The sequence below is a fragment of the Saccostrea cucullata genome, unplaced genomic scaffold (assembly GCF_032062105.1).
Source record: "Saccostrea cucullata isolate Sc308-1 unplaced genomic scaffold, CSIRO_AGI_Scuc_v1 ctg906, whole genome shotgun sequence".
Classification (NCBI taxonomy): Eukaryota; Metazoa; Mollusca; class Bivalvia; order Ostreida; family Ostreidae; genus Saccostrea; species Saccostrea cuccullata.
Window position 1 is genome coordinate 330565 of NW_026934443.1, and position 268454 is coordinate 599018.

The following is a 268454-nucleotide window of genomic DNA, read 5'->3' on the forward strand; positions in this document are numbered from 1 at the left end:
TTATCCAAAAATTAAACTGTTCAATTTACAAGATATTTGAATATTATATTTTTAAATTCGATGCTGAAGAATTTGAAAAAAAGCTCATCTTATTTATTTGAGAAATTGTCTTACCGTAATAAAGGAATTTGCGTACTGCAAGTATCTTCTTTGTATCTTCTTTTGTAGAGCAGCAAAAGCACGTCCGGTGTTTTTTTGTTTTGTTTTTTTTTTTTACTATTTCTAGTTCGTCAACTTTGCATAAGAAATCCTTCCAACATTATAAAACAACTAGATGTGTTACAGTGAGATTTAAATATTTTAATGTTAACTTATTCCTCATTTAATTGCAAATGTTTAACACGGTCTAGTGTTTTGAAGTTATATAAAGATTACCTCCAACGATCATATTTTATTATTTGTAATACGATACTACACCATATTAACGTAAAAAATGCCAAATTAATATGGGAATAAATTCCTGATATCAGTTTGTCGCTGTAGATAAATTTATGCACAAAATTTGATTGCATTTTTTTATGGGATGATCTTAAAAAATTGTCACAGTGCAAGTCTAGACTTTTCATTTGCTATAATGATTTCAGCATAATTTACATGAGCTTGTGAGGGTCCTATAAATATTTTGGATTGGTTTTAAGAATGTTTCAAAATTTATTTTTTCCTTTTTTGCACAGAAAAACTAAGAATGAGTAACGTCTTTGAGATGACTGGGAAACTTATTTCATCAGACGTATTGAAGGAGCACTTAAGTAGATTGCCACTTTTCCTGTGTATTAAGAATAAAAGGAAAATTTGTGAGAGTGCAAGGATGTGTCAATCAAACCCATAAAAAATTTAAAGTTTCAATAACAATGAAATTAAATTTTTAATATATTTTTGTGTGAAATGCTATTACAATATATGTGATATTATACAGAAAATATTAACCTCAAATCTGTGTCCATGCACCTTTGAAAATACATTGCTGATTGCCTAATATATTAGATAATCGCGATATACTTGTATGCAATATTCGAGTGAACGTAATTTGCGATTCATTTTCAAAAAAAGTGCATTGAAAATTAAAAAAAAATTGAGAAAAGATTATTTTATTTTTATTTATACAATTACAATGCATATCACAATAAATGAAAATAAAATAAAAAAGAAATAAGGAAAGTCATTTTCAATATGAAGTAACCAATACCTAGCCCTACTATTGCCATGTTTAATAATAATTTTAAGGTAAACATCGCTTAAAATTTTATTTTAATAATTTTCTTACACCCAGAAGTGGAAAAAAGAAAATGCCAGGCAGAGTAATAAATATATTAGATATATTGTTAATTAATACTAGGTGTACTGCTCTTCCATTAAAAGTGCCAACACTCATGAAGCAAAAGACATCAGCATGACTGGTGCTGCACAGTAATTATATTTCTGTAATGTCCTCATCTTTAGATTATCTGTTGATGTGTATGCAAATAGAATGTTTGCAATGATATCAAATGTCTAGTAAAAGATGGTCGGAAAAATTTATATCTTATTGTGTGGTTCCCTTATATTTATTTTGTGTTTATACTATTCATTAAGGAGTAGAGTTATTTATTCTAATTGAAGGATTTATTTCAAAAGCGTTATAAATTGTGCAACCACAATTAATTAAGAAAAGACGAACGTCACTCAGGATAATATGATTCAAGCTCCAGTTTATTAATTCAACAAAGATCCATAAATAAGGAAATTAACAAGGGATTACTCGTCGAAGGAAACAGAAAGAAGTTATAAAAAGATAAGGAAAAGGGAAATTTCACACCTGTTTATACCATTTGTCCAATTTTTTTTTCAAAAATATACAAATCATGAATGAGCATAACAATTAAAACTGTCCAAACTTGCTTATCATTTGTTCAAATTTTGTTCTTTTAATATACAAACATCAAAGAAAATTAAACTATGAATAAAAATAACAAAAATACAATAAACTGAATTGAAACATTGAAGAATTTGAAAAATATTATAACAATTTAATGTAACGGAAAAGGATCATTAAAATTGTGTGAAAATTTAAAGGAGGTTTAGGAATACAACGACATTCAACATAACAGACATGCTCCCTTGTGATCGATGGTCAACAAACTGTGCATGAAATATCACAAAAATGACTACATATCCACCACTAGGAATAATGACTGTATCCATGGTAGGAGGGTTCTTAAGGTTAAGTCCAGGGACATTCCCATTTTGCCAAGATGGATCACTCCAAGTAACGTCTTTACAGACGATATTTTCTTCGGAAATGTACACATTTTTTCTACATGCGATTTCGTTGTTCTGAGAAATGATATGTCCATTGGTCTTATCAGATACTGGAAATCCCATTTTCAAAAGCTCGAAAGAGTGCCCATGCAAATGTATTGGATGTGCCCATCCATTCCCAAAGCCAAGATTTGTTAGAACAAAGTGGATTGTATCGTTATGAAAAAGACTTAGAGAGTTGGTGCACTGACATATTTTTTTCTCATTGCAATGGGCTTTGGTGCAGAGATTTGATATACTATTTGGTTGCGTCAGAGCTGAGACTTGAGGGAACAGAAACTGCCTTCCATTTATAGAGGTTGATTTCCCAGAAAAGCCATAGTTAAAAAAGTATTCTTTGAAGTGACGTTTATTTATCAACTTTGGAAAAATGGACAGTTCTCTGGAAAATACCTGATCAGCTGTTATACACTTTGTGTTTCGATCTTCTAGATCATGTTCAAATGGGCAATTGAACACCGAACATGGTTCGGTTAATGTGCAAACCTTTTTGGATGTATTAGGATTTACAGCATCAGCCTTTTTATATCTTAATATAGTTCGTACCTCAACATTACTAACTTTTTCTAAAGTATTAGCTCTTATCCAGAAGTTTTTAACATCGGAGCTTATTCTTGATATAGTAAAATCAATCCTCTCTCCAGGGTAAAGGATAAAGGAATCGACAGATAGGGACTTGATGCTGTATCCATTTAATCCCAGTATTCTTATTGTGTGACCATCAATGGAAATTCGTGATGGTAAAACTGCTCCAACATTTATTGCACGGAATCGGTAAGTTGTCTCAGATTCATTGACTCCAAAAATATGAAATGGAATTGAATTTCCACCTCCTCTTCCATTCATAAGAGCATCATCAGGAGCGAACAGGCCATCAGTAGAACTTTTAGGTGAATTTAAATTATCGACATATATAGCGCTTGTCAAAGGTGAATCATCTGTTACATGCTGTCGATCGTACCAATCTTGAACTTGGAGAATATGTTCAGGATTATCTTCTGACTTAGAACGAACAATAAAAGCCCCAAACGCTCCATTGATTCTCTGAGATCCTACCGTGGAATAGTACCAAAATGTTCCTTTTGGATATGCCTGAAACTTGTATGTGAATGATTGTCCAGGTAGGATGGGGCATTGTGTTACAAAAGGTATCCCATCCATGAAAGGGGTGTTTCTTTGATGCATGCCATGCCAATGTATGCCAAGAATTTCCGACGGTAATTTATTTGTGACCGTGATAAAGAGTGTTTGTTCCTCATAAACTATTATATCAGGCCCTGGAAGAGTCCCGTTGAAAACTACCACAGGCCTTTGAATGCCATTTGCAATAATAACTTCATCTTTAGGAACAATGTCTTCTATAGTTGCTGTTTTCAAGTCAGTATTATGTGGATATAGGTTACCTCCATACAGGATAACTTTCCCTGCTTTTGGATGAAACATGGTCATCTTCTTTTCTACGATAAGTGAGGTTTTGCAAATGGACGCCAATTTGTTACACACGAAACACACTGTTAGAGGAAAGGCAAGAAAGTTGGCAAGTACAAATATCAAAATCACCTACAAGAATAAAACTTTTCTTGTACAAAAATGGAAGTCCTAGTAGTTAGTGTAAAATTATTTGCAAAACCACTCATTGTTTACATTTTATTTTCTAAAAATAAGTATCGGCTACAGGAGACATATAGAGATAAGGAACAGTATTCAAGATCGAAAGCCCATAAAACAAATAAATACAAAATAGGTACAGAGCAAACACGGACTTCTAAAACATCAGAGGTGGAATCAGATGCCATGGAGGAGTGAGCATCCCCTGTACTGGTCACACCCACCGTGCGCTCCTTGTCATGATCGGGAAATAACGGAAAATCCGTCGTCAAGTCAGTGTATAAATAAATAATGTACTAAAAATAAGTATGAAAAACGTCACTCAACATTTGACTCAATGATATTGAATTTGGTGAAAAAAAGGCATTGTATCGACCGTAGAACTTACAAAATGATGACTTTTAACGAAACTGCTGATATTCTTTTTCATAAACTTGTTTGTCAATAATTTTAATCTCTTTTTAGAAATTGTTCATAGGTAGAGTTGTTGCGTATCGAATCAACTGAGATATATAAACGTCGTTTGCGGGTGATGAAGGTATGCATGTATTGCTGCATAAGTTAAGGGGGGGGGTGACTATTTTAAAGTTAAAGTCATCACGTTTATCATAGAGCTTGATGTTAGACGTTACCATTAACGTCTTTTTCAAGTAAAATATCCTAATATATGTAATATACAATGTGTATGTAATTTAACATTGTTTAACATTGTTTCATATTCAGATAATGATAAATAATGACACTACATGCAGTGATAATGATAAATACTGACTACATACGGTGATAATGAGGGGAAATATTATCATAAATAATTTCATTTTAAATAAACAAATTAAATTAAGGCTCACATTATTATTGATTCATTATAATTTTTTCAATTAATAAAACTTATGCAACAGTAAAATGAAATCCTATCACTAAATGTAATGTGAATGTTGCGTGCTATTTTGATACTCCAAATTGAATATATGTAAATAAAATTTTATGAAATTTTGCCCTGGTTTATTTATATGAAATTCAACATCTCAACACACAAATATGACGTACAATGAACTTAATATATTTAACAAGTTATGACATGAAACATTGTGAAATTATGGAAATACAGTGCTTACCTTCATCGTTATTGTAGATAGTGTCATGCAGATAACGAGAATGATATTTAATATGGATATGACCTTTATAAATGCAAAACTATGAATTTTCAATGATTTAGTTCGTATCCATTCATGAATAAATTTACGTATTTAATGAGGTTTCGGGAGATTAAAATTTGACCAGTTAGGTAATCTTTTACTACTTAACAATTGAGACTGTATTTAATTGAGAGATCATTTTATATTTACAAACTACAGTTATTAATTCGTAAACATTAATGAACTAAAATTTAATAGACCTTTCTATACAACTAAATTCATTTGTATTCATGTAAGTCAAACCAAATTTAAAGAAAATTTATTATATATTTTTTTAATAAGTATTAATTTTAATCCCTATATAGATTTCATATACACATGTACATGTAGTAGATTACAATTATTCAAGACACCCTCCAAAAGAATGTTTTTAAAAATCTAAACATTTCTTTTTCGATTACAGTGGTTTGATTTTGATACTAATGCAATCATGAAAAAAATTAATGTATAATATCAGAAACCTGCAGTTTTGCATATTAATGATTAAGCAGAATTTGAGTAATAAAAGAATCAATTTTTACCTGTCAAATGGCTCATTTTCTTTTAGATTGAGAGATATTTTAGATGTCTGTATAATTCCAATTATCATTTTATGTATAATTCCTAACATTGTTTTGTTTTCACACTAATAAAAAAATGCAAAGCTTGATTTTAAGATCGTGAATATATAAGTAGATTAAGTAAAGCATGTATAAATTAACGAAAAAAAAAATCATTTCCATTTTTTTGTAGACTTACACAATGCAAGCTTTATTGCACGATGATTTTGTAGATGCAAACAGTGTCCTATAAAGTTTAACTTTGAATTGCAAATCTGATTACTTAATAAAACGGCTTTCCAAAATGCACTCTAGATGGTATGCACAAGAATCATAATAAGATTGGATGCCATCATGAACGTCGGTACAAAAGGATAAAAATATTAAATATCCCTTGTTTTAGACAAAGCAAAAAAGACCAATCACTTAGAATTAATGCTCATGATTTTTCAGAGAAACTTCCAGAATGGTCTCCCTAAACAGTTTAATTAACCTTACAGTAATTATAAGTAGGCACAGTATACAGGGCATTGGATATTGTGTTGTAAATAAGTTATTTCCTTTCCAGAGCATGTGTTAATATAAAAAACTTAAATCATAATTTACTTGGCGACGGATCATTACGTTGCCAAAAAAAAAAAAAAAAAATTAAGACAGAGAAAACACCTGATGTCAGATTGTCAACTTTTCCACGATTCAACGAACAAGGGCCTTGTACATACAAGCAATTAAACTTTTTTTTCCGAAAACAATCCGCCGATGAGTTATTGATGGAAAAAAAAAGATAAATTAATATTCGATGCGCATGATAAATTGTATTATATCAAGACTGGTTCAAAAGTAAAGTCATGAAACAGAATTTACATTCTTTTTATCTGTATTAATTCATTTCTTTTTTGCAACATTAATCAATTTGCTATTTGCAAAATAAACTTAGAATTTGTGGGCAGTTTTTTTTCATATTAGAAGGCCGAGGTATAAAAATTAAAATCCAGGGTAATCTATGAAAAAAAGTTAAAAACCCTATATAATGTTCATTGTTTTCGTGCAACGGTCTAGGTATAAAACTTGAAATCTACGGTAATCTATCAATGAAAAAAAGCTAAAAACGCTAAAAATGTTCATGGTTTTCGTGCTAAGGTCGGGATATAAAAATTAAATCTACAGTGATCTATAAAATAAAGTACGTGCGAAGGTCGAGGTATTAAGGTCAGACGATAAATTCCTCAAAGATATATAGTTTTCCCCAAGAACATGGCATTGGAGTTTGAGTACTTAAGCAAGTTTCCTCGCAAAAAATTAGGGTACCTTACCAGGTATTTGGACAAGATATCATGGATGATATTTCTTATATATCCCATCATTTTTATATACTTATAATTAAAACATATTGAAGACTATGTAGAAATCACAGGAGAATGTCAAATATGCATTTTTATAATACCCAAAAAAGATATATTTGAGAAACGTGTCATCTGACCTTAAAATTAAAAAAAAATATTAAAATTAAAAATGGTAATCGATAAAATGAATAAGTTAACAACACAAGAATGTTCACTGTTTTCGTGCCAGTATTATCGATCATCTACAAAATTAAGCATTTCAAAATACGTTTCAAATATTAGTGTCAGGTTATTTTTAGTATTCAATCGTGATCTACATATATTTAAGGGGGCCGACTTTGGTTTTCATTGCGCATTATTTCGCGCATCATAGTAAAAATGAAGCGTACTTAATGTTTTTCGTAACTTTTTTCATTTGATTAATAAAATTAAACAAACTTAAGAAATAACAGGTTTAAAGATGTAATTACAATTTTATATAAATGATTTTATAACCGCTTTCGCAAATGATAGGTAGGTTGACGTCGTTATAATGTGTTGTTGACGTTATGATAAACTGAAGCTCTTAAGAAATGGGTAATAAAAAATGTTATTCAAGAAAAAGTAATAAGCATATGCTCTTGAAATTTAAAACATAGAAATTTAAGAATATCTCTGATATTTTTATTATGTTTTCAAATTAATTTCTTATGCCTGTAATATTTTGTAGTACTCTGTAAAAACAGGAAAATTCGTTCTTTTTTTGCATTTTAAGATGCCCCCTCTGGTAACAAGAAGGTAGAATTTTGTATTTCTTACATATAATGTACAATATATATATAGTATTACTCATCATATACTATAGTTTTCAAAAAAAGTTTATTGTAGTATTTCTATAATATATTTAAAGTGCTAAAAAGTGATACTTTCCTATATAATCCTATAGTAAATGTACCTGTATTGTGATACGGTCCCTTAAGAATACCTGGACGGTAGATTTTCCCCGAACTTGGCATGTACGCTGAAGTTAATGTACGTTATATATGATATAAAAATGGAGAGTTTCGCTATTGTAGTTTTCATACAATAAAACCCCAGTCGCCCCTCTTAATTAATTCATGGAAAGGATCGGTAATGTTTAGTATAAATGCTGTATATAAATACCAGTCTCTGAGACATACATGTATGAGCATAACTGATGATCGTAAATAAAAATTCTGTATCGAAGTTCACGATGACACTCAATCTTTAATAAAAATTTTACATGTGTAAAATGTCTTTGATTTATTATTACATTAAACATCCCAAATTTTTAATTGTCTGAGTAAAAATGTACAATTTAAACGACCCTGTAAGCAAAAATCACCGCCACGACTTTCCAAGATAAGTCTCTCTAATAAACTGTTAAACTTAACAGTTTATGAAGTTTAACAGTTTTTGATATTGTTTGATACAACATGTACGTACACAGGACATTGGATAAGTTGAAAGATGTTGTAATGCAGTTTCACCTTCCTAGATGAGGTAAGAACATATAAACAGTACATTAGTCAAATCTTTAAACCTCAAATTATATTGTCTTCTACAAAAATTTCAAATTTTCAATTAAAATTTTATTGTAATAATTATACAAATTTTAATTGAAAAAATAAATTTCTTTAGAGGACAATACTCAAATTTGGTAGCTCTAGCACTGAATTCAAATACATTTAATTTAGTTTAAAGTTATCATTTTTATTTCAAACTTATTTTAAACTTGTAGAAGTTATAAATTTCGAAAATATTGGATCAGGGAGGCAGGTCCGTGATTCGTGCATGGTTGCGAAACATTTAGATTTTAAAACTAACTGAATCGAGTTTTATCAAATCAAATGGAATGAAACCTCCTACATCAACAAAATAAATATCTATACTTTTGATATGTGCTCCTTTTTACATTCCTTGAAATTAGTTTAACTTTGCAAACTATTATATGTCCCTTGTCAATTTTCAGGAAAAATTTTAAGTGACGATACAGAAGAGAAAATGAGAACCAACACTTATTTCAAGAAGAAGGAGGCGACTCAAGCAAAATGATAGATTTCCCTAGTCCTCGCCAAAAGACAAAAAAAAGTATCAAATACCTGGCGAGTGCGGGCCCAGTTCCCTCAAAATTATTATCATAAGAAAGAAAAGTAACAAATGGCATATGGTATCACTGAAATTAAAGAAAGCTAGCTGACACTAGAAAAGCAGACACAGCTTAATCCGATGGGACAACTTCAATGTACCAGTACAGAGCTCAAATACTGAAGCTTTTATTTTTTAAAAATTATTTTTCTTGCCCTAGCTATCTATTTATCTAAAACCTAGCTAATGCTAATAAATTTCTCTAAGGCCACGCAGTTCAAAACAACTTAAAGATAGAAATAGTTCAAATAGTAGATATGTTAACATAAGTTTGGTCTGTTAGTTGGATCTTTTATGAGAAGGATCCTGACTCTTCAACAACCATTTTCCACGAACGATAAAAGCCTCAGGTTGTCCTCAAAATCAAAAGCTCAGCAAAAACAGATGAACTACATACAAGTTTGGACAAATATATTCCTTATAGATCTATGCTTCCATTTATATAATAGTGTTGCATTATGCATGTACTATGCCTAAATAGTAGGCAGGGTTTGACACATGGTGCACGAGCCGGAGGCGAGTGCACTATGTGTCAAACCCTGCCTACTATTTAGGCATAGTACATGCATAATGCAACACTATTGTTATTATTATGCTGACTGTTGTAATTATTTATGCGGCAATCTGTTTGACTTTTTCCTGAAAATATCGGTGCTTACACATGCAGCGCACTTGCAAGAACTCATTCAAAATCTTCATGCTAAAATTGTTTGCATGCTTATTTATTTTGGTTACTAGTATTTTCTCTAAATAAGTCGGGATTTTCTGTCCCAAAGCAACTCATCTTTATTTTCTGTTTTGTTAGTACATGTAAGCCTTATTTGTTTGCAGACGTCGATTCTCCTTGATAATTTTCTTTTACATCCTTCAATCAAGCGTCATATAAAAAAGCGTTTTAATGACCCTATGAAATCAGTTCATCTAACGATCTGTATGCAATTAGTTTGAAAGTTTGTTGTACACATTAATCTAAAGTTCCTTAGAATAATATAACTGTTTTCAAATAATATTTGTCTATTTTCTCCTTCTTGTGTCAATTGTATAAATTAAGTTTATATATTTAATAAAATTCTACCAATCAGTGATCGTCTCTGTGGCGTAATCGATAAGGCATCGAACTGACAATCTCATAGTCGTCAGTTCGATCCCCGGCGTGTGCATGGAAGAATTTTATTCAGTAAATAAAGCCGTGCACTATTTCGGCATAGTATGCTTACGCTATATAAATCGTTAGACCACTATGCGACAATAGTAGGGTATGGGTTATATAGAGACAAACTGACAGGAAGCATAATAAATATAAATAGTAAACAATCAGAAGAGCAGGGACATGTGATTTTTAAAAATAAGTTCAAACTAGTAGGTTAATTGTATGTGAAATAACTATTCCGTATTCAAAGACATTCAATCAAAAAACACCAAGCACACCATGTATATCCCAACATGCGGGGTGTATGCTATGTTGTACGCGGGGTGTATGCTTCCGAAGCGAGAGAAAGGGGTCAATGTACGTTCTTTGTCCATTTTCTCAGTTTACGGATATTTTTCGCCAGAAAGCATATGCCTACGGAAGAAAGCATTATCTAAGGAGTATATGGATACCTATGAATCCACTGGACACCTTCTAGTTTCATCAAACACCTCAACACATTTCCGAGGATGGGAGCAAGATTGACGCTACACTGTGTTTATGATCGAATATCAGAACAAAGCTTTGCTTTATCGTCATTTTTATATTATTGTTAAATACATGTTTACAATATTAACGTTTGTACAAATTGTCTGTAAATAAAACAGTTCGTATATAAAGATATTGACGAAAAATCAATGTTGTGTCCGGGGTGTATGCAACATGTTGTGCGCGGGGTGTATACCCCTCTTTTTACTCTAAAGTATCATTGTCTGAAATGTCATTAAAAAATTCTTAACAACTGACTTTCTACTTTTTTTTTAATTATTCACCAGTTTTGTAATAGCACAACTTCAGGTTCATGAAATCGATTTACTGGAAATAATACGTTCATCGTACTTTTGGCTTTACATGCACATGGAAGTAAATGTACAGGGTACTTTGTTTAACTGTTTAATGTGATAACCAGCAATTCATCCCTTCTTTCGATTTAAAGGCACCTTATTCAGATCCTTCCTTAATAAATGCTTCACACATGCATCATTTTGAACATTTAACATTTCCTCATAATTTCTGTTTAACTTTTTTTTAATATTTTTTAAATGAGTTTTAAAATATTTAGATTTTTGTAATGTCATCAACAGCAAAAAAAAAAAATGTTCTCCTTCATGTAGTGTGCGTAATAGTAATACGTAATAGTTTACGTTGTGTACTTTGGACCCATAAGCCCATATTTGGCAGTAAACTATTTCTTTAATATTGAGGCATTGTATTGTACTGAGTACATATTTTCTAGGAATGGGCCCGAGGAGGGTGTGTTTGTGTCTTAGGTCATTTTTTTTTTTGGGGGGGGGGTATCTTTACTACGTGTATATACAATAATAAAATAAAGGAGGAGTGGACATTCATTGATATTAATAACAAGTCACGTGAAATTGTAATTGTACCAAAAACAGTTTTTTTTTTTCAATTATGCATGCCCTCAGAAAATTGTCGTCCCTTATTACAAATGTGCATTTTTATAGCCGGCTTTACGTGTTTATTGTAATTTGTAAAATACGAAATCTTATCAGATAAAGGAAAATGAGTCCAAATATTGCAAAAATTGAAAGGAAAATTAATATATCATACAGACACGTAATATCACCCCCCTTTTTGTTCCAGACACAACTTTTCACTACAGAAAATGTTCATCGAAAGGTTGTCCCCTATTTTTTGTTGCAGCATAACCATGCAATGGTTATGCTTTATGTTTAAGTAAAAAACAAAGAGAGAATTGGTACTGAAAAAAGACGGGACCTACAACCCCATCTGATCTATGAGTTTTGAGTTCGATAAGCCCTCCCCCCTTTTTTATAGCTAGTCCACTTATCTCAAGGTTTTTTTTTTCGGGTATCCCCCCTTCAAAAAAGATTCTACATCACTGTCATAAATGCTTAAAAATACATGTATTGATAACATAAATGTTGCAGAAACAAAAATAAAAAGATTTATTCATAATACACCAATCATGTAGTGTTTTTATTATTTTTAACAAGCCAGATTAAAACGAGCCGAAGAAAGGGCAAAGTGTCTTCAATGCAGGGATTGGGGAGGGGGGGGGGCTTTGAAGAAATTTTTTGGACCACTGCGCCATCTACAATGTAGATAACAATCGCTCCTTGTACATCTAGCGTCTTTTATGCTTGAATATGATAGTTTGTTTTTAATTTTTTTTTTAATTTAGTTAATTTGTTTTTTACTTCAGTACGTTTGTGGAAATTATTTTTGGTTCGGCATTAGTATTAAGATCTTTTATCAACACTATTTGTCGCTTTTAAACCTATGTAAATAAAACTTCCATTGATACTTCGCACAACAATCCTATGAAAAATATGAGGTGTATACACCCCGCGCACAACATGTTGCATACACCCCGGACACAACATTGATTTTACGTCAATATCTTTATATACGAACTGTTTTATTTACAGACAATTTGTACAAACGTTAATATTGTAAACATGTATTTAACAATAATATAAAAGTGACGATAAAGCAAAGCTTTGTTCTGATATTCGATCATAAACACAGTGTAGCGTCAATCTTGCTCACATCCTCGGAATTGTGTTGAGGTGTTTGATGAAACTAGAAGGTGTCCAGTGGATTCATAGGTATCCATATACTCCTTAGATAATGCTTTCTTCCGCAGGCATATGCTTTCTGGCGAAAAATATCCGTAAATTGAGAAAATGGACAAAGAGCGTACATTGACCCCCTTTCTCTCGCTTCGGAAGCATACACCCCGCGCACAACATAGCATACGCCCCGCATGTTGGGATATACATGGTGTGCTTGGTGTTTTTTGATTGAATGTCTTTGAATACGGAATAGTTATTTCACATACAATTAACCTACTAGTTTGAACTTATTTTTAAAAATCACATGTCCCTGCTCAGCATGTAAAGTGTACAATATTCAATTTAAAGAGACAAATATATACTAGTATCACGGACCTGCATAATATCACAGCATATTCTCTTTATGGAGGACGGACCATGAGGGTTCTTGAGCTACTCTATTTCTGATAGTAGCATGAAAATGTACAACACTGCATCTTAACGTTTAAATGCTCTTTGCAAGCTTTATTTTGGTGCAGAAGACTTGACTGGACATTACAATTAGTTCTTTGATTTCGTGTCCTGCCTATCTTATAAGCAATATTCTTCTAATTCATAAGGAATTAATATTTCATCAATGTTTGACCTTTTTATTATCCAGTGATTAAAAATTAAAAAAATATGCATATGGATTATTGGGTCTTCCATAGGTTAGCATGTCATTTGTCATGCCGAAAAATCCATCTTTTGTACCTATGGTGGCATATTTATGCCATCAACATAATTTTTTGTTAACATTGCATATCATGTCACGAGAGATCTATCTCGTCAAGTGATGATAACTTTCTGGTTTGTCGACAAACACCAAAATTTATATCTTGTTCAGTCGAGATAAGTTATCACATTTTGTTGCAATCGCTATTTTGACATGACGAGATACCTTTTAGTCGCGATACAAGATAAATTATCTCTTTTTGTCGAGATAGCTATTGCAAAAATTAATTCGATAGCATATCTTGACGGTACAAGATAAAAGTCGGTGTTTGACGACAAACCTAAAAGTTTTCATACCTTGACGAAATAGTTAACTTGACTTGACATTATATGCTATGTTGACAAAATATTATGTGGATGGCATAAATATGCCACCATAGGTACCATCTTAGAGTTAGACTTCTAAAAAATGCTTCCACATTTTGCCATGACAAAGAGACTCTGAATTTGAAAGATATTTTAGCTAAAGTAAAAGCATAACTCAACGTAGAAAAAGTGCCACATCTCTTAGTTATTAATTGCTGGGGTATCAATATAATCCAAGAGAGAGAGAGAGAGAGAGAGAGAGAGAGAGAGAGATGTACGTCAGCTGATATACTAAGAGATCCTGCTCTAGAGTCACGATTCCTTCGGATGAGCTAGACCGTATAAATCCACGTCCCGTGTCACAGGAGGTGCTGGCACGAAAAAGATCCCTCTCTGCTCAATGGCCCCAAGTGCCGAGTATAGGACAAAATTTGCAGTTTTCCAACGGCAAGTAGTAGCGTCTCCATATGAGTGAAAATTTAATTCTCGAGAGGGACGTTAAACAACATACAAAAAAACAAAAAACAAAGAGAATCTAATGTATTTTTTATGGTGGCATATTTATGCCATCAACATAATTTTTCATGACGAGATAACTTTTAATCGCGATACAAGATCTCGTTTTGTCGATATAGCTATCGCAAAAATACGATAGCTTATCTTGACTGTACAAGATAAAAGCCGGTGTTTGACGACAAACCAGAAAGTTATCATGCCTTGATACGATAGTTATCTTGACTTGACATGATATCTTATGTTTACAAAAAATTATGTCGATGGCATAAATATGCCACCATAATTTAAAAACCAAGAGGCCCATGGGCCTTATAGGTCACCTGAGTATCATGCGAAAACTTTCAACGATTGGATTTGATTCATGTTTTGATTAAACCAAAGGCCATGAAATTCACAATTTTGAAAGAGGCACCATTGCTTATCATAAATATACACTCAGCATGCTTATTTTGGTTACTTAATACTCAGAGGTAGATCAGAGTAACAAAGAGAAAATGCATTTCCACTTTTAATGAATTTCAGGGCCCCTGGTTCAGGGCTTCTTGTGTTAGGACGGGTACACAGTTGAGCTCCCCATCCCACAGGAACCACATTTTGGATTTTTTAAAAATGTTATTTCATCATACTGTTGATTAATACCAAAGTGCAGATTTCAAAGCATTAAATTATTTCAGACTATGTTACCCCCCCCCAAGTACCTCTGTCCCAGGGGCCAGGTAATTAACTATTTTTGAAAGAAGTAGGTTTTTTTGTCATAAATATATACTAAGATCATTGGCATTATATCAAACAACAAAGGAAAAGATTTTCAAAGAATTCATGCATTTTCACTATATAAACATAAGAGCCCCACCCTAACACAAGAAACCCTAATCCAGGGACCCTGAAATTCCAAAAATCTCAAAGAGGCATCCTTCCTCCTCATAACTATGTACATAATTCATTGGTTAGATACCCAGGTGCAGAAAAGAAGAGTTTTAAAGAATTTAGGCATTTTCACTACATAATCAATAAAAGTCCCGCCCTAACACCAGAACCCTCAACCCAGGGGCCATGAAATTCACGATTTTGGAAGAGGTAGCCTTATTTAACATAACTATGTACTTGGACTGTTTATTTAATTCTCAGGAGCAAAGAAGAAGATTTTCAAAGAAATAGTTCATTTTTTACTATATAATCTATATAGCTCCGCCCTAGCACTAGATCCCTTGATCCTGGGGCCATGAAATTCACAATTTTGGAGGAGGCAGGCTTATTAAACATAGCTATGCACTTGGTTAGTTTATTTAATGCCCATGAACAGAGAAGAAGAAATTCAAAGAATTGTTGCATTTTCACTATATAATCTATATAGCCCCACCCTACCACTAGAACCCCTGACCCTGGGGCTATTAAATTCACAATTTGAGAAGAGGCAGTCTTATTCAACACAACTATGCACTTGGTTAGTTTATTTAATGCCCACAAACAGAAAAGAAGAATTTCAAAGAATTTATGCATTTTCACTATATAATCTATATAGCACCGCCCTAGCACTAGAACCCCTGACACTGGGGCCATGAAATTCACAAGTTTGAAAAAGACGGTCATTTTCAACTTACCTATGCACTTAGTTAGTTTATTTAATGCCCAGGAACAGAAAAGAAGAATTTCAAAGAAATAATGCTTTTCACTATATAACCTGTTTAGCCCCGCTCTGTCTCTAGAACCCCTGACCCTGGGGCCATGAATTTCACAATTTTGGTAGACGACTCAATGCTGTTTACAATCATACCAACAGTTTGACTGCTTGATGTCCAGGGGTAAAGAGGAAGATTTTTAAAGATTGCACTAATTTTAGTGGTTTTGGCCCCACCCCCCAGGCCCCAGGGGGGCAGGGACCATGAAATTCGTAATTTTTGTTCCCCTTTACCCATAGATGCTATATGCCAAATTTGGTTGAAATTGGTTCAGTGGTTTCAGAGAAGAAGCTGAAAATGTTCAAATGTTAACGCACGACGCACGACGACGGACGAAAACAGATAGCAATAGGTCACCTGAGTTTACTCAGGTGACCTAAAAATGGTCGCAAAACTGCCAAGTCTTTCTCGGAAGTGGAAAAATTAGTTCGGATTTCGTACAAAACGCTGTCATCATAGTGTCATAAACTTACACCTCCATGAACTAGTAAGTTAGTATATGGTATAAAAATCATATTATTTTACAAATTAAAGTGAATATAAAAAGATAAAGAAAAAAAAATCCTATCAAAACATTTCCGGTCATTATCAAACCAAGTGTTATAATAAGGAATCGTTTTCAGTGTTAAAAATAGAAGCAATAAAGATAAGTGTAAACTATTTTTCAGAAAAAAGTTATCTATTGTGTCCTATCACTGTGAGATGGTACTTTAAAGTCACCCACCACAAGATATTTTAATAAAAATATTCATGTAAGTGTACCGTCGCTCATGTGTTATTTATTTGAATTGATATTTATTCTTAGATATTTGATGTTTTGGAGCTCCATGGTTGCTCTGTTTCAATTCTGTATTGTTTTATGGACATTTGATCGTGAATACTGTTTGTTACCTCCATATGTTTCATGGTATTTTTTCTTTCAGTCGTCATTTACGCAGTTTAAGACATTTAAACAATTGTTATATGTGTCAGTTTACAATATTGTTGTGGTTTTATGCTACAAAGATTGGGTTACCTTGCTTCGGTTCCCATGCGTATTGCAAATACCATACGAGAAGTTTACAAACAGTTTGAATTAAACTTCCTGGTTAAAAGAGATTTACGTCATAAAAGAACGACGACTGTTACAAGGTACATGTAAATACGTTAATTAATACTCTGATCTTTTAAACACAATGAAATAATATTGATTGCTATTTTCATTTGACTGTACTTTACTGAAGCATATTACTGCCAGTTAAATATTTCTCGCTAAATCGTAGATATCATAATTTTAATAAAAGTTTATAAGTATAAAAGCAAGCTGGAAAAAACAATAAAATTTAATGAATTCAAATCCAAGAATGCATCAACGAAAGTAAAGCCATAAGAATTGGCTTAAAATTTGTAAAAAAAAAAAAAATGTTGACTAATGCAGAGAAATGATGAGAAAATGAGGGAAAACTAGAGGGCTATTCGAGACTTCATTAAAAACTTCATGTGGACTTAGAAACAAACCCAAAACGTTAGACAGAAGGAAAATATACGAAAGATTTGAATTGATTTGAATTTTCTATATAATATCTAATAAAAACTTCACTGCAAACATCAACCCTTCCGTGTTCTGTAGTTTGAGGGTATAGTTTGATAACGTATGTAATAAAGCGGTCATTTAGATATATAATTCATAAAAGTAAATTTTCAGCGGTAAATTCTGTAAAACATTATCCATTTCAGCAACACGATATAAAATGCATATGATAAAAGTTAGAGTCTATGGTCATGAATACCGTGAATTTTTTTGATTAACACATATTTCTTTTATTTCTAGGGAATTCAGCATTATCAAAAGAAATGATCTTAATTTATAGATGCTAAATTGATTTAAAATGTGAAAATAAATTGTAATACAATTAAACAGATACATGAGAATTTTTTAAAAAAAAATTCTTATGATCTCATAAATTACGTTTACCCCCAAATTCCCCCCCCCCCCCTCAAAAAAAAAATGTTAAAAACATTAAAATTCAGCGGTTTAATTTCAATTAGAAGTTGATTAAATGGGAAATGAATGCAGTGCCAAACAATTTTTTTTAAAAATATGTATATTATATTTTATTACATACTTAGTCACAATAGCCGTATCAGCCCTGCAGGGTTGATATGGATTTGCGGGGCTGATATAGATTATCAGCCCTGCAGGGCTGATACGGATCAATATCACAGCCCTAGTAAATTAAACCTCAAAAAACAGTACCTGTGATCATGGGTTACATAATTCTCTTAATTTTAACTTTTTGAATGTAATGATAATCTGACTGATAAATAATAGATTATTTTAAAATTACGGATTGAGGACATATGAAATAGAAGTTCACGTAGAAACAAACCGAAACTGTATGAGACAATAGACTGTGTACAAGAAGTCCGTGCATGATTGTTTACTTATTTTTTTCTCAACTTAATGTGTTCTGTATTTTATTACTGAGTATGACTGTATTAAATATAATAAAACATACCCTTTTCCACATCACATCTTATATCAGCCCTCGGGCCTTCGGCCCTCTGGCTGATATTGGTGTCTCGGGCTGACACATGATGTGATATGGAAAAGGGTATGTGTCATTCTCTATATAACCTGTTTCTCACAATTTCTAAGGAAACACTCCCCTCCACAATATACAGTACTTCTGAGCTGTAGTAAGTCCAAACTTACCTTTATGATACATTATCCTTATTAGTTTATGAATGGTAAGGGAAATGTGTAGCATCTTAATTAAGGTCCATTGTGACCTTTATCTGAGATGAAGTTCTAAAAAACTACAATTCTAAGCTATACAATTTCAAAAGTTTTCAGTGTAGAATATATTGTAGAAATTCAATTAAAAAAAAAGCTTAAAAATGTACTTGTAAAAAAGAAGGCAATCTAATGATAAAATTAAGAAAAAATAATGTTAGAACATTTGCAGTCATTACAAAAAAATTTGCTTGATAATACATAATACACAAATTGCCAATCTGAGCATGAAAATAATAATAAAATATTTGAGGAGTAAATTGATGTGCTTTATCACTTTTAGATGGTATTATAAAATCTGATTTGGCCACCTCTTCATTTCTATTTATTTATTTATAAACCTTTACACTGGTAACGGTAACAGCTTTTTTTTTTAAATAATAATAAAATTTACATACGTAGTAGAGAATTTTTTTTTTATCTTTATAACTTATTCCTCGGTATTTAATTTCGTCCAACACACCTTTAAATCGATCCAACACACCTTTAAATCGATCCAAGTTTACAAAGTTTTTTGCTTCTGCACTACAATGTTAGAGTTTCCTTGCTTCGATGCCCATGCATAATGCAAATTTCATACAGGATGTGTAGAGTCGTTCCTGGTCAGAACAAATTTACGTCGTGATAGAACGAAAACGAAGACAGATTCAAGATAAGTACGTTAATCAATACTAACGTTATACTTTTAGACAAACATAACATTATATTGATTGTTATTTTGATTTGGGCTGTATTTTAGTACTTTACGGAAGCGTATTGTTATCAGTTAAATGTATTTTGAAATTTTTAAGCGTACACGATACATTTTAGATTCTAAGTCGTACAAAAGAGATATTAAGTCGTACAATCGTGAAACTAAGTTGTTCATACATGATGATAAGTCAGCTAATGAGAAAATTTGACGCACGTACGAAATACTGATTTTCATGCACGACATAGAATGTTTATTCTACGTCTAAAACTTCCGGGATTCTTTATTTTCGATTTGTTTACAGAATCATTCTGTATTATGTTTTTCTCTAACATGTCTAAGTTCAATCAATGTTGGTTACCCTCTGTACAGTGATGTATTACGAGATAATAAGTTGTACAAACTACAAACACGTACAAAGTCGTTTATATGAAGTAATAATTCAATATAAGTTGATGATTATATTATTATTTCTACATTTAACGAAATAATAAGTCGAACGTAAGACATACTTCGTAATAACGAGAAAACAAGTCATACAAATAACATATTACCTTCATGTCATCACTCACAATAATAAAACCCATCGCTCACAGTAATATAAGAAATAATTTTCTTTTTCTTTTGTTTAATAGGGCGTCTGGCTTTCTGTATGTCTGTCCGTAAGCTTTCTCATGTCCGACATTGAAGTCTAGAATTAGTACGCAGTGTCAGATGACACATCTTGGGTAAGTGTGTTCAAAGAAGGTGACTGTGAATTTTGTTTGAGAAAGAGGATATTGCCAAATATGTAAACATAACATGCCTGCTTCTTACTTGAAAACTGTGAAATTATTAAACTTACATCATTCAACTTAGTTAATTTATGTATCGCAGGAAGAAAATGAGTTGCATCTAACTCAGAGCATAGGCGTCGGAAGCAAATTGAAAGGGGGGGGGGGCTATACCACCAAAAAAGGTAAACCCCCATTTTAAATACCTTTACCATGTCTATCTTTGCCAAAAAAGTGGGGGAGGGCTTAGCCCCCTCCCGGTTCCGACGCCTACGCAGAGGTCAATATATGTCAGTTAAGGTCAGTCCGACACGTTCCTCAAAAATATATAATATTTCGTAAGAATTCGTCATTAAAGTAGAGGTACCAAATTAAGTTTTCTCACAAAAAATTAGGGTACCTTACCAGGCATTTGGACAAGATACTGCATGGTCATATTTCTTATATAACCCTTATGGGTAATCTTCCAAATGGCCTATATCACAATTTTTGGTGTACTTATATTAAAAACATTTTGAAAACAATGTAGAAATCAGAAGAGAATGAAAAATATGAATATTTTTTTATATAATACCAAGAGATACGAAACATATATTTGAGGAACGTGTCGTCTGATCTTAATTAAGGTGAAAGTAAGGGATATATTTTTGAAGTACAGAACAATGTTTATTCAAGAATTTTCATATTATTGTTTATAAAACATACAGAATCTATGTCAAATATAAATAATTTCTAATAGGTCAATTACTAGAGATGTTCTACTTGTCTCATGGGTGTAACTACCAAGCACTCATTTAGAAAAGGTATTTTGGTTTGGTAATAAGAGATTACACTATACATGTAATTAATGGGTTAATAATAATTATTAATTAATGAAAATTATTACATTTCTTGCAGAGCATCGCTGATCAAGCAGTTTTTTCAAGTTTCTTCAAGCCAAATGCCCATCAGGGTAATTATACATGATGATTGTAATAAGAAAAAAATCATACAGAGAGAGTGAGAGAGAGAGAGAGAGAGAGAGAGAGAGAAAGAGAGAGAGAGAGAGAGAGAGAACATAAAATTACATAAATTGTACAATAAAATAATCTTATACATATGTGCATCGATTTTATTTATTCTAAGCATTGTATCTTTTTTTTATCTGTTTGGTACTGGAAAGACTTATATGGCCGATTAATTGCAAATGATTTGATCTTTCAAATACATAAACTCCTGATTTTGCAGGTTCGAATCCTATTGTGTGAGGTAAATGTAGAGACCGGTCCTTTGGATGGGACCGTATAAACCGAGGTAAGCCCCGTCTTGCAGTAGATTGTATAAACAGAAAATAAATGTAACACAAAAACATTAATGATAACAAATGGTTGTTTAAACAATAGATAATGAAATTTTTATTATCATCGGATATATACTAGTAATACATTTCACCACTTGCCCATTTTTCAATATGAAGAAAAAAATCCATTTCCGATTCAAACCGTAGATTTAGGCATTTGCTTTACTGTGATAATCGTGATATAAAATTTGATATAAAATTTGTTCACATACGCAACTGAATGCATATTGTAACCGAACTATTTTCAATAGGGTGCGTTTTTCGAAATGTTGAAATTGTTGAAAACAGTACGACATTTATCGCCGGATACGACACAGTCCAGACTTTTTACTACCATTTCTCATTGTGATATCAAAATATTTTTAGGGCACTTGGTATGATTTCTTAGCAGTATCCCAGGGTCTTGCATTGAGCTCAAAATCATCTCAACTTCTTGAAGATATGGAGTCCTTAAACTCAGAACCCCATGGTAGAATGGTGAGATTTTCTATCCCACCAACTATCCCACCATTCTCCCATGGGAGAAAAAATGTCAGATGGGATATTTTCTCCCACAAATTAGTTCAAATAGGATAAATCCACGAATATTAACAATCAGACAATTTCTCCCAAACACTGCGAAACATAAAATATATCCCATACAGTATGACAAAGACAAACTTCTCATCATAATATATAGAAAATATACCAACTATAACAATGTATTGGAGAAAATAATTCATTGTCAATATTGGATTTATCCCATTTGAACAAATTTGTGAAGAAAAAAAATCTCCTAGGAGAAAATTTCCCATCTGACATATTTTTCTCCCATGGGAGAAATGTGGAATAGTTGGTGGGACTGAAAATCCAACCATTCTCCCATGGGAATCTGAGTTTTAGGACTTCATATCTTCAGAAGTGAAAATGTTTGTTAGTTCAACTTGAGACCCTGGAATACTGATAAGAAATCCCGCCATGTGATGTAAAAAAAATTTGGATATCATAATTAGAAATGGTAGTAAAAAGTCTGAACTATGTCGTGTCCAGAGTTAAATGTCGTACTGTTCGAGGAGTTTCTTGTTTCATATTTTCTTCATCAATGTTATGTTAGTGGTTATATTCTGTTTAGATTTTTAGCAAATTAATAGTAAAGTGAATTGGAAATTTAAGAATTAATATGCGTGAAGTTGCTTGACAATGTGCATGTATCAGTGTTTCTACTACTAGTTGGCGATAAAAGTACTGTTTGTTTAAAACTGACAGAATGTCTATAAAATACACATGTGCATTATTTTAACCATTCCAAGACTGATTTTTCAAATTGAGAAAAAATGCTTATTGAATAGAAAATATGTGAGAATTTCTTTGAAATATTATTTATTAGATATTAAAATCATAACATATAATGTTGTATGGACTGCTATTTTTATTACTGGTATATGGGATATTGTTTTAAATCATAATCATACAAACTATATCTATTTAAAATTAATTGCCAAAAGGAAAGCAAAATAAAATATACATGTACTATTTTCGGATCAGAAATTATACTCAAGCAATTAAAGCCCTGCTTTCAGTTCTTTTAATGCTTTGATTTATGCATGCACATACTCAGTGTTTACATTGTGTAACTTCCAATGCCATTGTTTTAATTGTTATTAGTTGTTTCCTCAGAATTAGCGGTTGAATTCCGCTTTAGGTTCTCTTTTTACAGCCGAAGATCAAATAATAATACTTTACCACTACTTCAAAGGTTCCAAGGAATATCAGAAGCGAATGACAGTGTCAAACTATAGAACATACATTTTCTCTTTTGATATTTGTCTTAATATATTAGAACAAATACAAAAGGTTTTCAAAAAGTTTGTGGACTGAGGCTACAAAATTAGTAGTCTGTGCTTTAGAAATTTATATGGAACATAAAACAACACAAAATAAAGAAATTTTGAAAATTTAAGCTTTATACGTTCATACGTTCATTATTTGCAAAATTATTATAAAATTAAAACGACATTATATGATTACCCGGCGCCGTCCCCGTTTAGCTTCAAGACGTCCGACAACGTCATTGTTTTTCAATGTCCGCGTCTTCTACCTTATGCACTTATTTTGATGAGGTTCCCTGGAGCTGAGTATTAGGTCTTAAACCCGTCTTGTTATATGAATTTACCATGTCATGAACAGCGGCGCGGCTTTCAATGCATATAATATTGCAAATGGATTAAGAGATCCTCGGTAGATTGATCCAGCATATTTTGCTTTTTGGAGTATAATACATGTAGCTACAACAAAACATCAACGCCATTTTTTGACGTGATTGATTTTTCACACCTTTACTTCAACTCGACATTAACTTTGGATCCCTCTTCTTCTGTTTGAATAGGTTTTGGCATTAAAAAACAAGTACTCTGAATGCATATTATTTCTCTATACCATTTTTTTTCAGGGGCAAAACTTCATAGAATGTTGGAAAATTAAAATCCTCCCCCTTTTTGACGTCATTTTCAAGCCTTAGTTGTTTGGACACTCCTTGTCAAATTCGTGATAAAATTCCATAGAACTTCCAGAACGGGACAAAAATTTTATATTTTATTGAACAATAGTGCCCCAACACATACCTAAATTAACGCGATTTTTAGATGTCACATGTACATATCAAACGAGTTTTTTCTCAGTTGCACTTAGATCGAAAAAAAAGTCGTGTTCGAGGTTGCACCGCCTGGACATATCACTGCTTCCAAAAACATTCCTTATTTATTAAAGAATAAAATTTATGACTTGTGGTTTTTTTGTATAGATAGGAAAGATGATGCTTAATGGATATTTTAAAATTCATTGATGTATCTAAAGCGGTTTTAATATTATGGCGCTAGTCTACGAACTTTTTGAGACGTACCCCCTCTTACATGTATATAATTATTTGGTCTTAATTCTATGTTATTTTTAACATAATCATTTTTCGTAATACGAGGGTCATTCAAAAAATACGTAGACAATGCTTCTCATCGTCATATAATTATTACAAGATTATAGATAAACACATTTTCGTAAACATAAACATTTATTTTGTCGAAGTGTTAAGTTTCATTCCATTTGATTAAATAGAACTCATGTTAGCCAAAATTTAAACCAACATGTTTTGTTAACACGGAGCTCGGTTAACCAACATTGTAACGTCAAAGACAACGTTGAGAAAGTTTGTCAAAATTACACTAATTTTCTTAATTTCAAACACGGTTTGTAGCGTCTTCTCCATTCAAAAACATATTCATAACACTTAACACCTAGTTTGCGAACAATTGTACAAATATAGCTTGAATAAGAATGTCATTGTTTTCAAATTCTTTAATTAACCATGTAACTCTATTAATTCTGCAACCGTGCAGCACACATCACGTTCAATGACGTTCCCAACTCTTTCGACAATATTTTTAATTTAACTTGTTTCTTTGCAGACAATCCATCGTCCGATTCAAACTCGCTACCACTCAAAAAATTGTATTTTCCATTTAATACAAATACACAGATTATTTTTTCATACAGATCCTGGTTTATACGGATTTTTTAAGCTTGTAGAAGAAGTTCTAGAATGTAGAGTACAATTTTATTGCTACTTGCTGCTCCGTGACGTCCTCCAAAGTCATGGTTTTTTGCTTTTTTTAATCAAGTCCATATGTATTTAGAAACTGATATCTTTTAAATGGAGCGAAATGTTACATAACCTGATTTCATTTTAATTAATACAGCAATACTTTATTTAAGCATGTAAATTTTATTTCGTTTCAGCTTGATTTATTAGAAGTATGGCTGTAAATACTATAAAGTGAAAATTAGTAAATTACTCAATTTTGACGGTGCTCCGTGACCCCATTTTTGCTGATCTAAATCCCTGGTAATTTTAACAAATATGAAGATACATTCCATTTTTTTTACTCAAATTATTTAAATCTGTTGTTAAAATATTTGTACCAAATTTGGATATAATATGACGTTAAATAAAAAAGTTAAAACAAAAGTCTACGAACTTTTTGAATGACCCTCGTAGACCCTTACCGACCCATTTAAAGATAAAATTTATTTTCAAAGCATTTTTGTTAAGTGTGTCTTTTGCATTAAAAAATCCATCATGAACAAAATAATAAAAAATTGTAATTTTTAATATTCAAGAAAAATAATATTTAATTTTTAATCTTTTTTTCAGATCTATGGGATCAAAGTGTTGCCGACATGGTCATCCCACTGATATTAACCTAGAAACTTTATGGGAAGCAAATTTAGAAAATCTATATATAAAGACACCCTCTCTGCTTTCATTTGTGAACGAATCGGACGATATGATGAAGGACGTCTTTTTAGGAGACGAGAATAGGTGTTTTATTTGTCTTGAAAATTACAATGATCAACAAAATCAACCAATTATAATGCCCTGTGGTCACATCGTGTGCAACAAGTGCCTCATTCAGTTAGCAAAGACATTCCAATACGAAGAACTAAAATGTCCACTAGATAATAAAATACATAAGGTTAAACGAAGCAAGAGAGGAGGTATATAAATACTGTACTTTTGAAAAAGGTCTTTAAAGAGAATTTTATGCATATTTGCACCAAATGTTTCTTATGAACAGCTATTGAAATGTGTATTTTTCCATCTCTAGGACACCAAGACCAAGCCAGTATCCTTTCTCAAGGAAGTTCAGTGGTACGAGAAGCAATTCCGGTTGAAGAAGTGGATATCCTTTCTCAAAGAAGTTCAGCGGTACGAGAAGCTATTCTGGTTGAAGAAGTGCCCAATTTCATGTCTGTTGGTTCATCTTCAAGCTTTAACGGAGAAGACGTGCCCCCTTCTAGACAAAACGTGACAGATGAAAGAAAGATATCTGTCACTCATGTGCCTCAGACTCAGCATGTGACAGCTGACGTCCACGATGACAATGGTTTATATGTTAATTCTATGAATCAATTATTTCCTAATATTCCTTTATCAACCTCGAGAGTTTTTGGTCGTGATGCTGCTAAGAATCAACACAGCAGAAATAGCTTTTCCATGTCAGGAATCCCAAAACATTCTTCACCCGGAAATATTCGTGTAAATATAAGCAATCAGAATCATGCAATTAATGTTTTAAATTCCTCTATGTGTTATAATGATGATTGGATACTAGAGCCTAAGCCAGACTATCCTAGTGATTCAAGTGAGGATGAAGATATGTCCCAGAGGTGATAGAGTAGAATTAACGTTTTTTCTACATCCTTAAGGACAGATGATACAAACATTTTCTTTCTTTAGAGGAGATATATATCATGTCAAAGGGTTAAAAAAGTGGATAATTCTTAAAAATTTTTCTCTTCAGAACTGGAAAACTGGAAAATGAGATAGACTTGGAAAATATTAGTAATATTTCAATAAAATTACAAATATGGACAAAACACACTCAGTAAAGGTTTACAGTTGAAAACATATTTCAGAATATGTAAGCTTGGTGCTAAGCGTGTAATATAAACTTTAGAAAAATATTTCAAGGCAGATCCTTTTATTAGGAAAAAAAAGGGAAAAATAAGCCTGTGTGATATTGCTGATTTTTTGTCATTTTGTTTTTCCTCCAAAGAAAAGAAAAAAAATTGTTTGATTCATCTGTCCTAAGAGGCAAAAGGTTAGTATAGACGTACCCACGTAAGCGAAAAAACGCATGTGAAGTATAAATTTTATACCAAAAGTATTTCTTTTAGAAAGGTATTCACGACATGAAATATCCCGTATATTTTATAACTTGATGTTATGACATCATTACATATTACATGCATCAAACAAGATAAGAAGACAGTTTGTTGTAAGTATTGCCCCTATTTTATTTCACATAAGTATTGTATCTCGCTATAAAAAAGTTTTTGTTATTGTAAATGAATTTCTGAAGAAGTCATACATTTTTTCATTAGATCGAATTTGGTAAAACTTAATCGTATTGTATACTTTCCTTATTTTTACTGAAAACAAATTATAGAAATTAATAAACAATTGAATTGTCGATGCTTGTTCAGTCTTACAATCACTAATTGAAATTTTATATCCCTGTTCTGTAAAATTTAATAGTAGTTGGTAGTAACACTTCCTCCTTACAAAATATTACACCATTGATGAATAATTTTCTGTCTTTGACTAAAAATCTTCTGGCCTCTTTACCATCACAAAGGATAACGCCCCTACTCTATCAGTATGTGTATATGAGTTTCAACCTGTTGGTTTGAGTTTAAGGACAAATGCACAAATAGGTATTTAGTTGTCTGTTGACATACGGCACTGGACAAGAAGACAAAATTATAATGTTCCTTCAAAGCCAATAAACTTTTAAATGAAAATTTTAAATTTATAATGTTAGAATCGTTACGTAGTTCTAAAGAGATTACACCTCAACGATTTTTTCCGTTATTTACCTATCATGACAAGGAGCACACGGCGGGTTTAACCGGTTGGCAGGGAATGCTCACTCCACCATGGTACCTTATCCAACATCTAATGTTTTTGAGGTCCGTGTTTGCTAAAGACGTAGGGGTAGGGAGCCGTACGGTTGAACAAAATCATCCAAGCATTAAATTAAACGTATGGAGATAATTATAACGAACAATATTCAAGGAAAAACAATTTCTGAAAATATACATATAGAAAACACGATGTGTTTGTGAAACACTATGCGCCCGGCGGCAACAAAGTTAAAAAGCATATTTTTTAGCATATAGGACTCAGTCAAGGTCACAAGGTCGTTGATCTTGGTGTCATTTAAAAGAACTTAATTAGTGGAGTATGCATACCAAATATGAAGTCTCCATCTTTCATTGGTCAAAAAGTTATGGTGAATGTTAAAAAAAACTATTTTTAGCATATAGGACTCAGTCAAGGTCACAAGGTCATTGATCTTGGTGTCACTTGAAAGAGTTTAATTAGTGAAGTATGCATATCAAATATAAAGTCTCTATCTTTCATTGTTCAAAAGTTATGGTGAATGTTAAAAAAACTATTTTTAGCATAAAGGTCACAGTAAAGGTCACAAGGTCATTGACCTTGATGTCATTTGAAAGAGCTTAATTAGTGGAGTATGCATACCAAATATTAAGTCTCTATCTTTTATGGTTCAGAAGTTATAGCAAAGGTTAAATTTTGCAGAAAAAAAACTATTTTTAGCATATAGGTCACAGTCAAGGGCACAAGGTCATTGACCTTGGTGTTCTTTGTAAGAGCTTACTTGGTGGAGTATGCATACCAAATATGAAGTCTCAATCATAAACGGTTGAAAAGTTATAGCGAAGGTTAAAGTTTGCAGACAAACAGACAAACAGATAAACAGACAAACAGAGAGACAGACAGGACAAAAACAATATACGCCTCGGATCTTTCGATGCGGGCGCATAATAAAGTGGAATTTAAATATATGCAGACTGCTTCGTTGAACAGCAAATAAAAAAAAATTGGGGTTAAAAAGCAACAGGAAAAGATTGTACCTCTGTTAAAACACTTGAACTTTAAAACTCAACCGTAGCAAGACCTATCACCATGCTTATTAATAAATTATTTGAACAAAGTGAATTTCCTGAAAAAAAAAAACTTTTAGAGACACAGGTTGTACCACTACATAAGAAAAATAGTCGGTTAAAAGTAGGTAACAATAGATTTGTCAGCATTCTACCAACAATTTCAAAGACTTTCGAGAGGGCAATATACAGGTATACAAGCATGCAAGTTGTTGAATGTCTTTGAATACATAGTCCATCCCTATATATCAGCATTTAGTCCAGATTATGCATGTGATACTGTTTTGATGAAAATCATCGCCATTGGTGATAACAAGTATACTGCTGCTGTTTTATAGATCTCCTAAAGGCCTTTGCTTACCACATGACCTGCTGCTATTGAAAATTAAAATTTATGGCACCTCAGATTCTGCTCTATCACTTGTTCAAAGTTTATAGGAGATGATGTGAAAGAGTAGGGAATATTTAAGTACATTTAAACACAGGGCAACTTAATGTATTAATTAAAACGCATAGGTTACATGTAATCAAACAGGGCAAACTGACCATCGATAATTCTTTTATTATGAGTAATTTTAATTACTGTCCTGTTGTTTGACATTCTTGGGAAAAAATAACAAAAGAAAAATGGAAAAATTAAAAAAAAGGGCTCTGACAGCTTTCTTTATTGTTATCAAAGCAGTGCACATGAGGAATTTTTACTTAGTCAGGTTTACCAACTTTAAAAATCAAAAGAATACGAACAATGGATTCAGAAGTTTCTAAAAAATAAATAAATAAATAAAAATACTGTTTATTTGTCTGATCTATTCACTTTTAAAGAAACCCAATATCATCTCAGGAAATGTTATACACTACAGGTACCTAGGGTAAAACTGCTAAACATGGGCTACACTCTTTTAGATATGCAGGAGACATACTTTGGGATGAACCCCCCAGAATATATCAGAAGAAGGATATGGAAATAACGAACAGTATTCAATCTCAACGTCCATTAAACAATATACAAAATAAGAGCAGAGCAAACACAGACCTCCGAAACATCAGAGGTGGGATCAGGTGCCATGGAGGAGTGAGCATCCCCTGCCGACCGGTCACACCCGCCGTGTGCTCGTTGTCATAATCAGGAAATAACGGAAAAAATCCGTCGTCAATTCAGTGTATAAATAATGGACTAACAATTGGTATGAAAAACGTCAGTCAGCATTTCATTCAATGATAAATTGTATTTGCTGACAAGGTCATTGTATCGACCATAGAATTTACGAAATGGTGACTTTAAACGAGACTGTTGATATTCTTGTTTCATCAACTTGCTTGTCAATAATTTACCTCGTTTAAGAAATGGTTCATACGTAGAGCATGCTCTTGCGTATCGAATCAATTGAGATATATTTACTCCGTATGCAGGTGATGAAGGTATATTGCTGCATAAGTAAGGGAAGTTGACGATAGAAAATTTAAAGTCATCACGTTTATCATATAGCTTGGCTGTTAGATTACCATTAGTGTCTTTTTCAAGTAAAATATCCAAGTATGAAGCAGAAGTGTCGGACTCTGTGGTATCTTTTATCTCAAGCTCACCAGGATATATCGTGTCGACGTAGGAATGGAAATTATCATTATTAATTGACAATACGTCGTCGATATATCTAAATGTCGAGTTGAAGGCCAGAGCAAGTGTTTTCTTCTTTTCACGCATAAGATTTTGCATAAATTCTGCTTCATATGAATATAAAAATAAGTCTGCTAATAACGGAGCGCAATTTGTACCCATGGGAATTCCAATAGATTGTTGGAATACCTGGTCTTCAAAAACCACATAGATATTGTCAATCAGAAACTCAAGCATCTTCTTGATGTCAACTTCAGAGTACTTATGTGTGCAATCAGAATATGTTTTAACAAAATAATTTTTCAGATGACCAATGACGAGGTAAGTAAATTTACGAGTTCCATTTTTGTTGAAGAAGCAGCTGTCAATGATATCAAAAAGCCTGGATTTTAATTTGTATCTTTAATGAATCAGTTTAAAAGTCTTATTAACAATAGGAAATTAAAGAAGAATCCTGTAAGTTTGGCTCTTGCAGATCTTAATCTTTAGTTTTGTTTTTATTCAATTTCTTTTTAGTTTTCAATAATTTTTCCTGTTTTAAGTTCAGTTTGCTCATTGACGTTTCAATAGCGAGTAAACCTGCCATAAATTTATAATATTACAAAGTATACCTTTTATTCAGCAAAATTGCTATATTTCATTTTGTAAAATTATAAATCGTAGACCATCTTTTTTAGAGTTTAAGTGCTATTTTGACGTTCATTTTTATTTATTCGTATGTTTAGTCATATTTATATGCATGATATATGTGCTGTTTTGTGTTGTGTGTGAGGGTGTGATTGAGGGAGAGGGTGTGTGCGTTTAAATTATGTATGTTGTGATACATGACATTGTAATTTTAACTGTGTTAAATGTTGATATTGTCATTTATGTATTGTACGTATGTCTTACTAATAATGTCGGTCAAAAGCTCTACATTGCTTATGTTACATGTACTTGTTTTAAAAATACCGACTCTAAATAAAATTTTATGATTCTGAAAGAAAGAAATCCTACTGCCAAAATTCAATAGATTTGATTGATAACTATTTAAAAAAATGCAGTGATTTAAGCATAAAAATCTTTTTAGGTTACAGCAAAATGTTTACAACTTGTAGTTTAATAGATAGGTGCATACAAAACGATCGTTCTTTTTAGTGGATGTGCGATATTTGTCGTACACCATACAAAATTGAAAAAAAGAATGCTTTTGAATTGGTCTATTTGAAGCTCATTTCAATAATCAGTATTGCAACATTTACCACATTTATGATCCGATTTACATGAATCTTTGAAATACCATAGACAAGATTTTTTTTTGGTTAGCCAGTCTTTAGTCTCCCTTTTTAAAACAGCTATAAGTTGGCTTCTGTTTGTTCAGAGTCAAATCGAGATAAAATTCTTTTGTTGATTAACTTATAATTAAAGGTAAAACGCTAATATATTCCTTTTTAAAAAAGAGATTGTTCATCCTTAATTATAGATATGTACATCTTTATGCCGATATGATATTAAAATTGATTTTTGAAACATGTAAAAAAGGATGTGTATAATACTAGCATATATTATTAACTTGGATAAAATATTAAGACCACATTATAGCGTAGATAAATACGGAAGCCGGTTGGTGACAAGTAGAAAAGACATATTATCTGACGGCCACCAGATAAGTTTCTGGTGGCCACCACATAAATAACTGTCAGCCGCCAGATATATAGATCCAGATAATTTTCTTGAGGCCGCTATATAAGTTATCTGGCGGCCACAATATCGTTATATCTGGCAGACGCAAGAAAATAAATTGGCGGCTTCCAAATATATTTCTGGCGGCCGCGGCGCCTGATAAATTTTTTTCTACCTGGTACCTACCGGCTTCCGTAAATAAATGTTTATTCTTTGAAAATTCGACAATTAAAAAAAATATTGAAGAGTGAAATAAGATATTTATTTGAATTCTGTATTTAAGTGATATAAATTGGAAAATAATGTTTAAAATAACACATTTTTGATAATAATTGAAATAATGAATGCCCAATTCCATTGTATATATATATTACAATAAAATATGTTCAATTCAAACGTGCATGGTAAATTGTTTAACTTGTTTCATTGTTCTGTATGGATGACTTGTAAAACATATAACTGTAAATAATATTGTACATTGAACGTAATTATATTGATAATCTTTACCTTAAAACCATTTTGAAAATAATTTTGTTTTAGGGCTGCTAGTTAATTCTTTCAGAAATGCGAGTATCTTACACAAATGAAAACCATGCATCTTTGCATAAAGTAATAACAATAATACCGCAGGTAAAACTATAACATGTTCATGTATCATCTTTTGAAATTATATGATGTATAAATATACATGGTAGTCTTTCTTTTTAGTTATACAGGTTATACCAGGCCAAGTATTTAGATCCACAGAAATATTTTTCGTTACGAATTGTTGCGACCAAAAATTACGTACATTCACTTTTACATATATTTTTCACTGGATATACATTTTTTTCTTCTTTAATGTTGTATCCATTCATCCATGAACGATTATAATTAAGATTTTTTTTTATCATTTGGTATATTGAGAAAAATGTTTTTTTTAAATCATATAGATTTAATTACACACTGCAAAAATTTATGCGTAAACGCTTGTGCGAGATACAAAAAATATTTATTAACTTGAAGATTTTCATTGCATATATTATTTAAATAACTGTTTTGGTGTTAAGTCCGTAAAGCAAATTCTGCATTTGTTTTGCGTCAGTGTGAAAGGTACACAATTAAACTAATCAGTTTAAAGATCGTTTAAATCTGTCTTGATCAAGTTATCATCTCAATGATTCAGTGCACATGAATATTTTTAAAATACAGTTATTAGAAAAATATTTTTGATATGTAAGGGTTTAAAGACTTCCTTGTTCAAAAGAGGTCACGAAAATGTATTTTCCGTTTAAACAGAAACGGAGTTCAATCAAGAGAGGTATGTTTTTATTTTCTTACCTGCAAAAAATATGTATGCTTGTCAAAGAATTCTTTGTAATTTATTTTTTAATATTTTTTTTAACAAACGATATTGATAAACTTTGATGAAATATTTGTCAATATTACTGAATTTGTCACATATAATGTTTGGAATTCGTAGTATATGCCTTTTCAGGTATATTAATGAAATATGATAAAAAAAAATACTATACAATAGCATCGTAAAAGGCTTGTGTTTTGTTGTGTTTTAAATAAAGAAATAAAATAGACAGTTATTATCACCTTGTCCTATAGCATGATACTGTTACATCTTCAATGATGAATGTAACGAAGAATGGTCTATCTAATATTCTGATATTAAACACTGTTCATTATTTTCTTTTCACATTTCATTAATGAAAGATTCTTCATTCATTCTGCTTTTAGATGGGTGCAAATTGTTGTAGAATTCAGAATCCTTGTCGTTCCTTTATGAAAACATTTGAGGAATCAATTCTTCGACAAAACAGGCAGCCTTTAGAAGAAAATGTTTTCTCAGCAGAAAATCGCCTTTACTGGGTAAAAATGAATGCACCAGTTTTACCTGAAAATACCCCTGTTTCCCCCGGGGAATTTAATTCTGTTTTGCCTGAGGCAATTGATTCTGTTTTCCCAGAAGAGATCGAGTCCGTTTTACACGACGAAAATGGCTCTGTTTTGAGCAATGGTACTGTTTTGCGTGAAGAAATTAATTCTTTTGTGCAAGAGGAAGGTGAATCTACTTTGCCTGATGAAAATAATTCCATTTTGTCTGATGAAATTAGTTCTATTTTGATTGATGAAAGTGATTCTTCTTCGTCTGAGGAAAGCGATTCTGCTTCATCCGTATCTTGGCTTTCTTTTGAAGACGAGTGCACGGGTCTTGGTCAAAACGTCTTTATGGACGATGAGAGGACATGCAGTGTTTGTACTGAAAATTACAATGAAGAAGACAATCAACCAAGAATAATTCCTTGCGGTCATATTATATGTAATATGTGCCTGAGCCGTATAGCAAAAACTCGTCGTTATAAAAAAATGAAATGTCCTCAAGACCGCCAAGTTTTTAAACTAAGAAGGAGAAAAATTTATGGTATTATTTTTTATTTTTATTTATATTGTATTTTTTCTTTTAATAAAGAGTTCGAAGTTTTTCTTACAATATAACCAACGTAATTATAACTTAATATAATTATCGATGACACATTTTTTCAACTTTTTATCGCAAAGACAAAAATCGAGGTTACGCTTTTGTATTAAAAAAAATAAATATTGAAAATTAATACGATATTATACACGGCTAATCTGGCATACCCTTAAATAGCGTATGCGAAATTGGTCGTGAGTTTCCGACGATGGTATAAATTCATAAATGGATAAATGATAAGATGATTTTCTATATCAAAAATTTTGTTTCCATGCAGATATTCAAAGCTCAGTGTCTCCTGATTTTGAGATTATTTCTAAAGAGGAAATTCGAGTTGCAAGTGTCCGAAGTATCTCTTCAACACAAACACATTCTTTGTCAAGATCACATAACTTAAATGATAATACCGAAAGTGAAACAACTGTGACCAAACTTCCTGCATTTGTTGAACATCTTTGGGGAGATGGAATTCCAAGTATAGCTGACCGAGATATTTCTTCAACCCAAACAGATTCTTTGTCAAATTCACAGAACTTTAATAATTATGACTCGATAGAAAATTTAAATTTTGAAAACAGATATAATCACATTGTTCCCAAAGTACAGTTCAGCGATTCGGGTGTATTTTTATCTCGCGAAAGATTTTTGGCAAATGTCGAACATGAAACCACGGACACCAAGATTCCTGCATTTGTCAAACATCTATGGGGCGAAGAAAATTTTTCCTCCCAAGAAAGGTGTCAATATCCAGAAATACATTGCCATATGTTGTCATCATGTGGAACACATTCAACCGCATGGTTCGGTGAGAATCGAATCTCAGAACCTCCACCTGACTATCCTATGGATGAAGACGATTTTCAAAATTATTCCTACGCATGACTAAATAAGCGTGAGACATTATTTATGTTGGGGGTTGGAGGGTTTTTGCAGCCCGGAGGACCGGCCTGCTCTATACATATAAGTTTAAGTGTTGGTGTATGGGGGTTGGGGTGGGAGTAGTTACATGTATTTAGAATTAAGATTTTTTAAACATTGAAAAGATTGTTAATCAGAATGTTCTTTCTGTTTATAAATTACGAGATACATAATATATTTATTTCCATAAAGTGAATCTGTAATAATATATGTTTTTCATATTTAATAATATATATAGATGCTTATCATTTACTATCGGAAAAACGACAGGTCCCTCTTTTTAGAGCATCGAATTCTACTTCTCGGATAAAAACGTATACTGCACAGTTCGTGTTTTATATTCTAAAATTGAAAATTAATACATTTTTAAATATAGGTGATGTGTGTGTCTAACTTTAATTTATATTTTATGCAGCCAACATTTAATTGAGGAATTGATCAAGTTTAAAATGGTATCGTTTTTTACGATCTCATCCAAAGGACCAGTCTCCACGTATCACAATGGGATTCGAACTCGCGACATGAGGATCAACTCCTTACTCCGCGATTCTAAAGCAGATGCTTTAACCACTGCGCTGCGCGTGCGACAGAAATAAGTTCGAATAATTCCATAACGTCACCTAAAAAATCATTCCAATGGCTTATTAACTTTATCTTGCCAATATTTTTACATTTTTTACATACATGTAGCCTATTGGGCAAAAGTGACGAAAATTCTAAATTTTACTGATTATGTTTGATTTTTACAGAATCTGTACTGTTCTTGCTGATCATCATTGATATTTAGTTGTATTATTTTTGATGTTGTTATTTATTTTCATTTTTATAAGAAATTCTGATAACTTATGTTTACTTTACTGTTGAATCTTTTACATTATAAAACCTGATCAATACTGCTGCTGTGCTGTCTATGCTGGAATTTATTGGGAACGATAAGTGAACGCTGAACGCAATTGGAACACAAAGTAAGTAAACGAACAGAGAGCGAACGCTGAACGCTTTATGAATGGTGAACACGAGCGAAAGGTGAAGAAGGAAGCAAAAATGTGAACGGAGAGCGAACTGTGAGCGAACAGAAAAGCACGAAAGTAGAACGTTTCAGGGACTGCAAATACTGATTTTACTGTTGCTGTGCTCTCGATGCTGGCGATTCTTGTGGTCATTGTTCGGAAGTGTTCGTAAGGATAGATCCTCAGGAAGGAAGGATAACTCTAAAAGAATGAATTGCTACAAAAAAGGAAATAAATTGCAGATTTTCTACATTTTTTTTTATCTCAATCTTTCCACCACACATTGTAGTTTAAAATAATTTCTATTTTAATTGTTACTCCCATCCACTGAATTTAGATATTTATCTGATTATTTATTAGCAGGGGTATATTGTTTACATCGATTTCTCATAGACTTGTAATTAAGGCCACACCCCCATCTTTCAGGCCCAATTATTATATGAACAAAGGGATGTTTCATGTTGTCGTAATTATGGTCAATGTAAGGAGTTGTACTTATCATGTACATTCATGAAAGAAATTGAAACAATCGTGCGCTCATTTGTTATTTTCCTAGTGTCCGCAAACTACTGATAGTCAAAATAATTTTCAAATGGGTAATTAAAATCCTGCATGGGAGAACTTTTTTTATGATAGAGATATATAGGGAACCTAGATATATCTATATGTGCGTTAATTAAGATTTTTGATTTATTAACAATTGTTATTAAATGCTATTTCAGTTCGACTTCTTTTTTTTTGGTATTTAATTATCAATTTATATTGGAGATATAATTATATTATCATTAACGATCTTTTTCAATGAAAATTGTCGTTTATAATTATAGATCGTTATTTGAGAAAAAAACAAAACAATTTATCATGTCTGTTTGATAAATTGTTTGCTAAAAGTGCAGAAATGCAGTCTTCCACAGCCCCAAAGGAAGTAATATTAGTTTGGGGAAGGGGGCAGCTACATTTGCAGTTGGGGGGGGGTATTAAAATAGGTAATCAGACTTTTTTATTAAAGGGGCACAGGCATATAAAGCTATGTTTTCTATAGTTTTCTATATATTGGCAGAATTATTACTCCCCTCCCTCCCCCAATACTACGGCCATGTTTCAAATAAAGAAACTTTAAGAGAAAGAAGTCGAAATTCGAAGCGCTAAAAGACGTGTACCAATGATGGAAGTTACTGAAAGAATACATTTGCACAAAATAAATGCACCCATAATTTGAATAAAGGGAAGCTTCAGTTTCTTTTCAAGACACTGCAAATGATAAAAGTTTTTATATTGGCATGGAGTCACACCATATATTTTTTTTTGCAGATCTTGTAAAAAAAAATTAAGTCCGGGTATGCAGGTATTTTAAAAGTATACTGTTTTAAAGCAGGGAAGTGCACTCGTATTGCCCGTTCACATGTCCGGTCAACGTATAATTAAATATTTATAAATTATTATCTTGAAAAAAAGTTTGTTGAAATCAAACAACGTACGAGTGGATTTCAACTATTAGGAAATTCCTAAATAAGGGGGATCATATTAACCTTTCTGCCATAAATAAACAGGATATTTTGAAGCAATGCAATTTGTACTATACACAATATGCCGATATGTATGTTTCTTTATCCATTTTTATCGATACGGGCCTTAAGGACAGACGAGACGTTCCTTAATAATAGATAATTTTTTCTAGGATTTTGTCATTGAAGTATTGCTACTTAAACATGTTTACTCACAAAAAATCGAGGTACCTTACCAGGCATTTCTACAAGATACCAGGGGTAGTTTTTCTTATATAATCCTTTGGGGAAGAAAAATAATTTTCCAATTTCAAATGTTTAAGTGTTTGGATTTTTTAAAAACGTTTAGAAACTGGTTTAGAAATCAGAATATTTTAAAATTTTGAATATTTTTCATACATTACGAAGATATACAAAACAGATTTTGAGGAATGTCTCGTCTGACCTTAAACTGACGTTTAATTGACATTTTGATTCTCACTATCTTAAAGTTCAATTATGTTTACACACAGAGTGTAATTTTATTTCATGTAACTCCTCATAATATCATAAACTGCCTACGTGTATTTGTTTTAGCTCTCAGATTCTGCAAAAAATATATACTTGTAAATGCCATGAAAAATAGTTATACATGAGAATGTAAGAAGCCTAAATGATTTAGTTATCTTTTTAAGAATATAGTTCTTTAAAGGTATGAAAAATCGTGTATCTTGGCTTCTGTTTACAGATTCGATTGTGCATTTAAAGGTACTTGGACACAGATTTGAAGTTATTATTTTCTCTATAAACTTACGACTTATATATTTCAATAGCATTTCACATAAAATTTAATTAAAAATCTTATTTCGTTTAAAAGATATTGAAATTTCAAATTTTTCGGCGGGTTTGATTGACATATCATTGCACTCTCACAAATTTTAATTTTATTCTTAATTAATCCTTAGGAAAAGTGGCAATCTCGTTTTGTATAAATGAAAAATATTAATACTATAATCCAGAAAATTCAGAGTAGACACGTTCGAAAGCAAAACAAACACACAATATATTGTCAGTTCGTGCAGTTGTGGTAAGCAGACTGTGACGATTGAACGCACCCGGTGAATTCTAAATGTAAACAATAACAGAACTCGAGCCCTGTTTACAAAAACTGTGTACATAACACGAGTGTGCTCGATTTGCTAAACTCTATACGCATCTCTTAGTTCGGAATGACGATACTTGTGAAGGTGTTTTGCTTTCTAACATTTCTACTCTGAATAAAATTATTTTTCTTGATAAAAGTTTTAATATTTCTCATTAAAACACAATAAAATTGACACTTTTCCTAAGGATTAAGAATAAAATTAAAATTTGTGAAAGTGCAAGGATGTGTCAATCAAACCCGCCAAAAAAATTTAAGTTTTAATAACTTTTAACTGAAATAAGATTTTTAAATTAATTTTTGTGTGAAATGCTATTAAAATATATAATTCGTGATATTATACAGAAAAAATGAGAAAATATTAACTTCAAATCTGTGTCCAAGTACCTTTAATGGTATAAAGTATTGATAATATACATGTAAGTTATTTTTTCTATTATAAATAATTTAAAGAATTTTTAGTTAATCATTTCACATATTACATGTTAAGCAGGAAAAACAACGCTTGCTAAATTAAAGATGTATATTTATATTTTGTCAGTCTCCAGCACAAAAAAGGTCTTTTTTGGTGTCACTTAATTATAAAACAAAGTAGGCCTATACATCTCGATTACGCGCTTCATACTATTTTCACGCTTGATAGACGCTCCGCCATCTAATTTAAATGATATAATGACCTTCATAGATTTAGTGGCGAAGTCGTGAATTCACAATGAAATATATAACTTTAATCGATATACAGTGGACCCTCATATATCCGGACGCTTTGGTTCCCAGTCCATTTGTCCGGATATGTGAAGCATCCGGATATCTGAATCACCACTTAAACAAGACAAAATAGCCTTTAAAAAATTCGTTCCGATGAAAAATCGTCCGGATACTGAAGCATCCGGATATCTGGCGTCCGGATATCTGAAGGTCCACTGTAATATTTATATTGCAAGTTTCTTCCCCAAAACTCTTTTAAGAGTATCAAAGAGTACAAATTCTGCACGAAGACTTTTGTTTTATCATAACAAAGTTCTGATTTGAAAAGATAAATTTATGTATTTAAGGTCAGACGACACGTTCCTAATATATATGTTGTGAATCTCGTGGTATTTAATGCAAAAAATAATTTAAATTTGTCATTCTCTCCTGATTTCTACATTGTTTTCAAAATATTTTAAATAAAAGTACACCCAAATTGTAATATAGGCAATTCAGAAGATTACCTTTCAGAGTTATATAAGAAATATGACCCTGTGGTATCTTGTCCAAATGTCTGGTAAAGTACCCTCATTTTTTGTAAAGAAACTTGTTAAAGTACCTAGATTTCAATGGCAAATTCTTAGGAAAAATTATTTATTTTTGAGGAACGTGTCGTCTGACCTTAAAAGGGGCGAGAAAACGGAGTTTTAAAGAATCATTCTTTATAATTTAATTTAAGAGGTCTAAAAATGAAAGATTGAAATCGAATCATTTTTATTCATTTTTTTTCCATTTTATGCGTCTATACGTGATCAAAGGTTCTTGAAGCTGTGAGAAATGGTCCTATAAAATTTGATACTTGATACTTGTGCCCCTTCCCCACCCCACTATTCTTTATAAAACACATATTAAAAAAAAATCTTATGTTGATACGATATATCCTGGTGATCTTGAGTTAAAAGATACCAAAGAGTTTGATACATCTGTTTCATATTTGGATGTTTGACTTGAAAAAGATATAAATAGTAATCTAACAACCAAACTCTACGATAAAATTTGATGACTTTAACTTTTCAATCGTTAACTTCCCTTACTTATGCAGTAGTACATGTATACCTCAACACCTGCATAAGGAAATCAACTCTCTCATTTGAATCGATACGCAAGAGCATGCTCTTCGTTTGAACAATTTCTAAATAGAGGTAAATAAACAGATTGATGTCGATACAATAAAATTGTCAGCAACTGCAAAATATCATTGAGTCAAATGCAGACAGACGTTTTTAATAATATTTGTCAGTCCATTATATATACTGAATTGACGACTGATTTTTTTGTTATTTCCCTATCATGACAAGTATCACACGGCGAGTTTGACAGGCTGGAAGGCATGCAGGTATGCTCACTCCTCCCTGGCACCTGATCCCACTTCTGAAGTTTCGGAGGTCCGTTTATGATTCAACTCCTGATTTTCAGAGCCTGCAGCTTACAATAAGCGTTAAAGATTCTAAAATACTTGATTATTAGTTTACTTTTTAAGAAATTAAATACGCGTATACAAGTTAGTCTTCGTCGATCATTGCAAAATTAAAAATCACAAAGAAATGTTTTCATACATCTTAAAATCGACTGCTTGTGACGAATTTATCTTAACTACCATACTTTTGGGAAACTTTAATTAATCAATTGAATCAATTCATCGGTGCATATGGCAACGTACTGTGAAATCATAACGCCCTTTGAAAAAAAACCCTAAGTGCGTTAGAATTTAGAAAAAAAAATCAATGCACTAAATTCAAATGATTAAAAAAAAAGACCCATTTTTCTTTTATAACGTTTATGATTACCGAAAAAAAATAATAAATCGTCTATTTCTCATATCATGAATTCACAGAAAAAATATACAAGCAGGTTCAATTATTTATCAAATAATATTTACTTAATGTTGACCAAGGCATACACGTGTTTTCAAAGTGTTGATAATTTGGTCTAAATTAACGCACTAGTACTTTCAAAATAAACAAGAGGCCCATGGGCCTTATAGGTCACCCAAGTATCATGCGACAACTTTTCAACAATTGAATTTGATTCGTTTTAAACTAGAGGCCATGAAATTAACAATTTTGAAAGAGGCACCATTGCTTATCATAATTATACACTCAGCATGCTTATTTTGGTTACTTAAAACCCAGAGGTAGATCAGAGTAACAAAGGGAAAATGCATTTCCACTTTTAGTGAAATTTCCCGGCCCCTGGGTCAGGCCTTCTTCTGTTAGGGCGGGTCCTTAGTTGAGCTTCCCATACCACACGAACCACTGACCAAAGTGCAAACTTTAAAGCATTAAATTATTTCAGACTTTGTAACCCCCCCCACCCCCAAGTAAAGTACCTCTGTCCCAGGGGACAGGAAATTAACCATTTTTGGAAGAAGCAGGTTTTTTGCAGGTTTTTTTTCATATATATATACATAGATCATTGGCATTATACCAAATAACAAAGGGAAATATTTTCAAAGAATTCAAGCATTTTCACTATATAAACATCAGAGCCCCCCCCCCCCCCACCCCCCACCCACACACAAGAATCTCTATACCAGGGACCCTGAAATTCAAAAATCTCAAAGAGGCATCCTTCCTCCTCATAACTATGTACATAGTTCATTGGTTAAATGCTCAGGTGCAGAAAGGAAGAGTTTTAAAGAATTTATGCATTTTCACTAATATATATTCAATAAAGCCCTGCCCAAACACTAGAACCCCCAACCCGGGGGCCATGAAATTCACAATTTAGGAAGAGGTAGCTTTATTCAACATAATTATGTACTTGGTTAGTTTATTTAATACTCATGATTAGGAGCAAAGAAGAAAATTTTCAAGAAATCATTTTTTACTATATAATCTATATAGCCCCGCCCTAGCACTAGAACCCCTGACCCTGGAGCCATGACATTCACAATTTTGGAAGAGACATTCTTGCTCATTTTTAGCCATGCACTTGGTTAGTTTATTTAATGCCCACGAACAGAGAAAAAGCATTTCAAAGAATTTTTGCATTTTCACTATATAATCTTTATAGCCCCACCCTACCACTAGAACCCCTGACCCTGGGGCCATTAAATTCACAATTTTGGAAAAGGCGGTCATTTTCAACTTACCTATGCACTTGGTTAGTTTATTAAATGCCCACAAACAGAAAAGAAGAATTTCAAAGAAATAATGCATTTTCACTATATAACCTGTTTAGCCCAGCCCTAGCACAAGAACCCCTGACCCTGGGGCCATGAATTTCACAATTTTGGTAGAGAACTCAATGCTGATTACAATTATACCAACAGTTTAACTGCTTGATGTTCCGGAGTAAAGAAGAAGATTTTTAAAGATTGCACTAATTTTAGTGGTTTTTGCCCCAACCCCTAGGCCCCGGGGGGGGGGGGGGCAGGGACCACAATTCACAATTTTTGTTTCCCTTCACCCATAGATACTATATGCCAAATTTGGTTGAAATTGGTTCAGTGGCTTCAGTGAAGAAGCTAAAAATGTTCAAATGTTAACGTACGACGAACGACGCACGACGACGGACGAAAACAGTAAACTCAGGTGACCTAAAAAGACATTTTTCAAAGTGTGTTTATACAAAGTTTAAAGACAATGTTTCTTAAAATTCTATTGTAAAATTAAGGTATGCCACTCGTGAAGTTTATATTATTAAGGATTTTTTTAGAAGTATATTTTAGATATGTACTCGTGTGTAGTATGACTATCAGCGTGCATCTTAATGAGCTACAGTACAAATAAGTTGAACTTAAATTAAAACTCTTTCGTTAATCACTTAAACTTTATTTCATTTTATCAAATGTATCCATGACAATAAATATAATCTTATTTAAGGTAAAATTATTTGAGTAAATTTATCATGGAACAACAAAAACGGACAAATAATGCGAAAAAATGATTGCGTGACCTTTTAGCACTGAAAAGGTTAAATATATGGGGTATAAAAAATCTGAATAGGCAATGAAATATTTCTAGTATCAAACTTTTCACTACGAAAGACGAATAGGGCCACATAAAAAATATTTTTATCTCGTAATTACGAGATCTTTTCTCGTAATTACGAGATAATTATCTCGTTATTACTAGAAAAGATCTCGTAATAACGAGAAAAGATTTCGTTATTACGAGATAATTATCTCGTTATTACGAGAAAAGATCTCGTTATTACGAGTTCATTATCTCGTAATTACGAGAAAAGATATCGTAATAACGAGAAAAGATCTCGTTATCACGAGTTAATTATCTCGTAATTACGAGTTAAATATCTCGTTATAACGAGAAAAGATCTCGTAAGTACGAGAAAAGATCTCGTTATTACGAGTTAATTATCTCGTAATATATAAATTTATAATTATCTCGTAATTACGAGATCTTTTTTCGTTATAACGAGATAAATAACTCGTAATTACGAGATCTTTTCTCGTTATAAAGAGAAAATTAACTCGTAAAAACGAGATCTTTTCTCGTAATTACGAGATCCTTTCTCGTAATAACGAGATCATTAACTCGTAATAACGAGATCTTTTCTCCTAATTACGAGATAATTAACTCGTAATAACGAGATCTTTTCTCGTTATAACGAGATCTTTTCTCGTAATTACGAGATAATAATATTTTTTTATGTGGCCCTATTCGTCTTTCGTATTTTACGACAAAAGTGCTGATCGGTCAAAAATATCGAGAAGTTAAAAATAATGAAAGAGAAAAAAAAATAGAAGTCATTGATGTAAATTTCGAAATATGGGTCAGAATATGCGATAAATTTCATTTAAATTACACGTTTTCTACTTCCTTTATCAAGTTTATCATGAATCAGATGTAAAGTATAACATCAAATTAATGTCATTGATGCTTTAAATCAGATAGTTGTGTCAGATAGTATGGGGAAGAAGATAGCTTCCACAACTCTTTCTTCACACCATTTACGTTTAACGCATGAAAGATAAAGATTAATGGTGTGTTTAATTTGTGGTGAAGGTGTGTTTCTTCTTCTGTTTTTTTTTAATTTGAAGAGGGATATGGGAAAATACAAACATAGAAAGTGGAACATGATAATGTTTTTAAAAAACAAAACCTTCGTTTTAAGTGAAACACCATCAGATGTCATTGCATGGCTGCAAATTTTGGAGCAAATATAAGCATATTTGAATTTTGTCTATCAAACTTAAATAGAAAAGTCAATTGCATTGTTTTTATTTGATAAAAGAAGATATGTCTTAAACATTTTAGCCGAAGATGTACATGTTATAAAAGTATTTCCACTTGTAGGCTAAACGGCCAGGGGCACTATGGACCTGAGCGCCCTCTCTGTCAGAAACGGTGGCTGTCAGGCATACATCAGACCCTCTAATCCTATTAAGATGATCAATAACAGATTGTGCAGACCAAGCATAATGAACCCCCCAAACTACAGTTTCAGTTCTAACATGGTTCATTTGCCCTTGGTAATGCCATACGTTTATCTTCTGTTTTTCTTTTGGAACGCTTGATGTTAAAACATTCCTTCCGTCTTTGTTAATATATTTATCCCCTCCACAGAGCTTAAAACCATGACCATTATTTCCTTTCCATGATTCAGCCATTTTGTTGTATACGATGACGACCCAATCCCTCCAGTAAAATTTTGTCGTGTAGAAATCGTACAATCGTTTTGCAAATTGAGCGTGATTATCATCTTTGTGCTGTGCAGAAAGCATTTTCAAATCTTCCGTCTTTTGAGTTTCCCACGCATTAGCAACTTTCTTATCCACACATTTTCCTTTCTGTAGGACTTTCTTGATGTTAGCCTCCCATATTGTTTTTTCCATTTTATAGGAGGCTTTCCTGTTTGTGAGCTCCAAATACGCTAAATTAATCTTCACGGCTGTCATGAGAAGCGCGGTACATCCAGCCATGACCGACTGCATCTTTTTACGATCGTAATTTGTATATGCCATTGCTTCATCTGGAATATTGTCTGTAAAAGATCGTTTTGTCATAATACCGTTATATATATTTTGAGCTGCACTGTGATAACTGACCTCGAATGCCTTAATAAAGCGCGACTTTTGTCCATTGACAGCATCTTTAGGAGCTGATATTAACATATGTAGGCGATGTGACAAAGCGTGAATATTTTGTTCAATTGCAGAAAACTGCGACTTGAGACCCTTTGATTTAATGAGGTTTGTTACTTCGGTAAAAAGCCTTTCCATATTTCTGAAATTTGAATCTACTTTCGAAAACTGTTCTTTTAAGTAGGTCAAGGTTGGATCCTCTTGTTTCGGGAGAAATATGGTTATGATATCCATAACTGGTCCAATAAGAGCCAAAAACGGAGCAACTTTACCCATTACTTTAGAGAATTTAGCAAACTTCTTGACGTCCGACACAATTTCAGTTATAGCATTGGTTGCCTCAATTCCAGCTTTCACAACCTCTGTTGCCTTTGCTGCATCATCCCCTACGTCAGCCTGAAGGTCAGCAATTAAGACCAGCAGCAACACAAACAGCAAAAGAAGAAAGATCTGCATGATTGCGACCAATAGTAAGGGGGTTCTATAATAATAAAAAATTACATTCAAGATATAGCATGAAAGAAAAGAAATATGTTTTTCAATTGCACTTATTTCTATAAATGGTTTCAATTATTTCAAAGAAGTAGAAAATATTTAGTTGGTATACGTATTATCAATTGAAAATATTTTCAAACATAAGGAGATCATTTAAGAAATTTCGTGATCAAATATTAAGGTTTTTTTATGACCAGATAGCATTGAATTGAGACAGAACGTTTGACATACTACATGTTTATAAACAGTTTAATATTTAAAATTAATACCATATCACTTATAATCTACTTTGTTTTACAAATTATGTATTTTAAAGGAATTCGAGTTTTATAGACGCAAATTTCTTTAATATAAAGCTATATGCTCAATAAATAAAAAAATGGATGAAAATTGAAAAAAAAAATTTTTTTATACATTTTAATGTCCTCTTAAAATTTGACCAAAGTCTTTTCATTTTTCAGTTCGTACGGATTATAAAGATAATGGTAACTCCTCATGCTAAAGTCAATCTAAACTAACAAATCAGGAGCAAACAAGGAGAACAAAACATCAGAGATGGGATCCGATGCTATGACAATGTAAGTATCCCATTTTTCTTAGCCGTTCCTAAATTTTTTGTGCTCTGAGTCATGATTAAAAAACGGGAAAAGGTCGCAGACAATTCAGTGTGAAATAATGGCTTAACGATTAGCAGGACGATCGTCCTTCGAATTAATAAAAGAATATAGAACTTCATTTGTAAAAGAATGACCTTAATCGAGATGGATGATATTCTTATTTCATCAACTTGTTTGTCAACATTACGTCATGTTTTACAAATTATTCTTATGAATTCATGCTCATCTCTTTCTAATCAACTCTGACACATAAACCCCAACTGCAGATGAAAAAGGGAATGTTATTTCATAAGTAAAGGAAGTCGATGATAAAAACATCACGTTACATTAAAATTTGCAAAAATTCTTTTTCTATAAAGAAATCCAAAATGAATCATATGTGTCAGAATCTGTGGCGCCTTTAATTTTAAGTTCACTGAGATATATATCAAAGTGCTATATTAATATTAGTGGACGTAGTGATATTGTTAATTGATAATACTTCGACGAATCATATTACTGTCACTTTGAACATTTAACAGGCGATTGAAAATTTAATTTAAGTTTAAGTCTAGTTGTTTCGTGATCCTGGGATGGGATGTCTGAAGACTACATTGATATCAATGAGGTATTCCGGTATCAGTCTAATATCAACTTCAAAGTAGGAAGGAGAGTGATCTTAAACAAAGAGTTTTGTTGATGACCAATTACTAGGCCTTTCAATTGCCGCTAGGGTTCGCTGTTATGAACGATAACTCGTTGATGAAACTTGTTTTGAGCATGTCCAAGGTATCTAACTGTTGATAGGCAAATCCGTTTTTAGCATTTTCTAAGTGTATTTTTTTTTTGGCTGTCAGCAGAATCCAGTGGTTTTAAAATTTAAAACTCATTTTAAACTTATTTACTATAGAAATGTGGACACGGTTTAATTGCATATAAGTAAAATTTTTAATGAGATAAAAAGTTAAATCTACATGTACCCTTCTTCTTAGTTCTGACCAGATAAATATTTATACTCGGTCGTTCTTCTTCGTGTTTATTAACACAAATAAGATGATTAATTGTTGCATTTACTTGCAAGAGTATTTATATTCATATTGGAAGCGCAAAAAATGACATTATTTTCCATCTCGCGAGCTTCTTAACAATCGTCAAAGAGACTTAAAAATATTGAATATAGTATGTTCTCCATTAATTTGACCCTGTTATTTCAGGTAGAGTGAAGATAGTTTCCTTCTTTTGGTCAACACTTTTTTGTACAAAACAATGTAAGGAACCCTTTTGTGTACATAATACCAATGCTGAAGCAGCCTATATGTCATTCCTATAAACGACAACTCATAAATCGGCACGTAGTTGGTCATTTTTCACACCAGAGTTACCTGTCCTTAAAACACAACATCGTACAAGTCAATTATAAATAATAAAACTGTTAAATGATTTAATGAGAGGTATGCATAAGTTATTTTCTATTTTGATAATTTCATGTACCTATATATCTAATCTATGAAATGTTATTTACCATATGTGCAACTTGAAAAATTAGTTGAATGGCCTACAATTACCTGATAGGAAAATATATTATTTATTTAAAAAGGAGGTTTTTTTATATTGAAAGACAAGGTTTTAATCTATAAGTAATGGATATATGAGGAATAGTTGTTTTAAGTGTAAAAAAAATATTACTTTCTGATTTAACCCAAAAAAGACAATTTTAAAATATAAGTATTAAAAGAAATCTCAAAGTTTAAGTTGAGTTCACTTTCTGATTACCATTACTTTAATAGATGAATACCACTAAATTTTTCCTGTTATACCACTAAATATTTTTGCGAGGAATAATGTAAGGAAATGCATTAAGCTGTTAAGTAGAGAATTAGTTTGACCCTTCAATGTTTATTGATTTGTGAGGATTTGTTGTATAGTTTATGAATGAACAGTATGCGTTTAACTTCAAGAAAAAGAAATTGCAGAAAGTTGATAAAAGGCCGAGTATTCTTAAGTAAAATATCTACACCAATTTAACCGAGAATATGCAGAGTACATTTTTTTTTGTTTTTTAAAGGATCACCGTGTCAAAGTAGTTTGAAAACACAACCAGCTTTTAAAATTGAGTGGCAATAAAATAAAATACGACTTGAAATGCTGCACATTTTTTTTTCAAAATGAAGGGGAAAATACACTTTCCCCATGCGGAATTTTTTTTTCAATTTATTTGAATATAATGCATAACTATTTAGAAAGAAGTTTGTAAGAATGAAGTTGTTAAATAATAATAATAACGATGAAGTAGAAATATTACCCTTTGATAGTCAGAATCCACCGTCCAGTTCAAATCCTTTTGTTTTGACATTTATAGATATTCATTTCAATTCGATCGAAAACACCTGCTAAACAATAAACACAAATAGTGATTAAAAATAATAACCTCACAAATAGCAAACGATATGTTAATTGAATTTTGAAAACATATGTCATTTAACCTTTTGTAACCTTTAGTATTTACAAACTTCTTTGTAATTCAAAGATGCATATGTTTCAGAATAAATAAAAAAGAAGATATTTGATGCATTTAAAAATACCCGAGGCAATAAATCAACAAAAACAGTCCAAGGACGTACAAATTCGGAATACTCAGTAAACAGAAACATAAAATGTTCCGGGGTTTAATAGCCACGATGGACTCAATTAATACCAGTTCAAACATAAGACAAACAATATTTTTATTCATACAAACTTGTTTACAAATCATTTAAGGTCTTACGAAAAAAATGGTCAGACAATTAAAATGAACTTAGTTAAATTAAATTAAATAAATTCCATTTATATATAGAGACACTTTCTTTAAATTTTTTTTCCATTTCCGGCATCTTGTTTTAGGCCTACAGTATCAAATTTGCACTCATGTACTAGGAATATCATATCTTAAGCAGAATTATCCCACTGAATTAAAGGAACTCTTTTTTCAGGTGCATATGATGCAACTTCCTGGATGGTGTGTAGGCTGTTTGTCAACATGTGACTCCCAGGTGTATTTTGAGGTAGGTATGTTTACAGTCAATTTTCTTTCTTAAAAGCCGCATATGGCATTATTTTGCTAATCTTAAAGAAAAACGTCCGTTATCTCTCGATTTCCGTCTACATTTTGCACCAATTTAATCAAATATAATGGCAATTTGGCCATAAAATCTTTGTTTAATTTTGCAATTTGGCCATAAAATCTTTGTTTAATACAAAGAACAGTTTAATGGTAATTGATGAATTGCCTTATTACCAGCGCTAAATAGTAAACTATCCATAATTCCAGTTCTTGAAAAGAAGGGGATAGACGATATTTTCCATTGAAATCGGACTTTTAAGCATCATCATATTTTGAAATTGTCTTGTATGGAACGCCATAGCTGCCTTATGTGGCTATTTTATATTATGCTGTGGTTATTTTATATTATGCTGTGGTTATTTTATATGAAGATGGTGCTCTTTTATATTATGCTGTGGTTATTTTATATGAAGATGGTGCTCTTTTATATTATGCTGTGCTTATTTTATATTATGCTGTGCTTATTTTATATTATGCTGTGCTTATTTTATATTATGCTGTGCTTATTTTATATGAAGATGGTGCTCTTTTATATTATGCTGTGCTTATTTTATATTATGCTGTGCTTATTTTATATGAAGATGTTGCTCTTTTATATTATGCTGTGCTTATTTTATACGAAGATGGTGCTCCATTATATTATGCTGTGGTTTTTTTATATGAAGATGGTGCTCTTTTATACTGTGCTTATTTTATACGAAGATGGTGCTCTATTATATTATGCTGTGGTTTTTTTAATATGGAGGTGGTGCTTTATTATATTGTGCTGTGGTTATTTCATGTGATGGTGGTTTTTTTCCAAATACATATATCATGTCAAGAAATTCCTCATATTTTAAAGATTAGATTTAATACTGAGTTTATCAGCTATTATCTCGAAATGTTGAAAGTAAAACAAATACTAGTACCAGTAATTGATGTAATTAAAATCATTCAAATACACTATGACTATCGCTAATTCCTCTTTTTTCCATAAGTTATGCACTTGGTTTCAGGTTGGTGTATTTTGTGTATTAATGTTTTCCTAGGTGCAGTGTCTAAGATTAGCACGTTTCAAAAATGTCGTTTTACTGTATATAGGTACGACATTTGCCATTTTCGGAAAATCTAGAGGGATTTGTTGTCTCTGTCATTCCGGGACGCCTCAACATTCTACATATTTAAAATCGTCACTTCCATTGCTATCACTTGCAGTGCTAAATATCAAGAAGTTTTTGTTTACTGCATATTTTATACGACAAATTCAATTTGGTAGACTATTGAAGGGCGTTATTTAAGGATTTTTAAATGTAGATTTCACCCGAAATTATGTCCGAAACTGGTAGAAAAAGTGTAGATATTGATTAAAATCAAGAGTGAACCGAGCCCGGCACCTAGTAAGGGCAAAATCTACTTTTGAAAATCCTATGTATTTAAAAAAAAACACCATCACATGAAATAACCACAGCACAATATAATAAAGCACCACCTCCATATTAAAAAACCACAGCATAATATAATAGAGCACCATCTTCGTATAAAATAAGAACAGCATAAAAGAGCACCACCTTCATATAAAATAAGCACAGCATAATATAAAAGAGCACCATCTTCATATAAAATAAGCACAGCATAATATAAAATAACCACAGCATAATATAAAAGAGCACCATCTTCATATAAAATAACCACAGCATAATATAAAAGAGCACCATCTTCATATAAAATAACCACAGCATAAAATAAAAGAGCACCATCTTCATATAAAATAAGCACAGCATAATATAAAATAACCACAGCATAATATAAAATAGCCACATAAGGCAGCTATGGCGTTCAATAGTCTTGGATATGATTAAATGTTCCTTATATATTTTCTTATGTTTTAGACAAATGCATAAAAAATATAAATATATTAATAAAATATAATGTTTCGGTTGGAAATAGCTTTGATATTGTAGGAAAACAAGTATTTTTTTCGTTTAAACACCCCCCCCCCTCCCCCCCCCGTAAAACACAAAACGCGTTGGTACGAATCTGTGAAATAACAGCCCATATTACCTGTGTATCTGTAAAAAGGAATTTTTGTGTGACGGGGGATGTTTTAAAAATACTTTCCGTTTTCCGTTGATTTCTATAGTGAAAAACACAAGTTTTACTAAAAGTTTAGTATTATTTCTCTTTGTTTTCCAAAATAAGTAAGGTTTTATGAAATTGATATAATTATCTATAAAGATTTTAAAAAAAAATATCGAATATGTTAACTTTTGAAAAATGACTTGGAGGTAAGCACGAGAACAATACTATCCTTCGCGGTTCTTTTTATTTTAGCTTTAAACTTAATTTTCTCTTTCATGAATTTTCTGCTGAAAGTATAATTAATTACATAATCTAATTCAAGCTATATAGTAATATAGAGTGAAATTATTTCCTTATGTGAGACCTAAAGAGGGAAAGGTAACTCTCATTTTCACTACAGTTTCTCTGATTTCAGTAATTGTCTCCCCTTTAAAAGATAAATAATGGCGAATAAACAATGCGGCATGCACTCTGGTCATCAACGGATAGTTTTGAAACCTGTATACCCGTATTTATACCATGCAATCACCTCTGTAACCTTTGTTGTGTTTATCACACAGGTAAGAAAAACAAGGTTTTTAATTTAAATAACTTTGATGAGCTAAATAATAAAAAACGTTACATTTTTACATGTACTGACTCTAGATCTCTTCTATAAGAAAATGTCACATTTTACACATACAATAATACATTATTTACATGTCCACAGTTTCTTCATTTATACAATTGAACAGTGCATAGTGAACCATAGAAACAATTATTGTATGTAAAATAGTTCATAGAATATATTTGAAATACAAATTTCATACATTTGAAATGTACATATCCCCCTCCCTTGTAACAGTCTTATAATTTCCTTTTTAATTTTAGATTTTGTTAATGATTTACTGTAAGCGTATTTAGATTTTTCCGTACAGCTGATATATTTTAGATCTGTATTATTTTCTTTGAATTTATATTTTAACAGTTTTTATTTTATTTAAAAGTAATTTTGTTTTTTTGTAGTTGTTTTAGATAATGGACCACTCTATTTCCTTTTACAACTGGTGCCCCAATAGATTCACAAAGTTCCAGTGTTGAGTTTCCATAACCCCTACTGTCCCTAGTAGCAGTTTATGAGGGAACCAACCCCAGTAGACACAGCACGCTTCATCAAAGGTAAGTCTACGCAGTAGTGTTTGTAGCAATTCTCGTACTCTGTCCTGCATCGAAGCTTCAGGTCCAACGCAAATCTTCTCTGCATTTATTCTCCTATGGCCTTGGTTCTTCCCGGAAACATGTGACTGCTGAATGGATCCTTGGCAGTCTGTTTTCGTTGAGAGTCAAAGAAGTGACGCAAGTCCTTAAGGTTTTCAATTTTTCAGTTGCTCCAGATGCAATGGCACTGTCTCCATCACTTGTGAAATGGAATATGACTAGTTGACCGTCATCACTTTGTAACTCATAAACACAATTTGCAGCTCATCTCGTCTCATCTCCAATGGTGGTCTCAAGAGGAATGGTTGCAGTGCAGTCGTCGTGTCCTGGGCAGGTAACTTCCTTTCTTTTGATTCGTAGGTGTGCGTCTTTCTTACATAGTTTATACCCACAGAAAACTGCCAAAACATTTTTCCTCTGAGTTACATTTTCACTTACGATATTAGTCATTAGAGTGAAAGCTTGGAATATGGTTTTAAAATGACACTGAAGGTGTACCGAGCATCTCTTTCCGCTCTGATGGGGGTATTTAGAAGTCCACATCTTTTTTAGTTCTTGAATGTTCTATTGAATTTTTCTTCATACTGTTTTACTTTAAATCCGGTAATAATTTTTTCAAAGTGTCAAATAATTTGCCAAATTTTTTTAAAGTGTCGAAGTTTTCGCCAAAGTTTTTGAAAGTGTTAAAGTATCCAAGTTTTCGATAAAGTTTTTAAAAGTGTCAAAGTTTTCGCCAAAGTTTTTCAAAGTGTCAAATAATTTGCAAAATTTTTTTAAAGTGTCAAAGTTTTCACCAAAGTTTTTCAAAGTGTTAAAGTATCCAAGTTTTCGATAAAGTTTTTCAAAGTGTCAAAGTTTTCGATAAGGTTTTTCGAAGTATCAAAGTTTTCGATAAAGTTTTTTTCAAAGTGTCTAAGTTTTCGCCAAAGTTTCTCAAAGTGTCAGAGTTTTCGTCAAAGTTTTTCAAAATGTCAAAGTTTTCGTCAAAGTGTTTCAAAGTGTCAAAGTTATCACTATATTAAACCAATTTTTTAAAGTGTCAAAGTCATAAATATAGTTAACTATAGTAAACTATAGTTAACTATAGTTAACTTTAGTATTTTTTTTGTTAGGGACTATAGCTCTCCGAAAAAAAAAATATTTTGACAGACCGGAGAACTGTAGTGCCATCCATTGTAAAAACCGTAAATTTTTTGCGCACAAAAAGTTGCGCTTAGTTCTTGATTAATTCTTCCAAATTCTTACCTGAATCGCGAAAAAGATAGATAAAAACCCCTTACTCCTCTATGAAGTACTCTCGTAGTTGAAATCTGCACGAAAGACGTTAGACCAAATTATCTTGCAAACCAAAATTACAGTACACATATAGACGAAATTTTCCATGATCTCAATTTCAGGGCAAGGAGGGCTATAAACAACAATTATTTGGAATATTTTGTGATGGAAACAGTAAAAGAATATGTAAGAAACACACGGTTAGTAATATTTTAATATGACAGTTTAAAAACATAAAAGAATAAATCGAGAAAGAGTGCCATTTTTTTGAGCAATAGATATACAGTTTGTTCAGTGGCTGGCACTGTAGCTCTCCAGTCCGTCTATATTTTTTCCGGAGAGCTACTGTTCTACAGGTATGTTGGCGGCTGACGCTGGCTCAATATTTGCAGCAAGAAGCATAAAAAGCATACCCTCTGTTGTAAGATTGGTACCCAGGTGACCGACAGCCATGGTCACATTCAGTTGTGCAGCTTTTCGTCCTCTGGCAAATCTTCTCACCTCGTCGTAAAGCTTTTCTAGGTGACTGGTATGCATGAAGTCGTACTTCTTACATCGAATAGAAAGGATCCATGCCAGGCCTTGTTTTTCCTCCCTATGCTAATTCCAGTACACTGGACCAATACACTCTGGAAACTTATGTGAGTGTTCTTTAAATGCATTGTTCCACAATTTGACAGTCTTTACTTGGTGAGGTACTTTGTATAAGAAATTGGTCATATGACACAGATTCTAAGTGGGTGTCTACTGGCTGGACCTCCCTGGCCCGATTTGTAGAAACTTCATCTCAATGCTTAGGCTTTTGACATCTATAAATGAAAACATTTCATTTTCTGTGGCCGTACAATGTCTTGAAACTCTTCTTTACTTAGTCTCCTGGGCCTTTGTTGTGAGGAATACTTCCTTTTTTTGTACTGATGCATCTATTTTGGTCCTTTTATTAGCATAATAAATATTTAACTGTATACTTGTAGATTTTTCTAAGAATATGCTATTGTATTTGGTGCACATTTTAAGTATTGTAAACTTTTTATTGTTTATTTATTTTAGAGCTGCCTGGTCTTCTAAGAGAAACTCAATTCTTCCATGACTGATGGAAAAGCCCCACTGCTTAAAAACCCCTTGACCTAATCACTAGCCATAAATCAGTGATCACTGTTATCAAAGCTCCAAGGTACTTTATAAAAGTCTCTTTTGACACCATTTTTTCCAATTTCTGGTTTTGTTTTAGAATTAAGATTTTCACTTTTTTGTTAATCAATTCCTAGCTGCAGATCTGTAGCGTTATGGTTTCATATTTTTGTCTTTGACAATAACACTACAGATCCCATAATGCAAAGAAGGTGCAATTAACGGCGCAATATTTTTTGCGCACTTTTGGGGAGAATTTCTCCACTTTCCAGCATCGATCAATTTACTAACCTTTCACTCCCTTATTTTAGGCACATTATTTAACTAATCTGTATATTTTATCCATCTCCAAACCCTTTATAGTCGTCACTACATGTGATATGTAAGGCATCATTACATTCGATTTCTTTTTCTCAATAATTTTGAAATTAATATACTTAAGATGAATTTTTACAGAAATTTAGTCTAAAATTCAATAAACTATTAAGAAGAGTTATCTTTTATTTTTTTTTCTCCCTTATGAACAAAAATGAATTTTGTTGTACTTGTATATGAAAAATAAATGTATAATAGCCATTTCATTTTCTGCAATTTTCATTTAATTTCATGAACTTTTAATTGTCTTAAAGGTCTTAGGCAAGGAAATAGGCAATCAAAAAGGTCTTACGCAAGGAAATAGTCAATCAAAATGCACTTAGTGAATTTAAATTTTCTATACATAGAGAGAGAGACAATATCATTTTCTGATCTCTAATTTTTTTTAAGCATTTTCTTTATTTTCATTTTTTGCATAAATTTTTTGAGAGCCTAATTTATTAAAATTTGACCCATGCACTAGGAATATAATGTCATTAGCAGAATTAAAGTTATTCAAATTAAAAAAATCATTTTTGCAATTTTTCCTAAATGGTGTGTAGGCTGTTTGTGAAGAAATATTGTTAATCTTTCAGGTGATATTTCCGCCCAAACCGGGGTGAGTAATGTTTACTGTCAATTTCTATCTTAAAAGCCGCATATGTATAAGGCATATTATTTCTGATCTCTAATTTTTGTTTAAGCATTAATCTTTATTTTCTCTTTCATGAATTTTCTGCTGAGAGTCTAATTTATTATTTATTTGATTCAAGCTATATAGTAATACAATGTAGATAATGAAATTATTTTATTTTGTGAGACCTAAAGTTATTCAAATTTAAAAAAATAAATATTTTGACAGATTTTTTTTAAAAGCATTTGTAAGACATAATATTTTAGATTATGAATAATTATTTAAGTAATTCTGCGACCTAAGAAAAGGGATTTCTTTCGTTCTATCAGAAGACGTACGTGTATGTGGGCCGTATATATGATTGAATTGGATTTCATGATATGCAAAAAGGGGGATACGATTAAAAAAAAAGGGGGCATCATGGAATGACTTAAATTACAAATTATATCCGTATGTTTCCATTGATTCAATGTTTGTAAATCTCTAAAAATAAACTTGCCACTTACTTAACTTTTTTTATTTGCAGAAATTTAAAAATTAACGAGAAGTAAGCTCCAGAGATAAACACAGATAATTAAAACCCCCCCAAAATTATGTCGTGTGCATGTATATTCGTCGACTAAATATTTATGTAAGCATTGAGAATCACTAACTTGATGTATTTGTAAAAAAATATTTATTTTTGAAGTTTTGATTTTAAAAATATCGTAACCACAATTCGCAGTAAACAAGAATGAAAATCAGATTCAAAAACCGTTAGAGATATAAGTTACTATATTGCTTGTTTTCGAACAATAATTAGTTCGTTCTGGATTCAATTATCAGTCATCCCCGTATAATTTATACAAAAGAAAAAACGCTATGTCGCCAATACATATTCAAATTATTCCTTGACCCTTTATGTTAACATATTTTGTCACACAAAAAACATTAGCTGTTATACTTTTTGATATTTTTTTCCTAATATTTACACAAAAGGAAGCCCGGAATTGTGTAAAAGTCGATGTCGCCATTGTATACCTTGCAGTTTGAATGTGCATCACCTGGTCGCATTTTATTCTCAACAAACAAAAATTGTTTTAATTAATGAAAAAACTTGTCAAAATCATATAAATGAAACTTTCATTGATAAATAAATAACAATTTTTTTTACAAACCTTTGATCATCACTGTCGCCAAATTTCATCTAACCTACCGTAACAGTGTTTGAATATTTTTTAAGATAATACAATATATCGTTAGTACAGCTAAAACTGAATTTTTGTGTCTAATATATATTAAAACTTTAGCATAGAATCTTTTTTAGGCAAATCAATAAAACCTTGTTCAACCTTACCTACGTGACAGTGATTGTGAAGAAACAGAGGCTATGTGAAGTACTATTTCAAGGCAGTTGATTGTCACCAATGGGTATGTCTAGTAAACAAAAAACAAATGTAAGGAATGTAAAACAACAATTTAGAAATAAAGAAATTATTAGTGGTTCTAACCTCCGTAACCTCTAACCAACATAACAGAAAATCAACAAAATCTGACGTGTGCAACATTTCAGGTGTTTAAATCTACTAGATAATCTGCTTAGGTCTCTTAGTGCCAGGTGGCACATAAGGCAGCCACACAGGCTCTCCACCCATTCCTACCCTTTGCTTTTCTTTCTACTTCTTTCCATGTCAGCCCTATTTCTCATAGCTCTTTCTCTGATGTTCTTCGCCATGTTGTTTTTGGCCTGCCCCTTTTTCTCTTGCCTTCGGCTGTCCAAAATATGCTCTCTCTTCTGATGTTATGCTGGTCTTTTCTGAGCACATGTCCGACCCATCTCCACTTTCTTCTTACAATCTCCACCACTTTGTCTTCCTGTCCTGACATCTCCGAGTTCGTTGTTGGAGACTATTTTTTGGCCACCTGATCTTAAATATGGTCCGTAGGAAGATACATTCTGATGTCACAAATCTCTGGACTGGGGACTGCCCCCATACTTGCTTCTATTATTTGTTTGTAATATTTCTCATCGAATTCAAAGTAAATGTTTTCCAAGACGTATTTCAGTAAGGAGTTAAGATCCTTAGGGTCAGGATGTGGAATGTCTAATTGCTTTTTATTGGCCTGTATGTTAGCCTCATTTACTGATTAGAGAAGTGCGCTGCATTCCATGTTTGTGTACAAGGGACCGAAATTTCAAAATCCTAACAAACTTGATATCAAGTCGTTTATCAAACCAACAAATAACTTTCAGTATCTACACAGACAGAGCACTCAGCTGTGTTTCAAGGATTCATTATGGGAGAAAGCATTAGACATGCAAGAAATACTACTGACCCTGAAATATTACATGCAACACTTAATGACTTCAAGACGCACTAATCAAAGCGAGGTTACCCTACTTCGGAAATTGATCCTATTATTAAGGAAACGGTCAACACAAACCTCGGGCCGATCAAAACTCATGACTAAAGAACAGTCATTACGTTATCCTACAGTACTGGTTATTAAATTTAACCCTTGCGTTAAGGGACATAAAAAACAAATTTTGAATTATTGGGATGCAAAACCCTATCAACCAATCATAGCTTACAGCAAACACCAAATGTAAATTTACCCTATTTATTGCTACATGTACTTGTGCAAATAAAATGCAAAAAATATCTACTGAAAAAACGAAAATAACCGAAAAATATTTAAATGGTTTATTTCTCATATCATGAATTGACTTTAGCACAGAAAAATTATACAAGCAGGTTCAATTATTTATCATACATAGAGTTTTCTTAACTATGACCAAGCCATACACGTGTTTTTTCAAAGTGTGATGATTTGGTCTAAATTAACGCACTAGTACTTTCAAAATAAAAAGGATATTTTTTTCAAAGTGCGTTAATACAAAATTTAAAGAAAACGTTTCTTAAAACTCTATTGTAAAATTAGGGTATGCCACTTGTGAAGTTTATATTATTAAGGATTTTTTAAGAAGTATATTTTAGATAGAGTATGACTATCAGCATGCATCTTACTGAATAACAGTACAAGTTGTCCTTTATGCACTTAAATTTTATTTCTTTTGTTAATCACTTTAACCTTTATTTTATTTTATCAGATGTAACCATGACAATAAATATAATCTTATTTCAGGTAAAATTGTTTGAGTAAATTTATCATGGAACAACATAATCAGACAAATTAATGCAAAAAAAAAAAATGATTGCGTGACCTTTTAGCACTGAAATGGTTACATATACATGTATTGGGGTATTAAAAATCTAAATAGGCAGTAAAATATTTCTTGTGTCAAACTTTTACAACTAAAGTGAAGATCGGTCAAAAACATCGAGAAGTTAAAAATAATGAAAGAAAAAAAATAGGGGTCATTGATGTAGATTTCGAGATATTGGTCAGAATTTGCGATACATTTTATTTAAATTACACGTTTTCTACTTCCTATATCAAGTTTATCATGAATCAGATGTAAAGTATAACATCAAATTAAAGTCACTGATGCTTTAAATCTGATAAAGTATAACATCAAATTAAAGTCACTGATGCTTTAAATCTGATAGTTGTTTCAGAGAGTAGGTGGAAGACCACACCATTTACGTTTAACGCATGAAAGATAAAGATTTAATGGTGTGTTTGTGGTGAGGGTGTGTTTGTGTAAAAGAGAAATTGTGAGTTTTTCTTGTTTATTTATTTGAATAGGAATATGGGAAACTAAAAATATGGAAAGTGGAACATGATAATGTTTTTTTTTTTTTTTTTTTTTTTTTTTTTTTAAATATTCCTCGTTTAAATTGAGACACTAGCAGATGTCATTGGATGGCTGCAAATTTTAGACAAAAGTTAAGCATATTTGATTTTTTTCTATCAAACTTAGGTATCAATAAAAAAAGTCAGTTGCATTGTTTTTATTTGATAAAAGAAGATATGTCTTAAACGTTTTAGCCGAAGATGTACATGTTATAAAAGTATTTCCACTTGTAGGCTAAACGGCCAGGGGCACTATGGACACGAGCTCCCTCTCTGTCAGAAATGGTGGCTGTCAGGCATACATCAGACCCTCTAATCCTATTAAGATGATCAATAACAGATTGTGCGGACCAAGCATAATGAACCCCCCAAACTACGGTTTCAGTTCTAACATGGTTCATTTGCCCTTGGTAATGCCAAACGTTTATCTTCTGTTTTTCTTTTGGTACGCTTGATGTTAAAACATTTCTTCCGTCTTTGTTAATATATTTATCCCCTCCACAGAGCTTAAAACCATGACCATTATTTCCTTTCCATGATTCAGCCATTTTGTTGTATACGATGACGACCCAATCTCTCCAGTAATATTTTTTCGTGTAGAAATCGTACAATCGTTTTGCAAATTGAGCGTGATTATCATCTTTGTGCTGTGCAGACAGCATTTTCAAATCTTCTGTCTTTTGAGTTTCCCACGCATTAGCAACTTTCTTATCCACACATTTTCCTTTCTGTAGGACTTTCTTGATGTTTGCCTCCCATACTTTTTCTTCCATTTTATAAGAGGCTTTCCTGTTTGTGAGCTTCAAATACGCTAAATTAATCCTCACAGCTGTCATGAGAAGCGCGGCACATCCAGCCATTACTGACTGCATCTTTTTACGATCGTAATTTGTATAGGCCATTGCTTCATCTGGAATATTGTCTGTAAAAGATCGTTTTGTCATAATACCACTGTATATTTTTTGAGCTGCACTCTGATAACTGACCTCGAATGCATTAATAAAGCGCGACTTTTGTCCATTGACAGCATCTTTTGGAGCTGATATCAACATGTGTAGGCGATGTGACAAAGCGTGAATATTTTGTTCAATTGCAGAAAACTGCGACTTGAGACCCTTTGATTTAATGAGGTTTGTTACTTCGGTAAAAAGCCTTTCCATATTTCTGAAATTTGAATCTACTTTCGAAAACTGTTCTTTTACGTAGGTCAAGGTTGGATCTTCTTGTTTCGGGAGAAATATGGTTATAATATCCATAGCTGCTCCAATAGCAGCCAAAACCAAACCAACTTTACCCATACCTTTAGAGAATTTAGCAAACTTCTTGACGTTCGACATAATTTCAGTTATAGCATTGGTTGCCTCAATTCCAGCTTTCACAACCTCTGTTGCCTTTGCTGCATCATCCCCTACGTCAGCCTGAAGGTCGGCAATTAAGACCAGCAGCAACATAAACAGCAATAGACGAAAGATCTGCATGATTGCGTTCAATAGTAGAGGTGGCTCTATAATAAAAAAAATACATTCAAGATGTAATATGAAAGAAGAGAAACATATTTGAAAGTTGCACCTATATCTATGAATGGTTTTAAATATTTCAAAGATATACAAAATATTTAGTTGATATGCATATTATCAATTGAAAATATTTTCAGACTAATTGTAGATCATTTGAGCATTTTCGTATTCAAAGACAAATGTTTTTTTTTCTAATGACCAGGTAGCATTCAGTTTATATGGAACGTTTGATATACTTTTGGTATGTAAACAATTTAATATTAAAAATCAATAACTTTAAGATAAACCAATTAGTTTTACAAATTATGTATTTTTATTGAATTCAAGTATGATACTAGTAGATCCAAATTTATTTAATGCATAATTTAATCTAATTTTCAACAATTTTGATATTTGTTATTGATTTACATTGAAAAAAATTATTAATACATTTAAATGTCCTGTTTAGACTTGACAAAAATCTTTTTATTTGTCAGTTTTTACGGAAAATATAAAAATAATGATAACTCATCATGCCTTAAATGTAATTTAAAAGTGTTGTAATCAGGAAATTTATAAATAAACTCAATAATTTATGAACTTTTAACAGGCTATTGAAAATTTGACTTAAGTTTAAGTCTGTTTCGTGATCCTGAGGTTGGATGTCTAAAAAATACATAAATATCAATAGGGTACTCTGGCATCCTTTTAATAAAGACTTCAAAGTGAGAAAAAAGATTGATCTGATACAAAGTAGTTATTTTGCTGACTTGTTGCCTGAAAGGAAATTATCTGACTAAATTTTTCATTAGAAATAGTTGTATGAAGTGTTAAAAAATCGTACTTTCTGATGTTACTACTAAACAAAAAATGGTTATTTTAAATACTAGTAAATAAAAAAATCTTTTATTTTAATTTAAATTCATTTCTGATTAAACTCACTGTAAAAAAAATATAAGTTAAAAGTTTTTCATAAATAAGATTAAATTGTAAGAAAATGGTTCTTTTAAGGAAAAATTCTCTTAAGAAAATGTACTAAGTAGAAAATCAGCTTGACCCTTCAATGTTTCTCAGTTTGTAAGGATTTTTACGAAGTATAGGAATCCAAATAGATGCATTAAATCTTGGTTTACTGGTATGTTTTTCAATACTGATATGGGAATTTGAAAAAAAAAATGTCATCTTTGGACAGTAAACTGTCAGTTGAAGATAAACTTCAAGAAAAAAGAATCCCAGAATGGTGATGAAAGCCGAGTATTCTTAAGTGAAGTACCTACACCTTTTGAAACAAGAATTAATATGCAGCGTTTATTCATTATGTTTTTGTTTTCTGACAGATCAACCTGTCAAAGTATTTTGAAAACACAACTACCTTATTTGAGTGGACACAAAAAAAATGACTTGAAATGCAGTATATACATATATATTTTTTTTAAAATGGAGGGGTAATATAAAGTTTTCCTGAGAGCTTTTAAAAAAAATATATTTCAATAATGCATAACTTTGCAGAAAAGAGTTTGTAAGAATGCAGTTTTTAAGAAATGATAATGATAATAAAAAAAGAAATATTACCCTTTGATAGTCAGGATCCACTGTCCGGCACAAATCTTTTTGTTTTAACTTTTATAGATATGTATTTCTATGCGATCGAACACACGTGCCAAACAATAAACTCAAATAATAATTAAAAATATTAACCTTACAAATAGCGAAGGATACATTAATTGAATGTCGAAAACATAGGTCATTAAACGTTCTGAAATTACAATTTTCTTGGTAATTTAAAGATACATATGTTTCAGAATAAATAAACAAAAGGTTAAATCGATGAAGGAAAAATACCAAATAAACAAACAAAAAGACACCAACCAATAGTACAAATTCAGAATGCTCAATAAACAGAAACATTTAATGTTCCACGCTTAATTATTCACGGGAGAATCAATTAATACTAGCGTATGTTCAAACAAGAGTCAAACAAAGTTCAAGCATGTAAAATAAGTAGTATTTGAAATATATTTTGTACATATATCGTTATCAATACTCATTTTAATGAAGAGGTTTTGTTTTTAAAGAAAATTTTAAGCACCTCATATAAAATAAAAAGAAGTTCAATTTCTTTTATGGATTCGGTTTAATTTTATAGACCGATATAAAAATCTGCCTATTAAATGTCTATTGAAATGAAATATTGTTTGTCATTTCTATTTGCATAAGACAGAAAAGCAAAAGATGGAATGAACATTAGACAAATTTTGACCAAATGTTTAGAGGTTTAATTTTTTTTTCTTTTGAAATAGATAATGCCACCAAAACAGCTCTTATAAACAACATCTTGGATGGCCAATTATCACAATTATCAGAGAACAACCCTTAATCATCAATAAGCAACACTCCTTCTCCTTTGTATGAAACACCTTCAACCAGTAATACATGCTCTACCGCAAAGGCAAAACCAAGGACACCTATATCAACCATTACCAAAAATGAGGAATGGCTTCTGATAGTTGAAAGGCATAGCAAATCTGCTGAATTTTTGAAACGTCATAATTTGTTGATGGAAGACATTGTCAAGAACTACGTCTTTTTTTCAGTTTTCAACACAAAGATTACTGGAAATCTAACAATCTAGTATAACTCTCTGACGAAAAAGTGGAAGGAAGCTATTGACGCACCTTCAGGCTCAGCGAAGAAATTCGTTTACAAGTCATTCAAGGTATTAAGATTTAAAAATTAATAGTTTGACAGACATATTTTAAAAGAACTGTCCTACTTCAAACTAAAATAAGCGAAGAAATATTTAAGTGGAACAGAGCAGAAATTTTCTTTAATTTAAGGATAATCTTTCGCCCCAATTCGAGGTCAAAATTTGGACCTAAGAAATTTGGGTAACGTTATCTAAATGCCAGAAAGGAAAAATCATGGACTTTAATTACATTATAAAACAGACAATAAAAAACAGCCAAAAATTATACATAAATACTTCCTATTGTTAGTCTTCAGTGCAGTATTTTACGATTATAAAGAAGACAACAATTGTTATTAGAAAACATTCCACACCTGTTCTAAACCTTATAATAGAAATGTTTGGAAAAAAGAAGCATATTTCCAAGCAATTAGTTTAATATTTTTCTTTAAATAAAATATCCGAAAAATTTATTGATCTCACCGGTTAAACTCCACGCACACAGGTAGTATGATAATCTACACTGAACCAAACTTCTAAGTGTTTACCTTACATTTTTTAAGTTATGAAGAACAAATCCATACAAGAAATAATTTCTTTAATTCATAGTAAATGATGCATATTTAAATTCGATGTTAGGTAAATTTCACATTAGTATCTCGTCAGAATTTTAAGAAAAGTGTCAAAGAAATGATGTACCTCAAAATAAAATTTCAAAATAAAATCTCTATGGAGTAAAACAACAGGTCGCTCTAATTACTACAAGACAATCTTTACTGTTAGATACTATGTACCCCTGAATAGGAGATTGACCCATCTGCTGCCACACTTACTGCATATATCTTTCCAAACCGTTGAAATTGTGTGAAAGGGGAGGCTTTGACATTCCTTATAAAATTCCCGAATGTGTTCAATGAGATTGATTGATTGTACAGTCAAACCTGTATTAAGAGACCTTCCAACGGAGAAGGTAGAAAAGGTCACATATGAAAGGTGGTCTCTTAATACAAGTTGCTTATTTTCACAGTGTTCAACATATACAATTCTGAAAATATCATATGTGCAGTATGTTGAATGTATTTTATAACACCTTATGTTTATTTACACTTTTTAATAGGTACTCCTTAACTCTAAAATGCTTTTACAATTGTCCTATTTAGAAATAAAATTTTCTTGATCCGCACGAGTCATTTGCATATTGGGAAATATTCTAAACATCTGAAAAAATTGATATATATATTTTTTTTTACCCCTAATAATATTTTTTTTTACATGATTATTATTTATATCTGCCTACATGTATATATAACCTCTTATGTTTTGCATATTACTAAAAATAAAAACTTATCATGATTTTTGTTATGCACTTGGTATCAAATTAAATTATATTTATGACTGAAATATTTATTTAACCTAATTAATTTTTGTTCATTACTGAACTACCGTGTCTTATTGCCTGTTTGAGATTTAAAACTTCAATTATCACATGGTGTGGGTGCTAGCTATTTGTGTTTACATACCCATTGGTGTCACAATGCACTTAAATAAACATCTACAATTTATTTGCACCTTTATTAAATTTAAACAGGCATGTTTTATAGCTGAATATCCATTTGTCCCTTATAGCATAAAATGACATCGGGATCGACCTCGATCGTTTATTTTCAAAATGGCGCTTGATCATTGGACAGAAAAACGTGATGTTTATGTTTTAGATTTTAATGTTTATTTAATATGTGACATATGTGACAGTGAGTCGCTTAATACAGTGGGTCGCTATGGCAGTTTTGACTGTATATTGTTTAACGTCCCTCTTAAGAATTTTTCACTCATTTGGAGACGACACGTTATGCCAGTGAAGGGCTTCAGATTTAGACATATACTCGGCACTCATTTGGCAGTGTATCATCACACAAATGCCTTTTGGTCAATATCCTAGGAAGTTCAGCACGTAATTGCACTGCTTTAAGGATGATTCAGACTTCTTGAGCTGATATTAGACTGTTAAGCAGTGAGGGTTGTTTATCGTGCCAGCGCCTACCGTCACACGGGACCTACGTTTTTAAGGTCATATCCGAAAGACCCGTGACTTTCACTTCTAGTGCCGAGCACTTGTCGAAGAAACAGTCACTACCTTTGTTCACGTTAAATGAATACATTTTTTAAAGTGAACATTTAGAACTTTTGTTAACTGTATATTAAGTTTAAGAATAATGTACGGGATTCAGGGTTGTCACAGACAGTGGTAAAAATGTTTAACGAGAGGCCCATGGGCTCACCTTAGAACTTTGCCAAGCTATAGGAAAAAGGAAAAAGTATTGAACATTAAAATATAAATTGCTTCGCGAATGTGTGGGTTTTAATTTTAAGAAAAAAATGCATCTACATTACTTAAGGATGCCTTTGAATAATTATGTTATATATGGCTTTGTTCTTAAGAAGAACATTTTAATTGATATATCCTTGACATTCCTTTATGTAACGACAATTCCATGTTCTTAAGGGTTTATCTTGATTTAAATGAAATAAATTTCCATTACCTTAAAATACTTTTTTATCCATTTTTTATGACAAATTATGCTTAACTGTTCTTGAGCATGTTGAGAAGAAGAATTTTAAAATATTTCTTTTGTATTTCTATGTTCAACATTGATTGTCCATTGTGGGATCCCCTACCCCGGACATTGACTCTACTATACATATAACTGAGAATGCTACCATAACAATTAAACTTGTCAGACCTCTGATGTTCTTGTGAAAAACTAGTATTTTTCTAGTTCATCCTATGTTTAACTTGAATTGCCCACTGGGATCCCACCCTACACACGGAGGTCATGATTTTAACAAACCTGAATCTTAACTATTTGAAGTTACTTCCATATAAGGAGGAAAGTACAGTTTGGGTTTTGTTTTGCCTTAAAAAGTTAATGATCTTAAAAAGTTATGAAATTGGCTTTAACAAGAGGTGGGTAGGTGAATATGATAAATCATTAAAGTATATGGCATAAAAGATGACCGTTCTGGAAATATGATGTCATATATATGTTACATTTCTAAGTTTAATGCAGAAAAGCCTCAGAATGACACATTTCTCTGCTTATTTTCCTATAGAAAGTAGTGTTTGCTACCGTCGCCCACTTCAATTTTTGGATATATTACGTAAAATGTTTGAAAAATCACATATCTCAATATCTTTGTGGGCGACGGTGGCAGAGTGTGTTTTCTGAAAGAAAATATCACTGAAAAGTGATGTCTTCTACAACTTTTGAATTAAACTACTTCAAGATGATTCAACATAGCTGTCATATTTTCTGTAGAACAGTGGTTCCACAGTGACTATACCTGTCTGATCCGGTTCTACTTTGACAGAATAAACATTGTTCCCTTTTGAAACAGGATTTTTTTTCAAGATATTAACAAACAATATACGCTCGTATCAGTATAATCAACAATAAGATGATCATCTAGTACATAAGTCATACGTTTCATAAATCATAGGCGTCGGGACCGTAAGGAAGGAGGGGGGCGTCTTTGCAAAGATGGACATAATATAAGCATTGAACATCGGGACGAGGATTGAGCCCTCTACCCCCACTTTTAACAGGAACGTTGTAGTTGAGGGAAAAAAGGGTAAATGGTATTATTTGGTAAAAAAAAATTGTACTGAAAGAAATTCGATCCTTTTTTCATGGAAATGGGGATTTTTTTGGAAATTTCATGGAAAGTTTTTGGAATTGGGATATGGAAAAATACAAACATGATAATTTGCTTTTTAAAATATTCTTTTGCTTTTATTGAGACACCACTGGATGTCATTGGATGGTTGCAAATTATAGACCAAAGTTACGCATAGTTGTTTGTTTTCTTTCAAAGTATTAAAAAAAGTCAATTGCATCGTTTTTTATTTGATAAAAAAGATTCGTCTTGAACATTTTAGCCGAAGATGTACATATTATAGAAGTATTTCCACTTGGAAGCTAAACGACCAGGGGCACTACGGACACGAGCGCTTTTTCTATCAGAAACAACGGCTGTCAGGCATACATCAGACCCTCTAATCCCATTAAGATGATCAATTACAGATTGTGCAGACCAAGGATAATGAACCCCCCAAACTACGGTCTCAGTTCTAACATGGCTCATTTGTCTTTTGTAATACCAAACGTTAATCTTGTGTTTTTCTTTTGGTACGCTTGATGTTAAAAGGTTTCTTCCGTCTTTTTCTATGTATTCATCCCCTCCACAAAGCTTAAAACCATGGCCATTGTTTCCTGTCCAAGATTTTTCGATTTTATCGTAAACGATGACGACCCAATCCCTCCAGTAATATTTGTTTGTGTAGAAGTCGTACAATCGTTCTGCAAATTGATCATGATTATCATTTCTGTGCTGTGCAGAAAGCATTTTCAAATCTTCCGTCTTTTGAGTTTTCCACGCATTGGCGACTTTCACATCCACTTCTTTTGCTTTTTTAAGAACTTTCTTGATGTTCGCCTCCCATATTGTTTTTTCCATTCTATAGGAGGCTTTTCTATTTGTGAGCTCCAAAAAGGCTAAATTAATCTTCACAGCTGTCATGAGAAGGCCGATACATCTAGCCATTACCGACTGCATTTTTTTACGATCGTAATTTGTATATGCCATAGCTTCTTCTGGAATATTGTCTGTAAAAGATCGTTTTGTCATAATACCATTATATATTTTTTGAGCTGCACTCTGATAACTGACCTCGAATGCCTTAATAAAGCGCGATTTTTGTCCATTTACAGCATCTTTAGGAGCTGATATTAACATATGTAGACGATATGACAAAGCGTGAATATTTTGTTCAATTCCAGAAAACTGCGACTTGAGACCCTTTGATTTAATGAGGTTTGTAACTTCAGTAAAAAGCCTTTCCATATTTCTGAAATTTGAATCTACTTTCGAAAACTGTTCTTTCAAGAAGGTTAAGGTCGGATCTTCTTGTTTCGGGAGAAATAGGGTTATGATATCCATTAATGGTCCGATAGCAGCCAAAAACGGAGAAATTTTACCCATTACTTTAGTGAATTTAGCCAGGACCTTTACCCCAGACACTATTTCAGTTATAGCATTGGTTGCTTCAATTCCAGCTTTCACAACCTCCGTTGCCTTTGCTGCATCATCCCCTGCGTCAGCCTGAAGGTCAGCGATTAAGACCAGCAGCAACACAAACAGTAACAGACGAAAAATCTGCATGATTGCGATCAATAGTAGAGAGGGCTGTATAATAAAAAAATACATTCAAGATGCGGCATGAAAGTATAGAAAAATATTTGTCAATTGCATCTATATCTATATGTGGTTTTAAATATTTAAATATATTTAAAATGTAAGAGAAAGTATTTAGTTGCTCTGCATATTATTAATTGAAAATAGTTTCAGACTAAATGTAGATTATTTGAGCATTTTCTAATTCAAAGATTAAGGTTTTTTACTTATGACCATGTAGCATTCAGTTTTGATGGAACGGTTGTACGTTATACAACATGTCTATAAACAATCTAACATTCAAAATCTTATAAAAATATGTTGTCGCCAGGGGATTTAAAAAAACAGCACCAATTTCAAAAGTCGAAAGTAATCATTGCTTGTTTACTAATAATAATTATGAAAGGAAAAGGTGACTAAATAAACCGCCTGTATCTAATATTTATAATGTCCTCTTCAAAAAATTTCTCTTCGCTTCTTCAGAAAATATATTTTTCAAGAAGTGTATAAGGTTTATAATGAAGAGAGGCGCAAGGTAAATGAATGTGAGTGAACATCACAATCTAATACATCACCCAACAATAGATAATGTGTACCATAGAATTGCTTGTCTATTTCTATGAAGTTATTTTTTAAATATAGAAAAAGAACTTTAGCTTAGATTTTACAAGCTGTAAAAAGTAACCTTTTCCCGAAATGAACACAGCGCACTCTATGAGTAGTATTTAAAGATTGAATGAACTGTCGCATGACAAAGTTTAACGTTTCTCTTACTCGTATTTTCCTGTGATTACAAAAAGGTTGACATGAGAAATTTTCAATTACAAAGTGTTTAAAACACCATCCATTCTATTTTGATCATATACTTATTTCTTTTTTGTCTTTTGTATGTAACATGGTTGTATGCCAACATGTTTTTTGAATCAATAAAAGAAATTGAATTGAATTTGTCGAGTTAAAATTTTTATATGGGTGCAATTACTGGTCCCGAGAAAACTATCGAGATACGGGAAGTTAAAGCGAATTACGTTTCTTCGTAAGATGTCGGTGTTTCTCTACTGAGATGCCACCCATTGCCGGTGGAGAGCTGCAAATTTTGTCATATACTCAGCACTCACGGCCATTAAGAAGGGAGGGATCTTTTTCGTGCCAGCACCTACTGCGACACGGGATCTTGGTTTAAAGGGTCTCATCCTCAGGACCGATCTTCATGTCCCACAGGTGGATTCGAACCCTCGACGTAAGGATCAACTCCTTACTTCGCAAGTCTAGAGCAGTTGCTCTAACCATTGAGGCCACGCGGGTGACAAGTCATAATTAGAAAAACGGAAAAAAAATGATTGATTTAAACATATTTTATTGAAACATAATCAATGGAATCACACACAAGTTATTCCAACTTAGATTGTCCTCTCCAACACAAACAAAGAAAACACAAATTTATATACATGGGAAGTGCAAGGAAAGATGAAAGAAGGAAGGGGTGTTAACGATACAGAATTGTTACGCTTGCTGTTCAAAAAATCTTTTCGAATTTTTAATATACTTATGTACGGCTTCAACAACATTAATATTATTTTGTTGACCCAAGTTTTGGTCCCCAACAAGAATTTTGTCAAGGTTTATTTCTCCTTTGTTATTTTTTATAGTATGATATAATTCTGTTCTTATTTTCAGTATTATTTTGACCATAGAGGAAGAAATGCTCAGTGTTTTCATTGATATATCAACAAGAACATTGGGTATTGTTTGAAAGTCTAAACTTAAACAGATCTGACTTAAGGAGGCTTACATCCTGTCTCATTCTGGTTAAAATTAAATTCTTTTTTTTATCGCAATAAAAAATGTTTTTTTGGGGGAGAATCACCTTTAGAGAGTGTCATTTTGAAAGCATTTACAGTGTCAATGTTTCTAATCTTAGTAGGCAATGCATTCCATGCTGATATTGTAGATAGACAAAATGAGTTTTTTTAATAAATTTGTTTTACATTTGGGAATAACAATATTATTACTATTTCGTAGATCATAAAGGGTAGTTTGAGAGACATCAGGGGATAACAGATTTAGTAAATATTCTAGTGCGAGGCCATGTTTTATTTCATACATTAAACATAATTTTCTCTCTTCCCGTCTACAAGCAAGAGTTTCCCATCCTGTTTCGAAATATAGAGATTTACGAAGAGCATAAATAGGAAGGCCTGTGACAATACGCGCAGCTTCTAATAGCCTATCACAGTCAGCTGCGGTGATATTATCCCATACTTCTGATGCGTATTCAAATAGGGGTCTAAGAAATGTAATATACATCTTATTTAAAAAGTCACGATTTAAAGATAATTTCAGTTTTCGAAGAACAGCAATTTGCTTTGAGGTTTTTTTTAATAATGTTGTCTATATGGTTTGTCCATTTCCCAGAATTTGAAAAGATAAGTCCAAGATGACCATTGTAAACGATGGGACTATTTCTTGATTGTCAAATTTATATCGTAGATTGGATACTTATCTTCTTTACAACCAAATATTAATATTTTGGTCTTATCAGGATTAAATTTTACAAGCCAGTTTTTTGACCATTCATTAATCTTTTCTAGATCATGATTAGAAAAATAAAAATTCAGACAATTCTGTGTGTAATTAATGGATTGGGGATTAGCATGACAATCATCCATCGACATTTTAATTTATGATAGAATATAGAACTTTATCTTTTAAATGATGACTTTAAACGATACTGTTGATATTATTCTAATTTCATCAACTTGTTTGTTAATTGTATGGCTTGTTTTTGAAATTGTTTTTATGAATACATACTCTTGTCTTTCTTATGAACTTGGAAACATAAACCCCACACGGAGAAGAAAATGGATTACTGCTTCATGAGTAAAGTATTTAACTATACTATAAAAACATCGATATTACGGAGCATAAAGGCCTGTTACCATTCTTTTTCTATCAAAAGAATATAATACATGTGTGTAAGAATCTGTGGTGCCTTTAATTTCAAGGTCACTGTGACATATATAAAAATGCTATATTGATACCAGTAGACGTAGAAATATTGTTAATTTATAAAACCTCGATGATATTTCTAAATGTCGATTTGAAGGCTATATCAATTGTTAAAAAGCTTTCTTTTTCTTATATAGAAAGCCTTTGAATTCATTCTGCCTCATATAAATATCAATCTGATCAAAATCAAGATTTCAACGTCCATCGTATTTTTGAAACGTAACAAAGATCTGATTTTAAGGAGGCTCATTACACCATTTTTTGATGACGTCTACACCAAAAAAATAAACCTTCATTGTGTCGACCGGTTTGCTCAGGGGACGAGTTGTATAGATACCTCTATAATATGACCCTGACATTTAAAACGCTTTAAAAATAGATGAAACATGCATTGTTGTAAACAGTGAAAACAAAGTAACGGATTCATTATGCATAAACCAAGAAGAATTGCTTTAAGACAGAAACAGAAGAAAGCAACAGTCAAATCTTCGCCAAACAAGTAATGTCAGTTTCATAGCCATGCATGCAGTGAACTCTGTCAATCACTGACATGTATGTATGGAGGAAATTCGAGTTAAAATCTACAACCTTGGTTACCTTGTTGAAATTAAAATTTTATGTAATTGCGCTATTTACTGTGTTGGTGTTAATTCATATATTTGTTTTATTGATTTAAATGTATACTCTGGCAATTTAAAGCTTTATTCTGAATTTTAGATGTAATGTCAAACGTTCCATAGTGTTTTGAGTCTTGGCTATTTAGGAAAGATAACTCTTGAAAGTGGACATTTTATACCAAATATTTTTTAAATTGGATTTTTCATTTCGTTTAAACTTTTTTCATTCAATTTGACACATGTAATTCATTAAAATACATTCCTTGTCTCTTCAGAACACATTTTTTAAATGTTTTGTGCATAGATTAAAAAGATAATGACATTGTTTTCTAGAAGAAAATTATTTTTTCTAATAAAATTATTATTAGGTATTATGAGGTATTTTCACTGTGTGTACTTGTCTTAAGAAGATGCCCATCATTTGGCACTGAAAGTTCTGAAATTCTGTGAATAATAAACCTGAAATAAAACATTTCACTAAAATAAAACAAAAACTAAATAATTCTGTAAAAAATATTTATGATATCAATACTCCCATCTGGATATTTGACATCTACATTATAAGTGGTGCTGTATTGAAATCTAAAATAAACTGTGGATTTAATGAGCCACCTTAAATACAAAAATCAACTAATAAAAAAGCGCAATTAGTGCACACCTGAATTCCAAATCTTTGTGATGTATTTATGCACCCCTAAATAAAAGTATTTCTCAACGTTGTTTTCCAAAAGGGTTGTTTTTTTTTCTCAAATTGATGAGAGATAAATCATTTATAAACATTTTACAGGCGATTGAAAATTTGACTGAAGTTAAAGTCTGTTTCATGATCCTGATGTCGGATGTTTGAAGACTTCATAAATATCAAAAAGGTACTCCAGCATCCTTTTAATATCAACTTCAAAGTGAGAAACAGAGTGATCATAAAGAATATAGTTTTGTTAATGACCAATTACCAAATTTGAAAATATCTTACTCCTATTTTTATTTAAGAAGGAGTTTTTATTATATAAGAAGACTAGTGTTTTGATTTATCATGAGGGATAGTTGTAAAAAGTTTTTAAAAATTCGTACTAACTGATGTAACTACTTAACCAAAAAAATCAATTTAAAACACTTAAGTCTGGTATTTAAAAAAAATATTTAAATTTTTAATTTGAATTCATTTCTGATTAACATTATTTTTTATTTGAATTTTTAATGAAGTTTAGGAGTCCCAAAAGATTGGTTAAATCTTGGTCGATTGGAATGCTACAGGTTTTCGTTACTGACATGGGATTTGGAAAGTATGACATCGTTGGACAGTAAACTATCAGTTTACGTTTATAACTTCTAGAAAAAGGAATTACAGAATGGAGATAAAAGCCGAGTATTCATGTAAAATACCTAAACCATTTTAATCAGGGATATGCAGAGTTTATTTATTTTGTTTTTCTAAAGGGCCAGCTTGTCAAAGTATACTAAAAAACACAACTAGCTTATTTGAGTATTTATCAAAAAAATGAATTGAAATGAAGTAATATTTTTTTCAAAATTAAGGGGAAAATACAATTTTCCTTTTAAAAAAAAATATATTTGAATAGTGCATTCCTATTTAGAAAGGAGTTTGTAAGAATGCAGTTTTTAATAATAATAATAATGACAATAATAATAATAATAATAATAATAATAATAAAGAACTATTACCCTTTGATAGTCAGGATCCACCGTCCGGTACAAATCTTTTTGTTCTTACTTATATAGATATGTATTTCAACGCGATCGAAAAAACCTGTCAAACATTTAACTCAAAAAGTACTTAAAAATATCAACCTAACAATTAGCAGAAAATACTTTAATTGAATATCGAAAACATATGTCATTTAACGTGATGTAATTTCATACTCCGTTGTAATTCAAAGATACACTGTACATATGTTTCAGAATAAATAAAGAAGGTTAAATATTGCACGGAAATTTACTCAATACACTTCCACAACAAAAAATGTCTACCAATCGTGAAAACTTGGAAAGCCCGGTTAACCGAAACGTTTAAAGTTCCATGACTTAATATTCACGGAGGACTCCATTAATACAAGCGTATGTTCAAACATGAGAAAAACAATGCTCATAAAAAAGTAGTATTTGAAATATATATGATGTATATTGTAAATATTATCATATACTAAGTAGTGAATACTTTGCTGAGAAGGTCATTGTATCGACCATCGAAGTTACGAAATTATGACTTTAAACGAGTCTGCTGATATTCTTGTTTCATCAACTTGCTTGTCAATAATTTACCTCGTTTTGATTGTTCATATGTAGAGTACACTCTTGCGAATCAAATCAACTGAGATATATATACTCCGTATGCAGGTGATGAAGGTATATTGCTGCATAAGTAAGGGGAGTTGACGATAGAAAAGTTAAAGTTACCACGTTTATCATTAAGCCTAGTTGTTAGATTGCCATTAACGTCTTCTTCAAGTAAAATATCCAATTAAGAGATGAAAGAGATGTGTCAGACTCTGTGGTATTTTTTATCTTAAGCTCATTGAACATTTTTGGAATCACGTACACCTGACAACGCACTATGGACTGTGGACTTTACAGGTGAGGGAACATGTCAAAAGCGTAATTTAACTAATATACCTCTACGTATTGCATTTCTTAATTAAATTGATAATTGCAATTCTTCTGTTCGAGTAGAATACTATTATTCATCATTTTTATGAAAATACAATTAACCTCTTGCAAACCTACAAAATTTTAGAGTATTTAAGCCTTCTTAACAATATTTCTTAGATAAACATGCATACTGCTAATTGTTTACTGTATACAGGGTTATTTCCACCCGTGTTATTTTCGCCCTTTCACATTCGGAAACAAGTTTGCCCCGTTTTAAATTCGCCAAGAAATATAGTTGTTCTACATATTATACTGTTTACTTTGAATTCGCCCCGTTTTAAATTCGCTCAATTCCGCCGGACTAGGGCTAAAGGGGCGAAATTTAAAAAGGGACAAACATTTCCCTGTATACAGTTTCTAGTCCAAAATATCTTGTTTATTTTCCAAACTTCTCAATAATTAAAAAAATATAATTAACATGACAAATTAATGATGAAATATTTAACTAAATTCTATTTTCAATTGATGGGTATATAACTAATAAGTGATTTTACTCATTACGTGCATTAAGGTAGACTGTGAATATCTATCACCTGAATATGGTGTGTGTGGACGTGTGTGAGTGGGGGGGGGGGGGTTAGACCAAGATCAATTTATAGATGTTTATTTACAGAAAAAATGCACCCTCTTTTATCCAACCAGTTGGACTAAAATGAATAGAAAGAAGCATTAATTAGAAAACGATTCGTATTAATTCAAAACTAACCAAGGGATCTTGTTATTATAAAAACGTTTTATTTCTGTGTGCGTGTTAGAGTACTATGAAATATCTCCAAATCATTTTCATTCAATTTTATGCTTTTAATTTTAACAAAAGTTTTAAAATTTGCGTACAGAAGTTGATATAAAGTGTTTTTAACCCCCCCAATAATGTTTAGTGCTTGAAATACTTACATTAGACCTTAGAGTTACGGGCCTTTTTATTCAATCAGTAATTGAATTCGGCTACATTTGGAAAAATACTAAAATTATTCAGTAGTTTACAGGGTTTGTGAAATACTGGACGGCGATTCTAGACTTTCATTTTTTCCTTTTCCATAGAAAGGATTTCAATTTTTTCCTTTTCCATATATATATATATATATATATATATATATATATATATATATATATATATATATATATATATATATATATATATATATATATATATATATATATATATATATATATATATATACTTATATATATACTTATATATATATATATATATAGAAGAGGATTTCGAAAAAAAACAATAATTGTTTTATTATATGATTCTGATAAAATGATACAGCTCATTACTTGTTTGCTAAATACAAGAGAGGAATTAAAATGTGAATAAACCTTACCAGTCATATATATATATATTGCCATGAAAAACATAAATTAGTCTTTTTTATAGTCATTTAAATAGCTTTCTAAAACAATTTGTATCAATTTGGAATTTCCCAATCTATTTTTAGATCAATGTAGAGGAAATAAATCCTTGTATTGACCTGGAATCACGTGCAGGTCAATGTAATAACTTTCAGAGAGAGCATATAATAAATAATATATATATATATATATATATATATATATATATATATATATATATATATATATATATATATATATATATATATATATATATATATATATATATATATATATATATATATATATATATATATATTCCAAAAACAAATTATAGTAATTTATAGATTTATTTAAATAAATTTAATGTTTTCTGCTATGTATTATTAATTAATTATGGGAATGGGAAATGTTGCTCAAAAATCTATTGAGGCCGTTGCCTCATTGCCACAATGGTAGCTACGCGGACTACGCCCCTGAAGATTCCAACACAATTTTTGATTTATTCACATTACTAAAATGTATTGCAGATACTTGTACAATACCTACACGTTTGTTCATATAATCAAAATACTGTATACAGTTTCTATAATCAAAATGCATATAGACACATTTTAATTACTCATTAAAGACAAATCACGCTTGTAATTATGTTGATTCTTTTATCTGTTTCCATGTTTAAATTATGTCACATGCATGGAAAAAATCCCAGAATAGTGAAATAGGTACACTAAAGTTAAGAAAAACCGAAAACGTTTTTCTATACGTTCCCTGAAAGCGGTCTTTTGTTCGAAAGTCGGCAGTCCGTAGTACGGCGTCAGGTGTATGAGATTCCGAAAATGTTCACTAGGATATATCGTATCGACATAGGAATGAAAATTACCATTGTTAATTGACAATACGTCGTAGATATATCTAAAAGTCCATTTCTTCCACACATGCATATTAACAAAATTCTTAATTGCCTTACGGATCTAAAGTTGTTTTGTTTTCATACGAACTAACTTATGATTAATTTTATCGATATCAAGACAGTTCTTACATATTCAAATTTTGCAGCGAATAATGTATGCCTCCTTTGAGAAATATCAACCTGATAGTTCATAAAAAAGTAACACAGATAAACTCGATTATGTCATTTAATTGAATGAGACACAAAAAGAGTGGGTTGTGGTTTTCTTTCATCGCTTTAACAGGCTAAAAAAGGGCTATTCAGAAACAAAGATTTTGATCGATTTAAAAAATCTGTAACTATCCGACGTTGTCAAATTTAAAAGAATTATCAAAGCGGCATAAATTATCTGTGATAATATTGTTTTATTCCTCATTTGGTTGATAATGTTATTCTATAAAATGACAGAAAGTAAAATGAATAACAAACCAATAAGGGGCATCACCTAATATTAAAGAATACAGGATACAATGTAAAACATGAACTAAGATGAAAAAAACATTAAACTCTCAGTTATTCAAATGTGGAGCAAGGGAAAAACAAAATTACTGCAAAGAATGTTTATAATATATGTAAAATGTTTAAAGGACATTATCTCAGTTCAAGTTAATGCATGTGAATTTTAACACACAATATAATTGAGCAGCCATCAGCTGAACTCATGCATTTTAACTCAAAAATGCAGGCAGATTTAAACAAACATTGTATAATATAAATGAGCTGCCAATTGCTAAACTCATGCATCTTAACTTGAGTCAATGCAGGGAGATATAAACATACAATTTAAATGAGCTGTTATCCACTTAACGCAAGCATCTTAACTCAAGTCGATGCAGGCAGATTTAAACATAAAATTTAAATGAACAGCCATCCGCTGAACTCATGCATCTTGACTCAAGCCAATTCAGATAGATTTTAACATGCAGTTTAAATGAGCTGTTATCTTCTAAACTCATGCATCTTAACTCAAGTCAATGCAGGCAGATTTAACATACAATTTAAATGAGCTGTTATCTGCTGAACTCATTTATCTTTCATGAAGTTAACAATTACTAAGAGACTAAGTAGGCAAATATCAATATAAAATTCACATAAACAATCATTAGTTAGCCTCATGTTAATTAGAACGGGATAATTATTGGACTACATTAATAGTGACTATCTTAGCAATGAAATAAAACTTATCATATGTCATTATTTTTACCCTTGAAATTCAATGGATACGTATACGTGATACGAAAAGTTAATACATTTGGAAGACTATTAATTGATATTTTTAGAGCTTCAAATAATTGCATTATAAATGATCGACATCAATCAGATTCAAGTGTTTTTTTTATAGTAGCATATTGTGTGCGACAATTTGTCCAAAATCCATGCATATTTGACAAAAACCAATTCATTCTCAGTTAAAGAAGTCGTATATTACAAGAATAAGGCTTTCTTTCCATAACTTAAGAATAGAAACGGATATTAGAAATTTGAAAGAAGTAATTATAGAATTTGTTGGAATATGTCAATTGTATATTGATCACTGTATAGAAGATTGTATATAATTATTTTGCTTGGATGGACCATTTTTTTATATCTAAGAAAATAAAAATCAAGTACAAGCTTACTAAGTTACTCAGCTCTCATGATGTCAGTGTTTAAATTGGTAAAGGAAAATTTATTTTCTATGCAATGGATTCATGAAATAGTCTATGATTTTATTTATATGTAAACATACATTATGTATTATTAGAGTTACTTTTCATGCAATTATTCGGAATCTGAATAAATTCTGTAATTGATATTAAAAATTATTAATATATATCAATGAATATGATTATGATATATATTACTCTTAAAGGACTTTTACGAGGAGCGCTGACTTTTACAGTTGACGCTTACTTTTACACTTAGGGCTATGTACGGTAGCTCTTTTATGATATAAATATTTAGCTCAAAGTTTAATTAAATGAAATAACGGGTTATTTTAATGCAAATATAAATTGTCCTTGAAGAAAACGACAATCAACCTACCCTCAACTCCCGCTCCTCACATGTAAGTGCCCCTTACACTATACCTATGACCACTAGAAAGATTTTCTTATGCATTATCAATTCTGTACCTCCATAGTTTGATACAAGTTTAAATGTCCAAGTAAACCGTCAACTGTAGAAGTCAGTGCTTCTCGTAAAAGTCCAATAAGAGATATAAAAAAAAAAACAAACAGATTTCATTAGGAATTGTATTTATATCAGTCTGGGATGATTAATTCACTTTTAAACTAAATGCAGTAAGTCTTGTGAAGAATAAACAAATCATTTTTAATATCCATATCCTTTCTTTATCGTATTATTATACCCCCGCTTGAAAAGCGGGAGGGTATATAGTAATCGTTAATTCCGTCCGTCCGTCCGTCTGTTACGCTTTGGGGAACCCATCTCCTATCCGCAACTCCTCTCATACCACGGAATGAAAGTTGATGAAACTTTCACAGAATCTTTATTACATATTGCCATTGTGCACCTCCTATTTTACTTTTTGATCCGACACATATTTTGGGTTTCCCGACCACGGCAAAACATGGACTTTGCCATTGTAACTATATGGAGGCGGGAGTATCATTTAGTGAGCTCATCGCTCACAGTACCTCTAGCTGACAATAAGCATGATGAGACTGTTTATTTGAATGACTTAAGTTCGACTTTCACTTTGTAATTCCTAAACATTTTCATGCCATTACTGTGCTAAAGATAGTATAGTTTTAATCAAAGTCTTTTTAGATTGGTCAAACTTCTGTAAAATTAAAACTGAATTGTATATTATCATTAAATTTTTTATCAAACACTGGCATGATTAAGTAAATATTAATCTTATTACAGAAAGTATTGATTGATTGATTGTAAATTGTTTTACGTCCTTCTTGGGAATTTTCCACTCATATGGAGACGTCACTGTATGCCGGTGAAGGGCTTCAAATTTAGACCTATACTCGGCACTCAGGGCCATTGAGCAGTGAGAGTTTTTTATCGTGCCAGCGCCTACCGTGACACGGGACCTACGATTTTAAGGTCATATCCGAAAGACCCGTGACTTTCACTTCTGATATCGAGCGCTTGGCGAAGGAATAGTCGCTACCTATTTTTACGTCTTAGGTTTGACGCGTCGCCGAGAACGAGAATCGAACCCGGGCCTCCCGATCACGAAACGAATATTACAGAAAGTAAATAAACACATTCATACAAGATTTTGGCATTCACAGTTATAAGAAGATTCTCTACTACATTCCCTGACCTAGATCTAGACAAACACAAGAATGCCGTGTCACTATACATGGTATGTCGCATGGCTTTTTATGACACGGCTTCCAAACATTGGTGTCTCTATGTACAATGAAGCGCATTGAAGTGGTAAAATTTTCCGTTCAATGGAACGTTTTGAGCTATCTTTAGAAAGTTCATTGCAGCTTATGACACACCCATTTCTTTAGAAATTGATAAAACGGTCAATTTGTTTATTCGAATACCTGTAGAACAGGTTTTCCATAAATATAATAGCCAATCAAATTGACGGTCTAAATACACACCGAGTAAACGCGTGTTCGACCGAAAATGTGTTGTGGTAACTTCAATAGACATGATAAGTATAAAATATGTTCATATTCGTTGCAATTTGAGTTTTACGGAAGCTGGGAGTCTCTAATTCTTTCTTCTAATTTTTTAAAGCTCCATTTCAGTGTAACTCATGTTGTTTGTCGCGAAGAGTGGGGTGTCCTAAAACATTACGACGAATATTTCTTTCTCGTTTCAAAATATATGGGCGTGTCATTATGTTATAATTGACGTTCAAAACATGCATGACTCAGAAAATTTTAACACTCCAATGCGCTTTATTGTATGTTAAATGACACTGTTCTCGGACACATGAGGAAACTAGCATTTATTTCCGGCACGGGAATTCTAGGACTGCGACACCCATTTATAATTCGTCGTGCCCGACCACAATAATTAATATTTAAAAATGTAAATTAGATAATTGTTTTACATAACAGTTGGAATTGCAATTTTTTAATATTCTGTTAATTTACCTCCCATCTACTGTTTCCTTACCAAAGTTCTCAGGTGAGTCTTAGGCCTCTTGTTAATGATTTTTACAACTTTTTGGGACAACCAATGAAATTGATATATATTTTCAAAGTACGCAGTTTACCTGTTGGTCGATACAATTTCAGATATTTTATCTAAAGAACAATATATAAAAAATAATTGCTCCGCAATATGTTCCTGTTTACGAAAGGTTTTTATTTCAAGGTTTAGAACAGGTGTGAAATGTGTTCTAATAATAATTGTTGTCTTCTTTCTGACCGAAATTAACTATTTTCTGGACTAAAATTAGGAAGCATTTATTCCTAAATTTTGGCTGTTTTTTAATAGCTGGGGAGGTGGTAATTTTAAAAAATATGCATATACACCAGTGTTTGAAATAATTGTGCGCCTGACCGCCCATAGAACCACAAATTCTGGCTCCCAAGAAGACGTGTAAAAAATAATCGTGAATTAAAATCATCTATATGAAAAAAGAAATTTTCAAATCAACTAATATTACTGGTTGCAAAGTGTTAAAAGCAATCGAGTAGAAATCATCACGAAGCCTATAGGTCCAGAATCGAATACATGTATATAGTGAGCTGGTCCCATTCAAATTATTGCTACAATGAACTTCAAGATCAAGACAATTATTATTGTTTTCGACGTATTACATTTTTAGACAGGGCAGACAACTTTAACTAGAAAATCAGGTCTGCATGTTTCGCGAATTTTACAGTGAATTTCAAACACAGATTTACACTACTTAAGGATGCTTTTGAATAATCATGTAAAATAATGACTTGACTGTTCTTAAGACATGCATTTCAATTGATATATCTTTTTTATTCCTTCAAATAACTACTATACCTTGATCTAACCAAAAGTACATGTACATCGCAGCACAGTTAAGGCTTACTATGAGAAATCAAAAGGAAAATAGAAGTGAAAAAACGGGAGTTGTTTTTAAAACTGAACATATTTTTATTCAGCTGTTTCATTATTATAGAACTTACCGTTCACGGTAGCTCAGTCGGTAGATCATTCGCTCCGTGATTAGGAGGTCGTGAGTTCGTATCTCGGCTGCGACTGACCTGGTCGATAAAATGGGAAGCAACTGTTCCTTCGCCATGCCTCGGCACTTTGAAGTGAAAGTTTCAGGTCCTTCGGATGAGACCTTAAAAACCGAGGTCACGTACATGTTGGCGACAAGCGTTGGCACGATAAAGATCCCTCACTGCTCAATGCCCCTGAGTGCCGAGTAAAGGTCAAGATTTGAAGCCCTTCATACGTCTCCATATGAGTGAAAAATTCTCAAGAGGATCGACGTTTAACAATATACAATCAATCAATCAATCAATTAATCAATATCAATAGAATTTAAATACAATGGTAAAAGCATAGAATAAGCTACTCTGTACTGCATGAAGTTTGGTCCTATCTGTGGAGAGTCACGTGATGAATGCATAGTACGTGTACTGAATGTATGTCATAAACAAATTTCAATATCGCAAGGGCATAGCTAAAAATTCAAACTATTATAATTAATTGTTTGTGTATACTTTGTTCTTTCTAAAGAGTGTTGCTGTTTTGAATAGAATTCGCTTTTTAATAGTTAAAATTTCAAGTAAATAGGTCCATGTCGAAATATGTTTGACTTTTACCAAATGTTTTGTGTACGTATCAAGTCACCTTCTCGATTTTAAGAAAGCAGCAGCACTTTTCAAGTTAAGGGAATTATCGTTTATTGATATTCAAAAAAATAGTTAAGACTTATTTAGTGTATGCCCTTACTAGAGAACGATTTAATGAGGCACCTCGATGTAAAATAAACCTAACTTGAACATAAAAACACGACAAAATCATCTCAATACATTCTCTCGATAGTTTATTTAATAATCGCACTAAACAAGGATATGGAGATAACGAGCAGTATTCAATCTCAAAGTCCACAAAACAATACACGAGCTCTGAAACATCAGAGGTGGGATCAGGTGCCATGGAGGAGTGAGCATCCCCTTCAGACCGGTCACACCAGCCGTGTGCTCATTGTCATGATCGTGAAATAACAGAAAAACAAAGGATATATATTGGTATTAATACCCTATTTAAAACCTGTAAATAACATTCTGTTTTATAATAAACGCATTTTTCTTTGTTAAAAAATTCCTCAATCTGCCCCTCACAGCACATGAAGTACGTCTTTTTTACCAAAATGACTTCACGATTGACTTCACGATTGACAAGTTCATCGAGATCAGTGATTTGTTTATTACCAGCTTTATGGAATTTAACTAGCAACTTTTCATAATGCATTGATAAGTTTTATTATGCTCCTGTAAACGAAGTCTGGGGTATATAGGTTTTGTCGAGTCTGCCTGTCTGTCTGTCTGTCTGTCTTTCTATCTCTCTGTTTGTGTGTTTGTCCGCAAAACCTCTAACCTTGTCCATAACTTTTGATTGAGTGGAGCTGTGATTTTCATATTTCACATGTGTATTCCTTGTGACAAGACCTTTCTTTGGGTACCACCAAATTTGACCTTTTGACCTTGGAATTCGACAAAAAATTCAAATTTTTACTTTGGCCATAACTTTTGAACAGTAGAACCAGGACATTTATACTTCAAATATATATTCTTTGTGGCAAGACCTTTTACTGGATACCACCAACCTTGATCTTTTGACCTTGACCTTGGAGATTAACGTACGAATGAAAAAATTTAACCTTGACAATAACTTTTGGACGATAAGTTCTAGAGCTTTCATACTTCACATATGTAATTCTTGAAAGTAGATGCTTCATTAGTTACCAATAGCTTTCACACTTTAATCTTGACCTTGGAGTTTGACCTACTTTTAAAAAGTAAACCTAGACCATATATTTCAAAGGGTAAGAGCAAGTACTTTCATACGTTACATATTTAATTCTTCTGCCAAACCTTTCATTTGATATCAAAACTTTTGACCCTTTGACCTTGACCTTAGAGCTTGATCTTCTTTTTAAAAAATCTTAACCTTGGCCATAGCTTTTGAACGGTTAGTGCTAGAGCTTCCATTCTTCACATATATATTTTTTGTAGCAAGAGCAATTATTGGATACCACCAACCTTGAACTTTTAACGTTGAACTTGGAGATTTCCGGACTTCTGAAAAAACATTAACCTTGACAATAACTTTTGAACGGTAAGGTCTAGAGCTTTCATACTTCACATATGTAATTATTGTGAAATACCTTTTATTCAATACCAATTACCTTGACCTTGTGATCTTGATCCTGGAGTTTAAAGTACTATTAAAAATTTTTTTAACTTTGCCATAACTTATAATTGGTTAGGGCTAGGGCTTCCATACTTCAAAGATGTGATCTTTGTGGGAAGATCTTTCATTGGATACTAATAACCTTGACCTTCTGATCTTGATCATAAAGATTTTTGTACTTATAAAAAAACTTTAGCCTGGCCATAACTTGGTAACAGATGGTGACAGGGCTTTCATGTTTTATACAGGTGACTCTCAATCTCTAAAAGTTCAAGAAAAGTTCGAGAGATGGAGGGGTTCGAGAGATAGTAAATAAAATCTGAAATTTTCTGTTCCGATCGTCGAAGTTCTACTTTTATAGGTACCGAAAGTATATGTATCTTGTAAGTAAAGTTATTGCACGTTTTCAATTGTAATTTACAGTTAATTTACTTGATATCAACAACAATGAACGTATTGCGAATAAATAAAACGCATTCATAAAGTCTCAATAATTATTTGTTCTTATTTCATGATTACATGAAACCCAAATAGGAATTGTCGGTTTGGCTATTCCACGGCTTGATCAGGTCCTTCACCCGTGTTCACTAGATTTTTCTAAGTCGGTATTCACTCCTTAAGAAAGGAACTCTCGTGCAATATTTTCCAAACTGGGATTATGTGGAAACTATATAATCTTAATGAAAGTTTATAGTCTATGGGAACGAACATCTATAAATTAATTTCAAAAAATTATTGTCTCGGTTTAAATTCAGAATAAGCTGTGAATTTGTTTAAAATTTATCCTGTGACTAATAACCAATTTATTATATCAGCACACGGTCAACCTACAGATGTAGTGTCATCTATGTTAACACCCAATTAACACCTCCATGCCAACCCAAGGCGATCACTGTTTCCAGGTAAGTCCAGGCTGCATCAATTTAACGCTTGATTTGCTTATGTAAACACGCGCAATCAAAACTTCGAGAGATAGAGAGTAAAATTCAATGAAATATGTGTAACAGGACCTAGGTTTGGTTCGAGAGATAGAGAACTTCGAGAGATAGAAGTTCGAGAGATCAGGAGTAAATTTGCTTAGTTATATAGAGGTAAAAAAACGGGACCGCAGGTTCACTTGGAGAGATCGAGAACTTCGAGAGATCGGAGTTCGAGCCATCGAGAGTCACCAGTAATTGTATTTCCAGCCAGGAGACCCTCCATTGGGTACCAAATTTATTAAATTTGCTTCTAAGAAAAATCTTATCTTTACTATGTTGCCATACGGGAGCATCGGTGTTTCACAAACAGATTTTGTTGTTGTTTATTATGCTAATGCAGTTTAAAGTTGTTATTTCTTTTTCTGGTATTATGAGGAATACATGAAAGTCATATTTTAGTGCTACGTCACAGTAAACTTTTCCCGCATAAATTAGGCACTGCCTCCTCATTTAAGCCTTAACAATGCTGCGATATGCATAAAATATAACATAAATTAGTTAATATTTGGAGATGACCAAATAATTACGCCAATCCAAGAAACGTATGACAAGGTATTAGAAGAATACAATTTTTGACTAAGGTGCAAAATCCTACGAAACAAAACCCTCAAAAAGCTTGGGTGGTGGTTTTTTTTCTCATCGCTCTATTAGGCTAACAAAAAAGGCGCAACAAAAACAAAGATTTTGATTGGTTTAAAAAATCAGTAACTATCCGACGTTGTCAAAATTAATTTAAAATAATAATGATAGCGGCATAAATTGTGTTATCTGTTATAATATTGTTTTATTCCTCCCTTGAAGAATATCAGCCTGATAGTGCATCAAAAACTAACCAAACACAGATATGCATTTTTGTCGATAACATCTCATATGTTTTGGAGGTCCGAGTTTTCTATGTTCGTATTTGTATTGATTTATGGACTTTGATATTGGATATTGTTTGTTTTCTCCATATCCTTCATTATATGTGACCTGAATAAATTCTTGGATTACTCATCTATTGATTTTACCTTACAAATACATAGTCTTGTTGCAACATCATCATCAACGAATGTTTTTTTTCAAATTCTATCACAATCACCTGTCAGGACGTTCGATTAGATGGAAAGGAAATTTCCGTGAAAGTTTGAGATTTCATTTGATGAATCAGCTTGTCGAACTTTATTCATAAAGAGCAACAACAATACAGCTTCTAATACACAGTCGATATTTTTGTACAAGGAAAGACTGATGGATATCTACTTTCTAGTTTGCAGTATTTTTTTTAATTCAACAAAGTGTTTTTGTAGAAGCACGTTGTATGCGACAATCAGCACAATATCTTTCATATTTGACAAAACCAATTCATTCTAAGTTAAATTAGTCGTATATTACAAGAAGAAGTCTTTCTTTAGTATTTATGAACTTAAGTATAGAAACAGAAATTTACAAGAAAATTAAAAGAAGTAATAATAGAATATGTTGGAATATGTCAGTTTTGTAGTGAACACTGTTTAGAAGATATATGTAATTTATTTTGCTTGAATGTATTGTTTCTGAATCTCTAAGAAAAAAATCAAACCTTATTATTTCAGATCTCCAAATATGTACAAGCTTACTCAGTTACTCATCTCTCATGATGTCAGTGTTTATATTGGTTTAAGACAATTCATTTTCTATGCAATGGATTTATGAAAAAATAACTACCGGGTACATGTAATTTTATAAGTATGTATACATAAATTATGTATTAGAGTTTTTTTTTACATGTAATAATGGGGAATTTGAATAAATTCTGTAATTGTTTGTGGTGGAGAGTCTAACGGATGGACACTAGAGTTCCACCCCCATCCCCACCCCACCTCCTCTTCATAACAATGTGAGAAGTCGGGAGTCGGATAGATGGACACTAGCCCCCCCCCCTCCCCCTTCCACCATCTCCATTAAGACTCTCGCCATGTGCTCATCATAACTTGTTTTTATTTAATATACTGATGATCCGTATGGCTTTAAGTTATTCAATAAATAATTATTAATTTATTTCAATTAATTTGATTATGATATATATTACTCTATATTGGGAATAGTATTTATATTAGTATGGGATGATTACATCACCTTTTAATTAAATGCAGTAAGTATTAACAAGTCATTCTTAATATTCATGTTCTTTCTTTATCGCATTGTTAACAATAAACATGATAAAAAAAGTCTTTGTTTATGACTTTCAAGTTGTAATACCTAAGTATTTTCGTGCCACCACTGTGCTAAAGAAAGTTTAATTTTAATCAAAGTTTTTTTTTTTTAATTTGTACAAATTTCGCTAAAATTTCAGTTTAAATTACAACTGAATTGTATAATCATTAAATTTTTTATTAAAGACTGGTATGAAATGGAAATGACAAACTACATATTAATCTTATAATTTACAGAAAGTAAATGAACACATTCATATATCGCAATCACAGTAATAAGGAGATTCTTTACTCCATTCCCTGACCTAGATCTAGAACTCTAGACAAATGCACGGATGCCGTGTCACCATATATAGTATTTCACACGGCTTTTTTGACACGGGTTCCAAACATCGGTGTCTCCATTTATGGAAAATGACGTGGCTTTCGGACACGGATTTACAGAATCTGTGAGTCCACAAGAGGAAACTTGCATTGATTTCCGACAAGGACAAAAGACCTTGATACCCCATTTAAATAATTCGGCCAATAAACCCTGCCATCTCCACACCCCGACTGCAAAAAGGAACGATTTTTCATGCATATTTTACATGGAATCAGGAATGCTATATGCGCTGTTTCGTACTAGATTTTTTGAAATTATTAACTTATTATTAAAAGTCATGATTTTCAAAATAGTTGCTTGAATTAATCTTTTATCTCATAAGTAGTAGTAAATCCCAAATTTGATGTAGGTTAATCCTGATTGTATATTACATGTAAGTACTATGATCATGTCCTTGCTAATGATATTCCAGGTTTACGTTTTTTGTGATCGGCATCCGGCGATTACAGTGGATTTAAAGAGAAATCCGCCTATTGTCTATTTTAAAATGTATAAATTGGATAATTGTTTTACATAAAAGGAGGAATTTCACATTGATAATTGTCTGTTTATTTACCTCCCTTGTCCTATTTTAAAACCATTTGTTCTTTTAATTAAATTGAAGATCTTTGTTTGCTGTTTGTTTATTTATTCCTTAAGTCATATGACTTATCAGATAACATAATTACAAGATACAGGATGTAAAGCACACAATTAATATACATAAATGAAATTTTTACATATACTTCTTTTAAGTTAATACTGCTTGTTGCATACAATATTTCCAACAAAACATGGAAAAACTCAGTTTACAGATGTAAATCTCTAAGTGCCTCTGCTTTTTGGAGGAATTTCCCTATATTACAAAGTTCACTCACATTTTCAGTTGATAATAATTGTAATAGTTTATACATGCTAGGTCTATACCAATAATACTTTTTAATATACAATTTTCTGTACTCAAGATAAAGTGGACATTTTAAAATAAAATGATACTCATCTTCAACCTCCATCTGACAATAAAAACAAAATCTATTCTCCCTAGGAATATGAGTAAATCTTCCCTTCTCAATCATTAATAAATGTGCACTTAATCTATATTTTGTAATCAATTGAATATACTTGGATGGAATTGGTTTCATTAAATAGGATTGCATGCACAGTTTATTTGTTAAATATCTATACACAAAAACACTTTGAAGACGAAGAAAAAAAAGCATCACATTCTTGTTGAAAACAGTCAGTTAATCTTTGTTTGAAAATTTTTAAAAATACATTTTTGTTTGTAATATTTTGACAATACCAAACGTCTCCATCCTACTGAAAATAATAAGTATTTTACATTTAGTAATCAATTATATCTTGTACAAGAATTTGTCTAAATTCTTTCAAGCATATCTTGATAAATACTTTTCAATATACAGTTTTCTGACTCCAATAGTTTTAGCCAAAACTTTATAATACGAACTTTTCTTTGAATAAAAAGAGGTAAGCGACCAAGTTCATTATAAATCATCAATGACGATGTATTTTTTCTCACTTTCAACATAATTTTGAGATATTCTAAATGTATTTTCTCTATAGCATCACCCCTATGGAATACCCATATTTCACTTGCATAATTCAAAATTCTACTTACATAAGTATCAAACAAAGACAGACGAGTAACATAATTAAAATGCACATTTTTCATAGACTTCAAAAGTTTAAACATACATTTCCTCCCCTGAGTAGCCAATTTTAACCGAGATTTATGAAAATTACCTGTGTATGTCAGAGTGAGACCAAGATAAGTAAACTGATTAAAAGCTTCAACTTCTTCATCATTATAAAACCATTTAATATTTGGATTCAATCGACCAGACTTTGAAATGACGAAAATGACGAATAGCATTGATTTACTGCGTTTAAACTTAAAACTAGTCATCAGAAGATATCTGCTTCAATTGCAAAACCACTTTTGAAAATTAGAATAAAAAACGAAAATTGTTGTTGGCATTTACACTAGATGATTACTCGTAGAAAAAATGAGCTTAAATTCTCTTTCTGGTAGAAAAACGTTTTTATAGTATGGCTAGAAAAAGAAATTCTATTCCAGGTGTGTTTACAAGTAAAATGTTTAGAAATATATGTGAAAAAAGGCTCACAATGTGTATCACATAAAACTGTCTTTCCGTATTAACACTTATTTATAACAAGAAAAAAAAAGAAAAAAGAAAATTATTGAGTACTAAGAATGTTTTTCTCTTTTAATTTTTCTGACATAATTTAATTTTAATAGCAGTATTAAAAACAGACAAAATTTAGGTATAAATACGTTCTATTTTTTAGCCCTGAAACTAGTTCATTCCGGTCAGAAAGAAGACAACAATTGTTATTAGAACACCTTTCACACCTGTTCTTTACCTTAAAATGTTTCGTAAACAGGAACATATTGCAGAGCAATTATTTTTATATTGTTCCTTAAATAAAATATCTGAAATTGTATCGACCAACGAGTAAACGGCTCGTATCGTGATAATCTATACAAATTTCAATGGTTGTCCAATGAATTCGTAAAAAAATATTAAATAAGAGGCCCATGGACTCACTTGAGAACTTGGACAAGAACAGAAGAAGAGAGTATTGACAAATTGAAATGTAAAATGATTTGTGGGAATGGGGAGATGATAATTTTAACAGATAGGCATTTACACTACTTTTGGATGCTTTCAAATAATTATGTGAAATCATGACTTTGCTTTTCTTCTTCAGAACATTTCAACTGAAATATCTTTTACCTTCCTTATTTATGTACATTGTATAAAAACTATCCCTTGTTCTGACCCCTCCATACTGCCAGCGAGGGTTTAATTAACTTGATTTGAATAAAATGAATTTACATAATTTACCTTAAAATGCTTGATTATTATTACAACTAATTATGGCTTAGCTGACCTTGAGAAAAGGAACTTTAGGATATTTCTTTTGTATTTCCATGTTCAACATAGATTGATTACTGTGGTCTCACCCTACCCCGGGGTTATAATTTGAATATTTGATTTTATTCTAACTGAGAATGCTTTCATTACAAATACTCATCATGGCTTTGCTACTCCTATGTGGAAATTGAATCACTCACAGGGACCCCAACATAAAATAGTGGTCATGATTTGAACAAACCCGAATCTGAACTACTGTGGTTTCATCAATATTCGTTGAGCACCAATTTTCGAGGATTTCGTTTGTGAGCAGATCCACGAATTTGAATGTTCTTTGAATTAAGAAAATGATATTCATTTGTATAGGCAAATTTCTGGGATTTGAATTTTTTTTGACTTAGGTGGAACCCCCCCCCCCCCCCCCCCCCCCGGAAAAAAAATTTCTCCAAGGGAAAGTTTCGAGATTAGTTGGTCGCCACTCCCTGAAGTTCTTATCATAATATATTGCTGCCTCATCCCCTACCTGATTCCCTAATTTTTGCACCATATCCCCATATTTCATTAATGCTGACGCTTCCTGTGGGAACTTTTCTGTATAAATACCCACGAAAACAAAGAAAGCCTGGACCCATTGGGTAATTGCTCTAATTTCTAACCCTAGTTAATATTCAATGATTTAGTACAATTATAGGGTATATCTTTTATCTTAATTTTTTTGATTTTCTCAAGTTAAATAATCAAGAAAAACGTTTATATGCATTCGAAGTGTTTTTTTATTATTGTCAGTAACAATAAATATTGCTAAACTAGGTATTATTTTATTAAATGTTTAATTATTTATTTATTAAGATAATATAATGGTTTATATATACTAGACTTGATTTCTTTGTAAAGATTACTCACGCATGAATTGAAAACTACTTAATATGCTCATCTATTTGATATGGTGTATGTCGACCTTATTTGAATTGGTATTGATAACAAAATTTGAATTCATCTCATTTTTAAGCGTTAAAAATGTAATTTTATGTAGCCGTCAATTGCGAGAGATATGAAAACGCCTTGATTTTCCAAGTCTCTCCTATTATTACTGGTAATTTCATTTTCTGGATAAATAAAACATTTATCTAATATTTTGCTATAATAACTTATTTTAAATGCGTGGTATTTGTTTTTTTAACAATCAAAACCACAGTCATAATTACCACATATTTTTATGACATGAACGCAGCAACGGGGGGGGGGGGGGGGGGGGGGGGGGTCGTTTACAACAGTAAATAACGCGACCTTTCCTGAATTGAGAGAAAATAGATTGTAAATTTTGCGAAAATTTAAATACATCGTACATACATGTATTACATACATGTATTAACCATTTAAAAGTGTTGAAGAGAAATTTATACATTCAACAAATTAATTCCAAACAAATACACTGTATACTTGATATAATATAAAGGTAATTTATTATAAATCTACATGTACTAAGTCTCGTGTTCTCCTTTTTTTCTTTTCTTCTTTTTAGTTTTTTTTTTTTCGGTTTTCTTCTTTTTTTGGTAACATGTTAATTACAGTGTTATGAATATTGCAGTAAATGGATAATTATATTTAGGAAGATTTGTATAGAAAACGGAAAGATTTCAACTGTCATATCAACAAAACGGTAACATATGCAAAGAAATTATTGCATCTCAGATCAGAAAACAATGATTTTTACATATGATCTGACTAAAAAGAACTCTAGTTTCTTACTTAATCGAAATCAGAGTTAAACATTAAATACATATACATGGTTACGAATTGAATACTTAAATAAATTTGACATTTGGCACTAATTATAAATCAGGCTAAGGATTATTTCCTCATGAACGATAAAATTAAATTTCGTTTCTTAAAACTATTAAAAGATTAAATGTCTAAATAATAAGTATGCAAAACATTTTAAAATTGACTTAAAAGCAGAGAATCCATGCATAACATCAGGTTAACATTAAGTTTAGTTTTAAAACAGGATCATGGCTGCTTAATGTAAAAGAAAAATAATTAATGAATATAGAAACATGAAACTAGAAAAGCTAAATTTTATCATTAATACCAAGTCATACGTATAACTCGTTTATTATAAAGAGAATTATTAACCAGCAGAAACACGTATGTGATTAAAATAAGAAAATGAAATTTTAATGTATTTAAATCGTTTGCATTGAAACAAAATTTAATCCTTTTCTGCTTAGTTAAGCAATGAAAGATCGTGCTTCTCGATGATGGACAAAAAAAGATAATCTGAGAACAAGCGCATAGTAGACTTAAGTACATATATAATCAAACAACTGTATAATTAATTAACTATATAACTCTTTCATTAGTTTTTCAGCTCTCTTTAATTAAAGTTGTTTTTGATATTTATATGACAAAATATATTGCAAAACTAAATTACAATTTTACTACACCTTATATTCAGGTGCATGATAATGTAACAATACCCATCCCCATTCTCTATCCAGAGTTGTCGTTCCCGCTACGCTCCCACATACACCTCTGTGAACGCTAGTTTTACAAGATTCTTGGAAAAATTGTAAATGATTAAAAATTGTATTAATAGTCGTTTAATATAATTATATTTTTTTATCGGAAAACAATATTTATTTTAATTTGTTACACTTTAAAAGGATTTTTTCATGAAGATTTTAATTTTACTCCGCACAAATAGTTCCCTTAAAACTATGAAAATAAGTCGTTTTCAGTAATAGTAAGGAAAATTCAATGCGTGTTTTTATTTGAAAGGTCTAGTCCAACAGGATGTTCAACAGTTGCGGTACATGTTCGATGCAGAAATACTTTTAATATATAGCCTCAATTCGATAATTTTCGAAAATACTGGAGTGTGACGCCTTAACATCTATTCATTTTAATAAGCAAATACATATTCTGACAATCCATTTATATTTGGTGTTCGTATTGCAAACGTGTATCTTCAAAAGCTGATACACATGTATGCATTACAGTCTTAATATGGGGAAAAAACGTCATGGATTGAATAGTGTGAGAGCTGGTACTATGACAGGAATATTGTGAAAAGGATTAGTTCTCAAGCTAAAATTTTCATAGAAATGAATATTTATTGCAACATAATTCTGGACCGCTAAACATCAAAGACGTTATCAAGTACCATGGAGGAGTAAGTTTCCCGTATTGTCCTTCACACCCGGCGTGATCTCCATATCAAGGATTTTTCAATTTGTTTGAAAAACTTCAGCAACACCAGTTCACTTAGAATCGACATTAAACTTTGAAATGTCTTTTTTTTATCTGTTGTTAATAGACACAGAGACTTGTTTAAAGATCAGTTCGAGGCGAAAAAATATTCACCATGACGAGGCTCTCGTGGAAATTTTTTGCATGCGAAATAAAAGTTGGTTTGCAGTATTATAGTCTAAATACCGATATAATGCAAACATTGTATTCAATTGAAATATTGTTGAGATTCAGGCACTTTATACATATATTTATCATCAATCTTTAAAATCTCCTTTTCTTGAATCGTAAACACATTGAAATATCGATATTCATCTTAAGTTTTTAAGAAATTAAAACATCTTATTCACGTCATGTTTGTTCAAAAGGTTCTTGAAGTTCATAAAAAGATTTTTCTGCATCTGGAATGTCCACTGCCATACACACGTCATAATTCACAGGTTGTTTTGCTGCATTCTGTGTGAAATTAACAGGATCATAGTTGGTTTCTAAGATGACATCTGTTTCACCTTTCTCATTAAGGTGGCTGTAGCTGGTTTGATCGAAATCGGAATGATTCCGTTGACTTTCTCTGCGGAGTGATTCCGGGTTAAGAATTCCTTTTGGAAATTCCTCCCATTTGCGGTTCTTGAATCATATAAAATTTCATTTAATCGAGGTAAACAAAAAACTGAATCATACGTTGATTACACAAGCAAAGGACGTATATAAAATGTTAGTAGTTAAATTTAAAATTTCTTACCGAATCGATACATTCAACTGGATCACAGTAAACGGCGTCAGAATAATTCCTGTGTCTTTCATTGGACGGTTGATTAGAATTTCTTTTGATAGGAAATATAACAATGTATCTCTTTTGGCATTTTTTATGCACAGGGACATATGATTTACATAAGAAGGTTGTATATAGTGATGACAAAATGGAACGTTTCATCCTACATTTATTTTCTTAAAAAGGGAATATATTTGGTGAATATTTTCAATCAACAACAGTTGGAAGAAAATGAAGGAATACAAAAACCTGACATGACTAGAAAAGAAGTGTTTACAAAATAATGCATCATTTACCAGGCGTATACGTTTACATCTTCTAAGAATAAAAAACGAATTATGTTCTAATTTTTCAAGCAAATAACAATAGTTAACTTACTCTCGATTAACATTTGGCCTCCCTCTCTTGTTATAAACAGCAAATAAAATTGTAGTAAGTGTTGCTCCGACAAATAGGCCGCTGATTCCTGATCCAAACACTTAGATACCGTAATGAAAAAAATAAAAATAAATGAAAAAGGATTAAACCTCCTTAACGCTGAATCTTTACATTAATACAGATTTGGCTCTATTATTTGTTTATATTTTGTATATATAGAAATTATCATTTTTTTGTCAAAAAATAAGATAATGAGTAGTTTGTCTTCTTGGTGTAAAAAGCAGAAATTAAAAAATACACTATTGGGTACCGCAAACATCAACAATTCACCCGATAATGTAGTAGCTGTATTTCATTTCCGGAAATATGCATAGCATTTCCGACATTTTTTAATTTCATTTCCGACATAATTTTGTTTTCATTTCCGGAATTTACCTGTGCGGTAATTCAATATTTTCTAAGTAAGTGAAAATGGAATTTTAAGAGTATTTAGTACAAAATATTCATAATCTTTTTTTAAATCTACACATTATGCATACATGTAGCACTAAGTCTAGGTTAAAGAATTCAATGAGCATAAACTTTTTCACCACTAAAGTGCACTAAATTAAATGTCAATGACAGTACCACACCTATGTCCAAGTCATTGATGGATTAAAAAAACTCAAATTATAGATTTCAATTAATATTTATTTATGAATTTTTTCTTTATAAAATTGTCATAACTAAAGTATTCAGATCTGTTACTAAAAGTTCTACATACGTATTTGAAAAATGTCGGAAATGAAAACCAAAAAATGTCGGAAATGAAAATTAAAAAATGTCGGAAATGAAAAGTTGATAATTTCCAAAATTTCCGGAAATGAAATGCAGCCAATGTAGCCTGCCGGGTTGACACAGTCGTGCTATCGACACAATTAGTAAACAATTATGTTAATTGCACTACCTCCAGTATCGGGTTTTAACGACAGAGTACTTTATTTTTATAAATCTACGAACGATGAAGTGACCTTAATAAAGTTGGATTGAATTGTATTACAAATCTTCACAATTACAATGCCTGTACCCTGTGATGGTTTATTTTAATTTTTTTTCAAAACAGTTAATATACTTATATGGATTAAATATGCATAATTCTGCTTTTCAGATGTCATGCTTGTCATAGATCTTGAAAAAATAATTGCGAAATTGTCAGCAATTCTTCATAGTAAACAATTATTTTACTGGCACTATCACCAGTATCAGATCTAAAAGAATATAACGTTTTGGCAGCGAACTATTTAAGCGTAATGAAAGAAACGACGATGGTGACCTTATTACTAAAAATGGATCTTATTACAGTGTATATAAGAAGTTTTAACAATTACAATGCTTGTACCCAGTGATAAATTAGATCCTTCTGTACTGACTTTGTCGAAGCTACATTTGTTTCCAGGGGCTGGTGTGGTCTCTACAGGGATTTCATGCATTCCACGAACAGATTCTGTTGATTCAGCTATAACTGTAAAAACATCAAGGTTGCCTTCTTCTAAACATGGTTTAGGCACTGTCGTCTTTTCTTGTTGACCCCTGTCGACGGATGTCATAATTGCTTAAAATGGAAAGAAATCTTTTATAGTTATTTTCAATTTATTTTAAATTTACAACCATGATACTAGTCATGTCAACGTTTACGTATAGACCTAAATCTTTATTTTCAAAACAAATTTAAATACTTTACAAACAAACTATCACTTTATCTTACATAAATAAAATTGCTTTCTTATTTTATTTCTTTTTAAAATATTGAGGGAGTGTCTTTTAGGTTTATTAGTCAGATGATGGTTTTTATTAGATTTGCATCCTCAAAGAATGGGTTTATTTAAATAAAAAAAGGTTATATCATGAATGAATTCATGATAAATCAAATAAAATATTTTTGTAGAAAGATATACCCCATTTTTTATCGTTGATATCAAACCATTTGAAATTTAAATTTTGAAAAAAAGATCACAATCAATTATCAAACCAAGGGAAGCTGCGATGAATAAGTTATGTAAAATAACTTCAATAAATCATTAAAGTTGATTAATCATGTCACAAGTCTACTCTGGGGCAATACGTAATATTGCGACTACCAATGAGTACCTCGCAGTTATCTAACTTACTACCGCTCTTTCGCGGGGGAGTCGAGAAAAGTCTAAATTTCTGGGGGCAAATGACACTGTTTACAGTAGTGACAATCGAATGATTCGAACAATTTAATGCCGAAATCACGATGTTTTGCCAGATATTGAACTCCAAATAGTAGATTGTCAAATAAGGAAAGTTTAGAATATTTTATCTGCTTAAAAATATGACGATTATCAATGAAAATTTAACGAAAAGAGTCAGCTTAATTAAAAATATCGTTAAAAATGTGACAAATTAGGATTGGCTCCTCTCAAAAATATATTAGGCTGGTTCAGCGATTGTTTAGCGATGTATTCCACCAGGATTTTTTACTTATCTGTCCTTATAAATGCTACAATGATCGATCTTGCATTGTATTGAATAACACATTGCCCCCACCCAACAGACGATTTCTACCTCCTTCGCCAAAGAGTTCCGCTAAGTTAAGTAATCGCGATATCAAGTATTCCTTTCTACTTTATCTGAATTTAAACTATAAGTACATGTAAAACACTTAGATTGTCTACACGGGGCATCTTTTCATCAGTTATATCCATTTTTATATTTCCTACTGAGAAGAAAATCCTTATATACAGGCTAATTCAAAGAATATGTGACCAATGCTTAAGGAAAAAAAAAAGAATACCATACAAGGAACTAGGAATATGAGAGGGTGCACTTTAAGAAGGGTCTATGGGGCAACAGGGAGTTATGGTTTGAAAATTATAAACACACCTTTGATCTTTTGACTTCAAAATCAGTAGGGTTCTTTCTTGGGTCATAGAGAGAAGTAGTGGAAAATTTCACTGCAAAAGCTCAGAGTCTTCTCAAGTTATCGCGCAGAAACGCAAGTTTTAAAACAGATATATATTATTTGAGACCTTGACATTTGACCTTTTGACCTCAAAATTAAAAGCGATCGCTCTTATCCCCATGGGGAATTGTAAAGTAATATTTCATTGCAAAAGAGATATCTCGCGGAATCGAAAATACTCGAATAACAGACAGACAGAATAAATTATTATTCCCTACTTTCAGTTTAAACGGGGAACAAAATGCAATGTAACAAATTAAATATTAACTACATTCAAACATGTGTACTGTGTATTGTAATTGATTGATTGATTGATTGTATATTGTTTAACGTCCCTCTCGAGAATTTTTCACGCATATGGAGACGTCACCGTATGCCGGTGAAGGGCTTCAAATTTTGACCTTTACTCGGCACTCAGAGCCATTGAGCAGTGAGGGATCTTTATCGTGCCAACGCCTGCCGCTGACACGGGGCCTCGGTTTTTAAGGTCTCATCCGAAGGACCCGCAACTTTCACTTCAAAGTGACGAGCGCATGGCGAAGGAACATTTGCTACCAATTTTAACGACTAGGTCAGTCGCGGCCGAGATACGAACTCACGACCTCCCGATCACGGAGCGAGCGCTCTACCGACTGAGCTACCGTGAACGGTACTGTGTATTGTAAGTAATTATATTCAAATGTATTTTTAGAGAGATTTATAATTATAATCTTTGAAATTAATTAATGATAAATCAAGTTAAATAATTGTATATGTATAGAAAAATAAACCCCGACATTTATTTTCTGATGTCATTGTTGAAATTTAAATTCTGAAAAAAAGATCACAATCAATTATCAAACCAAGGGAAGCTTGATGAAAAAGTTACTGTAGATCACTTAATTTTTAACACTTTATTTTCGCATGTTAAAAAGTCATTGACTCTTGATTAACCAAAATTTTCACGAATTGAGGTTATTGCTCTATATAATCTTAAGGACTTCTTTTTTACGCGAGAATTAAATTTTCGCGAGCACACTGTCTCGCGTAATTACGCGAAAATAAAGTTCTCGCGAATAAAAAGTGATTTACAGTATGTAAAAGCAATTTCAATAATTTACTATAGTTGGTCTTGCATGTCCGAATAAAAATTACTCTTACAGCAATTCTTTCATACTTTATTTGAATTTAATCTATAAATACATACACAACACATAGATTTTCTACTTTAAAAAAAATTTTTATCAGTCTTATCCATTTTTATGTTTTGTTTAAAAGAAAATTCTTATTTACAGGCTAATTCAAAGAATATGTGTCCAATACTAATGGGAAACAAGAAGAACATTCAAGGCAGTAGGGGTGAGAGGGTGCACTTAAAGGGGAGGGATTTAAACAGAACAGTATTCGTTTTACTGTTTTCCATCAAAACTAACAGGTTTCTTTCTTAGGGCATAGAGAGATGTGGTAAAAATAATTTACTGCAAGTGATAAACGTCATCTTATTAAGTTATCGTACGGAAACAAAAGTTTTAAAACAGACATATATTATTTATGACATTTGACATTTGACCTCTTGACCACAAAATCTACAGAATTCATCATTATTCATTATCCCGTGGAAAATTGTTAAGAAAAAAATTCCTTACAAAGATCAAAATTTTCTCGAGATATCTTGCGGAAACAAATATATTACAGACAGACGGACAGACAGCCTTTAATACATGTATTATTCCTTTTTTTTAGTTTATACGGGGACAATTAAAAGCAATTTAACAAACTACATATTTACTACATGTGTACTGTGTGCGATAGTTATAATCATATTCAAATGTTAATTTCTATGAATTTATCTTAAATGTAACTCATACATATGCAAGAATAATTTTTCTCGACGAATTTCATATTGCAGCTACACCAATGATGAGTGGAATTTCCGAGACATAGATTTGCGTGAGGTGTTTTAGTGCATTGTTGGTGGTATTGACAGGCTGATCCAAGTGCTTTTCTTGCTATTAATAAGAAAAAAACCCATATAATTTGATACCTGTAAATCATGGTGTAAAAATTATCATATTAATGCATTCAACGAGTATCATGGTCTACAAATTAAAGCCAACATTAGATGAAACGAGATGCTTTCTTGTTATTTTTTGATTTGATTAAATTTGAATCTAATATCAGTATAGTCTTTTGAATACTTTCTGAGTATTACACGTACCTTCTATACAGACGTTTTCAATTTGAACATATCCTGCTTGACAGGAACATGTTTTGTTGTAACACGTCTGATTTTGTCCACATTCCATGTCAACAGAACAAACTTCACCGGGATTTAGTGTTCCTGTTTATAAGAAAAAGTTGTAAAAATAAATCATGCGTGCTGGGGTTATTATATATATATATATATATATATATATATATATATATATATATATATATATATATATATATATATATATATATATATATATATATATATATATAACATATGTTGTTTTTTGAGACTTCATCTTTCAAAGTACTTTTGGAATTCTAATTTTTTTTTGAATTTTTTTTACAGATTTTTTCTGTTTGTTTTTTTTGATTTCTTAAAAAAAGTCATTTGTAATTATATGGCTGTTGATTTGCATGAAGCAGATTTACTTTAAAGCAAAACTATCTCTCTATTAAGAAGAATATCTGTATATATCGAAGCATTCTAGAACTAAATAAATATATTACAGAAAATTAAAAAATATATCCATGTCAGTTTCTAGATATCATATCATAGGGGAATACTTGTCAAAATCTAGGTAAAATAGAATTGCACTTAATAAACATAAGCAGCACCTTTCATGCAAAATCCATACGATTCAGAAAATCCAATAGCACATGTGCATCGATTACTAAGGCACTGTGTGTTCATTTGACCGCAGTTCTCACTATTCTCACATTGTCCCCCAAGAAAAACATTTACTACAAGAAATGTAAAACTATATGAATAACATTTCATCGTTTTTGGTAATATAATCCACTTTTCAAAATTGAATTTTACTTAGTATTTTTTTGTTCGGAAGTTTATACCTTTGGTGCATTTTCGTCGACTATTGTCAACACGGTGACCTTCTTTACACACGCAGCGTCCATAAGCTTTCTCGATACTACAGACAGCATTTTCTGTGTCGCAGTTGTCATCAGCTAGGCAAAGTCTGCCCCAGGAAGCTAAAGCAAATTTGTTCATTAAAACTTTTAATATTAAGAGAAATTCAGCACAAGGTAGTTAAGGTTTTATTGATTCCTAATTTAATTACAGTAACTGTTCATGGCATCCTTTATACATTAAACAAAATTAAATAAAATTCATGTTACATAACTGATTATAATTAAAATATTTTTTAATGATTAAATTGTACCTGTAGCAGATATATTGCATTCCAGATATATATTCAGCTGATTCTCCTTCGAGGAACAATACTGAATGACACGTCGTAATGTTGAGGACGACATCTGCCTGTATATATGGAGTGTAAGAATCGGCTGTTCTCTTCTTATTTCCGTGCTTTTTGTCTCACTTACTTTGCATTCATCATTTCTATTTTCTGGTGCTTTTTATAGCAACAATATCATCTTATTAATAGTCTTGTTTTTTCAAAAAATATTATATTAACCAATACGGTTTAAAATGTACATTTAAAAGCAACTTATTTTGTAAATTACTTCTTTTGTATAAATCACTTAATTGATCATGATATATAGACAAAGTAATAAACCTGTAATAGACTGTTGAAGATCAGCCATTTTGTTATCCTTACATTGGATATTATCCCAAATACGTACAGCATCTGTCTGGGAGATGGATCTGAAGATAAAAATTATTTTGAAACAAAAAATCAAAATAATGCCAATGTTAAGTATATTATTGTTATTATCATCTTTATTCAGGCAGAGAATCACACATTTTTTAAATCAGTCTTTGCCTACGACAACCCATGAAAGCAATATATTAAACTTGATTATTTCCAATGGGGTCTCAAATACTTTTATTATACCTCTACTGATTTTCTCCTATATAAAATTAAGTGATTAGATCCGAACAATTCCCTAGAAATCCCTGTGAATCGACTAATCGCCGTGTGTTAGTTTTTTGAGCTAATCCTTCGAAAGCTAGTCATGCTAATTCGCGGTTATAGAATTTCATTGTGACGTCATAATTGAGCGACGCATAAACATAATGCCTGGTGACGTATTGCATATAACAAAACGCAACAAAATAAGACGTAAACAACAAAATGCAATGATTGCATTAGAATAAGGGAATAACTGTCTTCTTATTTGGTATTTGCGACAAATTATGATTAGTTAATCTGTAAATGAACATTTTTTTTTAAAAAAAGGTGATCTCTACAATTTAGATTTGTATCGGTATAATAAAACAGTTAAAATATATCATTGAGGGAGTTAGCAAGATTCCAGTTCCACAAGATCAGGACTATTTCCCGAGGCGCAGCGCGTATAGTATCCAAAAATTACATATACATTTAAAAAAAAATTATTTGAATAAATAAAACAATATGCTATTTACAGATTCAAAAAAAAGGTTTGTAATGATTTGTGACAAATGATATCGTTGCCTCTAAATAATCTTAAAAATGAGTTGCTTAGAAAATGTGCAATCAAAACAATAACAATCACAGTTTAATCAGAGAAAAGTAGATCTGTAGCTGAATACGAAAATTATCATAATTCACGCTCAATTCACGTATTATTCACGCGAAAATACTGGATTACTTTCAAGAAAATATATTAATAATTGATTATTCCATTTCAAAAATATCATAAGGTACTGTTAAATGCATTTTCTTAAAAAGAATAAAACAAAATGCAAACAAAAACACAATACATAGAAATCTTTGAGAAAATTGCAGGAATGAGAAAATTGCAAATGTATCATTCAAAGAAATTTTATTTTAAAATTCAATTATTAATTGAAAAAAAGATATAGTCATCAAATTTCCATGATTTTGCATCATGATTAGAAGTATTAAAGAAGAAAATCAAAAGAGTAAGCGAACATAAATTGTGATTTTTTATTTTTGTTATAGTTACCTGTTTAAATAGGCCATGGTTGTGTATATGTCCATCGAAAAAGTTATAATAAACGTCAGAACAAATGGAAGAACATTCGCTGAAATCAAATCTCAATTGAAAACAGAATGTCAATCCTATCATAAGTAAATTTAACATTAGGAGATACAATATATACACATTAATTTAAAATTTACCTGGATTTTTAAAATAAAAAATGTATATGTTTGTCGTGTGATATATAATGAAAATTATAGTTTTATCTTCGGCACACAATGTAAATGGAGTAGTCATTCTCCAATACATAGGTACATAATGAATAATATTTTTATTCGTTAATATTTGAACAGATTCAAGTTTATTTGCATTTAAGAAACTTCTCAATTAGAGAAATTTTCTCAATTTCGCACACATCGGTAAATCTTCAAAAACTTCGCCATTGATTTGACCTATATAAGTTTTGAATTATTAGATTTCATTAGTGTGCAAATTTCGTGGAATTTGTGTGAAACACATTCATGAATTCAGTCACCTTGAATTAATGAATAGCGGTATTAGAGAATGCACAAAGTTCATTCCCACGAATCTGTAAATTTTCTGTTATCCGCTACAATTAACCCAAACGAATTTGAATGATTCTTAAGTTAGATATTCGAGATATTTCAAAAATACTTTCCTGAGTCATGCAACATCTCATATTATCAGAATTGCAAAAATACGATGGGAAGTGAAACAAATTTTGCGGACTTTTGATTGATTGAGTGTATACTGTTTAACATCCCTCTCCAGAATATATCACTGATATAGAGACGTCACCTTTGCCGATGAAGGGCTGCAAATTTAATATAGGCCTATGTTCGGCACTTACGGCCTTTGAGCAGGGAGGGATCTTTATCGTGCAACACCTGCTGTGACACGGGACCTCGATTTATACGGTCTCATCCGAAGGACCGCCCCATTTAGTCGCCTTTTACGACAAGCAAGGGGGTTCTGAGGACCTTTTCTAACCCGGATCCCAACGGGAAGCGTATTTTTGAATGTTACAGAATAATTTTAATTTAATTTGTGATTATCAAAATTCAGTTCATTCGAAAATTGACCTCAAACCCCTCTACCACCCCCTAAAATATGATGCATATACAGCTTAGTACTACAAATGTGTTTCATTTTCTAAATATTTACATTTATTAATTCATTTTATTAAAATGTTTGGAAAAATCATTATAAAATGTACTTACACAAAACTATTTTAGAAATCATCTTCTCATTTGATAAAAAAGTATCATCTGTAGAGCGTGAAAGCTAAACCATCATGATATAAATAAAAATTACACTTAGATCAGGAAGTGCAATTCTTTCTGCATGTACTTATTCTTTTCCCCTATCTACTTAGCTTAATTCCTGTTTAACTAAGATACAAATGATCATAAATTGACATTCATGAGACATGGATCTGAATCTGTTAAATAATTAAACCTTACAAAAATTAACTTTTGCAAAATAAGCAAGTTATGAAAAAGTGTATTAGTGTAACAGTTCAAAATTTTAAACGATTTAATAGTTGAAAAACATTCATTTTTTAAATATTTATATTCTTTTATTCAGGTGTTTAAATGCAAGCCATGGGGCATCAAGTGGATGAATAATCTTTGATCATTTTATCAAGAAACACAACGTGTAGTTTTATTAAATTTAATTTAGTCAAGGGCTTTCTATATACATAAAAAATGTATAAATGAGGCAGGTGAATGTGTTATAATGTAAAACAAATATTATTTTATATTGTAAAATCACAGAGAAGTTTGCTGAAACTTTGATTCTATAAAATTGATATAAATTCATTTCAGAAAAAAGTAAAGATATACGTATGCATTAAAAGAACACATTTCTATGAAAGATCACAAGATAAATTCATGTAAAAAGAACTACACAACAGATAATGATCAAAGAGCAATATACTCAATGTATTATTAATATCAGTCAAATATATATCTAAAACAAAATATAATTATATTCCCGTATTTTCAGTTTATATCATTTACAATTTTGCCCTTGAATAAATTTTATCTTCCGCCTTGCAATTGAAAAGTGTTTGATAAAACATAAAAATAACTTTTCCATTATGAAAAGGAAGATACAGACTGGTACTAAATACAGTCTTATCATAAGTACATATCGCATTACTTCCTCATTTTAATGAGTTGCTAAGTAAAGTTAAATAATGCATTATTACTTTAAAGTTTATTTTTTACAGTGAAAATTCGTGAAGTATCAAATAAAAAATGTTAATTGTGTATTTAAATTTCGTTGTTTCTTCTGGTTGTTCAGCTATTACACTTTCACACATTGTATATGTTTTGTCAGTTATTCTTAAGGTCGAATGTCCATTTAGACAAAAAACTATATAAAGGTTATTAGGAGAGCACAGGCTGATTTCTTTTTTAAAAAAAGCATATATAGTTTCTTGTTCCATTAAATATTCCGTGCTGACCTGTCGAATCCGCTGTGTGCTCCTTGTCATTTAACACAGAGAAATCCGATAAAAATATGACTTAACAATTTCTATGACCATTAGCTGACAATGTCATTGTACATGTGTAGATCAAAGACTTCTAACAAGACTTTTGGTATTTTTGTTTCATCAGTTCTTTGTCAGTGTCTTGTCTCTTTTTCAAAATCGTACGTAGAGTAATGTATCTTATGTATTCAGTCAAAAAGAGACTTGAAACTACTTAATGCAGGTGATAAGGGTATATTGTTAAATAAGCAAGGAAAGTTGACGAAGAAAAAGTACATTTATCATAAAACTTAGTTGTTAAATGAAAATAAAAAGTAAATAAAAAACCAAGGGTTACCAAAAATGCGTTGATTGAAGAGACAACATTTATAATGTGTCGTCGTTTCTTACAAAATTTGTGAAGATCATAAAACTACAATTTTTCAGAAATCGGAAATTTTAGTATCATCTTGCTACGTTGATGTTCTGCATGATGATTTTAAGATAAAAAAAAACAACTCTATAATAATAATCTACCAGTGCTGATATCGAATAGTTTTATGACGCCAGTTCATATACTTTCTATGGCATTAACAGCTGTTTTAATGCATATAATAATATTGAAATTAAATGGATATCTATTTGTGTTAATCACTTCCCCGAATCAACGAAATTTTTCTCTGTTATATTCAGAGTACATGAAACAGTTTTAAATTTAGGCCAGAAGTCTTTGGAAATCATTCGTACAAAAAAGGTCTGGCTATGAAATAATAGATATGTTAATAACGGCACAAAGTTTAATTATCCCTGAGAATTTTGACAGAATGTTGAAAGACAAGTGCTTAGATTTACTGAAGATCGTAAATTTTTACGTTAACGTTAATGTAGTCTTTACGACTGAATTTCATGCTACATCTTAAGGTAAAGTCAAAATATTTATGCTGTATTAAAATATTGTCTAAGTCAGGCAAACACAAATTGAATATCTTTCAATATTGCAAGCGTGTGGTATACTGCAAATTTAGAAGAGTGATTAAATATTTGATATGCATGTGACAGCTGATTGAAAGTCCGACCTAAGTTTAAATCTGTTTCATGATCAAAGGGCCTAGTCTCTAAAAAGAACATAGATTGTCAATCAGATACAAGTACTCTAGCATCTGCATATTTACAATATCACATTCGGCATACTTGGAATTACAATTAGAATTTGTTGTTGTTGTTGTTGTTTTTTAAAAATGTTGCAAGTGACAACAATTGTAAGAAAAGTAAAATTTAATAAACAAATTTCATTTGTTTTTCTTTTTAAAACTTGCGTCTTTTTTAAATCTAGAAGAGGTGTGTAATTCAAAAAGAAATTTGATTGTAGTGAATGTTAAATATTTGAAATTGTAACAGGATTTTGAAGTATTTTCCCTTTGTAAAGATTGATCGATTGTTTTTATATTATTTTACGCCGAGTCGACAATATTTCAACCATATTTGGTGGGCAAGTTTGTTTCTTGACCGGTTAAAGAAGCTGTGGATAAATTTTAATAAAAAAGAGTAAGGATACATTGTAAGACGAAGCATGATAAATTACACCAATAGGATTGCATGAAGAATATCAATCTGTACTAAAACATTATCTCCAATGTGTTCTTATCGTGACTGGTATAGTATTGTCGCTTCTCAATGGATCTAATCCAACCTCTGATTTTTTGGTGGTCCTTGTCATCTTCACCCCTTTTATGTAATATTTAATGGACTTTAGAGCTCGGATACTATTCGTTATCTCCTCAAAAATATTCTTTATTATTGTTAGAAACATTGCTCTTCATGGATAAAAAGTAAATATCATATACATTTAATATATATTGTAGAAAGAAACACATATGTAATCCATTTTAACACACTTCTTATAAAACACATAAACACAAAACAATTTCAATGTCAATGATCTTTAATAAAAAAATCTAACTAGCAAATACATTACTTATATGCATGTAATTATGTATTGACATACTTTTAAATTCAAATTGTGCTAATACATATTTTTGACATTTAGTAATAGAATAGACAATTGAAAATTGAATAGAAAATTTAAGAACTGTGAGCACTGAGTCCACTAAATGGTACCCTGCCTCCAATTCCTTTATAAAGACAAAGTCGATGTTTTGCTCTGGAATATCCGAAAAAATCGTCATAGCAAACAGTTAAATATGAGGTGCACAATGGCATTATGTAATAATGGCATTATGTAATTTTATTCAGTGGTATCCCACAGTAATTCTAGATTTCCAGATAAGAGATTGGTACCCTTCAATATTATAGAAAGAATGGCAGGTCAATGTTTGGGAAGCCCAAAATATGTGTCCGATCCAAAAAGGAGGTGCACAATTGCACTTTGTAACAAACATTCTGTGAAAGTTTCATTAAATTTCATTCAGTGGTGCAGGAGGTGCGGATTAGAGCGTTATAAGTGGACAGAGAGAAGGACGGATAGACAACTTGATCGCTATGTACCCTACCACTTTTCAAGCCGGATGTATAAACATTTTGAAGACAATGATGTGTTAAAGATAAAAGAAGCAAGATGATTTCTTTAAAAAAATCTTTTATAAACATACATGTGTATACACACAGAAATTTCATAAACACTTGTTTTTACTTCGTGTTCATTTTGCAAAATCTTCAGAAGTTAACTTGTTCGGTTCTATTTTCGTTAAAGTACTGCTGATTTTGAGTGTTTTTTTTTAAATCTATAAAGTAAATCAAGATGAAACGCAATGTTTCGAAAACATGAAAGTGTTTTTTAATAGCTAATTTTGTATTAATTGATGCTACTTTTATATACACAGGGAAACAATTGACAAAATTGATGCACAATGTGAATATAAATTTGAATAAAGTATAAATATTGAAGAAAAAGTTCTGAAAATAATAACACAATTAATAAAATAAATGAATAAAAAATGGGTCTTTAAGCAATACAAATATTAAGTCAATAAAACTATATTTCTCTAAAAATAAATTTAATAAGAACAAAATGAAATGAACATTTAAATTTACAAAAAATGGTCTTCATAATCTGTTCTTATAGTTTCTTCAGAAATATTTTAATGTATAAACATTTCTTTAAGGTACATGTAGTACAAAACATCCATGAAAATTAGTCTTTATCACTACAAAGTCAATAGAAACATTTTAATTTAGAAAGATATAACCCCCCCCCCCCCAAAAAATGCAAATTTTTTGCTTCAGATTTGACTTTGATTTTCAAGGACAAAATAGTTGTCGTTATTGGCCGCATCCGTGTGAGCATACACATCGTCTTCAGGTAAGACAACCCCCTCATTACTTCGTCCTGCATTTAAATGGCCGTAATCGTCTTCCGTAGTCTGACCAGAGGAACAAGAAGCATGGTTGTATACGTTCTCCGTTTTCTCATCCTCTTTTTCGTGAAGATGGTTGTAGACATCTTCTTCTTTCATCTTTGATGTTTTAGCCTCTTTAACGTTACTGTACGTAGGGGATTCCATAGACGGAGAGTAGGGTGGAACATTAACGACCTTTCGCTACAAAATAAATGACTATTTTGCATGCATCAGTAAATTATGAGGACATGCATTTACAAAATGTTGGAAAACTGGCAATAAACTTAAAATAATCATAAATATCAGTTTAAAAAAATCTAATTTGAATGACTATTCTTGAAACTTTTGATGAACAATAATTCTACGCAGCCACTTGACAACTTGTGATAAATTGTAGAGAAGAAAAGCAAATGAATCAAGATTCCAAACGTTATTGCAATTAAAGTGTACAAGATTTTTTTAACATCTGAATAAGCAGCAAAAACTTCATCAAACCACAGCATTGTTTAAAGCATAATTTTTTAAGTCGGATCTCTCAAAATATTTTGCTATTGTACCTAAATTTTCTTTTAGATACAAGATTCTTTTAGAACAGCTGATCTTAAATTTGCTAACACAAGCTTTGGTAGTTCATGAATAGTAGCATGCTAATGAAAGGGATAAATACTAAAATAAAACCCCTACTATGTTACGGACATGAATACAAAAAATAAAATGACTAAGGTTTTTGGACTTTCCAGTCCTAAGAAACATTAACAGTTCATTTCAATATTTTGATTAAATGAAGTCTTCATAGACATTATTTTCATTGATCACAAACTATTACATTAGAATCTTCAAAATGTATTTCATATAATACGATAAATATCACATTTTAAATAAATTATAAATTTCTTCTGCTCAAGTTTTCCCCCTGCAAGTAATCCTGAAATAACAGAATTGTTCATGTAAATTACAATTTCCTATGAAATTCAATATACATTGTGAATACCTGATACGTCTGTTCCGTAACTTTTGCTGATTGACTCGGGTTGTTTTCAGATATTGGTGCAATGTGGGCACTATGTCTGTCAAATTTTATACTTATCTCGTCACTATTTGATATAATAGAAGAAAAAAAAAACTTTTGAAAAATTAAAAATTATTATAATAGAATAAAAAAAATATATAAGACTGTGATGATTTAAAGATATTTAAACTCTTAGCCTAAGTGTACATTTGAGGACCAATCTTGAAACAAATGTTGCCTTGCAAAACGAACAGAACTGTGTTGCTTGTGAAGTAATTGATGTCTAATATTTCTACTCTGCATTTACTGTATTATAGTAACTGTTTCAATATTTTCATTAATACACAACACAGTTTCTTCCTTTTTTTTAGTATTGAGCGTAAAGTTTGGTTGAGGATATATACCACAAACAATTTTTCTTATCTTTCTCATAAAAGAGTTACACTACATATTTTCCTGAATTTGCGTGTTTGGTTCTAATTTCATTAAATCGGAAATTGTAGTTATTGTAAACATGTACCATGTGCACAGAACAAAGTCCGGGAAATTTTCTAGAAAGTCCAAATCTAAGCGTTAACGAGAGGTGTTTGATGGGGAAACAGACGCAGCGCAGTGTTCATGCAGACATTAGAGGAGACAACTCTTTCCTGACCTGGTTAAATTAATGTCATTTTCTGTGTATTTTTTTTATAGTTTTATTAGTGTCGAAAGGATTCCTAATTACTTGTTTGTTCTCAAATACCGTATAAGTGGAAATTTTAGCGAGTCGCAAATTTAGCGATTTGTCCTTAAAAACTGCTAATTTATTTTTAGCGAGATGTTATTTTAGCGATTTTAAAATGCACATTAAAGAAACTATAGCAAAAGAAATGCAATTAATTTTTAGCGATATTCAATTTTAGCGATCTCGTCAACCTCGCTAATAATGCCAAAATTAAATCCTCGCTAAAATTTCTACTTATACGGTATTACCATTCTAAAGACTCCATAAAAATATTAACATATTGCAGGATTGTTTGTAAACTTTTTACATCAATTTTTATCATTTCTTTCGAAATTGACTTCATTTGAAAGACAATAAGAAAAAAAAGTTTGTCTTCCATAAAATATTTGACCCATGATAATGACCTGCATACCTTTATAAAGACAAGCTCATAAAGATTGTAGAAAATAAATTGGAAACTTTTTAAGAAAATATGGTCAATACAATGACTCTGTCAACAAATACAATTGATCATTAAGTCAAATACAGACTGACGTTTTTCATACTTATTGTTAGTCCATCTTTTAACCCTGAACTGACTGACAACGGATTTTTTTGTTATTTTCTGATCATGACAAGGAGCACACGTAAGGTGTGACCGGTCAGCAGGGGATGCTTACTCCTCCATAGCACCTGAGCCCACTTCTGATGTTTTGGAGGCCTGTATTGCTCTGCCTCTTTTTTGTATTGTTTTATGGACTTTGAGATTGAATACAGTTTGTTATCTCCATATCCTTCAGTATTCAGATTTTTATAAAACGAGATTTAAAACGGGTAAGAATTGAAGAATTAACAGAGGAAATTAGGACTGGAATAATTAAAACGTTTATTATATTGTTTATTAATATTCAGGGAAATTATTCCATTTATATAAGATTTATTTTTTCAAAAGTCTCGCACGTTATATCTTGATTATAACAAAAATATCAGTAGAATATAAAAATTTTTATACTAGTATAATCCGGGAAATACTCAGGGGCCATAAGCATGAAAAGAATGTCGTTGTCTTTGTTACTGAAAATTAAATAAAACTCCACAATTTTAGATGTACAATGTGAAGTTATCAAAAAAAATTTAACGTCTGCGTATACGCTATTTAAATAACCGATATTAATAATCAATGTAACTTAATGTAAAAAAGGAGCAAAATTACCGTTTATGTATGCTGGCCATATATCTTCTGGATATTAAGTATGTAATGAGGGCACTTAATACTACTCCTATAAAGAAGCCTCCGAAAACAGCTCCTATTGTAGCTCCCAAACCATTTGCTACAAATTTGAAAATATAAACCGTCAATTATTTTAGAAGCCCTATCCCTTCCTCGGGGGGAAGAAAAAATGTGAAGAAGTCATAAACAAAGGAAACAGAGAAACAAACAAAAACAAAACAAAACATAACAAAACAAAGAAAAAAGAACTTCTATTAAACTACCAAACACTACATACACGTATGTAGAATTTTACATGTTCAGTTTGAAGTTTATTATCAGTTTTTAAGAGAACAATCTGGACCGCTTTGAAATATGTCTGATCTCTCGGTGTCTACTACAAGGTTAACAATTGATTTCTATATTATAGATATAGCGTTTAAGTTACCATTAGTAATTAAAATCACGATACATAGGAATTGTAAAATTTTGGGTTCTCCGGATCCGATCCCCGTACCTACATTAACTCAATTGAAAAACGTTAAGAAATTATAAAAACAAGGGCAAAATAAATTTAAGAACTACAACTAATTAAACAACCAAACAATATTAGTTACGACTGTAAATGTGTAATGTTTAAAAATTGAGTCATTCATGTACCTTGAATTATAAATTTTCGTTTAAATTAAGCAGCAGCTGTTGACCAACGTTGGAAGACGGAAAGGATCTAAATCATCTTTTTTTTTAATTTTAGCATATACACATGAGGATAAAAGCTTGTTAAACATTCTATTGATTTTGAAGTTTTTTCTTCAGGATTTCGTACATTCTATTTTGTATTTTCTCTAAAGCAAAAGTAGGTTACAAAACTCACAGATAATTCCTGTACGTGAATAAAAGCTGTTTAACGTTTTCTTTTTTATTTAATCTAGATCTCTTTCTCCCCCTTAGCTTTATGAACATCAAATTATTGTACCATCAATTTTTATGCAATTGATAGATTGTCCAATGTACAGTTTGTGTGAGTGTTATTTTAATATTTTAAGGGCTAGATATCAAAACAAAAGAAACATAAAAGAAAATCTAATTATCGTTAGAAAATAATTTACAGTAAACCATTCTTATAGTTACATCCTACACAAACTAATTCCCGTGTAAGGATACAACGATATTTTGTATTAACCATAGAAATATTCAAATTATAATAGTGTTTAAATATTTATGAAGTGAAGTGAAAGTACTAACCTTGTTCTTGATTTAAAAACATTTTGGCTACGTCATTTTCATTTATTTCCACTGAAATTATGATTAAGAAGTTATAATTAATATATAATTTTAAATTGGATAGTTTATGTGAATAGAAAACTCAAATGTGGAGCATGTATCTAAGTCTTTTTACAAACGAATTATGAAAGAAATATCCAATATTAATATTTTTTTATAATTATGCTATACTTACCTGGTTTACAGTAAGTCTCATTAACAGGTACGTGCCCATCTCGACATATACATGTTCCATTCTGACATTCCAAGTCTTGTACAGCAGTGCACTGTTCATATCGCTCACAGGTCTGGTTAATTTTAAGGTTTCCTAATTGTATTCATAAAAAACCCTCTCATTTATGTAATCCTTCATTGCCATTAATTATTGAAACAACATACCATATTTGGAAAAAAAACAATAAAATATTATTGGAAGAGTTACAAACCTTCTAAGCATTTTTCTCCAAACCCTAAATATTCTGATTTGCAAACGCATATCCCAACGTCTTGATTGCTGACAATACTACACTTTCTTGTTAAGTCTTTGCACGTTTGATTCCAGTAAAAACATACATTATCAAAATTCGATTCTACAAGTTAGAGTAACAAATAAATACAGTCATTTTTTCATAATTTGAAAAATATCACATTTAAGTTGAAAAAAGATTTTTAAAAAAGCAAACATTATTGCTGTCATTGTGTACCAGTTAAAACCTTTGAAATGCCGTACGATGCACGTGTAAATTAAATGCTCATCGATTCTTTGGATATATAGATGAAAGGATATATTAAGAATAATAAAAGATTTGAAAAAAGAAAAATATCCTGAAAAAAAAAACACATTTTAAAATAAATGTTCGTTAGTTGTTTTATCGTAGCTTTGTCTTAATTATTCAAATTTGCATTCTGAACCATAAATTAATTATCTGAAACACTGTAGAATAATTCTCGAAAGTTGTCCGTTTAAGTACCAATGTTGCGTAAATTTTGGCATAGAGGTCATTCAATGCAGACCTGACTCAAATCAAATTATGAAATATTGAGAGCTTTTGATCGAAGAAATGATTTAAAACAAGATTTTTAATGCATTTTCTCTATTTTATACAAGAAATATATGGAAATGCAGATAATTTATTCTTTTAAAGGCTATCACCAAAACTACACCTCAGTGTAAGTTAAGGTTGTTTGAGGACACAAATCATTGACTTCATGTTCATTGATACGGGTATTACAAAAATAAATCATGCTAAACAATGGCGTTTGCCCTATTTAGAACATTTCCAGAAAACAGTAATGTTGTGAGCAAGATATTGCTAAGTAGATGCAATGTGAAGGAAAGACCAAAAACTATTTAATCGTTCGTTTACATGAAATTCCATCAAACTTAAATACTTAAAACAGAACAAGGTCCCCGCTAAGCTACGAGAAGGACGTAATGAATATATAAATTTTATCAAATAAAATTTGTAAACTTTGAACTCAATCACTAGGTTTTTGAGCTGTAGGGCATACCGACAATATTATACATTTATTGACGGAGTTCGAGGGCAACATGCATATGTGTTTGTCGAACCCAAAAATCAAACTATCTTCCTGAGGTCGTTAGGCGCCAAATGTCACAGGTGGTGAAAAGTCATGTCTTAACCGGGACTCGAACCCAGGGACTCTGGCGTTCCGTGCTAGCGCTCTAAGTAAGGGATAACGGTTTATGGTCCCGGTGCGTTGCGTTCTACTACGGTCTGACACGGCGCACGCGGTCTGAGAGGAAGCATATAAAAGCCGGGCACTGCAGAGAAGTTTCATTATGGATCCATATGGATCTCCGCCTTCTCATCCGTCTTATTCGTCTCATTCCTAGTTGCTGCACGCCTGCCTTCCCTCTCTGTAACTGCTGCTGGTTCTCTTCATTTTGACGAAGTGATTTTAGGTATGCACCCAGCAAACACGCGAAAATAAAATCTTCGTCTTGGGAATTCATGATGTTTTATCTTCGAAGGGTCATGATACAATGATTGTTTCTGGTTAGGAGACCTTCTCTGGTACAAACGTGATCCATAGTTTCCCGGCGTCCATATTTCATACGTAGAAAGACTTGACAGAACGTGAGAAACGTATAAGAACTTCATAAGAACGCGAGAAACGAGAGGGGACCTATCAGAACGTAAGAGACCTGGGGGGGGGGACGTGCTGGCATACGTGGCAGAACCGTAGTGCGCCGTGGAGCCTCCAGCACACCACGGCAACTTCTTCCTACGGCCCATCACGGATTCCGTAGAAGACCGTAGAAGACCGCAAAAGAACTTGTCAAGACTTTGATATAGAGGGGAAAAATAACCAAAATCTCACGGCGCACTACGTTTCGGGCAAACGGGGCTGCCGGGAACATAGTGTAAACGTAGCATAACTGCTTCTGGTTCACTTCATTTTGACGAAGTGATTTTAGGTATGCACCCAGCAAACACGCGAAAATAAAATCTTCGTCTTGGGAATTCATGATGTTTTATCTTCGAAGGGTCATGATACAATGATTGTTTCTGGTTAGGAGACCTTCTCTGGTACAAACGTGATCCATAGTTTCCCGGCGTCCATATTTCATACGTTGAAAGACTTGACAGAACGTGAGAAACGTATAAGAACTTCATAAGAACGCGAGAAACGAGAGGGGACCTATCAGAACGTAAGAGACCTGGGGGGGGGGAACATGCTGGCATACGTGGCAGAACAGTGGTGCGCCGTGGAGCCTCCAGCACACCACGGCAACTTCTTCCTACGGCCCATCACGGATTACGTAGAAGACCGTAGAAGACCGCAAAAGAACTTGTTAAGACTTTGATATAGAGGGGGAAAATAACCAAAATCTCACGGCGCACTACGTTTCGGGCAAACGGGGCTGCCGTGGCTGCCGGGAACATAGTGTAAACGTAGCATTACAGAGAGGGAAGGCAGGAGTGCAGCAACTAGGAATGAGACGAATAAGACGGATGAGAAGGCGGAGATCCATATGGATCCATAATGAAACTTCTCTGCAGTGCCCGGCTTTTATATGCTTCCTCCCAGACCGCGTGCGCCGTGTCAGACCGTAGTAGAACGCAACGCACCGGGACCATAAACCGTAACATGCATTGACGAACCGCGATTGAACGCGAGGAAACGGCTACCATACACCCTAGTTTGCGGTGAAGACCGTGATGAAACGTGGCAGAACGTGATAAAACGGACAACAACCGTGAACTAGCCGTGACAGAACGCGGACTAAACTCAGCAAAACGTCTCAAAACGTGAATGGACCGTGAGATGAATGGAAATATACATTTTCCCGTCCCACTGCGGTTCCGTTACGGTCTATTACGTGCTGTCGCGTTTTGTTGCGTTTATTCGGTTTTACTACGACCTACTAAGTTTCACATCTGCAACAAATTAACGTGGCCGCCGTGGCAAATTTTTTGACAGTTTAAAAATCTGGCACGGCATCCACGGCAATCGCGATGAGTTACGTTTGCCCATCCCGTTGCCCCAAGTTTTCTCACACCCGCCCCGTTTTTTTCCACGGTGGCCTGAAACGTGATTGCCGCGGCTGCCGGGAACATAGTGTAAACGTAGCATAAATAAGGAGATGGTGTTGAATAGTTTAGAGAAAGCATTCTCTCCGAGGGCCGATGGCCCGAGGAGGAGATGTTTTCTTTAAACTATTCAACACTATCGAGTTATTCATCTTACTTAAAAAAATTCCCTACTTTGGGTCCCAAAGAAACATTCACCCATTCAAATATCCTACTTGCTGTAATACAATAGGATGTAGCCCATTCAAATATCCAACCGTGACACAAAACAATGTCCTAATCGATCACCCCTTTTATTCATTGACTAGTGAGCATGAAACTACATGTTGCTGATTTCATTTTAAGCCTTTTCATTGTACTGAACAGTCATGAAATCAGATGAAGACTATTTTAAATCCAAATGAACATGATGAATATAAATTACAGAGGTTCAGATAGTCTTATGGATACGTTTGACCTGAAAGCTGAAGAAAACTGCAGGATTTTTATAAAAGATTTGGATTTTGTCATTACAAATCATAAGATGATGGTTTGTTGAGGAAAAATGTTGAATTCTTATGGAGTACCATTCGGAAAATACTTGTAATAGTGCTTTAAAACAGATAAAAAGATTGGCGGTGTTAAACTGTTATGCTGAACCTGCTGTAAAAAAATCCATATCAAGATCTTCAATCAAAATGGTGTCGAAAAGTAGATGGGCTGTCAATTATTCAAGTTCTTCTCGGAAGTACGCCGGAAAAGAATGAAACAGGGGTGAATATCGGATAAATTGAAGGGATTTACGGATGACTGACCCTGAAATAATATTAAGCAATATGAGGTGATGCAGTTTAAGATTCAAGGTGAAAATGTGTTTATGTGTTTAAAGGTGATGGTTTCAAGATTTAAGACCGAAAACATTCCTAAAAGTGTGAAAAATTCGAAGGAATTGTTATTTCTGTGAGCATTGGAAGTGCATTTGAAACACAATAAATTTGAAGTTATTACGGTAATTCCGTGTGCACTGGAAATTAATTCTAATAGTGTGGCAAATTTGGAGTAATTATTTTTCATATGCATAGGAAATACATTTTAAAAATTGTTTTATCTCTTTTGTTCATTGTTTTATGTTTTCTGCACCTCAGTTGGGTATTTAAATATCCATCCAATGGGCAGTTGGATATTTTGAATATCCAATTGCCTGTCGGTTGGATATTTTGAATATCCAACTGATGGTCACTTGGATCTTTAAATTTTTTTTACTTACCTGAAAAAGTTGAGAAGCCAAAAAAAAAAAAAAAAGAAAAAGTTGCCCAAAGTCGAAAATCATATTTCGTGGGGTGGGGGGGGGGGGGGGATGCGGTAGGGGTAGAGGCTTACGTTTTTTCAGTGTTAACTACTTTCAGTACCAATTCTAATGCTTCATTTTCGGTACATCACTAAAGTTGGGGGGCCAACCAGGTTTTCAATTAACATTTCCTACAGTATAAGTAAGGTTGGGAAAAAAAGTGGGCGGGCCAGGCCCCCCCTGGCCCCCCTGTTGCTACGCCCCTGACATAATAACTCTTACACTGGCTTTTACAAGTTCTCATTCCAGTTTTACTAAAGGTCGTAACTCAAAATGTAACTCAAAGTGTAAACGTAAATGCAACTTACGCCAATTTTGCGTTTGATTTGTAACAATATAAAATATTTATTGTCCAAGGATAGGGCTAATCTGCGCATCACCCAGTTACACAGATATTCAGAAATAATGAGATTTATTTTTTCCCCAGACTTAAGGTCAAGATCAAGTAAATGACTTTAGACTAATTCTTTGGTGCTATATCCATTATGACGTCATAATCTATTTCGACTTTCATTTTCCTGTACTTTGTGCTATAATAGAATTATGTAGAAAATATAGTATTTTGATGAAATTCAAATTGAAATAACACGAAAATTAGTTCTGATACCTATATTGAATTTGACATTATTTTATAGAAGAGGCCCAGAGCTTACACATTACCTTTTACTGTAAGACTGTAGGCAATCTGGATACATTTTCTATGTCTGATATTAAAAAAACTCCCATATTCATGACTTTTTCCCCTAATTTTTCATTGGAAATGACAAAAAATGTCCCGAAACACCTTATTTGACCAGGCTTTACTTCTGAAGCATCATTTCAGGAATTGATTTCTTAAATTGGATATACGAGGGTTGTCCAAAAAGTTCGTGGACAATGACGTTTTTGCCAAAATAAATGGCTCTATATGCATCTATTATATATCAAAATATTTCTTATGAAAAACCAAGTCAGAATGGTTTAATTTTTATTGATGGAACTTAATATTTATGGAAAAATCGGGGTCTTTAAACATCGCAGATAGCGCGTACGGATCAGTCTGACGTTAAGCTAATTTCATTATAACGTCAAACATTTGGATTTTGACTTAACACATGTTTATGGACACACGCTAAATTTCTATTTTAAGCCCAATGCACATCCAAGTGCTAGCAATAATCATTATGTATAGATTATAATTCATTTAATTTTTAAAATTCAAAATAATACACAAAAAATTACGAGCGTCATCTAAATAAACAGTTTGTATACACAAACTGCACAGCCCAGTCCGACGCTGCGCTAGTTTTATAACAACGTCATAAATAGAAATCTCCATTTTCAGTAAATTTCATGTGTTTTTAAATTCTTGTAGAGTAATCGCATTTGCACACACTGTTGAAAAATCGTACATACCGATCTGAAATTGATACACTAAGTATATTTCAATAATTTTAGTTGTTTTAACAAATATTTTGTCTTAAGCGTCATTTCAACCGTAGGAAAACTTATTTTTTTAATCAGATGCTGCCCCGTGCGAACGGCTGACGTCATTTTTTTGTCGAGTTTTGACACGTATTTGTTAGAGTTTTTGTTTAGTTTATGTACTGTCTATATAGTAAGCGTTACTTAAGATATAATAAAATGATTATAGCCTCTTTTTTGTGTTGCATAAAATTTTTATTAATTTTTGATTTGTCTTATATACAAAAAAATAATTTTAATCCGAACACTTTATATCAGAGTTTATGTCATTTTAACCTTGGTCCGTGCGCTCTATCCACGACCTTTAAAGACCCCGATTTTTACAAAAATATTGAGTTCCATCAATAAAAATTGAATCATTTTGAGTTGTTTTTTCATAAGAAATGTTTTGATATACAACAGATTTATATAGAACCATTTATTTTCACAAAAACGTCATTGTCCACGAACTTTTTGGACAACCCTCGTATCTGTAGGTACCTTTCGTTTACTTGATTTTGACCTTAACTTTTCATCTTTTTGTTGAAGTCGTAACAGCTATCGTGGTAGACAGTCCTTAGTTGATCGTTTTACAATTGATTGCATATAAGTACATGTATGTATAATATGTTTCGGTATCACTTTTATTTTTTTTTTCAATTTTCTCTTTTTTTTTAAATAGATCATTAAAACAAGTCCCCCTGCCTAAAAAACAAGAAAATTTCTTTTTAAAAGTCCCCATATAATCATTACAACTAAGTTTATCAACTTCTAACAAATATGTACTTCTATATATTACCTCTTTTTTTACGAATCGATAAGTCAGATAGTTTTTTCAACTGGCAAACTTCGCAGCACTGCTAAGACCTACTATGAGAAATCAACGGAAAATAAACGAGTAAAAAGGGAGATCTTTTTAAAATTGAATTCATTTTAATTTATCTGTTTTATTATCACAGAACCTTAAACACGCATTCTCTGTAAGCACCAACGGATTTACTATAGGGCTTGGAAACGACATGTCTCGGATTTTGATGAAATTTTTACCATAGGTGTGTCTTGGTACAAAACTAGTTAATATGGTGTTGGAAGTTCCACACGTGCACTTGGTTGCCATGGAGACGGATCCATTGAATTGGTTGCCATGGAGACGGATCCATTTAAGGTACACAGAGCATATAATCATTTATTCTAGAAATATTCTTCCTGTAAGAAAAAGGTCATGCAAACTGACATGGTTTCTAAAAATTTAAAAAAATGGGGAAATTGGAATTTTTAAAGATCTTTGAGGCTAAATAAGTAAAATTGTCCGCGGAAATTTCCCAAATCTTACATGGGTTATCATACTTGGGAATAAGTAGTATCATTTCATGAAAAAAACATAAGTGGGCTTTTGCTCCTATTTTTAGTAACATGTACCTATAAATAAATATATTTGCATAATTAGGAAGTATATTGTAAGATTTGAGATGTTAATGACAGTAGCTGGCCACAACTAGCTAGTATGGAAAAAAGGTTGAGGGGGTTCCTATGACTATTTTTAGTATCACGTGGCGAAATATAGATATTTATGCCCTTTTTAGGAAAACTTTAAAAACCTTTTCAATTGTTCTGTAAAATAATTCCTGATTGTCCTAATTCTAGTCTTTGACAATGTACCTGTATTTTCATCTACAAGTTTATTTTGTCCAAAGACTTTTAATTTTTTTAGATGAAGACTCAAAGAACGTATTCTATATGGCAGTTTCTGTGGTCTGCATTTTTTTTGATAGTCACCATATTTCCAGAACCTCTTGTCATTTTTTGTCAAAATTGTCACAGAGTATCTAAGGACTTTTGTTAATACGTGTACCAACCATAGGGATTTTCTCATTAAACATATTATGGCATATTTCTGCCCCTTGTGTGCAAGTTATTTTTCTATCGAATATGTCGACATGCTAGATAGATATGTTGACATGCAAGATAGATATGTCAACATGCAGCATAAATATGTTGACATGCAAGAAAATTGCAATCAAATAAAAATTATAAAAAAATCTTCAAAAATCTCAAATATGGCCCACATGTGATATCAAACATGCTAGATACTACTTATTTATGTTAACATGCAAGATAAATATGTTGACATGCAACTTAGATATATTAACATGCAACTTATTTATGTTGACATGCAACTTAGTTATGTCGACATGCAACTTACTTATGTCGACATGTAACTTACTTATGTTGACATGCAACTTATTTATGTTGACATGCAAGTTATTCATGTCGACATGCAACTTAGTTATGTTGACATGCAAGATAAATATGTTGACATGCAACTTATAAGTTGCATGTCGACATAAATATGTCGCATGTTTACATAAATAAGTTGCATGTCAACATATTCATCTTGCCTGTTAACATAAATAAGTTGCATGTCAACATAAATAAGTTGCATGTCGACATATTAATCTCGTATGTCAACATAACTAAGTTGCATGTCAATATAACTAAGTTGCATGTCAACATAAATAAGTTGCATGTCAACATATTTATCTTGCATGTTAACATAAATAAGTAGCATGTTTGATGTCACATGTGGGCAATATTTGAGATTTTTGAAGATTTTTTATAATATTTATTTGATTGCAATTTTCTTGCATGTCAACATAGTTATGTTGCATGTTGACATAACTATCTTGCATGTCGACATATTTGATAGAAAAATAACTTGCACACAAGGGGCAGAAATATGCCACCATAAAGAGGAGAAACTAGGGAATCTAATCTCTAATAACAAGACCTTGTTAAAATGCCATTTCACTGATCTGTTACCGGGTTACTCTCATGACTGTTGATGCCCTCTGGTCTCTTTTATTAGAAGGTACGGTTTGAGCTTTATTGTGCCCTAAAAATTTAATGTTCTTAAAAAGTTGTGAAATTGGCTTTTTTGCAACTTTTTAAGAAAATACGGGAAAATACACAAGTTAATGACGTTACATTTAGCATTTAGGAGGTCATATAAGAAAAACGATTTGTGTATTTTTACTGCAGGGAATTCTTATGATTCAAAAAGAGTGAATTTTGATTTCCTATATCACTTTCATATATTAGAAAAATACAGAGCTTTAAATATTTTGTATTGAAACTGTACCTTGTTCTTTGTTTCTATAAATAGAACTGGAAGTCCTCATTGATTTCGCATATTTCAAATATAAGTAGAACTGAATATCATCATTGTTTTTATGCTTGTTAGTTAACGGTAACTACCGATATTACATATAGTTTATACTTATCAGTCACATAATTATTTTACTAGGAAAACTTTATTATACTCATGACATATTGAACATGTTGAATACAGCAGTATATTTCGTAAATATGTTATCAATGAAGCTCCTTTAACACCCTTCCCCGCAGTCACGCATTTTAACGCATATACCATTTCCTATTTTTAACGCAAAATCACGCATTTACCGTTTCCCCGCAATTTTCACGCACTTTAAAAAGTTCATTTAATCTTCAATTTATTGCCAAATTCCTACTATTTTATACTTGCTTGAATCTCATAAAATAAGAAAAGTTATTTTCTAAGTAAAATATTATTTCAGAATATTATTTACGCTAAACTTTAGAGAAATTTTTACCCCGCTATAAAGTGCTTGCAGGGAAATTGTAAAGTAATATTTCTGTGATGCGAGGATTCAATGTACGTTGCATAGCAATTCTGTAAGTTGTAAAGAGTTAATCCTTTGTCATTTTTCTTCTTCTGCTGAGAAGTTGCTATACATAAGTGGATGTGCTATAAATAGAAAAGAGAGCCCCACGTTCAGATAGTGTGCATTTCACTAAATGGATTGGAATTATTTTTCGGTTACACAACGCCTACTGTAAATCTGGAATTTTTTACGTCGATTTTATTTTGCCAATTCAGGTCAAAATGGTGCTTATCAATTTTTACGTATCAAAACTTTGCGAATAACCACTGATTTGTTAACATTTTCTTATTTGGAATTTATTTTTTAGAAAAATATTTTTGCGAATGCAATGAACTCGCAAATTTGCTAAAAATTTATTTACAGCAAAAATTTCCCGACTAACGGTATAACATTGATTTTTCTTTCCAACATTGCCTGAAAAGGTACAATAACCCATATTTTCTCGATTATTCCAGGAATCTTTTTAGACCATTGTTGCTATAAAAAAGGGTCAGTCCTAATATTGTAGCAATTCCTGTACAAACAAGTGTTCATTTCGAAGGCATATTGTAGAAAGCTTTATATTTAAGACATTTTCTAGGAAGATTCGAATTAGCAAAAATCTGCCCTATTTTCCTAGTATTTAGAGACAAATCTATATTTTGCCATTTGATACTAAAAATAGAATTGGGAAACCCCCTCAACCATTGTCCACACCGATTAATGGTGTCCAGCTTGTGTCATTAACATCCCAAATTTTACGCTTTACTTCCTAATTAAGCAGCAATGGCATCTATAAAATGCCTAAAAAAGGCGCAACAATCTACATTTTCTCAATTATTCGAGTAATCTATGTTTAGACCATTGTTGCTTTAAAATGAAGCAAGAACCCATCCTCAATATTGTAGCATTATTGTATAAACACATGTACATTCTGTAAACATATTATAGAAAGCTTTATATTTGTTAAGACTTTTTATATGAAGCTTCCTATTAGAACAAAAATGCCATTTTTCCTAATACTCAAAGACATTTCTATATTTAGCCACCTGATACTAAAAATAGAAATGGGAATTCCCCTCATCATTTATCCATACCTGCTAGTGGTATCCAGCTCTTGTTATTTACACCTAAAATTTTACAAAATATTTCCTAATTATGCAGCAACTACATCTAAAAATTGCCTGAAAAGGTGCAATAATCTATATTTTCTTAATTATTCGAGTAATCTATTTTTTACGGAAGCCCAATAGTGCAAATCAAAAATAAAATTAATAAAGAAAAAAACGAAATTATTAAATAAAGTGAAACGAAATTATTAAATAAAGAAAAACGAAATTTATATAAAAAGAAAAACGAAATTATTAAATAAAGGAAAACGAAATTATTAAATAAAGAAAAAACGAAATTAATATATAAAGAGAAACGAAATTAATATATAGAGAAAAACGAAATTATTAAATAAAGAGAAACGAAATTATTAAATAAAGAAAAACGAAATTAATATATAAAGAAAAACGAAATTAATATATAAAGAAAAAAAGAAATTATTAAATGAAGATAAACGAAATTATTAAAAAACAAAAACGAAATTAATATATAAAGAAAAATTAAATCAATATGTAAAGAAAAATGAAATTATTGATAAATCATTTTGTTTTTCTTTATTTAATAATTTCGTTTTTCTTTATTTAATAATTTCGGTTTCTACTTGTTGATATGCCTATCAGGGCTAATCATTAATGAAACATGACTTCTTAGATGAACACGTTTATTCAAGTATGGCGTGTAAACATAACAACAAATTGCAAGCATCCCGAGCCCGATCATAATACATCAACATCCCCCCTTCTGAGAAAGATGTACATTGTATAAACAATTAAACTGAACATTTCCAAAACAAATGATCATTAACTGTTAATTAACTTTCTGACAAAATAATCAAATAGAATTAAACAGTATCTCAATCAATTTTGGACATAGTCTTTCAAGTATGCTGGTTTCCTACGGATCCTTGATGACGGTTCACGCGATACTGGCATTGCACGAGTATCTGGTGTAATATCCTTATGAGGCTTGTTGACGACAGTTTCTGAAATCGAGTCTGGTACGCAATGTTGTTCATTCGAGCCTGTAATCACCGGTATCTGTTTGCTAGATATAGACTCGTTTGGTCCACTAAACGGTTTTGGAAATTCACAGAGTTCACGTTTCTTGATTGGTTCATCACGAACTGGAGATTGATCACGAATATGGGTCTGTATTTTAGTTGGTCTAATATGAATTCGGTTCCTTCGATATTCGACTCCTTGTTGGTCCGCAATAACGTATGTTCTCTGTCCAAGTATTTGAATCACTTTTCCAAGCTTCCAATTTTGTCCTTCCCGGTGTTGGAAATAAACTGACTGTCCAATATCGACTTCAGGTAAGTTTCGTGCTTTTTTGTCGTAAGATTTCTTCACGGCAATCTGTCTGGATCTGTGTTTGGACTTCATTATTCCAAAATCATTGCTCACTCGAGATCTCATAGGGAGTGTAGCACGTATCTCTCTGTTGAACATCATCTGTGCTGGGCTTAAACCGGTATCCTGTCTTGGAGTACAACGTTGTTCAAGTAACGCTTCATACGGGTCTGTTCCATCCTCCTGTGCTTTTATCATCAGTGTTTTGATGATCTTCACTGCAGATTCAGCTTTTCCGTTTGCTTGCTGATGCATTGGAGATGAGAATTTGTGATCGATCTTCCAGGTCTTCACAAAATCCTGAAATTCTTGACATCTAAATTGTGGTCCACCATCCGATATTATAACATTTGGTATGCCAAATCTAGAGAACTGTTTCTTAAGCAATGAAATCACTCTTGCACTTGTCGTTGTTGGTAGATAATCTACCTCAATAAAACTGGAAAAGTAGTCTACCGAGACCATGTAGTGTTTTCCTTGTATCTCGAATAAATCCAGTCCTATTTGTTGCCAGGGAAATTCACATGTTGAGTGCTGAAGTAGAGGTTCCTTACCGTTTCTCGGTTTTCTTTCCTGACAAATTCCACAATAATCTGCAATCTGTTTAATGTCGGCTTTCATCCCAGGCCAAAAAATAACACCACGAGCTCTCCTAATCATACTGTCATATCCTAGATGTGCTTTGTGTAATCGCATCTTCATTTCTGATCTAAGTGTCTTTGGAATGACGACTGCTTCACCTTTCAAGATGAGTCCATCTTCAAAGCTAAGAGTGTCACGAAAATCAAAGTAATGACGCACGCTCGTTGGAAGATCTTGTTTACTGTCAGGCCATCCATTGGCTATGGTGTCGGCCAATGTTTGCATCTCTGAATCTTTAGCAGTCATGTCCTTAATTTCTTGAATCCTGATATCTGGAACGTCGTTTTCTTGTAACGTCGAGACAGATAGAATCCTGTGACGCTCATCTACACTTCCTTCCGTTGTCATGAGAAAAGCTCGGCTTAGCGTATCCGCTATAACAAGGTTTACTCCTTTCTCAAATATGAATTCTACATCATATCTGAAGTAACGCATCATAATGTCTTGCAGCCTTTTAGGTGCTAATCCTAATGGTTTGCGCAATATAGCAGATAATGGTTTGTGATCATTATGGATAAAAACTTTCCTTCCATAAGTGTACTGATCAAAGCGTTCAAGTCCATAGAGAACTGATAAAGCTTCCTTTTCTATCTGAGCCCATTTTCTCTCTGCTTGTGTAAGAGCTCTTGATGCGTACTCGACCGGCTTTCCATCTTGGAGTAGTACGGCACCAATTCCTTCTTTGCTGCTGTCAACTTGCAGTGTAACATCTTTTGAAGGATCAAAATAAGCCAGAACTGGAGTTTCTGTCAACTTATGCTTTAAAGTCTGAAATGCTGACTCACATTTGCTGTCCCAGTTCCACTTTTGGTCTTTACGGGTAAGTAGTCGTAGTGGTTCCAATACCTTCGACAAGTCTGGTAGGAATTTTGACATGTATTGAACCATTCCACATAAGCGTTTGATTCCCGAGACATCAGTCGGTGCTGGCATTTCAAGGATAGCTTTCACTTTACTTTCATCAACCTTGACACCATCCTTAGAAATTTTGTGTCCATGAAATGAAATTTCACGAAGTCCGGATTCTTCCTTATCCTTGTTTAATGTAATATGTCTCTCTTCACATCTCTGGAAAACTTTCTGCATCTTGAGTTCATTGTCCCGTTTTGCTGCTTCTTCACTATCACCACATCCTGCAATAATAATGTCATCGACAATGCTAAACACACCTTCCAGTCCTGATAATGCTTCGTCTAACCGTCGCTGGAAGATTTCACTAGACACTTTCAATCCGAAAGGTAAACGAGCCCACCTGTATCTCCCGAATGGCGTTATCATAGTTGTAAGTTTGCTCGATTCCTCATCAAGGCGAACGTGCCAAAATGCTTCTTTAACGTCAAGTTTACTAAATACCTTAGCATTCGTTAGCTTTGGAAGTACGTCATCTAATACAGGTAATCTGTAGTATTCTCGTATCAGAGCTGTGTTCAGAGGTTGTGGATCTATACAAACTCGCAACTTTCCGTCTGACTTGTGAGCCACGGCCATCTGACTAACCCACAATGTTGGTTCTGAAATTGGTATCAAAACACCTCGATCAACAAGTCTGTCGATTTCCTGCTTCACTGAGTCCTGGATAGCAATTGGTATTTTCCTGCACGGAAGTACTTTGGGTTGAATAGTGGGGTCAACTTTCAGAGTTGCAATGCCCAAGTCACCAAGAGGCTGTTCTAATCCAACTTTAGATATGAACTTTTCACTGTTCACAGTCACAAGTCCCATGTCTTGAATTGCATCCTTGCCAAGTAGACAGGTAAGATTGTTTTGCACTACTACAAATCTGAGTTTCTGGACAACGTTGGAACGCACATTGATTACATTAAGATCAGCTTCACCGAGGGGTTTCATATGAGTGTTGTTCCACATGTTAAGACGAATGTTTGACGGACGACACTGTTCCTTCTTCACATATTTCTGACAAATGGTATTTACATCAGCTGCACTGTCCAACTGAAAATGTACGTCGCAATCATTTACGTTCATTATCGCAGTGATGTCTTTGCTCTGTCTGTCTTTGCTTTTCAATGCGAGGAGCCAACTGTCTTCTAACTCTGGACTGTCTTCACTGTCTTCGCCCACGGCATGTATTTTCTTACATTTGGACTTAAAATGATTTCTCCCGTTGCACTTGTCACATCTTTTGCCCCATGCCGGACAATTTGATTTGCCATGTTCATGTTTATAACCACAGAAATTACACTCTTTCTTCTCCTTGCTCGAAGGCTGTGAATCACTTTTCTGTTTGTGTGTCACTTTCTGCTTTGTGAAGTTTTTCTGTCGTTTGTTTGTAGATAGTTTATTCACTTTGTTAGGTGAAGTGATGTTTTCTCGCAGCTCTTTCACATGTATGTTTGACTGTTCAAAAGCCCTACATATCTGAATTGCTCTGTTCAAAGTCAATTTGTCTTCTCGTAACAGTAGTTCTTGTAGCTTACCAGTAGCTGTAAATACAATCTTGTCACGCATCATCCTCTCCTGTTCCTGGAAATTACACGACGCTGCACGTGTTCTTAATTCTGTAAGGAATTTATCAAAGGGTTCCTGATAAGGTAACTTCCAGAATCTGTGAGACTCTAACACTTCGTTGGAACGAGGATTACAATAGGCTTGTAGCTTCTCATATAACTTAGCAGGGTCATTCTTATGAGATTCGTCTTCCCACTGAAACTGGTCATATATCTCGACTACGTGAGGTCCACCACAACTCAAAATAATTGCTACTTGTACCTCTTTACTTTTGTCGATTCCTCCTGACGCAGACATGTAGACTTCAACTTGTCTTTTCCACTTTTTGTAGTTCTCGGATACATTTCCAGAGGATAAATCAAGTTGAGGAGGTAATCTGAACGGACAATTGTACACCTGTACAGGTCCTGCGGCTTGTTCTTGCTCACCCATTCCGAATAAAAATTTCAGGCTACTGAGAATGGAGTCTGGATCCAATATGGCGGTTGTGTACTGAGCACGTGTTGAAAAATAAATTCAAAGTTTGTCACTATAAACTTACAATAGTTCACGGAGCATCTCTTTCGGGGACGACCGGTAACACTAACAACAAGTCTGCACCGCTGCCACCATGTTGATATGCCTATCAGGGCTAATCATTAATGAAACATGACTTCTTAGATGAACACGTTTATTCAAGTATGGCGTCTAAACATAACAACAAATTGCAAGCATCCCGAGCCCGATCATAATACATCAACACTACTTTTAATAATTTCGTTTTTCTTTATATATTAATTTCGTTTTTCAAGTAGAAAACTGAAACTAAAATACGGAATTTAGAGATGTGCATGGTAAGGGCCTGAACCCATAAATCATTAGCGCACGAGTCTGTTAGATTTGATTTTGTTTCGACAATGTTTGCCTTTGCACTCACCGACTCCCAAATCGAATACATAACCATTACAATATTTGAATGAGGGAGAATGTAACCTTTGGTATCTTATAGTAATATGCTTGGATTTATATTTTTAGGCCAGTCTTAGGCCAGTCTCATAATTTGGCCAGTGATTAATTCGGTGAGAAGTTGTTTACAATTGGTTAACATTAGCTTTCTTAAACCCTCCGCTCGAAAGGTCTAATGATCAGCAAGTAATGAATCTGGACACGCAAATAATCACTTTGGACATGAAACATTAAAGAGATTATCCTAATAATTTGCACAAATATTTAAGATAAACATAAAGGTTAAATTCCGTTGTTTACAACATGTACTGTTGTGCATTAGAAAATACCGTAAAACAACGGACTTTGTGGGTTTGTTTGACATAGTAAAAAATGTTTAAAGAGAACAAATGCAAAACTTAAAACAAGTCAAAGTGGTTACAATAAGTAGATTTTAATGAGTGCTTACTATATTAGAAATAAAGCAGAACACTTCTGATTTTTTGGTCTTAATGAATGTCAAACTCACAATCTGTACTATTCGTGTCAGTGGTACTACATGACTACTATAGTACTTGATTCACATATTCTAAATGACAAACTCTCAATCTGTATTTTTAAATCATCTATAGTTGTGAACAAACAATGCACACACTTACACAAAAAAATTCCACAAAATAATCACATCATTTTTCTCTTTATAGTTTCAACAACCTATGATTTATGGATACACAGATAGGACGCTAGGTTAAGTTCGAGGGAATTCAGCAATACGATACGCAAGGACTTACTGTAAACCAACTTTTATTCGCGTGCGAGAAATTTTCGCGAGATTCGCGAGAGCCTCGTCATCGCGAATATTTCTCGCCGCGAATGGGTCCTTACCGTCTCTTTTTCTATTAAAAACAGTTCCAAAAAGGCTTGGTCGCGAAAATTAATCGTCGCGAACTACTTTACTCCCGGTAAATCGCGAAATAAAGTCGTCGCGAATAAAAGTTGGTTTACAGTAACCTTCTCGCGATTCATGAGCTTTATTGGAATGTCATTAATTATATGCAAACAGAAAGAGCCATCCTCGCTACGTCCAGGCTTACAGATTCCAACAATGATGCAGGAATATGACACAACACATAAACAAAATTGAATAGTTTATGAATAGTTTACGAAAATGGGAATTTTCGGCCGTGTGTACAAATTTTTTCTACGTTTGTTAATTTGACTTTATATCAACTTTAATTTTCATTTCCACTAAACATTTGTAATGTCGATATAAGGCGTTAGGAGTTACGAGGTGATGCTTTATAGCACGTGCGCTTTATGGAATGATTCGTGGTTTCAGGTTGCACAACAATATTACATCCTGCTGTATATTCTTACCAAAAATGCGCAAGTTTGAGCAGGTGTAATTAATTCAAAACAAACTTCAAAGAAGTTTTCTTTTCAGATCTTGTAAACCATTCTGTTTTTAGATTTTAGTACAAAAAAATACATAGCTATCCAGCAATGTAAGGCAAACAAGTTTGTTTCGGTCGAAGTCGAGCAGGTGCTCTAAAATCTAGTCCAGGACCTAATCACTCCCCACTCTTGACAGTATATAGAAAAATCAGCACGCCCTAAATTTTAATAAATCTGGTAAATACAGGAAGTTTACATGTTGTTTTTCATCTCATAAAAAAAATTCAGCTCCAGTCTCGTACAAAAATGCCTGAGTCTGAAGGGAAGATTCCGGGATTATTTTGCGTCCGCCATGATTTACTGTTACGACACCTGCAGGCCCTTAATTACCATGCACATATATAAATTCCGTATTTTAGTTTCAGTTTTCTTTTTAAAAAACGAAATTAATATATAAAGAAAAACGGAATAAATATATAAGAAAAACGAAATTATTAAAAGTAGAAAACGGAATTATTAAATAAAGAAAAACGAAATTATTATATAAAGAGAAACGAAATTAATATATAAAGAAAAAAACGAAATTAATATATAAATATAAACGAGATTATTAAATAAAGAAAAACGGAATGATTTATTTAATAATTTCGTTTTTCTTTATTTAATAATTTCGTCTTTCGTTATATATTAATTTCGTTTTTCTTTTTTTAATAATTTCGTTGATCTTTATATACTTATTTCGTTGATCTTTATATATTAATTTTGTTTTCTTTATTTATTTTTGGTTTGCACTATTGGGCTTCCGTAATTTTTAGACCATTGTTGCCATTAAAATGAGACAAGAGTCCATCCTCAATATTGAAGCAATTTTTGAACAAACACATGTACATTCTGAAGGCATATTGTAGAAAGCTTTATTTTCGTTAGGACTTTTTATATGAAGCTTCCAATTAGAACAAAAATGCCATTTTTCCTAATATTCAGAGACACCTGCTACTAAAAAAAGAAATGGGAAATCCCCTCAACCGTTGTCCATACCAGCTATTTCAAATTTTTCAACATACGTTCTAATTATGCATTAATGACAATTAAAACTTTGCCAAGATTTGATTTTTCACATTTTTCTAAAATATATCTATTTATAGATACATGTTACTAAAAATAGGAGCAAAAACCCACTTATGTTTTTTCATGAAATGATACTACTTATTCCCAAGTATAATAACACTTATAAGATTTGGGAAATTTCCGCGGAAAATTTTTCTTTTTTAGCCTCAAAGATCTCAAAAAATTCCAATTTCCCCATTTTTCAAATTTGACCTTTTTCTTACAGGAGGAATATTTCTAGAATAAACGTTTATAAGCCCTGTGTACCTTAAAATGTCATGTTATCATATGATCCAATGATTTTTGTTAGAGTGCATTAGATACCAATAAATACTCATTTATATTTCCTCAATTTTAACGTTTTCGTTTAGTCAAATTGGGCCAAAAATGGCCGAATTCATTGGATCCGTCTCCATGGCAACTTGTGGAACTTCCGACACCATATTTACTAGTTTTGTACCAAGACACACCTATGTTGAAAATTTCATCAAAATCCGAGACATGTCGTTTCCAAGATTTTTTGGTGCTTACAGAGAATGCGTGTTAATACTTATGGAAATAGCATAGTATAACCCACTCTGTACTGTATGAAGTTTAGTCCCATCGATGGGCAGTCACGTGATGAATGCATAGTTCGTGTACTGAATGTAGGCCATTAACAAATTTCAATATCGCAAGGGTATATTCTAGTTGAAATTAAAAATTCAAGCTGTTAATTGTTTCTGCATACTTTGTAGTTTCTGAAAAGTGCTGCTGCTTTTAATAGTTAAATTTTATAATAAACAGGCCAAAGTCGAAATATGTTCGACTTTACCAAATAGTTTGTGTACTTGTAAAATCACGCCCTCGATTTAAAGAAAGCAGCAGCATTTTTCAAGTTAAGGAAAATATCCTTTATCTTTATTTAAAAAAAAATTAGTTCAGATCTATGCAGTGTATGCCCTTGCGAAAGTACGATTTTATGAGGCATCTCTATTTGAAATATACGTAACCTGTACATAAAAACACGACATAATTAATAAAATACATTCTCTTTGTCGTTAATTAATCTCACTAAAAAAAAGGATATACATTGGTATTAATCGACTATTTAAAACCTGTAAATAATATTCCATTTAATAATAAAATGAATTTTTCATTGATAAAAAATCCCTCAATCTGCCTCTCACAGTACATGAAAAAACGTCATTTTTACCAATATGACGTCATGTTTACAAGTTCATCGCGACGAGTGCTTTGTTTATAACCAACTACATGGGATTTAAATAGCAACTATTTTTAATGCATCAATAAGTGATATTTTTGTTTATAATGCTAATACAGTTACAATATGCAATTTTTTTTCATTTTCATGTATTATGAGAAATACATGAAAGTCATATTTGTGTGTGACGTCACAGTAAACTTTTCCCGTAAAATTAGACCCCGCCTCCTTTTTCAAGTCTTAACAATGCTGCGTTACATTTTTTAACCGAATGACGTTATGAACCTCTATGAAACTCATATTTGTTGATTAAGATAAATTTCCTTGCAAAATAGCTTTGCAAATTAAATATACGAAGTTTACACAATATTTTGTGTATAAAAACGCCTATGAATTCTCTTGAATTTCCCTTTCTTCTCTTTCAATTTAAAGGGTCGCCCGCGTGGTGCAGTGCCTAGAGCGTCTGCTCTAGAGTCGCGAGGTAAGGATTTGATCCTAACGTCGAGATTTTGAATTCAAGTGTGGGACGTGTAGAAGGTCTCTTCGGATGAGACCGTATAAATCGAGGTCCCTGACGATAAAAATCCTTATCTGCTCAAAGACCCTAAGTGCCGCGTATAGAACAAAGTTTGCAGCTCTCCACTGGCAAGTGGATGCGTGTACAAATGACTGAAAAATTTTCGAGAGGGGCGTTAACAATATACTATCAATCAATTAATTTGATGGTTAACGCCGAGAGACCCTTTTGCCGAAAAACGAATATAACATGACAACTCGAGAATTCCACCAAGGAAAGACAATTTGATATGTTTCGATTTGAGGGGTCACCTATACTGGTGGACGAGAAGGAGGGACGTCGACATTGTTATGTTAATAAACGATTAAATTTTCGCCTGTGGCAAAGATATTAGTAAACAAAACCAATATGCGTTGGTTTCCCTAAAAACATGATCTCTTTTCGTAATTTATAAACTGACTGATATATTTTTTTTTTATTTTTGGCTTAATGTTAGGAATTCATAATGTGGGCAAAGTAACATACGATCAATATGTTATGTACCTTTGAAAACAACATTTAAATGGTGTTGAATATACTAAGAGTTGCAGGGCAATTTCGTGACATCAAAAAATAGAAAATTGACAGAGGTTTTATTACCTTTTTACAAGTTGATACGAGTTTTACGTGTGAAACAAAATCATTGATATACTAGTATATGTAAAATACGTATGTGTTTTAAAAAACTATACTCTTAAATCATGAATGACAAAAATATGATCCAGAAGAACAAACACTATATGATTGATTTTCTAAAACACTGCTACATCTGGCGACATAATAGTGCTTTAAATTATCACTCAGTACTGGGTAGAACAGGGAATGGCTTCTTATCATACGAGATCTTCAGAACGACACATGTTTCGAACACCGGTTTTTACATGTATTGTGTTAAAGAGATCCTCGATGGATTGCAGCTGGTTAACCGAAGGAAAAAGAGTAGTTATTTGTAGATCAACAAGAAATGTAGACAAACTGAAAAGTCTAAAGGCGAACGACAAACTTGTAGATGGGAACCGCCAATAAATACACGAACAGATCGATTTGAAATTAATTTTGGGAAATGTTATATTAAAGAATTATTTTGCTAATTTATTTTAACCATGTTACGTTAGAAATATATAGCTTGATGACAATGAGAAAGCCTACAGCATTGCGTTAATTCATTGTTGATGCTTCCAAAAATGTACATCTGAACAAGTTTAAAAACTACACGAGTTACGTTTTGATATTGTCGGTGTAGCGACGAAAGTGATTTTGACTGATTTTTTTTTATCAGAAAGTATAATATTATCAATAGACATTTTTTAAATAAAAAGTCTGTAAAGTATGTAAAAAAATATAGCAATTATAGTGCATAACATTTTTTTCTAACTCTTTATTAATTAACCATGTTGAAAGTATTATTATTACCATGAAAACATCTTTGATTGTGTGATATAAAACCAATCTTGCAGGTACATCTATTATCCTTGCACACGTCTGCATGAGAAGTACCAGTGCATTGCCATTTCGAAATACAAAACCCACCCAAAGTCACTTTTCCTGAAATGATGTTTATTGAAACGCATTGTGCATTAAGTTCACTGGAGAATTGTCAAAGAAAACCGCGATCATTTTTAATTTTTCGTAAAATAATCGACCAAAATTAATCATTTTTTTTATATAATACATAATAAATAAAATGATAATGTCGTTTTTACACAATATTATGAGGTTGTTATGAAATATATGGAAAATGTATATGCTTCATTTCAAAGATAATCTCATAATTATATGTGCTAAAGTTTGAAAAAATAATTATCTTTTAGATCAAATTATCTTCTTTATACACAGTAACTTGAAGATGGCCTTAAAAGTACTGCTTTGAGACTCTAAGCATTATATTGAATTTGTATTCTTAAAGTGGCTTATTTATACGTTTCTTTTAAAAAAGTTCATTTGATATTTTCACAATATTTTATTGAATGATAAAAGAGTATATAATTTATAAGCATTAGAATAAAAAACTATTTCGATTTCAACATAAAAGCACGCTAGCTCCAATTTGCAATAATTTCTCATATTATGAGAAAGCATGAGCTCATCTCTCATTTATATCTAACTTTAGTCTAGATTTCATTTTATTTGTCTAGTTGAAAAAGAAATCAAAAGTAAAAACAGTATGTTCTCAGACTTGTTCTGGGTATAAATAAGAAATAAATCACACGTTGCTTTCAATATCATCCATATATTCTTAGAAAAAATGGCAAAATTAGGCGTTTCAAAATTTGTATTTCAAAGCAAAAAAAATTTCATTGCAAAAATTCTTCTTTCAATCATTTACCTGCATACATGTAACAACGGTTTTGTCTTGCAGTATATCCCACTCTACAGGTACATTTCGAATTCAAGCAAACACCAGAGTAGTTTGTGTCTCTACACTGAATATGTGATACACATAGACCACCAATAGGAACATAAGCTAAAGATGTAAAATTAAATTCAACATTGCGATACCCCTGCGAAATGATCAAGAATAATTCTTGAACTTTGAAGAAAAGTTCATGAATTATATTCTTGAATCAGCTCATGAATTGTTCATGAAGATCCCATGAAGTTAAAATTGGACACTCATGATTTCATGGATTTTATTCATGAAAACCAAGTTCAAGAATATTCAAGAATTATTTGTTGTTCATGAACAAACTTGGATTTTAAAATTGCCTGCAAAATGATCAAGAATAATTCTTGAACTTTCAAGAAAACTTCATGAATTATATTCTTGAACTTTCAAGAAAACTTCATGAATGATATTAATAGGGTCAATGCATTTTCATGAACTAATCATGAATAATTTGTAAATGTTATTTAGGAATGTTATTGAACTATTCATGAATGTTCTTGCTTTTTGTAAACAAAAATGTCATAAAATATGCAAAATGAAAAACTGTAAAAGAAAATATTTTAATAGCATCTTGAAAGATTTCACAGAATTTTTGTTTTCCAATCATGGTAACAAAATCTTTGTTAAAGTAAACAACTCTGATAAATGATATCGATAATAAATAAATTATGTAGTTCATTCCCAATAAAATTATGGAAAATTTTTAATTCAAACGAGACTCTTTGCAGAATCCTTAACCTTACTTGGTCAAGAGGAGTGTGGGTTCCTTATTCAGCATACTTCAAAGTGTATGCTTAAAATGGAATGGTTTTTAATCCAAGTCACACTGTCTGGCAGAAAAGTGTGTTCAGCAATTAGGGCATCAGCTAAAAGGCTTTTCAAGGATTTTGAGAAGAGGTGGTCAAATAAAAAAATCTTATTGGCTTTCCCTGTGGAATTTTCAGAATTTCATCACTTGGATACTTTGATCGATTACGATTCATATTTTCATTAAGATCCTGGATTTTTTTTTTTGGCAGCCAGAGTTTTTTTAATCTTCTGATCTCAACTCATTAACATTATCTGTGAACTGCTTCTCTTTTCCCTACAAGAACAAAGATTTTCTGAAAATGCTCATAAATGTGAAAACTTAAGACTTAATTTTTTTTTTTTTGCAAAATTGTTTCATTTAATTCTGCATCATAGGCACTGCCGTATTTTAAAGCATTCCGAGCGGGAGTTTAGCCTGTTTCCCTTGCCCGCCATGTTCAAGATGTTATGGGTGAACAGGATGGATTTTTCAATCTTTAATTATTAAATGTAACGTAATTTGGTTGGATCCTTACTCATAACACAGTTTGACAAAATTTTCATTAAAAAGACATAACTGAGCTCCTACAAATAGACAGTAACATCTTGACAAATATCTCAGATTCAGCGATTGCCTCCATTTTTTTGTAACTCACCATTAATATCTGCAGTTATTAAGTAAATTGATCCTCTGGATATTCCTTCTTCATATTCTGTTATTTACTTCAAAGGTTGACAAAAAATGACTAGATCTACGCTAATAATCCTCCCACTCTACCGATTCACTTTCCAACGTCTCGCGCGTTTCAAAGTTTGCGCCTTTTAAAAAGTGTCATGCAGAGCTAATTAAGAAATAGTTTCGAATTGCCAAGATTGTTGTTAAACAAAAAATAACAAACACTATCTAAATGCTTTTTCACTGAAATTAATTTTTTAAAATTAATATAAGTTAAATCATTTATTGAATTGGATTTTTTATATTATACCTCAAGAGCCACAGTTTCGTATTTTCAAGTATGGCCGCCTCCATATCATAAGGCAACAAATAAATCTTGGGAACCACTTGCCCTCAAACAGAGTACCCTGAGCTATGTATAGGTATATAGTGTATAGGGGAATAGACTACAAAATACGAATGTAGGTCATGTCATAGATACTTCACAACCATGCAGCCTTTGCTGTATCATTTACACGATGGTCAGAAAAATGTGACTTGATAACTGCATCAAAATATAAAGCGTTTGACCCAAGAATAGTACGGACAAGAGATATGATTTTTTAGCTGTAAATAAATCTAAGATACGTTTTTACGAAGATCATGAAATTTTTCCTAGACTATAAGTCTGTTTCATTTTCTCACAACCTGTTAAAAGTTTGACAAATAGAGAAAATTCGGTCGAACAAAGTTGTGTCGTGAAAAATGAGATAATTTAAAGCACAATATTAATATAGCTGGCCATTTTAAATGATGAAGGAAGATTAGTAATTCAATATGAGAAAAAAATGCTGTCAATATTGATGCAGTGTTTTTTAAATTACGATCATAATTTAATTACAATCTCCCTTCTAGACAGTACATAACAGAGTTTTATTATCCTGAAGAATCTAAGTTACCGATTCGGAGAGTAGAAAATAGTGATTTTAATCTCTTATGTTCTCCTACTTGTCTCTGATCCAATACTTTCAAAATCAAAACAAAAGCATGTCATTAATTAAATCAGGGGTTTGTTAAACAATTGCATCTGCATACAAAAATTGTATTATGGGAGTAATGAGTGTTTTCTGGAGATCGTTTGTGACAATTATTCTTACATTTTTAGTTTTCATGAAAATTCATGAATATTCATTACCTTGAACTATTAAGTTTTTTTCTTTAAACTGAAAATTAACAATATTCATATTTGTTCATCATTTGTTCATGAACTATGAATTATGAATGTTTCATGAATTTTATTCATGAACAACTTTTATGAACCTGTTAAGAATCCTTTAAGAACCATTCATGAACAATTATGAACAACTCATAAAGGTTCTTAAAATCATGAATATCATTTCACAGGGGTAGGAACATAAGCTAAAGATGTAAAATTAAATTCAACATTGCCTTAGAAAAAATTACATTATTGAAACATTGGCATAGACATAATTTTCTTCAGTTTAGCAATAGAAGATACCTTGCTAAATACGATATATTTTTTCTTAGTTTTTATATAATTGAATTGGCCCGTGGGGATTCAGGTTAGAATAGGTCCTCAGTACCCTCTTGCTTGTCGTAAAAAGCGACAAAATGGGGCGGTCCTTCGGATGAGACCGTATAAATCGAGGCCCCGTGTCACAGCAGTGTGGCACGATAAAGATCCCTCCCTGCTCAAAAGCCGTAAGTGCCGAGCATAGGCCTAAAGAACTTTATTCGGTAATAACCAATATTTGCCCCCCAAATCAAACTTTGATGGAAATACATTTAATTAAGTTCTCAAACAGGGAAGTATATGGTGACTTCAAAGCACTGAAAATTTCCATAAGTAATGACGCCATATATACGTAATGACGTCACAAACATGATGTAAATTTCAGTTTTTTATGAATTTTACCGAAAAATGTACAATCATATTTCGTCGATATTTTGAGGAAAAGTAACCTAGCGCATGTGTGTTCAGGATCAATATTTTGATATAATGTGTAGAATGATAATATCAATGAAATATGTCAATATTGTTCCTAAACAAACTTGCGCTCTTTAAATTTCAAAGCTAAAATTGTTGAAATTTTGTCCATTGTGTCCTCTTTCTGAAAAAGGATATAAAATTGGACTAGTTTGTGACGTCATAAAAACAAAAATTGCGAATACACTGCTTTGACACTATAATATTTTCTGTTAATTTATATTTCTCATACAATTTATTGAATTCAGCACATTTCAGGAAGTTTTCAAAATTTGACTTAATTGGGGGCAAATATATGCAATATACCGCATATAGTTCTTTGCAGCCCTTTACTGGTGTAACGTGGAATATTGACCCCAGTTGAAAATTGACCCGGGACTCATTTTTCAACGTTGAATATTGAACCAGGGGTGTTTTTTCAACGTTGAAAATTGAGACCAAAATTCGTTGAATTTATACCCGGGGTCATTTTTCAACAGCTTGATTTTTTTTTTTATCCCCGATGACTTCAACGAGTTGAAAATAGACCCTGTTGAATATTGACCCCACCTAAGAGTTTGATCATTTTTTGAACTTGGAAGTTGTTTTACGAGATGTATCAGTATCTCTATATTTATATTTCGGTTTCAATTTTTAACCTTTCAAGAAAAATAGAAGTAAACCTATCATCCCGTTTATATATATACATTTTGATACACGATTTCAGTTATCTTCAAGCATGACAACTTTATTTTTGACAATATTTTCTAAAATCCACATCCATAAATAACTACATGGCATTGTACAAAACCATGAAAAGGGCATAAAACAAAAATCCTGGAAATCTTGTTTCTAAAAATTGAGCCGTATATACTATTGAAGTGATCAGGTGGGCAGAACATCCCTTCTAGTCAAATTCAGTTTAAAAATTAACAAAATTAAAAGCCTAAAATTAGAAAACACATCGGTAAAAATGAATCCAATGATAGGTTATATTTGTGAAAAGATCAATATAGTGACCATAGCATGTAAGTAATGCTGACTTTTAACAAGGTTGGTTAAAAACTTATCTGTCAGTAGCTTGCCTCGACCTAAAAACCGATCGTTTTCGGAGCATAACCTTGAAAATGAGAATTAGATTTAGAATCTGAGATGGACTAGAAGCTGCACTTCCCACCATTTTTGATATCAACAATTTAAAAAACGCCGTTCCTGCAACTTCTTTTGATCTAAACAACTAAAAAGCACATTCCTCTTTGAGAGAGAGAGAGAGAGAGAGAAAGAGAGAGAGAAAAAGAGAAAGAGAGAGAGAAAGAGAGAGAGAGATCCTAACGTTTTCTCGGAAGCGGGGATATGGTGTCGAAACCCTCTGAAATATTGTGACAAAAAACATAAACAAAATAAATAAAAGAAACTCAATAAACAAACAAGCAAACAAAAAAATGGAAAGGGAAATTAGCCACTGTTGAAAACTAAATCATGTTTCTCTAGTTGGATTGAAGGGCCGTATTAATTGTGAAGTTCGTTCTTGAACTGTTTGAAACTATGCAAAAAATATCACATAACCTTTCATTTTGAAAAATTTCAAGTTGTACATTATAGGTTATTAATGTTGTGCATAACTAAATAAGCACGTGCATCATGCGTAAAACTCACCATTTTCCAAATATTAATATCAAAAATTTTAAAATTAAAATAAATGAAGTGTTGTTAGTAAAAAAAAATAAACAAATTTATGAACTAAATTCTATATTGTTTAACTATGTTTACTAATATTCTGGATTTACATATACAAATGTACATCTTTTTAAAAAAATATTACACGAAATATTGCAATATTAAGCTACATGAAACTTTGAAATCTATCATATTTTTAAAAATATTTCAATCTAAGAATATAACTGAATAACATTGGTGTCGGAAGCAAATTGAAAGTGCGGGGGGGGGGGGGGGGGGCTTGTAATTGAAAAAGAAAGAAAAATTCAAATCTGAAAAAAAATATAACTAGAAAAAAAATTCCATTGTCCAAACTAGTAGTCCAAACCCGAAAATCCTATTGAAGGGGGGGGGGGGGCAAAAAAAGGGGTAAGCATCCCTATCCCCCCCCCCTCCCCCGTTACCAACGCCTATGAATTAAATCACATTTGTGAAAACCAAGTCATAAATATGTGTTTTTATGCTGTTGAATTTTGAACCGGTTTCATAATCAAAATTCCACGACCCGGCTCAGTTTTCAACGCACTACGGTCAAAATTCAACACTTTTGGTATAACTATTCAACGTTGAAAAATAACCCCAGGGTCAATTTTCAACCCGGGCCAAAATTCAACATAACACCGACAATGGTGACGTCTCCGTATCAGTGAAATATTCTGGAGAGGGAAGTTAAACAGTATACAATCAATCAATCAATGAATAATTGAATTGATGATTGTTACTTCAACATGTTTGTACCCTACGAAGCGTGTTTGTAAGGTACAAAGTGATGGTGTTTAAAAATTCAATCATAAATCTTTTGGTAGTAAATTAAAATGTTACAATATTCTTGTAGCTATTTGACAAACCCTAATAACAAGCATTTGTGGACGAAGCTGCTATAGAGGGGATAGATTAGGGTGGTCAGCTGACCCTTTAACGACTAGTCGTGCATTTTCAATAGTAAATGGTAATGTTTGAAACAAAAGATAGAACCCTCTGGAATTGCTGCCACGTGTTTTTTTTCCAGAAATTTCTCGGCGGCAATATGATTTTATGTACTGTAATGTTACGGCTAGGTAATGTACCAATCACCTTTTTAAGCCATCATTACGGTGAACTTAAAACGATTTCTCTAGCAGAAGTTCTAGCGAGATTTGGTGAGACTATAACGAGAAAGGATAAATTATTCAAGGAAATGTGGCTAGGAAGTGACAAGCACTTGGAGACACGTTTAACAAAAAAAGTTCCGTTGCGTTTCATTTTTTACCACCCTATAATATCACCACATATACGAGCTTGTCTTGGATAGTGAGTTTATGGAAGTGAACATATCAATTTTATCATTCCGGAGAAATTAAGTCCACATAGAATCATAAATGTCAGTCTTTCCGGATAATCATAGTCCATTTGGGTAAAGTCTAATATTACGTACCGTAATTCAACTTCCTCTCTAGAAGATTCGAGAAAAGTGTAAGGTCACAAATTTGCTGTAGGAAAAATCGCTCTTGATATTATTTGATTTTGCCTTTATTTGGCAATTCAAAATGCCTAAAGCAAAATTCAAGTCAGCCATCCCGACATGGAGGAGTGCAAAAAGGCACGGATGGCAATGCCGCAGCCCGAGGTTCAACCTCAGCAGGTTCTAACCTCGGCTTCAGCATCGACGGTACAAACACCCCAAACAGCTTATGCGCCCGTAACATCACAGGTGGTAGAACTTCCACGCTTGGATTGTCCACAACATCCTAAAACAGCACTACCCAACAACGCAGTAACACAACCACAGGCAGTCATGGTACCGGATGTGAATGCCAGTACTTCACAAGCGGAAATGCTTTGTGCTAAAGGTATTGTTTAGAGTGGTATTGGCATGAAAACAGTGTTGCAAGCTCAGTTCAATCTTCTATGACAAATTCAACACAATTTTCATTAGGATATCATGTTGATAACCCAACCAAACAAAAAATAGCTAACGGGGAGTATGTTAACTTTGCTAATTTACTGGTTAGGAACCCTACTAAGTTACAGCTATCAGCATTAACTATGGACGTGCAGGGCCAAATAATTTCTCAATCAAAGCAAGCTAACAAAATCACCTCAATTGAAAAGTGGACGTATACCTTTTTCATTTTTTCTAGTATTTATCCCACAGCGCATCCCAATAAAACGCAGTAAATGCTCAAGTACTAGCATAATGTCAGATAAGGGGTGAGAAATCCTAGGGTTGGGTTACATACGACGAGAAGTTCAGACTACGCATGGCGTGAAATCCAAATGGCATTTGGGGGGGGGGTAATTGATAACGAATTGTGGCTTGTTTACATGTCAACTTCTGTACCAGTCAATAGTCAAAGGACATCCACGAATTACAAATACTTTGATTACAATGACAAGGGTAAGTGCATCAGATTACAGTGCCCATATGAGCAGTGAAATGCACCCTGCATTACTTTGCGTAAATGCACAAGCAACTCCGGCTCAAAATTTCCCAAATATCAATTGTACCTTTCGGTCAAACACATCAGCAGGTCAGAAACCACAGTTTCAAACCCTATACCAATTTCACGCTAGAGGGCAACCAGGGCCACAAGCAAAACATTTGGGACCTGGGCGTTTCCCCAATAAGAATTAATTCAGTGAGCAAATATTTGGATTACTACCCGGTTAAGTCGGCGGCCATTTTTTAAGGGAGGGTCTGATCAAGGGCTTCAAATTACAATAAACAGGCCCACCAGTCCAGTGTTTAGCAAAAACTTAGTATCCGCAATTCAACATGCTGATATTTTACAAGAAAAATAGATAATGAAGTTAAGGAGGGGCGGGTGGAAGGCCCATTTGAAGGTCAACCAATACATAATTTGCACATATCCCCCGTAGGAGTGGTTATGCTGATGGCGGTCGGCGAATGATGATGCATCTTTCATACCCACCGTCAATCAGCATAAATCATAATATCGATCTTGATTTCACTTTCCAGCTTTCACTGGTGTTAAGTATACATCCTTCGACACAGTGGTACAAACAATAAGTAAAATGGGAAAGGGGGAAGTCATTGCAAAATGTGATATTCAAAGTGCATTTCGGCTTCTTAGGGTCTATCGAGGTGATTTCGAATAACTGGGAATGTATATTTATGGAAATTACTTTATCGACAAATGTTTACCTTTTGGGTGTGCCATTTCATGCAAAATTTTTGAAGCATTTTCAACATTCTTAGAATGGGTAGTGAGGGATAAAACTGGGATGGAAACACTTCACCACTATTTGGATGATTTCTTTTTTATTGGAAGGGCCAACACTGAAGATTTTAAAAGGCTTATGCAAACTTTCCAGGAGGTTTGCATAGATATTGGGGTTCGCCAATAGGAATAAGACAGTAGAAACTACCACTTGCTTAGTGTTCTTGGCCTACTCATTGACACTATTAAAATGCAAATTAAAATACCCCATGATAAAGTTGAGGAACTTACTCAACTAGTTCAATTTTGGGTAGGCAAATAAAAAAATTTAAACTGCCAGAACTACAAACTTTGGTGGGCAAGTTGAATTTTTTAGAGATCAATACCTGGAAGTAGAGCATTTGATAGGCGTTTCTACAATGCAATGGGTGGACTAGGCAAACCATATCTACACTTAAGAATAACTAGGCCAATGCGGGAGGATTTGAAAACAAGGCTTTATTTTGTAAAAGACTTTAATGGGGTGGTTTATTTTCCGAATAATGAATGGAGTTCTTCAGAGGCACTTGAACTTTTTACAGACAGTGCAAGGTCAGTAGAGTTAGGCTGTGGGTGTTATTTTAAGGTAGAGTGTGTCTTTTTTCAGTGGCCTGCAGAATGGGCTAATTCAGCAATTTTGAGAGATATTACGCTTTTGGAATTGCTACCCATCGTATTATCAGTGCTTGTATGGGGAAAAAGATTGCAAAATAAAAAAAAATATTTTTTTCATAGACAATATAGCTTTAGTTCACATATCAAATAAGCAATAATCACAGTCGGAGAGAATTATGTCATAAGTCAGTCCACTAATGTTAGCATTGTTAAGATATAATATACACTTCAAAGCTCATCACATACCAGGTAAAAGTAATTATATTGCTCATTCAATATCCAGCAAAAAGTGGGAGATTTTCAGGCACCTTGCACCAGAAGCAGACCCGGAGCCGCAGACCAGACCAGAGCAATTCAAGATATTACTCTCTCAGGTGAAGTAGAGCGTTCGTTCAATACATCTATGTCAATGAATACATGGCAAGCATACAGAATAGGGATTCAAACTTTTGAACATTTTCGCAAAACACAAGGATTGTTCCCCACTTGGCCGCCACCAGATACGCACATACATATGTTTATTGCATGCCCAACTCTCGATAAGGGGTTACAAACACTCAACAGCCAAATCATGACAGCAATCAGCTTTAGTTGTAAAAGTAAAGGCTTAGATGACCCATCAAAGTCCTTTGAAGTGAAAAAGTTTTGCAGGGCATGAAGCGATCAAATCCTGGGGGGAATAGTCGTTTGCCAATTACATTAGATATGCATGGTGTCTTAATGCCCAAACTTCAGGTAGTTTGTAGCAGTGCATACGAAACCGCGTTATATAAGGCAATTTCTTGCTCGCATTTCATGCCTTCCTTAGAATAGGTGAAATTGCAATATCTAAGGGCAATACAGTTAAATAAATTTTGCAAGATATTTCATTATTCGCCAGTAAAGTGATCATTAATATTAGACAGTCGAAAAGAGATCAGATGGGTAAATGGGTGAAATTAAGCGTTCACGCATCATATGGGGTAATGTGTCCGGTTAGAGCGATGCAGGTGTACTTGCAAGAATATCCAACAGGTATGGCCCCCCTCTGTTCTGTCATTATTCAGGGAAACGGATAACTCGCTTCCAGTTCAGTTCAATATTGGAGAAACTTCTAAATATGTCGGGAATTGATAGTAAAAATTATAAGTCACACTCATTTCGCATAGGGGCAGCAACAACACTAGCGCAGCAAGGGGCAACACGGGAGATTATTCAACATTCGCGGAAATGGCGTTCTAATGCATATGCTTATTGTTCATACATTCGTTAATCATTTTCAAATCTTAACATGCATCTAGTTTTTAATTCAGGCAATTTTAAAAATTTGATTGTGAGATCATCAATTGTGAAGAGAGCCTTTTTAACAGCAAGAGAAAGAACAGGGGTCACAATCTAAATATACCAAAAACACACATAAGGTGGCAGGGCTATGAGGGTATGATATTGAGTCAACTAGTACCTAAACTCAAGCTCCTGCAGAGATAAGAAGACCAACCCAATCTTGCTATAGTTTATTGCGGGGCGAACAATATTGGTTTTCTAAAGTTGACGGACTTATTGCTACAACTCAAAGAAACATTATCACAGGTATTTAAATAAACTCTAATTGAAAAATAGTTTGGTTAAGTATGCTCCCAAGGTATGTATGACGTTGTTCTAGCAATATCAAGGCGATGGAAAAGGCCAGGACTAGAGTTAACAGGAAAGCAATTAGGCTGGTTACATCACAGGGTGTGGCCTACATAAAGCATCAACAATTTGAAAGTAAGCATAGAGGGTTATTTCACGAAGATGGGGTACATTTATCGCAACTGGGGCAGGACTTGTTGTTAAATAATTTGTAAGGGACAATCGAGCAATTTATGTTTGGGAAGGGTAATGCATACCCAGTTTAGGTATTGAACAGGCCCTGGTCGTGGTGACCAATGGTGTTGGGGTACTGCCGCCGCCACCATGGTTCTTGGCACCCCATTTGTGGCGGTTGCAGTGCCATAACCTTTGTGATTGGCTTAGGCCGGCATACAATGGTTATGACCCTTGCAAAAGGCGTATGCCCTCGCACCTCAACGCAATTGGAGGAGTGCAACACATCAAGCTCACTACATTGGTTGATTGTTATATTGAAGTTGAACTGTTGAATTTGTACATTGAATTGAAATTGAATATGCAATATTGATTTACATTGATTACTGAGCTTTGGATAATACTTTCACTGTTTAAGGGTAATTGACTATGGATAATTTTATTGTACATGTTTTCGTGACGTCCACGCACTTGTGACATTCTTAGTGTTGGATCCGCCCAATTTTGAGCCGACACATATTTTGTATTGTTTGTTTATTGTTTTGAGTGGCAGCCCTACGGTAACCCCTGCAATGAATCACCGCGGCCAGATGTGCCATAATTAACAATAAAATACATATTTTGTTGTCTATAGGGAATCTGAGATAACTAATCTCTCTTGAACTCATTCACATTTTAAAAAGAATTCTTTCTAACATTATTTTCTGTAGGTATGTATTAACAAATATTTTTTTAAATACTTGCAAAGGACCAATATTTACTCGGTCGGATTATCAAATGAGATACCAACTTGGCTTCAACTGACAGATCAGCTGAATGAATATAAGAATTGCATTTTGCGTTACTACGGATTTTACACAAATTTTCGCTTGGAAAAAAATTCCACTATAGTTATAAGGCACAAAGAATATTTTTCCATGCATTGCATAATAAACGGCAATCTTTATTTTTTAAAATTTTATTTTCAATTTGCTCACAATTAAAAATTCATTTGTTAAATACATTTGGAATTCTATTTTACTCAAAGCTTCTAAGCTATACTGGGAGGCGATTTGCGTTCACTTTCTTGTAATATCAATAAATACTTATATTAGGTGGAATCACTGGCCGAAAAACATTTGATCAAGGTCATGTCCTGATATTTTATTACTATAAACACCTTTACAAGCATTGAAAATGCACAGAATGTCTTTCTTTCTCTGTGCCTTCTTTCCAATAAGAATTAAACTATACATACAGTATAATTTAGACCATGTTATCTTAGAGGTATTTTATATCTTCAATACAATATTCATTTCTAATTACATTATCCGCTGATTAATGTAACATTGTCCAAAACTTAAACGTCTCTCTTTAGGTCATTGGCAAGGCAAGATTTCCGGAGAAAAAAGTTTAATACATATTTTTTTCATTAAAAAACTCTTTATAAATAAAAGTTATAATAAATCCATGCTAATAAATTTATGACAATTCGTTTCCAATAACGTTGTAAATTACATGATAGAAACTCGTAATCATTATGAATAATAATAAGATGTTAAGGGAAGTAACTCAAAATAAAAGAACAGTGCCTGAATTTCTATGTCTTGTTTCTGTATTTGCATTTCAGCCAAAAAATAAACATGACATCGATAATACGGATACAGTAATGGTTTTTACTTAAAATGTCTATGAAATAAATGGATTTTAGGGAAATCGTATGGTTAAATATAATGTAGGTCCTTTTTGTCAACATTTTACATACTATAGGAATTGCATTGAGAATTGTGAAAACATTGATTCGAAAAACGGAAGGCTGGCTTGGTAGGTTACGCGAACAAGAATTAAGCATAATTGGTACCACTAAACCTGTTCAAAAGTTCTTGGAAATTTCTTTACTAATTCCAGGAACCTTGCCAATGTCCTTAAGAAAACCAGCCAGTGAAAGTTTTAAAACAAGACAAATAATATGCATGTACATTGTTCCTTACTCAGGAAAACTACATACCCCTGTAGCAATAACCATTGATTCTGATATGGTACGGCTTGCAGTAACAGATACCTATTGCCCCTTGTGCGATACATGCAGCATTCTGCCCACAATCACCTTCATTTTTGCAGAGAAATCTAGAATAAGCTACAAAATGTGGAAATTGTATACTTCACAAGAAAGATGAGTTAAATATGACGTCTTATATGATAAACTTACAAAAATCTCTACATTCTTGTTATTAAACAATTAACATATGAAGAACATATGAACATTTAGTGAGTTGAAATAGTCAATAAGGAAATACAAAAACCTTCACGCAATGATGATTTTCTATTAAGTTGACATAAAATTTAATAATTTTTAAACGCTGTGTTTTTAGATCTGTATCTACTTACCATATTTCCAATCTTTACATTTTACAGACATATTCCTATAGTGTATATTGTCGTCATCATATGTATCTGAACAAAAATCTGTCAAAGGTAAATGCGTCCTTTTGGTCCCGTAGTTCAATACTAGACCAGATAATCTATATCGATGCCCTTTCCAGATGTAAGGAATAGATACATTACATGGATCAAGGCAGTATCCTTAAAAATATGAGCATACTTTTAGATACAAAACAGTACATTGTTTTCATGCGTGCACATTTCCAATGATTAATCTAGATATAACGATATATGATAATGAAAAGATAAAGATTATGAAGAAAAATGTCATGAATGTTATAAAATAACTGGTCCTTCTTATCAACATATGGTCGAATACTTGCCGTCTCGAAGGTTAATTTTTGCTTCGTCTAAAGAAAAACTGCAGCTTCTTTTCGACGCTATAAACTTTATTGGAATGTCCATGCAGAGTCTCCTAAAATTAATGACACGCCTTGTATGACAAGTCATTGATTTTACAAAATAAAAATGTGAAATACACAACGTGTGTGATACACTTTCTTTACACCTACACCTACCTACATACATGGACACACACTAGTACTTAAAGAACCACCCCCTGTCACAAATGCACACACATACGTACACACACATGTGCATTTTAAGTAACTTAGATACAAAAGTACTATAATAGTTTCATTAAAAAGGAATAGAATCAATTTTATATCAGTTCAGTTCAGTTCAGTTTATTGAAGTCGAAAAATATACCTGTACAACTCACAGAAAATATTTACAATCACATATTTTAACACATGTAACAATGAAATAAACATACGACGTACATGAATATAACATATAATATTTATTACAATGCAATCACTGAATCCAATAAATTATAGAATACATGAAATTCTGAAGAAAAAATAACCACTCACCATTATCTTACCTAAACATATTTTAAATTCATTTTTAACTAGTGCTTATTGTAACGGGGACCATTACAGATGTTCCCCAAACGCTCCCCAACTCCCTTTTAGTGCCATATTACCTGTAAGCTTCATTAAATAAGACAAAAACTTATGCATTTGAGACTTTAACAACGCCAAGTTCATTCAAATTTTAGCATTGCACGTATGCGCATTTGAATTCATGTGCATAATGACCATATCATCTTGACTTCACAATCTATATATTTTTTATATACAAAATATTTAAATATTTAATCCAGAGGTATTAAAAAATAAGCTCATTCCAGTATATTTTTGAATTAACCCATTTCAACTGCACGCACGTGCATATATGAGCATGGTGACCATATCTTCTTGTAGAAGTCCATTACATCTATCTATGTTCTAAATCCCACCCCGTTTGGTTGAAAACCAAGGGAGTTATAGCTGTTTAAAGTTTCAGCCAATCAGATTACAGCGCACGTACACGCACGTGTATGCATGTGCATGGTCACCATACCTTCTTGTAGAAGTTCATTATGTCTATCTATGTTCCAAATCCCATCCTGTTTGGTTGAAAACCAAGGGAGTTATAGCTATTTAAGGTTTAAGCCAATCAGATTGCATCGCACTTGCATGCACGTGTTTTTATGATAATTGCTATATATCGTGTTGTAAGACATCTTAATGCATGGCTATGTTCAAAATTTCATAGGATTTCGTCGAAAAACAAGAAAGATATAGAGACTTTAGTTTCAGCCAATCAGAGCGAAGCGCACGTGCATGCGCGTGAGATCTTGCTATTTTGACCATGTCATATTGTTTATGCCACTAAAATATTCTTATATTATGAGTTTCAACGCATTTCATCAAAAATGTAAAAAGTTATTTTACGTGTTGCAAGCTCTTGCAAGCACGTGCGCGTAAAATGACCTTTGTTTGGCAAATCTACATAACATGTCTACTGACCCTAAAAACATTTTACCTTAATCGGATGTGTAGTTTACAGGAACACTCAAGTACAAAATTTTCCCAGGAAGAAAAATAATAATTATAATAATAATAAGAAACAGAGTAAAAACAACATGTTCCCCAACTTCGTTTGGGGAACATAATAAGACAGAATTGAAACAAATCATACAATTAAAATGAGAAATTTAAAGTTGTAAGGATATCATTTAAAATGCGTCACTGAATTGTACATCATTAACATGCATTCCTTGTCTATTTATAATTAAAATTTCAAACTTTGCATGCACAGATTGAGATTTAGATGGAAATCAATTTAATGTTTGGAGTTAAAAATATAGAGATGACAAACAGTATACAATCTCAAAGGTCTATTTAAACAATTCAAATTAGAAGCATCTAGCAAAAACAGACCAGTCTAGTACATCAGATTGGGATTATGTGGAGGAGTGAGAATCCAAGAAAATTACACCCCCCCCCCCCAAAAAAAAAAACCAAATGTTTGAAACCTTCCCAGAATTCCTTTGCTAACAAGATTCCAAACGATAATGGTGAATAAACAAACAACATAAAAATGGTTTTCGGTTTGTAGAAATCTTAAAAGCAACAAGGAAATACTCAACAATGTCTTTTGTAAAAATAAATGCACTAAGTCTTAGTTTCAACCAGACGCTCAGCTGTATCCGTAAACCCTGACAAACTTACTTACGTCGTGTGACGTCACAACTAGTCGAGATGCCTCGTGTAACTTGATTTTTGAGGTGGCTGATCAATGTTTCGTGCTTTTGATGGTACACCGAAACGATCACAGCGTAAAACATATCAATTAAATTTAAATCATCAGAAATTTCTACTATTATTTATTCAAACGTGTTTCCAATATACAATCCTTTAAAAAGACTTCTACAGTCTGTTTTTCTTTCAGTCCACAATGTGCAATCCTCAGTTGACTCCGCAACGCTCCATATTCAAACAGTGTGGGAGAAACCCCGAGTCATTCTATATTTAGAGGTCGTGTCATCAAGCTAACACAAACGTTGATGCGCGGATCACGTGACCTGGTGTACACATTTGCCCCGAGTTGACAGTTAACTTTGATCTATTCTTGAATATCAATCCCCTTGTATTTTCCTAATATTGAAATATCACTTTTTATAGTAATCGAAATGATACAATTTCAAGTACTGTATTATTATTGCGTGGACCCTGAAGTCCACGAAGTAAATATTTAAACGAGGTTAAACCGGATGCCATGGGCAAACAACAGGCTATGCATGCGCGAGAATGCTGGAGAGTTTGCAGCTTAGTTAACTTGCCCGTAGAATAATTCGCCCTATTCGAATTAGAATATTTCATTCATTGCCAAATCGCGCTTTTAAATTCGCATATCGCATTTACATATTCATTGGAGGATCCAAATTTCCTTCTTATACGTATACTTTTATATTCAAATTAAACTTTCATTCTATGGTACAAGCATTTTGAAAAGTAGGAAGAACTTTCAGTATATAGATAACTAAGTAACTTAACAACTTGAATAATCAACGCCATAAAAGTTCTAGCTTTTAAAAGATAGAACAAGCTTGCACCGGCATTAGTTTTATGCATCAAGGCTCGCAATTTTTTTTTTCAGCAATCCTAATGATAATAATAACTAGATGAGATCTCGTTGCGAGCAACGAGTAGGTCTTCCGTTGAATTTCTCGATAAGATGAGATGTGATTTGTTTAAAGAGAATGACATTGAGTTTTCCCTAGTTAAAGTTTCTCATTTTTATCACGATATTCTGAACATCTTTTCTTTGATAAGGCTTATGAAAATACTACCCCTTTTTGAGACATAAAGCATAAAAAATATAGCATTTTTGTCCCTTGTGACCCCATATTTCGTAACATATGATAAAAATATTATCATATATTGTTGCAAATCGTTAAGATGAATACTTTTGCCACAGTAATGTATAATATAATATTGATCATTAGAGAGTTATAGATAAAAGTATATTGGCCCCTCTGAGCCCTTTATTTGAGGGGCAGCCCTTTTTTCTTGGTATTAAATGAAAGGTCTTTGATTTTGAAGATTTTTTGTTCAACACTTATTCAGAGATTTCTATTCGTTGTGGAGATATGCTCAATGAAAATATTTAGGGGCCACTCCTACAAGTCCTTAATGGGGCCGTTTTACAAAAATTGAAAGTATGCATATTGTTTAGAACATTATTCTGACCATCTTTTGTTCTATGTTGCTTATCGAAATATTCCCCCTTTTCGAGATATAAAGCGTCAAAGATGTGACATTCTGGCCCCTTGTGACCCCTAATTACGCAAGATATGCTTAAAAGTTTATAATATATTGTTCCAAATGGTTTAACATTTAAAAATATCGAAAAATGGAGCAGAAAAAATGATAAAATTTTTTAGTCACATGGGGGATCGAACCCGGGTCGCCCGCGTGATAATCCAACGCGCTAACCATCGAACCATTGAGATCGCCACTTTGCGTTTTCAAATGCATATATCTCGAGATTGGCTTTTTCGATTTTCAAACAAATTACATATTTCGCTTCTGCAAAAGCGTCTCTATTCAATTCAAAAACAAAATTTAAAAAAAACAAAAGTAGAAAAATTGTGTTTTTTAAATTCGCTTCTGGTAGCGACCGGAAGCATAGACGACGCACGAAAAGGCGATTCTGCAACGCTATGAATGATGAACTATCATCTCCGATTAGTCTTAATTTCATATCTTAAGCAGTTTTTGCTACTAAGTTAAGACAAAATTGCATTTTAAAATCAGAAAATTGTCTATATCTCGCGACCGGAAATGATGTCACAAAAACGTTGAAGAACCTATCAAGATCAATTGATGATCTATCAAAATTTCATGTAAATCGACCGAGCCATTTCTGAGAAATCGCGTGCACAAAATCGGTTGGAATAATAATAATATCTAGATGCGTTTATTGTTGCTGGTGCAACAAGCAGGTCTTCCGACCGACTTCTCTTTTGCAATCTTGTCTGCGCCATCCCATGAAATAGATTTCATAATGTATTTTTTCGTTTACGTTCATTTACAGCAGTTTCTCAATACAGATCGCGATTGTTCCAGGTATTTCATAAAATATCTCCAAATATAGCTTTTAAAAATCGGCAAAATCTTCCACACATGTTATAAAAGAGTGAAAAGTAATTTGCAACTGAAAAAAGACAAAAACAAAGAAAAAATTTGAGGAACGCCCCGAGCTGGATTTGAACCCCCGACAGTAAGACACAGTTTGGTTCGGTCATATCTTTGCAATCAACGCCCGCATGAAAAAAATGAAAACATATATAGATATCTTTGAAGACGCTCTATAAACCCTGTAAATCCGAAAGAAAAATATTGAAAAACAAAAAAGTTGAAAAATTAGACTTTTTGAATTCACTTCCGTTTGCGACCGGAAGTAGGAACGACAAAAAATGAAGGACGTTCGGTTCATCTACATGTGATGGTCTTTCATGTCCATGAGTTTCAATTTCATATCTTTGTCCGTTTTTGAGAAAAATAGTGTACAAAAATCCATTTATAAAATACAAATTTCCCCCAAAATCGCGAATTGAAGCAAATTTTGAAAAAATGAAAAACACGTCTGGAGATATTTACGTGATGCATCTTTCCTGTAAAAATCTTTGAAATCCGTACAGTCACAGCTGAGATATCGCCACAAATATGAAAAAAGAATAATAATAATAATAGGAAACCGACGGAAAACAATAAGGTCTTCCGAAGGAAGTCGGAAGACCTTAATAATAGGGAAAAAGAAACCGAACAAAAACAATAATATCTTCCGTTGGAAACGGAAGACCTTAATAATAATGATTGGATTTATATAGCGCTTTTCTAGCATAAATGCTACTCAAAGCGCTTTACAATCATTATTACCCCCAGCAGACCTTAACAATACAGAACCTTTCTCAGTGCTAGCTGTCGTAATCAGCGCTAGAACACTAACATTCTGACAATATCTTTCACTGTCTATACCCTTTTACTAATTTTATTAGATAGAAGTCTATAGCAACGGTTTTAAATGTGGCGGAGGGGGGGGGGGGCTTCGACATATAAAAAACTGCGTGCTGCAGAGCTGTACTACGCGTAAACCGTCAAATCCTCTTTTTTCCCCTGATAGATTTCTTCCGCATAAATCCAGAACAGGTGTCAGGTCCCAGCCATTATGGGTAACATATATCAAAATAACCCGATTTTAGAAACTGACAAAACTAAAGGTCGCTAATCGGAACTAAAATTTCAGTCATAAGTAGGCAGATCATTGTAGAAAATGTGAACAAACCTACATGAATATTCAATACACAAAGACATCTCATTCAGTGAATTTTGGTTAGAAACACATGCATATGGTCCACGTATTGCAGTCCTTTTTTAAAGGACAGCAACTTGTATATATAGCTAAATGCGTTTCTAACAATCTTCTTGAAGGGCCAAATGTCAGTCTTTCTTTACTGCAATTGAAATTCTATACGATTCATTGTGAAACATTGATTATGATGCACTTTCAAAGTACATAAATATAAATTTGTGTGGTAACTGTATTAATATTTTGCAATTTCAAAGTACAGAAGCAAGAATTCATAAACATGTTTATATGATAATAATCAAAATCTTACCTCCTAAAATTCAGTCAATAAGTTAATTTTAACTGTCCGGAGGTATATTTTGCAAAGTAGGTCAAAGGTCAAAGTCAAGTGGTTTATAATGCTAATTTTCATAAAATATCTTAAAGATATGCTGTATATCGGCACCATAAACTATATTTTAAAAAGTAGGTAAAAGGTCAATTTCAAGGATCACGCTTTCAGTAACTATACTTATTTAAAAAGCCATAGTGTCAGGTAATATTTGTGAAAAATATTAAATGCATAACTTTTACGGTTCTAGAGATATAGGGAGTGACAGACGGGTGGATACACAGACGCCGGGTAAAGTGATCATAAATGTGTCGCTCTTGCTCTGCAGGCATTACGAAAATATTGATGACTTCAGTGATTTGGTTTAAAAACTTTACTTCACGTACTTTGTTTGATCCCCTTGCATGCACTTTTATTTCTGTCCCCTGATATTCGATAAAATTTAATATGGAACATAATTATGCCTAAATTCAAGATAAATATGCCTACATGCAAGTACCCAATCTTAACAAAGAATCTGATTTTGATCGTGTTCCTGATTAAAATTTAGTCAGCCCTCATTACCACAAGTCAAATATAAGGCAAAGTTCCTGTGTTTAAAAAAGAGAGTCTCAGCATAAAATTCCCTATCAATTTTTCATCCTATAAATTACATTTTAATTTATTTTCCTGTTTTGAATGTAAATTATTTCTTTTAAAACGATAAAGATGATATGAAATAAATAAATCAAGGTAACTTAAACAAAAGATTTTTCATTGCCTTCTTATTTGATAACCCATTTGTGGATATAAACATGATTTGAGAGGAATTCACTTATCCGGACGATTCATTCATCTGGAGGATTCCTTTATCCAAACGATTTCTTTGGCATCCGGATTAGCGAGGCACCACTGTACATATAAATATCTTGCATATTGACTATCTTTTCCTGCATTTTGATATTATTTTTCTCAAATTAGGGAGCAGAAATAAACCTCACTATGTTTCCTTTAAAAAATAAATTATTTTTAAATACATGTACGAAGTTCAAAGTGATCCATAGTTAGTTTATAAATTTCATAGAACATAGAAAGACGTAAAAATACAGTTAGAATATTTACAAACCTTTGTATGCTACCTGATCGAACGTAATGAAGGGTGACATGGACAAAGCACACTTGAAATATAAAAAGAATATGAAAATCGTGTAGCAGTAGATCTAGAATACATTTTCTAAAAACAAATATGTAGATAAACTAAAAAAAGATGTAAAAAAGGTTTTTCGGAAGATGTTTTTTTTTCAAAATTGTTAGATGAGGTTACATGTAAGTATAAATGATCAAGTGTCTGTTTTATGTCCTTTTTGGTATAACTAATCTATGTGTATAAACAAAAAAGTATTTGTTATAAGTCATGGTGGAGAAAAGGCACACAATTTATTTTTGATTTCTATGATACAAATGGAACTTTGTTGGGTTACCAAGAATTTTTAAAATTGTATTTTAAAAATTCCCTTCACTCTGTTCTTAGAAAACTATTGAGTAATATAAGAAAAAATTACAGTTGAATTATGATCATAAGGCAATTTAAAGAAACCAGCTTTCCCCCAAAAATTATTTCAAGTAATTATAAAAAGCAAACAATGTGCAATAGATTTGTACGATATTCTTAGAATTCGTCAGAAATACAAAAAAAAAAAAAAAAAAAAAAAAAAAAAAAAACAAATAAACAAAAACAAAACAAAAAAAAAAAACAAAACAAAAAAAAAAGAAAAAAAAAAGGGAAATTAATTGGGAGAACATTTTTGATTTAAATGTTGATGATTTTTGCTTGAAAAAAATACATTTTGTTTTTTTTTTATTTATGTAACAAATAATACATAGCTAAGACGGTTCCAATATAGTATTTTTGCCACAAATACATTTCTATACAAAATTGGTGCTACTGACTCGCACTTATGTAGTTTTTTAAAACCCATCAAGAGACACTTAGCCACTTTTTTGGAAATGTGAGTTTGTTGCAGAAATTTGGAAAATGTATTGAATTGGATTTTAGAACAGTTTGGACTTGACACAACTCTATATAAAGTTGATTTTCTTTTGGAAAATATTACTAATATACATTGTAATTACACACATGTATTCAATTGAAAATGTAAATATAATAAAAAAAAGAATATCTATTGAAGCAAACTAAAGAAAACTGTATTATCTTTTGAGAGGGACAAACAAGAAATACCATAACTGTTAGAAATATATTTTTTTTAAAAATTGAGATTTTTCAAAAAGCGATGGAATGTGAAAATAATTTAATACGAAAATTAGGTATGTATATTAAGTTATATAAATGCTATTTACAACAGAATTGCAGTTTCAGATGTGTATTTTTCAATGATGACAATATTAACATATCTTTTATTAGCTTCTTATATAAACATATGCATGATATGTTTAGTGAATGTGTTTAAAAAAGGCCCTTTCATATAATAAGCAGTATATTTATTTTGTCATATTGTAAGCTTTGTGAACCAAGGGCCCCAATCCTGGCACTAACGCTCGTACTAAGACATGTGATGGGATTAAAAAAAATCATGTTTCGTATGATTACAGGAGAGGAGAGAGAGAGAGAGAGAGAGAGAGAGAGAGAGAGAGAGAGAGAGAGAGAGAGAGAGAGAAACTCACGCCATTTGAAAATATCCATGTTTTTATCTAGTTTTATTTATTCTTTTTTTTAAAACAATTGTACTTCCGTGTTTTTAATGTTTCCTCATAATGTATGTATATATGGCAACAATGTGTTATAAAAGAATAAACCTCTCCAGCTATAGTTCGTCTATTATGCGGGAATTAAAACAAACAAAAAAGACGGTTTTATTTTTATATTTTGACACTTACTATTACTTCCTGTTACCTTTTCTTGCTTATCATTATTTCTTCTTCCCTGTTCCTGTTCGTGTCTCTACAGCATTGATTTTAGAGTAGTAATACATTTTTAAAGTACTAGTGTTGACATGTATTAGGCTATTTGTACCGTTTAAACTTCTATGGATGCCACCATGCATCCATGTCTGCATGAATATCAGGATTGAATGTAGGAAACGTTGGAGTGAAGAAATTGTTAACTGTTCAATTGATATTCATATGATATTAATATTGTCGAATTGATCGGAAATGTTTAATCAAAAAATATGCTAGCCATAATTATGTTCATTAAACTTGCGTTTAAACGGTCAAATTGATGATTCAACATTTCTTAAAATCTCTTGATAATTGTCAAATAAGAGAATGAATGTATCAACTTTTAATTCGACTGTTTTTTAATAATTTTTTTTTTTTTTACAATTTATTGTTTGTATATTATTTTAATTAATGCTTTTGTCCAAAATGTCCAAAAACTACCTATCAGATTGATAATATGTTTTATTCAAACTTTAATATTTAAAATGACAGTTATCGATGAAATATGTTGAAATGATGAACAGCATTCAAGCTCAAGAGTTCATTACACATTACAAAAGAGCAAACATGGACCTTTAAACATCAAAGCTTGGATCAGGTGCCAAAAGGAGTGAGTATCCCCTGCCAAACGGTCACACCCATCGCGTACTCCTTGTTATGATTGGGAAATAATTGGAAAAATTAGTCGACAATTTAGTGTGTAAAGATTGGCCTAAGAATTTATATGAAAAATCTCTGTCTGCATTGGACTAAATGATAGATTTTTCCTTTAAGTTTTTGGAACAACTGCAAATTATAAAAAAGTAGGAAAATTCTCTACCATGGTCATGTATTTACAATAAACTATGTGAACATCCATCAAATCTCGTTTGACTTGATTATGTGCGCCTTCCAAAATTTGCTCATCTTTATCCAAGTGTGTCTTGTACCAGTTGCGCCCCATTATTAGCAAACGTACTGTACCGGTATGTGTACTTAAAATAGTGGGCTTCATATTTTAGCGGTTTTGGCGCAGACAATGATTAATGATGCGCTGATTCATGAATACCGCGGTAAGAAATAATTTATAAGTAGATTATACGGCACAGACATGTGTAGCTCTAATTCATGATTAGAGCTACAAACCTATAACTATTGATTGAGATAGATTTTGAATAAGCTAATTTAAAACTATGTACATGTACAGTATTTTTGGCAGGCACGTAGCAACAGGGGGGAGGGGGCTGGCCCCCCACTTTTTTTCCTGATATTAACTTTACTGTAGAAAAAGTCCATTGAAAAGATGGTTGGCCCTCAACTTTTTAGCACAGCATAATTATAGCAAGGAAATATAGGAAAAAAATGGAAGTGAAAGGAAGTTGGCCTTGAAAAAAGTTGGCCAATCACACCCCCCCCCCTCCCTCACGAAATAGGATTTTCGAGTTTGGGCAATTTTTAATTTTCCGTTTTTTTTTCTTTTTTCTTTTTGCTTGTCAACTTTTTTTGAAGGTAAGTAAAAAAAAAAAATTTCTCAGGTTGCCCCCCTCCCCCCACTTTCAAAGACGATGCTACGTACCTGTTTCGAATTTATATGAAGCAAAATATGTTCAAATTCTTATACGTGAAAAGAAAAAAAAAACACTTGATGTGTCCTACTACTCGAAATTTACCCAGCAGGCACACAACGTTGTTTAAACGTTGAATATTAGTTGAAGTTGGGTTTAGACGTTGATAAATCTAGATACAATATTGATTCAACGTTAACTTTTCAACGTTGAAAATTTAACGTTGAATCAACATTGAGTTGAGTTGAATTGCCAACATCGATTCAACGTCGGATCTTCGCTGAGCAGGCCAATCCTATTTTACGCTGATAGATAATTTGGACTATGATAGTGTCGGACTATAACACTGTCGGACCATGAGGTCGGACTTGATAAAGTCGCACTACCGTATATTATTACTAACTATTATAACTAACATGTATGGTAAATATAGAAATTTTACACATTTAATGATAAATATGAATTCAGTACGAATTGGCCAAAGTACGAATTTAGAGAATACGCAGTAGAACATCCGGAAAATATTTAAAAAAAAAAAACAGCATAACACAACCCTCATTTAAATGGATTTAAATGTTTTATTGTTAAATATAATAAAACAATTACTAAGAAATTTGCAAAAGAAATAGAAAGTAATGTTTCCATACTATGTTTGATCTCATCAAATTGACTACTCAGAGGTCTCAGGAAACTGATTAAAAAAACTGTGAGTAGTATTACTATTTTGTAATTTGAAAGTTATTTGTCTTATCAGAGGGTCGCTTTCCCTTCAACAATTACGAAAGCATCTTAGCAACCGTGCAATAAAACGGTTGAAAATTTAAGTATTTTATTACTATATGACACCCCCCCCCCCCCCCCCCCCCTTATGTTTTGTACCTGTAATTGTTATGTTAAAATAGTTTTGCACTATTTTTAATGTAATCAATAAGAAGCATTCAAAACTTTTAAAAGTTAAACAAAAATATGGGTAAGCATTAATTAAGCCTTAAAGCCTCAACTAAACAATTTGTCCTAGCAATTCCTTTGACCATTTACTTACAATGTCATTGTAGATGTATAGACCAAAGACTTCTTTTAGACATTTTTCTTAGCATTTTTTTTTTCATCAATTATTTGTCATATCTTGTCTCTTTTTCTCAAAAGAGTACGTATATCTAAAAACTTTGTTGTTAGACGAATGCAAGGGGTTACCGAAAATTCGTTGACTGATGAGATGTCATTAATAATGTGTCGTTTTTTTTTAAAACAAAGTTTATGAAGATCATACAACAACAAATTTTCAGAAATGCTGAATTTAAGTATTATCTTGATACGTTGATGGTTTACAAGATAATTTCAAAATTAAAAAAATTCTTAATATGAACGACCGGTGCTGACATTAAATAGTTTTATGTCGTTCGACATTGTCGTCATCCCCATCTACATGTACCGAATACATTTATTTTAATGAGATTCGTTGGAGTTAGGTAAGTACCTAATCCATCCAGTTCATACGACTTTCAATGGCATTAACAGCTGTTTTAATGCATATCATATTGAAAAGGGATCTATTTGTGTTAATCACATTCCTTAATTAAGGCTTTTTTCTCTGTTACACTTAGATAGTAAGAATCTGCTTCATAAGAGGTTGCTCAACCTGGCACCGAGATTATGAAGCATCTTAAGCTTAGGTCAAAATCCTTCTGTTGTGCAAAAATGTTCTAGAAGTCAAACAGTCCAAAATCAAATTATTTTTCAATACTACTCTACAAAAGTGTTGCTATCTGTAAAATTAGAGATTAATTCAATAAATAATAAATAATTATCTTGCACAATTAAAAGTTTACTTAAGTTTCAGTTTAAAATATTGTCGAAGTCAGGTACACACAAATTAAAACATTTTTCAATATTGCAAGCGAGTGGTTAACTGCAAATTTAGAGACTGATAAATAATAAATTAACATTTGAGAGCTGATTGAAAATCAGACTTAAGTTTAAATCTATTTCATAATACATATACCAAGGCCTTTTCTCCAAAAAGTACATAGATTGTACTCTAGCATCTGCATCTTTTTAATATCACCTTCAGCATACTTGGAATTACAATCAGAATTTTTGTTTTGTTTATTTTTTTTTAAATAAATGTTGCAATTGACCACAATTAGAAGATAAGTAAATTTACAAAATTCATTTTTTTTTCTTTTTTAAGTAGTTGTTAAGAAATTCAGAAGAGGTATTTAATTCAAAAAGAAATTTGAGTGTAGTGAATGTTACATGTAAGTATTTGAAACTGTAACATGATTTTGAAGTATTTTCCCTTTGTAACGGAAGCTGTGGGTAAAATTTAGCAAACAAGTAAAAGAGTAAATATTGCATTTGTAAAGACGAGGCATAAAAAATTACACCGATGGGATTGCATAAAGAATATCAACCCGTACTAAAACACTAATGAGTTCTTATTGTTACTGATAGGGACCCTTGCTTCTCATTGACATCTGATCCCACATCTGATGTTTTCGTGGTCCTTGTTTTCTACAGTATATCCCTATTATGTAATGTTAAATGACTTTACAGCTCGAATACTGTTTGTTATCTCCACATACTTTATAAAATCAAAAAAAGTATTTATGTTTCCTCATGCTGCACAATCTTACCGCAGCTCTGTTTTTGCTGTGATAAATTCAAATAAAATCAACACCATTTTTGAGATGAAATATGTCATTTATTAAAATGACGAAATAAGAAAAAATATATACATAACATGATAGGGGATCAGATCAAAAGGTAATCGCACAAATACATATCAATATCTATTATGATCCCCTAAATTTACAGATGAACAATATTTGCAAAAAAGATATAAAAAAACAGTAGGTATACGGTAAAAAGATGGCACTACAAAAATAAATATGATGAAATATGTCATTTATTAAAATGACGAAATAAGAAAAAATATATACATCACATGATAGGGGATCAGAACAAAAGGTAATCGCACAAATACATATTAATATACTGATCCCCTAAATTTACAGATAAACAATATTTGCAAAAAATATAAAAACAGTAGGTATACAGCAAAAAGATGGCACTACAAAAATAAATATGCCAATATGTCAAATGTAAACTGTATATCAATTTAAAACATATAAATGCCAGTTAGGAAAAGCTGGGGTGGTGGTGGGTGTGCCAAATTTTTTGCTGTTATTGATAGCGTCAACAAAGCGAGAATGACCCAGCGCTGACTGGTCAGTTACAGACAGCATCAAAACACGTGATTATAATGGACATCTCTGATTGGCTGATTGTCCGCGAATGGGTCTGGTTTGACCATGGAAAATTTTGGAGTTGCGTAACAAGCAGCCGAAAAAGAAAAACGGGGGAAAATTACATAACATGGAATCCAACACTTGAAAGGCCTGGGAGAATTCCAGCAAATGGAGAAAAATCAAAACATTGAGTATGAACAATAAAATAGAACATCTAATTACTTTCATTTAGACAAAAGAAAATAAACAGCATTCAACACATAAATGAAATTATTTACATAATTGTTGTTTTATGTTTCCTCATGCTGCACAATCTTACCACAGCTCTGTTTTTGCTGTGATAAATTCAAATAAAATCAACACCATTGTTGAGATGAAATATGTCATTTATTAAAATGACGAAATAAGAAAAAATATATACATCACATGATAGGGGATCAGAACAAAAGGTAGTCGCACAAATACATATCAATATACTGATCCCCTAAATTTACAGATAAACAATATTTGCAAAAAATATAAAAACAGTAGGTATACAGCAAAAAGATGGCACTACAAAAATAAATATGCCACCAAATGTGATTGACGAACATAGTTTGGCAAGCTGTGCCAAATTTTTTGCTGTTATTGATAGCGTCAACAAAGCGAGAATGACCCAGCGCTGACTGGTCAGTTACAGACAGCATCAAAACACGTGATTATAATGGACATCTCTGATTGGCTGATTGTCCGCGAATGGGTCTGGTTTGACCATGGAAAATTTTGGAGTTGCGTAACAAGCAGCCGAAAAAGAAAAACGGGGGAAAATTACATAACATGGAATCCAACACTTGAAAGGCCTGGGAGAATTCCAGCAATGGAGAAAAATCAAAACATTGAGTTTGAACAATAAAATAGAATATCTACTTAATTACATTTTGACAAAAGAAAATAAACAGCATTCAACACATAAATGAAATTATTTACATAATTGTTGTTTTATTATTGATAGAAACTTTGCAATTTCATGAACAAAAATTTAAATGACATCTAGATTTGATACAATTGCAGTACGAAATACATAATCTATGTTAATGCATTTCTTTTAAAACACATAAAAACAAAACAAGCAATTTTAATGTCAATGATCTTTAAAAAATCCAAACTAGCAAAATACATTTACTTACAAGCATGTAATTATGACATATTTTTAAATTTAAATTGTGCTAATGCATATTATTGACATTTAGTATCAAAATTAAAATTGAGCTACTGTGAGCACTGAGCTTACTAAATGATACCCTGCATCCCATACCTATATAATGGCAAAGTCTATGTTTTGCTCTGAAAAATCTTAAATAAGTTTCATATCAAACTGTAAAAAAGGAGGTACAAATTGGCATTATGTAACAAAAAAATTGCGAAAGTACCATTGAATTTTATTCAGAGATATTCCAGAGTTATTCAGGACTTCCAGATAAGAGATTGGTACCCTTCATTATTATAGAAAAAATGGCAGGTCAATGTTTCGCTTTTTGAAACCCGAAATATGTGTCCCATCCAAAAAGGAGGTGCACAGTTGCACTTTGTAACAAAAATATTTTGAAAGTTTCAGTAATTTTCATTCAGTGGTACAGGAGTTGCGGATAAGAGCGTAACAAACAGATGAACATAGAGACAGAGAGAAGGACGGACAGACACCCCGATCACTATGTACCCTCCCACTTTAAAAGCCGGATGTATACACATTTTGAAGACAATGACGTGTTAAAGATAATAGATGCAAGGGTTTTTTTTAAATTCCTGTATCAACATACATGTGTATACTTTCAGAAATTTAGTAAAAATTTTTTACTTTGTGTTCCTTTTGCAAAACTTCAATTGTCAAAATTTTCGTTTCTATTTTCGTTTAAGTACCTCTGATTTTGAGTGTTTTTTTATTGTTATAACGGAAAAGATGGAAAGCAGTGATTCGAAAACCTAAACATGTCTTTAAATAGCTTATTTCGAATAAATTGAAACGGCTTTTATATACAAACAGATACAATTGACAAAATTGATGTACAATATGAACAGAAATTTGAATAAAGTATAAATATTTATGGAAAACTACTGAAAATAATAACACTATTCAATAAAATTAATAAATTAAAAAATAGGTCTTAAAGCAATACAAATATTTAGTCACTAAAACTATATTTTTTCTCTTAAAAATAAATTGAACAAAATGAAATTCATAATATGATCTTATATTTTCTTGAGAAATGTTTAAGTGTAATAAACATTTCTTTAAGGTAGTACAAAACATCCATGAAGTCTGCTTTAAATCATTACAAAGTCAAAAGAAACATTTTAATTCTCAAAGAAAATTAGAAAAATGCATATCTTTGCTTCAGATTTCACTTTTACTTTCAAGAATGAAATAGTTGTTACTTGCCGCTTCCGTCTGAGCATACACATCGTCCTCAGGTAAGACAACTCTTTCATTACATCGTCCTGCGTTTAAATGGCTGTAATCGTCTTCCATAGTCTGACTAGAGGAACAAGAAGCATGGTTGTATACGTTCTCCGTTTCCTCATCCTCTTTTTCGTGGAGATGGTTGTAGACATCATCGTTTTCCATCTGTGATGTTTTAGCCTCTTTTACGTTACTGTTCGTTGGGGATTCCATTGACGGAGAGTAGGGTGGAACATTAACGACCTTTCGCTACAAAATAAAGGATTATTTGGCATGCATCATTATGAGGACATGAATTTACAAGTTAGAAAATTGGCAATAACCTTGCATTTAAAATGCTTATCAGTCTTTCAGATTTCCTTTGTCAAATTGATATCGCGTGGTCAGTTCAAAAGAAAATCTAATTAGAATTCATACATTTGTGAAGTACAATAAACAATTAAATTTTTCAGTTAAAAGTTTCTCGTAAAAATATACATTTTGCTAAATATCTCTAAAAAGTACCGATGGGCTTCTTTATAATGGAACTTTTTTCTTGAAATGTCGATTTATTTTGGCATAAAAATTAAATTTAACACATGCTATTTTGGTCAAATATGAACTCCCTGTCATGAAGCATTTAATGGATACCTGAAAAGGTGCCTTGATTGACACAAATAAAAACGAGAGGTATGAATTAAAGTGATCACCAAAGTTATAACTTTTGAAGATTATGTCTAATATAAAAGTAAAAGTAAAAGGGTAAAAAAGCTTGCTCAGAAACATCTTTAAAAGGTATTTTTTTTCTAAAATAAAGAAAGATAACCCGTTTGAAAAGTAGGTCAAATTTCAAGGTCAATGTCACGGGGTAAGAATTCATAGTATATTTGTAAGGTACAAATAATCAGATAATTGAGAAGTTCGACAGAAAAGTTCCAACTTTTCTCTTTTAAAAGTTATGAACAATTTAAATTAACATTTATTAACAGAGTAGATCAAACTTTAAGGTCAAAATCACAGGGTCAAAAACATAGTATATTCGGAAACATCTAGTCTCCAGTAATGTAAATGTGAAAAATGAACGATCTATCTTTTCTCATTAAAATATAATGAGCAAGAATAGTTTTTATATGACAGACTGACAAACTGGTGGACGGATAGACAAATTTGATATCATGTCCCCTCACTTTCGGGAGAGCAGGATGCAATACATGTGTAATTAAATTCTAGTGACGTCTTCAGGGCTTTATTTTCAGTAATTACAAACAATTACATTATATAATATAGAATCATCAAAATGTATTTCATACCATAAATATCCTTTCAAATTAGTTTTACGATTTGCATGTGCTTAATAAGCTTTCCCTTTGCAAGTAATCCTGAAATGACGGAATTTTTCATGTAATTTACAATTTCCTATAAAAATGGATACAAATACCTGAGAAGTCTGTTCCATGACATTTGCTGATTGAGTCCGGCTGCTTTCAGATATTGGTGTAATGTGAGTACTATGTCCGTCAAATTTTATAATTGTCTCATCACTGTTTGATATAATAGCAGAAAAAAACTTTTAAAAGGTTACATGTTAATTAATAGAATTAAAAAATTATAACATTTTCTTACTGTATGATATAAAGATATTTAAACTCCTAATGTAAAATTGAGGACTAACATTAATACAAATGTCTTACAAAACGAACAGAAAAAGTTGCTTGTGAAGTACATTCAAGTTTGTGTCTTACATTTCTACTCTGCATTAACTTGATTATAGTTTGGATATTTTCGTTAATACTCAAACGCAGTTTGTCCTTTTTTAGAATTTAGCTTAAAGTTACCTTGGTTAAAGTAAGTATAAAGCTTTACATGTACATAAAAAAAATCCTCTAAATGCAAGAAATGACAATGCTATAACTCAATAACATTTTTTTTTTATTTTGATGTTTTCCTACTTTAAGTAACTCAATATGCAAGAAAAACAGAAATAAAATCATGATTAAGCAAGGGAAATTCTAAAAATATAATTATTTTCTTTTTGTAAAAAACGTTTCATAGCAATATTGTTCATATGACTTTTAACAACATATTATATAGTTAAAGGTCAAATCTGATGTAAAATGTTGAATTTAATTGAATTTGCAAGAAAAAAAAGAAAATATATGCAAAATCCATTGCGGACAACTTATCTTAAAATTTTTATCACTGGCAAAAAAAAAAAAAAAAAAAAAAAATTGCAATACCATCATAATTAGGGAAACAAAAGTAAAATGAGGCTATGAATAAGAGGGTTGTTCAAAAAGATCGTGGACAATGACGTTTTTGTTTTAAAAAATGGTTCTATATAAATCTATTGTGTATCAAAATATTTTTAATGAAAAACCAAGTCAAAATGATTTAATTTTTATTGATCAACTTGATATTTTTGTAAAAAAAAAAATCCGAGTGTTTAAAGGTCGCAGATAGTATGCACGGACACGTCTGACGTTAAGCTAATTTTGTTATAGCGTCAAACATTTAGATTTGAATTGTAACACATGTTCATGGACACACGCTACATTTTTTTATGGCGCCACACTTCCAAGTGCTAGCAATAATATTTAAGTATAGATTATAAATTATTAAATTTTTATAATTCAAATCAATGCACAATTTTTTTTTCGAGCGTCATCAACATAAACAGTTTCTATACACAAACTGTACAGCCAATTCCGACGCTGCGCTAGATTTATAACAACGTCATGAATAGAAATCTCCATTTTTGCAAATTACACGTTTTTTAAAATTCTTTTTGTGTATTCAAATTTGTGCACTCCATTGAAAAACTGTATAAAAGTATAAAATCAATCTCAAAGCAATAAACGAAATATATTTCAATAGTTTTGAGTTCTACTTACTTCATTTTAACAGTATTAAAACTTTTTTTTGGTTGGACGCTAAAATGATTATAGCCTCTTTATTTGTGTTACATATCATTTATATTAAGTTTTGACATGTATGTTTGAAACAATCATTTCAATCCGAACACTTTTTATCAGAGTTAATGGCATTTTAACCTTAGTCCGTGCGCATTATCTGCGACCTTTAAAGACCCCGATTTCTTCAAAAATATTAAGTTCCATCGATAAAAATTAAATCATTCTGACTTGGTTTTTCATAAGAAATATTTTGACTTACATTAGATTTATATAGAACCAATTATTTGAACAAAAATGTATTTGTCCACGATCTTTTTGGACAACCCTCGTACACTGTAATAATTTAATGTTCTTATTGTTCCGATTTTTATAAAAGGAGATTTAAAAAAGGTAAGAATTGGAAAATTGACAGAGGAAATAAGGATCAGAATCATTAAAAAAGTTTATGGCTCAAGCCTATATTTTTTATTGATATTGTTTATTGATGTTCAGGGAAACTATTCCATTTATATAAAATTTCATTATTTAAAGAGTTATATAGCATGTTATATCTTGATTATAAAAATTATCAGTTAAATATAAAAATCGTTGTGGTATATTCCGAGAATTACTCAGGGGCCGCATGCATGAACTGAATGTCGTGGTCTTTGTTATTTAACATTGAATAAAAACTCCACAATTTTAGATGAACAATGTGAATTATTTAAAGATTGTTTATCGTCTGCGTATACGTCATCTAAAACAAACGATAATAAGGATCAATGCAATTTTATATAAAAAAGGAGCATACTTACCGTTTATGCATGTTGGCCATATATCTTTTAGATATTAAGTATGTAATGAGGGCACTTAATACTACTCCAAGAAAGAAACCCCCGAAAACAGCTCCTATTGCAGCTCCTAAACCATTTGCTATAAATTCGAAAATATAAACTTCCAAATTTTTGGAAACCCTTTCCCTTCCTCTGGACGTAAAAAAAACGAAAGAAGTGATAAAACAAATGAAACTGTGAAACCAAACCAAAAAAAAAAAAAAAAATAATAAATAAAAAAAAAAATTAAAAAAAAACCTAGAAAAACTGTTAAACTACCAAACATTACATATCTAGAATTTTAAATGCTCAATTTGAAGTTTATAATCAATTTTAAGGAAAGAGATCTGGACGGTTTGTAATATGAATGTCTAGTCTATTGATTAACTCTAGATCTGAGTCGGTTCAACTACAAGGTTAACAATTGATATCTATATACATTTATAAGCACCTCAAATAACTAAAATCACGATAAATAAGATTTGTCAAATCTTGGGTTCTCTGGATCCGATCCCCGGCCCAAATAAACACAAATGAAAAACGTTCAGAAGTTACAACAACGAAAACAAAATTTTAGCACCATCACTTATCAAACTTACTGAACAATATAAGTTAGAACACTGTAAATATGTAGTGTTTGAAAGTTGAGACATTTTTTTTACCTTGTAATTAGATATATTCGTTTATAAAATACAGCTATCGACATAATTTGGAAGGCGAAAAGGATCTGAATTTTTTTTAGATTTAGCATATCAACATGATGATAAAAACTTTTAAAACTTTCTATTGACTTTGAAGAAGTCTTTTTTTTCAGAATTTTGTACTTGCGTCTTTGTATTACTTCAAGCATCAATTCATTAAAAGCAAGAAATCTTCATGCAGCTAAGCTAGGTGTAGTATTGTATATTCTCTGCTAATGATTCTGCATTTTTATTAAAACTAATATAAATATTATGTATTTTTTTACTGCTTTGTTTTTGTTATTTTTTCTGTCAAAAGATCATGAGCAGTTTTTTGTTTTTAAGCCAAATGAATAAAAGTACGAAATTGTAACATGTAGAAAAGGCATTGAGATAATTCCGGGTAGCACTTTCTATTTTCCCTTTTATTTCTTAACATTCATCGCTTCATTGCCTGAAATATTTTCTAACACTTTATGAAAAAATTCTTTCCAGGGCTTTCAAAAATAGACAATGTTATTTAGTACTGTTGATTGTGAGTATATAATTTTTCAAATCTAACCATATATTTTATGCAATTGATAAATAGCCCAATATTAAATTGAGGTGAGTATAACTTTAAATAAATTATGCGTTTTGTATTTTCAGAGCTAAAATATCAGAACAAAACAATTACAATAGAAAAATTAAATTAACGTTCAAGTTATTATTTACAGTAAAGCAGTCTTATAATTGCGTCCTACACAAAAAATTCCGCTGTTAGGATAGAACGATAAAGTTCTTTATCTACAATAAAAATATTCAAATAATGATATTATGTTTATCTATTACTGAAGTGAAAGTAATAACCTTGTTCCTCATTTAAAAACATTTTTTCTGCTGTCTTTCCATTTTTTTCCACTGAAATAAGGAAATAAATTACTTTAAATATACAATTTTACATTGCAAATCGGATAGTTTATACATATTTATATGTGTCATTACTTTCTTTAACAGTATATTATCAGAAAAAAATGTGAAGCATACGAGGGTTGTCCCAAAATTCCGTAGACAAGCGTTGTTTTGTAGGAACCCTACGTCATACATTAATGAAATTTCGTATATAGATTAAACTAATAATATCTAATAAATCTATGGATAAATGTGAAGTAAATACACAAATTATTCCAATTTAAAAGACATATTTCATTGTCTGGTGTAGGTAGGCGGCGCAATACCCAAAAGTTGCAATTTAAATTTGGTATGTCATATTCAAAATCCCATGGAAAATTAATTACTACGCCGTATTTTCTAATGGAAATGAAAATTCTTAATACTGTGTCATTAACTTTATTTCCTCAAATTTGGTGTTTATGCTTTCATAAATACGAATTTTATTACGATTTATATACATGGGGTTGAAATCCGACTTTTTACAAAAATTGCGCCTGCGTTGGCACAGGCGGCGCAGTGGAGTATGATCAAGTGTTTTGATCCTGAATTAACGCTTACAGAAATGTACCAGTCATAAATGTTTGGTAGACTAGGAAACTTTTTCTCGTCCTTAGCATTTAAAATGACTAAAACGGGTTCTCCATGTATATGTGAATAATAGTAACTTAAATAAAAGACAGGATTAAGAAATTGGCAAGAGTTACATTGTGCAACTCCATTACAGAAACAGACGAAAAGGCCATAGAAATACAGCGTTTTCAAATTATTATTATTTCGAAACTGCACATCCATATACTTTGTTTATATATTTTAAAGTTTGATCATACATAGTAATGAAGATATTTCAAATTTATAGTTGTAACCATTTCGTTTAATTTAAGAATTTGATTCTGGAAATTGAAATATTTTCGCCAAATATTTGACCCGTTGACATATTTATATTTTTTGACGTTGCAGATTGCTCCGGGTATTAGAGAACGATATCACTTTAAATGTCATTACTCGAAAAGTTTTCAAGTAAACATGATAAAACTTCGTAATTTATCTGCCAAGAATACGCTTAATCCACTCTGAAAATTTTACAAAGATACATTAATTTCTTTGAAAGATATGAGCTCAGTCTACGAAATTTTGGGACAACCCTGGTATATCTAAGTCTTTTACAATAGAATTATCATGGAAAAATTCAAAATAATAATTTTGTTATGAGCATACAATACTTACTTGGTTTACAGTCAGTCTCATTTACAAGTACGTGGCCATCTCGACATATACATGTTTCATTCTGACATTCCAAGTTTTGTGCTGCAGTACATTGTTCACTTCTCGCACAGGTCTGATTAATTTTTAGGTTCCCTGATTGCATTTATAAAAAAAACCCTATGATTCATGTCTATCTTAATCGCAAAAAATTATTTGAAATAATATTTTTAAAAAAATGAAAAAGAAACACAACCTTCTAAGCATTTTTCTCCAAATCCTAAATATTCTGTTTTGCAGACACATATGCCAAAGTCTTTTACAAGTCTACACTCTTTCGTTAGGTCTTTGCATGATGTGTTCCAGGAAAAGCACATATCATCAAAATTTGTTTCTACAAATGCAAAAAAAACGATAATTCAATAAAAAAAAAAAGTTGTTGAAAAAACATAAAATAAAAGGTATTAGTGTTGTCAACGAGTGCCTGTTTAAAACCTATTCATTGCCGAATGATACAAAACAAATATCTGTTAGTAAAGTTGCTACTTAATTCCTCGAACATACGAGCATACATAAATAACTGTAATAAAAAACTGTTTTATGCCCCCGTAAATTTAGTTTTGGGGATATTTAATTATTTTTTACCCTGTCCTGTCCGTTTTTTTACTGTCTTGTTTGTCCTGAAAAAAATTAACCTTGCTCATAACTTTTGAATGGGTGAGACTGTGGCTTTCATATTTCATACGTGTATTTTTTGTAACAGGGCCTTTCTTTGGGTACCACAAATTTAACCTCTTGACCCGAACCTTGAGGTTTGACACACTTTTGCACAAACACTTTTTTTTCCTCGACCATAACTTTAAAATGGTTGGAACTACGAATTTCATTCTTCATATATATATTGTTTGTGACAAGACCCTCCGTTGGATATAAACAACAATGACCTTTTGACCTTGACATTGGAGATTGACCTTCTTCAAAGAAATTAAACCCTGGCCATAACTTTTGTATGGTTGGGGTTAGGGATTTCATACTTCACAAATGTAATTCTTGTGACAAGACCTTTCATTTAATGTCAACAACTTTGAACCATTGACCTTGACCTTGGACTTTGTTCTACACTTTCAAAAATAAACCTTATTATAACTTTTGAACGGTTGGAGCTTGGGCTTTCATATGTAATTTTTGTGACAAGGCCTTTCTTTAGAAACTAACAATTTAGAATTTTTGACCTTGACCGCAGAGTTTGACATATTTAAACACGTATATTCGGCCATAGCTTTTGAATTACTGGTGCTAGAGTTTTCTAATTCACATTTGTATTTCTTCTGTGAAGGCTTTACTTTGGGTATCAACATGTTTGATTTGCATTTGAGAAAATTTAACCATCGCTATGTTGCCATACGGGGGCATCAGTATTTGATGAACTTTTGAACAGGCACCGGTGGAGCTAAGTTTTTGTATTTCACATTTTAATTTCTTGTGAGAAGGCCTTATCTGAGTATCAACATGTTTGAATTGCATTTGAGATAATTAAACCTGAAGGACATACGCAAGGTACCTTACCTACTGATAATTTTTCAAGATATTCTATATTTAAACTTATAATACCATTACATGTTCTTAGACAAAAAAATCAGCATGCGTTACCAGGGATTGAAAAGACATGAAATTATGAAAATTTTTGCATTGTTCAAAGAAAAATGCACAAAAATTATAAAACAAATTCCAGAATTTTTTTTATCAAAATTTGTGTTAGAAGAGGTTTACAAATCCATATATAGACATTAAAAGTATTGCTCACATGCCCTTCATTTAGTGGAACTGACTTCAACTACAAGGAAGAACCCAATAAAGTTCAAACTACGTTGCGTATGACCTTAAGTTTGCTACAAAGCCATGATAAGGGAGCATCAGAGTTTCACAAACACATCTTGTTTTTAAAATAAAAACCTGATAAATTGTCTTCTATATATTTACATTCAACCTTTAAATTCGGATACTTTTTCACATTCAAGTTCGTTCGATTGGTTTCGTTTACGTCAATTTTTTTCACAGTTTATATAAAAGAAAGCGTTGAACGCCAAGGTGTGTAAAAATTTTAAGACATGAATTGATAATAAATTTATATATTAAGTAATTGATATCCTTTGAATGATGTCTCCTTAATTTCTAAAAAAAAAACTCTCTGCTGTTTATCAGTTCATTCAAAACACTAAGCATATCACATACACATATATCTTGGTCAATGGTTGTTTCATCAATGATACGTACTTAAGGTACACATCAATAATACAATAATTAATTATATTAATACTTCTTTAAATATTATCTCTACAGATACAAATAATTACATAATTCGCAAACATGGGTCATATCATTTTTCAGCAACAGGTGTGATATTCATTTCTGTACTAGCAACCAAAGAACGCATTTAATTATCTTTACTTCAAACTGTAGAACATGATTTTATAGTAAACTCACAAAACAAAACATATCAAAAACATATATTGCAAAATATTTTAAATCGGTATAAATTAGGGATGGCAATCGAATGCAGAATTCTTAATCGTTTAACCGCAAAACGTTCCGATCGATTAACCGGTTAGTCGTATCAAGATATACATTTTGACAATCCCTTTGTTGTAACATCAAAACAATAGAATATGTTCAAACCATTTTCTTTTCATTTACACAAAAGGCGAAAAAGACGTTAGAAGTTTAATTCTGTTAATTATTTTGATCGGGGAATTTTATGTACATAAGAGTATATTTTATTTCAATTGACAAGACAAAATAAAGAAAACCACGAATTTTGCTTGAGAAATCAGACAGGGATAATTTTCCAACGCAGATGTTAAAGAAGTTAATTTTGTGTTGTCACAATAATCAGAAATAGGCTATGTCGGAACTCGCACTTTATTTACAATTCACGGCGTTCTGTATAAAAATATAATTCAATAGCTACAGATAACGGCAAAATATAGACATACTATTATTTAAAGTGCTTAACGGGGATGTTTTTAATATCATTAAAATAAAGCACTAGACCATTTTGGTAACGGTATGATGTTATAAAACAGTAATTATACTTTACGAATTGACCGATTACCCTGCAATCTCAATCTGAAGAGTTTCAATAACCTCCAAATAATGTTATTATAAGATAAGTAAAACACTAAATATATGCAGCGCTTTCCTTTCTTAAAAAAAACAGAAGGGATTTTATGGAAACTGTGCTCAGATGTATATTTTATTTTTCCGACTAACCGATTATGCTACGTTCCCACTGTCGTGCGGTCCGTTACGCACGTCACGATAGATCAATCGTAGCTGATCGCGGAGTTTTTATTGAATTTTATGCCAAGATACGAAGAGATGCGTATAGGTGCGTTTTCATACGTTTCGTTGAGCTTTTATGCGCTATGCCCGCGATGGATAAATTTCATATGATGCGATCTCTGACGATCTGACTACCGTTCGGATAAGATGAATTACGTTTCAATAGGATTATCAAGATTTAGTCGAAAAAGGACCTCGATCTGTCACAAATATCACGATTCGAGTTCTCGATTTGAAAGGATCTCCTACGTTTTAATAAGTACTCATACGATATAATACGTTCATTGCGCACTCTTGCGCTAATGTACGATAGAATAACACGTTCATTGCAATGTCTTTCACGATCAGAATCAAGATAGAACACGCTTTGAGCTACGATTGTACCCCGACAGACATATAAAAATTTGGCTATACCGAGTCCATTATATTTTATCTCTTGAAATTAAACAAAAGATAAACATACAATCATTAATAATGGCAGAAGTAAAGGTTGATGACAACTTCATAAACGCGGTGTTTGTAGTGTAACTATGGACATATGTTATTGCTGTCCAAGTAGAGTAAAAGAGCAGAATAAATATTTCTTATCTTTTTTTCACTGATGTTGCCTCTGATCGAACGGGTTCAAGTTCAGAATAAGATGGAAACTCCCCTCTTTCTATTTTGTACCTGTTTTATGTGGCATCTTTAAAATATTTTTCCAAAACTCAGACATATTTTTTTTCAATCGGGAAAGAAACGCGTTCAATTTTCCCGTTATTTTTGCAAGCTTAAGTACTCGTAATATAGCGTGATTGTCCGCAACAAAGCGTTAAGGCCCTTTCACAATTGGCGCACGAGCACTTTACAACACTTTGCGATCGGAAAATTTTAGCTTCGCACGAGCTCTCGCATACGTTGAACGATGTCTCGCACTCATTGCCTGTGTTTTAGAGGTCGCATCAAGTCTCCTCAAAATAGTCAACATGCACACTATTCAGACGCGACCAAATGCGATCAAAATTATCGCAATTCATTGCACGAATATTAGTACGATCGAACGTCTTACAACGTTTTATGTACTCGTAAGAATGATGTATGATTTTTAAAGATCGTGAGATGAATCGCAGCTGTCTCATGTAATCTTGCAACGTTTTACTATCATTGCTAGATTAATCACCTTTAATTGCCATGCTTTGCAACAGGTATTTATATACCGTGTATAATTATAAACATCTTAATTTTGTCAACTGAAGAACGTCGGAAACGGGTAGTATACATACTAGGCCCTCTGACTCGCACGAACTTTCGTACTATGGACTGCATGAGCGCACGAGCACCGCACGTCCAATCGTATTGTCGCACGTTCAATCGTCCGATTAGCTGATCACTCGTGCAATCCTATCGCATTATCTTACAACACTCGCTTTCATTCTACAACAGTCGCATATAGACGCAAGATATATCGCAGGATTTAATGCACAACAGTCGCTGTAGATCGCGCGAATTCCGTACGAACACTTTTTTCATATGCGATTATTTTGGCAACAGTTTACGATCCTAAACAAAATTCCTCGGTCGCACGAATATTTTGTCGCTTCTGCTCGTGCGCCAATTGTGAAAGGGGCTTTAACACTCGTGTCTAATGGCGTTTACTCTCATACGTCCGTATCAAATCGTCTTTGAGCGGGAAAGAACCATGTCAGCACGTGAGCAGATGGCCACGCAAAGCGTCACAGATGGTGACAGAACGTGAGATATCGCAACGAATCGCCATTCAGCGGGATGTCTGTCCTTTCCGAGATCGATCCCGATGATCACGATATACAAGCCAGATTAGTTACGTTTACTTACGATGCAGCTGAGGTTAGTTACGATGTAATGCAATTTGCTGCGATGTTAACGATTAAAATCTAATCGTGTTAATCGTAGAAAAATTTTTGTCAGTCAAAAAAAAATTCACGATCAACACGATAGTCACGAGTGAACACAAGATTTGTTTCGGTTTGATACGAGAACTACGATTTGTCCACGTTCGAGTCCCCGATCTCAATCGTGGCGCCAATCGTAATAATGGGAACATAGCATTACGGATTTTCTAACCGAATAGCATCGTTCCGACCGTTTAATCGATTAACCGGTTACAAATTGCCACCCAATTGTATGAATATAAAAGAATTTCATGAAGTTACGCAACAGTGCAATATTAAGCTTCTAGATATGAAATTGTACGTACGTTACAGGTGTGTATACCACTATATTAGATACGACATGCAAGGATATTTAAAAAAATATCATTAGTACATGTTTCAAAGCTCGAACTAAGGATTTTGCTGCTACCAAATCACTTGGTACACCCCAAGCCCAAGCTTCATGGTTGGGCGACTCTGCGATTGTGTGCATAATTATTGAGCAAATCATTACCAATGATAGGTAATTACAATCGTGGACACAGGGCAAAGTCACCAGACAATGAATAATGGACCTGATGTGATACATAGTCCAAAAAATCTACTGTAACATAGTTACATAAATTAGTACAGGAAGAAAAATCTCTTTCTCATCCCCTGTCTTTCTTCCTGAATTATTCAACTTTAGCCAAAATAAAAAAAATTAAAAAATTTATTTAAAATCAAAAGTAAAAGAGAAATTTAAGAAATGTATAGTAATTTTGATTGAATATTTAGGATTTACCATTTATATTGTTACTTTAATCAGAATTATTGCACTGAGAAGTGAGAACAATGAAATTATTACTTACTATTTAATTTATTCTTTGATTCCAATTAAACAGACATAGATTGATTGGGAAACAGCAAAAGGTCTAAATATGATCTTTTTTAAGAAGTTCAAATACGTTGGAACCGTCCTATATTACTCAAGTAGTGTACATGTATATCCAAGCGTAAAGCGTTCTTTTCCTGCTTTTCATTTTCAGTGCAATTCTTTGCTTTCAGGAGAAATTGATCAATTTTACCACCAAAAACAAATATTTAATAATGTCCACAAAAATAAAATGCTCCCGACTTAAATCCATCAAAATGACATTACTATCTTCATACAGAGATTTTTGAATCTATAGAAATGAACCTGTATTGAAAACTACTCACTGTAAAACTGATATGACAGGTAGATATTACCCCGAGGGTAAAATTATCACATCTGGGCCTGTACAAAATTGCAACAGTTAGGGTCAAACTATCCTTATCTTGATTGAATAATAAGAACCCACAAGGGTTTGTAATTAAATAGACAGAGACACAAAGGGCCTAATCTCTCGTGTGAAGCATGTACTAAGTATGTTGTTAAACTTTTCCCTCGCCATCCGATTTGGTCCCTCGCTTCGCTCGGCACCAAATCTCATGGTATTCGGGAAAAGTTTACCAACAGATACTTTGAACCCTGATGCTCAGTCGAAAATCAAGTTGGAAGAATTAAATTTATATTTACTTGATCTCATCTGATTTGATACCGAAATTTTCCCGAGATTAACTACATGTAAAACAGTTCTACAATGTTCTACATATGTAACTGTTTGAGAAATGCAATGTATTTAGATAACAAACAGTGTTAAAACTCAAAAGTCCATCAAACAATACAAAATTAGTACAGAGTAAACACGGACATCGAAAACATTAGCGGATCAAGTGTCATGGAGGAGTGAGTATTCCGTACCGACCCGTAATACATCCTTGTGCATTCTATGGCACGCCAAATTCACAAATATGAGCTTAACATAGTTTTACAGTCGATTATCTAGGTTTATTAGTTTAAACTTTACAACCTTAATCTATATTTTGCATCTGTATACCATAGTTTACGCTATAATGTTTTAGAACTGTAAACTATACTTAACACTGAACACATACATTTTCGATTGAAAAACATAGATTATCTGATAAATATAATTTCACGATTTGTAAACTATGGTTGACAACTCTTAACTATAGTTAACGATCTGATAAATTCAGTTTAACGATTTGTGAAACTACGATTAACAACTCTTAACTAAAGTTCACGATTGTAAACTATAGATTACAGACGTTAATCTATGTTTATCAATAAAATCTATTGTAACTGTTAACGTTTTATTACTGAAAGATAATCTTAGATTCGCATCCGTTAACTATAGTTAACAACCACTAAATATAGTTTTACTGATGAAAACCATAGTAAACGATTTGTTAACTATAGTTTACAGTTTGTAAACTATAGTTTACAGTCGATAAACCTAGTTTATGAATTGTGAAACTATGTTGAGCTCATTTTTGTGAATTTGGGCGTGCCATAGCTTTCTGTCATTTCCCAAAATAACTGGAAAATCCGTCTACAAATCTGTGTATTTATATTGAAAAACATTATTCAGCTTTTGACTTACGGTCATTTTACGATAATATGCCAATAAAGGGTATAAACATTAACAAGAAATTAAGCAAAAATAATAAAATTATTATCAAAAAAATCTATCAGGGAACTAGAAAAAGAATTTCCACAAATCTAGTATAGTAATTGTTACAAAAATTATATTTTTCATTGATCATGAATCAACCTTATGTTACGGAAAATAATGTTTAACTTTTATCATTATTTACATTAAACTGAATTCAATCGTCTTTTCTTCTGTTTCTGATCTTCAGTAAAGAATGACCGATGAGATGCCGAATGGAACCGAAATTAAAATCAAAGTTTGTTTTTGGTGTTAAACTTTAAGTTAATAATAAAGCTATTACGATGGTAAATTTGTAGGCGACAGAAATTGTTAATTGGACATATTTTGTTAAACGACTGTTAATGATGAAACAAATGGAGATAACGAACTGTAATCAAAACAAAAAGTCTACAATCAATACAAAATAGGAATAGAGCAAAACGGATCTCCAAATCATCAGAGGTTGGATCAGGTGCTATGAAGGAATGAGCATCCCCTGCCGAACGGTCACACCATCCGTACGCGTGCTCCTTGTCATGATCGGAAATTTAATGAAATAATAAGTATGAAAAACATCAGTCAGCATTTTACTCAATGATAAATTGTATTTGCTGAAAAGGTCATCGTATCGACCATAAAACTAGCGAAATGGTGACTTTAAACGAGACTGCTGTTCATCTTGTTTTAGCAGCTTGATAAGTGTTTATCATAAATTCTACTTATAACGGCGTAGTAAATCGCACGCATGCATCTTCACAACATTATTGGCACATACTCACAGAGAGAGAGAAAGATAGAGAGATAGCATTTGATAAAATATGATCTCCTGTTAACTGTACCAAATTGAATAGATTTAATTTACCTCGATAACATGTTTGGTTATATGATACATAACCACTCTTGCAGACACATCTTTCATCCTTGCAGACTTCCGCATGAATACTGCCCGTACACTGTTCACTCAAAAGGCAATATCCACCAAGAGCCACATTCTCTGAATGTTTTTTTACAATATTTTTTTGAAATTTACTTTAGTTGATATAAAAAAACGAAAGCTTGTATACACCTGGCTATTACATACATGGAGAAATGAAAAAAAAAATGATTCTTTGTGCCAATTTAAACAAAATGAAATGATTGAGTGTACATACAAATATATTATATCAGAATTTGATTTTAATTGAAGTTTTAATTTACCGGCAAGGCATTTATTTCCCCGAGAAGAATATCCCTCTCTACAAGTACATTTCGAATTCACACAAACTCCAGTGTAAGTTCCATCCGAACACTGAGAATCTTCTATGCACTCACCACCAATAGAAACATTAGCTACAAAGTAATATGCTGTTTAATTTGTGTTAAATTTTGGGAGTTATACCGCTATTGAGGCTGGGAAAAAAGACGTTTGGGTAAAAGACGGTACATATAAAAAATCCCCTTCCAACATCGTTAGTTATGTAAAAAAACCTTCTTCATCAAGGTATATAGTTACATGTACAAATCCTTCTTTGTCATTTTCAAAATTAATAGTTGCCCAAATAACAAATTTAACTTTGCATATTCAGATAAAATTATTTAATGCCTTAGTTAGTTGTTAGCACAATATTTTTGACCAAAAGTAGAAGTATCTATTCATGAAGTTTGCATAAGTCATATGTTCAGAAAACTTACAGATTTATTCACGATAGATACAAATATCCAACGTGCTTTATGCTATTTGAAAACGGACTACTTGTGATAAAAGACAGGCGTATGCTTCATATCGATAAAAAAAAATCTAAATGCAAATCTATATCACTGGTGGGTCAACTAAATAAATATGTAAACATCCCTGGATAAAGACAAACAGAGATTATCATTTGGGAATTTCGCCTCGCTTTTCCAATAATACAATATACATGTATATAAGCAATAAAAATGTACCAGATGTCTCTAAAAGGAAAGAAAACAGTTATATTTTGTATATCATTGTTTCAATGATCAATCGAAAGCATTTGCTTAGAAATCAAAACTTAGGTTGTGTTAAAAACGATTTAAACTTCGGAACAGTTTCTTTGTTTCAGGGATGACAGGACACATGTCACATGACTGAGTTTACTGAGTCACATTCACTGTTAATGTAGATGCTAAACAATGTTAAAATCATCTTTGTTCGGGTAAATTTTGTTCAACTTCTTAAGCTCTTAATGTTATAAACAATTAATATTTTTAATCGATCGTGTAAATATTTAAGAACCATTCTCTGTAATGACTTCAACATTTATATAGGATCCCTGGAGCAGTGGCACGCATAGTTTAAGAATTTTACTAACCTCTTTTTGATAAAAGTCTTTGATACCCTAAACTAATTTAGCGCAAAATTTGGTTGCTATGTGATAAAGTTACCAACACGTCTTAAAGTTTGAAAAACGGCATATTTAACATGTTTATGGCCCCATAGTTAATTTACATTTGTGGCAAAGCGAATGGTTAGAAATGACTGTTTCCTAAAGCTTAAAGTTTGATGTCTGAAATGCATGATAAACATGTTTGGTAAATCAAATATTGCATACGTTACTATCGTAACAAAGTATTAAAAAATATTCAATGAATTGTAGAACGTCATACACGTAAAAATGAAAAAGAAAAAAAAAACTGGAATAAATGTGACTAAATAATAGAGAAAAGAGCCTTGAAACATATACCTAGAACAAATTATGATATTTTATTTTGGTTGTCCAATGGTTATCAAAGTTTTTAACCATAGAAACCCTTAAAATATACCCTCTGTATGTTTAAATGAGATCCTATCTTTAAAGAAAAAAAACATTTCTTTCTAATTGATGATTAATTTTTAAAGCTGTTGGTGTGGTCCCAATTTTCCCATTAAAAAATCTAAATCAGATTCTTTAAATTGAGCGTTGCTTTGGACATAAGCAGAAAAAAGAGCTTCAAAATATTTTGTTTCCTTTGATACGTACCCATCAATGTAGATTCACAAAACTTAAATAATTGATGGTTATTAAGGACTAACCTGGCTTTTAATTTTGACTATCATCCAATCTCTAACTGGATGCAAAATGCTCGCACACAGGATTTAAAACTGAATCAAATATTACAAATGTGAACATATTCCTTTTTCGTTACCATAGCAACAGCGTTGTTTTCTTCATAAAATTTTATTAATATATGATATTCAACTTTAGTTCAACCAGATTAGTACTATTCAAGGTGAGTAATATAATATGTTTCTTGAATTAATGGAAAATAAATTCTTAAAGAAGCCAAGAAAATGCACTTTTAGCAATTAGGTGCATCTTTTCCTTGGTGACACTGCAAAGTAGCAATAAATCCCATTTTTTTATGGTGTTGTTGATGCAAGGTTCAAAGGATGCATATCTGGCAGTCTTGAGTTTCATGTTTTTCCTCAAAAAGTGGTATTAACCCAAGTAACTGGGTCCTAGTAACTGATTTTACTTGGTTACACTGTGTTACCATGGCAATCATAAAATTTATTTGTAGAATAATATTACTTATACCTGTATACTGAAGTACAAACATTTGCCTTGTTTTTCTTAAGTTGTTGATTGAGTTCAAACATGTAATACCTACCATCAGTGAATGCTGAGCATTTTTAGCATATTTCAGTTTTTTTTTAAAAATGTATACAAACTGTTACCCTGGTTACCACTTACATTGTTCTTAGAGATATATTCTAGAAGTGTCATGTTTTTGTGAGAATGGTTTGTTTGATTTTCCTTGTTTTTATTAAGGTGCAGTAAAGATTTAAAGTATCTGAAAATCTCAATTTTTCACATTTTTGTTACTGTTACCAAGGCAATCAAGAAACATAGCAACCAAAAAATTATTCGATATATGTTTCTGGTGTCAAGTACTAAGAATGGGTGAAGTTTCATCAAAATCGATGACCATGCGTTGCAACGTAGTTTAAGTGGTTTCAGAGAAGTGCTCTTAAAATTGTGAAATTGAGCTATCCATCCTTCTTGGTTTTTGTTAAACGCTACAGTCTATTATGTCAGTGACGCCATATACATGTTTACCTGGTTGGACCTGATAAGGTAAATAACATAGAACATATTAGAATAAGTGCATCGTAATACATATCTATTTTTAAAATAGGAATTAAAATAAATTTTACATTTTTAGGAGCAGAGATTCTCTTAATTGTAAGATATTTCATTTCGCAGGATTTTGTGTTATCAACCCAGAAAATCATATAAAGATACATAAATTTCTTTTAGAGATATTAGCCTCGTGTATAAAATTCTGGGACAATCCTCGATTTCTGAATATTTGTTGTATGCACTTCAACATTTCTGATATAGACTCAGAAATGGATCCGTAAACACAAAGAATCAAAACAATATATAGACAATATATATTGACGATATTTGTATGGTGATATCAAGAAATCTGAAGAAAAAATTGCTTTGAAATGTGTAGGACATACTAAATAAAAATGTAGAGAATATAAGAAAAATACAAAGAATAGATTTTTTAACCTCAAGGCCTGTTACCCCTTAGATAAAGGTTTCCATTTTCATGATCCTTTACCTGCAAGGCATTTGTTGTCTCGTGAAATAAATCCCTCTCCACATCGGCATCTCGAATCCAAACAAACACCAGAAAAGAGTCTGTCTTTGCACTGGATGTATGGCACAAATATTCCATTAACAGGATGATCAGCTAAAATTAAATTTCCTTAATTAATCATTTCGTTTATGAATGGTACATGCATTATCTTCCTTTTTTCATAGAATACCATTGTACTGAAAATCTATTTAAAAATGCCAAAGAAAATAAAATGTATGCATTTTCACTTAGATTTTTTCAATTATAGTCTTCCCATACAAATTTGGTCTATTGTATTAATATTAATTTCTATTTTATATTGCCTATGCTTATATTAATGACTCAGAATAGTTTACCTAAAACATTTATATTCAGCTCCTTTAAATTCTTATTTATTAAGCAACGCGTCGTAATATTTTCTTATGTGAATTAGATAAGTACATATATGAGAGTATTCTTCACACCATGATTTGAAATAAAACTTATTTCTGGAAATAGTAAACAACGCTTCATACTTCAATCTATTTTCCATTTTAATCAAGTGCTATTCTTGTTGATAAAAATCAAAATTTGGAATTAACGAGGCCCAATCTACTTGAACTACGCATACGTTTTAACGCAGCGTCGACTCAGGCACGTCACAGTACCCTAGACTGCCGTCACAATTGAACACAGTAACGTCACAATTAAAATGACGTCAATTTGCGCTAAAATGTTTCGCTGATCTTGGATACCTGGTAGCTCTATAGGATATACATGTTGAAAGCTGGTATTTCTATTATTTACATGTTTTTTTTTAAATATTTGTTTAATTAATGAACAACTTTGGAGCATGATTTATTTTGAGGTATCAATTTCTTGGTACATATTCATCAATTTTTCCTTGTTTTATTTCAATTTGTGAGTTAAAAAAACAAGTTGCAACCAAAAGTAAACGATTTTAGTCTTTCTTGTTCGAACATGTTGAAGTGTTTATACACACCCTTTTTATATTGAGGACTTAAATATGCATAGATCAGTTTGAGTTAAAAAAAAAAAATCAGTCTATGAACAGTTTAAATGCAACCCCGAAATATTATTTTCATTTTCCTATATATTACATGATATTAGTAAAATTCGTCATTTGTCGCCTTTTTGTCCCCCCCCCCCTTTTTCACGAATAACAACGTCGCTTGTTAAGAAAAAAAAATAATGCACGGAGAGAAAATTATTTCAAAATGTAAGAATTATTTATTTTTTAGAAACCAATACAGTATTGCAATCGTTTATTGATGTTATGTAAACCCATGGCGACTTATTTCATATCTAGTTGGATAAGATAAATCCTAATTTTGTGTTCTGATATGCCCCCTTTTCACTGCAATAAAGGCTACCTCCAATTTTCTTTTCATTTTTTATAAGAAGAATAAAAATTGCATGATATATGTGAAAAACAAAACATTTCACCATGTATTTTTTTTTAATTTTCAATTTCTTTGTTTATTGGAGAATTTTATTATGTAATTGTGTATTAAAACATGAAAAATGGTCCATATCTTGACAGTGCCCCCATTTTACTACAATAAAGGTAAGGTAACAAAATTTCGTTCTAATTTTTCTAAGCATAATACATACAAAAATATTTCCAAAAATTAAAATCTGTTAGCATTCCGTTTTAGTAATTTTCAACTAGATCGGGCCTCGTTAAAAAAATAGGGCAGCATAAAGAGCAATCATATTTTATCTACAAGGATCGCTTATTACTCTGAAATGTTTATTATGTGAACCTGACATTGCAATTATGTATTAATACCTATCCAATTATGTTATTTAAACATTGTAATCTACTTATCTTTTCGAGAGCAATACAATAATGCCTAAAATTTCAAAACACGTTTCATTTTAACGATATGAGTTGTTACGGACTGAGTATTTCAGCAGGAACAGTAAAACGTATAAGTTTATCTGCATCGGCAGTAATGATAAAATCAGCAAATGTCATTGTTGTTAGATAGATACCGTACATAAGCAGTAATTGTCTATAACTGTAAGTTGGAAATTGAAATGAACTTGTAAGCCCCTTTTTGAACTAGTACAGAGAAATAACGACTAAAGTAGGAGTAAATTCTATATTTACCAAGACTATATTTACCCAGACTTTTCTTTGAAAGCATAATAATATTCGTCCAATCACTCTTTGATTATAGAAAAAACAATAGTTTCAAAAACCGTAAACTCATGGCATTCAGTATATCTTATTTTAATTGATTTAAAAAAAGAATCTTGGTTAGAATAGCTACCTGCAACACAACTGTTCTCGCTTGCATTGTACACATATCCCTCTCCACACGTACAAGTTGAATGTAAGCAAATACCAGAGTATGTTTTGTCTCTGCAGTGGATATCTGACACACATGCTCCACCAATAGGAACATCAGCTAAAGAAAAAAAAAACACCTTGAAATCAGTATTTTACACAGAACATACAGGTTATTTTGTCGAAAGTTTTGTAATTTCATATTTGGACATGTTCTAAGTTCTAAGCAAAAAAAAAAAATAAATAAAAAAAAAAAAAACAATAAATAAATAAATGAATGAATAAAGAAAAAGAAAATCACACTTCAAAAAATAGTCTGTAATGTTTAATTGCATTGAATATGTTTTAGACATATAACTAGGCTTTGTCTAAAATTGTTTGTTCGTTTGGTCGTTGGCGAAGGTCTGATCTTAGCACACACGAATGGCTACGTTTAAGACAAAGTGAATTGCCTCATTATAATTATTAGATTCAAATTTCAAGGAACTTTTGGAAAATTTTAAATCACAAGATTTAACCAAAATCAAGAACATAAAAACTTACGACTTTTCAACTTTAAACACGTCTATTACCCACAATAATTTAAAGTTAATTTTTTAAAATTTCATTGCATTTTCGTAAAATTACTTACCTTGTCATTTGTCATTTGCAAAATTATTTTGTTAAAAATATTCTGATTGTACACACAAGTACTATGATATTGACATCAAAAAGATGCTTCTGTTTCTGATTACCAATGTCTTTATTGTTCTTTGGAGACCAGAGACCAGGATCATGAAACATCTTAAGCTTAAGTCAAAATATTCATGCTGTACTAGAATTTTGATTACGTCAAGTAGACAACAATTAAAATATATTTTTATATTGATTTACAAAAATGTTGTGAACAGCAAAAGTAGAGATTCGTTCAGTTATTCATAAACATCTTTCAGGCAATTACAATTTTGACTTAAGTCTCAGTCTGTTTCAAGATCCTGCGACCAGGACTTTCAAAAATCTATTGGAATTCCAATAGAATATATAATTTATATTATAGAAACAATTAAAGAAATGAAGCTTATTTCAACATACGATATAACATAACTTGGGACAGTTTACGCTTTTTTATAAACCACTTTGCAATTTATAAAGCGTAAACAGTCCCAAGTTACATGTATGTTACATCGTATACAAAAGTTGAAATAAGCTTCATTCCTTAATTGTTTTTTTATAATATACGAGTACATTGACACAGTTCTTATATTCTTGTATTTATTTTAGAATATTTATTTTCCGCCACATGGCTTGCGAGATCTCTGCATGGAAAATAAATAACATTCATGTTTCTCAAGATTGGTTTTTTCGTTGGTGGAAAGAAAACATTAAAATTAAAAATTAAAAGTAGATAGTAGTGTTTTTTTTAAATTGTACTTTTCTATTGGATATGGACAGTACTGGAGTTAAATATGAGAAAGAAAGGAAATAATTCTGTAGGACATTTATGGAAACTTAAACTTAGTAGTTATCTAAGTTAGGTCTTGTCTCTTATGGACGTCTCCCTTTAGGAGAGCTCTTTATTCTTGTATTATCACTAAACTAGCTGCAATAATGTAGCCCTCTCCCTTTTTTTTTTTTTTTTTTTTTTTTTTTTTTTTTTTTTGGGAGAGGGCTACAACTCCTTAGGATCTCTATAATGGTGCAGCTGCGGGAGTGATTTGCTCCCGCACGGATTTCGGCTCAAATTAACAGTAAATGGCTATTTTATTAAAATTTCTTACCTTGACTCCAAATAAGTAGTCATCCAAGACGTAAACCAATGCAAAAATATACAGAACGATCCCTATATCGCTAATTTTTCGTGTATGTCAACATCACAACTCGAAATTATCCGCCATGTTTACTGACCTTGATAGATTGTATTTTGGGACAGCCAATGAGAATTTAGGTTCTATAGGAGCGGATCTTTTTGGAATTCCCTTATTTTAAACATAAATATCGCTGCTTGCATAAAAATAACACTTAAAATGGTTTTATATGGGTCATTCTCAAAAAATGTCCAGATTTCAGTGATACAAGTTTTCTGGTAAATATTTTAATAAAATAAAAACTTTTTTGTGCTCATGAACTTAACAATGATCTAAAATTAAGAGAACCTATTTAAAGTATGATTAAAAATTGATATAAATACTGAAAAAATCCTTCAGTATGAGTTAAATTTAAGAAAATTGCTTGTGATTTCGCCGAGGGTGTATTTTCAACCCTCCTTATTGAGACAGTAAATATAATTTGGGAGTATAAAATACCTTTAATGTATTGTAAATACTTAACATTGTTTAAAAAAATGCTAAAAGGTGACTGAAAAAAGTAAGAATATAATTTTTTAAGCAATAAACGTTAAAAAAACTTTGTGATTTTCGCCGTGTCCTTGGAGTAACCAAGACATAAAAGTTATCTGTAACAGTTATTTTTCTTGAAGGAACTCTTCAGCATCAGCCGCCTTCTAAAGATATTGATCCCGCCAAAATATAAAAAGACACAAAACATGTGTGTTTCACCCCGTAGACACAATATTTGGTTTCAGTTGAGGTTGGTTGAAAGAGTAATTTATTTTCAGGTCCTTGGAGTTACTTAAATAATGTGAAGATAAATTAATATATAATGTTTGTGATGCATTGAGCGACTTTGAAGTGAAATACACATGATGTAGGAGCTGTGCTATATCTTTTTAATGCAGCCATTGCTTTTTTACTTGTAACTTTTGATGTAGTAATTCCCTGGCGTTACTGTCCATTTTGTTACTGTAGGAAAAGTTACTCGACGGACGTATTTAATTACTCTATGGACAATCTGTACAGAAACTTCATTATTTACAATTTAAAAATAAAAGATAATGTGTAAAGTTTATCGAAAATAGTATATCAATAATATTTGTATCATCTGATCATATGTTTTACATATAATATTTTATACACGCTACAAATTCATTCAATAAATGATATGACTGTAACACAAAGGACAAATTTGGTAACTCTATGGACGTCAAAATGATGAAACATTTTCATTATTAATATACTCTTGTAGTTATTCTTGCTTCAGCGGTAGAGTAGAGAGAATTATTTATTTTGAGTAAATTGAAATATCAAAATTTCTTATGAAATACATCTTTACCCCTTTTTAACCCTATAATACTTAACTATGGTAACATTATAGACAAATTCAGTTACACAAGGGACACGACAAGCATTTAAGATAGAAAAATGAAATAAAAATACCATGTATGAAGTCGTAATTGTGTTCAATATATAAAAGAAAACAATTGTGGGGAGATGGTACAATTTGAGTTACATTAAATATAATGAAGTCCTTAAAAACGAGATGGTTAAAGTGGTAACTCCAGGGAAGTATAGGAACACAAGGGAATAAAATAAAAATCCAGGATTTCATGATATATGACATTTTTTTTACTCTGAAACCTGTTGATTCTATGTTATGTTCTCTCGATGAAGATATTGGAAGGACGAAACATTTCAAAAGTTGCAAAAAAGAGACAGACAGACAAGTGAAAGATCAAAGAAACCAGACACCTTCAAAGTAACGTCAGATATAGAACATTTGACTATTCTAGCATGGAATGTGTATGTCCGACGATGAAATAGTTACGAATTTTTCATCACTATCAAAAGCGATATCAAGGATTATATTTCAGAGGAACAATGCATCTGTCACCAATCATGAATTTTTGTTTGAATGTAGATGAAGATACTCTTCATACAGATTTGTCTAATTGATTTTCCCCGTAAAGGTTGGAAATATAATGTTTGTAAACCTTACACTATAGAAGTATATTAAAACTTCTGGAATGAAGTCAGAGCGCTGAAGTAAGAGTTGACATTATAGTAGAGGCAGTACTTAATATGGATCTCTATCTTTCCCAGCATATCTTGAAATTTATTTCAAACAACAAATAGGCATTTGGCAAAGGTATATTCTTTATGCAGCTGATCAACACTTAATATAAAATTAAATAATTTATAAAAAAAGGAAGGGCAGACAAAAGAGTACATATGAAGAGAAACTAGAGAAACCAGAGTTCCCAGAAAAAAAAATGAATAAAAATACTGGAAACATTGAGATCCTGGAAAAGAAACCAGATAAAAATGCTGAAACACTGGATAAGAGACAATCAGAGCTTCATGTATGATCAAAGCTGTAATGAAAATAAAAAAAACTAAATTTGACCAAGAACTTTAAAAGATGAATATTAGTACAACATAGGTGACGTCGTTTTGGTTATAATTCGTCCTCCACATACCGTAGGTAGGAAGTATCAAATAGATAGCCCAGTGTGGAAGGAGGCTGTATGTAAAAACAACAAACAGAATGAGATGTCCTTTATGTTATCTTTTGTCTTTGGTGTTACAACTTGTTTTTGGACATACAAATACTTGTACATGCACCGATCAATGATTCTAGGTCCCATGATAGTAATCCTGCATTATTCATGCATAACTTATTTTTATTTTTTGTTGATGTTTGCGTATCTTTATAATTGGACAATTATGTCTATGTTGTTACTTTTTAATCATTGGTGTTACTAGTCGGACTCCAAATGTAGAAAGAAATGAAATCTCAAGCAATTTTTTTCTTAAAATCATATACTTTCATTAACATCTATTAGATAATGCCATTGCTGTGCTTTTTTCGGGGGAAGGGGAACACATTTATTATTTATTCTTTAGATTTGAACAAAACGTCTTTTGTGTTACTTTTATGTCCTTTGTGTTATGAATATGTCCTTGGTGTAACTCAACCATTTTTCCTGAATTTATTTTCTAAATCTTTCTACAATTTTATCAAAACTTGCTACATAATCCTGTTGTCTTCTAATACAAAGTATATCCACAAAGCCGGTGTTTCATGCTGAGGTAAAATGACATATGCTCAAGATATATATGTAAGAATAATCAAATTTTATAATTTTAACAACTTTCAGCTTCATGTCATCTGAAATTTCTTTCTTAAGAACCCTCAGTTTGTTTTGATAGAATATTTTTGATCCAGATGTTGAGATTATGATTTTAGAAAACTTAAATTTTTGTTAGTTATTATTTTATTGCGATTTCTAAGTAAGTAACACCATGGACGTTTATTGCTGGATGTACCTACTTAAAATGGATTTTATAGTAAATGTTGATAGAATTCTTAGTGTTTCAACATTTTTTACGCATCTCTGATGTTTCATTACTAACATAAAACTTTAAAGTATTTAGTTCTCAGGATTTATTTTCTCTAAATTCTCTTGATGGAATCTGGACAAAATTTGAGAATGACCCATATACCTATGTTTTTGTGATGAAATTCAGCACATACATTTATAAACACCGATAATTGCTTTATTCAGTTGTTCTAAATTTCAAGCGAAAGTCTCATTACGTCACGCGTGAACTGTCATGGCTGCTGAAGTAAACTACCAGGAAACATGCAGAGTTATTTTACAAGTTTTTTGCATTTAACGGGGCCTACTGTTGACATTGAATAAAAAATTCGACTTATTAGAAGTAAGTTGTATGTAAAAATAATTTATTTTGCCTGCAGTCGCTCCTATTAAAAAAAAAATATTTGCACCATTACGGAGATGCGATGGAATTGTAGCCCTCTCCAGAAAATATCAGATTAAAAAAAATCGGAGAGGGCTACATTATTGCAGCTATCACTAAACATGCATGCCTGTAAGAGAGCCTTTTTGATTACTGTGAGTATTTGAACTCCACAACGTAAGTATTCATTTGTGTAAGAGACAGAGAGAGAGAGAGAGAGAGAGAGAGAGAGAGAGAAGGAATAAGGAATAAGTGGAAAAGGATTGTGGGCGACAAATAAATAAAGGAGGTAGTAAAGATTATTAAAGACAGGGTTCATCATCTTATTCTGAAAGAATGGTGTGCCATTTTGCCAGTTGTTGTTATACTCATTTTAGTGTATTCTCTGGCTGTGTATTTCAATGACTTAAAAAAGAATTTTGAAATCAATATTCAGGTCAGCGTTTTTCATCGACATGTAGTAATTCAGTTTCACCTTCGCAACTCCCGAACGAAGTAAAGCAAAAAATAGACAAAGAAATTGCATTATGGCGAGTCGCAGGTCCAGTTTATCAAGTACCCTTGCAAAATTTTAGAATATCACTATAGGTATCGTTCCTATAAAAGACGGAGATTGACGCTTAATACATCATCTATCATTTCCCAAAGGAAATAGTGTAAACGATTTTATCGATCCTGATTATTGTACGGTTCACTACACACCTTTCGATGAAGTCTTAGAAATGATTGCAGCATTAGGTAAATCTCCTTCTTGCAAAAAAGACCATGGGTGTCAAATCAGCATTTCGGTTACTACCAGTACACCCTTCAGATCATGAATTATTTGGTTTTAAATTCAATAAAAAGTTTATTACGATATTTATTTAACTATAGGCTGTTCGGCACAAGTTGTGCCCTTTGGGAAAAATTTGCTCATTTTTTACAGTGGGTAACTGTCACAAAAGCAGGCATAGAAACGTTAAACCATTATCTTGACGATTTTATTTTTGCTGCCAGAGATTTCAAAGTATGTAAATTATTAATGTCAAACTTTCAGAATACTTGTCTTGAATTCGGAATTCCACTAGCAGAGGAAAACACTATTGGTCCTACGCATTCATTCATTTGGTTCTTTTCGGTATAGAAATTGACACAGAAAAAATGGTTCTAGGTATACCAGAAGAAAAAAACCATTGGACTTAAGAAAACGATCGAGACAATCTTGAGAAGAACTAAACTAAGATTAAAAGAGCTACAGTCCTTAATAGGGTCTCTTAATTTCGGCGCTAAAGCCATTCCAGCAGTTCGTCCCTTTAATGGGATTTAACCAATCAAGGTTAAAGCCATTTATCAAAGTGAAATACATGTACCTTATTTTTTATATTTTTATTTTGATCGGGTTCGGTTGACAGTTTATGTTAGCCAACCCGTATAGAATTATTCCTCTCTTTCCTGGGGTTATTAGTGTTACCCAAATAGTACATTTGACGTCACACCAAGTCGTGTCATCAGTCGACGCTGAAACTTTCAAAGGTAAGGATGTGTTTTTGAATCAGCAAATCATTTTCATTGTTTTAGCTGGTCTGTCTTATAAAAAAAATATTTATCTTATTTTTATAAGTTTTGGAAAAGGTTCTTAGCACATTTTTACGCTTCGATGCATAGATATTTGTTATAGTTACGACGGATTGGTTCAAACAAAAAAAAAAAAAATCTAGGCAAAACATGCCGCCATGCGGCCATGCGGAGCAGCACGTGTTTATATAATTTCTTAATAGCCTAATAATAACATTCTTGATCCTAAACAGAATTATAATTACGGATGATTTGAGCTTTTGCTGTTTTTGTAAAAGATATTTTCTATATTTTTAATGCGAGACGACTACAGATAGACAGAATGCCGAAGCGCAAAGCAAACAGTAATAGTCAGCCCACGCCAAGGAAAGGTCAAAGGAGAGGACGGGGTCCTCGATCGGCGAATGCTGTCGCTGCAGCATCGGCTGTCCCCTCATTGCTGTTGGATCCTTCAGCACATGACCATTCTCAGCTACCAGTTAGCAATCTTCCAGCATCTCCGCAACCAGCGGTGTTGACAGCAGACCAACTGAGACAGGTCACTGAAAGCGTAGCAGATTTGATAAAGGAATCACAGGGGGGTGTAGTAGAACCAGCATCCTCCCCTATTTTGGATGAAACGTCAGGTGATACAATTATTTCTAGTGCATGTAGGGCAGCTGTGCCCAGCTACGACAATGAGTTAGGACATAACGTCCCAAACAATGTAAAAATAAAGATTGCCAATGGGGAGTACATAAATTTAGGTATACTGCTTAATAATATCCCAGAAACTGACCCCAATGATGACACCAAATATTTTTCTCTAAAAGACGGGAAACTTGCAGTCACTAATAAGCCTAAAGCAAAACCCATTACGGACATACAAGTATGGACTGACGCTTTCCTTATCTTTTCAACGATTTATGCATCCGCTCATCCCCATGCAGCAGTATCTTTGTTAAAATATATGCACACAATACGGTTAGGCGCCAGTCGTATTATGGGGTTGGGCTGGCGGGACTATGACATCCAGTTCCGTCTTAAAAAAGAGCGTAATCCTGTTTTATCATTTGCAGTAGTTGACCAAGAGTTGTGGTTGCTCTATATGTATAACAGACCTATGACGGTGCAGACTGTGCAGGGATCAGAACCCAAACCCCCATCACTCAAGTGTTATGATTTTAATTATAAAGGTACATGTCCAAGACAACAATGTCAGTACAGTCACACTTGTATCCTTTGCTCACAGCCACACCCACACAATAAGCACAAAGATATAACTCGCTCTCCATCAAATCTTGTGTCGGCAAACACGCAGTCAGCATGGTGCTCCTTGCCCTCAGAAACTCAAGCAGCCCCAAATACCTATAACAGACCCGCATCGAGTTCATCCCAGTCTTTTAGACATCAATAGTAAACCCCCCCCCCCCCCCCCTTAAAATTGCGAGCCTTGCAAAATGCTCAACAAATTATCCTCTCGACACATTTTGCACCTGAATTTCTTGGAATGTTTTCATTTTGGTTTTTAAGCTCAGTTACAACTTACAAGGGCTCTAGACAGTAGACAAGCATACGATTGTGAGAATCCTGAGTCTTTAAGGTATATTTTATTGACGAAGCCGAAGAGTTACATGTAATAAAGAAATAACCCTGGGAAGAGTGACTGTCCCTATTTGACACCCCCCCCCCTGCTTAACCTAAAATTTGTCCCCTCACATACCTGTTTCTGGAAGGGGTAAGTTGGTAGATTTAAGGTTAAAAGTTGAGTAATATTTTGTAAAGTTTTAGAATTTAGATATAAGGGTGGGTTACTCAAATTTTGCGGAAACTGGTCAAGTGACTATTATAGTATGTTCTCAATTCTTACCTCGGCGACATGGGGGGGGGGGGGGCATTAATCAGCAAGGTGTGATGTAGTTAAAGGTTACAGCAAGGGTTCCAAGTTTTCATTTCATACCTGGAATGAAAGGTTTTTATCAGCACAGGGAGAGTTTGGGCCATGGCTGCGCTATGACTAGTTATGGGGTCATAGTGCTAGTCATTTACTTACATGTAATTTGGCGCCTTGCATTTGCTTGTGACTAGTCCTTTAGTTGGCGATACATTTTCGCTTACTCAGTATTTGGGCAGTGATTTTGCCGCTCTGCATTGCATTGCTGACAACAACTTTGCTTATTTGGGCAATACTTTGCCCCCAAGTTATTTGCATATTAATGGTATTTTAGGACCAGTAATGAATTTATTTTAGACATATCGCAGTTCAAAGTAAGTTTTTCTTAGGAAGGGGGTGGTTTACTAAAGTTCTGTCACGCTTTCCCTACTGGTGGCGCAGACCATGTTTGACATGGTCTCGTGGCGGCTATTAGGCTCACCAGTAGGCTTTCGGAACTTATTGTCATTTAATTGAATATATTGTGTGCATTTTGGACTAGTCACGAAAGGTGAACATCTGTTCCCAGGGTTCCCTTTGCATTTTTAGGGATGCCATTACAAGGCAGAATATTGATGCCTCGGCTCCCTCATTTCAGCGGCCGTGGCCCATTCAGCCAAATAAAATAGTTTCTGAATTTTCCTTTGCTTGTTTTGTCATTGAATGCTACAAGGTATGTGCGCATTGGGCAATCCCTGTTATTTTCAAGTGTTTTTCATCTTTGATAATCGTCGTTTTTGTGATGCCATGTGTGGTATTAAACATTCGTCTCATTTCATAAGGGTTAATACCGGTATGAAGAGCGACTTACAAGTGTGGCTAAGTTTCATTGAACAATTCAACGGCACTTTTATTTTTTAAAGAAATTAATTGACTTTCAAATTTCGAGCTACACTTATTTACGGACAGCGAAGGAAATTCGCAACTTGGCTGCGGTGTTTATCTACAAGGTCACTGGACGAAATTTTTCCTGTCCCACTAAATGGCAGGGTTCAGACACGATGTCGGATATACATGTAACTTTCTTGGAATTAATTCCAATAGTTTTGGCAGTTGCATTATTCAAAAATCATCACCAAAATAAAAAAAAATGTTTCATACAGACAACATCGCTTTATAGTATCTTTTCTAAATAGGAAGTCATCTAAATCTAAAAGAGTAATGGAATTAGTGCATCCTCTAATTCTCCATTCAATGTTTAACAATATGTATTTTAGAGCTAATGATATTTGTGGTTGCAATAATTCTATCGCTGATTCTATTTCCCGTAAACAGTGGGGAAGATTCCGGGCTCTCGCACCAGAAGCGAACAAAGATCCTGTACACATCCCAGAAGATTTCATGAAGATGATATTAGAGCTGAAATAGAACATTTAACGCTCAAGTCAGTTGCCCTAACACGAAACTATAGTATACAAATAGTTTAAAGATATTTTCTACTTTCAGGAATGACTATGTTTAGAAGGTATTTGGGGTCCTCCCCTATCGCACTTGTGTATTTTAATTGCTCACTTGTCCCTTCGCGATTTAGCATACAGCACAATATTATCGTACTTATCGGGTATAAGTTTTAAATGCAAGTTGACAGGTTCCACGGATTATACTTAAAGCTTTCTAGTTAGAAAATTATAAGAGGGTATAAAACGTTCCCGTAAATCAGTTGATCTTCGGTTACCAATTACGAAAAAAAAAATTGGAAAAACTAATACCAAGCTCAAGTTTAGTATGCTCCTCCAATTTTGAAACATACCTATTTTGCTTTGCATTCTCAATAGCGTATCATGCCTTTTTGGGAGTCGGTGACTTGCAATAAAACAAATGACAATCATCATGTTGTCAGCATCAAAGATATACAAATTTTATACTATCAATCAGCAAAAAAGAAAATATTATTGTTAACAGTCCCTTTTTCAAAGACTGGCCAATCAGGAAATGGTTCAAGAATTCAATTGAGCGAGTCACCTATGCCAGTTATATGCCCCCTATTTCATTTACAAAGATATTTGTCTGTCAGACCAAAAACTAATGGTCCCCTTTTTGTTCACATAGACGGCAGTCCACTTACCCGTTATCAATTTACGTCAGTCCTTAATAAAGCTATAAATCTTTTAGGCCTTTCAAATTCACATTACACTTCCCAATCCTTCCAAACTGGGGCTGCCTCGGACACTTTTTCTAAAAGCCATTCTTAATCCGAGATAATAAAAAAAAAGGTTAGATGGTATTGAAATGCTTATAAACTTTATATTAGAAATCAGTGAAATATATTTTATCACAATAGGGCAAAAAAAAAAAGAGTTTGGATAGTCGGCTCATCCATTATCAAGTAGGCTTTTGAACGAGCAAGCCTTTCAACCGAAAAATCTCATTTGAGTCTTAGACGTCTTAATTATCACATCCTTTGGCAGGTCAAGGGTAGTGTAACTTGTAGAAAATTGTTTCCCCACATTCAGCTACTACTAAGGTATATACCATCACCTGATGTTTTAATTGTTCACTGTGGGGGTAGTGATATAGGTAATGTGCCTTTACTTGAGCTGCGCGTATTGATGAAAGGAACAATTCAAATGATTCGGTCTAAACTTTCAAATACTATCATGGGGTGGTCTCATATTCTTCCCAGATCTTCATGGCGCTACAGTAAGAATGTTAAATCTCAAAGTATGGCAGTCAAAAGATTAACAGTTTTCTTAGCAAATTGTTTGTCGTGAATAATGGTTTTTATATCAGTTATCCCGAGATATTTTTGGATTATTTGTTAAAGATGGTGTTCATCTTTCCGACCTTGGCAATAACATATTTCTATATAACTTACAATGTAAATTGCAACAGGTCTGCTCTCCAGTTGGCGAACGTATAGTTGCCGGCAAATTTAGGCGTCGCTCATCCTCCAAACTTAAGCGGTTGTTGTTCTCCCTTTGCTTGAACAACCATGTAGCGATATTTCGCGACGCTTTTGTTTTTTATTGATTTGATAGCATTATAATACCGAGTATCTTTTCCCAGTACCATTATAATTTAGTCTATTTTTCTCAATCATAAATCCAATAATGTATAATGTTAATATCATAATGTATAATGATGAAATACATAATGTATGCATAATAATTAATGAATAATGTTAAATGATAAAATACATAATGTATACATTATGAATAATGTATATTCATTAATGGTTAAAACTATAAGCCCTCAAATTGTTAATGTAGCATAATGTTTAATGTAATGTATGTAATGTAATGTTTAATGTATATGTATAATGATTTGAGGGCTTGCCAATCTTTCATCCGGCAGCCCTAAGGCCGTGGCCGCGTTCGCCAACTAAAAAAATAAATCTTATATAACTTTACAATCGCCTTCATTGTCTGAAATAATAAATTGACAATTTTTAACAAAACCATCTACCTGATCAATTAATTGATTGTATATTATTTAACGTCCCTCTCGAGGATTTTTCACTCATATGGAGATGCAACCACTTGCTGGTGGAGAGCTGCGAATTTTTTGTTCTATACTCGACACTTTGAGCCATTGAACAGGGAGGGATCTTTTCCGTGCTTGCACCTACTGCAACAAGGGACCTCGGTTTATACGGTCTCCGTGAAGACCGAGTTCCCCATCAAACACTAGGATTCGAACCAGAATCAACTCCTTACTTCGCGACTCTAGAACAGACGCTCTAACCACTGCGCCATTGCAGGCGACACAAAACAATCTAGAAATCTGTAGAGTTGGATATTGCCAAATTAAACATCTAATTTATTCTTCCTCTGTTTCAAAAATTTACAAAATGTAGAGTCTCTTTTACGTATTTCAAACATTAATCTATTGGTTGTCAAAATATAATGAATGATTTTGAATTGATTCAATAGTTGTTTGGGTTGTTAGAAAAGGCAGACAATAAATGTTTTCCGGTTTTTATCTAGATCTGTCAAGCTGAAGACTTTTGCCTACTTTCCTATACAGAAAGGTTTTTCATTTACTATAAATTATATACATAGACTTTTATCTTTTTTGGTTGTCACAAATACCTTGATATTGCATGGAAGTTCTGGTTTTTAAATAAATTCAGTTCTTCAATAAGTTATTTTGTTGAATGCTGTCCAAAGAAAGGAGAATACTTAAATTCTCATCTTAAAGATCAGATACAATGTACATATTATATTCCCTTTACATAACAGGACTTGTATAACATTGTTTGTCTTGAAAATTTGATATTGTTGTTATATCATCAGAGTTGATAGACATATTCTTGCTAATGTTTTTATCGCTATCTTCATTTGAATTTTCTGGAAAGCTTTAAGAAAACTTTCAAAAGCTATTATGCACATTATCTGTACGATAATTCTAGTTACATCTTTATATTTTCGAAAAGTTTTGAAACGGCCTTAAATATTAGTAAAGTAAATGTCTGTAGTAGATCAGGAAAGAATTTGGCATAAGGGAGTATCATTCAGGAAATATGACGTCATTAACTTGATGTATTTTATCTCCTTTAAACAGAAAATCCGCAAAATATCCGATTTGAAGGGTAATTTTCCTTCAGAAATAATGTCCACAGCCATCGCCCACTTTTTTTTTTGGATATGTTGTGTAAAATTCAGCAAAAAATCTCGTATCTTTTAAAAATCTTTGTGGGCGATATTTGTGAACAATATTTTCTTAAGAAGGATTCCATGAAAAAAGTGGGTTACTATTTTATTGTGTTACAACTTTTCATATTAAAAAAAAAAACGCAGGACAATATTTGTATTGAAACCGAAGCTTGTTCTTATTCAGATTCCAACGTTGCATTTTCATTTGTGTCAAACAAAACACTGAACATAATGAGTCATTAAATATTAATTTTATTTTTTCTTTTTCAAATTCTACTTTAACTTTTACTGAATTGTACATGTTGAACTTGCCCAAAAAAGAGTTTTTTTCACTTTAATAACTAGCGTTTTGAATTTGCGTTACGGAAAAACTGAAACTGATATTAAAAATCGTGTCAGTTAATTAATATTCAACCTGGTCTATCTTTATGAAGAAAAAAATGATGCTTTTGCAAAATATTATGGAGAAAAATCTAAATAAATAAATATTGAAGCTATATAAATCTTACTTTTATATTTGATGGGTATTGTAATGTTTGGAAAAAAACATAAATGATATACCATCGTAGCACTCTCCATTGATCCTGATATGCTCTGATTTGCGGAAACACACACCTATCCCACCATTTAAGATTAGGTTGCAGTCAGCATTATTTCCACAATCACTGTTAATGTCGCAGAGAGCATGGATATAATCTAAAATACATATATTTGTATTTGAATCTTCTTCTGTAATATTATTGCAAAAGATCATTATCTGTACCCTATCCCTAGAAGTTATTGTTGAATTGAATACAACTATCCCTTAAGGTCAGACGAGACGCTCCTCAGAATCTGTTTTGTTTATCTTCGTAATGTTTGAAAAATATTCAAAATTTTAATAACATTCTGATTTCTAAACCAGTTTCTAACCGTTTTTTTTAAAAAATCCAAACACTCAAACATTTGAATTTAGAAAATTATTTTTCTTCCCCAAAGGATTATATAAGAAAAACTACCCGTGGTATCTTGCAGAAATGCCTGGTAAGGTACCTCAATTTTTTGTGAGTAAACATGTTTAAGTAGCAACACTTCAATGACAAACTCTTAGAAAAATTTATCTATTATTAAGGAACGTCGCGTCTGTCCTTAATTGCTAATCTGATATAATGTAATATACAATTGAACAGGTACATGATGTCAAAGTTATATTCAATTCAAAATTCTGTGCAGTTATTTTCCTGCATTGTCAAATGCATACATTTAAATTTATAATGCTAAAATTAAACTTATATCGGTTATTATGTGACATGAAACATTACCATTTGAAGAAAAAAAATCTCCAATCGTATAAAAGTACATTACGGAATGTAAAACCTGTACAAATTTACCCCCTCCCCTTTTCTCCAAATGTCCAACATGCGAAAAAAGAAGAAACCTAATATACAGTTTCATCTAGGAATGTGCATCTCTACGGAAATGTAAACCTGAATGAAATCTTTTAAAATATACATGTAGCACTAATATTTTATTTTAATAACAAAGGTTTGCATAAAAGAATACAGTATTTTGCCACACTTCCGATGTTCTTTAATAGTTAAACTATAGCAAAAATTGCATAAAAATTCTTTCATAGGATAACAAAATATAACTTATATCAATAAATGAATTTGAGTATTCCAATGTGTAAAACTTCCAAGATATCCTTTATTAACAATAATGGCATAAATGAAACAAAATTTTTCAAATTCAACTCAAATGTAAAAAAAAATTGCAAATATTTATTAATGATTACACTGAATTAATTTATTAATATTTCTTAATAGCGTAGATGAAATATAAATAAATCCTTTACTCGTAAATGTACACATCTTTTAAAAAATATTTTGACAACTTGGCTTTTTATCATTTAAACAGTATTTGATGAATATTTTCTTACCAAGTCTCTGATTGCTACAATCCACAGACAGTCTTACAACTTCCAATGTACGCCGATATCCGAAAAAATTGTAATAATCATCTGGACAAAATTCTTTCAAAGAAATCTGCCTTTCTTGATGTCCATATTTAAAAACTAATTCTGACAGTTTGTGGCGCCTGTTGGTCCAAAGGTTTGAAATAGATACATCGCATGGATTCAAGCAATATCCTAAAATGCGTCCAATAAATATTAGTTTACATCAATATGTAATGATGTTAACTTTAAGTGATAGGTATAGATTTACTAAAAACAACAGACCCATGGTCCTTTAACTATGATCCCTGCCATATGTTATGACTTAATGTTTACTTTAATTTACAAATTTGATCACATAGTGTGGTCCACTCCTTTCCCATGGGTCGTAATTTTAATGAAGCACATTTTCAGTACCTGACAATATTTCTGCCACCATTTGCCAGGTGTCAGATTTTTAAGTGAACTTATCAGATAATTATGGCGTCTTAAAAAATATTTTAATATGTCAGACATATTAAAGTCACGGTATGACATGTATTTGTCATGATGATACATGTATCTGACAAATCAACATTATTTTTTTTTACCAGTCGTCATTATTTTTTGACAGGTCGATATTATTTTCTGTCACGCCGTTTTGTCAGATGTTTTTTTTTTTTCAGATAATGATGTTGATATGTAGAAATTTTGTAGGCTTCTTAGAATTTACAATATTTTGTTAAGCTCTTGCATAAGTTTGTATATCATGAAAACAAACAATTTCTTAAATGAGATATGTTATTGAATAACATGATGACGAACATGTTTTAATGTACCCGTAACATTTTGATTATGTAGGATATGCTTCACTGTTGTGAATGCTATACGAACGAAAAATTTCTAAAACGAGGAAAGCTATTGACAAACAAGTAGATGAACAGGTAGCAATATATCCGCATTATCTGCATACAGGGTATCTGTATCAGAGTTGATTAGAAATGTTCGAACATGCTCTGGGTACAAACAATTTTCTGATTGAAACAAGATATTAAGAAACCAGTCGATGAACAAGAACTGAACTGCATTGTTTAAAGTACTCTTTTCGCAATTTATGGTTGATACAGTGCCATTCATGGCAAATAAAATCTATCAATATCAATACGAAGTCAAATGCTTACTGACGTTTTTTGTACAAATTGTTATGCTATTTTAACACACTAGACTGTATTCAATTTTCAGTTGTTTATTTTTTTGCATTCGCACACTTCCTGACAATATGTACACTGCGCTTGTGACCTGTCAACAGGGAATGTTCATCCCTCCACGTGGCATTTCAGGTGAACATCAGGATTTATTTTCTCTACATTAAGATGGACAAGGATTGACACATGTGACCTTTACTTTCCGTTGAAGTTCCATCCTGGCAGGTATAATATACTGTACAATAGATAAAGTTGCTAACGCCCCACCATATGAAAGTAATATTTTACTTTTCTAAACTTGATTTAATGTTTTTATACATTATAATGCTGATTACGCAAAAAAGGAAACATTTCATTGTCTACATTGATATATAATTACGATGTTAACTGTAGCAAAACCTTTTCATAGAAAAAAATGAAAAAAGTCTATGGTTTCTTTGGAAGAATACGTTTTTATTCTTTTCTTTGCTTTTTTCCGTAAGACAGGATTATTCTCATGTTTCTTGTATCTAAAAATTAATGAAATTTTCACAGAATCAAGAAGACAATATCACTGAGTGATGGTATCAGTGAAATTCAATTTGACCGTTTTATATTAGAAGCAAGATCAGATCAAGGTCGTTATCTTTTTTTCTGGACATAAAGAATATAAAAAAACTGTTACCAATCTTTCGATGCCAACTTCTATGTCTAAACATTCAATGTTTTTCTTTTTGCATAAAAAGATCATACCATGAGAAGCCTATAAGGTGATATAACCAAATTGACATAAATAATTTAAGGTAGGATTCTTCTAACACAAAAACTGTATTTCTTGTATTTAAGAATTAATGAAATTTTCAAGGAATCGAGAAGAAATAGTACTAAGTGATGGTAACAGTTCGATTAGTTTTGATCGTTTTATATTAGAATCAAGATCAGGTCAAGGTCATTACGTTTTCCCTGGTCATTTAGAATAAAAATAACTGCATCCAATCATGCGAATGGGTCTTTTACTTCCAAAGAAAAATGTTTTTTTGTGCATAAAAAGATATTACCATATAGGCTAGATATAAAATGATGTTACCAAATTGACAAAAATAGTTTAACAAAAATGGATTTTGGCTCATCCGAATTTCCTCTATTTTCTCATCTTTTTTTTGGACATTAAAGTTATTTTGATATGCGCCCTATATTTAAATTTTTCTTATTTTCACATATGGTTAAGAAGAAGTATAGAGAGACATAAAGATACAAAAACAAAAAAAAATTGACGGTTTAATAAGAGAGTAAAACACTTTATATGGATTTTTGGCTCATATCTGTACTAAGATTGAAAGCTCTTAAAAAACTAACATAATTGTAGTGTGTTTGGAAATTCATATTTATTTGATATATTTTAAAACTTAGGTTCCTTGTTAATAAAGCTTACATTTGAAAATTTTTTTCTATTCTTTAATTGTGTAAACATTTAACTAAATTTGTTTTACCTTTAGAAATTTGTTCCTATACAATTCTATACGAAAAAAAGTCTAACATTTTTAATGTTTTGCTGAGCGGGCATAAAAAAATCGATGTTGGACCGCTGAGTGAGATGTTAGACCGCTCGGAGAGATGTTGGACCGCTTACGTCACAGAGTGGGCGGAGCTTAATCTCATTTTCATTCGCTGGTGTTAAACAGTGATAGATCTGGTGTTACATCACGGAATAAAGTACAAAATACATGTAAATAAAAAAATAAATAAAATAAAATGAAAGGTATAACAAAACATTTATTGACAGAGTTCTCGGGCAAAATGCTTTTTGTCGAACCCTCGAACCAAACTGTCTGCCTTCGGCCTAACGGCCTCAGGCAGACAGTTTGGTTCTTGGGTCCGACAAAACGCATGTTGCCCTCGAACTCAGTCAATAAATGTATATTATTGTTCTATGATAATTCTGAGAGACAGAAAAGAAAATATTTTCATACGCCACCATTCCGCCAAAAATATAGTCCCTGCTAGTTTTCAAATACAGTTTACCATTTCTATTTAAAGTTGTATAATTGTGATGAAGAAAGAAATATATGTTGAGTGTATAAGCAAATATACTTTGAATAGTTCATCTAGTCAGAAAGCAGAGAAGAATCCTACCTTAATGTATGTACTAATAAAAATCAGAAAAAACAACACCGTATGCGGCATTTGATCATATCAGAATGCGCTGAAACAGACAAAATGGTGCCTGCATGGTTTTCCTTTGGAAGGATTTGTTAACAAGAGGCCCAGGGGCCACATGGCTCACTTGAGCAATTGGCTAGGAAAAAAGCATACATCAGATCAGCACTGAAACTTTACTGAACGGGGGGCTTGAATTTTAACCCCCCAGGGGGTCATGATTTGAACAAAGCTTGAATCCACACTACCTAAGGATGATTCCCTATAAATATCACTAAGCATGGCTTTTAAGTACTAGAAAAGAAGATTTTAAAAGGTTTCCCTAGAAATTCCTATGTAAAACTTTTATCGGCCATTTGGCCCCACCCTACCGCCGGGGTCATGATTTGAATACATTTGAATCTACACTACCTGGGGATGATCCATAGGAGTTTCATCTTTCCTGTCTCAAAGGTTCTTGAGAGGAAGATTTTTCCTATATATTCCTAATTTCCTATGTTAAATTTAATCGGCCATTTTGGCCCCACCCTACCCCCAGGGGTCATGATTTGAACAAATTTGAATCTACACTACCTGAGGATAATTCCACATGAGTTTCATCTTTCCTGGTCCAGTGGTTCTTAAGAAGATTATTATAGATTTTTGCTATATATTCCTATGTAAAACTTTGATCGGCCATTTTTGCCCCACTCTACCCCCAGGGGTCATGATTTGAAAAAACTTGAATCTACATTACCTGAGGATGATTTCAAATAAGTTTCATCTTCCCTGGCCCAGTGGTTCTTGAGAAGAAAATTTTTAAAGATTTTTCCTATATATTCCTATGTTAAACTTTGATCGGCGATTTTGGCCCCACTCTACCCCTGGGGGTCATGATTTGAAAAAACTTGAATCTACATTACCTGAGGATGATTTCAAATAAGTTTCATCTTCCCTGGCCAAGTGGTTCTTGAGAAGAAGATTTTTCCTATATATTCCTATGTAAAACTTTGATCGGCGATTTTGGCCCCACCCTACCCCTGGGGGTCATGATTTAAACAAACTTGAATCTACACTACCTGATGATGATTTCACATGAATTTAATGTTTTCTGGCCCAGTGGTTCTTGAGAAGAAAATTTTTAAAGATTTTTACTATATATTCCTATGTAAAACTTTGATCGACCATTTTGGCCCCATCCTACACCTGGGGGTCATGATTTGAACAAACTTGAATCTACACTACCTGAGGATGATTCCACATGAGTTTCATCTTTTCTGGCCCAGTGGTTCTTGAGAAGAAGATTTTAAAAGATTTTACCTATATATTCCTATGTAAAACTTTGATCGGCGATTTTGGCCCCACCCTACCCCTGGGGGTCATGATTTGAACAAACGTAAATTTACACTACCTGAGGATGATCCACATGAGTTTCATCTTTTCAGCTGGCCCAGTGGTTCTTGAGAAGAAGATTTTTTTTAAAATGCCATTATTTTTTCTCTAATTCATTATTATCTCCCCTTGGAAAAGGGCGTGGCCCTTCATTTGAACAAACTTGAATTCCCTTTACTCAAGGATACTTTGTAGCAAGTTTGGATGAAATTGGCCCTCTGGTTCTTGAGAAGAAAATGAAAATGTGAAAAATTTACGACAACGACGCTAACGACGACAACGACAGACAACGGACAAATTTTGATCAGAAAAGCTCACTTGAGCCTTCGGCTCAGGTGAGCTAAAAATGATACAATGAAAAAAAAAATTATTTATTATTCTTGTGAAAAAATATTGCAAATAGATTTTATAATAGTAAAAATGTTAACTAAAGATAACCAAACCATTTATTAAATACACACTACAAAAATATTCCAATGTTGTTCCTCAAAATTGGGTCAAGTGGAAGTTGGGTAGACTGTATGGATACAAAGATACTAGATGACAAGCAGGCGATATGATCAATTGCTTCATCTTATTTAATGTTTAACTATGGAACGCCATAGCTGCCTTATGTGGCTATTTTATATTATGCTGTGGTTATTTTATATTATGCTGTGGCTATTTTATATTATACTGTGGTTATTTTATATTATGCTGTGATTATTTTATATGAAGATGGTGCTCTTTTATATTATGCTGTGGTTATTTTACATGAAGATGGTGCTCTTTTCTATTATGCTGTGCTTATTTTATATGAAGATGGTGCTCTTTTATATTATGCTGTGCTTATTTTATATGAAGATGGAGCTCTTTTATATTATGCTGTGCTTATTTTATATTATGCTGTGCTTATTTTATATGAAGATGGTGCTCTTTTATATTATGCTGTGGTAATTTTATATTATGCTGTGGTTATTTTATATTATGCTGTGGTTATTTTATATTATGCTGTGCTTATTTTATATGAAGGTGGTGCTCTTTTATATTATGCTGTGCTTATTTTATATGAAGCTGGTGCTCTTTTATGCTGTGCTTATTTTATACGAAGATGGTGCTCTATTATATTATGCTGTGGTTTTTTAATATGGAGGTGGTGCTTTATTATATTGTGCTGTGGTTATTTCATGTGATGGTGGTTTTTTTCAAATACATAGGATTTTTTAAGGATTTTTAAATGTAGATTTTGTCCTTACTAGGTGCCGGGCTCGGTTCAGTCTTGATTTTAATCAATATCTACACTTTTCCTACCAGTTTCGGACATAATTTCTGGTGAAATCTACATTTAAAAATCCTTAAATAACGCCCTTCAATCGTCTACCAAATTGAACTTGTCGTATAGAATATGCAGTAACCAAAACTTCTTGATATTTAGCACTGCAAGTGATAGCAATGGAAGTGACGATTTTAAATATGTAGAATGTTGAGGCGTCCCGGAATGATAGAGTCAACAAATCCCTCTAGATTTTCCGAAAATGACAAATATCGTACCTATATTTTTTGAAACGTGCTAATGTTAGACACATGCACCTAGGAAAACATTAATACATAAAATACACCAACCCGAAACCAAGTGCATAACTGATGGAAAAAAGAGGAATTAGCGATAGTCATAGTGTATTTGAATGATTTTAATTACATCAGTTACTAGTACTAGTATTTGTTTTACTTTCGACATTTCGAGATAATAGCTGATAAACTCAGTATTGAATTTAATCTTAAAAATATGAGGAATTTCTTGACATGATAAATGTTTTTGAAAAAAAACTCACCATCACATGAAATAAGCACAGCACAATATAATAAAGCACCACCTCCATATTAAAAAACCACAGCATAATATAAAAGAGCACCATCTTCGTATAAAATAAGCACAGCATAATATAATAGAGCACCACCTTCATATAAAATGAGTACAGCATAATATAAAAGAGCACCATCTTCATATAAAATAACCACAGCATAATACATGTATAAAAGAGCACCATCTTCATATAAAATAACCACAGCATAATATAAAAGAGCACCATCTTCATATAAAATAACCACAGCATAATAGAAAAGAGCACCATCTTCATATAAAATAACCACAGCATAATAGAAAAGAGCACCATCTTCATATAAAATAACCACAGCATAATATAAAATACCCACAGCATAATATAAAGTAGCCACATAAGGCAGCTATGGCGTTCCATATTTAACTGTGAGACTACTTCTTGTGTAACATCAAGGACCATGATAATTTATCATTTAGTCAGCTCAGTACCAAAAGTACCTCAAGATTTAATTATTTCGATAATCTTCATTTGAATTCATTGAGACATTTTGATAAATAATCCAAATGCATTTGGTAGCCTATTTTAAGCCTTTAAGTGAATAGAATTATGTTGTAAGATAGTTTTTAAAATGATAAATGTAATCATATACTGAAAGGAAAAAGAAACGTATAGTAAACTTTTGCATTTTTAAATTAAATCAACAAGATACTAAATTCTTGCGTGACTTTGACTGATAATTCATGAGTTATTGAAATTGTTATGTCGATACCTTCCCAAAATAAAAAAAAATCTCATAATTTCCCTTGTATATGAGGAACAACATTGATTTTCCTGTCCATTGAACTCTCCAGAGCATTCATTTTTCTCAAAAGATTATTATTCAACCCTTCCGACGGTTGTCTTAATGGTTGAGAGTATAGCTGTAACATATCAAAGTCAACAAATCCCCACGCTCAATGAATCCCACGCATTCCCGATTTAGGATAGAATTTACAGACTCCAGCTGGTTTGGTACACGTGAATGTTTGTAAGAATTTCTCGACAAGCACAGGTTACAATTTCCAAGAGAGAAAAATCGACGTAAAGCTGCCAAGCTTGGGCACCAAACTAGAGCAAAGAGTTTCTGTCAATTTTAGGGTGAAAAAATAAGTACAGTGTATGATTGTCTGTTGTATAAATATCGGTTTCAGTGAGAATGCCTTGACGATAACCGAGGTGACATGATGAAAAGTCCTAAGACCGCGGAACATTAACTGGCAAAATTGGAAATATACAGCTTACGTCATTTCTATCTGTTACAATCAAAACATTCAGTGATAGACAACGAAATGGGCGGGTACAATTCGACGCGGACGTTTGGAAAACATCGGATTGAAATTGCAGATCGAAATTCATTTTCAATCCACCTGAGCTGTTTTCAAAGCAAAAAGTGAATGTAATGATCCAAAAATCAACTATATTTCAACATCCAAATACATATTGTTTGAAGTTTACATTAAGGTACTTGTTTACTCACGATATTTTAACAACAACGGGTCGCCATACTTAAAAATGTCGTAAAATTAACAAAATGTGTAAATGAATAGTTTTGTATTTAAAACTATAGGTAAGAGTAAAACATTACATAAATAACCAACATTTATGTCTATTTTACTCTAAAAGTTAGGTTTTCACACTATATTTGTTAGAAAAAATAAAGTAAATTCATTTAATTAACCACCAGATATAACTTAAATTTTTAGATATGATATCTTAGGCTGTCAACAATCAGTTGGCAAAGAAAAACCTCTCATACATTTTAATTTTGAAATGTGATCATTTTTATACATCTCAATTAAGCTTTAACATTTCTATATAGGAAGCTCTAAAGCGATGGAAAAGGATATGGTGGCTAAAATGGTCTCCAGAAAAGTGGAAGAAGGGGTGAACATAACAAATGTGGTTGCAGATGAGGACACCACTACCTTTTGTCATTTGAGAAATGTCCACTCAAACATTACAAAGATTAGTGATAAAAACCATATAAGGAAAATTTTCACTTCAAATTTTGTATGGTTTGCAACTGAAACACAGATCACTGAGTACTAAAGTTATTCGGTACTTCGTAAAATGTTTTAACTACATGTTGTCACAAAACCAAGGAAATACAGAGGGGGTACAGAGAGGGTTGGAAGCACTAAGCAGGCACCTTTTGGAGATCACAGCGCTTGCAATGAATCTTGGTGTTCCCATATCAGCAATCCGAAACAGAAATATTCTGCTTTGCCATATGGAAAACCACTCAAGGACAGTCATCTTCAAGAGTCCATTCAACTCATCTGCTCCAAGCTGCTGAAGGACACTTCCAAACTTTCAAGATTAGGAAGTACACAAGCAAATGAAGCGTTCAACAAAGCTGTCTCCCTAAAAGCTCCCAAGAGTCATCACTTTGGTGGATCTGCAAGTCTCAGTTACAGAGTTGCAGCAAGTGTTGCAGAGAAAAATGCAGGGCAGAAATATCTGATTGAGGTAAGTCATAATTATAGTTATGCAGTTGTCTGATGATGACAAATAACAATTCATATACTGTAGAAGTACTTTTTTCCGCGTGGTTTTAATGTACACTATGTACGCGGTCACAAATTTTCAACAGAAATTTGTCCAAGCGTACTTAATATAAATAAAAGAAATATAGTGAAAATCTAGAAAAACGACATAATTTTCTACCTGCGAAAATTGAGATTTCGCAGAATTATGACCCCGTGGAAAAAATTATGTCTACAGTATTAAAGATTAAGGTCACAAGTGAATCAGTGATATACTAGTAAATTTATTGAGCTTTGGCATTATAACATGTTGATAATTTTAATAGGTGAACAGAGGAGTTGGTCTCTCCCCAGGAAGACACACAAGAAAATTCTGTTACTTGCGGGATTCTCAATCAAGAAAAAGAAAAGCCATTGCGAGAACAAAGAGTGCAAAAAGGAAAAGAATGCAGCTGAAAGCCAAGAAGTGAGATTTTAAATCAAAAGCTATTATAAGTTATGTATACAGGGAAATTTTGGCTCATTGTATTTTCACCCCTTTCGCCCTCTAGCTTCTTCATTGGCCGAATTTAAAACGGGGTGATTTCAAATTACACAGCATAATTTCTAAAACAGAACTATGACTGGTTGAATTTAAAATGGAGCAAAATTATTTGCAAGTGCAAAACGGCAAAAAATAACCCTGTATACAGAATTACGTACTCCACCTCCACCTCCAACCTCTTTGTGGGGTTTGATTGTGTTGGACTTTGCTGTTTGTCATATACCTGGAGCTTTATCATAATTTTGTAAGGTATTCATAACGATAGTATCAAATGTTGACAGAACAAAATTGGTTGTGCATTTTATGCATACTTAAATATTTTAACTTTGCTCTTTTTGTTAAGTTTTGAAAATTAATTTTGTTTTGAGGGTTCAAATACTAGTTGTTCAGTTTTTGATGTTCAAAATTGTATTGCCTTTGCAGAGTCCAGACCACAGTATGTAAAGAGATAAGAGAGGGCCCAACATATCAGTCTGGGGTTGGAATATCTGATTCCAATGTTGTAGTTGATGAAATTCCACCACCCTCATCTGAACCACAACAGCAGAGTTTGTCAACTAAAGACAAAAAATTTGTCTTTTTTGACCTGGAAACAACAGGACTTGGTATTGATGAATTTTATTTCTCTAAACTAAATTTGTACAATTGGTTTTATGGAAAACTTAAAAAAAATTTGTCTAATCTAATTTATAAAATATGAAAGAAAGCCAATGCTGATTTTGGTACAAAAAATTAAAAAGATAATGAATGCTATTGTAGATTTTGGTAGTTTTTTTTGTAATAAATGTCATTGCTGTTTTTTTTTTATTTCAGCGAGAACATCACACATTCTACAGGTGGCTGCCATTTGTGGGAAGGAGACATTTTCTTCCTATGTAATGCCTAAGAAGCCAATTACACCCTCTGCCTCCACAATTACCGGCCTAAAGCTTGATAATGGAACCCTCTATCACCATGAGAGAAGAGTCAATGCTGTTTCAATTTCCAATGCACTTGGCTCTTTTTTAAGCTTTATTGAGAAGCAAGGCAACGTTATTTTAGTTGGCCACAATATCAAAAGTTTTGATGTTCATGTTCTTTTTCAAGCTCTAGATTCTTGTTCGCTGTTGGATCGAATGTTAAAATGTGTACAAGGTTTTTTAGATACTAGATTTCTATTCAAACTTGTCCATCCAAATTTGTGTTCATATAGCCAGCAATATTTATCAGAAGTGCTGCTAAAATGTACTTACAATGCACATGATGCTGTAGAGGATGTTTTGGCTTTGCAGAGGTTATTTGACACTGTTCATTTTTGTGATCATGGTGATGGTGAACATTCATCTTGTACATTTACATTTCAGTATGCTTTGAGTGTCCATAACTACCAGAAGGTTGTAGATAGAAACATTCCATCCTTACAAGGTTTGATTGATAAAAATGTTTTGAGTGTCAGAATGGCAAAGAAGGTGGCAGGTAGTGGCCTCAACTTTGATTGTCTCAGATTAGCACATTCTAGAAGTCCTGATGGCATTTATAATCTATTCACTGAGCAGTGTGACAACAAATCTGTCAGAGTTACGAAGTGCAAGAAAATTATTGATATTGTTACCCAGTTTTTCATGTCTTCAAACGAAAGTTAAATGATCACTAGATGTATATTCTCTGAAGTTTTGCTTCTTGTACTTTGCTCACAAACATTGAGGTCATATTGTGCAAAATTCATGAAAGAAGTTGATCATTAGTTTTGTCTTGAAATGGATGATGTTGAGTCATATAAGAAATAGTACATTCTATCTTTTACTTTGTTCATGCATTAATTCATTTCTGATTTATTAATCATTACATTTATTGCATGTAAATTTAATTTATTTTAACTAAATGATTAAAAAATTAATTTTAAATTATATTGAGTGTACTGGTTTTTTTCATACACTGCATGTGTATTCCAGAATTTTGTATGATCTCTTGGTTTTGCTATAATTTAAATCGAGAATGTGTAGAATATGGGACAATGGATTGTAATTAAGTTTGTTTCCCTTACTTTCCTAGAATAATGTCAATAAACTATTTTTGAAGTTCAAAAAATCACACCAAGTTGACATGAAAAGATTTTGTCAAGCAATTCAACTTCTTTTTATTGTACATTATAAAGAGAAATAATGGAATATCACATGAAATTGAAAAATAACAGAGGAAATTCAGGTTAATTGTAATAAAATATCTCAAAATTTTGATCATTGACACCCACTTTGTGATTAATTTTTATTTATTTCAGGGTGATTTCTGTATTTATAAAACAATCAATAAGAGTTATCATCAGCCAAATTTTTAGAATATGTGAATGAAAAAAGGTTTATTTATATGCATAAAATGTCATGAAACGGAGGAAATTCAGGTTATTTGTAACAAAATATCTCAGAATTTTGATCATTGACACCCACTTTGTGATTAATTTTTATTTCTTAGAAAATGTTCTCTGTATGTATAAAACAACCAATAAGAGTTATCATCAGCCAAATGTTTTAGAATATTTGAATGAAAAAAGGTTTATTTTTATGCATAAAATGTCATGAAACGGAGGAAATTCAGGTTATTTGTAACAAAATATCTCAGAATTTTGATCATTGACACCCACTTTGTGATTAATTTTTATTTCTTAGAAGATGTTCTCTGTATGTATAAAACAACCAATAAGAGTTATCATCAGCCAAACTTTTAGAATATTTGAATGAAAAAAGGTTTATTTTTATGCATAAAATGTCATGAAACGGAGGAAATTCAGGTTATTTGTAACAAAATATCTCAGAATTTTGATCATTGACACCCACTTTGTGATTAATTTTTATTTCTTAGGAGATGTTCTCTGTATGTATAAAACAACCAATAAGAGTTATCATCAGTCAAATTTTTAGAATATTTGAATGAAAAAAGGTTTATTTACATGCATAAAATGTCATGGAACAGAGGAAATTCGGGTTACAGAAAATAAAAACGTGATAGATTTCTGTAATAATTTTGTTGTTATTTTTAAGATAACACCTTGATTAATAAATTAATATGGTAGAATGTTTCAATTACATGCTCGCAAGAAAAATTTTAGTAAAAGATTGAAGTAACCTTTAAAAATCCATATCTACAATGGTGAATTCATGCTTTGATTTCATTGGCTAATAGCAAAAAAAGTAGGTCATTGACCTACATGTTTTAAAGTAGATTTTGTCAATACATACGTGTGTCTTGCTGATTTAATAGACGAGTTTTAATTATCATCAGTAGATTTTTTTTTCCTTCTGAGTAAACAAGTACCTTAATATGAGTTTTAGCTTATAATTTTAAGAACGCGAAATATCATACAAGACAAAGGTTATTTTTCAGGAGATATTTGATTCTAGAAGGGGGGTGGGGGGTAAAAATGGTCGAGTCAGGTCATGGCTTAACATGACAATATATATATTTTTTTAGGATTATAAGAGTACATGAGTTTTATACTTATTCTCACTGAAAACTGTTGGACAACTTTATTTAAAAATCGTTCAACCCCCCCCCCCCCCTCCAACCACCAACACAAAGATATACATATATTTACCAAACAGAAAAGAAATATTTCTCCCTTAAATATTTTTTTTCATTTAAAGCACTGGATAAAAAAATTCAAACTACCAAAATTGAAATTATTTGTCTTCTTGGTCAATCAGTAATAATGTGCCTTCTAGCGTAGCTGAGGTGGATTGAAAATTAATTTCGATCTGCATGTTTTCCAAACGTCCGTGTCGAATTGCACCCGCCCATTTCGTTGTCTATCACTGAATGTTTTGATTGTAACAGATAGAAATGACGTAAGCTGCATATTTCCAATTTTGCCAGTTAATGTTCCGCGGTCTTATCTAAATTTTACGTTTTTACACACCGACGTCACTGTCATGGTTGGCTGGAAACAAGTAACTCTGTGGCAACCGAAAAAAAAATTTGGTTGAAAAATTATAAGCAAATTGCACAGCAATATTTTGTTACCTTTTTATTCACTTATGCAATTTAATCATTAGATTCAATGGAACTTCCGTCATCCATACAATGATTGCAAGAAATTTATTCTGACCTGACGCCAAACACTTCATGGTTGAGTAGTTTTGACCAGCGATTTTGTGCAATGTAACCAAAATACACATCTGACAAATTTTCATAATTTTTCGCCACATAGTTAATTTTTTTTTCGCATATTATGTTCTCATGTGTTTCTTTTTCCTTTCAGTATAAAATGGTACTGAAGCACGAAATGTGTCTTTGAAAATGTAATGTTGAAATAAATTTTAAATACCATCCCCCTAAAAGAGACTTTTAAAGTTTTGAAGTTTTAGACAAAACTGTTACTTTTGGAATAAGCTAACATGAGTTTCATTAAATCATATGGAATGAAAATTCACACATCGACAGAATAAATATTGTTACATATAAAAATATATTGATCTTCGATTTAATAGAACGAAACTCATGGATCTGATGAAAGCAATGGCGTCCGAAGCAAATTGAAAGTGGTTGGGGGGGGAGGGGGGCTAAGTCTAAGAATTTTATTTTTGTTAAGTGTTTTAGACCCACAAAAAACCTGACAAGCAAAAAATGAAAAGAAAATGTCTCTTGTCAAAGAAAAAAGGAAATCCTATTTCGTAAGGGTAGGGGTGGGGGGAGGTGTTAATTCGAACTTCAGTAACATTTTTTTTCTAAACACCACCACTCTCCCCATTTTAATTTAAACCTATACCGCAGCGTGTCTGTGGAAAGTGGGGGGGGGGGGCTAAACCTATACACTGCATTGTTCAATGTCTAAACTAAGTCTTTGGAAAAAAAAGTGGTGAAGGGATAAGGCCCCCCCCCCCACCTTGCGCTCAGGTTCCGACGCCTATGGAACGGTAACCAATATCAAAAGTCCATAAACAATACAAAACAGGTGCAGAGCAAACATGAAGCAGTGAGCATCCCCTGCCGACCGATCACTTGCACCGTGTGCCCCCTGTCATGATAGGAAAACAACAAAAATAATATGATTATTCGGAAAATGTTCTACGTATTTTTGAATGACCGTTGTATATTGAGATATTGATGTTTGTACCTTTCTGGAGGAATGTTTCTGCCATTATTGACATAAAACTACAAGCCAGTTTGTCTCCCGCAAATTTCATCGGAATGTCCACACATAATCTCCTTAAAAAAGTATATACTTAAAAAGTAAACAAGAGGTCCATTGGCACATAGATCACCTGAATAGTTTTGACCATGCTGTTTTTACTAGATTTTTCCTTGTTATATCTTTTGTGACCCAACCCTACCAAAATGGTCATAATTTAGACAATTTGAAATCTACACTACCCCACTATGTTTTCGCATACCTTTCAGATTTCTGGTCTGGCAGTTGGTAAGAAGAAGATTTTTAAAGGTATTACCTATTCTTTTCAATGTAAATTTGTTGCCACGCCTTTCCACCGGTGACCACAATTTGAACAATTTAGAATATACACTACCCCGGGTTGCTTCCACATAAGTTTCAACTTTTCTGGTCCGGTGATTCTTCAGAAGGACATTATTTAGGTTTTTACCTATGTAGTTCGATGTAAAAATTGGATTCAAAATTGTGACCCGCCGTACCCCGGGGCTCATGGTTTGAACAGTGAAGAATCTACATTACCCAAGGATGCTTCCACATAACTTTCAGCTATGTGCTTCTTGAGAAGATTTGGCCATGTGCTTCTTGAGAAGATTTTTTAATCACCTCACCCTTTTTTGTCATTTTCTTGATTATCTCTCCTTGCGAAGGGATTTCATTTTAACAATTCATCCAAGGATGCTTTGGACCGAGTATGTTTAAATTTAGTCAGATGGTTCTTGAAAGAAAAGCCGAAATGTGAAAATCTAACAAAATAACGTATAGTTGGATGGAGGGACGATAGACAAAATGTGATCAGAAATCTCATGCCATGGGCTCAGGTGGTATAAAATGTTCTAAGTAATGAAAAAAAAAATTGCATCAAAGTTGGTCAAATATCTCTACTTAATAAATGAATGTAACCTGACTGTACGTAAATAAAAAAGAATGCTTTTAAAATTAAGGTTTATCGGCTTAAAATAAACAAAATGTGTCTTTTTTTTTTATCATCTTTCCAAACATGCATAATAATTTTAATAAGTACAGTTCCTTTGGACTTAAATCATTTAATTTATTGGTGTTTTATTATTTAGCAAGTAAAAATAAGTCAAATTGAATTAGGTTAATGCATCTAAATTTAAAAAAATGCTTTTTTATGCATGAAGTATTTTGGATTTTCAGCATATTATCATTCATAGAGAAGTAACACATTCTGCCATTTTTTAGAAGTATTTTGAAACATTACAGTATGTTGTGTTTGTTCGTTTGCTTTTTTTTTTAAAGATGCTTTAAATAAATCATATATGAAATCACATTGCCTAAACCTATTTACGATGATTTTCTTTTATTTAATATGCATGTATCAAATGATTTGTACAAGGATAATAATCTGTTTATTTATCGTGGAGAATGGTTGCGTATAAAGTTGAAAAGTTGTAGGTATTATAAGCTGTTGGTTTTGGTTAAATCTTGAGTTAAAATTGTCCAAAAGTTCTTTGAAATTTTTTTGTATAAACATCTGATTTACACCACTTCTTGAATATATTGTTGGACAATACCCTTGAAACTTCTCTTTCACTATTGTTAATATCTTACTGAGGATAAAAGAATCAAAGTTCCCCACTATTAACTACATATACGTTAACAGCTGTAATAGTGTGTTCAGCAGAACCGCAGTTACACGGTGAAAAAAAACATGAACATGATTTAGATTGATATTTGTCTATGGTTAAAAAGTCCCATCACATTTATTTACATTTGTTATGCTGTGGACTAGAAAAATGTCAACCACTATCGACATTGCAATTACATTCATAGGGAAAGGCTTCCTAGCTAGTTTTCTAATACAAATTTCTTTGCGTTGTCTACAGAAAAGATTATACTGAGTGACAGGCTGTTTGTGTGGTTAGAAATCTTTTCTACACCTATAACTTTCATTGTAAAGAAAGAATATGGTAAATTAATTTTTTAAGTAAAAAATCTGTTGACCCCTATAAATAATTTGAAATCTATGACCTCATGAGCAAAAACAAGTATTTTTGCACTGTTAAATAACATACTCTTGTAGGGTTTAATTAAAAATGTGTTGTTTTTGAGGATGTAAATGATATCAATACGTTATGTGCCACATAATTATCAATATCAAATTTCTCAGCTAACCCGATTTCAAATATTAAGTACCTAATCGCTCCCCATGCCTCAAAAATCTCCCACACAAAAATATTCGATATTATAGTTTGAAGAGAAAGTTTAACTTAAAAGAACATACCTTTGTAGCGTATAAGTATATGAATGAACGAGGTGCAGGACAAAAACAACCAGCAAAACTAAAAGCAAACAAAAAACATTAAGAAACAAACAACCAGAAGTCTCTTTCGAGACATTAACTCTACTGGTTGGTACATATAATAAAGGAAGAAAAAAATAGCAGTTTGGACATTAAACTTTTAAAAAGCAATAAATAGAATAATGATCCTTAATGAAGTCTCTTTTTGTGGCAAGATTGCAATAAGACTATAACTGTAGGAGTAGCTTTAAATAATATGTTACAGCATTATCAAGTTTAGGTACATTGGCAGCATTGTTCATCAAAATCAAAAACACAAAACGGATGATAATACGAGGGGTTATCAAAAAGTTCTTGGACTGAGGCTATAAAATAAGTACTATGTTGTCTGTGCTTTCAAAATTTATATCATGTATATGGAACATGAAAAAAAAATAAATGTTGAAAAATTTAGCCTGATACAGTGTACGTTCATTATTTGCCAAATTATTATAAAATGAAAACGACATTATACATGTATGATCACCCGGCGCTGTCGTCGTTTATATTATTTTCGTGACGTCCGATAACGTCATTGTTTTTTCAATGTCCGCTTCATCTACCTCATACAATTTTTTGATGAGATTCCCTGGAGCTGAGTAAGGACTTATAAACCCGTCCTGGTTATATGACTTTACAATGTCATGAAAAATGGCCTTCAATGAATATAATTTTCCAGTTGGATTAATACATTGGGAGAGATCCGCGCTTAATTGTGCCGGCATATTTTGCTTTTAAGAGATCAATATCTACAACACTTGATCAACGTCATTTTTTGACGTGATTGATATTTCACACCTTGACTGCAAATCGACATTAACTGTGTATCCCTTTTCTCTCTAAATCTATTTTGACATTAAAAGACAAGTACTCTGGATGCATATTATTTCTCTGTAGCCAGTTTCAACATATTTTAGGTCTATACCAGTTTTTCAGGGGCAAAACTTTTTAGAATGTTGGAAACGGAAACCCCTACCCCCTTTGACGTAATTTTCAAGGCCTCATTTGTTTGGACATTCCGTGTAAAATTTACGATAAAATTTCATCGAACTTCCAGAATGAAGTGAAAATTTCATATTTTATGGTACAATTATGTCCCGACACATACATGAGTTAAAAAAATTACATCCTGCCATGTCAGATGTCTGAATGCTCCACTGTACTGCCAGTGTATAATAAAATATTCTGTTTCATACACCAAACCGGTGTCCGTTGATAATATATTACATGGTGTCAGAAGTAACTCGAACTCGGAATGGCAACTCTTCCGTTCCATCAGCCCAGATTCGATTGGCAAGCCGGAGATCTGTACCAGGAATTTTGTCGGTTCAAGCAACACGTGGGTTTCATCTTCAATCAAAGGGCCACTAGCGAAATCCGATGCCAAACATAAGGCAGGATGGATCGGCATGTGGATTGGACAAGGAGGTAGGGAAGTGTACAAGACTTTTGTGTTTGTAAATGACGATGAAGACGACCCTAGGAAAATTTTGGACAAATTAGAAAACTATGTTCGCCCCAAGAAAAACAAGTGAATGGCAAGATTCAGACTTCACCAGAGAACACAAAAAGAGGCCGAAACTTTTGATAACTTTGTTAAGGATCTCAAAATCTTAGCTATGGACTGTGATTACGCTGATAATAATGATGTTTTGATTGACTTAATCATTAGTGGCATCAGGCATAAGAAAGTGCAAGAGAGACTGTTAGAACAAGGCCAGGATATCACACTCAAGAAAGCTATAGAAATTGGACAACAATTTGAACTGTCACAAGCACAAGTCAAATTAATGAGAGGAGAGGAAGTGTTGAAAATTGACTCTCATTCACAAAAGAAACACACAACCAAATTCAATGTGTCGTGCAACAAAACTGTTAAAACTGGAAAACCCAAAGCCTATAAAGTGTTAAACCAAATTGTTCAAATTGCGGTTTGGAACACGAACGTGGAAAGTGCCCAGCACTAGGAACCATTTGCAGTTACTGTAAACAACGAAACCACTGGAAGAAAGTGTGTCGGCGGCGGCTGAAACAGATCAAAGTCAGCACGGTACAGCGAGATACAGAGTCAGAGGAAGAGGAACTACTTACCATTAGTATGTGTACTTCCGTCAAGTCCAGTCAGGATGACAACTGGGACGTTCGTCTTGGTATCAAAGGTCAGCAGATTCGCTGCAGGATAGACACAGGAGCACGGACTAATATACTTACATCTGCTCAAATTAGAAACTTGGGAGGATGCACACTAGAGAGTTCCAACAAGACTCTTAAGTCATTCAGCAACCATAAGATCAAACCAATAGGATCAGTAACTCTTCCAGTTGTTTACCGTGATCATAAAACTAACGTTCACTTTGAAGTGGTCGACTTGGATCAAGAGAATATCATTAGTGCTGATACTGCACTTACTCTTGGGTTGATATACAAAACCGCTCAATGGCCCTGAGTGCCCCTTCACCGGCATACGGTGACGTCTCCATATGAGTGAAAAATTCTGCAGACTTCGATATCAGCTGTGACTGAGACTACAGAAAGTGCACAAAGTAAACTATCCAGAAACTATCCACAACTCGTAGAAACTACAGGAACACTACCCGGAGAATACCATCTCAGTATAGACGAATCCGTACCTGCAGTTATTCATCCGGTAAGGAAACTCCCAGCAGCAATTAAGCCCAGGGCAGTTGACAAGCTGAGAGAGATGGAAGCTAATGGATACATCACGAGAGTGGACAGGCCAACAGAGTGGGTCAGCTCAATGGTAGTGAGTGTAAAGGGAGAAAAGATACGCATCTGCATAGATCCAAGGGATTTAAATCGCGCCATAAAACGTGAGCATCACCCTATGAAAACTATTGACGATGTCATATCAGACATACCGAAAGCCAAGATATTCTCAGTATTGGATGCCAAATCTGGATTTTTGCAGATTCAGCTCGACGAGAAGTCATCGTACCTGACAACATTTAACACACCGATAGGAAGATATCGTTGGCTCCGACTACCCTTCGGCATAAAATCAGCACCAGAAATCTATCAGAAGATCATGGACAACATAATATCTGGAATCAAAGGTGCGTCCGCCATCTTAGATGACATCCTCATCGCAGGTGAAACACTCGAGGAACATGATGCCATACTTAGAAAAGTTGTGGAACGGGCAACAGACTACAATCTGAAATTGAACTTTGAAAAATGCAAAATTCGTAAGTCTAGTGTGCCATACATGGGCCATATAGTGTCGGACCAGGGACTCAAACCAGACCCAGACAAAATCAAGGCTATCCTTAACATGCCAGCTCCATATGACAAGGAAGGTGTCCGCAGGTTCCTTGGACTCATACAGTACTTGTCGAAATTCATTCCAAACTTGAGTGATTTGGACGCTCCACTAAGAATCCTTCTCAAGTCTGATGTGGAATTCCAGTGGAACCATGAACAAGACAAAAGTTTTCAGAAACTTAAGGACGTGTGTACCAAGCCACCAGTATTAGCTCTATTTGACGTGAATAAACCGGTCGAGATCGAGTGCGATTCAAGTAAAGATGGACTTGGAGCAGTCTTGATACAGGAAGGCCGTGCAGTAGCTTATGGTTCTAGAGCTCTTACAGAAACAGAGAAAAGGTACGCAAAAATTGAGGAAGAAATGCAATTTATAGTGTACAGTTGTCAGAAATTTCACAACTACATTTTTGGCAAGGAGGTCACAGTGTACAGTGATCATAAGCCGTTAGAGACTTTGTTCAACAAACCCTTACTGTCAGCTCCTATGAGGATTCAAAAGATGATGATAAAACTACAGTGGTACGACATCAATGTCAAATACAGGAAGGGAACTATGATGTACATTTCAGACACGCTATCACGGGCCTACCTAGAGGAAAGCGGTGAAGAGGACACAGAGAAAGCGGACATGATCTGTGTGTTATCCATAACACCCGAGAAATACTCCGAAATCCAGAGATCAACCAGAAGTGAACTTAAAACTCTCATGAGCACCATTCAAACAGGATGGCCAGACACAAAGAACGAATCTCCTTTTGAGGTCAGACAGTACTTCGACTCGAGGGATCAGCTATCCGTTCTTGACAGCATTGTGTACAAGGGAAGTCGAATAGTCATCCCACCCAGCTTGCGGAAAGAGATGCTTAACCTTATACACAAGTCTCACCTTGGGATAGTCAAGTCAAAGAGTCGCGCCAGAGAGGTCATGTATTGGCCAGCCATGAATCTGACATAGAACAGGCCGTAAGCAACTGTCCATCTTGTGCAGAGTATCAAAGACAGCAAAACAGAGAACCTCTAATGCCAACACCAACTCCAGATCTACCATACACTCATGTTGGAGCTGATGTATTTGAATTGAGAGGCAAGAAATACCTCAGATCAGAGACAACTACAGCCGTAATAGAAGCCATGAAAACAATTTTTGCATGGCATGGACTTCCAGGAAAACTCAGGTCTGACAATTCAGCTCAGCTACCTTCAAAACCTTTTGCGCAGAGCTTGGAATTGAACACGAAAGAAGCAGCCCTCATTTTCAAAGCTCGAATGGCGAGGTTGAGAGAGCAGTACAAACTATAAAGAACCTATGGACAAAGTGTGACGACAAGCAACTTGCTCTACTAGATTACAGAACAACTCCACTAGAAAACATTAATCTGTCACCAGCTCAACTGTTAATGGGACGCAGACCTAGGAACACGCTTCCAGCATCACAAGATCTACTTAAACCAGCAACACACGACCTAAGAAAAGTACAGCAACACCTTAATGTCCAGAAAGCCAAGCAGAAATTTTACTATGACAGGAGAAGAAATGTGAAGGAGTTATCACCCCTAGACAATGGAACAACAGTCAGAATGGAAACGCCTGGTTCAAAGTCCTTATTCCCAGGAATTGTCGTAGAGAAAACGGACAAACGTTAACCAAGATCCTATGTAGTGAAAAGCAAAGGAAGACTTTATCGCAGAAATCGGGTTCACCTCCACAAATCAAGCGAACACCCTCAAGACGAACCGGTTGAGCAGGACATTCCCATGGAAGACAGCAGTCCCAATGAGCCTACCATAGAAAATGCTGCTACACCTCAAGTCAGCGACAAACCCACCAATCACAAAAACGCACTCCAAACCAGATCGGGACGACTCGTTAAACCTCCTGAGAAACTCGACTTGTGAAGTGCTTGTAAATAATTCTGTTAGTAACTTTTGATTTAAGTTGCATCTAGTCAGCAGTTTGCACTGTGCGTAGGGGCATAATAATCCCCGTGCAGCTGCCAGAACAAAAGTTCTGCTATGTTTGTTATAAATAGTGTTCTTATTTGATTTGTTTATATTGAGTGTTTGAAACAAAATCAAAACTTTTGCCATGAACTATTGAACGCCTTACACACTTAAAACAGTATCTGTATGTTAAATGAAAAAAAAATCTGTCTTTAATTTTAGTGAGGGGGATGTAATGTACAATAGTATGTTTATGTACGACTTATCTAACACATGTAACGGAAGTTGGGGTTATCTGCCCTTATCATCTCTGTAAAACTACCCGCCATGTCAGATGTCTGAATGCTCCACTGTACTGTCAGTGTTTAATAAAGTATTCTGTTTCATACACCAAACCGGTGTCCGTTGATATTATATTACAATTTCTATTTTAAGTAACCATCGAAATCGAAAACCCATACACAGAATTATGTAATTTTAGTGTAGTGTACTTGTGTGCCAATCTACTTGTGTATCGAGATCAGACCAAAACTGTATGAGTAGTAGCATTTTGAAAAATTGTTTACAGACAGATAGACGGACGGACAAACACACAGCTATACCGACGACAGACGCATTACTCTGGTCTTTGGCCAGTAGAGCTTAAAATGTGAATAAAACGATGTACGAGGGTTATTCTAAAAATACGTAGACAACGTTCCTCATTGTCCTATTATTATTACAAGATTATAAATCAACACAGTTTTGTAAATAAAAACATTTAATTTGTCGATATATGAAGTTTCATTCCATTTGATTAAACTGAACTCATGCTAAGCAATTTTTAAAACAACATGTTTTGTTACCACGGAGCACGGTTAACCAACATTGTAACGTCCAAAAAACGTCGAGAAAGAATGATATTGCACTTAGTGTACTTAACGTGGCCCCCGGTAAATTGCGCAAAAATAAGGTATAGAAAGAAGCGTAATGAAATTAATAAAACAATTCTTCAAGGTCTAGATCGCAACTTTGCAAAATTACAGAAATTAAAAGTGAGTAATATAGAAGAACGAGACTGTGTTTTGTAAGAGGGATCAATGCAAATCACGAATCTCCATTGTTATTCAAAGTTATTCCGATTTTTAGAGCTGAAAAACATAGTGAGCGCATACTTGCCCAAATTCCTCAAAAGGACAGAAGGTGTAGAACTTTTGGAAATTCAACATATTTAAGGGAGAATTTTGGGCAAGCCTGCGCTCGGGGTTAACTTTTTGAAAAAAGGTACAAAACGCCGACAGTTTTCTTCACTGTTTACGGGTATTTACATGTCATTGACCTCATTGTGACCTGTTTAATATTCCAATTTACCACGTGATTTGTATACTCAGGTAACATTGTGAATACAAAAAAATCGATAAACCATGCAAGTGGTTGTAGATTTCATCGAAAGGCGTCCAACTTAGACTGTTTACATATACATTTTCAATCAATCAACATAGAATTATTTCTTTTTTGTCAAGTGTTTTAATAGGGTGCTGGAATAATGAATTGGAAACAAATGTATAACGATGTTTCATTTTTAGTCCTTGGATTTATGGGGCACGTTTAGAGGCTCAACGAGTTTCAAAGATTTAGCTCCCATCTTCGAAGTAGCATCATTCCTCAAAGTATTTTTGATTGTAAAAAATATAAGGACACGGGGTAGAATATGTAACAAGATTGTTAAATACTGACATGGAATTCTTACCGCCCCCCCCCCAAAAAAAAAACAAACAAACAAACAAACAAACTAAAAACAAAAAAAAAAATCGCACATACAATTAATGAAATTGTTTTAGTGATAAAATATCACCATATGCAGCATTGCAAAAAATATTCCGTACACCATTATTTGTGAGAAGTACAGGGTATTTACTGTACTTTAAAAAGTACGAAGAGAGAGAGAGAGAGAGAGAGAGAGAGAGAGAGAGAGAGAGAGAGAGAGAGAGAGAGAGAGATGTTTAAAATTGCAATACGACACTAACCTTTTAAAAAATATAGAAGTTTTCTTAAATATGATTTTCCCCGTTTTCATATACAAGTGGGCTCGGTTTATTTAATTTAGAGTTAAAATTCCACCGAGAAACGACCACAAGATGGGGGATCTGGATTTATAGGGATCATATACATCTCAAAGATCCTCCCCCAGTACCATCTTTCGTAAAAAAAAAATGCAATTCTTGAAAAATTGAGTTTAAAATTTGAGTTTGAAATTGTGTTTATTTTTCTGTATACAGTTTGTATTTTGTATTAAATACCAAAAGCCATTATAACTGGCTAAATATTACACGATGAAATACCCCGCCTACAATGAATATTTTTAATGTGACACAATTAAAACCCAACTCGACAAGCGCAACATTCCGGAATTAACACGAAGTATATGGCTTTTTAAATTACCATTTATAAAACTAAGACGCCGTTTTCAGTGTGAATTTTTGCAGGTAATATACCACAAAGATAACAAAGTATGAGTTAGGTGTAAAATAATAAACATTTGAGTTAATTAGATAAAGTTAGAGGGGTCCGAAAAGGGGCCACGGCACTATGCTTAAATGGAAACATTCTTTTCTTAAAAATGAATCCGCATTTATTATTTTATACACAGTTGGTAGCGTCTTCTCCATACATAAAAACGTATTCACTAATCACCTAACTTGCAAAAAATTGCGCAAATATAGCTTGAACTAGATTGTCATTTTTTTTTTAATTCCTTAAGCCTACCGCGGAACTCTATTAGTTCCGCAGCAGTGAAGTGCAAATCACGTTTAATGACGTTCCTAACTCTTTTTGGCAAGATTTTCAACTTAAACCTGTTTCTATGCATACCATGCATAGTGTGATTTAAACTTTATACGATTCAAAATTTTATTTTCAATTTCATACAAATACACGGCCTATTTTCCATACATTTCTTGGTTTATACATATTTTTTAAAAGTTTGTTAAAGACTGTAATGTAAAGCAAAATTTTATTGCTGCTCGCTGCTCCGTGATGTCCTCCAACGTCAGGGTTTTTGCCTTTTTTAATCAAATTAATATATGTTTAGAGACTGATATCTTTTTAACAGAACGACATATTACACATTTTAAGTAATACAACAACACTGAATTTAAACATGTAAGTTTGATTTTGTTTCAGCTCCATTTATTCGAGTTCTGGCTAAAGATAACATAAAGTGAAAATTATTAAATTACTTATCTTTGATGTTGCTCCGTGACCCCATTTTTTGGTGTTCTAAATTCTTGATAATTTATAAAAATACGAAGATATATTCAAACTTTTACACTCAAATTATTCGAATTTGTTGTTAAAATATGTGTATCAAATTTGGATATAATATATGGTTAAATAAAAAAGTTACGACAAAAGTCTACGAACTTTTTGAATGACCCTCGTATTAGAGAATAATGCGTAAATCAATGTTTTTAGCTATTATTTTTCTACAGAGAGAGAGAGAGAGAGAGAGAGAGAGAGAGAGAGAGAGAGAGAGAGAGGAAAGAGACTCACGCCATTTGAAAACGTCCATGTTTTAAAATGTCTTTTTTAATGCTTCCTTGATAAAATGCTTCCTTATTTTAGTATATGGGACAACAATGTACATGTATCATAAATCAAAGTTAAAAGCTGTCAAGTCACTGTGACTGTTCATCTACTATATGTATGTAGGAATAAAAGAAAACAAAAGGATACATGTACGTTCTATTTTTATATTTTGACACTTTTTTTCAATTTATACTGTATCCTGTTACTTCCTGTTACCCTTTCTCACTTATAATTTTTTCTTCTTCCTTGTTCCTCTGCGTGTATCTACATATTCTATTTCAGAATACTAATAAACTTCAAAACTGCTACTGGATTTATGAAATAAGCATTTATTCGTACCGCTAAAAATCTTATTTATATCTTCAAACCTCAAAGTCTGTTTACGAGGTCTGAGTGTGAAAAAATTCGAGTGAAGAATTTATAAACTGTATCATTGTTGTTCATATGATTTAAACAATATAATGCTTTCTTTGTTTGTTATTACTCGAATTAACGGAAGCAGCTGTTGCAGAAAAAATACATACCCCGCGTAAGCGGGTTATGTAAATTTTTTCTGCAATAGCTGCGACCGTTAATTCCAGTAATAACAAACAAAGAAAGACATTTTATTGTTTATATTTATATCTATTTTAATAATCATTTAAAGCAGGATTAAAAAGTTTAATTATTGTATTAATGATGCGAACGTCCTTATACGTTTCATTGATGGAACAGCCACTGATCAGGAAATCTGTACAGGCGTCATGCCCAATGTAGTTCATGCAGTGATTAAAGCAATGGGTTTTCTTAAGAAATAAAGGAGAAAATATTCAGTGGATGTAAATATATAAACATTGTCGAATTGATCAATGCGTTCTTACTGATCTTAATTGTTAAACACGAACAAATATGGTTGCTTTCACCTGTCATACAAATGGCGTTTAAATAGTCAAAATGATACAACATGGAGGACATCCAACGTTTCTTACAATTTATTGATATTTCTTAGTTCTATGATCGATACAATGGTTTTGTCAGCAAACACGATTTTACATAAAGTCAAACACCGACGGACGTTTTCCAACTTACTGTACATGTAAGGCCATTTTATTTATTTACGATTTGAATTGTCGATGAACATTTCTGTTATTTCTCAACCATGTCAAGGAGTACATAGCGGTTATGACCGGTGGGCAGGGGTTGCTAACTCCCCCAAGGCATCTGCCAATGAGTCAGATTAATTTGAATTTTAACAATTACATTTGCAAATGTCCAAACAGTACAAATCATACTGGTATGTTTAATCATACAACCATCCAAGATCTGATGGAGTAACTAGCCTGCAAATTCTGAAGACAGCTATCAACATCCATCACATCTCACTTGAGCTGATAATGTACACCTTCTAAAATTTACTCATCTCTATTCCAGTGTATGGCTTTTATTTAATCAATACAAAGTGTCGGTTGTTTGTTCAGGCATAAATGTCGCAGATGTTATAGAAAAAACATGCATTATGCGGGTAATGTATTTTCTGCGTCATTAAATTTCTTTCAAAGAAAAAAAAAAGAAAATCATTGTTTACATTTACGTCCTTTGAGAAAACATTCGAAGCAAAATTTAATATGTAAAATATTGTATTATATGTCAGTGTATGCATACTGTAGATCACTTAGTTTTCGCGACACCTTATTTTCGCGAGATAGTCAGTGACTCTTGATTAGCGAGACAAAATTTTAACGAATTGCGGTTATTGCTCTATATAATCTTAAGGAATACTATTATACGCGAGAATGAAATTTTCGCGAGCACGCTGTCTCGCGTAATTACGCGAAAATAAAGTTCTCGCGAATAAAAGATTATTTACAGTATCAAATTGAGCAGCCATTGTTCATGAAATATATACAGGTGCTTAGTGTCGCTCAATTAGACTGATTAACGGCAATGGTCTTCAAAAAATTGAGGAATATCGGTAATTATTCAGTACATGTAAATTCCATGTTTATGCATATGAAAGGTATTGGGGGCATATTTTGGGACTTTTTTATTTCCTTAATAAGAATTTTTGAAACATCTTCGTGGACACAATGTCTTCGAAAAACAACAATGTCTTTGAAATAAGTAAAAAAAATGATGTACAAATTAATAAAACAAAATCATCAGCTGTCTCGTTTAAAGACATCATTTCGTAAGTTGTATGGTCGATACAATGACCTTGTCAGCAAATACAATTTATCATTGACTCAAATACTGACGGACGTTTTTCATTCTAATTGTTAGTACATTATTTATATGCTGAATTGACGACGGATTGTCTTGTTATTTCCCGATCATGACAAGGAGCACACAACAGGTGTGACCGGTCGACAGGGGGTGCTTATTCCTTCATGGTACCTGATCCCACCTCTGACGTTTTGGAGGTCTGTGTTTGCCCTACCTATGTTTTGTGTTCTTTTATAGACTTTTTATCTTGAAAACTGTTCGTTATCTCAATATGTTCTAATTGAATCAATTGTTGACTGACGATTTTCATACTAACTGTTAGTCCATTATTCATTCATTGAATTGACGACGGGTTTTTCTGTTATTTTCCGATCATGACAAGGATCACCCTGTGGATGTGACCGGTAGATAGGGGATGTTAACTCCTCCATTGCACCTGATCCTACCTCAAATGCTTTAGAGGTATGCGTTTTCTTTGTTCCCATCTTGTATTGTTTTATAGAATTTTGCTCTTGAATACTGTTTTTGCCATATGTATCATTTAGGGTATATTTTTTGTTATGCATTATTGAGTGAAGTGCATTAAAGAAATGTTTCCAAGGTTCTAAAGAAGGGAATATTTTCCGGCATATTTGACTGTGTTTAAAGCTAATCATCGATTCCTAGCGCCCTAAAATCAAAACATATTTCATATGGAGTTCAGATTTAACATCCTTCAGCATACTATCTATAAATACTACTGATCTTTCCTTTTAAACTCCGCTGAACCATTGGTACTAACTTATATAATAAAGACTTGTAGGAGACCTAGCCTCAGACACCCTCATTTCAGCTTTTTATGCTGCATGTAAATCAGTCAGCATCGAGAGCTTTCATCTCTGGCCCAACTTTTGGAAATGCATGTTAAAGGACTATCCTAAAACAACAAAAATTTCCTGCAAAAAAAAAATCAGAAGCTTTTTCTTCTTGTGCTTTAATCATATTGATGCTGTTAACAAAAAATTGTAAAATGAGAACGATTATTATAATTTCAGAGCAAAAAAAAATGTGTACATATCTGACAGACAATATCATAAATGTTGCAGGAAAATAATGATGTAGTAAAAAAGCAGGATTTTTATTGTTGGATGAGACAATAATTTTTGGTATACATGTAATTATAGCGAAAAATACAGGGGGGGGGGGGGGTACATGTACATTACGACTTCCCATACGTCCTTGAATTCATAAAGTCTATTTATCTGATTTGTACATACTGGCAAGAATATTAAAACCATTATAATATGCTCTATTGTATTTCAAAATCTAAGCTTTGTGAAATTAAAAGATAAGGAACAAGTACGATGATCCAACACCTTTTAAGAGGATTAACCTTTCTTTCCTGTAAAATCAAATTTTGGAGTCAATTTCGAGGTTGAGGGGAAAAAAATTAATGATTTAAATTCTTGGATGGAAACTGTTTAGTACTGTATTATGCATATGGATTTTTATTTTTTCCTGGTGGTCATAAATTCATGTGTCTCTCCATACCTCGAAAACAACGAAAAGGAACCTAGGGCTGCGAAAATAAGTGATTCACAATATTTCGTGTTATTTGTCTTGAAGAATAACAAACATAGTCAACTAAATTTTACATTGTAAAGAGTAAAAAATAAATTTTAAGTGTTCTATTAAAATAAATGAATTATAATCTTAACCCTTTTAATAATGAAACAATGAACTCCAAGATAACATGGTTTGCATGTACAAGATACTCTATCATTTAACAAGGTATATATTCTTCTAACAACTGAAATTGTACATTTCGTGATAACAAAATATATCTTTTAGTCATAAAGACTTTTTGAGAGCATCTTGTTAACTTTGTACACCTGTTATTCTTTGTTTTTACATTCAAAATCTCTAAGCTTCTGTATAAAATGTCAAAACTGAGCTAAATCTAACTCGCCTTTTATTTTTCAAATCTTTCTCAACATCAAATTTAAAACTCCTGTTAAATCTTGAAACAAATTAATGAAAAAATGTGAGCAAAAATATGACATACAGAATCGCATATATTGACATATAAATTGTGTGACACTAAATGTTAGTTATTTGATATATATACTTAATTCTAGTACGGAATGCTCCCACTAACTAATCAAAGCATAGATTTCAGGGTGGCCATGACAGATCATCAGAGACGGGTGGCTTAATCCTCCTGGGCACGGGATCCAACTTCTGACATCTCGCGTTTCGAAACCCTCTCCAAAATTTGTATTTATAGAATGATTTTGACATAAACCTCTGCTCTTTATTTTCAACTCATCCCTTTTTAAAATAGAAGGCTACATGTATATTTTCTCAAAGCTATTCTCTAATAAAAGATCAAATTATATCTTATATTTTATTGAAGCCTGAGAATCATCACTTAAATAAAATCTACATACGTTAAATGAAACGTTTGTGATTATAATAAAATAGAGTACGATGCATTTAGGTGAATAAAAATCAGATGAGAGGAGTTATTTCCTTCCTTATAAAAGTTAAGTATTTTGAAACTTTAAACATTTTTGTTATGTTATACTTAAGTTGTGTTTTTGGTACATTTTATAGCACAATAGATTTGGATATTTAAGACCTATACATAAAGTCACCTGTAACCGTACATTATGTTGACAAACCTCTCAGTTCGTAACTTAATCTTTTTTATCACCGTAATGTACAATTAAAGGTAACTTTATGTACAGGTTTTAAATGTTGAAAACAATACATGAATTCAAAATATTTTCTGAACTTCATTAGTACATGTAATGAAAAAAGGCTAGTAAATTTTAAACTTGATTTACAATAATTATGCATTTATGTCTAACAATTGTATCTGAAATGTTCAACAGGAAATCATCTTTAAATTTGGAAATTACAAATCCAATGCAAAAAAGACACATGTGTAATATCCTGATGCATAATAATTTTAGAACATCTATTAATAAAGAAACGCGTCATCCTCTTCACAACATTGTAAATGAATGCTAGGCGTGGTTAGATCCATTCCATGAATGTTTAAACATATATCCAATAGGAATTTATTTTACTTTTCAAAGTGAAAGGCATATTTGCTGATGAAATGATGATCTCACTAGATGCACTGCAAGTGGAACTTTTTCATACATTTGCCTTCTTCTGAATCCCTCATATTTCCATGAATGACTTCATTTACACTTTGCTCCTTTTCATTGTTGGTATAATAATTGTAGAATTAAACAGTTATAGATTTGTGGCCTGATTTTCTCTCTTATTTGCTGTTACTCAATCTCAGTTTCATACAAGCGGATATCCACTGTTGTTTACAAAAAAAATTGTATAGTGTCTCTTAAATGCTGATTGTCCACAAAAATTTGCGATATCATTTGTACAAAATTGAACACTTACTTCAGATTTTGCATATCTACACGCTTTTGTTTGTGCCTACATGTACCTACTTTAGAGTATTTACCTCCCTTTGTAATAATTACTTTCTCCATCCGGTAAGGACATCTATACTCATATAGCTTTACATGGTAAATTTTCCTGGCAATGTCCATTAAGTTGTAAATAAATAATACAGTAATTGTTTTCATCCTTCACTCTCTGTACAATCAAGTGTGATACGTAATCATAGCAAGTACATATAACCATCACCTTGGAAGTTAATCAAGTTAAGCAAATGTTTTGAGTAGGATAAAGTCCTAAATCTGTCCAGTTGGGCCTCAAACAAACCTTTCTCTCACAGAATGAATATTTTTCGACTTTCTAACAAGATTATATGACAGTTTTTTCAATCAAAAAATAGTTGTCTGTTTCATCACCGCGATGTGCTGAAGAAAATTGTTCCACATTTGATGGATTGTTAGTAGGATTTCTTTCAGAGGTAAAACTATATTCCTTAGATTCCCTTTGTAAAATAATGTCTGAATGATCATACATGTTATCCAATTCGCCAATGTGATCTGCATTGTCATCTCGTAGATGATTATAAGGATCTCCTTCAGGGTTTGATGCACCTATTTCTTCTTGTTCACTCTTTTTTGCCTGCCAAATACAGCACTGAAGCACAAAAATGTATGAAGCTTTTGATAAAAAGTTTACGGAATGTAGTCATATGGGGTAATATAGTGCGATTTCTATTGTATCGGAAGAGGAAGTTTGAAAACAGATTTAATTCTCTTATATTTAATTTCTGCTTAGCAATGTCAATTTAGATAGAAAAATGAAATAATAATACAAAAAGAACTTATTAACTTAAAACACGTTAAATGATTTTTTAAAAAAATGGGTAATACAACTACATCATCAAATCAATGCTTCAAATTATGACCATGTACTCTTATCCAAACAAACATAATAACCAGGACAGCGAATGTATCAAATAAATGAATAGCAAATAACTACACCGAGAAATTGAATTTTAAAGGCTCTTGATTATTTTTAATTACCTGTTTAACTTTCTAGTTCTTAATACAGTTATACTATTGAAGTGCAAGAAGTGCAAGAATTTCTGGCTTCATTCTTTTTACAGATCCAAAATGAATGGCAGTTTTTGAAAAATTAAAATCATATTCTAATTTGATTTAATTTAAATAGGAAATAGCGCAGTATTATTTCCATAAATCCAGATAACTAAACTCAACCCCACTCAACTCAGGTTTTACCACAAGCCTGAACCTTAAGTTAACAATACTTTGTTGTAAGGAAAATATATGTTTCAAACATATGAAAATTGAATTATTTGGAAGGAGGGGAATTAGTACAATCGATGGATGCATTGTCCTAAGAGTGTTTCCTGCATTTTCGTTTAAACATCATATCATTTTGAAGTCATGCTGATATTTTTTGACTTGCAAGTACAAAAAAATCTTTATCTTAGTATGAATCGGAAAAATATATATATCCAATGTGATCCAATGAAATTGTGTTACTTCTTTCTAAATAGAGAATATCTTGGTTTTTTTTTTCTAACGGAATCATTATTTGACTTTATGAAGTCATAATATTTAAATTGATTAATGATTATCATTTTTTGGAAAGCTCTTGGTTCTTTAATTGTTTTTGCGGATTTAGTTTATTTGAAGACAATGGTACAAAGGAATACATTGTAAAGGGCATTTACATTATTTGTGGCCTCTAAATCGTAAATAATTGTCATATGATGCATTGTTGATATTTTTATCATTGTTTTCATAGGACACTCACACACTTAAACATCCTAAAACACCTTCACACACACAAACAGAGAGAGAGAGAGAGAGAGAGAGAGAGAGAGAGAGAGACATACTTTCTTTAAAAAAGCTTGATGTCCCTTAGCCTTTATTGCTAAGAAACAAGCTGCAAAAATTAAAATCCCAAGAGCCATTCCACCAAGTCCTGTTCCAACTAATACAGTTGTGTTAGCACTGTACTTTAGAGTACTCTCTGGAGTTAACTTTCCTGTGCAAATATAAAAAATTACTCAAAACAAGTACAATGCATTAACGTCCATCATAGATCCTGCTTCTAGTTTTTCCCATAGATTTACGCACAACATGACCAATACATTTAGGACGACAGAATGTTTTGTTGGCACATGCACTTTGTACAGTGTTGTACTACCAAGAAAACTAAACAAAAAAGATTTTAGATGAAAGTAATACTATAATACTACACGTTTTGAGTATCTTAATTTATATTAAACAGAAGACATAAAAACTTTTTTCTTTATGGGTTTTCATAATCTGCTTTGTCCATAACATTTAATATTTGATGTTCTACACTTATGTTCCATAATACTGAATTTATATATTTGGAGATTTTTAATATTTTCTAACAAAGTAATGTCTGAGTAATATTTTCTTTAAACTTTGACAAAATATCAATGTTCTTAATCAGAATGAAATACTTTTCATTTATATTCAACATGTCTACTTTTCAGGTTCCGTGGGTACATAACAACATCGGCAGAATAACTTTAAGTGCGTGACTTCCTTACCAATATTTTTCAATGGATTTAAAAAATATGATGATTTGATAAAACAATCGGAAGTAAGGTATACATCTATAGCTACATTCTACTATATTGTAACTGAAATTTTCACATTTTTCCAATTCGTTACCAATAATGGTCTCTGTGAAATCTGCTGGTGATGTCCTTGATGAGTCTGAAAGAAAAAAAATTGCACACAACTCAATTAAAAATTTTAATGAACATAAATTCTTAAATTTAGAGAAGGTAGTACATGTAGCTTACTTATGTTTTAGCTTATTGAGGAAAAGCAAAACCCTTATTACAAAAAAAAACTTAAAAGGATAATTATTACTTGCTTTCTTCAGTTTTTTTTTTGTGAAATGCAATAAGAAAATATGATTGGTGCAAATTGTATTGTACTCAATCAAAAATATGTTTATTTATCTATTCATTTATTTTAAAGAATTTTTAAAAAAAAAATACTGAAAAAATGAATTCGTAATAAGGTCTATGATTTCCTTCATTTTAGATTAGGGAATACCACGAATAATCATTTTAGATTTTCACGATACATAATGTGTTTAAAAAATAAAAACGCTACATAAAACTACCTGGAGCTTCACACACACCAAATCCAAGTTTGCCTGTCAACTTACAAACTTTCTGACCGCCACATTCCTCTGCTGATGTGCAAATATCAACAAAAGTACCAAATACTGCAAAAGTTATTGATTGAAACATATATGATTGGCTGTTATATCATTTAAACAAATATGCGTTTGAAAAATGTAATATGTTTTATGCATTTTTAGTCTCTTTTTACATATCCTCTAGATCTCCCCTCTCTGTCCAAATATCTGTGTACCTAATCGATGTCTATAAACATACCTGAATGCTGGTTATTTCTACATGTTGTTTCCATTTTGATTTTCTTCATATCAACTTCAATCACCTGTTTGCAATTTGGCTTGGTTTGAAATAAAATACTTTTGTTTTTGTTTATTTCGAGTTTAAAAAGGACTTCGGAGAGCTGGAACGTCCACCATTCAGTAAGTTGTACGAAGGATATGGAACATGAATGATTACACATACGATCTGCTTTCTCTAATTATAAGTAGAACAAAATATACTAGTATACATGTTTTATTGGTCTCGGTAAAGATAACATACTATAGTCTGCATGCGCAAAATAAGACAAAGAAAAATAAAGATATGTATGTATTTAATTTGATCTAAAACGCAACAAATGTTAAAATACTTGAAAGAAGACTCTGAAATATATCGTCTTTTTTTAATTTTCACTTCTTAAAAAGTAACTATGAAATATAAAAATGTTAAAGCTTGACTTAAACGATTTTAAATCAGCAAATTTTCATAGACGCACCAGGAATCCAATCGGTTTCTATCTCTTTTAGTTTAAAGCTGCAAATAACAGGACTTTTCCAGAAGCGATATATATCGTCAAAACAGGTTTCCCTTGAAAACATACAGGTACACTGAAAAAACATAGATACAAAGCGAAGAAACTACGAAGAATGTTTATGTCGTGTTGTATATAAGCAAATATAGGCGTACAAAAACCTCACTTGTTTTTAGCCGGGCTTATCGCTTAAAGAGCAATTGCCGGCTTATGTCATCCTGTTCAAGACAGGAAGTCAACCCCATAGTCGCCATTTTAAAGTTAAGTGCAAAAATATAGTTCTTACTCTCAACCGCTTTTGAGATAATACAAACGCTAAATAAAACAAAGATTTATCTATATAAATAAACATTAGTAGTAATGACTTTGAAAACTTCAGTCCTAAGTCAAAGAACATAGTTCATTAGCTTAAGGATTTTTGATCATCAGTGTTATCGTAGTTCTCTACACATACGAAGTAAAGCAGGAGAGGGAACCAGATTGGCCTATTTGTTTACATTCAGCTGCGGTACCAGATTAATTCTGATTCTGTCAAAATCGGTCCGTGGTATTAGGATTGAAAAACTCACTGTCAGTTTCTTATCATTTATATTGATAGTTTTAAAATATTTTTTTCATCAGAATATAAACGCGATTCAAGTACATGTAAGAAATTCATTATACTCTGTAGATGAGTCCGGCTTTCTGTACAGTGTACTTCTGAGTACTTCGATTGAAGTGGACTATTGGTGTTTAATCGACATTGCTTTTGGAAAATGACTGATGTCACATCGACAAAGGTATAAATGGGGTGTTAAAGGGTTGATGAATTCTGAAGGGTATTTCTCCTTTCAAAATATTGTTTTCTTTTAAACATTCTGAGTTGCTATATGATATCGGCTTAGTCAGGAGTTGAGACAATCTGAGGACATGTGTAATGTTTTTTCACATTTTACATCTGTAAGTCAATAAAGGAACATACTGTTTAGTATATTTTTTTTCCGGCAAAGTGTTTATTAGATTTTGTCAAATAGAATTAGATAAAGATTTCTTTTTATTTTGATACTTGGATATTGCTTGATGATGTTGAAAAATCATATAGAAAAAAATTTGCCTGATCTGGTTATTGAGGTATTTAAAGAATCCTTACAAATAAAGATACTTGTGCATTGCTTGGTCCTGTAAATATTATACCAAGTCCCTATCTTACAAAAATATTAACTGCTAAAAAGAGTCACTTTAAGTACCGTGCTACAGTTTATTTTAGAAGCGGTGTAAATAAAATGTTCATCCTCAAAATCCCGAATGATCTTTGAGACACAAATTTCAAAAATTCTAACCTCACTACCTTCTACACTTTATAAAGCAATTCTTCACGATTAATTAAAATCTACATTTATTGATACCGTACAAGGGGTATTTTTTACGAGCTGCTATTTTTTTCGTTTTGAACGAGTTTTATAAATACATCAAATGAGATTTTAAAAAAACCTAAAATTTCACAGAAGATAAAAAAAATAACATCTTGAGTAAATTTTCAACATTGTATGTATGAGAGTCATGCCAGTCAACCTTGTACCTAGAGGCTATAAATGTGTACTGTTGGTATTTTTGGGCACCTTTAGGTTGATAATTAATTGGGAACAAACAAGTGCATGTAAATCTTCATTAACTTTGCATAAGTTAAACAAACAGCGTCAATTACATGGTTACTCTAGACTATTACACATCTTAGTATTTTTACATAATTTATGATAACCATTTTATTTTTACAGGTCTTACAATAATACTTTTTTTGTTTACTTTTTTATGTTTTATGTGCTTCGAATTATGATCTTCAAATTTTTAATACATTGTAATACATTGTAATTCTGCCAATTAAATTATTATGAAATGAGTTGTACCTCTTTGTTTCCTGTAAAATCAAGACGAGCATGTGGTGCGCAACTGAAATAACACCTAGCAATGTGTATTCAAAAACAGGAATTTGAATAAAGGAAATAAGCTAAATAAAGATAAAGTGCAAATAATGGTTATAATGGAAACAGTATTTTTTTTTTATTGCAGGTTGTCTAGACACATTTTTTGTTTGTGAACGCATTCAAAGCGCTAACAATAATTAATATTAAATTGTACATGTACCTTCGAAGATTTTAATTTTTGCGAACATGCTCAACTCGTAAAAAAATAACGCCTATAAATTAATATCACCCTTTCTGAACCAGAATAACTAGGGATATTTCCGACGACATGTTCGGTGCATAAGGCTTACGGTTGTTGAAACCGGGCAACAGGGGGTACGTACTCTTTCTAAGCACCTGGTTCCCCTTCATGAATTAAGGAACTTTGCATAATGTCTACTACTGATTGAAACTTGATTAGGATTAAAAAAAACCATTGAGAGTAAAGATATGTTTTCATCTAATATTTATATAAATTTTGAACAATGCGGCAAGTAACCTCTTATAGTATCGTTCCATTCTGTAAAATTACAGAGGAAAATGATCAGTGACCAAAGAACAATATTCCATTAATAAATGTAAGCCTAAACTAAACAGATAAAGAGATCAATATCTTAATTGCATGAATATAGCTGTAAAAATTGTTTTCATACTTTAAAATTATTAATAACAGTATCAAGTTTATTTATTTTGGAGCTCCCTTGGTACATCTTTGGGCCAACTTTTGACGTTGTCTTTTAACTATGACGTGATACATGGACGTTATCATGTTATTAATCAGTATGCAAAATTCTAGTTAAGAGGTAAGTGTCGAAATTTTCATGGATTAAATTGCGATCGTTTACATTAATTTTTTTAATTAAATTTACAAAATTAAATATACAAAAATTATTAAGCAAAAATATTAAATTCAAATTAATTATCCTATTCATAACGCTGCCTACAAAAAATAACTTGCCTTGTCAAGCAAATCGAATAATGGAAAAGTCCCAGACAAACAACAATACTTCTCATAGTTAACATTGTTTCAAAATATTTTGTCTGATATCTAACTCTAGAAATGTCATAATATTTTATTTTTTTTTTGTATTGATTCAAGTGGTCCTTGTTCTATTATACAAATATAGCTAAAAATACCACAACAGGAATTTCACTTTTCCTGAAAACTAAATTGAAAAGAACAGCTGTAATTAATTTTTGAATATTGATAAATTACAGCTTTTTAATGGTCTGAAAATAATTAAATATGACTAGTTTTTTTTAAGTCACTGTCATTTAGAATTAAAATATATTTTATTCATATTAATTCATATCTCTTCAACATAAATGCACATGCATTTATTAACGTTAACATATTTATTGAACTGAAGGCAAGAGTTCCAATTAAATTCGAATAAATTACATGTTCGAAGAATGTGTCCTGGTTTTAAGGGCATTTTAATAAATTTCTTGTACAGGTTTAAAATAGGAATGATTATTGTTATTTATAACTAGCATTCGCTTGGAAAAAGGTAACTTATTTGGGATCAAGTACATGTAGGCAGGATAAAGTTATATTACAGATTGATGAAAGGAGGATGCACGAAACATATACACAGCTCAATTTTAGACTAAGAATGTTTTGAAAGGCAAAAGAAACTCAGGGTAAACTTTTGGGTCGAAAGTACATTTCTTCATTCATTTTATGGTTTTCCAATCTTTCAATTAACTTTATCTTAAATGAGATGCGAAAAAAATTTTCCTATTTTTACTGATAATTTATGAGTTATTAAAGTTAATGTAAAGGTACCTGGTACATTCATGCCCCCCCCCCCTCTCCTCACCTCCCTCACCCCGCAAGTGAAATTTTAGAACTCTAAATTATTTTCTCCAACGTCTGCCTCATATATATGTCATAGTCTCGATATCCCTCTGAGGTTGATTTTATGAGTGTAGTCATCCTTCTTATAGAGATAAAATTCAACCTTGCCAAAAAGACCGCCCTTTTGTAAATGAGATTTCCTCGGGAAAAACAAAGTTAACCTTATCGTCCACTTATTTCCAAAGATGTTTTGATGAGATAAATTGGACTTCATGGACACCATTTGAGAAGGTGATAGTTATAGTTAATGTGAATGTCTTAAAAGAAGCCTGCTACATTGGCCCCGTGGCTAACTTTCTGAAAAACAGACATATGTGCTCGAAAAACAAAAACCTCCCAATTGGTTTATTTCCATTTTAAGGTAGGACACAATAGATAGCCCATATTTTTCCTCAGATTCATTTTTCTGAAACCTTAATATGTTGTTCTTAGATACAAAATCTCTCTTTATATATAATATGAAAGTAATTCAAGCACACATTGTTTGCCCACATAGTTTGAAATATGATCTATCAGATTCCCGTAGGAAGAAAATATGGAAAATCAGAAAATCAAAATGGAAAATCAGACATTCGACTTGAGAATGAACCTTATTTAAACATTTTAACTAATCTATTGCATATTTGTTAATATTAATTATAAAGACAACATTTTTGTTACTTCAACTCTGAAAGTTATATTAATACTGGACAATTTGCATAGAATATTATGTAAAATAAAACATACATTGCGTCTGAATTAAAATTCACATGCAAATATCCAACACTTAACTTCTCTTAATGAGAGAAAACGTATGTTTCAATTTTAACAAAAAATCAAAAGAATGATTCGAAGGGTTCCTAACATGAAATATGAAAAGATGAAAAAAATGCACCAGTGGTTTCAGATATTTTGGCGATAAAAAATATGTGACAAAAAAAATTAAAGATTCAGTAGATGGCGTCACAATATTTGACTTTTTACCTCTTGATGTGACCTTGACCTTCATGGTACGAGAGTCATTAAAAAAATACGTAGACTATGTTCCTTATCGTCATTTTATTATTACAAGATGATTGATGAACACATTATCGTAGATATGAACATTTATTTTGTCGAAGTGTGAAGTTTTATTCCATTTGATTAAAAAGAACTCAAGTTAGCAAAATTTTAAAGCAGGATGTTTTGTTACCACGGAGCACGGTTAACCGACATTGTAACGTCAAAAACAACGAAGAGAAAGTTTCTCAAAATTACTCTGCTTTATAATTTCATACACGGTTTGTAGCGTCTTCTCCATTCATAAAAACGTATCCATAACACTTAACACCAAATTTGGTAACAATTTTGAACTTGAACTAGATTGTCAGTGTTTTCAAATTCTTTACCGCGTACATGTAACTCGATTAGTTCCGCAACAGTGAAACGCACATCACGTTTAATGACGTCCCTAATTATTTTGACAAGATTTTAAACTAAAACCTGTTTCTTTGCAGACCATCCATTGTCCGATTCAAACTCTCTACCCCTCAAAAATCGCATTTTCAATATTTATACAAATACTCGGCTTATTTTCATATATTTTCTGGTTTGTACAGAATTTTTTTAATTTGTTAAAGAGGTTTTCCAAATGCAAAGCAAAATTTTATTGCTACTCGCTGCTCCGTGACGTCCACCAACGTCTTGATTTTTTGCCATTTTTAATAAAGTCCATATGGGTTTAGAAACTGACATTTTTTTAACGGAGCGATAAATTACATTACCTTATAGCATAAGTAATACCGAACGACTAAATTAAAACATGTAATTTATAATTTGTTTCAGTGCCATTTATTAGAGGTATGTCTTTAAACCCTTTATATACTATAAAGTGAAAAATTAGTAAATTAGTTAATTTGACATTGCTCCGTGACCCCATTTTTGCTATTCTAAATCTTCGATTACTTTTATAAATATAAAGATATATTCCAATTTTTTTTACTCAAATTATTCAAATTTGTTGTTAAAATGTGTGTACCAAATTTGGATATGATATGACTTTAAATAAAAAAAAATAAGGCAAAAGTCTACGAACTTTTTGAATGACCCTCGTACTTAAAGATTGGGGATATCTTATACATGTGTCCAAATATCAGCCCTCCACTATTTATGGAACAAATGCTACACTGCATTTAATCAGAGACTAACATGCTTGTTTATTGCGCTTAGATAGCACAATTACACTCATAAATGTAAGCTCGCAAGTGACCAAAATATAGGATTCTCTTTTTATTCACAAAAAATGACGAAAGCATGCTACAACTTAATATCTTTCTTACAACGATCATTCATTATTTTCAATATAGTATTATTATTCTTTTTATTTTCCTGTTCTTTTTAAGAAATGACTTAAAATAGAAATCATTGGTATTTTGTACTACCTTAAGGTGAACAGAACGACTTTGATAGCTTACTGAATTTATAGGACTTTTAATGGTAGTTATATTGCCAATTTAAATTTTTTTGCCAATGTTGTGATGAAAAAGTGATCTTGATGTGTCGCTGATACAGGTTTACTTTATGCACTTGATTGGTTAAAAACACTTCCAGACCCCTTCTGAAGATGGATAAGATGCTGTTTAGTGGAAGAAGTCACATCTTACCGTAGAAAACCCCCTTTGTGTCAATTGAACCACGATTGCAAGAATTCTATTTTTTATAAAAACCTAGCTATAGGAAGCAATGTGTATACTTTAAATGTTTCAAGTCGTAAAATATGATGTTATTAGAAATCATTGTCATCATTACGCACTTATTTTCGACTTTGTACATGTATCACAATCTTTATGTAACGTCATTAAATTCTCAGTGTAGTACTTCTTAATATAACGAGACATGGAACCTGACGTTAGACAGTCTTTAAGCTACAGAAGATAGTTAATAACATTGTCTAAAAAGTTAATAACATCATGAAACGTTGCGGAGCTTTTAAAAGCTTTCGTTACGAGGAGAAGAATTTGAAAAAAACAACAATCTGCATTAAACTTGAGATACTCTACCATGTTTCAGCTGTTACTACCGTGAATTGATAAAGTAAAGGTTTCTTTAATCACGGAAATTATTCCCTTTTTTCAGTTTGTCTCTTTTTTCCAGTGATAACTCTCAATTTCTGTATAAAATGATGTGCATACGTTTATAAGTAGGTATATTCTCTGTAATAAGCATATGGTAATAGGTATGCATACAAGATTCATAACCAATGATACATGTACATTATAAAGCCATCAATTATAAAAAAAATCCTCTTTTATCTCATTGATATTATTGACATACATATGCAGAATACAAGCAATTATAATTAAAGAAAGTATTTTTGTTTACAGTTTTGTAATCTAAGTTTTCAAAGTTCTACTGAAACACCTATATGCTGTACATGGTCATAATCATTCATGTCTGGCCTTTCCGTTCTCTCATGAAGATGGTTGTATGTATCCGAGTCTCCATGCTCGGTCCTTCCAACATTTGTGTATTCTGGTGTGTATATGACTTCTTCCTTAAAAGACATTATGGACGTAAGCAATATTTATTGAAGGTAAAGACAAACTTTACCTTGATTTTTCCATGAAATTTTAATTTAATGTTAAAATATTGTTTTATAAGATGTACTTGTTAGCAGAGAATTTTTGCTCTGAAATGCATATAAAATAACAAAGTTAAAAAAAAACTGAAAACTAAGTTTTCTTTTCTTTTGAACTTGTACGTTTAAGACAAAATTTTTTTGGAATAATTACGTGCACAATTTTACAATATTTTTCACATTTCTCTCTATAAATTTCTGTCATACAAATGGGGGACAACGTATGTATTAAGATAAATTGCAAATGACTAGATTTATTATATATGTATATATCAAAAAAATATAAACAGAAATATTTTACCCTTGAAAATGAGGCTTCTGCTTCCACGTGGGGAGAAAAATTTACATCATTTTCATAGCTCACATTATTTACAATAGGTAACTTTTTACACCTGAAAAATATATTTAATCTTATTAACAAATCGTGCAGAGAAAATGTGCGAGCAATTTTCAAAAAGAAGTGTTAAATTATTAACAAATAAAAAATTCAAAACTTTCATTAAAGAAACACATGGAAGAAGTTGGATCCTTACTCTTAAAAAGTCTTAGGAAATTAATGTCAAGTATTGTTTAAGTATATACACAAATAGTCAAATTAAAAAAAAAATAAATGTGCTTTTTGATTTTATGTTATACATGTACATTTGAGATTTCATTATCAATTGATATTAATTATTATCATTACATTGTTGAAAGAGGAACATTAAAATCAAGACAAAAAAAATTATCTTCTCTCCTCGTACATGTAAACTCTAATTTAAACTTTCTGTAGTCAAAAAAAGACATTTTTTCGGAATTGAAAATTTCACCAGCAAAGAAATAATTTTATGTTTCAAACTTTCACTGAATTTAAGGAGAATGATATCTAAAATATTAAAAAAAAAATCAACTCTAGAGACTTTTAATAAATGTATGTTTTTATATATTACTAAAATTAGAGTTATTTTCAGTTAAATTTAATGTATTTTTTCTTGGAATTTTAAATATCTGTTCTTAATTATTCATTTTAATCATGATTGTTTAACATATTAACATGAATTTAATAAATATTTAAATACTAGCAAGAACATTTAACAAAACATCATAATTAACTGAGTTTCTGCATGTGAAATCAATTATATTTCCTTGCTTTGTAATTTCTTCTATTGAATTAAATCGTATAATTTTAATTGAATATAGTTTAATTTGCATAGTAGAACCCAGATTTATTGTAAAAATGGAAAATGATGGGAAATAAAAATCAAAGTACTGAAAGTACTGGGAAGCGCTAAGCATGGATCAACTTAACCCGCCTCCTGATCGCCTAGACTGTTACATTAAATAACATCGAGTGTCAGTTGTGTTACTGAAACAAAGTCTTTAAAAATGCAAAAAAAAAAAAAAAAAAAATTACAGAGAATCTAATTTACTATCTCTGTGCAATTTTATTAAAGAAAGTGATTTACTTTTTTAACCTTTCTTTGTTTGTCGCACCATAGGACAGTAACACTGTTACCCGTCCAAAGAACAAGATTACCATGTTGAATTGTGGATCAAGGTTTCTGCGATAGAATTGAATTTATATCAATATTACAGTTCGATTCTTATCTCATATCAGATTATGTATATAGCTCTGCATTAGCTGGAAAGTTTTTTGTTTTATTTTTTTGACAAATTTTGAATACAAAAAAAATGTTGCTGATTTCCTTCTCTTGAATGTAAAGTGGAGAACACGAAACCCTCTTATGAAAATTTGAACAATGAATCATTCTACTCTCAAGAATATGAAAAATATCATTCGTACTAAAATTCAATACCGGCCGTCGGCGACTTTATTTGTTATTATCGGCCGCAAGTATGTTCGATCTGTTGGCGGTTGTGTTTGAAAATGAACAGGCAGATATGAGATATTATTTTTTATTTGTTCCATTTTTTAATGGTAAAAATCTTAGAATTATTAATTAACGATTTTTAAAATGGTCCACATTTTGTTTGAACTGTTTTTAGTATATTTTAATTTTTTCTCCTCTTCATAAATATTTATAAAGTTATGATTTATAAAAATAAGGTTTTACAAAATAAAAATTCTTAGCATATGAGCTTGTAATAATATGCACAATCATTACAAGTTTCTGAGTATATAAATAATGAACACGGTAAAAAAAATAGCTAGTTCAAGTCACTAAGGAGACTAGTAAATTTATTGTTCATACAATCACTACCTTAAAAGCAGTTTTACTAGGTATTTGGTATATTTACTAGATGAGATTAGTAAATCTAGAATTGATAAGTAACTTTCACTTTGTATGTAAGTATCTATACGACCCCGCTTCAAAACTCACTATCTTAGCCAGTAAACTGAAAGATTACTAATCATGACAAACGCTTTACGAGGCACACTAGCTAAATTCACTAGGTTTTTCTTTCAGTGAATAAAAATTCAACTTTTAAATTGTGTTTTGAATATGCTACACTTGAATAACATGATAACAATATTTTTTCCAATATTTCACATTTATTGTGATATTAATCCAACCTTGTGCAGCTTGTTGCTATCATCATTTAACAAGAATCCCCGAAGCCTTTACTTCATATTTTTTTCCAGATTACTTTGCTACGTGTATTTACATGTATCAATTTTGGGTATAAAGATATAATTGCATTTGTCTTCTTGTTATTTTGATGAAAAACCATTATTATCCTTCACACAGTTACTTGTGGACAGGAACCCCCTCCCCCCTCAATATTCAACTCCAGGGCTTGTTGGACATTTTTTTTTCTCACAAATTATATTTATTACACTTACTCATCATGTGTACAATATGAAAGGGGGTCCTGTCAAAAAGTCCATGTGACCCTTCATCTCTGACTCTCATACACATGAATTATAATTAATTTTACCCAAATTTAAAAAAAAATGGCCATTCTGTTTCTCGTGTTATATTTGAAGCCGATTTGTAAATATTTCTTTTTAAAATTAAATGTTAAATCAAATACTCTTCTACTTAGAAAAAATAAATATCACAATAAAATTCGTTCGTATTTCTCTTGAACTCATTTTGGCGAAAATACATGTACTTTTAAATGCTTCAATTGTTTACTATCATGTAAAACAGACTGACACGATTGAAATAGCCATGCACAACACCCAAGCGTTCATTGAAAACTGAAAAGGATTTTTTGCATCAAAATATTTTGTTACAGATAAAAACTACAAAACAAGTACAGACTCTATATAAATGCGTACAAGTTTGTGCTACTAAAGGATAATTTGATGCTGTGAAATCTTTATCATTGATAGCGTAATACAATTGTGATAATAAAAATCCTCGTTTGTATTTACATTCAATTTGTTTGAAATAAAGGCGTATGCAGAAGAGGGCGTTAAAAATTATGCAATGAAACTACAAAATGTAAATACAAACTAGATATAGAACCTAGCTATAGTTAAATAATTTTTTTATGGAATTATACTTCTAAAAAAATTAATTCCAATTTGATTTCTTAATACTCATTGAAATCTTAATGAGACTTTTAAATACACGTGCGCATAAATCTTTTTTTGGTACTTGTATCAATGAATAAACATGTATCAAATGGACATTTAGTTTTCCGAATTGAAGAAATAAGATTTGTGACATAATTAGTGTTTGTCAGTACTTATTGATACGCACGTGCCATATTGTTCAGAGATAAGAACGCCCTTATCCACTAACGCAGGATTTCCGTACATACGAAAATCAATATCGACTGTACTAATTAACACTTTTTGTGATAACTCCTATACACTGAAGTAGCCGACAGAGGTCGGGGATTTCCAGTTGTATATTTTTAGACGACTTGGTAGAGTTACATAACTTGCTCAGTGACGCTGTATTCGTAGGCTGTCCAAGCACTTAAAATGTTTCACTCTGCGTAATAGAGTTCCTCATTTTGAGAACATAATAGATACATTTAAAAATATATATATTTTAATCACCTTTAAAAAGAATCATATACACCACGGAGATAACTTAGATCAACAATAGTAGCCCTTGCAAAGACATTATAGAACCAATTTGTTTACATAATTCTATCATCATTATTTATAGAGGGCGCGTTAGGGGCGCGTTCAAGATCTTAGTGCTTGATCGATATTAAGTACAGATACGAAATTTGAACATGAATAGCAGCCATGTAAAGAATATACATTTTATTTATGTTAAGTTTGAAATCCTGCAATCCTACTTGGATAACACTTTGCATCACGCGACATGCTGTATATACTGGTATACTAACTGAACGAATGTTCTTTATCTAGTCGTAAAATCTCAAACATTCAATTTTTGCGTGTTTTTTTTTTTTCGTATAATAGTTATAAATGAAATGATTGTGTAATAGAATTTATTTTAACATCTCACGGGTAGACGAGCTGTCTTTTCAAAACAACTGGGTATGTAGCATGATTATATTAACTACGTGTAAGTTTACTAGCAACTACGGTATTGAATGCAGCCCTGATATATGCGGTCGGTAGAGGGCGTTGATAAAAAGATCGTGAAAATATCTGAGACACCCTATAAAGCGCTTGCGCATGCGCGCTTAGCGCTTAAAAAAGGAAACCTAAAGCTAAGGATCAAACCTTCTTAATATTCTTGGAAAATATACATTTTTAAAATATATTGGAATATATTGGAATATGTGTATGTCAATATTGATACGAGACAAATAACTGTTATACCTAGATGGTCTGCCTCAAAAATCTAAATCTCTTTGAACTCCATGGATTGACACCTTCTTAAAATTAATTCATGAGATATATATATCCTTATGCAAAAAAAAAAAAAAAAAAAAAAAAAAAAAAAAAAAAAAAAAAACAGCTGAGGCAACCTAATTATACTTTATTTTTTTAGGAAAATAAATTTCTATCCCGTTCGAATATTTTTAATTTAAATTAAAAAGCAATATAAACTACTCTTTCTGGATAAATATCTCTCGGGCATTTTCAAATTCATAAAAGTTCTTAAACACAAAGATGCATTTATTTAGTAAATGATCAACCAAACTTCTTTCGTTACTCCTCAGTAAGATATTGACAGTTGTGACACTTCAAGAGAATTGTGCAACAATACCGTATAGCGGGTTTTCTTGGCGGGTGTAAAATTTGGCGTTTTGCATGCTCAAAGGTGTGCTTATAATTTTGGCGTAATTTATTTTAGCGGACACAAAGTTTTAGCTCTTCGCAGATGAACAATATGAAGACTGCTGAATATTTTTGCGATTAAAATTTTAGCGGGCTACTTTCAAAACGCCAAAATAAGCCAAAATTAGCACCCCGCTAAAATTACCCGCTATACGGTATATTCAAGAAGTGGTGTGAATCAGATGGGGATACTAAAAAATTCTTAAAACTTTTGGACAATTTGAAATCACTAGATTTTACTGAAATCAACAGCTAACTTACGACTTGTCAACTTTATACACAACCATTCCCCATGATAAATTAAAGTCCAGGCTTTTTGATATCATTGACAGCATTTTTTTAAAATAAAAAATGTAACTCATACATTTACTTATCTGGTCATTGGTCATTTGCAATATTATTTTGTTACAACACATTCTGATTGCACACACAAGTACTTTGAAGTTGACATCAAAGAGAAGCATCAGTTTCTGATTGACAATTTCTATGTAGTATTTGAAGACCAAGTATTCCAACAATCTATTGAAATTCCAATGGGCACCAATTACGCTCCGTTATAAGCAGACCTATTTTTATATTCATACGGAGCAATTTTTGCAAAATCTTATGCGCGAAAAGAAGAAAACACTTGCATTCAACTCGACATTTACATATATCGACGACGTTTTATCATTAAAAACGGATTTTTTCGTTATTACCTGATCATGATAAGAAGCACGGGTGTGACTTGTCAGCAGGGGATGCTCACTCCTCCATGGCATCTGATCCCACCTCTGAGGTCAGTGCTTGCTTTGTTCCTATTTTGTATTGTTTTATGGTCTTTGATATTGAATACTGTTCGTTAATATCCATTTCCTTTCTTCAGCGGAATTTTAATTAAATAAAATCAAATTATACCTTCTACGAGGGCCGTTCAAAAATTACGCGGACTGTGCTATTATTTACTCTTATAGACGTCATATAGTTATGAAAATTCACAGAAATGTGTATCTTAAAAATGTCAATAAATGTTAGGCAAAATTTCTGCATTTAAGAAAATTTCTACTAAAATTATCGCTATGTTGATATCGCTGACGAAGAGGTACGGAGCAAGACAAAAAATTTGAAGCAAAAGCATGCGGAATCCAAAATTTAACTCATTTATTTTCTATAATTCGCGATATTTTTCGACAATTTTCTCAAACGTATCGTTAAACTGTTCTATTATTATGTATTTAGATTTCTGACATGATATTCGAAGTACTAACAGAAATATAGTGATTTTTCCCTGATGTGATCCCCGAGCAAACGTCTGTAAAAATGACGTTTCCTGAATTGACGGCGCACCACACTTTGTTAAATTATGTGTAATGCTCGAGATATCGCCAAAATAGATCCAAAATATGCATAATTAAATATGTAGTAAACCAGGGTATTTGTGACATTCGTCCACAAATAGCTTATTGAAATTTTAGACCGTTAGACCTCTGTAAAAAGGCTATATGGAAGGACAGGAAGAAGATTATCGGCGAAAACTTGATCCGGACTGTTAAAAACGTAATTTAGAGTGACCAATATCACGCTATATCTCATAATTACCTGCAGTTTTTGGTTTTAAAACAAAAAAAATATTCTTTACTTGTTTAATAGATTTTAAGCGTGACAAGAAATGGCGTTTGGATGTTGAGTAGATAAGGTAACTCAAACTGTTCAGGAACTCTTGGGAAAATGTTGAGAAAATGAAAGCTCAATCACATATTTTTGTATAATGCCCGTAACGTCGAAGATTTAGCTGCTCCGTGACTTAATGATATGTCCTGAAAAATCGCTCAAAATTGATACCAATTTACAACATTTAGATATGAAATTTTGAAGAGCATTAAAGTAAAGATTCTTTTATATTATGCATTACATTTTGCCCGATTATGTCGTCAAATATTTTTTCTGTGCAACAAGTCCGCGTAATTTTTGAACGGCCCTCGTATGTTTACATTTTCTGTTGCATCTATTGATGATTAATGTTGCACTTAAACATCCAAGTAGGCCCAAAGTAAATCCCGCACTTGCTGCAATAACTAGATGTCTTATGTTAGATTTCGTGATTGGTAAAGGTAAGAAAAGCATAAATAAGAGTATTCGTGAATTGAAAACAAAATTCAAATTGGAATTTAATCGAATTTTTTTTCAAAGTTAGGTCATAATATAAATTTGTCCATTTTGTCTGAATCAATGAGAAAAGGTGATAATATGTAGGACTCTAAAGTCCTATGGTGGCGCCAAAGTCCTATGGTCACCCCTAAGTCCGATGGTCGTTTCCTATGAGACACATTGCGCTAAAGTGCGATGGTCTGATACGCCAAAGTCCGATGGTACGGATGAAAAATCAACGTTTATGACGTCACAATAATCCGACGTTAGTCCTTGACGCCGTTGTCCTGCATTCAAAAGCCATCATTTTGAATTCGTCCTAGAATACAATTTGATTGATTTTGCTTATTGCTTGCACCTTTCAGAGATATTAGGATTAGTCCTCGTACACCAATCGATTGATAAGGATTCGTCCTTTAATAGCACCAATCCGAAGGATATAAGTTAAGTCCTCGCACACTCGGTAGTTAGTTGATTAGGGTTGCTTTCGCGCCCACCCAAGATATCTACATGTAGGTTATAGCTGATAAACACTTTTATAGCGTTTAGAGTCAGACTCGCACCTATCCAAGATTTTAGGGTTAGTTTTCGCAAAATAATATTTATTTTTACTTATTTTAAAAACTTTCACGGCGCGGCATTGCAGTTTGGCATAGTAGTACTATGACGTCATCAAAGTTCATTGTTTTCTGTACCATCGCACTTTGGCGTGTCAAACCATCGGGTTTGGCGCAGACCATCGGACTTTTGCGTTACCATCGGACTTTGGAATCCTACGAATATATTGAACATACATCTTATTAATTAACTTTTCATGTGTTATTGATCACTGGTGTTTAGATGTGCTGTTATTTTTATTTAATTGAATTTATTTAGAATTTCATCAATAATGAATTAACGAAAAATTTTCTTGTATGTAGTTAATAAAAAAACAATACTATGATTGTGAATCTTGTTCTCGAGGTTTAAAAAGGCAGCTGTAGTTTCGGACCACCTGTCTTGGAACCTGTCAGTCGTTGTAATTTCTGCAAAAACTAATGATTAGATTAATATTAAAGATTGTATCATTTACAAGTTGCAATTTATCAAATTTTAAAATTAATGAATATGATGTATCATTCACAAAGTGTATTTTTTTTTAAACGTTTATAAATTTTACAACTTTCTAATGGACAAATACTTTAACTTAAATGTAAAACAAACCAAGAAAAAGACCTGTCATAGGACTTTTCATAGTGTAAATAAAAAGGGATTTTTATTTATACTCCAGAAAATAATATTTTATTGAAATTAAGATAACAGTAATTTCTTTGAAATGAAATATAGTTGTTCACTGTAAACTATAGGATAGAAACCATTGTTACATTGCTTTTAAAAAATAACGCATAATGAATAAAATTTTGGACTAAGTCAACGCAATTTGAAAAAATAAACTTATTTACACAGTGCGTTAATATCGACCACATTACGTGTAATGCACTTTTATGAAAAATACAGTGTATTGCTTGGTCAATATTCTAGCAAAATATAGGTACTTGTACGATACATATTTGAAACTGGTTGGTTCAGTGATGTGATCACTTTTAGGATCTGAGAAATAAACGTTTTAGATATGTTCCATGTAGATTTTCGTAAATGTAATAAAAGGAAAATGGGCCTTTTAAGGATATAATGGAAAAATGATTATTTAAGAGCATAATTCCTTTTCCTTTCATTTTTCTTTCTAAGGTGTAATAAATTGAAAAATGTAGGGGAGCACTATAAGTGATCTACTTAAAGCATAACTTTTTTTTTTGCTTTCGAAAAAAGGAGTTATTTTGATATTTTTCATCCTTTGACTGGAACCAGGGGGGGGGACTAGAAGGCTTAACCCCCAAACATTATTTTTGCAAAGATATACACAATATAAGCATTGAAAAATGAGAATTACCTTTATTGTGGTTAAGTCCCCCACATCCACCCTAGCCCAACCACTTTCAATTTGCTACCGACGTCTATTTATAGGAAAAGGGTTTGGCTGGGAGACTTCTACCCGTCTTCTCTTCATTCTCGATAAGGGAAAATGAATTAAAAAGGTTTTCTTAAAAGATGTAATTCATAACAATTAATGCTCTCTTTTTTCTTAAGTATAAGTTCATAATTTTTGTTTATTACAATTTTTTTTTCAAATTGCGTGAATTGTCTCTATAGTAAAAAATCTTAATGTATTTTGAAAAAAAAATTTAAGTGCGCAGAGTCGGTGATAATTTAACGCTCTTATAAGTTTTCTTTTAAAGTGCGTTGTTTTTTTTTACAATTTAAACGCACTTTGACTTTTTTTTCCAAAGTGCGTTCTTTTTTTCAAAGTGCGTTACCACAAACGGTATTGCCCATTTTCAAAATGACGTATCATCTTTGTACATGCATATCCTTGTGAACGACATGGTCATAGAATTTTCTTAGAATTGACTTACATGGCTGGCATTTTCCATCTTTATAAATATAATCCGCCATACAGACACACGCGTGTTCTCTACAGATAGTACTGTTGGTTGTTCCATTGCATTGTTCGTCATAGATACAGATGTCATTAACTTTCAATCCACCTAAATAACCATTTGAAATAATAATTGCGTCTTTTATCATATATATAATTTTTTTACAACTTGAAAATGCTTTATTGCACAAGCTTATTAACGTTTATTTTAAATAAAAGACATAATAATATCTCAATATTTCACGAAAAAAAAAGACAATATTTCTTTATAAAGGTATTTATGGAGGCTTTTAAAAAAAAATAGGGAATAATTCTTCAAATCAATAAATTCAAAATAAAAAAAGGAACTTACTTTTCAAGCAATGACCATCAATTTCTGTAAATCCGTTAATACACGAACAGATAGAAAATGTTCTGTCACATTGTCTGTTGTAACTAGTCTTTATGCATTGAATATCTTCTTCACATAATTCTCCCAGATTTAATTCAACTTTTGAAATGAAAAAAAAAAACAATCGAAGGATAAAAAAAAAGTATAGTTATTAAAAATATTATGTTTCTTATTTCGTATTTTTTCTTTTTGTTATCAGATATCAATTGTTTCCTTTTTGAAGCCAATTAAAAATAACCAAAATCATTTATTGATAATTACAGTTTTATGTCAAAAGCAGTGAAAAACTACTAATAAAGAAATTTTTGATTTTTCTTTTCCCTCTCTACAGGTGCCATCAACTTGAACTTCGTCGGTTCCATACATGTATAATGAGCACTGTGCATTGTTAGAACAGTCTTTGTTATTTCTACAACTGCCTTAAATGTGTCAAAAAATATGTAATTCTTTAAAACAAGGAATAGATATTCAAAGGAAAATGATCATAGAATATCACCTATCATGTTTTTTTTTCTAATTACCCCCAACATTTGCAGTAATGTAGGCATCGTTTTGAATAGAATAATTAAGACTTTAATTACATCTTAATTACATCTGTAGAAAGAGAGGAAAATTATATTATCTACTCATTTTACAATCAAATGGGGTTTTGTTTTATTATCAATTGATTTTTTTAGTACATTGCAAAATTATATCATGGCGATAAGTATAATCTTATCTTTAATAATAATTAATATATAAAAAATAGGTTCAATACCTATAGTAATGAAGGTGTGCCCGATTTAGATTACCATTCGTAATTCTTTCTTGATGATAAACTGATATCAAATGATTTCTTTTAGATTCAACGTTTTAATCAGTGATAAACCTATAGCTGCAAAACTGTAGCTTTCCGAAAAATAATAATATATTGACAGACTGGAAAGCTACATTTACATCCATTGAGAAGAAAAGTGTATACTTATTGCACACAAAAATGCGTCGTTTCTCGATTTATTTCGCCATGTTTCAAAAATTGCCATCCAAAAATATTACTTACGATACATTCAAGAATCATTCTTTTACTACTCAACAAAACATGCCTTGTGACCGTTGTAAATAGCCCTCGTGGGTCTGACATTGAGACCATGGAAAATGTTTCCTCTCTACACTGCAATTTGTGCCGCTAGATAATTCTGTCCATCGCTCTTCGAGCAAATATCAAATGCGAAAATAGTTTATTATAGCCGATAAATATTTTACAAAAGAGCTTTTGTACATACTAGCTGAAATAAGAATTCAGAAAAAATAATCAAACATCGAATGCAACGTTTTGTGGGCATTCATTATACACTTTTTTCTAGGAGTGGCACTGTACCTCTCTGGTCGTCCATCCAATTTTTTTAAGACCAGTGAGCTATAGATCTGCATTTTTGATAATCAGAAATGTATGCATATGGTTGTAGTTTTTAACGAAATATTTTTTTCTTCATTTTTTGAAATGTATTATCCAGATATCATGAAAGGAAGGGATCATATATACATATAGGGTTATATTTATTTTTCTTCAATATTCCAGGAAATACAGAGAAAAAATTAAATGCACCTTACCATGGATCTCCTGTTCAACTTTATGAAAAATGTTTCAAATGTACGATCCTGAGCATTGGCACATGTAATTTGTTTCTAATTTGTAAATGGCATGACTTTTTTCTTGTTAAAAATTTCTAGTTTTGCCAGATTAAAAGAAAACTTCATCGAATCTTTTCCGGCATCATCGTATTTGAAAGAAACTTCGGAAACTTCATTCGAGTCACATAATACAAAGTTCGATGTATCCAAAATGGTAAAAATGACATTCACTGGATACAATTTTCAACCCATATCTATAAATCAATACCCTTACATGAAAAAGGATTATTTAAGTTTAAAAGAGAGTATTTATTAAGATAATTATTAAGATACAAAAAAATATTTCAATCTGTGAAAAAGGTTAACATACGATGAAAAACCCCAAAATACAAATCCGTAAACAGTACATCAACATATGGTCAGGGCAAATAAAAAGTTCGAAGTAGTTGTCCATTTGAAGAAAAAATTGACTCCTGATCATCGACCATTTATTTCGTTCATGAAAAATACATATCATACATTCTCTTTAAACAATTTAAGAAATTAAACACGTTGCTCATGCTTTCAATATAATGAAATAAAAGAGAGTAAATTATTATTATTATTTTTTAAAATATTAACGAACAAAATCTTCCCCTCTAATATGAGACCCAACAATGTAGAAAAAAATGAGGTATGTGCGGAATACATTTCAGGCAAGCATATAATTTATTTTCTGTCAAAAATCCTTGGACAATTCAGTGGTAAATAATGGTTTAGCAAACGTATAAAAAAATGCCAGCCAGAATTTGACTTAATGATTAATGACACACTGAATTAACGACTGATTATTTCCAGATCATGACTAGGAGCACATGACGGATGTGACCGGTGGGCAACGAATGCTCACTTCTTCATGGCATCTGATCCCACCTCTGATGTTTCGGAGATTCGTGTGCTCTGTTCCTATTTTGTAATGTTTATTTGTCATCTCTCGAGAAGGACACATTAAGTTTAAATTTCGGATATGAAGTCCCAGCGTAAGCTGTCATTAATTAACCGGTAATCCTCGGCTAACACCCCTACTCTCCTTACAAAAAGTGCAAAGCACCAGCCATTCAAAAAGCGATTCAGTTTTCTAAATAAAGACTAGAATAAAGAATTGAATAAAAGTGGCATTCTTCATAACATCACGTCAAAAACCTTTTTTTTACAGGACACGAGTCCTGTTGTTGTCATTGTTTGCATATTTACAGGGAGTGTTCAGTTGGTTTAGGATGTACACATCACTGAACAAGCCCTGACAATTTTGTTGAGTTGTTTTCGCGCTCTCATATTAATTTTTATACTCTGAACATACCTTGATGTGGTTTTCCTATTTTTTAAATTTTCCTAGATGCACAACAGCCTATTTGCTTTTCTTAAATATTATTAGTAAAGTTTGCTTTGCTTTGCGAAATTGCAAGGATATTGTGTTAATCAAAAGCACCTCGGACTTTGTAGATTTCATAATTTCCAGATAAAAGAGGTTTCTAAACACGATTTTAATATATTTCGGTGTTTACGTATAATAATGCTTTAGCAACATATGAATTTTAAATCTGCGCCCAAGATCCCGGCTTCTTGAGTTCTCATAACCTATAACTATTTAACTGTTCACAGCAAGTCCTCTCCCTTATCCTCAATTTTTGTTAGAGTATAGTCTAATTAATGTGTTTTTATTCAAAGGGTCTATCTGCTTGATATAGCTGAGAAAAAAAATGTTACATTCCACGATTTATTCTGTAACATCAATGAAACCAAAGAGATGACAATTCAGGCTTTCTAGAAATCCAAACATGTGGGCTTGTGAGCTTGAATACTGTTCTTTATCTCCAAATATTTCCTTGTATTTTGCTGATTAGGTCTTTGTATCGACGTACCACAGAACTTACAAAATAATGACTTTAAACGAGAAAAGCGGGAAAGGCATTTTATTCTATACATGCCGTTGTGTAAATTTTAATTAAAAAAAACAGCATTTACTTGTTTACCACTCCATTACTTTTCCTAGTGTACTTTTGCATACTAAATCTTCTGTGTTGAGGAATTCCGCTGCCTCACCCAGACAAATATAACTGTAACGAATAATTTGTGAATTTGACAAAAACAGAATTGTATTTTCTAGTCATGAGAATCTAGCGTATTATAACAATTAAATACAATATTCAAATATACTTATTAAGAAATAATCAAAATCTTACGTTTTGAATTCATAGTTATAGACTCCAGTGATTGATACGAGAAGATGCAGCAGTCTAAGCCAAAAATCTGTATAAAGTTATTGTAAAAAGTTTCTAATATCACAATAGTTTAAACTTTTTGCATTTTGATGGGGGTCTATTCAATGTATCATTAGATATAAATAACATTCTTATAAATAAACATCACACGAAAACACTTTTTTATCATTATTTCTTTATGCAGAAATTAATGTTCTATTTATCATCTTGAAAAGGATATAATTAAAGTATAATAAGCACCTACATGTAAAGTACAACTCTATGGTCACACAGCGGACATCAAATCTTAAAATTATTCATTATTTGTTTATATTTAGTTGTATCTTACATCAGACGATAGACCGACATGGGAAATTTAGTCCCAACTCAGTGAGTTGGTAAAACATCTTGTTTATATAGAAATCATCATTCTTATAATTAAATTTACAAGAACTGCGAATTTATTTCTGCTGTACACAAATAACAGTAAGCTTACTTTATCTGAGTAAAAGAGTTCCATTTTAAATTTGGAAATTCTTTAAATTCATTTGTCAGCATATAATATTCTAAATATTTTATAACAATGTATTTGATTCGTTGGATATTGTCTAACTTCCTTCTTGCGAATTTTTCACTCATCCGGAGACGTCATCGTATGCCAGTGAAGGGCTCAAATTTAGACCTATACTCGGCACTCAAGGCCATTGAGCAGTGAGGGTTCTGTATCGTGCCAGCGCCCACCGTGACACGGGACCTACGTTTTTAAGGTCATATCCGAAAAACCCGTGACTTTTACTTCTGATGCCGAGCGCTTGGCGAAGTAACAGTCACTACCTATTTTTACGTCTTAGGTTTCACGCGGCGCCGGGAACGGGAATCGAACCCGGGCCTCCCGATCAGGAAGCGAACGCTCTACCACTAGGCTACCGTGAACGGTCAATATATTTGAAGAGTGATATGGAAAAATGAAACCACTGAAAAACAAACGTTGAAACCAATTTTTTTTTTCAATGGCAACTACACGTAGGCCTACGACTTTTCAACATTGAATACAGATCCCCATAAACATATTCAAAGTCAAGAATATTTTTTTTTAATTTTGTACATTTCTTTTTATAAATTAGCGAGATTTCTTACCTCTCATATGTCGACTCCACATATCCTTGTATATTTTAAAAGAAAATCCCAGAATCTGTGCATATTTTTTTTTTCATTTTTGGATGATTTATAAATCAGTGTACATGTATAGACTAAAAAGGCCAACTAACAGCTTAATATGGTATTTGACGTCGGTTTTCCCACCCTAAACTTTCGTTTTTATGAAGTTGTTTTCCGCTATCACGTATTATATAACTTTCATACTTCCCGTCTTATTCAAAATTAAAGAAAATGCTTCGAACACTATGACAATTTTCACTGGGCAGACTATTTTCATATACATTTAAGTTGATGTTGAAGATTTTTAACAACGTCGATTAAAGACAACATTTTGTTAGTTTTAGTTTTGTTCAAATGACCTTATTTACAATTAGAAACTTGTAATGGGTCATATCCTGGTTGACTTGTTTCATTTAAATTGAAAGGCCTTTATTTCGCAGAAAAATAACTTTTTAAAACTGAATTTCTCTTAATATTTTTCTTGATAAAGCTGAATCATTATCAATAATCATAAATACTTATTAAAAAAACATAGTATAATCTATTTTAAATTACTGAATTAAGTTTGGTCGCATCAATGAACAGTTACGTGATAAATGCATAGTATGTATACTAAATAGAGGTCACAAACAAATTTCAATATCGCAAGGGCATACCCTTGTTGAAAATGAAATGTCAAGCTATTATTTGTTTCTGCATATACCTTGTAGTTTCTAAAAAGTGGTGATACTTTAAATACTAGTAAATTCGCTGTTATTTATTAAAATTTCATGTAAATAGACGCATGTCGAAATATAGCTGACCTTTACCTAGTATTTTGTGTACATTTAGAGTCATGCTCTCGGTTCAAAGCAGTGCTTAGCACTTTGAAAGTTAACGAAAATATCAATATGCAAAAAATGGTAAGGATCTATTAAGTGTATACCCTTGCGAAATGGCGAATTAGTTAGAGCCATCGATGTTATATATGCGAAACATGTACCAAAACACATTAAAATTCATTAAATAAATTCTCTCGATATTTTTTTTTTATTGAATAATCACACTAAACAGAGGGTTTACAATTGTATCAATAGCCTACCGGTATCTAAAATCTGTAAATAATATATTGTTATACATGTATAATGAAATGCAGTTTTCAATATAAAAAATACTTGACTGTTTATCACAGCACATAAAATAGGTCACTTTTATCAAATTTAATGATGTCTTGTCGACAAGTTCGTTAATTGCGATCACCGATTTGTATACTGTGTGGGATTTATTAAACAGCTATTTTTAATGTATTGACAGGTTTTTTTGTTGTTTTTTTTTACTTATACAGCTTGACGTTGCAAATTATTTCATTTTCTTGTATTATGAGACATATCTATATTTCTGGGATGTCAACGTACACGTAAACATTTCCCGTAAAAGGTAAGCCATGCCCCCTTTTGAGGCCTTAACAATGTTGCGTTGCATACCAAATCTCATTACAGATTGTCCTATCCACCTTATCAATGCTCTCGACAGTTTTTGAGTGGTTAACAGGAAATGTTTTTCATCTAGGCACCCGATCCCAGCTTATTATTTTGGGATTTCCATGTTACGAAGACTGTTCAATAAAAATGCCATCGGTGCTCAGAACCCCCCCCCCCACCCCCCCACCCCCGGTTTCAATGATTTAGTCTTAATGATTTCACTTATTTTTTTTTCTTTTTAATTTACCCTAACAAAAAAATACTATAGTTAACTATAGTTAACTATAGTTTACTATAGTTAACTATAGTGATAACTTTGACACTTTGAAAACTTTGATTTACTATAGTGATAACTTTGACACTTTGAAAAACTTTGACGAAAACTTTGACACTTTGAAAAACTTTGGCGAAAACTTTGACACTTTGAAAAACTTTGACAAAAACTTTGACACTTTGAAAAACTTTTACAAAAACTTTGACACTTTGAAAAACTTTGGCGAAAACTTTGACACTTTGAAAAACTTTGGCGAAAACTTTGACACTTTGAAAAACTTTGGCGAAAACTTTGACACTTTGAAAAACTTTGACAAAAACTTTGACACTTTGAAAAACTTTGGCGAAAACTTTGACACTTTGAAAAACTTTGGCGAAAACTTTGACACTTTGAAAAACTTTGGCGAAAACTTTGGCGAAAACTTTGACACTTTGAAAAACTTTGGCGAAAACTTTGACACTTTGAAAAACTTTGGCAAAAACTTTGACACTTTGAAAAACTTTGACGAAAACTTTGACACTTTGAAAAACTTTGGCGAAAACTTTGACACTTTGAAAAACTTTGGCAAAAACTTTGACACTTTGAAAAACTTTGGCAAAAACTTTGACACTTTGAAAAACTTTGGCGAAAACTTTGACACTTTGAAAAACTTTGACGAAAACTTTGACACTTTGATTTACTATAGTTAACTATAGTAAACTATAGTTAACTATAGTTAACTATAGTTAACTATAGTTAACTATAGTATTTTTTTGTTAGGGTAAACACGTCTGTAACATTTTAACCCAATTTCTAAGTGTTCTTAGAACACATTTTTGAATATTATACTTTCATGTAAATTATTTGAATCTGATTGGTAGGGAAATATTTGTTAAAAAACAAATTATTACCCCCTGAATAATGAAGACACTCCGTCCAGCGTAGCAACAGTCTACATTGCTTGACGACGGATAATATTCCAAAAAATAGCGACAGCGCTTAATTTATGAGCGCATGGTTCACTGTAATGTGTATTTGGATAAAACATTTAGTATAATATAATAAATATTGCATGTAGTTGAGTGAAACATTGAAAATGTTCACCCCTCGAAAACCATTGTTAACGTCGGCTGCGCCTCGGTTGACAATGATTTTCTTGGGATGAAAATTTTCAATGTTACACTCAACTACATGCAATATTTATATATTATTACACTACGTATACTAAAATATGACAGATCCTATGATTTCCTGTACTTGTTTTTCTCTGAATTTTTGTTTAACTTTGGAAAATGAAACGGATCAAAGGTTGATATCCGGCGAACATTGCTGGTGTGATAAAACATTAACTTTCTGTTTCACTCTTCATGGCTTGAGGGTTCTTACGCTGTCATGAAGAAATTTAATGGATTTGATTCCTGACTCTGGTTCCTTCCTCTCATTAACCTTTTGATTTTTTGCAAAAAAGTTTGCTTTCTAGATTCCTCTAGAAAATGAACTGACTCCTTGAATAAGAATTTGAACAACAATTCGACTAACATTTAAGAAAAAAGCATGTAAAACTGGTTTTGTGCTCTTGCCATTCTTTGCTCTCTTCAGGCTTTTGCTGTTTTGTCAAGTGCATCTTATTGTAAAATTGTTTGCATTTCAGACAATCATGGATAAGTATACAATTTTTTATTTATGAAAAAAATTTTTAAATATTCTGCACGCTGTTGTTTTTACTCATTTTTCAAAACATAGGTGACCTTTGAGTATTCAGCTTAATTACTGTTCAATGTTTCATTAATATATTGTGAACTACCCCCCAAAATAATGCATATCAAATTTGCTTAGCGTCGTAGAGTCAATCAAACATAATCAGGGATAATTTGTTGAATTTTTGCAAACATTACATTGGTTGTTGCAAGTCCTTGTCGCCAAAGACGGTACACATTTTTGATGCCCGTTTTATAATTTTTGTTCATTAAAATCCACCTGCTCATGTGTGTATGAAATAGACATTAATTGCTGTAAATTTTATATATTTCAATTAATATTTCTTAGAGACTCTTAACAAGTTTTACAGCAGCTCTAATGAAGCGTTTAATTTTACTCTAGTTCACTTATTCTTTACCATTTATTTTTAATGCAGTATCTCGAACAGACCTTGTTTTCCAGCTTCCCACAATGAAACTATGAAATGAAAAGTGGTCAGATAAACTGTTTTTAATTCATAAAAGATAAAAAAAATGAGAGAAAGTCAAGCTTAATGTCATGTGATTTGTATGTTGTATGTCATCGAGCTCATGACATTATTTACTGAACAGCCCTTACTGAAAAGTAATCGTTAATTCCGCCCGTCCTTGCGTCCGTCTGTTACGCTTTGGGGTACCCATCTCTTATCCGCAACTCCTCTCATACCATTGAATGAAATTTGATGAAACTTTCACAGAATCTTTATTACACATTGCCATTGCATTTGTGCACCTCCTATTTTACTTTTTGATCCGATACATATTTTAGGTTTTACGGCCACAGCAAAACATGGACTTTGCCATTATAACTATATGGCGGCGGGGGTATCATTTAGTGAGCTCATTGCTCATAGTACCTCTAGTTTTCACTGTCTTGCCTTGTCTGTGGTTTTAATGAGATAGAAAACTGTTATCATTATGCATTTCATTATTTAAAAACAATCGGTTTTCATACAAAGTGTTCGGCCGTTCCTTCCATACTTAACTCATTATTTTATTTTCAAAGTCCCCTTTCCTTTATCCTATCCGTGATCTAAGTACTTTAAGGATTATTTAAGGTATCTGTTGTATTTCTAAGCATGAAAACTGCCTAAATAATGTGTAGTGTAATAATCTTTCTAAAGTGAATAGATATGCATTTTTTTATAATATGATCTCAATGTTTCTCGATAACCTTTCATTACGTTTCATTAAAATTCTTTCAAATAGTAATATATTTTCTGAGGACTAAGCATTGTAGTAGAGGTTTCCCTACATGTTTTATGTATCTTTTAATTGTTATAAATCATGAAAATTCAAATTTACTTTTATGATCAAATTTAAAGCAGATCTGTTCTTCAATTTTAATTTTATCAAAAAAGCATTTTAAACATGTCTTTTCATAGATTTATAATAGTCCATGAGCCACCGGGGGTGGTCGGTACCCTTTTAGGTGAATAAACTTTATAGTGTTATTGGTAAGAATTACCCCTAACTAGCAATAAAATGTGTATACACCCCTACTAATGTTATTGTGATTTAAATTCAAAACACGTGGTTTAGGTTGATCTATTCAAAGGTTATAGGGTAGAACCGGTTTTATAAATAAAAATGGCAGTAAACAGGATATTGCTATAGCCTGTTTCTTTTGAAAACATGTCCTGTAATAAATGTTTCCAGGCCTTTCTGAAAGACTTTCTTCATTTTCAACAGAAAGGGGGTGGCTTAAGGAGGGGGTGTTAAGATAACAATATATCTTATACTTTTCGGCGAAAATAAGAGCTCACTAGTGATCGATTCGCTGGTAAAAAAAATGTATTTTATCATCTACACTGACAAACCTTTGTTTGCCTTATATAGCTATTGTTATAAATGCGCACAGAGGATCTTACCACTAGCAACTGACCAATCGTTGGAATGAAGAGCAACGTTTACGCCAAATACATGTTTACATTTTACTTCGAACACGTGGTTCAGGTCAATCTATGATCATGTCAATGGAATACAAAATAACTTTTAAAAATGTTCTTAAGAACAAAATACAAAGATAAGAAACTATGAAAGAAGTTACGGGCGTTTTTAATTTATTGTTTACTGGAAAAAAAAGTTTAATAAAATGTAGTTTGTGTCTAGTTCAGAACACCAGCGCTTCAAGGGTAAGGAAAACGAGCAGCATCTCTTATGCATTTAAATGGACAAAACTTTGTTTAC

At 32.2% G+C, this 268454-nt stretch overlaps 8 protein-coding genes, 2 long non-coding RNA genes and 2 pseudogenes across 14 annotated transcripts; 4 read left to right on the top strand and 8 right to left on the bottom strand.

Annotated features, from left to right (window-relative positions):
- Nucleotides 1-2046: 2046 nt before the first annotated feature.
- On the bottom strand, nucleotides 2047-5045 carry LOC134240741 (uncharacterized). Its single transcript, XM_062722825.1, has 2 exons — nucleotides 5022-5045; nucleotides 2047-3858 (listed from the first exon to the last, which is right to left on the bottom strand). Exons 1-2 carry the CDS (start codon nucleotides 5025-5027, stop codon nucleotides 2047-2049), a joined length of 1818 nt encoding a protein of 605 aa, XP_062578809.1. The 5' UTR covers nucleotides 5028-5045.
- Nucleotides 5046-21626: 16581 nt separating this feature from the next.
- Nucleotides 21627-27052, top strand: LOC134240756 (uncharacterized). Its single transcript, XM_062722838.1, has 3 exons — nucleotides 21627-21669; nucleotides 25899-26242; nucleotides 26353-27052. The coding sequence occupies exons 1-3, from the start codon at nucleotides 21650-21652 to the stop codon at nucleotides 26916-26918; spliced, it is 930 nt and encodes a 309-aa protein (XP_062578822.1). The 5' UTR covers nucleotides 21627-21649; the 3' UTR covers nucleotides 26919-27052.
- An 18429-nt stretch (nucleotides 27053-45481) lies between these two features.
- LOC134240757 (uncharacterized) lies at nucleotides 45482-49777 on the bottom strand. The gene is made up of 2 exons (XM_062722839.1): nucleotides 49729-49777; nucleotides 45482-46816 (listed from the first exon to the last, which is right to left on the bottom strand). Exon 2 carries the CDS (start codon nucleotides 46789-46791, stop codon nucleotides 45505-45507), a length of 1287 nt encoding a protein of 428 aa, XP_062578823.1. The 5' UTR covers nucleotides 46792-46816; nucleotides 49729-49777; the 3' UTR covers nucleotides 45482-45504.
- Nucleotides 49778-96206: 46429 nt separating this feature from the next.
- LOC134240745 (uncharacterized) lies at nucleotides 96207-96867 on the bottom strand. The gene is made up of 2 exons (XM_062722828.1): nucleotides 96676-96867; nucleotides 96207-96560 (listed from the first exon to the last, which is right to left on the bottom strand). The coding sequence occupies exons 1-2, from the start codon at nucleotides 96865-96867 to the stop codon at nucleotides 96285-96287; spliced, it is 468 nt and encodes a 155-aa protein (XP_062578812.1). The 3' UTR covers nucleotides 96207-96284.
- Nucleotides 96868-98367: 1500 nt separating this feature from the next.
- On the bottom strand, nucleotides 98368-106436 carry LOC134240758 (prion-like-(Q/N-rich) domain-bearing protein 25). Its single transcript, XM_062722840.1, has 9 exons — nucleotides 106330-106436; nucleotides 105113-105191; nucleotides 103777-103865; nucleotides 103420-103611; nucleotides 103091-103228; nucleotides 102857-102982; nucleotides 102246-102368; nucleotides 101896-102036; nucleotides 98368-98674 (listed from the first exon to the last, which is right to left on the bottom strand). Exons 1-9 carry the CDS (start codon nucleotides 106349-106351, stop codon nucleotides 98403-98405), a joined length of 1182 nt encoding a protein of 393 aa, XP_062578824.1. The 5' UTR covers nucleotides 106352-106436; the 3' UTR covers nucleotides 98368-98402.
- Nucleotides 106437-110822: 4386 nt separating this feature from the next.
- LOC134240738 (uncharacterized) lies at nucleotides 110823-230684 on the bottom strand. 5 transcript variants are annotated; one of them, XM_062722820.1, is made up of 15 exons: nucleotides 230639-230684; nucleotides 221826-221883; nucleotides 219527-219618; nucleotides 204846-205055; nucleotides 203489-203623; nucleotides 189274-189411; nucleotides 186977-187108; nucleotides 183620-183751; nucleotides 183285-183416; nucleotides 115576-115719; nucleotides 115326-115457; nucleotides 115112-115162; nucleotides 113870-113987; nucleotides 111936-112038; nucleotides 110823-111145 (listed from the first exon to the last, which is right to left on the bottom strand). In XM_062722820.1, the coding sequence occupies exons 1-15, from the start codon at nucleotides 230655-230657 to the stop codon at nucleotides 110828-110830; spliced, it is 1914 nt and encodes a 637-aa protein (XP_062578804.1). In that variant the 5' UTR covers nucleotides 230658-230684; the 3' UTR covers nucleotides 110823-110827. The 5 variants fall into 5 exon arrangements, with proteins under 5 accessions (XP_062578804.1, XP_062578805.1, XP_062578806.1 ...); XM_062722821.1 differs by lacking the exon at nucleotides 115576-115719 and adding an exon at nucleotides 174929-175066; XM_062722822.1 differs by lacking the exons at nucleotides 113870-113987; nucleotides 115112-115162; nucleotides 115326-115457; nucleotides 115576-115719 and adding exons at nucleotides 171842-171959; nucleotides 173389-173439; nucleotides 174697-174828; nucleotides 174929-175066.
- Nucleotides 151430-160719, bottom strand: LOC134240740 (uncharacterized). Its single transcript, XR_009986511.1, has 3 exons — nucleotides 160649-160719; nucleotides 159093-159144; nucleotides 151430-151867 (listed from the first exon to the last, which is right to left on the bottom strand). It is a non-coding gene; the product is annotated as an uncharacterized LOC134240740 (long non-coding RNA).
- Nucleotides 196167-199055, top strand: LOC134240736 (uncharacterized). The gene is made up of 2 exons (XM_062722819.1): nucleotides 196167-196378; nucleotides 196734-199055. Exon 2 carries the CDS (start codon nucleotides 196743-196745, stop codon nucleotides 197814-197816), a length of 1074 nt encoding a protein of 357 aa, XP_062578803.1. The 5' UTR covers nucleotides 196167-196378; nucleotides 196734-196742; the 3' UTR covers nucleotides 197817-199055.
- Nucleotides 199781-201657, top strand: LOC134240742 (uncharacterized; annotated as a pseudogene).
- LOC134240737 (uncharacterized) lies at nucleotides 213199-217727 on the top strand (annotated as a pseudogene).
- Nucleotides 230685-236656: 5972 nt separating the features above from the next.
- LOC134240746 (uncharacterized) lies at nucleotides 236657-243239 on the bottom strand. The gene is made up of 7 exons (XM_062722829.1): nucleotides 243154-243239; nucleotides 240220-240311; nucleotides 239724-239939; nucleotides 239447-239551; nucleotides 238954-239028; nucleotides 238170-238321; nucleotides 236657-236926 (listed from the first exon to the last, which is right to left on the bottom strand). Exons 1-7 carry the CDS (start codon nucleotides 243216-243218, stop codon nucleotides 236657-236659), a joined length of 975 nt encoding a protein of 324 aa, XP_062578813.1. The 5' UTR covers nucleotides 243219-243239.
- An 18176-nt stretch (nucleotides 243240-261415) lies between these two features.
- On the bottom strand, nucleotides 261416-262868 carry LOC134240759 (uncharacterized). Its single transcript, XR_009986514.1, has 3 exons — nucleotides 262795-262868; nucleotides 261640-261706; nucleotides 261416-261513 (listed from the first exon to the last, which is right to left on the bottom strand). It is a non-coding gene; the product is annotated as an uncharacterized LOC134240759 (long non-coding RNA).
- Nucleotides 262869-268454: the final 5586 nt, after the last annotated feature.

Bases quoted from the DNA above. Each gene is read 5' to 3' on its own strand.
- LOC134240738 (XM_062722820.1), bottom strand. The intron at 189,412-203,488 runs GTATATCATTTA...TTTTTTCTTTAG, and splicing joins CAATGGAGAGTGCTACGATG to CTGATGTTCCTATTGGTGGA. The intron at 111,146-111,935 runs GTATTCACAATG...TTTATTTTGTAG, and splicing joins TTACGGAACAGACGTATCAG to CGAAAGGTCGTTAATGTTCC.
- LOC134240736 (XM_062722819.1), top strand. From the start codon at position 196,743: ATGCCGAAGCGCAAAGCAAACAGTAATAGTCAGCCCACGCCAAGGAAA.
- LOC134240758 (XM_062722840.1), bottom strand. From the start codon at position 106,351: ATGATTTCTAAAATAGTTTTGT. The intron at 102,369-102,856 runs GTGCTGCTTATG...TCTTATAAACAG, and splicing joins GTATGGATTTTGCATGAAAG to GAACACTAAATCCCGGTGAA. The intron at 98,675-101,895 runs GTATGAGTTACA...TTCCATTTTAAG, and splicing joins GAAAAATTATTCTTGCATAT to CAATTATGACATCCGTCGAC.
- LOC134240757 (XM_062722839.1), bottom strand. From the start codon at position 46,791: ATGCAGATCTTTCTTCTTTTGCTGTTTGTGTTGCTGCTGGTCTTAATT.
- LOC134240746 (XM_062722829.1), bottom strand. From the start codon at position 243,218: ATGTTAACTATGAGAAGTATTGTTGTTTGTCTGGGACTTTTCCATTAT. The intron at 239,552-239,723 runs GTATGTTTATAG...TAACTTTTGCAG, and splicing joins TAGAAATAACCAGCATTCAG to TATTTGGTACTTTTGTTGAT. The intron at 236,927-238,169 runs GTATGTCTCTCT...TGTATTTGGCAG, and splicing joins ATCAAGCTTTTTTAAAGAAA to GCAAAAAAGAGTGAACAAGA.
- LOC134240745 (XM_062722828.1), bottom strand. From the start codon at position 96,867: ATGAAACGTTCCATTTTGTCATCACTATATACAACCTTCTTATGTAAA. The intron at 96,561-96,675 runs GTAAGAAATTTT...ATATGATTCAAG, and splicing joins CAGTTGAATGTATCGATTCG to AACCGCAAATGGGAGGAATT.
- LOC134240756 (XM_062722838.1), top strand. From the start codon at position 21,650: ATGGGACCGTATAAACCGAG. The intron at 21,670-25,898 runs GTAAGCCCCGTC...TCTTTTTTTCAG, and splicing joins ATGGGACCGTATAAACCGAG to ATCTATGGGATCAAAGTGTT. The intron at 26,243-26,352 runs GTATATAAATAC...TTCCATCTCTAG, and splicing joins TAAACGAAGCAAGAGAGGAG to GACACCAAGACCAAGCCAGT.